Source organism: Diabrotica undecimpunctata, chromosome 4 (genome assembly GCF_040954645.1).
Source record: "Diabrotica undecimpunctata isolate CICGRU chromosome 4, icDiaUnde3, whole genome shotgun sequence".
NCBI lineage: Eukaryota > Metazoa > Arthropoda > Insecta > Coleoptera > Chrysomelidae > Diabrotica > Diabrotica undecimpunctata.
The window spans coordinates 151,529,078-151,772,719 of record NC_092806.1 but is presented as its reverse complement, the minus strand read 5'-3'; the positions used below and the strand labels follow the sequence as shown (position 1 = coordinate 151,772,719).

The 243,642-nt window shown below is 32.8% G+C and overlaps 9 protein-coding genes and 1 pseudogene across 18 annotated transcripts; 5 read left to right on the top strand and 5 right to left on the bottom strand.

The window, feature by feature from the left end:
• Positions 1-456: 456 nt before the first annotated feature.
• LOC140440216 (uncharacterized) lies at positions 457-33,337 on the bottom strand. The gene is made up of 5 exons (XM_072530571.1): positions 33,217-33,337; positions 25,523-25,895; positions 24,275-24,740; positions 23,606-24,004; positions 457-9,411 (listed from the first exon to the last, which is right to left on the bottom strand). Exons 2-5 carry the CDS (start codon positions 25,886-25,888, stop codon positions 9,326-9,328), a joined length of 1,317 nt encoding a protein of 438 aa, XP_072386672.1. The 5' UTR covers positions 25,889-25,895; positions 33,217-33,337; the 3' UTR covers positions 457-9,325.
• LOC140438036 (uncharacterized) lies at positions 13,402-16,071 on the top strand (annotated as a pseudogene).
• Positions 33,338-34,083: 746 nt separating the features above from the next.
• On the top strand, positions 34,084-50,683 carry Art4 (arginine methyltransferase 4). Of its 2 annotated transcripts, none has more exons than XM_072530570.1 (4): positions 34,084-35,250; positions 44,803-45,221; positions 45,870-46,073; positions 49,607-50,683. In XM_072530570.1, the coding sequence occupies exons 1-4, from the start codon at positions 34,301-34,303 to the stop codon at positions 49,858-49,860; spliced, it is 1,827 nt and encodes a 608-aa protein (XP_072386671.1). In that variant the 5' UTR covers positions 34,084-34,300; the 3' UTR covers positions 49,861-50,683. The 2 variants fall into 2 exon arrangements, with proteins under 2 accessions (XP_072386671.1, XP_072386670.1); XM_072530569.1 differs by having other exon boundaries at positions 49,604-50,683.
• Positions 50,684-69,327: 18,644 nt separating this feature from the next.
• On the top strand, positions 69,328-71,827 carry LOC140438516 (uncharacterized). The gene is made up of 4 exons (XM_072528177.1): positions 69,328-69,727; positions 70,054-70,209; positions 71,032-71,206; positions 71,419-71,827. Exons 1-4 carry the CDS (start codon positions 69,503-69,505, stop codon positions 71,754-71,756), a joined length of 894 nt encoding a protein of 297 aa, XP_072384278.1. The 5' UTR covers positions 69,328-69,502; the 3' UTR covers positions 71,757-71,827.
• Positions 71,828-77,214: 5,387 nt separating this feature from the next.
• Positions 77,215-90,453, bottom strand: LOC140440213 (brachyurin-like). 2 transcript variants are annotated; one of them, XM_072530566.1, is made up of 4 exons: positions 90,402-90,453; positions 79,228-79,442; positions 78,209-78,554; positions 77,215-77,507 (listed from the first exon to the last, which is right to left on the bottom strand). In XM_072530566.1, exons 1-4 carry the CDS (start codon positions 90,435-90,437, stop codon positions 77,229-77,231), a joined length of 876 nt encoding a protein of 291 aa, XP_072386667.1. In that variant the 5' UTR covers positions 90,438-90,453; the 3' UTR covers positions 77,215-77,228. The 2 variants fall into 2 exon arrangements, with proteins under 2 accessions (XP_072386667.1, XP_072386666.1); XM_072530565.1 differs by lacking the exon at positions 90,402-90,453 and adding an exon at positions 89,083-89,287.
• On the top strand, positions 90,448-91,552 carry LOC140440214 (uncharacterized). Its single transcript, XM_072530567.1, has 4 exons — positions 90,448-90,604; positions 90,665-90,879; positions 90,937-91,219; positions 91,348-91,552. Exons 1-4 carry the CDS (start codon positions 90,595-90,597, stop codon positions 91,407-91,409), a joined length of 570 nt encoding a protein of 189 aa, XP_072386668.1. The 5' UTR covers positions 90,448-90,594; the 3' UTR covers positions 91,410-91,552.
• A 10,994-nt stretch (positions 91,553-102,546) lies between these two features.
• Rab40 (RAS oncogene family member Rab40) lies at positions 102,547-112,760 on the bottom strand. 2 transcript variants are annotated; one of them, XM_072530563.1, is made up of 4 exons: positions 112,206-112,760; positions 112,033-112,149; positions 105,921-106,220; positions 102,547-104,265 (listed from the first exon to the last, which is right to left on the bottom strand). In XM_072530563.1, the coding sequence occupies exons 1-4, from the start codon at positions 112,354-112,356 to the stop codon at positions 103,982-103,984; spliced, it is 852 nt and encodes a 283-aa protein (XP_072386664.1). In that variant the 5' UTR covers positions 112,357-112,760; the 3' UTR covers positions 102,547-103,981. The 2 variants fall into 2 exon arrangements, with proteins under 2 accessions (XP_072386664.1, XP_072386665.1); XM_072530564.1 differs by having other exon boundaries at positions 112,212-112,760.
• A 331-nt stretch (positions 112,761-113,091) lies between these two features.
• SC35 (SR family splicing factor SC35) lies at positions 113,092-115,170 on the top strand. 4 transcript variants are annotated; one of them, XM_072530562.1, is made up of 4 exons: positions 113,092-113,409; positions 113,466-113,585; positions 113,676-113,838; positions 114,606-115,170. In XM_072530562.1, the coding sequence occupies exons 1-3, from the start codon at positions 113,228-113,230 to the stop codon at positions 113,836-113,838; spliced, it is 465 nt and encodes a 154-aa protein (XP_072386663.1). In that variant the 5' UTR covers positions 113,092-113,227; the 3' UTR covers positions 114,606-115,170. The 4 variants fall into 4 exon arrangements, with proteins under 4 accessions (XP_072386663.1, XP_072386662.1, XP_072386661.1 ...); XM_072530561.1 differs by having other exon boundaries at positions 113,673-113,838; XM_072530560.1 differs by having other exon boundaries at positions 113,093-113,409; positions 113,466-113,603.
• Positions 115,171-126,169: 10,999 nt separating this feature from the next.
• Positions 126,170-160,276, bottom strand: LOC140440209 (diuretic hormone receptor-like). 4 transcript variants are annotated; one of them, XM_072530554.1, is made up of 10 exons: positions 160,121-160,276; positions 151,491-151,843; positions 146,625-146,808; positions 141,894-141,984; positions 140,309-140,402; positions 135,837-135,917; positions 131,718-131,785; positions 131,282-131,566; positions 127,433-127,569; positions 126,170-126,797 (listed from the first exon to the last, which is right to left on the bottom strand). In XM_072530554.1, the coding sequence occupies exons 2-10, from the start codon at positions 151,777-151,779 to the stop codon at positions 126,656-126,658; spliced, it is 1,371 nt and encodes a 456-aa protein (XP_072386655.1). In that variant the 5' UTR covers positions 151,780-151,843; positions 160,121-160,276; the 3' UTR covers positions 126,170-126,655. The 4 variants fall into 4 exon arrangements, with proteins under 4 accessions (XP_072386655.1, XP_072386659.1, XP_072386658.1 ...); XM_072530558.1 differs by having other exon boundaries at positions 126,170-126,794; XM_072530557.1 differs by lacking the exon at positions 160,121-160,276 and adding an exon at positions 153,557-153,628.
• A 12,745-nt stretch (positions 160,277-173,021) lies between these two features.
• On the bottom strand, positions 173,022-183,135 carry LOC140438515 (uncharacterized). Its single transcript, XM_072528176.1, has 4 exons — positions 182,752-183,135; positions 182,182-182,663; positions 176,617-176,846; positions 173,022-173,303 (listed from the first exon to the last, which is right to left on the bottom strand). The coding sequence occupies exons 1-4, from the start codon at positions 182,910-182,912 to the stop codon at positions 173,025-173,027; spliced, it is 1,152 nt and encodes a 383-aa protein (XP_072384277.1). The 5' UTR covers positions 182,913-183,135; the 3' UTR covers positions 173,022-173,024.
• Between the last annotated feature and the right edge of the window lie 60,507 nt (positions 183,136-243,642).

Below are 243,642 nucleotides of genomic sequence, written 5' to 3'. Positions count from 1 at the left end.
TAAGAAATACATTGCCTATCTTACCTGCACTGCACTCTAACGAAGGCTTCTACTATAGACGAAAAATTAGAGCGTGTTCTATTTTTCATGCTATTTTGATGCAATTTATCGTCAAAATACATGTTGCCAATATAACAAAATTTATAGTTTAGAATAAAACTTAACCTTATTGTGTAAGCGTAAATGTTATTTATTCTATGTAATAATTTGTGATTTATATTTGAATATATTTAATGTTGGAAGTGAAATATCTAAAGTTATTGTTTTGATATATTTCTTCTGTTGGCAACAGTGAAAGTGGTATCTCAAAATTACACAAAAATAGCTCCGATGTAAACCGATCCGGCTAGGCAAGAGATATGCCATGCAAGACGGACTTGTATGGCCTAGTTGTAAAGCTATCTTAAAAAAACAAAATAAATTTAAGCAATGTAAGTTGTTAAAATAAAAAAGTCTTTTCAATGTACTTACATGTTTATTATAGATATATAAAGCAAATACATGGGAAGCTATTTTACTACATACCAAAATGTTGGATCAATAAATATAATGTATAGTAGACAAAACATCCTTGAGGATCGATAAAAAATCATGATTGTCCAACTAAAAGGGTTTTATATATTACAAAATAGGCTCTACTGCAGATACGTCCAAATATAGAAATACGAGTTCCTATATGAATAAATTTGTACTCTAGAAAATCTCACAAACATATAAAAAAATATTTTATCTCGTAGGGATTTTGCACAACTCAACTGTTTTTAGTACTAATCTATTTTCAGAAGAAATATACGTTACAACTAATCAAATGCTCAGGGTGTTTTAAATAGTTCAGTGCCAATTCGGTTTGGTTCAACAGTGTTTTAAATAGTATAGGTACGATATGAATTCAAATATATAAAATATCGATAGGAATTCGGCAGACATAGTGATAGCTATAATGGCGTAAATAGTAAAAAAAAGTCAATTGAAAACTAGGAGGTATGTAGTCTATGAACGAAATGGATTTTAATAAGTACAGATGCATCAATTCCTTGGCTTTTTTAGTAAAACTGTACGGATGCATACAACAGGATAGAAAGGAGCAATTTAATTAATTTTAATTATATCATTCAAAAGAATTGTAAAGGTTTAACCAACAAAAAAGAAGAAAAACAAGAAGAGAAAAAATAAAGGAAAAAACCCAATGAAATCAGTGTGTTCACAGGGGTAATCAGTAATACATTAGTAGAAGACATTAAAATATTTTAAAAAATATGGAAGGGACCTGTCATCGACCAACTAAAATTTTGATTAATCACGCCTTCTGATTAATAACGCTTCTCAACAAAGAGTATATTGAGGCGGCACATATAACAGTTGACCGACACCAATGGAGAAATATCATTATTCCAAACTCTCCAAGCTGTTGAAGCTCAATTATAAATCACAACACATTTTTCTCTAAGATATTAATGACTTTGATTATGATTCTTATGGCCATATGCATTTTTATATGGGAACAGACATGCAAAACCAATAGAAAGAAGATACATGCTGCACACAAAAACATTTGATATAATCAGCAAATGTTCGTGGATACGTGGCAGAAAGATTCCTATTGAGAGGCACTCTGCAAATCAGATACTAGAGATAATTAATAAAAAAACAAGACTAAAATTCATTGAACTACAACCAAATCATATCTTCAGAGAGATAACAGGGTACGACGTCTAGCACCGATGGAATCACAGAACACCCAAACAAAAATTGCTTGAAAATGAATTAAAATACTGGGATAGTAATGTGAGTAACTCTGAAGCGCCTCCATTCCATTGACTCTCATCCACATAACCCTCAAAAATATATAAAAATAACAAAAAATTTGCCTAACGCCAGAAAAAAATATGTAAAAAATACTACACACAAACGGCAAAAAAATACATACTAATAAAATACCTAAAAACCATAGCACGAAGGTACCATTTCTGAATATAGAGCTTCTGGTGTTTGATCAAGCGTTCAGGGTCTGGAAAATTAGCCGAGGTCCGGTGATGGCATATGCAATACAATGAAAAGATAAAACAAGAACCGTCTACTAGTCCGTCGGCCTATACTAACCACCTCAAATTGTCCCGGACATTATACGGAGACGTCCTATTAACCATGATACTCACATAGCTCGGATTTAGTCGTGGGGGACTACAAAGGTATTACGGTACGTGTGGTGGAGTGTATGGTCGGGGTTGTAAAAATTCATGTCTGGCTTGTGCAAAGGCCTACCATCTCCCACGTGCGACCAACTGGTCTAAACGTTAGCAACTGTGTTCTGACTTACAGCAGGCTGCCCCCTTTGTCGGCCATAAACACCAAACCTGTTCAGAAACGATATTAAATTTCGAAACCAAGCTAGGGCACGAGTTTAGCAACAATTCTATTAGTATCTTTTCGGAGACCCACTGACCAATCTAGGTAACATGTAAAGAGAAATGACCGTAGGAAAATGCTCAACAAGAAATATTTTGTGGTAATGCATAAAAATAGTACTAATTTTAAATTGAATTTGTCAACACCCTTGAATTTAACCATGGCACTAAATTATTACAATGAGTACTACCTATAGATATAATATTAAAACATGTTTAGTATCTGTTATAAATATTTCAGCTTCATATGAATATAAAGTATACAAATTCTAAAAATTTTACACTCTAATCTTGGTTTTTATTTTTAATTGCTTATAAATATCTTAGTTATTACCTTCGGAGATTAATACTTTTGTTTTAACATTACACAATAAAATAACGGAGTAAAAAATTGAATAATTGCTAATAGCAAAAATAGTTTCTAAATTTTTTTTAGATATGAGCTAGAGGTAAAAATTATGCACAAGATTTTTCAGAAGTTGTTTTAAATATTATTGCATGTAATTGTTGATACCCAAGGCGAAAGTTTTTAACAACAGTAACATTTAACATATCGTAAGAACCAAATTGATCTCATTACTTAACAAGCGACTTAAAAATTCAATCAAATCAGTAAAAACATCCATATCTAGGAAAACAACTGAGAATGCAATCGCGACGTATATCAAATCTTTTTAGATTTCAGAAGTGTATAATTATATAGAAAGGAATAGCTGTGGAAACTTTTCGCAGAATAAGAGTATTAAGGAAGCTGGTAAGATTAGCACATTAGAGAGAAGATTAAATCAGAATTAGCACCCCCACATCAGATGAATTGCAAATATAAGACAAGGAGATCCTCTTTGCCAGGAGATAAGACGAAGTGCATGTTGGGTACGAATACCTCGATTCATAGAGAATCAACAGTCATCACCAGGGGAACGATAATAACAAAAAGCTTACAAATAGTAGCCTGCTGACGAAGTTTATATCATAGCTGGAAGCAGAAGGGATACTATAGAAGCATTTAATCTAATAGGAAAAGCGACCTGAAAACCAATGAACTCAAAACAAAATATAAGAACTTTAGTAGGTCAAAAGGACTTTTTTATTTATTCTCTGTAAGTATTTGCTTGCTAAGATCTTAAATGTTAGCTACAGCATCTGTAAGGTTCAATTCGTTGTATTCTCTATGTCCGGGTATTACAGTTTTACTTTTATGGACCAGGAACCTAATCCTCTTACCTCATCTTATCGTTAACCGAAAACATAAGGAGCGAAGGTGCCAAGAACGGGACCAGTGGGACAGTGTGTAGCAGTTACCACGCTGCTCAATTAAAAATCTCCTTAGATACACCCATGGCCCAAATTAAAATGTAAGAGGTCGCTGGTGGTGTCAACTGTGGCTGAGCGACAAGCGAAATCTTGGTTTTGGTTACCAGTTCGGGTCAAGACTCGATAGTGCGTAGCAGTTTTGCATATCTCTGCTGGCGAATTTGGGACCGATTTGAGAAGTGAGCATTTTTACATTTGTCGAAATTCTAGTTCATCCATCATGAAATATTAAAGCAACTCAAATTAAGCAAGAAACTTAAATAATAATAAACTAGATATCAAACCACGCCATAATGACAATCGTTCTAAAGTCCTAAAGCTGTCCTAAGTTGTCCTATCTAATTTCATTGTTTGTGTTAAAGGACTCTAAAGTTGCTCGAATTCTTCTTTGATATTTGGTATCTCTCTGGTCCTTTAAATTTGTTCCTCTGAGCTAAGCCATTCTTTATTAGTACGTTCAATAACTTCACTCCAAATTCTCCTTCTTGTAAATTCTTATTCTTAAATTACAATACCCCATTGGGGTATATTGGGAATTCAAGTGGGATCAGGATTGGAATCGAGTCGTATTTACTATCTCAATCCTGTTTGAAGTTCAAGGATAGTCTAAAATTGGTTCACCGAAAATGCGGAGAAAGTTAAGAACTTCAATTTTGCGTGGAACGTGAGACAGCGTTTACCAGAGGACTTACGGTTTGGAGTGTCATAATATATGGAAGTAGGTCCAGTATTTTTGGAAATAAACATGAACGCCCAGGGTTACATTCATAATATCTTAGAACCCGTTACAGTTCCCTATCTTTGGGAACTACAAAACCCTCTTTTCCAATACGATAATGTCAGCTCCTACACGGCAGCTCTTGCTTTAATGTTTCTCTATTAATCTTCGATGGCCAGAAACTTGACCAGAACTTTCTGCCATTTAATATGTACGGGCTGTGATATGCAGAAGGTTAGACAGATTGCCTGCTCCGCCGATGGATTTGCATTACCTTCGGAATGAGATTCAGCAAGCTTGGACCTCTATAACGTAGGAATATATAGATCACCTCGTTTGAAGTACGCATCGCTGAGTAGAGAAATGTATTACCTTAAGAGGAGCTTAAACTGATTACTAAATTTTAAGGTTATGTACTACTCCAATTCTCAGAAAACTTTTATCAACTGATACACTATAAGTATGTACCCATTTTATCATAAAAAAACTATTAAAATATGTTGGCGCTTACTGAGTGTTGTATTTTCTATGTCAAACAGCATAATATTTACCTCTAGTTTTTTTTATATAAATAATATTAAAAATAAATAAACTCAAACGTTGTTAATAACATTAACAGGTTGGATGTTTTCTTTTCTTTACGCTTGAAATTGAATTTTTTGAAACGTGTTCAAACGCAGTACCAGGAATTATTGTTATCAGAACCCTCTCTTAATATACCTATGAAATTTTATACATATCATTTGTTGCAAAGTAAAGTAGCGACAGTTTTACATAAAATCATGTTATTCGTTCGTTTTAATCGCCGATCATGATACAAATAACCGAAGCACCAAAACATACTAAATTATTTTAAAATTAAATTAAAACTGAGCAATCGAAAGCTCCATTTTATGGTAAAATAGCGTATCTGCCTTAAAAATATGGCGTCTGCCAAATGGTTGTGTAAAATAAATCGTAAGTTCTACTTTAGTTCATAGCGTAACCACAATCTGTGAAATTAAAAATATCGTAAAGTGCGCCGCATACGATATTATTCCTTCCCCAAGGATCCGTGCTCAGTCCAACATTATTTTTAGTGGCAATAAGTGATATAATCAAAAATATTTAAGCTCCCTTACAAGCCCGTTTATACGCTGACGGCCTAGTGGTATCTATTAAAGGCAAAAATATCTCCTTAATGTCCTCAATTCTTCAAAACTTTTTAGACAATCTCGAAAATTGGTCTCACCTTACAGGCTTTCAATTTTCAATAGAAAAATCAATGAGAGTTGCATTCTCTTCAAGCTCCTTGCCACAACCCCCAACCCTCAGAATCTATGAGAAACAGCTGGAGTTTAGAGAACATTACAAATCCTTGGTTTTAATCTTTGATTCAAAGCTTACATGGAAAGATCACATCTCACAACTTATCCTTTCTTGTAATAAAAGATTAAATGTATTAAGAACTCTTTGTAACAAAAACTGGGGCTCAGATCAATCCACTCTACTTCTTCTGTATAAATCTTTAATGCGTTCTAAACTAGATTATGGAGCACTTGCCTATTCCACTGCTAATCAGTAATTACAGGGGCTTTTCCAACTTCCCCGGTACCCGGCATTTATGCTCTTTTAGGAGAACCACCGCTACATCACCGCCGCATGTTCCTCACTCTATCACATGCAGCCTCAGTCGCTTGTAATATCTCAAAACCAATATATCAAAATACTTTTACAAATAAATATGTAAACAAATTCCAAGATATTCGCTATACTAAAAAACCATATTACGAAAGAATTAAATCCATACTTCAAAATCTAAACACTAACTTTCCGGATGTTTTCTCCTCGGATATTAAATATCCTGAGCCTTGGCTGATCAATATTTACCAATCTGTGATACATCTCTGATCCATTTTGATAAATCCAGTACAAACAACTCACACATTCGACTAAAGTTCGAAGCCCTCTTAGAAAAGTACCCCGACTACTATTAAATCTATACAGATGCATCCAAGTCCGAAGACGGAGTAGGGCATCAATCGTTTCCTTAGAAAACAATCTTTTTTTCCGTCTACCCCCAGTATGTAGCACATATTCAGCTAAGCTCTAAGCTATATACCGTGCTGTGAAACTTTTTAATGAGCTTACCTTCACAAAAGCTCTGATTATAACAGATTTCATTAGCTCTCAAAACTCATTCAAACATATTTTTCCGAAACGTCCTTTTGAAAAGTTACTAAAATACCAGCTGTCCCAAGCTTATCAACATGGAAGAAGAGTTCAATTTTTGTGGGTACCCTCACACGTCGGAATAACGGGAAACGAAGAAGCTGACAGGAATGCACGACAGGCAATTTTAAGCAATTATTCGGAGCCGATAGACAACAGTGACTTGAAAGCTTATTTTAAAAATAAAGTTGTGTTTGTGGCGAAATGAGTGGTCTCAAAATAATTCTAAGCTTAATAAGATCAAGAGTAATGTTTCCCAGTGGATTCCATCGTCGCTTAACAGGCGTGAACAAATTGTGCTTGCGCGTCTATGTCTAGGACATATTAAGTTAACACACTCTTACCTTTTCACAAAGAATAACCCACCCATATCTGATTAGTAGTAGAACAGATTAACAGTAGAACACTTTTTAACAAATTGTGGTAAATACGAACAAGAAAGATATAGTTAAAATATCTCGAACTCTCTAGCAGAAGCTCTAGGTCAGGAGTGTTCCTCTGATAGTATAATTATATCTAAGATCTTTAAACATTTTGTATAATCTGTAGGACTATGCGTTGTTATAATTTGTGTTGGATGTATATTCATTTCTTGGAGTTCCAACCTTGTATTCCTCCACGCTCTAAGCAATAATTCTAATTTTTTTTAATATGAATTCGGTTTCATTAAACCCTGTTAAGTAGAATCTTGATGGACGAACAACCTTCAAACGTGTCATACTCTAAAAAAACATCCAACCTGTTTTATCAAACCTACGATTTACACAGCGTTCAAAAATAAAACAGAAACAACAATAAAAAGGAACTTAAAATGCATACGCTCAATTAACACAACTTGTCTTTGTACTATTATTTAAAGCAAATTTTTGTACCATACCATACATATTGTAAAAAGGAAACGCACAGAGTACCTTAGTTATTTTGCTTTTTATTTATCACAATCGAGTAAATGAGGTAGCCTCAAAAAGTGACTAGGGCGTCATATCTACTACATATTTTTATACTCTGCTTTTTTAGAATTCTAGTACTTAATTGGTATACATAAAAGAAAAATAAATATTAAATTGGTCCAAAATTAACATTACATATATATTTTTGGTATCAGATAAATAAAACTGCTAGATCGATATAATATGCCAGTATATTATATCGATGAATAGGTATGACAGTATAGGAAGTAAGTGGGAGAAATAAATATGTGACAATTGACAGTTAAGTCACATTGAATGTAATACAGACTTTATAATATAAACTAAGGGCGACCATTCAATTACTTCTCCATAAATGTAGCAGTAATTGAATGTTTGTTAAGAGCAATGTACAGAGTGGACAAAACTGGTTTAGTGATAATGATAATATTAAAACCAGGACTGATGAAAATACAACCTACCTACATAAATATTAGTATTATAGTAACTAAGTAAATGAAAATGAAAGGGTAGATATAGATCAGAAATGGCATTCCATAAAAAGAGTTATTCTATAAGCAGCAGAGAGATGCATTGGAAGAAGGACAACAAAAAAAAAAGGTTCAATCCATAATGCGAAAGTAAAACTGGTAGTTGAAATGCAAATAATGGGGGAAACAGATCTTTTGCTGCAATTGGGAAAGAGCAGTGTTTTAGGACAGAGCAGATGGGAAGAACTGTAAGACGGCCTAGTAAAAGAGAGGTGAAAAGATGCAGTCAGAAAGGATTTGAAAAAAATGGGGTTAGGTTAGGTCAGGTGCAGTAGAAAATAGTGACTGGACCCACAAAGATTTGCGATGGCATTGATGAGATGATTATAGTAGCTAAAAGAGTAAAAACTAAACAACATACAAAGATGCCGTTATAGAGTAGATTGGTAAGAGAAACGCGTGTAAGATAAACATAATTTTCATCAACTTCTAAATAATTGAGAATCATCTGGTATTTTACGATGCAGAAAAGCGTTATCCGAAAATGCATAGACCGTAGACCTAATAAAAAGATGTAGAAAAAAGTGCTATGTCATTTTCATATGCACCAGTACATTTTGGTTGGTTTAAGACCTTATACACATGCGGCTGGGAATGGGATCGGCCAGGGAGGCGCATTGAGCCCCCTCCCCTTGTTACTAATACATTTTAATATCATACACATTAATAATACAATGAGAAAAGTGCTAAAAAGATTAAAAAGCATTTTGTTCTATGTAGACGAAGCAGTAGTAGCAAGGAATATCACAAAACAAGATGGCATTATGTTTTATGTTAATTTTGAATCAATTACAAATATGTATTGAATGTCTTACATTTTAAAAATTATTCTTTATATATAAATAAAGTTTGCAGCTCGTTATATTATAAATTATAATATTCGATTGAAATAAAAGTATTCATTGACGATCCTGTGTCTTTAATAATATTGTAGTACACACATATACGACTAAGTAGGTATATTATATTTTTTAGACACTCAATACATATATAAAAAACTCTAACAGCCAAATTTTGAATTTCATTTTGATTTTGTCTTGTCAAAAGTCTAAACTACATCCTATTAAATTTTAAAGTAGATCAAATCTACGTCATAGCTAATCTTTTACAAATAAAAAATATCACAGCCAAAAATTACCACGCCAATTTTTTGTAGTTTTCCTTCTTCTTTTTTTCATCACATTTAGTACTAGAATTTTCGACTGATTTGTAAAGTGTTTAGGGAAGAATACAAGACGAAATAGTCATATTATTGGAAGCAATAGGAGCAGGCACTTGTAGGTGTAGTGCCTGAGAGGTTGTACCTAGAAACAGATAATATTAAATCCTATAATCATATCTGTGGAAAAATATTACGTTCAACATAACAGTGTGCGGTGTTTACTATATTATAATCAAGTGGGGGCAATTTTGAGACATTATTTAAATCTTTTGATTTTTGATGCCTAAACGGCTATACAATTAAAAGCGAAAAACATGTTTTTGTACAGAAATATATACAAAACCTTCTAAAGTATTAGTGAATGTCGATAGCGATGATAAGTAAACTGTATACCCAAGCTTAAACAAGCAATTCAGAGCGACGCTGGGAATATTTGGCGGGTGTTGGGGAAAAGTGATATAAGTCGAAAAATGTAAAAAATGAGTTAAACATAGATACCACTTTCAAATGCATGTATCTTTGATAGGGTGAAGTGATATAAGTCAATTTAATAGGCAAGCAGATGTTATTTGTTTGCGTTACATGATACAAGTATTTTTAATATCATTTAATATAGTGAAAAATGTTATAAATATTCTAGTACTATTTGTTTTGCCTCCATCTGCCAGACAGGAAAAAAAATTATAGAGAAAACTGAAATAAGTCTAGTTATAATAGTCTTCCCTATATAATTTTATGATTAATATTTCTGAATAGTGATACAAGTGCAAATATATCAAAAGTTATGGGTAAAATATGATTGTGAATAAAGGTATATGTAAAAATATATCACTATTCTCGTTAAAAAATATAGGGAAAAACATTATATGTTGACATATCACAAATGTTTTAACTCCAAAATTGAAAACTGATGATATATGTTGAGATATATTAGTAGTTACGGCAATAGAAATTCAAACTCTGCAGTTTTAGGTCGACTTACCTCGCTTTTTCCTATTAAAATAATGACCGCTTTGTTCCCGCTCAATCGACAATCGTCATTTGTGGTTTAGTACTACACGTGTGACACGTGTGTTACTGTTGGTTTTATCCACTTTTGTTTTGACCTTTTAAATCGTGGGCGTTCTGGGAAAATCCACTAAAGTTTTGAGTAAAACGCATTTAAAGATTTCTATACCTCTTAAAAATCAGGAACACTGGTTGGTCAAGTTCTGGTACCTGGATATTATTTGGAAGTATGTTATCCACACGTGGTGTGCACATTCATGTAAAAATATTTTGAAAAACATTATTTTATTGATGAAAACTGTGAAAAAGATGGAGTTAGTTGATTTTCCTTGTCACTGATTGCACCTATTTAATATAACGGTTAAAACATTTAAATGTATAAATTAATATTTATGGGGTAAAACCTTTTATAATAAAAGACAAAAAGGTCTTGAATATTTATATTCTCAAAAAAACAGATATACATAGAGATAAGTGCAGACACTAAGGGTTTTGAACACTCATGTCATCTTCGGTACCACTATCCCCAACATCGGGTTCAATTATGACATCTGTTACCAGTTTTGACATGAGAAGAGACCTGTACCAACCCTGAAATTCATCTGGTATAATGTTGTTTTTGCACAATTTCATTAAATCCTGCTTTTTTTGAATACTAATAGGTAGCTTTTTTGTGTAAAGCTTGGGTAAATCTTTTGGTTGATTTGGTGGCCTCCCCTTTCCGTAAATAGGAATTGAGCGGTAGGAGTCGGTATGTCTATACTTGTATTGAATTATGCCTGTGCCTGGTTCATGCTTGGAATATTTTAAGCTTTTAATTAGTAACCAATTAACAACCTTCCCAGTTTCGTCTTTAGATCTATTTTTAATAAGATTTTTTGAAAGGTGCTTCAAATCATAAAAATCTGTGTACTTTAGTTCTGTAATTTTATACGGTTTGGAATTTTTTGATTTTCGCGTAGATCGGGCTATCTGGAAGATATTTAACCAATCGTTCATTGAATACACAGATACATGGTTTTTCGCTTTTTCTATCGCACTATGCATCGAATCAGCTTCCATATAACTGTGCACGCTTTCCATAAATTTATGTTCTATAACGTTAATACGTGAATTATTCACTGCGTGTAACAAAAGGGCTACCACATGTTGATTTCTGTTTTGTTCTCCACATGTATCAGACCAAAATGCTATTTCAGTTACATGTGGAGGCAACTGGTTGATGTATTTAAAGAGGCACGTTCCTATCTCTGAACTCCCTCGTTTGCCTTTTATTTCAGTCCAACAATAACAACTTGCTTCTTCGGATGATTGGTATATGGTAAGGTTGTATACACATAATTTGGGCTAACATCTGAACTTCGTATCTGTAACACAGATTGTAGATCAAATGTTACATACACAAAAGTATTATCTTGTAGTCATCTCTCCTTTGTAAATGACACTACAGTGTCTATCATTATCTAGGTTTTCCGCTGTAAATGGCTTATGCGTTTCACATATTAAGCACTGATCCTTTTTCGGCTTAAAAAATGAATAATTATAATTTCGGCCAAATATTCGTTTGTACGTTACCAGTGACACTGGTGGTTTTCCTTTCTCCTCCAATTCCCCCTTTTCGCATTTTTCTGTATACAACTGATACATTTTTAATATAGACAAATTGCTATCCAAATACTGCCTTTTAGTGTATCGTCGGGAGTAATGCGATTCTTTTGTGGGAAAACTTTCTATGTGGCATTTTATCTAGGCGATAACTTCAGGCTTAGTTTTATTGGCAGGAGATGACATCCCCCTTTTGTCATTACCAACAAAATTTCCAGATAAACCTCTATGTTTAAAAGCATTTGGAACAACACAGTTACCAATGTTAAGTGTTTTTAAGAAGAAAAGCTGGCATATACGACGTTTGGTTTTATTCTTCTGAAAATGGTATTGTTTAGAATTTTGACGAATAACTGAGTCATCAGTTTTGCGTCGTCTTTTTTCTGGACTTTTTACGGTAACATTACTTAAAATAAAATCTTTCTGTCTGACAAAATCAAGATTCCAGTATGCTAAACACATCACTTTCCTGTTTTCTTCTGTGAAGTCCTCGTGACATTTAAAGCAGCAATTTTGACAATCAACTGGTTGGAGTGTCTTAGCTGGTCGTTTTTTTTCTTAATTTGATAATCTAAACCCTGACTTCGTCTTTTCCTGGCAACATTACATTTCTAAGTTTTAAGATTGGTTGCTTTTCACCTATTTAATTTTTTGATTGGACTCCTGTTTTCAGGGCTGTTCGGCTTAGACAGAGATAAATCACTATTATACTTAGACAGAGATAAATCACTATTATACGTTGGATCGTTGACGGAATCATCACTAAATGGATCTACAACAAACACTAAAATTAACGAATTGTACTTGAAATCTATATAAGTTTCATACCGGACAGTGGAGTTGTAGTTCTACATATTGACACAGGTTGTGGTTCTTCCTGAACAGCATTAACCTCGATCTGGATTTTGTGCCTTCTCAGCATCCTCCACCATTTTACACAATAACTTTCCTCTGCTATACATTCTAAAGAATTTTATAAACTAACCAAGTTTCATCGACGTCCAAACACAATTAAATTTAATGAAGTGTTTAGCAAACATAACCGCACTATTTGGAGTTAGTTGATTCTCCTTGTTCCAGGTTCTACTATTGCGGCTTGTATAGGCAACTAAAATTACACTATGTGCAGTTAGTTGATTTTTCCTGTCAAGCTTTGTAATTGTTTGTGAATAAGAATCAACTAAGTGCACTTAATTTATTTCTGCTGTATAAAAAATTCCGCTAAAGGAGTTGAACTAAATCATAGTTCAGATTTAAAAATGATGAATGACGAATTTGAAGATATAGGGTTTTTCCTGTTAAAATATTTATGTTTCTGGATTTAATCGTAATAAAATGTCAAAATTGAAAAAAATGGAGTTAGTGGATTTTCCCAGAACGCCCACGAAATGAGCTTTAAGTATTCGAGAGAAATGTAATAAGTAGTGTAGTGATAGTATACCTCACCTAGTTGTAATATAACATCAATTCCTGTTCGAGATTATTTAGTAATAGCCGTGAGAAATAAAAATTAGAGGTTATGGCATCTCAAAGAAGCAAATTGATTTTCAAACTGTTGGAAGAAGATAATGTAAATACTGGAGACCTCCAAGGTAATAATTGTTTATTTATCTGTACAATAATAATTAAAACAGTAATATCATTATTTTTTATACGACATACTAGATTAACAACATTTATTTTTGCGTAAAAGTTTTCTAGATGCAACTCAACTATAACTTGGTGAATATGCCTATTGTTTTTGGTTAACTTTGACCAGTGGCGTTACTTTAATTTGTATCTCTAGAAATTTTAAAAATTAATGTATGTAAAAGTTGATGCTTAACTTACATACTCAATTCCAATTTCAGATTTCTTATCATTTTATACATAAAATAATATATTTTCGGTTTTCTCTAGAGGGGACCGAATTTCCATAAAAAGTAAAAACCAATTTTGGCGTGACAATTTCATTTTTCTGGAAAAAAAATTGACAAAATTTATTAGTTTTTCAAAAATTTGATATTAATCTGGGTTTTTAGATGAAAATTCCATGATGGGCAATGCGGGTGTTTTCCTTGAAGAACCTGTCTTAGCAGATGAATGTAATAGATCAAGTCCTGCACCTTCACTGTCCTTCTGTGTACCGAATGTTCGAAAGACTTTGGAAGAAGTTATTGATCAAGTATGTGGGATTGATGACGACGACAAAGGTTATCTGGAATATCCAGGTAATGAGGAGGCGTTTGATGATAGTGACGCGGACCCAGATTATATACAAGAAAGTGATACCGACTCCGATAATGACATCCCAAAGAAAAAACTGCAAAAAGATACAACAGCACTTATTGCACATGAGTCAGGAAGAGAAATCTTAAAAAATAAACCTGGACGAAAATCGCTAAAAAATGAAACTAGGCTAATTCGTGAGGAAAGAAAGCAGAACAGAAACCTTGGGTTATCGTATACCATGAAGGAAGGAAGGTTTTAAAAGCACGGACATGTCAGGAGCTATTAGGTTGCCGCTTAAAATGCAAAGACAGGATAACTGAAGAAAAACGACAGGAAATTTTCAAAGAATATTGGTCTTTAGCGAGCTTTAACAAACGCGTGTCTTTTATAGCTAGGCTTATAACAACAGACGGAGAGAAAACCACAGAACGTAAATTAGAAAAGAAAAAAACATAAAAATATACTTCTGTCAAACAAATATTTTTTACCACTAAATGGTCAACTACTAGTTAATGTTTGTCAAAGTTGTTTCCTAAAAACTTTCAACGAAACAAAACGGTTTCTAACCGATGTGACAAAAAACAAGATTTCTTCAGCTTCTGCAATGCCACATGATGATTTGCGAGGTCTTGCCTCACCATCTAACAAAACTCCCGAACAAGATATTCAATTAGTAAGAGTTCACATTGGATCAATCCCAACGTATGAGAGTCACTATTGTCGTCGTGACTCATCAAAGATATATCTTCCTCATTACTATACCTTAACAAGAATGTATGAAGAATAAAAAAAATGGCTACCTCACGAGAAAACCCCAGTATCGAAATTCAAATATCAAGAAGTATTCCATTCCATGGAAATAAAAATCAAACAGCCTAAAAAGGATACCTGCGCTACATGCGATAAATATCATATTCTCCTGAAAACAACTAAAGATGCACAAAAAATGCAAGAAATTCAAAATCTTCTTGATAATTACCAACAAGAACCATCAAACGCTTATGATGCTAAGCGTATAGATAAAAATGCTGCGTTAGAAAATGAATCAAAAATCATTTATACGTTTGATTTGCAACAGTGTCTCCCCACACCTGATCTTCAGACTTCAATAGCATTCTATAAAAGGCAGTTGTGGACCTTTAATTTAACATTACATAGATTTAATGATAATCAAGCAATGTGTTTTATGTGGCATGAGGGCGTAGCTGGACGGGGTGCAAATCAGATTGCGTCATGCTTATACAAGCAGATTTCACATATTTCACCTGAAATAAAAGAGATCATCTTATATTCTGATACGTGCGCAGGACAAAACAAGAATTCTTTTCTACCTGCAATGTTCATGATGGTTTTAAAAGAGAATCCCAATCTATCATACATTAACCACAAATTTCTTGTTCCTGGTCACACCCACATGGAGTGTGATTCAGATCACGTAATTATAGAGAAAAAAAAGAAAAGATATCCATGTTCGATAGAACACCCAAGAGACTGGATGAATTTGGTAAGACTATGTGGAAATAAGCGAACTTTTTTAGTTACTGAAATGTGCAGATCGGATTTTCTTGAGTTTTCTTCTTTGTATAAGAATGTCCTTCAACAAAGAAAAATTAACAACTTAGGAGAAAAAGTCATGTGGAAACAAATGAAATGGTTGAGATTTTCATAGAATCCTGGTGTCCTTGAATACAAAAGTAGCTTAAATGTAGACTAACCATTTAAAAGCGTATGTTTTTTAAGAAAAGGTAATACGTGGCCTAAAAACATAAAAATTCCTGTGTCATATAAAGGTCCCAATCCAATAAACATCGATAAAAAAAAGAACTTGGTAGAGCTATTGCCTTATATTTCAGAAACATTTCATGATTTTTATAGAAATTTAACTACGAAGGAGAATATACCAAATACGTTACCCGAGGATGAAAATAGTAGTGACGAGGAGAGTGTACACACAGAAATTGAAATTTTAAAAAATTAAATAAACTTTTACGTTGTATTTGACTATAAATGTACCCCCTTAAGTAAACATAAAACTTTTCACTTTCACATTTTTTTATTTATAATTAATAATTAGATTTGTTACTATATCTTCCGGAAGGGCTTTTGTTCATTAATAAATAATTGTGAAAAGTGATATAAGTCATATTTTTTTTTTAAATTGTACAACTAGGTCCTTTTTACTAGTAGATCTATTTTAATCCAACAAATTCAAAGCCATTTCCAAAAATTGTTTAACGAAAATATCTTATTTGTATCCGTAACAACAATATTAAATTTAAAAAAACAGTAATTGCGTTTTTCTCGAAACTTAAAATTTAGACTTATACCACTTTTCTCCAACACCCGCCATTTATATTCCACTATGCATCAAGAATTTACCCATATAAATCACCATCATTTTATAGTAAGAACGAAAACAAAATAAATATATGTAGATGGATGCGTTTGAATTTAATTCGAGTCTCTTGCCATTCTCTTACACGTGTTTCTGAGTCTACCCGTCATCAGAGAGACTTGTAATAAAGTATTAACATAAATAATAATAAAGTATTAACTTTTTTTTTTTAAATATGACATTTATATGTTTCATTTTTTATATTTCATAAGGTTCAATTATGAGACAGCCTCTGGGCAAATTCTAGACATATTTAAAAGCTGTGTTTAAGTCAGTAATATTGGGTTTGGCTGACAGAAGATCGAACAGAATTCCAAGATATTGGCTACCAAAAATATGATATTTCCTACCGCGAAGAAACTGAAATAACACCAGAAGAAATTAAAAAACACGCCAACGCTATGAAAAATGGAAAGGCTCCAGGACCGGGGGGAGTACCCATTGAACTGATTAAATATGGCCCTGACAAACTATTTCAGCTATTGGCTTATACTTTTAATTTATTCTTGAGAGGAAAAGAGCTACCCCCAGAATGGAAAAATGCATATATCAGCAATCTATACAAAAATAAAGGCGACAGAAAAGATTGTAAGAACTACCGAGGGCTTAGTGTAACTAACTCAATCTGTAGAGTCTAGGGGAAGATAATTAAAAACCGAATTGAAGATTGTTGGGAAGACACTGAAGATCAGAGTGGCTTTCGTACTGGTCGTTCTTGTATAGACAATGTATTCTGCATAAAACAAACAATAGAAAAGCGTTTGGAACATATATGGAGACACACATGGTATTTATTGATCTTCAAAAAGCGTATGACAGTGTCCCATTAGCCAAGCTATGGCAGGTGCTAGAAGACAAGAATATTCCACCGATTTACATTAATGCTGTAAGGGAGTTGTACGATGATATGACGAGTATAATAAAGATTGGACAAAAAGTGACAAAAAAGATAAAAGTGACCAAAGGACTTCGCCAAGGCTGCTGCATTGCACCTACACTCTTTAAGATTTATTTGGAGGGGGTTTTGGATATTTGGAAAAGAAATGTGAACCTATGGGTGTTAAAATTGGAGACCATACACTATACAGCTTGCATTTTGCTGATGACCAAGTAATACTTGCAGAAGATCAAGATGATATCCACTACATGTTACGAAAAATAGATGAAGAATATACTAAGTGGGGCTTATCAATTAATCCATCAAAAACAGAGTACGTAGTAGTGGGAGGTGAAGGAAAGCACTTAGAACTAGGAAGCAAACAAATTCAAAATACTGATAGCGATAAATATCTCGGTGTAAACATTACAAGCAATGGTCGGAATACAAAAGAAATAGCTACTAGAATTGGTCAAGGAAATTTAGCAGTACGTCAACTGAATAGTATACTTTGGAATAACCACATCACCCGAAACACAAAAATTAGGATATACAAAAGTATCATAGAAAGCATTGCTACATATGGTTCAGAGCTTTGGGTAATAAATAAAAATGACGCATCCAAAATAAAAGCAATGGAAATGAATTATTGGAGAAGATGTTGCCAACTCACTAGAAGAGATAGAGTAAGGAATACTGAAATCAGAGAGCGTATGGGCATAGACATTGACGTCCTGGAAACTATAGAATGCAAAAGGCTGAAATGGTATGGCCATGTAGAAAGGATGAATGGTCAACGATGGCCAAAGAGAATGTTACAGTGGATCCCCACCAACCGCAAGAAAAAGGGAAGACCAAGAAGATCGTGGAGACAAGAAGTAAAAGGTGCAATGGAAGATAGGGGTCTACAAGTAGATGACTGGAACGATCGCAAACGTTGGAAGCTAGGTTGCGAGAAACGGCGGCAGCTGTAATAAACTCGTTATATATATATATATATATATATATATATATATATATATATATATATATATATAAAGATATATATATATATATATATATATATATATATATATATATATATATATATATATATATATATATATATATATATATATATATATAATATATAACGAGTTTAGTTTTAGTTTAACGAGTGGGTTTGGGAGAAAGTAAAACGGCATGGTACAAAAATGATACACAAGCTATATTAGAAAATACTTTTTTTTATAAAAGAAGGAAATTAAAAGGTAGCTATAGTAAACGAAACATTATTTCAACGGAAATGTATTTTAACAAGAAATTTAAGGTTCATTGAACATTGTAAGAAGAAAGATATACTCTAAATGTTAGTGACTTCTTCATTCTGTCCCACCATGAGAAGTCGAATTAGGAAGCTTCATTACTACGTCTATAAGATCCAGCCACACCCTTAATACGAGAAGGATCGGAAGGAAAACTGGTTCCAGCTATGTTCCTAATAAGATCAGATGAGTTACTTAGGTTTAATTTATTGATTCTTTCCTGTACGCGGTCGTAAAATCCATAAACCAAAAATAGATCGCTGGTTGCCGTTCGTCTATTTAATTATAATTGCTCCATGTTCTTATGGCTTAACTTAACCTTTTTTAAGAAATCAGTCGTGTCCAGGTTTGTTGTTTTTAAATTGAGTTGTGATGTTGTTCTCATCTACAAATAATTTGACTGTTTCTAAGTTATCTTGTTTTGTCATGGCATAACCCCATTTGGCCAAAATTTTAATTTTTTCCGCCAGGTCATGCTCCATTTCGGGTCTAAGATCGCTTTTTCGATCTTGTATTTTATTGTGCTTTCCATGGAACCGTCTACCTAACGTGGATTTATCTATTTTAAAGCATTTTGATGCCATTCTAAAACTAATCTTACCTTCTTTGACAAGATTTAATGCTGCCTGAAGGTCTTCATCGTTACATTTTATGATTTTAGCTTTTTCATATATTTTCTTCGCTATATTGCTAAAAAATATATACTTCTTGGTCTCATATTTACCCTAATGAATGTCTCACTTTTGCACATGCTAAACAATTCGACATAACTTACATAATTCGACATAATTACTTGTCATTATGCTTCAAGACAACTGCCGCGCAATTCGCGCTAGAGGAAAAAAGCTCGACTATGGAAGTATTCTCGTTATATCGACGGGTTTACCGATTTAAACCGAATCAAATAACGCACAGCGCCACAAACGATGAAAGTTAGGAAACGAAATTTAAATTTTTTTCATTTAAAAATGCATAAACTAATATTGCGCTTTTTGAAAACATTTAAGAAATATTACGTTTACCTATATTTTAATTGGGTAATAAGGCACTTTAAAGTTTTGGCTATCGTTGATATTAGTATCAAAATTCGTCTTTTTTTTTTCTTTAAAAATATTAATTGTCTCATTTTTGCACCACTTTTTTCAGCGTCTCATATTTCCACCACATGACCCTATTATAGTATCTTATGTAGGTATTTTTGACAATATAATTTCAAAACAATAATTAATAAAAAGAAAGAGAATTACTACAACTTTTAATACTAATTAAGGCTCACAAACAGCTATAGAAGGTATCAGGAGACTAAAGATGAATTTTATCAGTTTCTTTCAATAAACAGGACCGTATTGAGCCAAGCTTGTCAACTTGAAATGAAATTACTAAAAAAGATTTTTATACAATTTTCTAAAATGTCTGAAAATATATTTGGAGGTTTCTAACTACAGCGAGCCCTCAATGACTAATTCGCCGAAGAAGTTACGTAATTTTTAGTACTTTAACGTGGATCTTGTTCCAGTACCTGATACAAAGAGGAACTACTGAAAAATTATTCCTTTTGTCACAAAAAGACTAACGAAGCAACAAGAGCCGAAGAAGCTTAAAAGGCACAGTGAGGAAAATATCTAGGTTCTTGATAAAACAGCGTCTTAACCGAAATGAGGTTCGTCAGCAGGTCCTGAAGCCCATCCAGAAGCTGTTAAAACCAGAAGAGGTGGAACGGAAAGGCAAATAATCGAAGAGGGTCCTTTCTGGAAAAACTCCCAGAAGCGCAGCCTAGGAGGCATTAGAATCGGCAAAACAATTACTGGCAAAAATAAGTCGTCCTACAGACAAGCGGTAATTTTTATTAGGTAGAAATACTGCCTCAAAACCATTCAGAGATTTCTCTTTTAGTGTGAGGCTACAAAAGAAATTATTGTGGACAAAATAGTGGAGATGGATTGAAAAGGACATATAAAGCCTAAATTCAGTAACCTACAGTTCAGCTTAGGCTAGATGCTGCTTTCTTGTGGTGATAGAGACACCACAGTTAAATGACTAAAAAGCATAATTTAGAGGCTGCAGCCGCACAATAGCATTTCACATGCCGAAATTCTTATGACTTATCTTCCTGGTAGTGTAAAAAATCCAACACCAGATTCACTAGATTCTCTTAGAAGCACCGATTGATGGTCTCAGTAATAAGAATTGGAGAATTGTAATAAGGCCCTATGACAGAACTGACCCTTTGAGTGGAACCTACAGAGACTTTAAAGAAAGATGACTATATGGTCAACTAAATGTGGACAAGTAAGAATGTTACCACAAAAAAGTCATGCTGACGAAAATCCGTAAAAAATGTTTTCCGTACACCCTTCTCCGTAAACTTTTCTGTAACTAAATACACATAACACAAAAGCTGCATCTTGCGTGCTTAGTAGGAGCTTTAGCAATATCCAAGTAATATTACAATAATTTAAGAGCCATGAATTTACAGAGGACTGCCAAAGAACTATTGGATGTATTCGCAATTGCATGTCTGCCAGTGGCGGCTTTTGAGGGTAGGCAAGATAAGCCGGGCCTACCCAATAATTTTAAGAGCTTTAAAATTGAAAAACATATATTCAAAAATTATTTTAATGCATGTAAATAACTTTTAAACATACTAAATCACTCAATACATTAGTATTATATATTACTCATTATTATATTACCACAGAAAGCATCGAATCGTATTCAGGCATTTTAAATATCATTAATAGGCCCGATCGGAACTGGCCGACCTAACTCACAAATTAAGATCCCCGTACAAAAAGCGTTTGAAGTTAAGCAGCTTGCCGGACAACGATTTATATTGTCGTGTTTATGCTTGCTGTTTAGGCACCAGACGATCGACCATCGTTGTCACTTGTAACGTAATTATCGAATTGTAATATAAATTTTCTTTTAAATTATGATAAAAAATATGTAACATAATCTATAATTGTAACATATTTTTAAACAAACAACACAATTGAAACAAGTGCACGGTTGTCCAAATAAATTTTAAAAAAATTCGTAAAATTCGAAAAACATGGCAACACTGTCGCCGAGCATTAGTTAAAATTTCACTATTATCTGTTATCACAGTTTAACCACAAACTGTGCTGTTATTACTAGTTGCACTAGTTGTTTGGCCGATGGTTGATTTTTTTAAAAATTATGTTGGAATAGTGAGATCGTTTTATAACTGATACATAAAAATGAGTTTTTCTGACGCTTTACCAGGTTGCAGTAATAGTAATGTTGATAGTGAGTGTTTGGACATTGTTGTTTCACTATTGGAATCGCCATTATCTAGAAGAACTGAAGTTGACAGAAAAAAAATTATTATGAATGAAAGGCCTACTCCAACATTGCGTATTGACCAAAAAGATGGGAAAAAGTTGTGTACTTTTAATTGTTCTTGGTATGATGTCTATAAATGGTTGTCTGGAAGTATTACGAAAAACAGACTATATTGTTGGCCGTGTTTGTTATTTTCTAATAAGAAATGTGTATGGAATTGTGAAGGATACTTTGATTTAAAAAATATGTCTGCCTCCTTAAAAACATTCCAATTGGAAGGAACATGTAAGTAATTTCCTGTCCTTTAAGGATGTACAGAAGAGGGCGTTTTCTGTTCGCTATTTGCTAGATGAAAAATCAAAAATCGCAAAAATTATATACAACGCAGAAGTTAAAATGAACAGAGAAATCATTAAAAAATTAGTTTCTTTAACTTGTACTTTTGCGAAACAGGAACTGGCTTTCCGTGGCCACGACGAATCCAATGATTACCTAAATCCTGGAAATTTTAAAGCGATTTGGGAATTAATATTAAAATCAACTCCAGAACTAAAGGTAAAGAGGTATCTCAAAAACGATACAAAACGAACTAATCGTTCTAGTGAAAGACGAAATTCATATTTTTATCGAGAACGCCATAAATAACTCCACATTTTTTGTATGCATTCTTGATAAAACAACCGATATTACTGAAAGGGCACAATGTTCAATAGTATGCAGATTAGTGGACACAAAAGGCGTTGTTCAAGAATATTTCTTAGGTTTTTTGATCTAGGGGAAGACCGAAGTGCTCCAGCGTTACGTAACTTACTATTTAGTGTAATTGGTAAATTTGACTGTAAAGCTAAATTAATTGCTCAAACCTACGATGGAGCTAGTGTTATGTCGGGACAACTTAATGGACTTCAAAAATTAATGAGAGATTCTGCACCATTAACAATATTTAGGCCAGGTACGATCCATCTGGTACGGTCTTTAGAAGATTTCCACTCGCACAAAAAAAAATACACACACTGGCGGCTACTGAAATTTTTTGGGGAGGTCATGGATCTTGAGGGTGATTACTTTTCTTTGAAGCAAGGTCACTTTTGGTCTTAACACCAATAGGATAAGTGGGTTTTGAAATATTTTTAAGCGGGGGTCATAACTCCATGACCCCGTGACACCTCCCTCCGGATCCGCCACTGATTACACATAGCTATATGTAATTTGCTGGCTTGGCCTACCCAAAATTTTGCCACACCAGCCGCCACTGATGTCTGCTAATTTCAAACTTAATTAAACTTTTTTAAGAAGAACAAAAAGAAACAAAAAGAAAACAAAATTTGTTTAATTTATTAATGTATTTTGAGAATGATTTCCAAAGTGGAAATTGAAACGTCAATAAATTTATTTTAAACTTCAATTGTGGCTTATTCCCATTAAAATAGTAATTACTTTAAGATGCCACAAGAAAATAGCTTCAGAAGAATAAACTTACTTTTGTCTTAAAGTTTATTTTTAATGATCTTGCAACAGCGGAAGTAAGATTACTTTCAATCGCGTACATGTCGGAAAAATCTTAGTCGGATTTTCAAAAATTGCTGTCCAAATCAATAGATAATTCATCAGAATTAACACTAGTACTTACTTTGTTGCGACAGTTCTGCTTTGACTCTCCTAGCAATATGCGACCTGGTATGCTTTCTCAGATGATCCTTCCTGTAAAATCCCTTTCCACACTCTGGACATAGATGCCTCTTTTCTCCCGAATGTATAACAAAATGGAGTGTGAGCTGTTCCTTCCTTTTAAACGCCTTGAGGCACACCGTACACACGTAGGGTCGTTCCGGATTGTGAGACTGCTTGTGCCTGGTTAAATGGTCTTTCCTTTTTAGACCGGCACCGCAAATGTCACACACGAAACGTCTTTCCAGCGTGTGGCCTACCAAATGCTGCTCTAGTAATTCTTTTTCTGGGTAAGCCATGTGGCACTCGGGGCAACAGTAGAGAGTCGAGCCGTCTAGGGCTGTTGTAAGACGAATTTCACCTAAAACAATTTTGCATTTTATTTATATAACGGTCTTGTAATATAATGTAATGTAATGTAATGTAAGGTAATGTAATGTAATGTAATGTACTGTAATGTAATGTAATGTAATGTTTATTTACGGACTTGCCATTTTTTTACAAATCAACTTAAATTTAGCTTAAACTATTAAAGCACATTGTGATTACATAAAAAGGCATTTTCGATCTTATTCTTAATAATATGATAATACTGAATATAACATATTTACTGAACCTATATAAGACTCACCTGGTTTAGGTCTGGGCTTCCTTTCTTTCTCAACTTTTTTCTTCTTTTTCTTCGTCTGTGCGACATTCTGAATTTGACCGGTGTTCAAAGTGTTTAAAGTATTCAAACTATTAGTCGCCAAATTATTCACGGTAGACCCAAAACTTGTATTTAGATTTAAATTTAACGAATTATTCTGAATCAAATTGTTATCTGTATTATTAGGAATATTAAGCTGCTGGATATTTTCTTTCTTCAAATTTTCCGAAGAATACTTCAAAAAATGATGGATGCTTAATGGTAAAGTGGACGACGGCAAATGGGACAAATAGTTGGCAACGGTAGCACTAGGCGTAGTCAATGATTGCCAAGCAGAAGGCATAGTAGGATTGTTTTGGTTTTGTTCAGGTTGGCTGATTTGCGTCGGGGGTTGTTGAATAATTCTTTGCTGGTTTTGCGGAGGCGATGATCTTGTTTCCAATTTGGGCTAAAAATAGTTCATTATTACTCATTTTACAGATTTTAGAAATCGAAATCGATCAAGAATTAATGTAGTTAACATTGAATATCGTTTAACAGGGGGTTAAATTTCATAGAAAGAAAAGTACTTAGTAGAATATTCGCATAAACGACTGTTAAATCCCTAAAACAGAGCTTTCAGATGTCAAATAGGTACAGATATTTTCTAAAATAATTCCTAACCTTAGGTACCTACTATGCAAATATTTTTTTTACTTCAGTATTCAATTAATAGATGGCATAGAAATCTTAAAAAAATATGTACCTACGTATAAATTGATTACCTACTTAAAATATTCCAGGATATGACGGTTTTCTGCTCAGAATTCTTTTTATATGGATGGATTTGCTTAAAATTTTGACATTAGGTAGAAAATAGCTCAAAGATCAATACGAAATACTTATCGGAATACTTTTAGGCAGACATCGTACATCAAAATTACAATTGTTTATTTCATTTCTTAGCTCATTTCGTATTTAAGTATGTGTATAGTTAACCCATGATTATGATGAAAATGTAATTGTATGATTAACCATGATAGCTGTTTTCTACAGCATTTTAAATTGAAAAAAAGTTAGCAATGCTATCATAAAATCCCAGCATTAGATGCAAAGACAATTTAGTAATTAATTTAGTAACCCCAAAAGATCATGTTTATTCTGCAAGCCGGTTGAGCAATTAAATATACCTATTAGTAGGCAATTTGAACTTGTTTTTCTTCAGCACCTTAATTAAAAACGGAAAAATACCTTTTCCTTCTGTTTTTCCTGATGTTGTTGACCCTGCTGTAGCATAACCGCACACAACTCTTGCGCCAATTCCTGAGGTTCAAAATTTTGTCGTTTGTCATGTCCATTGCTGGAAGATTGTGTGTATATTGTCTGATTGATGTAGTTGGTCTGGAACTTACTAGAATTTACTGTGCTCAGCATCTGCTGTGGATTAGCATGGTGATGTTGGGTGAAGGATGGTATTCCATTGGCAGTATATCTTTGGTTAGTTTCTGGTGGTGGACAAAGTGGTGTAGTGGCATTGCCTTGCGAAAATTTCGCCGCAAATTGATGAATCGTTGGCAGCGCTGTTGCGAAATGCCCTCCGAATGATGGGAAATTCATAGTTTGTCTGTAAATCAAATTAATGGTTTAGTGTTAAATATGTAAAAACCTGAAGAATTAGATTTAACATTAAATTTGGAATTTAATCCCAAAATTAAAAGGCTAGAACCTAGAACAGCATTATATAGCTAAACAAATGACAGACGTTGATATTAATAGAGCTATTTTATTATATAGCCTTTCATAAAAAGCTTATATTTGGTTATCAGACTTATCAGTACCTAAAAAACTCAAATGATGTAAATGTAGAAGCCTAGATAGCTATAACAAAACATGCTTAGTATAAGTGAAAAGTGCAAAATTTTATCAAAGTGCTCAGAAATCAGAAAATGAAAGTGTATAAGATTGTAGCGTTATTTAGAAAAACTATTTGGAAATTGTGAATTTGGAAATAATTTGGTAACGAAATTAACAGATATGTTTATATTGTTTATTCAAAATACAATGACGGAAAAGTGAAAAATGCGTTATTTGCACTAAAATCAGGTGTGACATTTAATAAAGCTATGGAAACAGCACAAATTGAAGAAGCAGCAATAACTGGTGGATGGTGAAAATACCTAGATGGCAGAAGTGGTGTGGAAAAAGGTAGTTACCTAAAGTAATTGAGGTGTTAGAATTTGTGACGATTTCAAAATAAATGTAAATCCTTTTATCGAGCGCATAAATAGTCGTTACCATGGATTGATGATTTATTTGCTAAGTTACAAGATGTTAAAGCATTTTCTCAAATTGGCCTGAGTTAGACTTATTAACACATTGTGATTCATCCAGATTTTCGGTAATATACAGTTATTAGTATTCAAAAGGGATTATTAGCATTTAATCGTCTACCGTACGGAGTTGTTTCAGGTCCAGTCCAGTTTCAGCATATTATGAAACAGATATATAAATTAACGATTGTAATTTTAGATTATGGTATTGGAGATGTTTATTTTGCTAGTAAAATGCTTAATGCTGCCAAAAAGGCATAGGGGAAAGTGGGGTAAAATAGTCCCCTAATATATTTGTCATCATTTTCATAAAATCGCCATTTAGCTTTCTTTATTATATGCAAGAATACTAGCGCTACCTATGTACGAAGTTGTGAAGATGTGTGAAGCATAATAAGCTAGTTTTAATATAACCCATAACGACAAGGAAGCAATGGGATTCAAATTCAATGAGACTTGCCTTGAAAAATATTATTTTTAATGGCATGCCTTTTAAAAGAGCTGCCAGGCTTTATAATTTGCCCTTGTGTGCTTTAAAAAGAAGAGCCAAAAATCAAAATGTATTGGTAAGTGAACCAAAAGTAGACTACTTTAATCATAAGAGAGATGTCAAAAAATAATCGGTACTTTCTTTTAGGCAACAGGTTATTCGAACAGCCTTGGTGGATTCCCTATAACATTGCCCAAAGAATTGAAAACTTACTTAAAGGAGTATATTTTATAGATGGCTATTTGGCATGACGAAGAAAAATATTTGTGTTATGGCCTACGACCTTGCGGAGAAGAATGGTATTAAATACAGGTTTTCTAAAAACAAAAAGTCGGCTGAAACGGCTTAGTTTAGGGACTTTCTAAAGAGATATCCAGAAATTTCTTTTACAACCCCTGAAGCGACCTCAGCTGCCAGAGACAGACTCTATTTTTTTTTCTCTTTTAGATCCCTTAGACAGGGGGAAAATGTTAACGTTGTTCTCTGTGTAAATGCTGGAGATCGATTCATCCCTCCAGCAATAATATTCCCTCGCAAACGAAAAAATAAATTATTATTTCAAGGTGCCCCATATGGAACACTTTCTCTTTACAAGGAATCTGGATACATGAAATCTGACACCTTCATCGTGTTCTTAAGGCATTTTTAATAACATACACAGTGTTCAGTTGAAAATAGGGTCCTATTATTGCTTGATGGTCATTCAAGCCACAAGTCTGTCGAAGCTATAGAATACTGTAGAGAAAATGGCATTATAATGCTGTCGTTTCCTCCACATTGCACCTACGAAATGCAGTCATTGGATGTAGCAGTATTTTCACCTCTAATGGAGTATTTTAATGGAAAGTTATTTTATAGCTTAAAAGAAACACTGGAAAAGTCGTAACTCTGCATAACATAGCTAGCTTGACAAGGGACTCAGTGAATTCGAGAAAACAGGCATCTGCCCTTTTAATCCGAACATATTCCTAGATTGGAAATTTAAACCTTTGTGAAGTGATCGACCTATAGTAGCTAATGAAATCGTTGATCCCATCCATGAACAAAGAAATCCATCTCTACAAAGAAGATACTTTTTCGCTTCCAAGTACTTTACCTATAAGGAAAAGAAAAATTCGTAATATATCTTAATCAGACGAGTCAGAGGAATGGGAAACAAGTGAACAATCTTCAGATGTTATCATTTTTTGAAATAGTCCGGGGGGATTATCGAAAAATGAAACTTTATTTACTGCAGCTTCAAATCCGGAAGTTGTTGCTGCATACCATAAAGTTGATATTACAAGCTCTGCAGTTGGTACATCAATTCTGATTTCCAAAGACAGCTCTTCAGAACAGAAAGGTGGCGTTAAAAGGAATGAAATTCCATCATCGCTGGAGGATACTTTTGTAACTCAATATGATATATCTGAACTACCTCAGGTACCTCATCAGGCAAGAAGTTCAAAACATTCGCAAGGATCAACTGATTTCACCTCCACACCAAATTAACTTTTGATGAAAGCAAAACAAAAAACACCCAAGTCAACTTCACAAGCACCTAGAAAAGCTGTAAGCGGAAAGGTGTTTAGAAAAAACCAAGAAAATAAGAGATTTGATGATGAATGCGATGCCGCCTGTATATTTTGCTCGGAACTATTCAGTAAATCGCAGGCGAAGGAGGTTATTAAGTGCAATTTGTGCAATAAATGTCATTTATTGTGTGGAGGTGTAACAGGAAAGCAGAAATTATATATTTGCGATTTTTGTAAATAAAAATGTAAAAATTATTTTTTCTGTACAAAAGAACTACAGGGGTAATTTTACCTCATGGACGGGGTCATTTTACTTTTACGGGGTCTTTTTTACTTTATTAAAGAATTTTAATTTATCCTGTATACCTAGTTAGATACATTTTTTTTTAAAGGAGTATGTTCTGCTATACCCCAGCTATTATATTATTAAACTGTACCTAACCTTTCAGTGCTAACGCATGGTCTCACAGACGGAGCTAACCTATTCATACCGATAATTAACGATCCGTTCCGATATTCGCGCTAGGTCATTCAATAGCTTCATATTTTGCCTAACCGTTGTTAGTATTAAAATATTGTTGAATGTAGATACACGGTTCGTTCGTTACACACGATTTCGGTCTCAGAGACGGATGTTAGCTTTTGCGGCTGTACTAAAGGTAAGGATTGTAACTTTTAGCGTTGTATTTTTAGTGAATAAGATATTATTTTTTTACTTTTTAGAAATAGAAATGAACTACGAGGAGGAGCAAAAATATTTGCAGAGACTTCTAGAGGACGTTGATAGTAATGATGAATTGGAATGCAACGATTCTTCTGATAGTTCTGAAGAAGACGAAGTTGAAATACAAAATCTCGATACAGAGAGTGAACAGGATATATCAGAAGCAGAAAATGATATATTTCATGAGGCAGAAGCAGAAAATATTTGCCGGCGAATTCCTATTTTTTTTGGTAAGGATAAAAAAACTAAATGGCGAAAGCATGTTGGTAATAAGCGAGTGCGTACAAGAGCAGACAATTTACTGAGACATTTACCAGGAGTAAAGGGGGATGCTAAGGAGAAATTAATCTTTAGTGATATTTGGGGATCTTTTATAACAGACCAGATGTTGGAACTTATTGTAATAAATACAAATATAAATATTGAACTACATGCTGATCCTTTGAATAGAACCTACAGAAAGACGGATATACTAGAAATAAAAGCACTTATAGGCCTGTTGTACATAGCAGGAAAGTTCAAGAATAACCATCTCAATGCTCGCGACTTGTTTAGAAAAAACGGTACTTCCTTAGAAATATTTCGCCTTACAATGTCATACGAGCGATTCAAATTTTTATTGGCATTTATTCGCTTTGATAATAAACAAACTCGTGCAGAGAGACAAAAAATAGATAAATTAGCTCCTATTCGAAACTTTTTTGAATACTTCAACACCAATTTGCCAAAACACTACACCATGTCACACTATTGTACAGTTGATGAAAAATTAGAAGCTTTTAGAGGACGCTGTGGGTTCAAAGTTTATATGCAAAAAAAACCAAATAGGTACGGTATAAAAATATACGCCTTGACTGATGCTAAATTAGCTTATACCTCAAATTTAGAAATTTATGTTGGTCAGCAACCACAGGGACCCTACCAGCAAACCACAAAGAGTTTGGATTTAGTAGTACGTTTGTGCAGACCTATCTGGGGTACAAATAGAAATGTTACACTTGATAATTTTTTTACCAGTAAGCAGCTAGCTGATACATTATTGGCCAATCATCAGCTCACTATAATTGGAACTCTTCGAAGAAATAGACCAGAACTGCCTTTGGAATTTACGGCGCCTATAAATAGGCCTACTTCTACAAGTATGTTTGCATTTCAAGATAAATGCACTATTGTTTCGTATATTCCAAAACCGAAAAAAGTTGTGCTCCTGATGTCAACAATGCATTATGAAGATGATACGTTGGATCCCCAGACTGGTAAGCCTAACATAATAATTGATTACAACGCAACCAAGGGAGGAGTGGACACTATTGACAAGATGTGTGAAAGCTACAATTGTGCAAGATCGACTAATCGCTGGCCCATGGTGATATTTTATGCACTACTGAATATCGCCGGCATAAATTCATATACAATATACAAGTGTAATTCTGCTCGGAGAGCCCAACGCATACCACTTAGAAGAACATTTTTAGAGACAGTGGGTATTCAATTGCTTGAACCACATGCCAGACGTAGAGCAATTGCACCAAATATGCCAAGGATGATAAGTATGCGACTCAGAGAAATGTTTGATATTACGTTGAATTTGCAAAATATTGCAAAATCTCATGGTCGTTGTTTTTACTGTGGAAGCCAGAAAAGTCGAAAAACAAAGTACAGTTGTTACTCGTGTAATAAATTTATGTGCTTAGAACACATAAAGGGTATATGTGTGGAATGTTCAGAAAAAGATTGACTTTTTTTAAGTTTAAAGTTACCTCGTATTATTAGAATTTTTTAAGTGTGGTTATTATAAGTGGATAATGTAAGCTTTAGTTTAAAAGCAACTAAGCAATTTTTTTGTTTGTAGTAAGATTTTAGGGTTTTTTTTTCCCACATTTTAGAATAGTAGCTTGTTTTTGTTAAGTAATTATTTTTGTCAAAATAAATGTTTATAAACATAATTTTTAAATAAAACTGTATTTATTTTAAATAAAAAAGTATTTAATAAGACCCTTAAAGTAATTAAATTTTAAAAATTGGTAAAATTTACAGTACTAGGGCATGTATAAATATACGGTCCCAGAGACGGACGTTAGCACTTACGTCAAAATAATTCACGTTAGCACTGAAAGGTTAATTATCTAGTTTTTTGTTATTTCTAGCCTTAAAAAATGTCAGAGGGGCCATTTTGCCTCACTTTCCCCTATTCGGCTTTATGCTTTATACAACAGCGACGGCTGTAATAAAAAAAACGTTTCTATCAATTATTATATGGGAAGAAGTTCAATGTAATCACAAATAACAAGGCATTGATATACCTATTTTTAATTGGTTCTAACTTTAATATAAAATATGTGTCTACATAGTAAATATAGCAGACTTTTTAAGTAAACTAACTTGAGCTTGAGATAAGTGGATACTTCCTGAAACGCAATACCTCAGTCTATGTTGAAAAAAATCATCGATTTCGCATAAACATCTTGACGACAAATCCTTGAAGAATTATAGCTGATTTTGCATTGTTTTGTTTTAACATTCATAAAAAGTGAAAAATGATTTTTACCTATAAAATAATTCTTATACATTTTAGAGAAAAATGGATCAAATAAAAATTGTAGATCTTAAAAAGTTCTTTGTTTTGCCAAGTTTTTAAATTAGAATACATAAATAATTGGCCGAGATAATCGCAAAAAACCCCTTATATTTGCAGTTATCTATAAATGTTACGCCAATTAATAAGTTATTGAATATCGGCAAGATCGACTAAACAGTTATTCAATTTGTTTATCCCGGAGGGCGGTTGTTTAAACAACTTTATTTGCTCAAATAGCTAGAAAGTTATTTTAGATTTTAGATTTTAGACATCGCAATCGATTCTTCGAGGCGTCAATTTTAAGATACATTAAAAAAATTCAACATTTTAGCAAAATTGGTATAATCGTTTGAAAAAGTGATGATTTTTAGGCTATTAAACATTTATAATAACTTTGATATTTTATATATAAATGTTTAAAACATCTTATTAAGCAAGTGCAGAAAATATGGGAATTAGACAGTTTTATACAAAAATCATCCAACCAATTATTATTAACTTAGGGGAAAGCGATTGTTCATTAGATTTTTTGATTTCAGATAAAAACGATTATTAACACCTTCTTTACGTACCTAAATGTATATAGAAACTTATTATAATATATTATTTTGTCCTCTTGTAAGCGTTTCGCACAGATAATTAGAGTTTATAACTCTCTCCCAATAGCAAATAAAGCGTAGATCCGCAGATCTATGTAGTTCGTATAAAGCTTGTGTAATTACCATTTACTTTCATCTACAAAGTCTTTACTGGGTAACAAAGATAAAATTTGCCTACTAAAAAGATATAAGTACCTATGCAAATAGGAAACTAAATATAATCCAAAATTAGTTTACGCCCCAAAAACTTTTGTTTATACAATCTTAAATGTTGTATAATTTTCCGACTAAAAACTCATTAGACACTTCCTGATTTTGAGGGATCTATAGATCTATGTAAATCAGTTTAGACATTTGGGCTCTATAAAGAGATTACAGTATTAGCTGAACTTTTCAATAGATTCATATTTATATGTATTTATCATTTAATTATAAACGAAAACCATCGATTAATTTACTTAACCGGTAGACAGATACAGTAGCCATGACTTCTTATTAAAAAAAAATAGAGACGATAATGTAATTAAATTAGATACTTAGTAGAAATCGTTTGTCTATTAACAAAATATTGGTTTTTCCAGTCTGCCGTACCAAACATAACACTAAGCAACATTTAATAGATAGGAAAACTATTAAGCAAAAAATTATGTGTACACATGCATAAGCAAGGCCAATAGTGCAAGGTGATTTTTATTATAGCAATAACTTACCATGTTATTTATTTGGTTTTACATAAAATAAAATTTTAATTTTTTATATTTTGATCGACCCTTGATATAAAAATTCACCACCCTTTACCCTTTTGCAATTTACATCACCCTAATATTGAATTGTTCCCTATAGGAGGGGAGGGAGCGTTTTCCTATACGGTCTCATAAGTCGAGGGGTGAAAATGAACGTTTGAATTCTGGCGCGAAATTGCATCTCTCTATATAGATATATCATTAATAATATCTTCAATTCATATTTATAAGAAGTAGTATATAAAAACAAAACATCTATTTACAAAAAAAATGTATACACAACTTAAATTAACGATCCAGTGATTTTTAAATGCCATTAACATTTTTGTTTACGCTTTTTTCTCTTCTAAATGATTTTTAAACATGATACATGATTCTTATTCACAGTTTATTATATTCATGTGAAAAATGCACGAAATTGCCTTTATGCTATAAGTAATGTGGCACAAAAATACATTTTTATTGCTCAAGTATTTAGTTTCGACTCCTACGTATTCTGAGTGATATTAATTTTAAAATAAAATTATGCTGAATTTCGTATTTCTATCACATTTCATAAATATTAAAGAACAAGAAAACTAAATCTAACAAAAACAAAGTCTATTAACAAATTACCAATTTTATTCAAAATTGTAGGTTAAGGCTTGTAAAAATTATTATATTATATTATTATAAAATAATTAAAGAAATAAGGAAGCCAATAAATAATTTTTATTCAATTTAATGCCAATTTAATTTAATTTTTCTTTACTTTACACGCAATAGAGACATCAACTTCTTAAGTTGGTGAACATGTGCTTGATTTAAATTTAGCATCTATTGTGTTGGCAACAATGACTTACAATAAAAAAATGTTTTTGTGCTTGTACCGATGAGCGATGTCTTCTTTCGGGATAATTATATTTTTTGACTTAATGTAATTTTACAAAAGTTTATGTTAAAAACGTGACTTCAGCGGTTGTATAGTGTCGGACGTTTTTCTAATTATATCTGTTTAGAACTCTGTTAAAATTACTGTGATCTGATTCGGCTAACCTCTGTTACATTTGAAATGGCGCTTAAAGTGTGGATTGTTGAGGTATTTTCTATAAATGATAACAACCAAACAGCACCAAAATATAATAGAAAGGTTAAACTGAGAGCAGATTATGATCCCCAAGGTATTAGTATTCAAATTTTAGAACTCGACGAAGCCACTCAATTGTTGGAATTCCCTGTAGACTCTGAAACAGATTGTTGCAAAGTGGGTACAGCATCTTATTTATTTTCTATTGATAATGATACTATAATAATCAAATTTAGCAATAGGGAAGAAGCTAGGTACTTTACTATAGCAATAAAAAAGATTAAATCTGGAAAAGATGCATCAATATTTTCTGTGAGAACCGAAGACTCCTCTGCAGCACAGTACTTCCAGTTTTATGGATATCTTTCTCAACAACAGAACATGCTTCAAGATTTTGTTAGGACGTACACTTATCAAAGAGCAATATTATGTAACTTAGACGATTTCAAAGATAAAGTAGTTTTAGATGTAGGTGCTGGTTCAGGTATTTTATCTTTTTTTGCAGCACAGGCTGGGGCTAAGCGTATTTATGCTGTAGAGGCTTCCACCATGGCTCATTATGCACAAAAACTAGTAGAAGCTAATAGTTTCAATACATGTATAAAAGTTATAGCTGGCAAAATAGAGGAAGTCGAGTTGCCTGAAAAGGTGGATGTTATTATATCTGAACCTATGGGATACATGCTTTATAATGAACGAATGTTAGAATCTTATTTAAATGCCAAAAAATGGTTAGTTCCTGGGGGTAAAATGTACCCTTCTAGAGGAGATTTGCACATTGTCCCTTTTACAGACGATGCCCTCTATATGGAACAATACAGTAAAGCTAATTTTTGGTTTCAAACTTGTTTTCATGGTGTTAATTTGTCAGCTTTGCAAAACTGTGCCGTTAAAGAATATTTTAGGCAGCCCATTGTGGATACTTTTGATATTAGGTAAGTTTTAGGGAATATATTAGAATATATTGTTATTATTCTCTACATGCATGAGATAAACCATTAACATGAATGCACACAAACATAGTGAATGAATTAAACACTATAGCTTTAACTAACCATTCTCTAGAAAATAGCCACTCTTTGGATTTTGCAAATGTACAGATTTTGGAAAAAGAACAGAACTACAACAAAAGATGTATATTGAAGATGATTCACATAAAAAAGATTAAAATTCTATCAATAATAACACCAATATAAAAGATCTCTCCAATATATATCATAACTTAATAAACTGAATTTGTTTTGTAAATGCACCATTGGAAGAAATGTTAAATATGACCCTGAACATAGTATCTGCTGTGTGTAATAACAATTTTTTGTATAAGTACCCCAGTTACCAACATGAAGTGGCTAGTTTGCAATAGAATGATTGCGTTTATGTTTTTTAAACTTTTGCGGTAAAGTCAAAAAAGTTGTGTGGAAACTATTCAAGTGGAGCTTTGGAGATGAGCAGATGAGCAAAATATATAAAAAATGGTTTAATCTGTTCTGGCCAACCTTCCAGCACAACTACATAGGAAAATATTGAATATTTGAAACTTGTGAATGAAGAAGACCTTAGTTTGTTAAACTGTGCATGAAGTAGAAAGCAATTTTGGAATTCTGAAAATCTTCGGGAATTTGTGTCAAATTTATGCTGCTGTATCAGCACCTATAATTTCTCTATCTTTTTGAATTTTTATACTTGGATATGTTTGTGAGAATTTTTGGGTATAATATATCTTACATGATTACTTTGTAAATGGTGTTCAATTATGTAATTGTTTCCAATGGGAAACAATTATGTAATTGTTTCCTTAGTAAAATTATATCTATTTGTTGCCTCTTTCGTTACTTACCCTGAATCTGTACCCACCTACATATTATTTATTTGTCAATCAACAATTGCCCAATTTAAATACAATATTATAATACTAAGACATAAAATTTTAAAACCCCAATTTATTACATGTCATAAAATTCAATACCAACATGCAGAAAAAAGAAATAAACAAAATAAAACACAAAAAACCAGGTCACAATTAAAAAAAAAAAAAGAATCACAGATATTAATTGCACTTTAAAAATACTTTGCATTTCAAAGTAGAGGTGTGCTTATTAGTTCTTTTAGACGAACTAGTTCAAGAGAACTATTTCACGAAAATGAACTAGTTCAGTGAACTAGTTCGTGAAAGAACTATTTGTAGGACCGAAATTGAAATCCAAACCTAACATAACTGGTTGCCAGATGTCTCGTCTCAATCATCACACAAGCTCGGCGCCGGCCGCCGGTTTTCTTTGGTTTTCAGTCAGTCTTTCACTACCGTACACATAGTTCAGGTTCGGAACCATTTTTTCGATCGTATGTTTAGGTTTAAATGTTTTAAATTTATTTCTTAAATGTTTTGCAAATAACATTTTTTTATTTGCAAAAAAATATTAAGATTTGTTTTTTATTAACCATTTTAAATATAAATATGGTTCACATATGATTTATTTTTATATTTACGTTACGTATATTTAAACTCATAGGTATCTATATTTAGGTTATTTCTAAAAGAACCTTTACAAAAAAAATCAGTAAATTTTCTAGGAACATTAAATAACACATTTTCATTCTCACTTTTACATAAAATTATATTTTATGTAAATGCATCAATCATTTTAACCACAACTAAAAATTTTTATTTCAAAATTACAATACGAGAAACAACAAAGCATGGCAATGTCCAAGCCAATGCATGGGCATAAGATCCGAATCATTATGACATTAAGATAAGACTGTTTATGTTATTGTCACATTCATAAGAATTATTATCTGTTATCTGAGGCTAATCGGCATTTCTTTTTTTAAACTAGTTAGTCCATTCCATTCACAAAATAATAAATATACGATCTCATTCATTCATTATTTTCTTCTTTAGAATTCAAGACAGAATTTATAATGCAAATTGTTCGCAGTGAACTAGTTCTATGAAAATTAATGAACTAGTTCATTTAGTTCAGTTGAAAGAATCGTTCATTTGAACTATTTCCATGGTGAACTACACATCTCTATTTCAAAGCAATCCAACCTATCTGTAACTGATTTGCAAACCTAGCAGACTTAGACACCAAAGAATTATATCTATAGTTTGTTTGATGGTAGGTAATTTGGAAAGGTTTGATAAGCCTGGTTTGCCTAAAAGGGACATGGAGGTTAATTTTTTCCAACAGTTGTGGACTGAAACTATGGGAGTGCAATAGATTGTACAGAATAGTTAGATCCTTGTGCATACATCTGACCTGAAGAGTTGTGATGTTGAGAGAACTTTCAATGTTAGAGTAATTGATTTCGTCAGCTGTATGGTGATCATTAAATGAAATATGAATATTATATTAAGGGAACCAGACACTGCAATTGCTGTGGGAATATGGAAATGTCTGTTGGCCATTTCTATTGTGCAAACTAATTAAATCAACAATGTAGTGTATTGTACAATATAAACTCATAGGTATCTATATTTAGGTTATTTCTAAAAGAACCTTTACAAAAAAAATCAGTAAATTTTCTAGGAACATTAAATAACACATTTTCATTCTCACTTTTACATAAAATTATATTTTATGTAAATGCATCAATCATTTTAACCACAACTAAAAATTTTTATTTCAAAATTACAATACGAGAAACAACAAAGCATGGCAATGTCCAAGCCAATGCATGGGCATAAGATCCGAATCATTATGACATTAAGATAAGACTGTTTATGTTATTGTCACATTCATAAGAATTATTATCTGTTATCTGAGGCTAATCGGCATTTCTTTTTTTAAACTAGTTAGTCCATTCCATTCACAAAATAATAAATATACGATCTCATTCATTCATTATTTTCTTCTTTAGAATTCAAGACAGAATTTATAATGCAAATTGTTCGCAGTGAACTAGTTCTATGAAAATTAATGAACTAGTTCATTTAGTTCAGTTGAAAGAATCGTTCATTTGAACTATTTCCATGGTGAACTACACATCTCTATTTCAAAGCAATCCAACCTATCTGTAACTGATTTGCAAACCTAGCAGACTTAGACACCAAAGAATTATATCTATAGTTTGTTTGATGGTAGGTAATTTGGAAAGGTTTGATAAGCCTGGTTTGCCTAAAAGGGACATGGAGGTTAATTTTTTCCAACAGTTGTGGACTGAAACTATGGGAGTGCAATAGATTGTACAGAATAGTTAGATCCTTGTGCATACATCTGACCTGAAGAGTTGTGATGTTGAGAGAACTTTCAATGTTAGAGTAATTGATTTCGTCAGCTGTATGGTGATCATTAAATGAAATATGAATATTATATTAAGGGAACCAGACACTGCAATTGCTGTGGGAATATGGAAATGTCTGTTGGCCATTTCTATTGTGCAAACTAATTAAATCAACAATGTAGTGTATTGTACAATATAATTATTTTCTCAGATGGTTCAGTATATATTTAGATTTGTTAGTGTTGTCTGGAATTATTCCTTCCTGATGTTTTGTCTAAAATCACTACATACATTATCGAAGATGGTTTACACTAAAGGTGGAGATCCTCTTCTTTAAAGATGTTTCGCTGCTTTCTTTGGCATGTTTAAGTAAATATTGTATTTATATAGGATTAATCCACAATTATTTGTAATAAAAATTACATTTTACATTTGTGTTTGATGTTTCGATTTTCAATCTATAAATCATTTCTAAAAAAATGTCAAAAACAAATGTAAAATGTAATTTTTATTAGAATCAATTGTGGCTTAATCCCATACAAATACAATATATTCTTCTTCAGGTTTAAAGTTGTTCAGGTGTTTTTGATTTCTCTGAACATCCGTGGATAGTATGTATACTTACTTCGTCTATGATTATGAACCAGTGATATGCTGTGTCATTTGAAGAAAGGGATGCAAATTAAATGCAATTATAAAAAGATTTACTAAACTATTTACTTGTAGTGTAGCTCTATTTGAACTCATAGAAATTGTCAAGAAGCGTAAAACGTCTTATCTTGGACACATATTTAGACACGACAGGTATAACTTCCTTCAGCTTATTATAGAAGGGAAAATAGAAGGCAGACGTGGCCCGGGTAGACGACAAATGACCTGACTGCGCAACATCAAAGATTGGACAGGATTAGACTTTCAAAGTTTAATAAGGAAAGCCCAAAATAGGAAAGACTTTGCAGAGGTCATCGCCAACCTTCGCTAAGAAGACGGCACCTAAAGAAGAAGAAGTAGCTCCATTCTTCTGCCATCCTTGGCAAACTCGTTTATACTCATATAAACTGTGATTTTCAGAAATTTCTCTAATAAGTTCTTTTTCTTTTAGCTTGCCTCTCCTCGCTTGTGAAATTTCTGACAAAGTTTTTAATCCATTTTATTACCGCAAATGTCGTTCCATAGACGCACTTGTAGCAGGCATTGTCATCACTAAGTCACATTATTTTGAAACCTCACCATATACTTCATTCAGTTCAGTTTGTTTAAGAAATGTCAGCATTTTAGAACTAGTATCAGTTTTACAGAGTTTTACAAAACACACAGCTGGGAATGTAGAAAAAAAGAATGTCAAAAAGTTTGCATAATGTGTTGGTTTAGAGATATTTTTGTGTCACCTACATCGTCAATTCTAATGCATTTGCGTTTGGGTTCCATCTCTTTGAGTTCACAAGTGTTTTGCCAGATGATATCAAATTGTTCTCTGTACCTGTTGATTTGAACTTCAAATTCGTTAATTTTTTGAATACAAAATCCAACATCATTCATTTAGTCTGCAATACATAAAATAAAATGTCTATATAAGAAAATATTTCAGAAAATACTTGAAGCAAAAAATCAAAATCTCATTTGAGTAATTCCAAATAACCTCTTGAGGAATTCACAGTTTCAGGGTTCTAACGTAATAATACGTCAGGGTAATAAATTAAAACATTTTTAACCAGTTGTATATGCAAAATGCATTTTATTGCATATCTGGCATATTTTGCATACATTTCATTTCATATATTTGAATATTTTTATAAAAAAAATTATAATGCACATATTTTCTGAATGTGTCGATCTTTGAATCATATGATATATTAGGTTATTTCTTATTATTACATCATATACGAGCCCTTTCCCATATCAGTGGGCCCACCTATGGAATTTGCAGTTTAAGTCGATTACCATAAACAAATTATACTCTGCATCTTTTTATAAGTTCCCATATTAATTAATATGACATTTTTATTAATATTCATTAAAAAACCATAAGGGTAATGTTTTATTTTCAACAATAAAAAATTTCACTAAACCCTGGCTATGCATTCACTTATGTCAATATACATTGATTTTTTCATAATTACGTTAAATCCAGGGGTAGCTATGGAAAAATGACATCAAAACAATACTATTGTCAGTTAATGTCAAATGTATTTTGTAGTATTGTAAAGGTTTTTGCCGTTTGTGGACTGTACAATGGGTCGAAGTAAAGTTATCGATGAGAAAATTTGTTCAATCATTATTAGATTTCTTAATTCTGGAAAATCCAATTCGGAAATCGCGAATATGTTGCAATTGTCACCCTATAGTGTAAGAAATATAGTCAGAAGATACAAAACTACAGGTTCGGTCGTCACCTAGAAATGTACGAAAAAGCAAAATAACTGAAGCAGATCGAAGGGCATTAAGACGCACTATAGTGAAAAATCAGTTAGCAAAGTATAAGTTTCATTTTATTTTGGGCTAAGGAAAAGCCACTTTTAACATTATAACAAAAGAAAAATAGACTAAGATGGTCAAAAGCGCATAAAGATTGGACTCAGTCGCAATGGGATTCAATACAATGGAGTGACGAGTCCAGATTTGAAGTGTGTGTTGGAGACAGTAGGAGTCGTGTCATTCGCAGGAAAAATGAAGCTTTCCATCCCGACTGTCTGAAGAGAAAAGTCAAATTTCCTGCACCTGTCATGATCTGTTACAGCATGTCGTCTAAAGGTGTGGGAAAGTTACATTTTATCGATGGGATTGTAAACACAGACAAATATTTGAATATTTTAGAAGAATCTCTTTTACCGATTATGGAACACCATTTAACATCAGCGGAAGTTTTGTCTTCCAACAGGACGGCGCAGGTTGTCATACCCCAAAAAAGAGTTTAAAATGGATTGAAGACCATTGCATACCACTTCTGAAATGGGTTTCTAACAGTCCTGACTTATCCCCGATAGAGACTTTGTGGCGCGAAATGAAAAACCTTTCGAGAAAACATCCTGCCAGGTCCGGCAACGAATTGAAGGAAAAATTGCAATAAATATGGGATTCATTTACATTAGAATTTTGTCAGAACTTTTTAAAAACTATGCATCGAAGAATTGTGGATGTCATTAAAAATAAAGGGGATGTAATTATATGCATGGGATGTATGCGCATATTTGCCCTGTTTTATGTTGTATATATTCCGGTCTCTAGTTATAAGTAAGGAAATTAGAAAAAAAAAACGATGTGTTTAATCATTTTTAAATATTTTTTTATTAATATAATAAAGGGAGGGAAAATCAATTATTATTATTGAAGTTATCACACAATTTTTTCTGCAAAAATCCGAATCCCACCAAACGCATCCAAATTTAGTCGTTTTTTCACAGATCCGCCCTGGTCTATAAACCCTGGAATAAAGAATACAATAATTGTAAGAACACGACTGATTATTATAGTATAGTTTCAATTGTATGAAACATACCAAGTGAAATAGGGTGTTCTTTTTTTATGTTTATTGATAAAAAGTAAATTATCTAGTACCATATTTTTTATACTTAGTGAAAACAACAATAATTATACTAATGCATTTGTTTCAATAATAAAAAAAGTACATAGTACACAATATGTTTTTATAGTCATTGACAGTTAAGTGTTCTCAACTAGGTTACCAATTTGTTTAGATAAATAAAAGTTAAATTAAAACTTCCCATAATTAGTTCTATCTTTTGCTGTATGCTTTTACGAGGGCTGGCCCATAAATTTGGAAATATTCTTATGTATCAATACAGTATCATTAAATCACTACAGTTATTCCAATACCAAAAGTTAATAATACTATTAAGACGGATGAATTTAGACCTATTAATATACTTCCTCCCATTGAGATATTATTAGAGTTGGCAGTATGAGCCCCTTCCCATATCAGTTGGCTCAACGTTAGATTGATAAGAAAATTAAATTTTAGAGAACAAAAAAAAGCGCAGCTTAAATTTTAGAAGTTTTGATGCATCAAACAACATTTTTGAATTTCCTAATTATAGAAAATAATTTATAATCTAATAAAAACAATTAATTAAACAGAATAATAATGAATTTAAAAAAAAAACGCATAGAATATGTAATAACAAAAAAAAATGTGATAGTTTACCACTGAGTTACATCCCCTTTATTTTTAATGACATTCACAATTTTTCGAGGCATAGTTTTTACTAAGTTCTGACAAAATTCTAATGTAAACGAATTCCATATTTCTTGCAGTTTTTCCTTCAATTCGTTGACGGGCCTGGCAGGATGTTTTCTTAAAGCTTTTTTCATTTCGCGCCACAAAGTCTCTATCGAGGACAAGTCGGGACTGTTAGAAACCCATTCCAGAAGTGGTATGCCATGGTCTTCTATCCATTTTAAACTCTTTTTTGAGGTATGTCAACCTGTGCCGTCCTGTTGGAATAAAAAATATTCCGCTTATGTTAAACGGTGTTCCATAATTGGTAAAAGAGAAAGGGATTCTTCTAAAATATTCAAATATTTGTCCGTGTTTACAATACCATTTAAAATTTAACTTTTCCACACCTTTAGACGACATGTTGCCCCAGATCATGACAGATGCAGGAAATTTGACTTTTCTCTTCAGTCAGTCGGGATTGAAAGCTTCATTTTTCCTGCGAATGACGCGACTCCTACTGTCTCCAACACACACTTCAAATCTGGACTCGTCACTCCATTGTATTGGATCCCATTGCGACTGAGTCCAATCTTTATGCTCTTTTGACCATCTTAGTCTATTTTTCTTTTTTTGTAATGTTAAAAGTGGCTTTTCCTTAGCCTAAAATAAAATAAAATTTATTAAAAACAATTCGTACTAATTTTTCTAACTATAAAACTTACTTTGTAGGAGTATACAAATACATTTGACATTAACTGACAAAATTATTGTTTAGATGTGATTTTTCCCTAGCTACCTCTGGATTTAACGTAATTATGAAAAAATCAATGTATGTTGACATAAGTGAATGCATAGCCAGGGTTTAGTGAATTTTTTCTTATTGTTGAAAATAAATAAAACACCATAAGGGTAATGTTTACCTTATACTTATAACTTATAAAACCATGCAGAGTATAATTTGTTTATGGTAATCGACAAACTGCAAATTCAATATTCTATGTATTATACAAACTCTATGTATTTTATTCGCTTTTAGACCGAATGATTCGTTCAATAAACAAATTTGAACAATCAACAATAATTATTTATTCAGTAGGCAAACTCATATCTGTAAATATAGATGAGCTAGGACATCAAGTTTTAAAATACACCTCAGAACATTTTGATTTGAATTCTTCAGAATGAGAAGCTGAAGTAAGACTTAAAAACTAGAAAAAGTAAAAATGTTCCACCTTCGAAAGCTCTCGATTGGATGTCTCAGCATAATATAAAATTGATGTTACCAGTGTTTAACCGATTATGGTTAAATTTGTCACAATTCCTGCAACAAGTTGTACTTGTGAGAGAACTTTTTCTAAGCAGAGCATAATAAAATTGAAACTTTGATTGACAATGCTGCAAGACTGTTTGGAACATCTAATGGTGCCTTTTGTTGAACAAGAACTTTGTAAATATAGATGAAGCTAGTGTAGTAGACGAATTTTAAAAAAATCGTACCATTCCAGCTACGAATGGTATTGTATGTGTTGTTATAATAAATTTTTAATGTCAATCTGAATTTTTAAAGTATTTTTTATATGTGACCACCCATATTTTTCTTATGGTCATGCAATAAGTTAATATAAAAACATAACTCGTTTGAAAAATTTACTGTTAAGTATAACAAATATATTTTGAATTTAAAAAATTATTTCAAAAAATTTTAAACTGTTTATTTAAGTTGTTAGAAATAAAAAAATAACATGTGGGGACAGGGTAGGGCACGATTATAAATCAAATCATTATCCACTCCAAACTCTTCACGATCTTTTGATTTGTCTCCAAGTAGACAGACCAGTCGTTATTTTAGTTACCAAACTTTTTCAGATATTGTACTATCATATTTGCCGTTTACGGTGGTATTAGCTATAAACTATTGCTAAAAATACATACATAACATATATTATAGCATCAAATATTTTTCTACACTCAGTATACAAAAGATTTGTTCAAAAATATATAACTGCTTTTAGTTTTTGTAAAAACTTAACATTAGTAGATTAATTGTACTTGTTTTTGTATTTACAATAGTAATCATTTTCAGGATCTGCATGAGCAAATCCATACGACACGTAGTAGACTTCTTAGAAACAGACGAGACTGATCTTCACACAATCGAAATACCACTAGAATTTCACATATTAGAATCAGGTACATGCCACGGCCTCGCTTTTTGGTTTGATGTCGCCTTCGGAGGTTCCCAACAGACCATATGGTTGAGTACTGCTCCAACAGAACCCCTAACACATTGGTATCAAGTCAGATGTTTACTAGAACAGCCTCTTCTGTTGAAACAGGGACAAGTCTTGACGGGAAGAGTGTTACTTTTAGCCAATAAACGACAGAGTTATGACGTCACTATTGAATTAACAGTGGAAGGAACTATGCACACATCTCAGAATACTTTGGATCTGAAAAACCCTTACTTTAGGTATACAGGAGCGCCAGTACAGCCGCCCCCAGGTAATTTTTTTTATATATTTTTTTTTTCACAATAATTACTTAAATAATACACACAAAAAGCTCCACAGATTGACTCACAAATTTTAATGCGTTTTAGATGGTAACATTATTTCATTTATTAGTGTTAATGAGTTTATTTTTCGATGAGAAACAATTTTAATGTGTCTGTCATTTACACAATTTTTTCTACAGCTGTCAAATTATATGCCAGACCGATTTTATTTTCAATCCATGATTTCTGGGCTCAACCAATAAAATAACCTCTTCTATATAGTAGAGAGCCCTGATGATACACTAATTTACACATTTGTCTTTGATCCCAAAATAACCTCAACAAATAACCAATTGTGCAAAGAATGGACATTTGTACTGGGAGAATGCCTTAGAAACTGTTTACCAGCTTTAAAAATTTATAGTCAGAGATATCCACACAGAAGGTATCCTTCAATTAAAATGAATTTCGAGTTATGGTACATGTAATAGAGAATCCACAAAAATACGGGCTAACTGAGCAGTAATACTGACAGTGCAAAATTCACAGAAAATTAAAAAAAAATGTTAATTTGTTGAAAAAAGGGTAATAATATTGAATCTGTGTCTTATTAACATTTTTATGTTTTTGCATATCTAACTAGTTTGTATTTTTAGGAGTATCAAATGTTTCACCAAGTGAAAGTTATTGGAGCCAGTTGGACGCCCAAGGAGTTCGAAATGCTGTAAATATGGTAAATGGTATGTCAGTGAACGGCTTAGGGGAAGTCTCCATGGATACAACACAAACATTATTAAATAATAATTTAATGGCAGCTAATAATCTCATTGCCTTAGTAGACTCTCAGCACATGGCTGGAGGTAAGTTCACTTACCAGTAGTAGAAAGAACCTATCTGTTTGTAAATATGTTTAACGTGATACTTGATGGCAAGTATTATTAGTTGGCAATTCTAATTTATAGAGGTTGCGGTTTTGTTTTACTTAAACAGTTTTGATAAGTAGATTGGATATAATGTTGTTCTGTGGAGGTAAAACAAACATACACATTATAGTAGCATAGTATAAAGAGGAAAGCAGTCATACTTTGTGATTTTTCGTTGTATGGCAGGTGATAAGTATATTCGATCTTCTTCTTCTTTAAGTTCCATCTTCTATCGAAGGTTGGAAATCATCATGGCTATGCGGACTCTGTTGACTGCCGCTCTAAAAAGCTCTAAAAATACTCGGATGTCGCTTTTCCCACGTTCGGCAATATTTTTCCATGCCAAACTCTGCTGCAGATGACTGGTGGATAATAGACTCTGCTGCAGATGATGATGATGCTGGTGGATAATAGTTGAATTACAATGATTAATTTGTAAATTAATTAGGAATGGCGGATGACTAGTGGATAATAGCTGAATTACAACGGTTAGCCCTTTACGTCAAAGTTTCCTGCAGACGATGTGACAGACGAAGAGAAGAAGGCTTACAATATTATGATATGGTCTATGTAATAGTAGTACATGATACTATATAGTATCATGATAGTAGTATATAGGAATACTTAGTCATATGATCTTAATGTCCATCTTCAGTTATCTAGCCAATGTCTAGTCGTCGATCCCAGTTGCTGTAATCTGGCGCACATGTCTCGAAAGGTACTCAGTGTCCTTTGTGGGGTTTCGGTACCTTTAAGTCAATAGAAACATTGTCACGTCTAAACTTAAAACGTTTATATAACTGTCTTAAACTATTTAACATAACAATTCCACTCCCAACTCATATTCTTAGAACGTCTAAAATTTTGTGTTTAATTAAAAAAATAAATGTCTGTATTCTAGCACTATGTATACTTAATATCCAGATACTTATCAGACCTGATTTGGGTAGTCTAGTTGGTAAAACATTAGATTGGTAGAATAAAGTTGCAATTTTAAGAGTGAATACCATGTATCTATGTAAATTTTTGTTGTAGTAAATCCAAATTATAGCTTTAGGACTTTTTATCAATATTTAAGGACAGTTGTTACTTAAGTAGAAAACTACAGCACTCAAACAAATCACGGAGGTGTAATTATTGTTCCTTATTTATATTTCATCACAGTATTCTTGCATTAAGACAACAATTATGTTATTTCAATTGACAAGACCTATCAGCATATCATTACATGAGCGAAGTTCAAAATTGTTTTGTGGAAAACGATACAAAATTTTAACACGACTTGATTTTCTTTGTAATAAGTCGTTAGAGCTCTGGCAAATTTGGAAATATACTGTTCGGAATGAATGGGTGCATGTATTGTGGTGTTCATATTAACATCTTAAACAACATCGGAATCAGTTTGTGTTTGTTTGGGGAATTGTTTGGGTTTTGTGTTTTAATTTAAACTTAAGTCTAAAAATGTTTGGGTTTGCTTTTATGATAAAAATAATTGGGTTTTATACAGGATTTAATGGTGTGCTTCACATATAACAGCAAACGTATTGCATAGTATATGTGCATAATTTCATATTAATTTGTAAAGCGCTATATTAATTTATGTACAATGTACCTTTTATCTTTATTCACCTGGTACACACGAGAAGCTCCCACAATGGCTTGATGCATCTGAACGTCTCGAGAAATATCGAAACTGTTTTGATATTTTCTAGGAGGATTTTTTGAATGACACTAGAAGTTGATAGAATCATGTATATTTCCCCCAGACACTCCATTGTCCATTGTATTATGATTTGTACCTCAAGATATCTATATTTAGCGATGTTCTGGTTATATTTAATACGCAGATTATTGTTAAGTATCGCCACATCATCAAAACATATTTTGTCTAGTCTATTCATTAGTATGAGATTTGGTATATTATGTGTCACTGTTTGATCGTAGTACGTAGTACAGTCCCTGTGTAGCTTGCAGTTGTCATTCTCAATTATATAATAATGGACCAGTTTTTTAGCCATCTACATCTCTTGTTGGACTATTTTACTACTGTTTCTAGTTTCCTTGCAACAAATGCCTTAGGTAAGATGTTGATTGGTTTATTGGGCTTGATGTCCATGTCAACCTTTATCGTTTTTCATCTGCGGATCTTTGACGATGTAGTTCAGGTAGTTTTTGGATTTACATCATCTTGACTGGCAAGTAGGACACCCTATATTACAGGACACATATTTCCCGTTATCAACCAACACGGTATTGTCAAAATAGCCCTTACCAACATTGGGCAGGCCGCCCATGAAAGGGTTTTTTCATCTAGAAGATGCACATTTTATCTTCCTTTGATTTCCTGGTCTTTGTGAGAATTATTCTTCAAGTATGGAGAATGAAACATTTTTTTAACTGAATTAATACGGTTTTCATTTGTTAATAGCTAAGTTATCTTCTTCCACTCTAGTAAGGATATACATTATCTCTTGTAATTCCTATATGTTTTCCGCTATTATAGCCTTATCGAGGGTATCAAATTATTCTTATGAAGGTGCGTATCTTGTAGTGATGTTGACGACCACTTTGGCCCATCTTATTCTATTCACTACAGCTCTATCAGTTGACGTTAGACCAGTCCATTCATAAGATTGGCCAGCCAGGATATACGTCCATGTCCAGGCAATTATTCACATTACATTTTTTAATAGGAATACTATTTATTTTGATATAATTTTCGTTGTGTTGTTCAAGCTCAAATGTATTTTTTACATAAATGTTGGACAATAGTTGGGGGAGAATGCAACCCTGTCACAGACCTATGCTTATTTCCATTTGTTTTGAACACAGACTGTTGGCGATTTTAATTTCTGCTTTTTTGATTCCAGTACAGTTATATCAGTGCTATGTCTTTGCCATCGAGCCCAATTTCGTTTAATCTGTATCAATAGCTCATTATTATTATTAATTTAGTATAAAATATTCAAGACAAACAGAACCATAAGTTTTATTTATATAATTTCATGCACAATCGGGAAAAGATAGAACATCTTAGTCTATTTTATATTGATCTTCATTTATATTCTTATTTTTGTTTTAATTTTTGGAAATATACCATTTTAATTTTTAAACAAATGATATTCATGATTTTTTTGATACCTACTGGCAGAATAAATAGCTTTAGGTGAAATGTTTGTTCAACTTTATACAAATTATAACCAGATTTTAACAGGAATATTTTAAAAAGCTACTTAATTGGTTTATGAATAAATGTTTTGCAGGCTTTTTATTTGACATGGTAGTCTATTAAAAAAGACAGGAATACAGTAAATTTTATTTTCATTGCATGGTTTAGCTTTGACATTTTTTAAATAATAATTTCATTAAAAATTGGAATGTTCGTTATTTCATTTTGTTTTTGGTTTTTGTAAAAACACATCGTAATCATACTTGACAGACTTTAGAATCACTATTTTTCATAAAAGCAGAAGGAACGCCGCCGAACATCCACCCAGGTTGTATTTCATCGACGGGTAGAGGGCGAGTAGCCGCCAGTCCGACATCGACGCACACAGCTCAACTCATCGGTGGCGCCATCTCGCCGTCTCTCTTCACATCACCGTCGCACCACCAACAGCAACCCCTAGTCATGGCTAATTACCCAGTCAGCGCCAACTTAATGATCGGCGACTACGTCAAGCCAACGATCGGTACTGTTTCGCCTGCAGTATATCGTCAGTAGTCTTTGTAGTTTTTAATTTATTTTTTTAATATTAAGGCACTTAAGGAGTCCGTTAGCTGACCTACGTCGAACATTGAGAGAATGTCTTCATTTGGTAGGTGACTCGCCGTTTTAGGAGTGAAAGTGACGCGATTTTAAAGACTTACTACAAACTATTTAAGTGTTCAGAGTATATTCAGTTTTGGCTTCATGTAAATACCTCGAAAATACCAGATATACCTCTGTAATATGTTGACAAGAGCAATATTAGCTTCCTGTTATAAGCCGTGATATCTTTGTTTGACAAACAATTTGCAAAATGCTCAATTCATTAATGTAAGATATGTTTTTTAGTTTATTATTTATTGACACGAAACTCAAACAGGTTTCGAGATAATTTCCTCATTGGAAATGATTTACACAATCGGAGGACTCATTTTCACTATTATTCACCCTTTTTTTTTTTCATGTTTATCTCAATGTTCCCTATCTATCATCATCTTTCTTGCCTTATTCCATCTGCTTCTTTATCCTCAACTAAACCATAACAACATATGAAGTGTTACATGATCTATAGTGTTAACTAACCCTACCCGACTAAAAGAAATCATGCTATTGAATTGAACATTTTGCACTATTTATTTTCTTTTTAATTCACCAATGGAGATTATTAGATAGCTACAACCGAAACACAACTAGTTTTTATTCAATTTACTTAATAATCACAGTTTGGATGTTATCTTAGGGTAAAAGTTTAGTGAATAGTGAGTATTAGTAATTTTTCCGAATTAGGATACAATTTTAAAATATAATTGTGACATTATATCGAATATGATTTCTATAATTTCTTTTCTTACCTACACAACCTTTCCTTTCTTGTTAAACTTTAAGATCGCTTATAGCCGCTACGAGGGGAAGGCGAAATGAAATAAATTAAACAAAACACATTTTTATAAGTGATAAACTTTATTTTTGTTTTTTTTTTTACCACACAAAATTTATATTAGATGCTACAATGGTAAAACAACTTTACGAATTTAATAAAAAAGTTACACAAATTAATTATTCTTCATTCTTAGATAATATGACAGATGCAACTAACTGAGCTACTAAGACTTGTTCATATTCTGGTAGGCACTGTTATCGAGTAAATTCGCGGTAGTGAAACTAAATGGTGATCTGTCAGTCAGTTTCTAACGTTGTTTTTGCGAAGCTTCAAAATGAGGTATTTTAGTTATCGAATTCCGCACATCGGTGAAACGATTGTAAGCTGGCATTAATTTAGTGGCATATCTTCTAGGTTTAGGTTAGTTTTATCCGTAATTCAAACAGGCTTACGTCCTCCACTGTTTCAGTGCGACTATTTACTTAAAGAATGCCACTTAAGTGGCAATGTGGTAACTTCAACATAGTTAATCTTTATCTCTTCATCTTCGAAGAATCTAATCTATGAGCAATGGTCTTTTTCCCGTACTATGAGCAGTGTATCTTTATTATGTGAGTCCACACCACCACTGTAAAATTTGTACCCAAAAATAGTATTTTAAATCTAAATAATGAAATCAGTACTTGTTATCGACAAAAGAGCGATCAGCCATGATATTCTTGTCAAAAATATACAACTGACAACTTGTAAGGCTTTTTTAATTAAATAAAAAATTCTTTTTTAAACAAACTACAGTTTTTTAATTATGAGTTATGCACAAACTTGCCGAAATTGATTTTACAATGCATACACTGTTTGGCACATGGAAGCGACTCCGATTTGCGGCGTAGTCTTCTAATATTTGTAGCTTCGTGAACAGGTTAGTCATCGATGTATGAAATATATATATATAATTATGGTCCTTCGAACCGGATTAATGCCATCTAGAAATTGATTTTACTAGACATAAATTCCACAGTCAAAAACTTTCCATCGCTGTAGGTATATTGTAGGCCTAACATATGTTTGGTTTTCAAATTAATGATTTTATTTGCGATAAAATCAAGTAGACCTATTAACTTACAAATAATATCACACGTTCATTAATCATTCTTCATTGTATGATCGTACTCTTACATAATCTTAAATAATTATCTAAAAATCTAATTTGCAGGTTATCATTTGTCAAATTTGGTGTTCTCACGCTTTACATTTCGCATAATCTGGGACTTAAATATAATAGAGTAACATCAACAAATGTGAAAAGTATAGTGCTCGCCACATAGGAAGAACCAGTGTAAATTCCTTTTTGTACTATTGACAGTGATGTACGATACGTTGTTAAGACTATTATCAACAGATTTTCGGCAACATTCGGAAATATTGAGATGCGTAGCGCTGGTTTGTCTTGTTGGCAATTACTATATAAATATCAACAGTAGTTCTTACCGTATAATCATATTTACTGTTACATCAATCTTAAATGTTAAAATCACAATTTACCTATTGCAAAGGAACAAGATTTGTTGACTTAATTTTACATATGGTTTTATATAGAATGGCTCAGAAAGATCTGCTGATAGGTCTTTTGTTGATGAAATTCAGTCATGTAATAAATATTTCTGTACATTTATGGTAAATGTAGAGATGATATACAGTGCTTTAATTGTTGAATTAGGGTAATATGTATAGCATTAAATGTGGCAACAACGCTTACTCTACGCTTGCTTTTAGTTGTAATTGTTTTAATGTCGTCATGAGCATCACCATACACTGTTGCCAATTTTTAGACATTCCTGATTCAACAATGGCGTTGTATTCATATACAATTAAATTTTTAACCTATTATTGGAAGAACAGAACATATAATACTGTATGTTAGGTATTAAGATCAGAAAGTTGCCATTATCATACTAATATTTATTAAAAAGTATGAATAGATGAAATTAAGCATTAACTTAAGAAAACTCAATCGTATTTCTTCATGTACAAGTACATCTTCAACTCAAATACATAGGAAAGCTGCATCAGACGAAAAATACTAATTATTAAAAAATTATGTAGCAATTGAAAAAACTTCTTTGGAAACATTACACGAGAAAATTAGCATACTTCCTTTAATTAAGTTTCCTTAGGTTGAGTCAATCCACAACTTTTACGCGAATATCGGTTGTACGAAGATCTCGGGAGACACCAACAATATACTCCATTCGCTTAGCTCGGGCATATTTTGACAGATTCATTGTCGGAAACCTACAACACAACAATTCCTACTTCTCAGTATTAATAGCTCAAGTATACTACTATTGCAGACTTCTTTCTTTGAAAAAAGAAGAATTATTCTAAATAGTGGAAGTGTATACTAAACCCATCAAATTTTGGGTAGTATATATTTAAAAAATATATTTTAGTTGTTATAATTTAACATAACTATTTATTATATATGGTGCAAATAAATAAATATTGATTGTCGGTAATTTGTAAAGTTCTATTTTATATACTATTTAGTTTGTTTACTATTAATATTGGCTATAAGGACGTGTGCTTGGTTGTATAATAATTTCCAGCCACTTCGAGTCTGTCAAAAAGTAACTAACTTCGCAAAAAAATAATTACTAAATTTACTAGACAGTTCGGACTGGAGATAGCGAACCGAGTATATCTGACCTTAAGCTTGTTCTGTTTGTCTTGAGACCTATTGATTGTCATAGAGATAGCTGAATTGACAGGAAACTGACGACCGCGAAGCTTGAGTGGTAGTAAGTCACATGAGTTCCAAAAGCCAGTAGAATTAATGACATCTAGTCACACAGTCCTTTTCTCATATTTAAGTTCTCCAGCAGCATAATAATCATATTAAGCTTGAGCTCGAGGTGATGTGATAGCATTCCAGATGTTTGGGACTATTCTGTAGATTATTTCGACGGTTAAATGTGGAAACCTCATCAGTCAAAAATTGGTCTTTTTTAGATTTATGAGGATTTCAGTTGAAAATATTGTTCTGAATGTTCTGACAAAACCCCAGATTCATGAAAACTACGTTTTGACACGTTTTTTTAATAATAAATAAATATTAAGAAAGAAAAAATATGTACTAAACATCGAAGTTTTTTCACTCTCCTAAAAATTTAAAAATTTTGACTTATTGAGGTTTCAACTTTTAACCATCGATGTGTTCTGCTCTTTTGAGTAGGTTATTGATTTTGAAGAGATATTCTCGGCTTTATTTTTTAATGACTAACCCCTTTGATATTCTTTATTATCCTCTAATACTCACTGTTTGTTTTTTAAAAGTAACTTTCAATGTTTGTTTTGGTTTGTCCCTTATTCGTAACTAGTGATTTTGCAACGGGGGATCCAATCAATTGCCATCTACAGTCACTCCACTCGATTTTTTTCTAGCTTCCTCCTATTTAAGGTTTAATGATATTTTAGTCTGTTATACAACTTCATTAACAGTGTGACTTGTCATCCTAGCCTGTTATATAGATAAATTGTCTTCAAAACAACTTAACTTACAGTTTCTACCATACCATCCATCTCACTCAATTCTTCCTCAAGTTTTTATTCAACATTTTATATAAATCTAAGCTTTCTTTAGTCTTTTTTATGTAACTTACCATCTAACATAGACTCCTAAAATCTATTCAGTTATTATTATATGCAAAACAAATTGTGCCTTAGAGGTCAATTTTAGAAGCTGCATACCGATATTTATTGTTTTCTCTCTCTATCGAAAGTAAGATACTAAAAAATTGCAACACTGTTACAAGCAAAAGTTAAATTATTACTCTGAACAGCGACGTAAGTGTATATTTGTACTAATTAAAAGCCGTATTTTTTAGAATTATGCTTGTTCAAGGAAATATTCAAAGATATTCATGTATTTGAGATAAAGATATGCCTTGTACATTTCGTTGTAACAGCGCCAGATAATCGCCGTCTATATAAATTCTTGACATTCAAGCCGCATTTATACCGGGCTCATTCATAAAAGAAATGCCATTGCGGTAAACTGTTATTATTTTTGTTAATTATGTAGCAATTAAAATACAGAGAAATAAATTTTTGCGCATTCTGACTATACTAATTGTAGACCACGAATCCGGTAATTGCATGAACTTAATAAACAAATTGTGAATAAAGGCCTTTTGATTAACCCTTAGGTAAAATGGACTCACTTATGCAAATATTTCACCTTTGGAAAGTAATATGTTAAAATTCGGTACTAACTGTGGTACTATCTGTTGGTGATTTAAAAAAACTCAATATAAATAAATAATCCTTGAATAATGCCGTACTGTGTAGCTGCTTTTATACTCTCAATATGGGCGGGAGCGGTTGGGGCGGGGGTAATACCAGTATTTAATTCGCGATGGAAGTTGCGGAAATTTATCCGAACATTTCATAATATTGACATATGAAGATATAGTTTGGTATATCCAATGATGTATAATATATAGACCTAGTCAATGGTATATATAGTGTCACAAACAAGATTCTCTTTGTTGTTGTTTATTGTTTTGATACGAACTTGAACGAATCGTTCACGATTTTCTTCGAAGTTGCCACGTAATCAAAAGATCGTTTTGTTTATATATACGTCATTGGTTGTGTTTGTCATATGTGAAAAGCAAATTTTATTTTAAATTGTTGACGGACATTTACTTAATATTTTAGTAAATAAATATTTTAAAATGCCATGTAGGTGTCTTTTTTTGTGGTGACGGAAGTTGTAAGAGCGAAACATTATCACTTTTCAGGTAAGTCAATTTTGGAATGTATGTTGTTTTATATTTTATATCAAATATTAGGTTGTTAATAGGCGTTTAGTTTATTTAATAAATACATTATAGCTATTATAATTTTTTTGCCAGTTTTTTTCCATAGATTTCCTTTTTACGATGAAAATTAAACTAAAAGAAACATTCTTTTAACCTACAAGCAATAGGTCTATATGACACTCGATTATATAGCAAGCATAGCCGACTGCTGGGTCTATATTATATACCTATTATACGTCATTGGGTATATCAATCGTCGACAAAAATTATATGTTAGATGCATAGACATAATAAGAATAGACTAGGTAAGGTACAGGCCGCTCTGAATAGATGTGAAACTACAATATTCACTTTGAGTGATCCAGCTATATGTGTCTCTCAATTTTGTAAATGCATATTGAAATGGAAAATTTATCAATTAGGTTGTGAGTAAAAATCAGTTTTGGCTAATTTTCTTCAACTTAAAAATGCTAACTCATATACAAGTCATTCATTTGGAGACCCTTTGCTACATTTTTAGTTGAATCTGGGGGAGACTGAATTACTCTAAAGTAATATGGCGGCTGAAAATCATCGACAGTCGCTGACGGGGTATGTCGATGAATCGTTAGTACACAGGATCAACGGTAATTGTGTATTTGGCAAAAAATATATAATTTCAACTTAAGAGAATTCGACTCTTGTATCTAATAGATCAAGAAAAATGTCATTCATGCAATGGGGAAAAATAATTTCATAAACAGTAATATTTTGTTACCTGTTAATAGAGATAAAATGTCAAAAGTTTTTTCTGTCACAGAAAAAAGTTTATATTTATACTACAAAGATGCAATTTCCTCTTTTGAATAATATCCGTATAAAACCAATATCACTGTAGGTGCAATACACTAAAATTTAAGAGTTGAATGAATGTGGTTGAACAGTTTTGGTACAAAATTACGTCACCTCATATTTATCATAAATTAGCTATATATTTATAGATAGATTAAAAAAATATCCACCACTGTTAATTGTGTTCTGTTCTTTCAAATGCTCAATTGTAGTGTACTAATATTACAGTTTTGTCATTTTTATTGCTAGTTTAAAATTTACATTTTATTTACTTATTATTCAGATATTGTTTGTAATTTATGTCCTTATATTAAAGTACCACTTAAAAATAATTATCAGACTTAAAAACTTAAGTTTCAATAATATATAATATACAAAGCTGTTAGTTGAAAGAGTTTAAGAATACTATAGATGGATAAATAACTATCTGTAAAAGTTAATGCTATTTGTTAATAGGTTAGCAAATTGCCGTGTAATCTTTCTTAATGTGACAGTCGTTGTGGACAGTGCGTAGTTGAAATATATAATTCCGGATTTAGTTGTGTTAAGGGCGAAAAAGCGATGTTGCTCGCTTGGCCGTCACAAACCAGTTTTTATATAGTAACGTTTCTGACACCTCTTGCCAATTCATCAAGCCAAAAACATTTCACAGTCTCTATGCATACTGATCAGGGTCAATCCAGATTTTGTTTCATGCAAGATTTCTGTCCTTGTTGAGTTGGCTTTGAGGACACCTACGTAATTCTTTTAAACTCTGTACCCTTAGACCAAGCATACTGTGGCAGTCGTCGCTTCGTGAGCGAAGACACACTCATTACCAAGTAAGTGTCGAAACGATGATTTTTTTAATATTTGTTTTGATCATCAATGCCAGTTTGTAACACCAGTTCTCCTTGTATCTTCATCCGCGTCATCCTTGCAGTTAAATTTTGGTTCACTGGTCAATGTAACAAGGATTCGTCTGGGAGAGTTGAACTGTTGCGATCGTGCTAGTTGACCTGCCCATCCCCGTCTTACTATATTTATTAATAGATACTATGATGTTTTCAGTTGACATGTATTTGAATTTGTTAAAAATTTCATAGTAAAACCTTCAGATCCCCTTCTTCACATATATCAATAATTATTCTTCTCAGGACTCTTCAAACAATAGCCCATCCTAGAAAAAAAAAAAAGATTTTAAGTTAAAGAAGGTACCTAAGAAATGGTAAATAAGTAATTATACGATTAGGTCGCTACAGTTTTTTATAAACAAAATAAACAAGTGAAAAATCACTTTTTTTGTTGTGAAGTTTTCCAATTACTTCTCACGGAAACTGTCGTGATTGGATCTTTAAGACCAGTTCCGTTTTTGGAAGCGTAGCTTTCTTATCACTGCTACGGACATAATGCATTGGTCGATGCAATAGATCGCACAGCCTTGTGAAAAAGTAAAACCAAAAGAAACGCAATGTAACGACAGATCGCCCGACCACACACTAGGTGGAGTAGTAAACGCAGTCCCATGCGTATTTCTTAATAAAAATAAAAAACTAACAGAAAAATGATGAATGGAATTAAATTACATTAAAAACCATCGACGATAAGTAAGCTATGCTTCCCCTGCACTAAAAAACCGTTTTTTTTTTATAAGCTTTAATAACTTTGCAATAAATCTTGACAGGAAAGTAGTTGAGCTAACAGATGGTCACCAAAATAACAAACGATGAGCCACATGTGATATATAACATCCTCAAACATGAGGCCATTATCGGTCAATTTAAGTGTATGTTTACTGGGTAGCCTCTTTGATTTAAAAGCTTTAGATATCTGTGTTACATTTATTATGTGAAACCTATGTGTTTTCCGTTCACAGCCTGAGCTACAATATTTAGCGTTGTTGCCAGAAAGTTTGTTCCAACACGCAATTTTTGTATGGTCAGCAAATCGTCACAAAACAGTATCATTTGTATCGTCTGATGACAGTAATGGACCGAGGAAGTGATGACGTAGATTTTATTGACATCTGTCAGTTTCACTTTCCAAACAAACCTTGTTTAGTGTGGGTAATTTGTATCTTTCGTTATTTTTTCATTTTTTTTTTTAAAGAATCTTTCCGCTTTTTTAGTGTGGGTAATTTGTATCTTTCGTTATTTTTTCATTTTTTTTTAAAGAATCTTTCCGCTTTTTGCAACATCTAAGTATTCTAATAGTTACTACAACAATTTTACAAGGTTGTGTAAATAATAAAGCATGTTGTTTTATAAAAATAGCAATAAAATGCATGTATCAATAAAGTAAGGTTAGAATGTCTTTAATTTAAATTTTTAAACTATATTTCATAGAAATAGAACACTGAATTATGATGGTATTATCGTAAAAAACACTATACTTAAAAAAAGCAACAGAGGAAGCAAAATGTTAACTTTATAGAATTTAAAAAGTCTTGAGATTGGGCATTTCAACTTTTGTTTGGAAAGTAATTGACAGTTGTGACGTCACACTTCCACTGTCCATTCTGCATTGGACCGATGCGGAAAACCGAACCTCGTGCGCAGGTCAACTCAACGAGTACTTGCAATGGACAGTGGAGTGGGAGTGTCACGTCACAACTGTCAATTACTTTCCAAACAAAAGTTGAAATGCCCAATCTCAAGACTTTTTAATTTCTATAAAGTTAACATTTTGGTTCCTCTGCTGCTTTTTCTTTTAAGTATAGTGTTTTTTACGATAATACCATCATAATTCAGTGTTCTATTTCTATGAAATATAGTTTAAAAGTTTAAATTAAAGACATTCTAACCTTGGTACATGCATTTTATTGCTATTTACGAGTTACCCTGTAATTTATCTCCACTTCCAGTATAGGGATGAAATTTTGCAAGGTAACCTTTATTGGTCGCAACGTACCAAAATTTATATCCCTAACGGATGAGTTTTCCTCGAATAAACTGCTTCATTGAATGATGTCCATAATACGACTCCATGGCTTCGTCCACTGAGAAACTTCCGTTTACTGGCTGGAGATAATAATGAAAACGTTTATTTTGATCAATTAGGGGTTGAACTTTGAACGCTTTATTGGTTTGTTGATACAACGTATTATCGGTAAAGTGTAAAAATCTATGAATCTGCTCAAATCTGTTTCGATTTATAGTATTACTAACTAGATGTGAGTGAGTGTTACCTTCTTACATCTACTCTGTAACCTATATTGGGAAAACAACTAATGTTTACTTTTTTTCTGACTAGTAGATGGCGAAATATGTAGAATTGTCTCGCGTATTACATCAAATCCGGTGGGCATGATTGAGTTAATAGCGCTATAGGCGCCGATAATCAATTTTTGCGCAATGCATACACCAAGTCAAGGGGCAAAACGTTAGACTGCTAATTTTTAATTGTAGAATCAAGACCGTCATCAAGCATTAACTGCTGTTTCATTTTTTAATATAATTTTTTTGTAATGAAGTATAACAAAGTAAAAAAATCGTTCGATCTTGATTTTCCAGATCCGTAAGAATCGGTCTCTTGTTTTAGCAGTCGACCAACCTTGTTTTTACAGCAATAGCCAGTAGTTTATTATTTATATTTGAAATGAAGGACATCGTCTCCATAAAAGAAGTAACCTGGTAAATATAATATCTACAGTGATGAGTGTCTTACAACCCGGCAAAATAGCGGAAAGGATAGAAGACAGATTAAGTTGTGAGATAGTACGAGATAAAGCTAGTTCTTAGACGTGGCTATTTGACTTCAGTCATAATTATACGGATGACCTCGAAAATATTTTATTTTAATAATTTCTGTTAGAATAAATGATTGAATAAATTAAGATACATATATAATAGTAAAAAACATTAATTAGTAGCGATTTTAAATTATAAATCTTTAAGTTTATTTAATAATAAAAATAACTCAACTGAAATATTTGACTAAGCTGAAGGTAGGTATGTTCGGTCCGAAAACAATTATTGTATGTGGAATTGGTGTAATAGTTAGAGACGTGGTCTATTGACAAGAAGATTGGGGTTCAATTCACACCAAGGATAAAATTTTTGTTTTACTCAATCAAAAAATAATAGAAAATATTTTTTTTATTTTTGTAGAATGTTTACTTATTTAAACATTCTTTAAGCGTTCTTTTAATTTTGAAGAATTTTTACTTTATTTTCGAAAGTACGACGATACTGTTTTTTCAATAAGATATTTATATTTAACTTTAAACACTTCTAATACTAGTAACGACTGACATAAATGTTTAGTGATTCAAAGCAAAACGATCTCTGCATAATTTCAAATTATTAAAAAAAAAAAAAAAAAGAAAACCACATGTGGGTTTTGAACTCTAATCGTCTGCTACGTCTATGTCGCAGTGTCGAATTCTTACCACTAATCCACGAAGGATTGATAATTATTCCGTGACAAGAGTGTATGAAACTCCTCAAATCATAGTAGAAATTATTCTTGGTTAATAATTTAAAACTTTAGATTAAATAATCACTATTAATTAAATTATTTTATTCACATTTTTGCTTTATTGTGGTTAATCAGTTTTTACTTTATGCGAAATTAAAAAATGGAAATACGTCACACATACGACGTTACACATAATAATTATGACCGAAGTGATTTAGCTCGAAGCTAACGTCTAAAGGTGTGAGACTATCGATAGCGGTAATGTAATGTAATGTAAATTATAGGTTTCTATTGATTATTTCCCACCTCTACGAGTTTCATCTCTTTTTATTTCACAAGGTAACTGTGTTTTCTATCTCTTACGTTAAAAAGCTGGGTGGTAAAACACTCATCACTGTATATTTTATCTAGTACTATAATAATACATTTTAAGTGGTACTCTAATAGTCAAAACTAACAACTTTATTAAGTGATATTTTTGTTGTGAACTTTATACATCGTAACTTTTATTTTGCTCATTTAATTTTACGGATCCCAATTGTGCAATCGTCTAATTTTGTATTAAGTGAAGAAGGGAGTGTTACTCATGTAAAAATGCCTGATCTGGAAGTATAGATGATAAGTAAGTCTCTAAAAAAGGTTTTTTGAAATAAAAAAAAATATATGAAGTAATTCTAATTTTATTTACAATTTAGAAGGAACTGTATTAGAATTTAAAATTCTTGAGCTGTTAATTTTATACAGTTTTGAGAAATTAAGGATTGCCCTCAATCAGTTTATTGCTGCCTGTATCTCTCTACTAGGATGCATGTACAAGTTTAATAGAACATAGGGGACACTAGGGCGGGTTGAGCCACTTTTTTTCAGCGATCTGATTTTCTGCCTTGCCTTAGTAATTGCATAAATTTGTTTACATATTGATTAACTATGGGTTTTAGTATTTTTCCGTCGACCGTCCATTTATGATTAATTTTAACACCCTCAAAATCGTTGATTAATGACCCCTATTAATGATTGATTTTCTATTAATGAACAATTTTATTATAGGCAACACAACATACATTGCTTGTATAAATTAATTTAACCACATTTAACGCTCTGTGATTGGCAGTGACCTGTGGTGTAGGCAACCAAACATATACCTATATATTATATTCCCACTAAAAAATTATTTAAAATGAAGTAGCCGCTGTAAGTAGGCTGTCTGTCATTGTATGTCATTATTTATCGTTAAGTAAATAAAAATTTAAGATATTTTTATTTCTGAAAAGTACGGTCGACGGAAAAATTTTGTAACGAACTCGTGAATTAAAATGGCGATTAACAATCTCGAACATTAACGCGCTCGCTTCGCTCACGCGTTAAAATATCTCAATTGTTAATCGCCCTTATTAATACACTTGTTGGTTAAATAACTATTAACGCAATAGTATGATTATTTTAAAAATTGTTATTTAAGCAAAAAAAACATGATTTAAGTACAACATGCACTTGTCTCAAACCTCCCTTATGAAGGGAGGTTTGAGACAAGTATAGGGAGGGTAGACAAGAGTAGTAGGTAACGATAAAGTCATGAGTTAAAATCAAATTTATTAAAGAAAGTAACTAGGTATTATGAAATGAAAAAGACAGTAAAGATTCCATTTCACGTACAAATCGTCTATGTATCTGTTTATACGTATTTCGCTTTAATAAAGCTCATCAGAACAGTTATTCATAGGCGTTCTCAACGTGAAAAATAGATCTTTCCTGTCTTAAGAAGCAACAATAAAATGGCTTCGAAACGGACGCAATAGCGACATCTGATATTAAATCCGTAAAATAGTTTCGAAACACAATTCACATAACTGCCTTAATCTGAGCCTTCTATAAATTGCAAGGCATAGCCAGACGTTGATAAAGATGTTAATAGAGACATGGGGAATCTAAAATTTGCATTCCACGACATGTCTCCTCAACTAAGCAGAAATCGTTAGCGAATTGGTTTCTTGTACTCATACAGAGTAGATCCGAATAAAATGAAAAAGACAGTAAAGATTCCATTTCACGTACAAATCGTCTATGTATCTGTTTATACGTATTTCGCTTTAATAAAGCTCATCAGGATCATGTGTTTCGAAACTATTTTACGGATTTAACTAGGTATTATATAACCCTGCAATAACAATAATTAAAAAATAGAAACATTTGAAAAATATGCCAAAATAGTACGTCTCTAATTAGAATAAATTTTCATATTTAAAAATATCAACTGAAAAAGAAAGAGTCCTATGTGTTCTAGCTGTGAACAAGATCGTTCCTCGGTGCACAACATTAATCTGCAACATCGGGAAAAACAAATTTGCATCCCGGAGGTTTTATTCTCATGCACAATAGGTCGTAATCGTTGCCATTAATATTTATGACTTTAGCAACACAATGTCGGAAAGTCTTTTTGGTAGAAAATCGTACAAGAACATACTCATTCTTACAAACTTCTTGATTCATAAAGCTTCCTTCAGCATTTTCTTGTTCAATATGTTCCTCGATATCAGTTAACTCATCAGAACTCAAAAATTGAAAGAATCGTTAGATTGTTCAGAGGCCTCCATTACTATCTCAATTCTATTTTGTTTAACTGGCACTTGTTTTTCATCTTCTAATGCCAATTTTTTTTAATCTTTCCACCCTTTGCTCCTTTTTTTTTATTTTGCTTTTCCTTGTTCTTAGCTCTTTCTTCAAATTCTTTTTCTATTTGTTCTTTTCGGGGGTTTTCCCCCGAAAAAAATCGTGTTTTCCCACATTTCCTTCCAGCTTTCTTTTTACGGGGAAGAGCTTTCGGAAATGGCCTTATAACCTCAGGGCTTACAAATGTATTTGGATTATTTTGGAAAGTATAGAGGGGTAGCCAAAAGTAAATTTTCTGTAGTCTAAAGCTTGGGATGGATCTGGCCTGTCTATAATTTCCGCACTGGTAAAATCACTATCTGTAAATACAGCTGGATTGTATTGCATTGTAAGCAATTCCCACAAATCCACAAGGACTCTAAGTTCCTGTAGTTGGCTGTATACCATATATAACAAAAATTTTATTAAAAATCCTTTATAAAAGGTATACAATAAAGGATTTTTAATAACATTTTTTTCAATTCCCACAAGTTTAGGTATTTCTTTTAAGGATATCAGCTGTGCAGGATTGTTAACCATCCAGTTAGCGGCTGCTTCATTATAAAATCTTTTAAATGGCCCAAAACGTTGTTATTCAAGGGCTGTAACTTATGGCTAGTATGAGGTGGAATGGTGAGTAGTATTACTCCATTGTTTTTACAGATGTTAAGCCCTTTTGGCGAAATATGGCTATGATGATTATCTAGTATCAGCATACATTGTGATTCGTGTCGACTCGGGAATATCTAATGAAGTGCATTAAATATTTTTCGAAATTCTCATAAAGCCATGTCTCAAGCCTCCCACATAAAATATGTTCATCCCTCCTCTCGTACATGTAGCCACAATAAATTACGATTTTTCATTTAACACATAACCTAACAAATAATTGAATGCATGAAAGTATGTTGAATAAGTATCATATTCGTATAATTCGTCTACATATTTCTAAACATAATAATGTAAATAAAGCATCCTTATACATTTTGATAAATACTTACATCGTTAGCCTCAAAAACAACTTTTCACTCTAACTTTCCTTACTTCGAGTTGACATGGCACTTAAATAACGACAAAGAAGCAATGACTAAGCATTAACTAAATAGAAAAATAAATTTATTTAAATATTCGTTATGGATGTAATATTTATGGCTCAACCCTCCCCAGTCTCCCCTATACTAATTGTAATAACTTTATTATACATATCTTGTTCAACGGCCGCCAACCAGATAAAACTTTTTATTTTTCTATAAGAAACTCGATCTTTTTATTGATAGTCTGATTTATTGCATCAATAGGTACCACACCTCTTGATGTCACTTATGCATATGAATAGATAGTGAAGAGAGCTATTGCGTCATTGGAAAAAGATGACTTACTCTATCGAGTGACAGATGAGGAGGTCCTCAGAAGAAGAACCGAGAAGTGCTGACCACCATCAATAAAGAAAAAATGGTAAAGCAGCAGGACCTGGAGACATCCCAATTGAGTTGGTAAAGTATGGGCCAAAAATATTACACGAGCTGTTGGTTCAACTATTTAACAAATGCTTAAAAGGACAAAATATTCCTGATGATTGGAATGTTGGATACATCAGCTCAATATTCAAGAAAGGGGATAAAACGCAAATGCTCTAATTATAGGGGAATTACTGTTATCAGCTCAGTGGGGAGGTTGTACGGTCGAATAATAAAAGAAAGAATAGAATCAGAATACGAAGACATAGAAGAACAAAATGGATTTCGTGTAGGAAGATCGTGCACTGATGATATATTAGTTCTGCAGCAGGTAATCAAAAAACCCAAGGCAAAGAATCTATCTACCCACCTATTGTTTGTAGATTAAGAGAAGGCATACGATACGGTACCTTTAAAAAAACTGTTTCAAACATTGACGAAAGTAGGTCTCAGTAGAGAGTATGTGGATTCTATCGCAAATATATACAAAAATGCAAGAAGTGTCGTTAAAGAAGGAAACTTTATATCTGAATTATTTCCAATAACAAAGAGGCTTAAACAAGGATGTTGTCTATCTCCGACCTTATTTAAAATATATATTCAGTCATCGTTAGAGCAGTGGAGGAAACAAGTACCCGGAATGGGAATAGACATAGATAGGCGGTGGTAAATGTCCAACAATTTTATTTTTCGCAGATGATCAGGTAGTCGTAGCGAATGATGAGGAAGACATGGACTACATGTTTAGAAAACTAAAGAAAGAATATGAAAAATGGGGCCTCAGTATGAATATGTCAAAGCCAGAGTATCTTAAAATAGGAGATGATAAAGAAGATCCAGAGTTAGAAATTAGAAACACAAAAACATGTAATGAATATAAATATCTCGGATCTATAATATCTAAAGAAGGCACTACCAAAAGAGACATCGAAAACAGAACGCAGCAGGGAAAAAAGGCGGTAAACATTCTAAACTCTCTACTATGGTCTAAAGATATTAGACAAGAAACGAAATTGACAATCTATCGAACCTTGGTAGAGCCTATTATGACTTATGGGGCAGAAGTTTGGCAGATCACACAAAAAGATAAAAAAAGAATAGAAGTAGTAGAAATGGATTTTCTAAGGAGAGCGTGTGGTGTATCCAGAAAAGATCATATCAGCAATGAAGATATTAGAAGGAGGACAAATACTGTATATTAAAGTGTAGACAGAATTGAAGCGAGACAACTAGTGTGGTATGGTCACGTGAAGCGAATGAATGAAGATAGATGGCCAAAGAAAGCTTTAAATTACATACCACAACAAAAAAGATGAAGGAGAAGGCCTTCAGTTGCCTGGGAAGAAAATGTACGGCACATAATGAGAGATAGAGCCATTAAAGAAGACGAATGGATGGACAGAACACGATGGTGGTCGAAATAAAGCTTTAGGAACCTCGCTTATATATATATATATATATATATATATATATATATATATATACTTTTTAGGGTATAACTCTTGCTCGGAGAGAACAGTCTCCCATAAATAAAAATACTCTTCTTGAATAATATCCTGTTTCAAGTCGTATGGCTCTTACTCCATAGCACCAGTACCGCGTTTTATATGGTCTTTATAGAGATTTTCGCTACGATCCAGGCTGCGTGTTGGTCTTTAACAGGTTCGTCAGGATAACACCACTAGTCGAAAGGATAATACGTATCGTATGGGTACTTTCCATTCTCCATTGTCTCTTATTTGGATCTCAACTCGTTACATTTAATACGCAGATTATTCTTGTTAGATATCGCCACAAGATTGTTTGTCTAGTTAGTGTATTAAATAGTATGAGATCTGGTCAATTGTGTGCCACTGGTTGGTCTATAAGAACAGAAAGGTCTCAGTATACTTTGTAGTTGTAATTTTTGGGAGTTTCAAATAGTACTAAAAAACATTTTCTATTTAGTACCTACTTGTGTAGTCAAAATGTTTAAAATCACAAAAAGCATCGACCATACAAATAAATTACTTTTGGTATTAAAAAACACATGTTTTAAAAAGTGATAATGTTCAAAAATATAAAAACTGAAATCAATTTACTTGCCGAAAAAGTCAAATAATGGGTGAAATTTAGAAAATTGTTCAGGTCTCCGTATTTGACTCTTCTTTGATTATTTAATTCTGATTGATTGTAAAATGGTTATTTTGATAAACTGTGAAATTGTGTTAGTAAAATAATTAATTTTAAAATTGTTTAATTAAAAAAATTGAATCATTGTAATTGAATTACAATAATCTTAACATTATTACTGATGCGTTTACATGATGCCTCTTTTAATGACTTGTTACGTGCAACATTGCATTACAAGACAAATTCTCTGCAACTTCTTGTTTATATTTTTACAAGCAATGGAAAACTCGCATCATTTGTCCATTTTTCGTACTCTACTACAAAATATGTTGGTCAACTTGGCGATAAAAAGATGAGAAGATTCCGGCACGTGCAACACCTTGCATCTCGATTTGTCTCTTTTTTTTGCATACCACCTACCTAAATATAGATGAGAAAAATGCTCCATTATTATTATTGGTCCTGATTTCGTAAACAGAATAACCTTGAACTTTTTATGCTATAGCTTTTATAATAATATATTCCTCTCAATGACAACACCTGTTCTAGAACAAGGTGTTTCAATGAACTGAACAGTTTTCGAAATAAATTATATAAAGACGAATGTAGAAATCATTCTTCCTGCTATGTTTTTACCCTATAATAGTTCTTTGTGATCGAGAAAGTTCTGATGTTTATACAAATACTACACTTTTTTATATAAGAAATAGTAAGTCTTTAAAAAAATATACGCGTGAATATGTCGGGCAATTTTATTCCATTCTTTATACGTAATAAAGTACAGTTATCATTTTTGCTATATTTTTAAAATTGTCTTGTGAAATTTTTGTGGTTTGCCGAAAAAATGTAGAACAATCTCTTGAATAATAAAAAAAATATATCCTATTATGTAGTTTTATTTTTAAACCGTGACAGATACAAGTCTTGAGGCAGTGATATATTAACAACATTACTTGTACAAAAACAGAATGTCCTACACAAAATTTTCTTGTGATATTGCGGTATTTAGTAGGACCTTTACATCAGCATTAACAGATTAGCCGTTCGTTGAATCAGTAAATAAGAATAACCCAGTCTGTTGAATTTGAGATGTTGACTCAGAATGCGAAAGAACTAAATTAGTCAACGGCATTGAGATGTAGAAGGCACCGGAAACCACGATATTAAAGAGCCTTATGGATATCACTTCTGTGTTATTATGGTAACAGTCTAAAGAGTACTAGTCGTCAATTTTGAGTAGGTCACGATTTTTTCCAGATCATCATCTAACATTAATCCCGAAACTAGACGAAACGTAAAAACTAGGTATATCACAGAACAATAGGAACTCCAGAAGTGCTTGTCAAAAATTTCGTGCAATTGAAAAATGAAATAAAAAGGTATTAAACGCGTACAAAATGCCTAGAATGCATTTGAATGATGCGCAAATAACAGGAGCATTTGCCAAACTTGATGAAGGTTGGTCACTAAGGTAAGTTGCTGCCGATTTGAAGGTGAGTCATATGGAAAATGCAACAAGATGAGTTTTTAGTAGATTATCTGAGAGGAGCTTCTTTTGCCACAGCTCGAAAAGCTAGCAAAGAGAAAGCTTTTCCGGTCAGCATTCGTACTGCACGTAGAAGGATTAAAGCAAGTGGATTGATAAATTGTGTAGCTGCAAGGAAATCTGTTTTGACTGAGGATCACAAGTTACATTTTGTAAGGAATTCATAAACCGTGAAGACAACTATTGGTCTAATGTTGCATTTTCGGATGAAGCAACGGTCAAATAAAAGTTTATAGACCGAGAAATCATAGGTTTGATAAACGGTATAGGTACTCATCATTTAAGAAATAGTGGAGGATGACGATTCTCGGTCAACGTATGGGGATGAATAAGTGCTGAAGCCCCGGCTCGGCGTTCGTTCTCATATTGAAGAAAGAACAGGATTATCTTACATACATATTCTTGAGAACACAGTGTTGCCATCAGGGATCAAGAGTTCTCCAATAAGAACTTCATCTTCCAACATGACAATTGCCCGGTGCGTACAAGTAGAATTGTTCGAGAATGGTTGAAAGAAACTCATGTTAATGTTCTTCCGTGGCCTTTTTGGAGTCCAGACTTTAACCCCATCGAAAATATGTGGGCAGAGTTGACAAAGATAATTAAATGACAGAAACCTTGGGCCACGGAATATAATTTAACTATGGGAAGCAATTGAGCAGCTAGGGACGAGCTTGTTGAATATACCATGAGGAGATTGGTGGTACCTATGATGTATTTGATACGATACGCGTGTAAGTGTAAAGTGTAAGATACGCTTTAGATCTACGTGTATCGCTGTATCGTGACATTCGGTGACAGCAAGAACATAACCTATTTTTGTTTTGAAAAATAAAATGTATGATACCGTAGGTTATCTATGGAGTAATTGTAGAATTGTATAACTTATAATACAAATACAGCCTCTAACAAGCACAAATATAAAGCAAACCATGTGATATCGTTTAAGAATAAATTACCGAAAATGAGAGTTACTTTACTTTTAAGAGCAATCAACAACCAGAATCTGGAGAGTTTAAAGAAAGTATTAAATTCGGCACTTGCAGAAGCTCCCCAGTATCTAGACAAACTTAAAAAGGATCAGAGGAAGATTGTTTTTGAAAGAATAGAGCATTTAAACAAGTGGTATACCAAGATAATTGGCTTAGATGAAGTAAAAGTTTATCAAGATAGGGTCACCTCTTTGCAAGTAAGTTTAATTATTGATTGATTATTGCTATTATCAATACAATAATCAAATTAAGATGTCATTGAACAATTCAACTGAATATTTTTTATTTCATTCTTCAGTTTTGGCCTTTTCTTGTTCAATGTTTATTGTTTTATTATATTGTTCAATTATTTTGTTCCACAATTACATATTCTCTTTTATCAAAGTTTATACTACTTAATCTAGCCATTTAATGTTTCCCTTCGTTCTATTTATATATGAATAGTTGTCAAAATTCTTTGTTAGAACTAAATGGTCCTTACTGAATTGAATTCTTTTTTAATTTCCGTTAAAATTGTTTTTAGGATCAACTTTTAGCAACTCAGACCAAACGAAGAGAACTTAATAGACAATTAACTGAGGTGAGACAGCAAGCTCAGGAAATACAAAGTCAGATTCAACATATTGATAGAAAAGAGAAATTTGATGTTTACTGTCAACTTATCAGTGGAGAAAGAGAGGTAATTTTATATTTATATCTTATAATACACATATATATTGAATATATTAGTTAAAATTTTAACAATTCTACAACAGTAGAAACTGACAATGACTGATTAAATAGAAGCATAGCAAAGATGTTAAAAATACAATAATGAATTTGATTAGGAACCAATCAAACAAAGTCAAGGTTATGCTGAGTAAGCCATAAGATTATTTGAATTTGAACTTAACATTCATTTTAAAAATCAGAATAAACATTATACTCTTGCTATTATCTATAACATGAATAAATATAAATGTACTAGAACCTGCTTCTGGTAAACTTACATGGGAATACTGCTAGGATCAATAGAGTGAAAAGAAACTACTCCAGAATTATTACATAACGATCCTGACAAACCATATAAACCTTATACATGAAACAGATTAAACATGTGATACTTAAGAATTAAAAAAAGTTTCTACTGTTTATTTTTAATAGTATTGGAAAATATTAGGTTTGTTTATAATTATTAAACAACAAATCAAAAGATAAATATAAAAAAATCCATTAAATTTCTCCTGTTATCAATGAGTTTCTTCAAATGTAGTCAACTTTCAATTTTTTGTTCCAATGTGGCATGATTGGTAATTAAAGACATTTAAATTTCTTTGACATAACTCTTACACTGAGTGTGGTTAAAAAAGAAACATTTATTATTTAGATAACATTAAATCAAGACCATACTGTGTCAAAGGTATCAGAATATTTTAAATTTAAAACTGCCAACTTTTCAAATATTAAATTAAATTAACAAAAAAAAAATAAATAAATAAAACATATAATGACTTAATTTTAGGTATTAAATTTGGAACGTTCAGTATCAGCTACCTTTCAAGAGTATGATCAGGCTGAAAGAGATCTTTTTACTGCATTTACCAATGCTGTCCGAGATTCACAAGAAAAACAAAGGTCCCAGCTAGAGTATAGCAAATATTTTGGTTTAACTTTAAGTATTATTGGATCATTTTTAGGTAAGATTAAAAATAGTTGATAAAAGAAAAAATAATTTTGTTTAATATATTTAAAGCCCTTCAACACTTAACTATTACAAAAAGTGCTGATTTTATGTTGAAAACATGTTCACAGAATACCAGATTTAAAGAATACATTCATAAATTTGAATTTTAATACCAAATAAATTGTAATTGGATATTTAACTATAACAATTTTTTTTTATTTTAAGCTTTTTTATATACATTCTTTTGGAGGCAAGACCTAAAACTTTACATAGACCAGAAAATTTCATCCATAAATGTTGGCAACATAGAAACTAGTATTGTTGAATCAATAAACCATCATATGCAAGATATTAAACAATTAGAAAGAAGCAACAGGGAGGATATTTTAATCAATAAGAAAGTATTGAGGAATGTAATTAACCACATGAATAACAATGAAACACAGCAACTAGACATGCCTTTATCACATGAAGAAGCATCCAATCTCTTATTTACAGGATTTTTAGGAGGTGTAGGAACTGGACTGGTAATTTATATATTTGGGAAAATAGTGTTTGGATAAAAGTATTTATAAAGAGATTTACTTTTTTAAAAGTATTTGTTAAAGTTTTTAAATAAAAAGTATTTATCATATGTAGTATTTGTCTTTTTTTATTTGTTCAAAAGAAACAAAAATCCTCTTTTTCTTCCTGATATTGTTTTTTTTTAAATATTTCATGTTTTAAATTTTTTATTGACAGTGACATTGACTTTTGACATATTTTATAACTATTAGTTAAAGCACAGAACAATAAACAATTAGAATGCCCACTCTGCTTGAAAAAATAAGTACACGTAGACATTTTATCTGGTGTGAATAGACAAATTAACCCGGTTTAATTTATTTACGGCAACTACAGACATAATATGCATTATTTAATTCTTACTTTTAGTTGAAGAATAGATTAAATTATTTCAAATGTACTAAATTATTAATCTCTAAAAATTTAAATTACAATTCTGTCGTAGCCTGTCACAAATTTCTCAATTCAAGTCTAATGTTTCCGTATAGTATCATGGTTTCCGTCTAAAACATGGCGTTCGCGTGCTGACAAACTTCAAAGGCGGCATCTGAGAGTGGGCATTCTGATTGTTATTTATTCTGTGGTTAAAGCAGACACTGAAAAAAAAGTTGGGAATAGCAGCCAATAAAGTATTTAATTTTACTCTCGTATCACCTGCGTCCTTTTATCAGGATTGCCACATTGTCCAGTTGATCATTTTATTTTCGCAAATAGTCACATTTCCATATGCCTTTTCTTAATATTCTTCCACTAACATTTCCATATTTTTTTCGGTGTTTTCTGCCACCTTCATTTTTTGTGTAACTTCTTTTCCTTTTGTTAAATGTACTTGGTAGAAATAAATGGCGAACATGACCTCTAGGTCAGTTACTTACCTATGCGTCCTTACGCTCCCGTAGTTGTATCCGTTATTTCCGTTTTTACTAAGGTTTCTTTTTTGACATATGTATAGGTCCTTCTTAACATATGTGTAGGTCTTTCTTTTGGTATTATGGGCAATTGCAATTCTGTTTTTTTTTTATTAAAATACAATTAACTCCCGTTTATCCGTGGGTTTGAGAGAATTAAAGCTTTAATTTGCAATTTTCAATGTGTACAGCTCGTCAAGAATTGCAATGTCTCTGAGTTTTGACAAGAATATAAATTTGGAGGGGAGGATCCGTCAGTAGCCCGAATATACTCAGTTCCATTTTGTTAGCAGAAGCAAACAGATCAGACGCATATCAATTACACTGGTGTAGGACTTATTAATCCGGTTCCGTTACAATGGAATTTAAATCAAAAGTTCATCGTAAAGTTTTGAGTAGTCAATCTCGTTAAATTATAGCAAATGTGATATATTTTATGAAACGAGAAGCGGAGGCTAAACATCCGATAATAGAACTAACGAAAATTCAAGAACGTGTTTCGCGCGCAACGGGTGTTAGTGTTGGTTCTGTAAAGCAAATTTCAAAGGAAACAAGATCAGTTGAAGATGGTGAAAGTGATTCGCTTCATACACCTAATATTAAAAGACAAAAAAGTTCGACCAAAACTAAGTTGGATAATATGGATAAGGAAATTCTTCGGAGATTTGTAATAAATTTTCACGTCCACGAAAAAAAAGTTCCTACGTTGAGAGGCATACACAGGAAATTTGTTAATGAAATTAATTACACAGGATCGTATGAAAGTTTACGAAGAGTATTACATAAAATTGGTTTCCGTTGGCGAAAAACTCAGACAAAGAAAAATTGCTTATGGAAAAACCTGACATCCAACAAAAAAGGATAGCTTTTTGCGAAGTATTAAGAGGTACAGAAACGAAAATCGTCCTATAGTATACATGGACGAAACATTCATCCACTCGTGTCACACATTCACGATCGTTTGCGTAAGACTATCTCTAAAGGACAGAGGTTAATAATAGTTCATGCAGGAGGAGAAATGGGGTTCATAAAAAATTCCTACTTAAAATTTAAATCAAATTTAAAAACTGGTGATTACCATAGTCAGATAAACTTTAGTTTTCAAGTTGTTAAATTATATTATATATATATATATATATATATATATATATATATATATATATATATATATATATATATATATATATATATATATATATATATATATATATATATATATATATTATTTTGACTTGCTACAAACGTGTATTTTATATGTGTGTAACGTAATGAAATAAAATAAATTTAAATATATTCTTCTGTACAAGCAAACAAAATTTGAAATGATTTTATTAATAAAAATTTCTAAATATCAATCTTTTATAATATATTTCATCTTTAAAAACAATAAAAATCGATAATTTTCATTATCGCATAATATTACGTGGAATAATTACTCCTAATTATTTAAATTTCAATAACTATTGAGTTCAATTGACCCTCCCCCAGTCGTAGTTCCATAATAAAATAATTTTAAAATCCGAACGCATTTGCTATCTTCTTTACTCCGAATGCGTTCTCTGTTTATTTTTCGCATCGCTAGAGTTTAAACTGAAAGACAGAGCTAACTTTGACGAACTGTACTTACATTTTTACACTTTTTGAAAGTAGTCTGTCACTGGTTTCCGCTTCTTTGAGAGGGAAACATCTTACTTTATTAGCATCAGTAGTAGCAGCATTTAGTAGCATCAGTTTTTCAGCGAGTAGCGCGTCGTCTTGGTGCTCTACTTATTCTAGAAGTTCATTAACGTGACACAAGGCCGCTTCCTGAGTCACTCGTCCACCAGGTATAAACTCCTCTTCTTCTTTATCACTTTCCTCCTTTTATCCTCAGCATTTTCTTAGGATGTCTTCCTCCACTCCTGCAGGTTTGCTGCTTTCACATTCTCTCCCCCAGGAACTGAGTTCATTAAACTTGTAAGTACAGGCAGTTCATTTTCATCTTCTCCAACTGCTAGTTCGACACAGTTGGGTACCCAGAATTTGTCTGAGGAGGGGTTTGAAATTTTTTTATGCTACCTCCATTTTGAGTCCCTAAAATTTGGGTTTTAGTTTAATTTAAAGTACTAAAGATTACAGTGTCAAAGATTCAGCGCTGCAAGGCTGACGACATTTTTGGAACTTTTTTCTTTTATCTAGATTTTATCTATTGTTCTGAAGCTATTTTCTTGTGGCATTTTAAAGTAATTACTATTTTAATGGGAATAAGCCACAATTGAAGGTTAAAATAAGTTTATTGACTTTTGACATTAATCCAACTTGTAAATACAGTACATTTTGGAGACGGCTATCGCTGTATTCCCGTTCTCCTCCGCAAATTCTCCCGGTCCATGGTATGCTCCTCCTCCAAACCTTTCGATTCCATCGCTCTTCTAATTCCTTCATTCCATGAGCGTCGAGGTCTACCTCTTCTTCTTCTTCCAGGAGGCTTCTATTTGTGAAGTTTTGGGGCCAACGTTCGTCAGGCATTCTCAATAGGTGTCCAAACCATTTTGAACCTCTTGTTTCTATTCTGTCAATGACCGTTTCTGTAGCACTCATGTTATTACTTACAGATTCGTTGGTCTTCCTTTCCTGCCATTTCAACTGCCAACAATCTTCTCTTAAGGTCTGCATTAATTGTCCATACTTCAGAGCCATAACAAAGAAGTGATTCAACCATGGTTTGCCCTATTCTTTTTTTGTTCCTTTTGGAAATGTTGCGATCCCACCATAAGGAGCTCAGACATCCTACAATTTTACGTTCCTGGTTAATTCGGTGTTTAATTTCAGTTTCTACCAAGCCGTTCTTAGCAATGAGTGCACCTAAATCTTTAAATTTTTCCACGTCCTCTTGGAATGCAAAGCTTGCATCTGAATTGATAACTAATTATTATGCTTCATGCTGACTTGTAACCCCCATTTTAAATATTCTCTGTATAGACGCTTTATCATAAATTCTAGATCATAAGAATCTTGAGCTAGGACGACTTGGTCACCCGCAGAGTTCAGGGAGAACAGTACGTCATTTGCTATGTGGATTCCCATTCCCTGGCAGTGGCTTTTCCAATTTTGGAGGGCTGCCTTAATATATAAATTTAACAGTAAGGGTGACATACTGCATTCTTGTCTTAGTAGTTTAGTTACTTTTATTGGCTCTGATAGTCTATTTCCGATTTTTAGGTAAGTAGTGTTATTTGTAGTACCCTATTTCTCACAAATTAAAACATGTTAAATGGTTGAACATGGAAAAGAGAAGATTTCTACATGCTGCTTGTCTTTTCCACAAAATTATCAAAAACTCTCTACCAGCATATCTTTTTAAAAAAATTATATACAGAACTGACATACATAATGTTAATACAAGATATAAAAATACAATTACAGCTCCGCCACGTACAGAACAATTCAAAAATTTATTTACATATCAAATATCAAAAGTATATAATGGATTAGCTAAAGAATTAAAATTAAAATCAATTATATCTTTTAAGAAATTTCTTAAATCTAAATTGCTAAGTGAGTAACACATGTGCAACTATTTGATGACCTGTTATGAAGTATGTATAAACTGTGTGATAGTTTTTGTACAATATTTAAATGTTAAATGTTTCTATTGGTTATGGTTTTTAATTGATTGTTACATAACATGCAAAAAAATATATTATATATTTTTTTTTCTCTCTTGCTTAAGATGAAAAGCAGAGGTACTGATTTCTTGAAATCAGCACCAACTGATCTTCGGCATTTTTTCTTTCTTATTGTATTTTATGCATAAGTATATAAATTATATATTCTGTGTATTGTATGAATTTGAAGGAAAAATAAAGACCTTTATTATTATTATTATTATTATTATTTCTGTATACTTCTGTGATTATTCCTAAAAGGTATGTAGTAATGCCGAGTTGTTGTAAAGCTTGCCACAATTTAAGTCTTGGAACTGTATCATACGCCTTTTCTAGGTCGATGAAGGCTAGATGTACTTCGGTACCAACCGCTATTCTTTTTTCTATTAATTGTTGGAGTATAAACAAGTTATCAGTGCAAGATCTACCAGGCGTAAGTCCACTTTGGTCTTCGCTAATTAGATGCTCTGATCTGATTAGATGCTAATGATCTGCTTATAATAATAAATGACTATGTTTATTGGGGACAAACTACAGTTTTCTTTAAAATCATATATTTTTATATTATATTTTTAACAGTATTGATAGTACCATTGATAATACATAGATCTAGTCTATAAAATAATAGGTGGCGCCCATTTTTTGTGAACAATTGTTCTTTTCCTTTTCTTTTTTGTTTATCTTTTTCGCACGTTTACAACAGCTGAGCATTGAGCCACAAAGTGTACCAGTGTCCTGAGTCTACTTCCTAGTAGTTCGGTTCACTGTCTATGTTACAATGTTGCTATTCTCTTGGTATCATGGCAGCAGTCTACAATGCTCAACCCTTATCACCTCATCAAAATATGTAGAACAATATTGTGGTCAAAAACCTGTCAATGGTTTAAAAGTTTTTACTACAGTCTTATAAATATCTTTATTTGCTAATATTAATAAAAAATACCAAACTAACCACACATATAACAAAACTATTCAAACTCAGGCGAGTACCAGTATTGCGTTTCGTAGATGTTATCCATGAGGCGAAACTGGAAACTCTGGTAAAAACAGAAGGATACCCAAGCATGCAGTTCTCGGGTCCAAATGAAACTAATCCTATTTGAACTCCATCTACTATAAGAGGTCCACCGGAATCACCGCTGCAACTTCCTTTGATACCCTGTCCGGATGTACAAAGATGAGTAGAGACTATTACCTAAAAAAATATGTCAAATTTGAGATTTCTGGGTCAAATGTTTATTTGGTCTTTTAAGTTTTTTATAGGCTTTATGATATTTAGATCGTCTGCATATACAAGTATATTTATACTTTTGTTAAAATAAGCACTACTACTCGCAGTGTTGAAATTTGCATCCTTTACAATTGTTTACAAAGCTATAATAAATAAAACACGGGATAATGCATCTCCTTGTCAGTCGTCAAAGAGATGCAAATTCGGGTTGCCAGCCGTTAAAAACGCGAGGTATCAAATCTAAAGTAAAATCGAGCTAGCACTCAACGCCACTGGTTTGAAGTCTCAGTTTTGTGAGTTTTTAACAGCTGGCAACCCTAGTTTGAGACCAATTTGTCTAAGGCAACCTTATATAATCATCTTAAGAAAACAATTAGCTTCAATTTGATATAAAATACATGCATATACGTCATGAGCAGCATATTTTATTTAAAAAATAAATGAACGAAATACAATTTTTATTCAAAAATGAATAACTATTAATTGAATTAAAAATATTTGCTGACACTTTTTGACTGACAACCTATTATCAATGTATTCTCCTAATTTTAAATGCATGAAAAAATGTGAATTTGATTAACTACGTATCTTGCAGTGGGATTTAGTACTATAACAACAAACCAAAAAAGACATTTTTATTTATCGTCTAAATTTGGTATAGTTACCTCACTAAATTCTCTGTGAACTGCTTTACACGCTTGGTTCGTCATAACATTCACATTGACTTCCTTTAGATTCGTAGATATTTCACCATCGTTTGTCTTTCCCCATCCCAACACTGTACCAACACGCCCAGCATAATCAATATTGTCGCCAATTTGTATCAAATTAACGTACTTATTTAATGTTGCATTTGTGGGTAATTTAATTAAAGCGATGTCATTTTGAAGTGTATTGTCGTCCCATTTCGAATGCTTAAAGTACTTTTTGGTTTCATAAATTTGCACTGTAGATCCTTGATTGTCATAGACATTGTGGAGTCCCAATTTTACAACTATCTTTACAGGATCACTGTAACAAGGAAATAAATCATCATTACTATTTGAAATGACGCTAATATATATATTCACACTGGGTGACTGTATGCGCCAAATGAAAGTTATTAAAGCAGCCTGCGCAGCCAAGGTGCTCTGTTTTATATTTGTTATTTACTGCTGACCTACCAACTACCAGACTAACCACAGCTGCAACATATGCTGATGACACAGCTGTTCTTGCGTCACATATAAACCCGAAAAGAGCATCACAAAACTTGCAAATTAATGTAAAGAAAATTCAACAATGGTTTAATCGCGCCATGTGACATTTACAATGCGACGTGAAACTTGTCCTTCAGTTTACCTAAATAATCATCAACTAAAACAAACAGGCTCCACAAAATATCTAGGTATACATTTGGATAGAAGACTGACTTGGCGGAAGGATATCTTTACTAAAAGCAAACAGCTTGGATTCAATCTACATAAATTCTATTGAATGAACGGTAGAGAACCGTAAGTAACAACAGAAAACAAAATACGTATCTACAAATCTATAATAAAAACCCTTGAGGATTTATGGGATTAAAATTATGGAGTATAGCCACTAATTCTAACTTAGAAATTCTTCAAAGATTCCAAAATAAAGTTCTACGGATGATGAAATAAATAATACTCCTTAGTATGTTAATGCTTCGCTTTCTTACTTATCTACACAGTGTGCAGCTGTCAAAATCCATTCCTCATCTATTAAACTTCCACCACAAAGGTTAGTTTTTGATTTATAATATATAAAAAGGGCTGCTTGGAATGGATATGAGTTAGGTGTAACATCGTTTCCTCCGATGATTCGTAATGTTGCTGTTTTATTAGCGTTTTCTGGATAGGCAAATATGTTTGTGTGGACGAATGATTCCGTTACCTAAAAAGAGAAACATAATAAGAAATGTAAATGGTTACAATGTTGGATAAGAAGTTTCGTCTTCCTTTCGAAGATTAGTAATCAAAAAGGGGATGGCATTCCCTTAGATTTTTCACCAGAACTATTTTCGCCTTATCGATTCCATTTACAGTTCCATTTTACTTATGATTTGAATTTCTAACCTTAATAGTTATTATTACCGGAGTTATATCATTATTTAACAAGGTTCTGCAACTACTTTCTTGTGGAATGTCTAATTTAAATATTAAGTATGTTGATATGGGATTAAGCGCCAATTATTGATTGCAATAAACATTACATTTTTAACTAACTAAAGTTTGATGTTTCCATTTCCACTCCGGAAATTTTTTATCAAAAAAGATTTTTTTTCAAAATTGTGATAATTGTGAAAACTCAACATTGAGGCTTTGGTAACACATTTTTTTTGCACCAGTCACCGGTCACATAAAACTTTTCATCAACAATTTTTGTTCTGACCTTAACTTTGCCGGAAAACACCTCAAGTACATTCGGTCTATGTACATCTGGTGCCGCCTGGTCCAGTGATTAACATATCAGCTGGTGTTAACTATTTGCTTGAAGAATGGGAATTGTATAAATGTTCTGGTAAACTAGGTACTCCAGTCGTCAGAGACGAAAATGCCACTGAACCTCTAAAAATCATACAAACAAGCTAAATTTTGTTGAGAATATCAATTTTGGTACTATAAAAGAGATAAAAAAAGTTTACCCCGTTTATCATCTAGCTTCCTCCTAAAACACCCCCTCGTAGAGGGGAAAAAACTGAAAAAATCGATTTAACAAGAAACTTGACACCGTAGAAAAAAATATTTCAAATAAAAAATGTAGCTGAAATAATTTTGAACAAAAATGTTTATTAGCACTTTTTGTGTAGAATAAACCGTTCTCTAGAGACAACGCTTAAAGCGACCGGCGGTTTTGAATGTCAGTTAGGGGAGCGAAATCAATGTTCAATAAAATTTGTAACAGCTCCACGGTAAAAATTCGATATCTTTTGATCAGCGTCTCCTATAGACAAAAATCAAAAGGCGTTTTAAACTTACATAGTGTAGCTTTCGTATGCAATTTTTGGATTTTGCCACAAATAAAGTCAGTTTTTATAAAGGTGTTAAATAAATAAAAGTTGAGCGATTTTTGCCATTTTTATGACTCTCGTAATATCAATAAAATGTATCACTTTCAATTGTCAGGCCATGGAGTTGGGGTGTCTCCATTTTAAAGACATTAAGTACCCTATCCTCCATGCTATGGCATGCTGGACGAGCGATACAGTCTGTAGTCAATACTCCGAGGTATGAGCGGTAACACAAGGTGCATAAATATTCATACGCTTATGAAACGCACCTGGTGCATCATAAGGGCCTTCACAAATTACTCTTTTTCAACATGTCTTGAGTGATATGTCTTTAATCTTTCCTATCAGCCTCTCTTGGTTAACACTTGTTTCTTCCGACCCCGAATGGTTATTAGGTTTCCGAAGGCAGACGGGTCACTATATTTCCGTCTACCTCATAATCTTCAGCGTGGCGAGTCATTCAGTGTGACGAGTCATTCAGCGAGCGATTGCCGGTATAAGCAATCCCCCACTTACTGACCAACGGCTTCGGGCGGATGAGTTGGTAAGTGGTAGGGCACTCTTTTGTCCTGAGGTTGTGATATCGACCTCGAAGGCGGATGAATTAATGATTTGATCAACGGCATACGGATGGGGAAGCACAAGTAGGGCAAACACTCCATTAAAGATCCACAGCGATACGCCCTAGTCAATCCATCATGGCAATGCTCAATACTAAAATAAATTCCGGAGTAAGTCCTCCGATCGGTTCTCTTGGGAGGAGAGTTTTGAGTTTACCAAAAGATGATAAATTTAAGTGCAGAAAGAATATCAGGATCCGCACATGGAATTTCAAAACTTTATACAAAGCAGGAAAAATCCACAATGCAATACAGGAGATGAAGAGAATGCATATTGAAATCATAGGAATAGCAGAAATGAGATGGCCAGATTCTGGAGAAATACAAATAGAAGATCACAAGGTATATTACTCGGGAAAAAGTGATGGATCACATGAATATGGAGTCGGAATAATCGTATCACCCAAGGTTGACAAAGGGAGGAAGAAGCAATTGAGTTATATCAGAACATCAACAGTATCATACAGAAAATTCCTCGACAGGAAGTTCTCATCATTATGGGCGATTTTAATGCAAAAATTGGAGCTGGGATAAGACACAGTACATTGGAGCACATGGACTTGGAGTCAGAAACGAGAGAGGAGACCTTCTAGAAAAATTCGCAGAAGACTCAGAACTAGTTGTCACCAACACATTCTTCCAATTACCACCTCGCAAGCTGTACACCTGAAAATCCCCTCAAGACAGACCCGGGAGAATTATTAGGAATCAAACAGACTACATTTTAGTAAATAAAAGATTCCGAAACAGTTTTACATCTGTCAAGACTTATCCTGGAGCAGACTTGGAGACAGACCACGTTACATTGGTGGGAGTATTTCGAGTCAAACTCAAAACAGTGCAGAAAAGGAAAGCACAATCATACGACCTACATATGCTGAAAGACCTTAATACGAGGATGAGAGTCCAAGCCACGTTAAACGAGCAAGTGACTGCAATTAGAGACGAATCGAACGAAGAACGAACGATCAAACATATTAGATAAATGTAAAGGATAAACACTTAAAGACAGATAGATTAATGAAGAAAAAATCATGGATGACAGATGAAATACTGAAAATAATGGACGAGAGAAGAGAAGCCAAAAATGAGCCAGACAAATATAAAACCATAAATATATTAATAAGAACGAAAATCAGAGAAGCGAAAGAAAAAGAAGCAAGGGAAAGATGCGAAGAAATTGAGACTCTGCAGTCAAAGTACGATAGTCACAATGTACATAGAAAAGTTAAAGAACTCACAGGGGGACTAAGACGAAGGCAAAAAGGAAATATAACTGATTCTGACGGAAACATCATCTTGGGCAAACAGAGTAAAATAAGAACGTAGAAAGAATATCTAGAAAAACTATTTGAAGACGAAAGAAACACCTTTGAGCTAGAAAAAGATATACATAATGGACCAAGAATATTATAGCAAGAAATTTATTCCGCAATAACACAGTTAAATGATGGCAAAGCGGCAGACCCTGATAATAAGCAGAACTACTCAAACTAATAGACAACGAATCAATAGCAATAATCGAAAAGATATTCAACAACATATACAACTCTGGAGGAATACCAACAGAATGGCTGAAATCTGAGTTTATTGCACTTCCAAAAAAACCAGGAGCCAAAAAATGCGAAGATTACAATACCGTACTATAGGCCTCATGAGTCATCTCCTAAAATTGTTCCTAAAGATAATTCATAAGAGAATCTACAAGCTGTGTGAAAGTCAAATTTCCCCCAACCAGTTCGAGTTGACAAATGTTGTTGGTACTAGAGAGGCTTTGTTCTTAGTACAAATCTTATGCCAGAGATGCAGAGACGTCAACTGAGACGTATACGCATGTCTGGTTGATTACGAGAAAGCGTTTGATCGAGTACAGCACGCCAAGGTGATGCAAATACTAAAAAAACAGGAATTAACAACCAAGATCTGAAAATAATTAGAAATCTTTACTGGAATCAGACAGCAAATCTCTGAGGCAAGGCTGTATTTTGTCTCCTCTAATCTTCAATCTGTACTCTGAAAGAATATTTATCAAAGCTTTGCACGAAACTGAAAAATGTATTCTACTAAATGGTTACCGGCTAAACAACATCAGATATGCAGATGACACCATAGTATTTGCGGACAACTTAGAAGACCTACAATGAACAAAATCTCATATTACAGTCAAAAATATGGACTCAATATAAACGTTAAGAAGACAAAGCTTATGATACTTAGCAAGAAAAGGATAACAGAAGGTCAACTCTACGTCAACCAATCCCCTGTAGAAAGAGTGACGTACTATAACTACTTCGGCACCGTAATAAATGAAGAATGGACCAACAACCAGGAGATTAGAGCACGCATCGGAAAAACTAGATCCACCTTCAATCGGATGAGAACCTTCTTCAAGAGTCATAACCTCTCTTGATACAAAAGTAAGAACGCTGCGATGCTACGTCTTCTCTGTCCTTTTTTATGGACGCTACGCGTTGAATCGTGGACCTTGAACGAAGATATGTGCAGAAAACTGGAAGGATTGAGATGTGGCTATATCGGAGAATGCTTAAGATCCCGTGGACTGACCGAGTCACAAATGAGGAAGTCCTCAGAAGAATGAATAAGAACCAAGAGGTACTGACCACCATCAAATCTCGAAAGTTACTATTCTTTGGACATATTATGCGAAATGAATCCAGATGTGCTCTCCTTCAAGCCATCCTGCAAGGAAAAATATTTGGGAAACGAGGTCCAGGAAGAAGAAGAACATCTTGGTTAAAGAACCTCAGAATCTGGTTCAATACAACATCTGTGCAGCTTTTCGGCGCTGTTGCAAATAAGATAAAGATTACCATGATGATCGCCAACATTCGTAACGGATAGGCACGTCAAGAAGAAGAAGTATCACTTTAATTAACCGGTCACTATAGAATTTCCATTGTTAGATCCTAATCTTCAAAACCTATAGCATGAAATTTCGGTTTTGAGTTTTGGCAATAAATGTGAGGCATTTGAAATGTAAAATCCTTAGTAAAGTACGTTTTTCAGAACTACAGAACTTCATCTATAAATTCCACTTTACGAGGCGGCGTTTTATTGGAAGCCGGTGGGTAAAAGTGGTTAATTTTTCAAAATTGACATTTTTAGCAAAATTCAGTTTGTTCGTAAAATTTTTAGAGGTTAAATCATTGGTAAAATAGGGAATTTATTTTACCAATATTCTAGTTTATGCCAAAAATAAAATTGTAAAAAAAACATTTTTAAGTCGATTATCAGAAACTACCAAAAAACTATTTACCTCCGAACTTCTTACATGAATCTTATCATAATAGGTATATTTGTTAAATTTATTATATTTTTGTTAAAGGCTACTTAAAGATGATTAAGGTAATAAATATATATAGATACAATTCTTGTAATTCGTTTTTATCATTATTTAAGCCGAAAATAATATTTTGTTGTTATAAACTGTTAATCTGTTTAATTCGATCTTTTGTAAAATTAAGCAATAAATATTATCTAGTCGCTAATAACGTTAACAGTTTGGTTAATTGAAGAAAAAAAAATATCTATGTATCTATACAGGGTGACCGGACTAAAACGAAACAAAGGCATTATCAGGAACTGCAACATCATTTTTGAAAAACACAGCGACACGTCAATTTTTGATTAAAGGGGGACACATCTTCTGTCATTTTCGATTATTTGCTTGATGATTACATCCACTGTTTGCCACTTATCAAGGATCATCTACAATGTTTCTCAGTATTTTGTTCTGGAATCTTTGTATTATTCTTATATTGCTTAGGCCAGATATACGGAGGGAATAGGGAAATCTCCCCAAGAAGGTCCAAAATAAAAAAAAAACCTAATATTTATCTTTTTTATGTCTTTTGGTTGGTGTTTCATTGGAAGTTCTCCTTCTTCTTCTTAGGGTACATGTCCGTTACCGAACGTTGGCGATCATTCTGGCTATGATGACTTTGTTGGTTACTATACGGAAGAGCTGTATTGAGGTCTTTCTATACCATGCTGTCAGGTTAGCAAGCCAGGATAGTCTTCTTCGTCCTGAGGCTCTTTTTCTTTCAATTTTACCTTGCAAAATGCATTGGAGTAGCTCATATCTGCCTTGATTTCTCATTATATGCCCCAAGTACTGCAGCTTATGTTCATCCTCCGTAGTACTTCTTCATTGTTGACTTTGTCTTCCATAGTATCTTCAGGTTCCTTCTGTATAACCATAGCTCAAAATCCTGAAGTTTTAATAGAGTTTCCGCCTTCAATATCCACGTTTCTACTCCGTACAGAAGCACTGCGTACACGTAACATTTAAGGAGCCATATTTTTGTTTCTAGGGTGAGGTCATGGCTCTTGAACACAGAGCTCATAGTCAAGAATGCACTTTTTGCCTTTCCGATGCGACATTTAATCTCTTGAGTATTGTTCCACGACTCATTGATTATAGTTCTCAAGTAGTTGTACTGTGAGACGCGTTCAATTCTCAATTGGTTCACATACAGATTTGCTCCAGTTATGTTTTCCTTGCTGATGATCATTAGCTTGGTTTTGCTAGTGTTTATATCCAGTCCATATGTTCTTGTTTCCGTCATTTTGTTCATGCAGCCCTTCTATGGTATTGGAAAACACTATTGTATCATCTGTATACCGCAGGTTATTAAGCTTGACTTCATTTATTGAGATGCCTTCATCAATATCTTTTAGAGCCTCTTCAAAAATGTGCTCCGAGTACAGATTGAATACCAGTGGTGAAATGATGCACCTCTGTCTCACTCCCCTTAGGATTTTGACCTGATCTGTATATTCTCCATCTATTCTGACTACCGCTGATTGATTCCAATACAGGTTAATTATTATTTTTAGGTCTTTTTCGTCAATCCCTGTCCTTTTCAGCATTTCCATCATTTTTTCATGCCTGACTCTATAGAAAGCCCTCTTGTAGTCAATCAGACATGGAAAAACATCACAGCTGACATCTCTACATTTATCAAACGATACCTGCACGCTAAATAAAACTTCCCTCGTACCAACGGCGTTCACAAATCCAAACTGATTGGGCGCAGTTTGTTCCTCGCATTTACGGTAAATTCTTTTGTGGATGACTTTTAAAAACAGCTTCAGCTTATGGTATTATAGTCTTCACACACTTTTGCTCTTGCTTTTTGGCAATGGTACGAACTCCGACTTGAGCCACTCTACTGCTATAATAGCTTCAACAGTTCTGCAGGAATTTCATCAAGTTCCGATGCCTTACCATCCTTCATTTGTCTGACGGCTGCCGTTATTTCTTCTGGTAGGATTTTGGGACCTGAATTTTCTTCGATGGTAGGTTCTTGTATTCTTCTAAGGTCGTGGAAAAGTTTCTCCAAATATTCTTCCCATACTTTCTTTTTATCTTCTTTGCTTATGACAAGGTTGCCTTCATCATCTGTTATTTTTCCGTTGTTGCGTTTTTGGAACTTTCCAGCTATTTCCTTAACCTTTCGATGGACATTGAAGTTATCATATCGACTCTGATACTCCTCTATTTCTTGACATTGTTCTGTTTTTTGTTTCTCTTTGGCTTCTCTTAACTTTCTTCTGACGATGGTATGTATACTCTTATATTCTTGGAGATTTTCTTTGTTTTTCTCTGATCCATAAGTTCAGTATATCATCGGTCACCCACGATTTCCGTTTCTCTGTATCTTTCTTCAGGTGTTGTTCTTATATTTATCTTACTGTTTCTTGTATGATGGTCAGACTTTTCTCTATAGTTCCTGCATTACTGCATTGGAAGTTGCCCTCCCAAGGCAAATATCTAGATCCGCCACTGAGTACACTCCCAAAGTGCGTCTTCATTGTGCCGCACCTAGTGATATATATTACGAAAAATTAATCTTAGGGCACCGGTACACAATATCCTCAAAGACTCCGTTGCATATCACTGGTAGATTATGGATGGGGTCGTTTATAGATGGGACTAAACGTGGATAGACTGTGGACCAACCAAGGTTGGCTTTGGACCATACTTAAGATTATACTTAAGACTCCATTGAAATATACCTAAGATTACGCTGGACTAAACGTTTGGACAACAACTTGGAATCTACTGAAGACCCTAATTAAATGTTATATTAAAATAAAATAAATTATAATACAAAATGTTATTCAAAACTATGATTAGGGTGGTGTTTTCATCACTTATTTATTAAGTTTGGCAGATGTAAGTAAAAAAGTGTTAGGTAGTTCTTTTTGCCCCGGTATTTCTTTCCTATTTATATATATTATAAGAAATCACCTCTCCTTTTCAAACAACAAAAGGACTACGACAAGGCTGCTGTCTGTCACCCACCTTATTTAAAATCTATTTGGACAGATCCTTAGTGAAATGGGTAAAAAAATGTAGAAACATGGGAATAACGGTGGAAGAAAACAAGCTATATACACTTTTCTTTGCGGATGACCAGGTAGTAATTGCCGAAGACAGCTACGATCTTAGCTATATGGTAAGAAAACTGCAAGAAGAATATGAGGTGGCAGGTCTAAACATGAATATGACAAAATGTGAATATCTCTCAGTGGGAACAGATGAAATATGTGACCTAGTCTTGGAAGACGACAAAATCAAAGGCGTGCAATCCTGCAAATATTTGGGGGTCATTTTCAACAAGAAGGGAAATAGCGCAGATGAAATCAGGGAAAGAATAAACAAGGGCAGAGCAGCGACCCGTGCCTTAAACTCTCTTCTCTGGCAAAAAACAATTCGACGATAAACCAAAAAACACATTTACGGTAGTATAGTTCAAAGTATTACACTTTACGGTTCGGAAGTATGGGACGTCACCAAAGCTAATAAAAACAAACTTATGACGACAGAAATGGATTATCTGAGACGAAGCTGCGGTAGATCGAAACTGGAGAGAGTTAGAAACGAACAAATAAGAAACGAAATGAAAATGGAGAGAAATATCAATGATGACATAGAAAGAAAACAATTAATCTGGTTCGGACATGTTAAAAGAATGCCAGAGTACAGATGGCCTAGGAGAGTACTGGAATGGATCCCTCCTGAAAGAAGAAAGAGAGGACGACCACGGAGAAGTTGGCGCAACGATATTGATGAAGCAATGGCGGCAAGAGACTTAGAAGAGGCAACTGCATATGACAGAAAAAGATGGAAATTGGGGGCGGAGAAGCGGCGACAGCCGTAATAAATCCGTTATTATATATATTTCTTTCCTATTTATCTTTCAAAGGATGTATATAATTATAATAACAAAAAGTAGAAATTCGAAGATTTTTAGTTTTCGAAACCAAAACTCAGATTATTGTCTAAATCTATGCCTTCTACAATTTTTAAAGCAAAACAGACGATGAATGAACCGACATGAGGAATCTAGATAACATTGCACGAAAGACAGAAAGACATTTTCATACAGAAAAGACAGTTAAGATTTGATTTCACTTATAGTCCTCCGTATATTCACTTATACGTATTTCATCCTAGCAGGATTCATCAGAGCAACTGAGCAGAAGCCCTGGATGTGAATCAATTCTTTTCCGCCCCGCCAAAAGAAAGAATTAATAAAATAAATTCATACAGACGCTACGATCTACAGCGCCATCTGAGAATAAAAACAAAAAGTAGAAATCAGACGATGTCTTAGTTTTTGAAACCAAAATTCAGATTATTGTCTAAATCTGTACCTGTACCTTCTACAACTTTCAAAGCAAAACAGACGATGACTGGACCGACCGAGTTACATCCAATTAATAATAGTATTTACCATTTATTTTAAAACCTAATGTACACAAGAAACAAGATATGACGTAACACTGCAAATATTGTAACAGTTTATTACTTTCATCATTATGAAAGTGTAAATACAACAGTTACTGGATATACGATACTGCTGATACTTACTTCTATTTGACAGAAGGCGACATAAACAATTGTTATTACAATAGCGTTCATGTTTACGCTGTGCACCAACCACTAAAATACACTAAGCAATCTTTCTTATTTTATAATTCATATCAATAGATAATGGAAGATAGGTATACAAATCTCACCTATTGGGCTGTACAACTGTAGCAATAAAATGTTATCTTTGGTAAGTTTTATTTATCGATGTTGTGAATCATGTACTTTTCTTTTTATTTTTTGACTAATAGATAAAATGTAGATATATATTGGCCTTACCCTAATATATCCCTATTTTATACATTTTTTATTTGTCGCTAATCAGAAAATAATAAAGACAAGTATCTTGATCAACAAATAAAACTTTATATCCATGACGCAGTAAAAGAAGCCTTAAGATAAACTTGACAATGGAAAAATAAAACTTGACAAAAACGAGAATGTTTTCACGACGATCTCAGTACACTCACAAAATATACGAAAAAAAGCATATGAAACTTAGAATAACAAAAGTTATGCAAATTCATCCAAACTTTTTTTGTATACAGTACGAATATAAGTACATACCTATTTTTATTTAATAAAAATTTAAGTGAAAAATCGTTAATTTTTAGAATGTTTGTCTCTTATTTAAAACCATTATAGGTAGGTATATAAAAAAGTGAAAAAAGAATCGGTCAGTTTTTTGGTGCATTTATTTATTAATAAACGTTAAAAAAGGTAAAACGTTTAAAATGAAACAATTTTAATAACTTCATAATAACGGCGCCCGTTCTCTATTGAATTTGGGCTTAACAGATTTTCTTTCAATTTTAACATTGTACTTCATTATCTTTGTGTTATGCCTGTATTTTACACTTCTCTGAATAAAACAATTTTTTTGAAATGGTTAGAACAATATTTATCCGCGAAGAAATTTTGAATGAAAAACAAATAATAAAGAAATGTACATTTTGAATGCAATTCACAATATTTCACACAATGTGTGTGCATTGTGTGGGGTGTTTTGGGGAAATGAATAATAAATGCTGCAGTTATCTGTGTATATAATATATGCATAGCAAACATATATGTTATTAATTAAACAAACAGTCGATCTCATAATGATTGAGCTGAATGTTGATCGGGATAGCAGTATAAACTTGTAAGTTGCATACATTTGGCGCAACTCGATGATTTATAAAGGAAGTCAGCTAGAATTTATTTTATATGTATTAATTATTAATTTCTAATTAAATAAGACATATTGAAATGATTGAACGTTTATTGTGTATATTAATCGGAATATATAAGAAAAAAATACAGGATTGAACACCTACCTCCAATAATGATGTGTGATGATAGATATATTCCATTAAATGTCAATAATCAACGTCAACTGTCAACGGTTAGGGCATAGATAAAAATTTGCGTTATTAAATAGTTTAATTTCCATTTTAAAGTATTCAATACTCTAAACAGCATTAAATTACAGTTTTACGTCTATATTATTTAAGTTAATAAATATCGAAAATGCCACGAGGTAATTTATTTTGTTGTCTAGTAATAACCCATTGCATGTGCTGATCTGTAAAATTTGTAGGAAAATTCACAAACCATAAGGGACGTAATCGTAGATTTACTAATCCTGAAGAATTAGAAGAGGAAAGGAGAAGGGAAGAACAACAGAAAAAATGGAGACAACAGAGAGGAGAAAGCAGTAGTGAAGAATCTGAAGATGAAGCTGCTGCCGACAAAAAAATTAGTGAAGAATCAGGTTCAGGGAGTGAGTCCTCAGAGGATAGCGATGGCGAGGATGTATGTCTATGGTATTTATTAAATTTTTTAAACTGAATCTTTGTTCAATAATTTTAGGCAAAAGCTAAGGGCGTATCTAAGCTAATTGAAATAGAAAATCCAAATAGAATTCAAAAGAAGACTAAAAAACTCACTACTCTTAACACAACAGATTTAGATAGTAAACCTCAACTGTCAAGGAGAGAAAGGGAAGAAATAGAAAAACAAAAAGCACAGGCCCTTTATCAAAAGTTGCATGCCGAAGGAAAAACTGAACAAGCTAGGGCAGACTTGGCAAGATTAGCCATTATTAAACAGCAAAGAGAAGAAGCAAAAAAGAGAAGAGAAGCTGAAGTAAAAGGTAGGGCAGATGATGCAATTTATAGTAACTGATTGCAATAAATTTATTTTTTATATGTATATGTGACAAAATACTGAGATACATTTTCCATGTCAGCTAATATTAAGTGATTTTACAACTTGTTTTAGAAAAAGAAAATGCAGCCAAAGAGAAGACAGCTCAAACAAAGAAGGCTCTAGGAAAAAAATGAATATTTTTAATTTGTTCATACCTGCGTTACTCTAATATTTTTTAACAATAACATTTTTACCTATGTTGTAACAATCCAGTGGAATATGAAAAATAATATTGTGTTTTATAATAAATAAGTATCTATTTGTCATTTTATTCTAAGATGTGCTTAATTATTTCTCCTTGGTATTTAATACACTTACATGTGAGAGTTTTAAAACAAATATCAAATGATGATGAATAACATTCATAAACTGTTTAGTAAAAGTTCTTTCTATCTAGGTGAGTTTCACTTATGTCAAACAAGGTACATTCAGGGTAAGGTAAAAGGTACAAATTAGAGAATATGTTATAAACTAGTCAATAAAATATGAAATTAAAAAAAAACTAGATAAATGGATACAAGGAATCATAACGAAAAACTAGTCTGTATAAATGTGAAACTGGAGAGCTAAAACAGTACTATGAACAAGTGATGTACATTTTAGTTACTTTTGAATATTTGTAATGATTTTTTACTGACATGCCAATCAACTAAGAATTCGTTTTGTTTTGTATTGTTGACATCTGGGTATTTCACATAGTTTACTAACTTAGTTATCTGTACCAAAAGTAATGAGTATTTCTAACAATGATGAATAGGTACTTTGGGTATTGGACAAATACCTGTTACTTTATAATGGATAGGTCCTTTTTTTACATCACTAGTGTGAACAGAACTAGAACTCTAGTTATATCATTATTCTTAGGGAGAGGGTATGTATGTAGTAGTCACATAAATTTATATGTAATTTTTTGTGTTGGCTTGATTTCTGCTGGCAAATCTTAAAGCTCTCTGGTCCAACTATATGTCATATTTTTTAGTTTATTTTAATTTTCCTTATGGTACCATCTTCTATTAAAGGTTGGCAACAATCTCAGCGAAGTAACATACAGCTCTTAACAGTTTTTATAATATTCTTCAAAAAGAAGACATAGGTGGGAGTTAACAAAAACTTTTACTTATCTTTATTTAATTTAAAAAATTTGTCCTTTCATGACTATAACGTCAGCACTATATTGTGAATAACCTACCTACTCTCTTCTGTAATTTATTTATTCCCTGTTAATTGAAAGCCACTTTTTACAATAAAATTTCAAATCTATGTAATTATAAAGAATCCTAAACTATGTCAAACAATAAACAGCAACGACATAAATAACTATATCATAAAAATGAATATACTGAAAACACAAATATGGAATCTACAAACATTTAAAGCTAGTTGAATGTTATGCTTAAAACAGGCAAAGGAGAACAGTGAAAAAAGAGTATTGCATCTGACATCTTGTGATTTTCCAGAGTTTGAAGCTTAAGTTACATTAGGATATCTTCATAAGAGTAAGTATACAAAGTTCTGTTCAATTTGTATGTTATAAACCATAGACATCTATGCTGTTCAATAGCATTAACTTGGATTTGGTACAACATAGACCATACATTAGACACATACCGTAAAGTTGAGCTAACCAATGCATTGTACACTATATTTGTCAAATTAATGGATAGGTAGATTTCTTGAAATATGCAAAACAAATCATTTGAAGAGCTTTACTAGTAATTGAATTATAATGGCGATTAAAAGACCAGTGAATCAAAGAAAACTTCCATGTCTTTTATCATATTTACTCTCTTTAGTGATATAGATTTGGAAAATGTAATACAGTAACATTTACCTATATTAACTCATTCCATTAGCTATTGACCAATTCTGAAGAGTGGATATATCCTTATTCAAATTAATACAGCCACTAACACTGTTTACTCTTGCATAAAGGTCCAATGTGAGATCCCTAAGAAACACCAGAATGAGCTAAAATCGGATTGGATATGTGGTTCTTGATGTTAACCATCTGACTTCTGCTACTAAGGTAAGCAATATTGGAAAGTTCATTCTACCTAATTTCCTGATAATAGCAGCATGAGTTATCCTATTTTTAGACTTTATCGAAATCAGTATAAATAGCATCCATTTAACTGCTACTCTTTATTGAATTAATTACATCATTTTGGGAATAATTAGAGATTAGTTACTCTGGACCCACCAGTAACAAAACCATACTGCTCATCAAATGATAATAGTCTTATGATGCCAAGAAAGAAATTTTCTCACAAGTAGTTCAAACAACTTGGGAATCACACTTAGCTGATAGGACGGTCGTTTTTAACATTATACTTGTCAACAAATTTATGTACTGGCGTGACAAAAATGTACTGGCGTGACAAAACTGTTAAAAAGTAGGCGCAAAATTTCGGGCCAATGGTTTTTAAATGCATTCATTTTTTTCGAATCCTAAAAAAATTAGTAAGTATTTTTGAAAAATTGAAACGCAGAATGAAAGAATACATTATTACTGAGGGCCTAAAGTTCCTGAAAACTTCTAATGTTTATTTTAATAAGTTACAGGGGTGAAAAAAAAAAGAGAAAATTTAGTGTGATTTTTAATTTCAAATATCTCATTCAAAAAAACTTTTTGTTTATTCTAAGGGACTTTCGGCCCTCGGTAATAATGTAATCTTTCATTCTGCGTTTAAATTTTTCAAAAATATTTGTTAGTTTTCTCAGGATTCGAAAAAAAAAATGATTGCATTTAAAAAGCATTGGCCAGAAATTTTGCGCCTACGCTCTTAAGTGACTGATTAAAAAACAGGCAAATGGGTTTACTCAAAGTATAAACACACCTTATGAGAAAATGAGAAGGCATCTTATCAGGGACTTAGCTCAAGTTATCCTTTAAACTTTGAATATCTCTGCAAAAGTTGTAGACAGGAATTTAACATCAACTGAATGATGAGAATGAGAAAGGTTAGCTATTCCACATCCAGCATCACAGCCCTTATCATCTAAGAACCAATTATTGGGAATACCATAGTCTTTTCTAAATGAGTTAACGAAATTTCAAAATTGTTTGGCATCACAATTAATATTTTGGTCCAAATGAGCAGGCATAAGCTTTATGCTAATCAACACTCTATAGTCAAGTTTTTTACATTGAGACCGTAAATTAGAAAAAACAATGTAGTCGTTTTGTGAATGAGAATTTTTGAAGTTTATATGAGCCTCCTCTTTTTCCAATTTGACACCTTTGAGATATGGAGAATATCATTGAGGGAAGCAATAAACAAACTTTTTAATAGGACCAAAATTTGCAATACCATTATTTAATGCCTGATATAATGTTTTTATGGCAGTTTCAATATTATTATCTACAATAATTAAATTCCAATTGACAAGCCCAAAATAATCATTATGGAGCATCTTTGCATTGTGTGCTGCTTTTTGAAATTGAAAATTTATCAATGAATATATTAAAGGTGTAAGTATGAAATAAAACTCAGTCATAGGTTGATCATTATTTGCAAAACCAAACATTCCACAACAATACACGTATATAAATAAAAATTAGTCTCTCTCGGGTCACTTCACCATTTTCTTAACATGGAATCAAGTCTCATCTTCAACAACAACGAAATTAACGATTATGTTAAAAAGGCACCATATGAAAAAGCTTTTTACAAAAAGAATTGAAACAATAAAATTTAGAGATTATTTATTTGTTCGTTAATATTAAGCATCTAAAAAATAATTGTGTCCATTATTCACATTTAAAAATTATAGCAATGTTGCCTGTTTACTGTTGTGTATCATTTCCCGGATATACTTTAAAACAGGCATGGAATGTGATCTAAATATTGCAAATTTAAAGAGATTTGGAGGTTTCGCAACGTTGTTTGTAAAAGGCCTGCCTACACTTCGCAAATACACCATTGGCCTTCCGAATTTCCGGAATCGTTTCGGATTTCGGCAATTCTAGAGGAAAATACGTTACTTCGCGAACCTCAACAATAGGTACACAGTGGCGCACCCACAATTTTCCTGTGGGGGGTTTGGTTGGGCACCGAAATTTTTTTTATGCTACCTCCATTTTGAGTCCTTAAAATTTGTGAGCAACTGCGTCGGAATAGTGGAGGAAGGGGTTTAACCCCCAAAGCCCCCCCCCGGATGCGCCACTGTAGGTACATGACTTTTGCTGTATCCTCTTTGTGTGCTGCACTGTTCGTAAATTTTTATCAATTAGTCTAGTTAATTCAAAAACCAAGAAATTGACTCTGTTTTGGGGAAAAATATAAATGATACTTTGATTATTGCCTGATTTTATTTGGAAACTAGAAAAAATTATGTACTCTCTATTTTTAAAAATATGAATGTTGCTAATAAACCAATGTTTCTATTAAAGAGAATTTTCTTTATAGAAGTGCTATGCACATAGGCCTTATGTATATATAAGGTCTTACTTGTGTTAATGATGATACAAAATAACGGGACTGTCTCCTTTCGTCAAAAAATTAGTGAAAGAAATGCATACAAGTTTCAGGACGATTTACAAACATTGTGGTGCCTCTGTATTCTTCTTGTTCTTAAACTTTTCAATGTGTATCATTAATAACTGGGAAAAATACTATAATCAATTGAGCACTATAGAAATTGTATTATTTGTATTATCCATATTATGAATATGTACTTCGTAATACTCATTGTGTAATTTTGTAGTTAAATATTCGAATTTCACGCTATGTAATAAAAAAATCATTTAAAAGAAAACTATATTGCCGAAAAGACACATATAGCGTCCTTATCTTAACGTTGAGTTTGTGAGATGATGTCTCCCACCATTCCCTGTGTGCACCCGCGTTCCAGTCCCTTGCGGGGTGCGGAACGAAGACCTTGGACGTGCATACGAGGGCGCTCAAAAGTTTTAACAATAATATAGTCAAATTATAATTAAGTACAAACCAACTTGTTTTCATGCAACTTCTGTATTTTTTTACTCCAAATTTTCCGCGTCGTGAATTTATGTCTAAAAGGAACTGTGTATAATCTTATCTATTCTGAGTTATCTGTATTTTTGATATGTATCAACTTTCAAGACTATATGACTTCCTTCAAGACTTACCGCAAGTTAACAATGCATTCTTTCAAACAAATACGTAAACAATAAGAACAGAGAAACTATGATAAAAAAAATATGGAGAAAATACGCAGGAAGTTATCTAACAGCATTTTAATTTTGGAGGACAATGCCCCTCAACAAAAATTGCATTTTGAAATGCAATGAGTTCGTTATTTAGTGTTCGAATTACTCGAATTCACCCCTTATTCACCAGATCTTGGTCCGTCTGACTATCATGCTTTTCGCCGACTGAAAAAAGTCTATCCTAACAGAGAAACATAAAAAATCAAAATAGAAAAAAGTACGATACTTAAGGAAATTGATCAATGGTTGACAGGAACGATATAAGATCACGTCTATGTCCGCTCTCGTATTGCCTTAAATGTCTGTCGTAGTTGTAGACGACATTTCAGGAAAAAACAAAGAAAAATGTAAAATTTTTGTATCTTCAACTACCACTTAAACTCTCATTTGCTAAATACATATGTGCAATTCACAACTAAAACTATTTTTTTAAACAAGTGTTAAACGTTCAAAAACTTGGTGTGATAGTTTCTGAAACTGTATCTAGCTAAATAGGAAGATTCTCCACTACACTATCTCAAAAATTGCTTCAGAAACTTAAATTAAATGGATATATATATATATATATATATATATATATATATATATATATATATATATATATATATATATATATGTATATATATATATATATATATATATATATATATATATATATATATATGTATATATATATATATATATATATATATATATATATATATATATATATATATTGTATTACACCGCTGTTTATCATTTGTGCAAAATTTACAAAAGGAAACGTTTTGGAAGACTTTGGGATAGAAGTAGTAATAGTAGGCATTAACAGACATTTAGGCCATGTCAGACCCTATTTTAAAGATCCTAAAAATTATATAGATCTTTAATCAGTACGCACCATGAGGCCTACCAAACTCTCTTGTATAGACGAGAACGTCTATCCAGAGATTTTGGGGAACCTGCTCCCTATATATCTACATCTCTGTATAGATTTTGAGTCATTACACTCTACAGGAACAACATCGATTTTACCAGGACCTTTTAAGTAGGTTAGAATGTCTATCCACTGGAAACCATTAAGTTCTTTTTTTTTGAGAGATCCTAAACCTAGATATGAAGCTGGATCACATCTCCAATGTATGTGAACCACTTCCCTCTACAGATTTTGAGTCATTACACTCTATGGGATCTACAGCGAATTGACCAGGCCCACTCTATCCACCGAAACTATTACAAGTGGATTTTCTACCACTTCCGTCCGCTGAAAGTTATCGTAGAATAAGAAATTGACCGTGTTCAGTCCAGTTGACTATTTCTTAGCCTGTCTGCATCTCTAGGTCTTTTTGTATTACTATGCCAACTGGATCTGTCACTATATGAGAACTGCCTGAAGATGTTCTTTAAAGAGATCGATGGCTCGTGTTGAATACTTCGATGCGCATTTTAGAGAAAGACTGCTAACGGGATAAGTATCAAAAATCAATGTTAGAAAAAGGTTTTGAATAAATATCAAAAATTAAAATAATCTTTAAAAACAATGTCAGACGATAAAAACGAAGAAGGCAAATATTCACAAACCATAACTTTGATCACCAGACATAAAGAGGACATCTAAAGGTTTACTTATTTTTATATTTTATAACAATTAAAGCAAGGAAACATTCAACAACATCCTAAACAAAAACGTTAACTTACACTAAGACACAAAAACTAGACGATAACGTTTTGTATAAAGAACATCAAACAAATATCACTCACAACAGCTAAAAATTAAGACTTTCGACAAAAATAGCGTAAACAAACCTGACACTTTGGAATTTTTTCTGTCCCGTGCTCTTTTATTTATCCTTTATATCTAGTAATTTATTTTATATCCGATTTTCCTATTATTCTACCTTTTCACTTTCTCTACAAGTAGTATCGTTTTTTTATATCCGACTGAATTCTAACTATATGTCTCTATTGTCTATACATTATGTTATTGATTGTTTAGGTTGGTCCTTTCGTCGGTTTTTAATTCCTTGTTTATAAATGACAATGGCTAGTCATTTTTTGTTAGAACCTTTGTTAGCAGGATTTTTTTCTTCTTGAAAAACCTTTTCATTAGAGCAGGTGGTAATTTTACGTAATGAAAAAGTGTTTTGGGCTCTACTTAGAGTAACCAGAGAAATTTCCATGGGACAAAACTTCCACTCTCACATCTTTTTAGCCAAACATGGCTGTTGCCTATAACACCGTGGTCAAAAGTGAATCAACCTCCAATTTTGTGATACTACATAACCTTCTCAACAATCTTGGCGGTTATACACCGTTTTTCAACAAAATTATTTAATAATCTTTTTTTGAGAACGATTCCAGGCTTAGAAAAGGAAAGAGGGGGGACGCGTAATCGTATGGAATTAACTGAAGCCAAACCGGCACCAGAAAGGTTGCCAGGTCATACATTTTTTAGTAGATCGATATAGTAAAGTAAATTGAAGTTGAAATCAGTAGATCTACTGAAAAATCAGTAGACCTGGTAACCCTGCGAGAGGTAGTAACGTGCAACGTACAGGCACCAAAACGTGGCGGTCACATCGAAACTGGTTTCACTTTTCGAAAGTTTACTAAATGAGTGTTACCTGTCCTCTCTCTTTTCCCATATAAATATAGTACTTAACTGAGACATGCCACAAGAAAACAGTTTTAGAATCTTATTAATGCATTTTTTGTTGCGTAATATTTTTTTACTCTATAAGTACTTAGGTATATATATAAGTACCGTATACTTTTCTTGCTCTGTAATAGTATATTGTATTCGAATTATATTGGCCCTTATTTGAAATTATTTCATAGACTTCTTGTCGTTCCCGTCACTCATTGATGATATTCGAGTTCTTCTTCTTCTTCTAATGGCGCTACAACCCTTTGTGAGTCTTGGCCTGCTTAACAATGTTCTTCCATTCTGCCCTGTCGGATACTTTCCTTCGCCACTGCCTGATGTTCATGGTTTTAAGATCCCTCTCTACGTCGTCTATCCATCTTTTACGGGGCCTTCCTCTTGTTCTTGTTTCCTTGGGGCTTCCATCTCTGGACTACTTTTATAGCTCGATTTTCTGATGATATTCGAGTATCTACTCTATTTGTAGCTATCGTGAGCCTTCCAGGATCTATCGGTTGGTCCGAATCAGAATTAAAATTTTCGAAGTTTTATATTGCCTTAGTGATGAGAGTCAGATTCCGTTTAGATAGATAATGTGTTGTTTATAGTACCACCATCTTAATAACAAAATATAATGACAATACGTTTTCAATGAATGTGGTATAGTACTAACATTTTTCTAAGAGATTCATTAATATTCAGCTCGCAAGGTGCTATTGTTCAAATTACATAACAATGGATCTACCTGTTTTATGAAATTATCCCTTGTTTATGTAATTTGATACCTCACACAATAACACCCCTGTGAGCTGAATATTAATAAGTCTCTTAGAAAAATGTTAGTACTATACCACATTCATTGAAAACGTATTGTCATTATATTTTTATTAATGACAGAATTTTTGAAATTGCTCAAAAATTTACTTGTATGAAAATTAAATGTGTAACAAAAGTTTTTATGGAAAAAATTATTTAGACTTTCAGAAAATTGAATCGGTTGTTTTAGAAACAAGATAAGTCAGTTTTTACGGAAATTAAGATTTTGCCAGACATATTTTGTTAAATGCTATAGTGTATTTTTATGTATGAGAGAGTAATAAAACAATAAATTATGTATGCAAATCCCTAAACTGTTGATACGGGTGACTCAATGAAAAACAGATATTTGTCAACAAGTTTACAGAAGTATATAGGAAAACAATTTTAAATTGAGTATGACCACCAGGTATAAAGGTTGGAGCAGAATAGAATACAATAGTTGTGAGGGTTACTAATCCCTAAATAAGGTTGCCAGTGTCGGAGTGATGGAAGTTAACAGGTACTAATGAATTTGCAAGAAATGTAAGATGTTTATTTTATTGGTTATATATAACCAATAAAAGTTTAATAAGTACCTACCTATTTGCAAAATAAAGTTTAATTCTTTAGATAAAATAAAACGTTTTATTTTATCTATTTGCAAAATAAAGTTTAATTCTTTGCCTATTTGCAAAATAAAGTTTAATTCTTTAGATAAAATAAAACGTTTTATTTTATCTGAAATGAGTGCATTCCACGAAGTAAGGGTTTCAACAATCAAACATTTAATTCTTTAATTCCAGGAATCTACGACAGAAATTGACTAGATAATTAGCTTCTAAACTTATTGCACAGAAAATGTGATAGTGGGTTTTTCCATTTTGTATATAGGAAGGTCCAAGTGGCGTATTCAAAATTCTTAACAGTTCACTAAAAGTAGGTACTTCAGTTGCAAGGTGCAGTTTATTGTGTATACTAGTGTTATGGAAAATTTGGAAGTGCCGTGTAAACGCCGAAAAATTGGTCCTCTAACAGTTAATGAAAAAACATTAATATTTAATTGTTTTAAATCATTTACAGACAAACGTTTATGTGAAAGTGTTGATGAGACCGTTGAGTTAGTTAGCAGTACACTTGGTGTTGGGAAATCTACGATTTACAGAGTTATTAAAGAAGAGAAATGTGGTAGTTTTCAAATGCCACGTAATGCTCCAGGGAAACCAAAATTTCAAATAGAATATCATTTTAAAGAAGGACTTCGACGGAAAGTGCATGAATTCTTCTTTAGACAAGAATTTCCAACATTGGATAAAGTTCTTGTCTCAGTTCGAGATGATAAGGATTACCCAGAAATGAGTCGAAGTACGTTATGGAAACTTTTAAAAGAAATAGGCTTCCGCTGGAAAAAGAATCCCAGTAAGTCTATTTTATTAGAAAGAAGCGATATTGTCATATGGAGAAGACATATTCTAAGAACCATAAAGGAAATGAGAAACCAAAAAAGAAAAATATTTTATCTTGATGAAACATGGATCAACGAGGGTCATACACCAAATAAATTTTGGCAGGATGAAACTGTTACAAGTCAAAGGCACGCTTTTGTAAATAACTTATCTACTGGTTTAAACCCACCATCAGGAAAGGGACGCAGGCTGATAATAGTACACATTGGCAGTTCAGACGGTTTTGTTGAAGGTGGTTTATTAACTTTTGAATCAACTCGTACCGGTGACTACCATGAAGACATGAACGCTGATGTCTTTCAAGAATGGTTCGAACAAATGATAGATCTTCTTCCTAAGAACTGTGTAATAGTAATGGATAATGCAAGTTATCACTCCAGACTTATAGAAGGACTGCCCACAACCAAGTGGGTAAAAAAAGACTTGCAGAATTGGCTGAGTTCAAAAAATATTACGTACCATCCCGGATCTATAAGAAAGGAACTTTATTCGTTGTGTGCCCTTCATAAAGAAAAATTTAAAAAATACGAAATTGATGAAATTGCCAAAAATCGTGGAATGACAGTACTTAGATCCCCACCATATCATTGTGAATTAAACCCGATTGAACTGGTATGGGCACAGATAAAGAGTGAAGTTTCAAGAAAAAATACCACTTTTAAAATTCATGATGTTAAACAGTTGTTTTTGGAGGCCGTAAATAATGTAAAACCTGAAAACTGGGAAAAGGCAGTAAATCACACTATTAAAGAAGAGGAAAAAATGTGGAAGCTGGACAATATTACTGATAAAATGATCGAGCCAGTTATTATAAATCTTGGTTCTGAAAGTTCATCTTCTGAATCTGATTTGGATTTGTAACAAGTAGCTGTAAGTTTTATATTAATATTTTTATTCATCTATTTAACATACCTTAGACGGTTTTAAAAACTCTTTTTCTCTTTTGTAATTTTTAAAAATAAAAAAAAATGTGAATTATTTAAAACCGTTTTTAATGTAGGCCAGTCAGTTCTAATATAGTGTGTGATAAAAGAGGTCACTTTTGTTTACATACACATAACACTTTATAACACTGAAATAATTCATTTATTTTTTACAATTGTTCAAAGTAATTTTTCAATTAATCTTGAGCACGCCCATGGAGTGGTCGGAGCTACCAGTTAAAATTATGCTAATTACTCTCTCGTTCATAAAAATAAACTATAGCCAATGCCACAAGACCGAAGACATTTTAGATAACAATGTTGCAAAATTCAGAGACTGTGGAGTTCAAGAAAGGTGGCCCCTGTTTTACAAGAAAAAATGTTTATCCATGCCTTCGGTAGGAACAGGTGTCAAAAGAACCCATAAAGTAAATTTTCAGGGCACATCCAAGACAGCAAAATAGCTACTAACTAGAAGGCATCCACAAGCTTTTGAAGTATATACTTTGTTCATCACTCAAATTTACAATTTATCACTCGTGTTGTTTCGGAAATAATCGATTCAAGTCTGAAAATAGCAAGCAAAGTCTAGAGAAAACTTCAGACATATTTTCTACTAATAGCATTTCCACAGGTATTAAACGAACGCGTTTGTTAACAATACAATTCATACGTCATACGTTATATAATGATATAACGACGGTAGATACTGTGTAAAAGTAGTTCATTTGTATTTTTATATCACATTATATTTTATGGATTCGCATAATTATACCCAAAAGGGAGATAAAAGGGGAAATGTTGCTTCAACACACGTGGTATTTTCTGTAACTATTTTCCATAACTGTACGTGTCGCGGAGATGGCACGTAAAGAAGAAGATATTTAAGATGTTTCAGATTGTCTCAAATATTTAGGTTGACATAATGGTTCAGTACGATCCGGTAAAGTTTTTATGACTCCTACCTTTTGTTTAGGGTGATGGTTTGAATAATTGTTCAAATAATGGTCTGTATGCGTTAGTTTTCAGTATATTTTGCATCCAAGTCTTCTATTGGAGTTTAGACTCCGAATATAAGATAGAATTACAAATTATCGACCGTGAAAACCTTCCTCCTAGTCCCATTTGCCAGTTCTGAATATATATTGCCATAATTATTTACCATTCTACACAAATACAGAGAGTAACTAATTTTAAGATCTTATCTTACAGATAGTCTCCTTTCTAAAAGTTGTAGATTCCAAGAAGTTTTTTACAATCAAATACATACTAGAACATATCGAGAAAACCATTCAAATTGGAAAACATTATACTTTTTCCGGAATTAATCGATTGAAGAGAGAAAGAAAGAGAAAAGATATACATAAATAGGTGAGATATATATTTCGCCAATTTTTTATGAAAGAAAAAGACAGATGTACCCAATAGAATATATTACAAAGCTGTAATCGTGTAATATTATTAAAATCATTTAAAAAATAAATTAGTGGATATATTAAAATTTTAATGTATCATTATTATCATCATTTAATGATGAAGTACAGTAGATATTTTGTACTAAACGTCAGTTACAATTTGCAAAAATATTTTTCATATGGTGTTACTTTTTAAAATTTTATTAGATACCAATCCGATCGCACTAGGTCCGCCTGATCCATTTCGTGAGTTTCGTAGTCCTGAAAATGAAGTCCAAGGAATTCCGGGCGCGTCAGGATATAGTACAAGAGTTTCTGGGTACACAGCTCGTTATACTGTCTTTATCCGTCACTGAACCGGGAGTCGTCGGCGTACTCGTGAACCGCTTTTTGCGACTCCTCGATCCCCTACTGTTCTTCTTCTGACTGATGACGTACCGCCATTGCGTCGAAGACGACGTCAGTGCATATGACTTTAAATGGGACTTGACGCTGGTTGGTAACGGTAGCTGCTCGATGCTGTACACCGTTGTGCGCGCAACAATGGCTCTGCAGCACAGTTCTTGAAGGCTCAACACTACAACAAATACACATTTTACGATATTGATTCAATACTGTTATAGAGTAGAAGTAAAGAAGGCTTTGGGAGAAACGACGAAAACATTAAACCGTTGGGAGGAGTATTGAAGGAATTGTTAAGACCGTTACTCGCTATTCTGGGCATAGCTAAAATTACAATGCAAAAGTTTAAATAAAATAACGCAAAAACTATGGCAGATATTGAGATAATTCTTTTTTTTATATGATAGGTCTTAAAACATTCTAGTGCACTAACTCTTTATAAACTAATAAATTGTTTAAACAATTTTTTTTTTCAATTTTTTTTTTGTTTAAAATTAACTTTAAAAAAATTTAAAAAGTTACGTCACTATAAAATTTTTTGCACTTTCCGAATCTGTTTTAATTTTTAACATAAAGTGTAACACAAAGCAGTTATTTTGTTTAAACTTTTTTAAGAAAGGCTTGAAGCTCTGCTAATAGTTATCTCTCTCAGTCAACACAGGCTTTCCTTGTTGTCGATATCTAGCTACTAGGTATATTACCCTATACTCTCTCGATAGCGTCATAAATAATGTTGAAACGAAAACGAAAATTTAATGTTTATTAAATGAACAAAGTTTATTCAGATTCAGACTATTGACGTTTATGTGCCCCACGAAAAAGTCGACGACAGTTGGCGGAATTGTATGTAGACCAGTGGTAAGTACCTATTATTTAATTTAATTTTTTGTTTGAATAGAAATATTTTCTGTTGGTTGGTGGCATTTTCCTTCTAAATGTTTATAACTGTTTTTATAACAATACTATTGTTTCACTATTTGCTTTTTTGCTGAAGTTTGCTATTTGCTGAAGTTACTATCTGGTCTATTTTAAGTTTTTTAAAGATTATTCTCAGAATTTTTTTTAATTTATGACTCCATAAGACCAGGTAGATCAGCTGGTGATCAAACCATAGTGGATATTAAAGTCATAAAATATGTAACAGAGAAATAAATGTAAAAAAGAATGTTGATGACTATTTTGACTATTCTGCTTTACCAAGAAGATCAACAAAATCATTCATGATAGTTCACTCGCGAATGCTCCCCCTTTAAACTAAGAGAAGCGAAAGTTTACCTATGCCAAATGGAACAACCTTCAAGAATTCAAACTTATTTTGACGCATCATTTTCATTCGTATTACGATCAGCTGCCATATGATCAAAAGGATAGTTAAAAAATCTTTTTCATTATCAATGTTATTTTCTGTTCAACAAATAAATACCTCCTTAACTTTGTAAGTTGTTTATTTATTATGTAGGACACAAAACCGCCTATCTTACTTTTCTATAAATTTATAACACAAAATACCGCCTAAGTAACAAAACAAACTGAAATTATGTAATTCCGCTAAAATAATGATATACCCTTTTAAACAACCAAGAATTTAATCATTTTGGGTTAAAATTGTTATTTTATTGATAACTTTTCTAATTAATTAGTTTTTACTGGCTCCTGAAAAATTTCCTTTTTGGCACTTAGGCGGTTTTGGTTCTTCAACGTCGATATGCTGATTTGTAGGATTTATCATAAATTATAAGAAATTGCGTTAGCAGTAAAAGGTATACCTGCTATCCCATAGAGGTTTTTTTACAATTTAAAATTAAATTCACGTAAACATCAATAACAAACCTTTATTTGATCTCCATAATCTCTCCATTCCATTTCGATGCAACGCCATTCTCGACAGCTCGCAGAAACTTTCGTGGATGTTGAAATTACAAAGGGGTGAGACTTCGAAGAACGCCATACTGTGTTTGTTCGCGTATATTTGGGCATCTCTTTGCCCAACTTTACGATTGAAAGCCAGATGGAGGCGATTACCAACCAAAACCTTCGGCACACCCGGTGCGTGTTCGTCTACTTCTTTCAACCATCGGTCTAGGCCGTCGAATGACCATCGGTTAGTTATGTCGTAAACTAGAAGAACTCCTACGAAAAATAACATTTTTTAAAAACGTAAATACTCATATATGCGTCATGGAAAATGGATGTCGATTTGAGGGCACTGTTCTGAAATTGACCACAAAAATGATAATCAGCAAAATTAGAATCAAAATTGAAGTAGTGGATTGCTAACAACATTTTAATTCTACCTGATCCTGCAATGATATATGATTTCCTGGACAATTACATGATGAAACATGATGGCATGCTTATCAAAGATAAACTAAGCAATCTAACAAGGAAGATTATCAGAAGAATCTTAAAATTAAAGGAAACTTAAGATGGAAGATTGGTTTATGACAAAATAATAACTCAGATGACAGAAAATATTTACACAAAGTATGAAAAGCATGAAATTATTTGGTAGTGAAATATTCTACTGCAGGCTAGAAAATAAGTAATCTAGAGCAAAATTTGAGTGTGGAAAACATTCTAAACCAGTGACTAAATAATAAAGACAACAATAAATTAACAATTCTAGTAAGGAAGGTATTTAGACAAATCACAAGATTAAAGGAAAATTAAGATGAAAAATTAGGTGATTATTCACCAGTGAAGATATTCTACTGAAAGCCAGACAATGGGTAGCCTCCAGGAGTATCTGAGTGCAGAAAAATATTCGAATCTAGTTATCTGTGATTTAGACAAAGATAAACTAAACATTCTAACAAGGAAGATTTTGGAAGAATCTTAGGGCAAAATGAAACCCAGGACAGAAATATAGATGATTATTCAATCACAAGATAAGAACTAGGATAAGCAGGTGTTAGTTGGCATATAAAGGCTCAAGAGATAAAATTGTTTGGTCATGAAGATATTCTAGTGAAAACCAGAGAATAGGGGAATATCTGATTGCAGAATAACATTCTGAACTGATTATAAATCCAGAAAATAGAAATGTATGATGCCAGTTGCTTTCTGATGAAATTACACAACCTGTGATAAAAGTAGACAAAAAACAGAAAAAAATGGACATTACTCTGTAAAAAAGATCAGAAAAGGTTATATTGACAGCGTAAAGTCCTGCCAAGGAATGACAGACATGTATATTTAATTGAAATGGTGTGGATAATTGGAATGTCCGAAAAACTTAAACTATAAAGTACAATGTAAACTATGGAATTGAGTTCACAAATACAGAATCAAAGATAAATATTAGGAAGAACCTGACAACCACATAAAGCAAATAAAAAGAAACAGACAAAAACAACACTGGACTTAACAAAATTACTAGTACAGATCCAAAACTACTTAAGCATTAGATAAATGAGATATAAAAATCCCAATCAGGCACAAACAAGTCACAAAGAAGGCATAATCTATTTGTAATAGGGTATTTAAAAAGCATGAGCCCTTGGGCTAGATCACAAGAGATATTAGAGAGGAATTACATGTAGCACAAATAAGCAGAATCAAAATATAAACTGTCTAGAGCAGGCAATGTCAAACATCAATTATTGTGATTACTATATAAAGATGAAAAATGTTCTGCGAATAGTCAAGCACTACTCTCATTAGTACAACTGTCAACTGATACTACAACTACAACCTACTAAATCCAGGAGAATAGTAAGACTAAATTTATTGTTTAAATTAGAGGTATCATCAAAAGCTTCCTATAATGTAAAAAAGTGTAATGGAAATAATAATAACAGAATGTGTTAAATTACTAATAAAGCTTACCAGATCATTTATGTGACTACTTATGAAGCCTAAGTGTTATGTTAATAGTCTGGTATTGTCCCCATTAGTAATGTGTTGGAGATGTGACAATATCTCCTATCTACACTTTTGCATGAAAATGAGTTATTTGGCGCATTCTCTCTAAAATTTCATTGCGCAAGTACCAGCAATATCTCTTAAGTCGAAAAAAGTATTACCAGTGAATATTTCGTCTTAAAACAATACCTTCTATCTCATTGCATGTGAAAACAGCTGACATAACCTCCTATCCATCGAGCAAAAAGACAAAAGAGGGAATGTAAAGGTAGTGGGGGCAAAAATATTGTTAGACAGGAAATGCCATCTTGAGAGGCCACATTAAACAAGGAAAGAGAGACTCTTTCCTTGTTTAAGAAATCAAATTTAGTTGGGTTATGTTATTGCTGATGTTATTGTTTGTCCCAACTGTCACATGAAAGATTATATTTGTATTTTCTATTGAAGTTTTTTAACAATTGTTTCACATTTTAGACTATTATTGTTATTATTTAATTAAAACTTTATTATGTTCTAGTGTTAAAAAAGTGTATTATGTAATAATATTATGTACTATAACAAGTAAATAGATAAATTAGAACCCCTACACCACTGTATGATTATTGTGAAGTGTCATGAAATTTAAATTTGGCGCATTCGCATTTCCGGATATGTCCGCCATCAGAGGCCACTTTTTTGGTCTCCTTTTCATAACGATTAGATTCCCTCTTTTGTCTTTTTGCTCGATGCTCCTATCTCAATAGTTACATGTTGAGTATTCATGTGAATTGAGAATTGAGTATCCACGTGAGTTCCTGTGATTCTGCCTAGTGAATCTTTAAAACTAAACCATCTGAATAATTTTATTATATTTTATCTAATAATAATAATACTGGAAAACATGTAAGTACAACTTATTCAATCCAATATATCAATGTATTTATCAGAAAGCTCAATCTAAAACTGATTACAATTTCCAAACCAATATACCTACTGTTTAATTATCTTTGCTTACATGTTCCTTCCCAACTAGATAGAAAGAAAGCTATGTATCACCTATTTTTTAAGTCGGCGACAAAAATAATGTAAAAAATTATTGTAGTATCTCTATAGTAATCAGCAATACCAAAGTTATTTGATAATATAGTATACAATCAACTATATTGGCAATGTAAAGAATTATTATCTGTAGTTCAACATGGGTTTGCAACTGGAAAATACACTATTACTAACTTGGCAGTATACAAAATGGATCTGTTGGAGGCATTGGAGAGGAAGGAACAAGTAGACTCAATCTACACTGACTTCGCCAAGGCCTTCGACAGAGTCAATTTTGACATTTTGCTTGCAAAACTACACAATGTAGGATTTACTAAGGAGGCCATAGAATGGATATCAAGTTTTTTAAAGGATCAAAAACAAAGAGTAAAACTATTTAATTTCCTATGTGAATCATTGGAGGTTTTATAAGGCATCCCCCAAGGAGGCCACTGTTCACCATTACTATTTAATCTCTTTATAAATGATATTTCTGATAATCTTGAATCATTAGTTTTACTTTTTGCAGATGACTTAAAGTTATATAGATGTATAAAATCTATAGCTGGCATACATATAGTGCAAAAGGATATTGACAGGTTATGGGACTGGAATATACAGAATAATCTTACAATAAATATCGATAAATGCTTTTATATCAGTTTTTTTAGGGGGAATAAACAATATGACTCAAACTATCTTATGAATAATGTTAACTTAAGATATAACAATCAAGTTAGAGACCTGGGCATCACTTTTAATGAAAGCATTCTGTAGTGAGTTCCCAATTAATGTAAAGAAAGTTGTGTATTGTTCTCTTGTATGCTCTCAACTAGAATATGGCACGCTAGTCTGGTCTCCTACGTTGAGCAGTATATCAATTCCATTGAGAAAGTTTAGAATAAGTTTCTTAGGTATTGCAGTTACAAAATGGGAATTCCAGTTGCAAATATTTTAGATAGATTAAATGTAACAACACTTTATAACAAACGAATTCAGTTTGATTCTGTATTTATTTATAAATTATTAAACATCTTTATTCAATTTCCGGAACTTTTAAGTAAAATAAGCTTCAATATTCCACAGCACAGATTAAGATCTTATGAACTTTTTCATATAAATTTTCATGCTACCAATTATGCCTGCAATAAACCATTTGATAGATAAATATAGTAAATATCCATAAATAGTCATTGTGATGTAGATCCTTTTAATTTAAGTTTAAATCAATTTAAAACCATGATTTATAGTAAACTCTAGAATTATTTCTAAGTATTGTATTTTAGAGACTAGTTATAAGATAAATTAGATTAAAAAATATGTTATTATAATGCTGTAATTGGGTGATCCCGTCTATTTAATAAATAAAAAAAAAAAAAATAAAAATAAATAAATAGATATAAACTGAATTCATTCATGTGTGGCATATTCTATTATTACACATTTCTGTATCGCAACTCATTTTTTTAGAATAAAGGTATCCCCTATCCAGAGCTGCCAGTATTCTTTAACTCCTAATAGAAAACAAAGTAAAAAAGAGACAATATAACAGACTAAGGAGTTTCTAATAAAAAATGAAGTTTCAAAGTCTATAAGACCTGGCAGATCAATGGCAGATCCTCAAGTGAACAATATAAAAGTCATGAATTATAGTCCTGAGGGAACCATTTATGTGCATCTTGATACAGATAGTCTGTGGCTCAAACTGCCTTGTAGATTGAAGACATTCTTTCAGATGATGTCTTATTCATCAGCCATGAACCAAAATATCCATGCAATATATCTGTAGAAAATGTGCTGACAATACCTCCTAACTATAATAAATTAACTTCAAAACTTTCAGTTGATTTTTTCTGGACTTACATATATTTTTACATGAATTTACTACACAAAAAAAGTCAAAAAAATATCATATGAAAACAGGGGATGACCCTAAAAGGTTTTTGTCTCTCCTACAAAACTCATGTTACAGCAGATAGGAGAGGTATTGTCACATCACCTATGAATGGCTGATCTATAATTATAAGTCCTCATATTAAAAAGCCCAGAATCTTTTCTCAGTGACCTCAAATAGTTCCAAAAATATTTAGAATTTATCTGAACACTCTCATCAAACAGTGACCAATACCTCTCATAAAATTCTTTGGAAATAAGTTTACACTGAGCTCTTAAACTGTAAATCAATTTTATAACCAATCAATAAATAGTTTCTTATGACATAAAACCTGTAAAATTACCATTTCTAACCTTTTTTGAGGAACAAAACAACTAACTGCATTCATAATCTCTTATGAAAGCTTTTAACAACTGTCAGTATTATTCAAGTTTAGCAAAATACCCCAACCAATGAGAGCTAAAAAGTTATTAAGACTGCATTACAACATCAAAATAATACTCCTCAAACATTAAGTGTTCACTTAGATATGCCATCTTTATTGTGCAAAATAATGGCAGCTATTAGAAAGCAGTAAATCAAAAGCTTTTAAGCAAATAATAAAGATTTTTGACAGATTTCAGCCTAGATAATTTGTGAGGAAGTTCCAAAGTTGATACATGATCCTCTTATTCAATATTCTTGATCCAATTGGCAAGTAGATGATTATGATCACCCATAAGATAAAAAGAAATGTGTCAGCAATAATGAATGATGAATTTTTCTATTGACAAAGGCAAAAATTGTTTCAACATTTAAACAAGCAATTTATTTTGTAATGTTACATTGAAGGATGATTTAATGCCAATAGGTAGGTATAGATTCTTTCATTTAATTATGACTTTCAAATATTATTACCAATGAAATTTTAAAATCCTGTCAGATTATTAAATCAAACAATGAAAGATTAAAATATTGAACTTATGCAAATAAAAATGAGAGTTCTTATCTAGAAAAGTTCACATTTAATAAATGATAACTGCACAACAAAAATTAGTTTTGACATTCTTTAATCTGATTTGTTTTTTTTTGCAATAAACTGTAATTAATATAATGATTCTTAATATGATTATATGGATATAAAGTTTAATCAACTCATTATAATAGACAATACCATTATAAACTTACCTTGAGCACCTCTGGAATAGCTGCGAATTATAGTACAAAACCTTCCCTGTCCTGAAGTATCCCAAAGCTGTAGTTTTACCCTCTTTCCATCCAACAGAATAGTGGTAGTTTTGTAGGCTGTAAAAGTATTTTTATGAAGATATAAATAATATACTTTTTCTAAAAGTACATACACTTACCACTATATCCACAAAAAGGACTCTCTGAAGAACCATCGTCCAAATCTGATAAAATTTCTTGCTTTCCAACATCGCTGTCGCCTACCAGAAGAAACTTCAGCAAATAATCGTATTGCTTGGGAGGCTTACTGATATCCTCAGTCATAGCATTGGTATATCAATATCTCAATCATAATAACTTAAAAAGACTTACAAATACAATGTAATAGCTCTTTTACATTTTCCTAGGTATTATCACAAATTTGGTATTGACTCCCACTAGGTTGTACATACCAGCAAGTAAAAGTCCAATATATTTTTTATATTTTTTCCTTCTTTTTGTTTATTTTTTAGAACAAGGTCGTAAGAGAAAGTATGCAAATATTTTAGCAAAACTTAAGTTAAATGTGTTTGTAAAAAGTGCTTAATAACGATAACGATTTCTTTTTACTATCACACTATATCCACTTATTGAAAAACTATCAGATTTGCACAATTTTATGGGATATAAATAAATATCTTTACAAGATATCTCTGACTTGACAGTTTTGACAGTGACAGTTCAAATGGCACAGTTGTCATCTTTTAATAAAGTTTATTTCACACCTAATTTCAGTTGAACCACAGTATTCTGTGGTTGAACAAACAAATATTGACGTTGCTGAAGTGGCTGAACATCCATAAAATTAATTTAGTTTTTAGTTAAACAAGTGTAATCAGTAAAATTTATACAAAAAACACAAACATTCAGATTTAAAGCTCATCCCATACCTCCAATTCTAAAATAAATCCAGCAAATCCGTTTTTAATCGACAACGACTTTTTAGTTTTTTTAGATTTCAAGTATTGGTGATCCTGTTGTTGGAATGCTTTCTTTCTCTAATAATTTTTGTGCTTTCTCTCTTTCCCTCTCTATTTTCCGCCATTTTATTTCGGCTTTTTTGGTGTCGTCACTTGTGGTGAGTTGCTAAAATAGTATATTGTCTCAAAGAAAGTATAGATAGTTTATTATAAAAGTAAAAAGTATTTGTTCAAATATGAGTTACGGTAGACCACCGCCGCGTATTGACGGCATGGTATCATTAAAAGTCGATAATTTAACCTATCGCACAACTCCAGACGATCTAAGGCGCGTTTTTGAAAGATGCGGTGAAGTTGGCGATATTTATATACCAAGGGATCGGTTCACCAGAGAAAGTAGAGGTTTTGCTTTCGTAAGGTAAATAAATTGCATGTATGTTTCCTTGATATTCTCTAATCGTAAATACAATACAGGTTTTATGACAAGAGAGATGCCGAAGATGCGTTGGACGCCATGGATGGCAGGATGTTGGATGGAAGGGAACTCAGAGTTCAAATGGCTCGCTACGGAAGGCCTACATCACCCCATCGGAGGTACGGTCGTCGTCGAAGGTAATATTTTTATTACCAATTAGATTTTATAGAAACAACAATTAACTTACTTCAAACTATTTATGTAAGTAGGGGCAGTAGAAGGAGCCGTTCCAGATCGCATCGTCGATCTTTCAGCAGAAGCAGATCTCGCTCAGACAGCAAAAGCTCCAGAGGACGGTCAAGATCAATTTCCAAGGATGAAAAGGAAAGGTCTAAGTCACTCAGCAAATCTCGTTCAAGATCTAGGTCTTAGGTGAGTTTCTATTTGTTAGAGTCATATAACATGTTTAAATTTATACTGTTTTTGATTATTTATATAAATTTTATCACATTGCAACACTGCTCATTTATTGACCTAAAATTAAATTACTATAAATAGACATAGCATTGACTAGTCTTAAAAACATTTGATTGTAAAAAATAAGCAGTTAATGTGTAATTGTTGTTGAGTTACTTTTAAATTAAACTAATCAAAACAACCCCTTGTATAAATAAGGTAAACTATTCAATATTTACTTGATTAATCTTCAGATGTTGTTTTGGTTGCTATAGATTAATAATAAGTTAATTACAAACAATTCTGAACTTAGCACTAGTTGCAGGCTGCATTTTTCATACCATGTTTTTCTAACTTATGCACTATTTTTAAATATATTAATTAAAAATATAGATGTTCAGTTTAATTTGTGACTATACAAGATAGATTTTGATAGTTGCTCTACAGTGAAATACTCCCATCACCAAAACTACAAAAGGTGCTAAGTGTAAGGTTGTTATGAAAGGGAACACTGGTAATATGGTAAGACACTGGGTAATAACCAAAAAATATATAGCATACTTATTTTCTCCCTACTCTCGCAACAATTTATATAAAAAATATCACAAATGGAACTTTATTGATCTATAACAGTAAAAAAGGCCAAAATCTAGAAGCAAGAATGTAGTTTTTGTTTTTCTTATGTATTTAATACTTTCACATAATAGGCCGTTCAATACATTGTCCATTTCTTTTGTTTATAGGTGTTGCAGAAGGTGAAGGAGTGCAGTGCAGTAAATTAGGCGCCTGCTCTCTAAAGGTATTTATAAATTACCACCTTTGACCTAAGAACCTTTTTATTTTATCAGATTTTTTGAAAGAAACATTTCGGATGTGTCAAAAATGTTTGAAAATTCAATAAAAATGTTTTGTTTTCTATGTATACATTAGTGTTTTAAGAAGTATTTTGTGTTTATTATTGGGTGTTACTTGATACTATTTGGGGTATCAACAAAACCTAGTATTTAGTGTCCCTAGGAATGTATTCAAATAATACATAGTTCACTTGAAATCACTTTTGACTTAATCTTACGTAAGTGTAGGAAAAAATAAATAATTTAATGACATTTGCCGCCTAGGAGACTTTAACAAAATTGTATATTATGTAAAATCAGTTTTAGCAATTTTTAAAAACAGGACGTTATACTTTGAAAATGGAACTTTAGGTTAGTTTAGTTTTACTGTAATTGTATCAACTTGGTTTATGAAAAATGTAAAAATTCCATGAGTTTTTGTTGTACAATTTTTTGCATAAAATATAAAACACAAGCCTTTTTATTTTAATGTCCATATGGTATATTCAGGGCAAAATTATTTGCTGTTTCCTTAAAATTGATTGAGAAGTAAAAAATGTGCATTGGTGATTTTTATTTAAATGCATATTTTCGACTTTCAAGTTTTATAAAAAATTTAACTGCCAGTAAACAAATGCTTCAAGACTTGTTAAAATGCATAATATCTTGCATCGTAATTGATGTATGAGCATATACTTCAGATTTGTGCAAACATGTAGATATTGTGAGGTGTGCAAAATCATAGAATTTTGTGGATATATAATTATTTGCCCTTTTTCATTTTTCTCCTCAGGTAGTTGTGTTATATTCAAAACTTCTGTGCTGTTAATTTGTTTTTTAATAAATCTTCCTACAAGTTTCGTTATTTAATTTTTTTCACTTTAAAAACTTATGTTGACACAGATATCCTTATCAATTACATTATTATTTTGGTATTTACTTAGTAAATGTAATCTGTTTAAAATCTTTTTTGTTGAAATAGTCCTTGGAGAGCTTTAACAAATATAACATTATTTATTTGATAGTGTAGGCCTTCAGTTGGTGTATAAATTGACAGAAGTTGTCAAGTTTGTTGGAGATAAGTGTGAACAATCTTTAGTTCTTTCCAATTCAGGGCAGTAAGGTAATTTATGTCCTAACAGAAATCCACAAGTCATGATTTAAAAGTGTTTTATTAAAATACAGTTGGTTTTTATAAAAAATAATAGTTTATTTGTGTTTAATTCACCCTTAACAGAATTAAAAACAGAAATTATTACAATTATGAACATAAAAACAATGTTAAAATGTTCTAATAGAAGCTCTGTATAGAAAAAGTATATTTCAACAAACTTTAATCCATTTTATGCAAAATATTATGCATTATGACAAGAAGAGTGTTATAATTTGGTAAACTTCTGTTTGGGATGATGGTATTTATAAGAAAATATTGAGTATTTGTTTAAGATATATTACACTGGGGAACAGAAAATTTGTTGCATTTATTCAAACACTTGGTCTTAACTAACTTCAACTTGCTGATTTCTACTGTGAAATTGTGAAAGCTACTGATTTGCTGGCAATTTTTATTTTTGTACACTTTATAAAATATCAATATTACATTTGCCAGATGAACATTTAATATCAGAAGTATATTTCATAAATGTACAATTATGACAAGCTGCCTGCCAAGTTTCAATTTCAACAATTGTGAGGTCTGAATCACTACAACTAACCCTAAACTGGTCCCGACTTGGCTATTGTAAGCATTCTGGTACAATGGTACAACTCATTTCATTGCCAGTTTTTTGCTGTCATTAACAAGTTAAACATAATTATAGGGCATCTTGTTTGATGAAGGAAACCTGGCAATGATGTTTTGTTACTTGTGTGAGTAGTTAAAACTACACTATATGTGTAATTTTATCACTGAATGCTGTAGTGATCAGTGTTCAGACTGTATTGTTCATTTTTGCTCTGTTTATGAATACACTGCGAGTGGTTTATACTCATAAAATAAAAATTTTAGAACATTCTTAGCTAGAAATACCATTTATCCCTAGTTTACCAAATTATATTTGAAAATTATATGTCGTCTGACATTGACAATTTCACTTAAACTCATTAACGAATTTTGTATACATAGCAGGCTGGCAGAGTAGCTGTTCTTGCTGTTTTGGTGTTATGCTGTACCTGTTATGGCGGCCAAAGCAAAGAGAGAATGTAAGCGGTTTGCGGTACAAAAAGGGCGGTGGTAGAAAAGCGGGTTGTTCGAGTATGACATGACAGAAAAAAAATCATTGCTGCTCAGTTGCTGTGGCTGCCAAATTACACCATCGTGAGGGGTGCAGTTACAGTACACGGAAAAAGAGTAAAATTACAGTTCTTTCGCGTTATATTTGAATGGAAAATGTCCATTTTTTTCATTATAATGAATGTTCTTCAGAAATTAATTAAAGCCACATTAAGTTCCAAAAACTTTACTAGTTAAAATTAAAATCACACCAAATTTTAAATATTGAAATCAAAATTTTCACAAATACTGCAAAATTTAATGTTTTAAAAATAAGGTAACAGTTATTTTTTTATGTCAGGTAACTAAATTTCCAAACATGGAGTAATGTATAAAATATAATACAATATGTAAACATCATCTATCTTGAATGCAGAAAATAAAGACCAATCCAGTCCAGCAATGGGGCCATTTCTTACTACTGCTCACAAAAGATGCAGATCTGCATTTGCTGTGAACACATCAATTGTGCAGTAGACAGTTTCCAGAAACTGGAAAAGCTGTTTTATAGGTCTGGAGAATCTTTTGCTGCCTGCAGTTAATCATACCGGGTTGCTTTTGGTGGTAGCTCAGTAATGTTTAAGGCAGGTATTTCTTTTGAGGCACACACGGATCTCATTCTAATTGAAATAGGCACATTAACAGCACACATATACATAAAGGAGATCGTACATCTTGTGATGCCAAATGCTGGGTTTATTGGCAATGATTTTCTGCTAATGCAAGGCCAAACTCAGCAAGGATTGTTACACAGTATTTTAAAAATGACTATTGATGACGAAAGTCACTTAGGGGTCAAAAATGCGAGCACAAATGGATATCCGATGAAAGGTTAATTTCAAAAAGATTTCAATTCAGTTACTTAAAATGTCATTACTTTCTATTTGAAAATTTAGTCTCGCCCTAGATATTTACAGCATTAAAATATCACGAAATATTTCACCAAGAACTTCTTTGGTGTAAAGTATAGGAAATTATGTCAAAAGACCTGAACATTGTCAATAAAAATGGTGTGATATAAAAAATGTGGCATATAACATAACGTAATGTAGATTGTTATTGTTTTTCTTCTAATACTTCCTTATTTATATGTCTATAACAAGAAGTGAATCACAATTTGTGGTTAAAGAATATATTTACATTGTTTCAATAAGAAGTGCAATATTATAAGCCATATAAACAATAAAAAAAACTTAAATACAAAAGACTAATCATGGTTTAGTTGACGGGTATATATTATTAATTCTCAAGTATTGTTTGATGTTGATTGCACAGCTTATTGACATGAAGTATAGTTCTATGCAACTGTGATGGCGAATCAAACATGAACCGAACTTTCTTTTTTAACACTCCCTAGCTCAAGCAAGTAAGGTCTTGAGCTGAGAGGATGTTAAGTGGATCAGAGTATCGATTCAGCTGCGAGAACAGATTACCTGTTGCAGCATTGTGTCATTGTTATTAAATTTTTATTGTGGGAGGGCGTAAAATCTGCCGAAATTTTGCGTTAATTGCAAAGTTTACTGAAAAAACGCTTTCAAGGACCCAAAAGATTTTCTGATGGTCGAAAATCGGTGTAAAATGAAGCCCATATGCACCGACCGTGGACAAGCACCAATGACACGAATATTCTTGCGATTTGTAAGATGATTGAAGGAGACCATCGCCTAATAATATGGAAAATTGCTGAACACGTCAGAATATCGTCTGTGCCCAATCAATCGTTTCAGATGATTTGGATAAACGAAAAGTGTCGACAAGGCGGGTTTCTCGCCATTGACGATTTCCGGCATGATATCGAACAGAGGGTAACGCTTTATTGAGGCACAAGACGTGGGTGTATCATTACACCCTGGAGTATTAAGCATGGAGTGGCGAAACCTGAAGAAGTAGCACCACGGAAAACCAAGACCCGTCTTTGTACTGGGAAATCTCTTGCCTAAATTTTTTTGGCAAACAAATGACAATGCTGCTCACCACTGCCAACTGCTTCATGAAGTGACATTAGCTTATTCAAAGTGCTATTCTGCTCCATGGCAACGCTCAGCAGACACAGCTGCATTATCGTAAGAAAAATTGTATACAATTAATTGGAAAATACTGGAATATATATCCGTCGTACAGTCCCGATCTGTCACAGTGTTTGGGCCACCCAAAGAAGAACGGGGAGGTCATCACTTGACGACAATGATGGTTTAAATTGTACCCAATTGATTACAGATATGACAAGATTGATTCTATGATGATGGAATTAAAAAACTTTCAATTCGATGTGAAAAACAAAAGTAGAGATTATATTGAAAAATAAGTTGTACCCAAAATTTTATTTACTGTGCGAATATATGATCTAAAGTAAAATTCAGGTTAATATTTGATTCGCCTTGTAGTTGCCAATATGATTATTGAGTATTCTAGCCGATTTCTACATTTCGTTATTGATTTAATTAATTTTTGAAGTTTGGACATCTTCCTGACTCGTTTTGTTAAGGGGGCATAAAAGGTGGACCTGTAGGTAAGTAACATGACAGAAAAACTCACCAATCAGCTTTTGAAAAAGTATAAAAAACACGCCGGTATTAGTTTTTTCAAAAAAAAAAGTTCAAATCATTCTGTGAAAACACAAATGTTTTGAGCTTAACACAAAACTCAAGTTCACAGGATTAGGAAAATTGATATACAGAAAAAATAATTTAAGAATATATTCTCTTAGGTTGTTTAACCTTTATTTTTCAAGTTAATTCTTTTTAAAGGACCATTTTTTTATTTATTTAAATTCTTTTTCCGCATTTTTAGTTTTCTATCTGTTATGCTGTACATATTTGTTCCCCATAAGACCAATTAATTTGCATCAATTTATTCAGATACATGTACATATTGTAAATTTTCAATTTTTCTGTCATAAATTCCTTGAATGTCTTGTTGCAAGGGCAAGCATATGTAAAATATGAAGAAATTTGGACCAGCACATAATCGTACATACACAGTAAGTGTAAAGCCATCTTTGCACAAAGAACCTTTAAAAACAAGTAAACTGAAATGAAAAGGAACTCTCAAAGATCATATTATGACTTGGACAATAATAAATGCTGCACAAAATTTGAGCCATGTGGCAATAAGACTTGAACCATAAAAATTCCAAGCAAGTCGATTTAAGCTATGGATTTCTGATTTTAAAAGATTTTGTGTTAAGTATCTGTGAAGCCAGAAATCTTTTAAGGGATTAGATTTGGAGAGCAGATATGTGACTTAGATCTAGGCGCACGAACAGGTACTCAGTATAATTTAAGTGGCTATCACTATCCTCTGGTGTGGCTATTATAAAACTGCTGTTTGTGGTATATATTCGTTATAGGAGGCGTACACTAACATTTTTTACCTGAGCCAATTTAGTGGAAGTTACTCGACTTCTTCAATATAATTTTCGTAAATTTTGACATTTCTTATGCTAAACAACCTTGATATATTGAAAAAACAAGTCGTGTTATCACGACCTGTTTTTTTGGAAAAATGACATGTTACATTAGAGAATGGTAGAACCATCAATGCTGGATGGTATACAACCATTTCTTTTACACATTGATTGATCATCAACGCAAAAACAACCGGAATCATTAAGAATCATCAGATAAAATCTGAGTACGATGAAAGCGGAGTATGGTGAAACCATCGTTTGGGTAGGCCAGCTTACAGTCCTGACTTGGCACTGTGTAATTTCTTTTTTTCCCGAGAATCAAAATCTACTACAAAAACTACACGATGAACGTTTTAAGACGTTAGAGGATACCTATTTCGGACAAAACTTAGTGTACGCCTCATATTCGATATATTTTTAGCCTTACTTTCATATTTGCATACCTTCAGTTATTTTTTCCATCTTTTCCACTTTTTTTATTTATTTATTGTGCACGGAATTCCTACTTAACTACCAAAAGTGGTAGGAATGAAATTTTGGAATATAAGGAGTAACAGAGTTAACAAAAAAAAATATTTGTGTTGGTGCCTGGAAAACAACTTATTTCGTAAGTATAATGCTCCTTTTTTTATTTTGTATATGAACAAACTAGAAGATTCCCAAGCACACGTACCTTTTTCTTGAATTGTGTTACTTTAGGCTAAGTTCATGTGATTAAATAAGAATTGGTTATAAGTCTAGTATGTTCTGCCTAGCCTAAACAAGTATTTATTAGTAGAATAAGTCGATCTAGGTAAGGAGAGAACCAGATGCCAATGACGCCAGTTAGTTGGCGAAAGGAAATCTCTTCCTCTGTAATAGTGCTGTACAGTAACTTCTGCCAAAGCGGCTTTATTGTGCTGAAGGTTCACTTGTAGGATCCTGATTGTTCCCTGACCTCTGGTCATTCCGTTCTTTCTATTTCTATTATTGCTCTGTTTTTATTCGTAGACTCGTTTCGCTTTTGTTTTTCTGTGCCTTTTCTTATTGTCACTTCATCTTTTGCGCTGTCGTCCGATACTTCTGCCGATTGGTGACATCTCTTTGATTTTGACGACACGGGTTTCCCCCATTCTGCTTATGTAGTTATTTCATTTTTTTTTCTATTTTGTGTCCATTCATTTATACACTGTACGTTACATTTTCTTCTAATGTCTTCACATATCTTTCGATCTCTTAGCGTATTTCCTGTAATTCTTCTCAGTACTCTCATCTCTGCCGTTTCCAGTAGCCTTTGTGTTGTGGCTGTGTCGGATCTTGTTTCCGAGGCATATGTCATTATTGGTCTTACACTGGCTTTATAAATTCTTGACTTCATCTCAGTGTTAATGTGTCTGTTTTGCCATATGTGTTATTAGGGCATCCTGCCGGTCTATTTGCTATTTGTACTTGATCTCTCACTTTTTTTTTTCAGGTCTCCATAGCTGTACAGTGTAATTCCAAGATATTTTATTTCCATTACTTGTTCAATACTGATGCCATCAATTTCTATTTTACAACTTGTTGGCTCTTCGCTGATTGCGTTGTAAATTTGATTTTATCAAATGTTTGTTGTTCTTCCTTGATTAATGTATTCTAATATCTGTGTTTTTCCTTGATTTGTATTTTGTATTTTTTGTCCCCTTTTGAAGAGGGATATTGTTACGCTTGCGTGGCAACCTTATACTAAACGAATATTCAACTGATACATTTTGCAACGAAGGTCATATTATAAACTCTACAATATCTACCATAGTTTATAGATTGAGAGCTGGCAAACAGTTTTGCGAACAATCAACAATTTATAAATATAAAATCGAAGAATGATTGAAAATGGTGCTTTGGCAAGTTTTAAAATTTCTTGCCAAAAAAGTGTCTTGATATTTTGAAATGGCAATATCCTTTAATTTAGTATTTAATAAATAACCTTTAGCTTTTTTTTCGTTTCTAGTTCTTTAAATAACGCTAACATAATTACAAATGTTCAAGATATGTTAACATCTACAGAAACTTTTTACTTAACTAAGTCAAATCGCTTTTTAACCATTCTTAAAGTATATTATTAAGAAGGCAAAATCAGTATAGTAATACTTCATATATTAGGAACGTTATTTTTGTTCTCGATTCTTTACATACCAATTTTATTTGCTATAAATTATGTTGTGCAAATGGTGAAATTTATCAAATATAGTAGCCTTAAATGAAGTTAATTTACAAAACTGGTTTTTATAACAATCACGAAATTAAAAAATGTTTTTACCTGAAGAATTTATGTTTACCTTTGTTCTCGAGGTCAAAACTCATCCAAGATTTGATTTTATGTTCACTTAATGTGTTAAGAATATTGAAAGAATGCCCAATAGACCATCGCTACACTATAATCCAACGTGTCTACTAAAATGCCATGGCTAGCGCAAGACTATCTAAACAAGAAACAAATAAATTTTGTATTCAGCAAGGAGTACGGCAAGAAGACACCGTCTCTCCAAAACTATTCACGACACATTTAGAACGAGCTCGGTCAAATGAGTTTCGCAGATGACATCGTCCTTATAGCCGATCATATAGACAGACATGTGAGCTCCCATGCCAGATGAGATTAACCTGGACAACTTTTGGTAACTTAAAACTGAAACTAAACGAAGAAATACGGCATACAACAAAAACAGACGATGTCGAAAAAATCACGGCGCTAAAATGGAATTGGGCAGGACACGTCGCCAGATCATCTGACAACCGATGGACAAAAGGTATTGTCGAGTGGGGGCCAAGGCAAGTAACTCTACGGAGTAGGGGTCGCCCACCAACCAGATTGACTGACGACCTGAAGCGTGTTAGTAGTAACTGGATACAAGCTGCACAAGGCAGACAGGTGGAAAGAACTGAGGGAGACCCATGTCCAGTAGTGGACGAGTACAGGTTGATTATGATTATGAATATCAAAATACATTAGTTGATGCTTACAATGGGTTACTAAGTATAAGTTAAGGCGGAATTAGTAATTGATTGTTCTAATCATGTACATCATTTAAATAAATCATTGTTTTACACTTACGATATGTTTCAGATGGCCAGAGTCTGCAGTACGGAAACAGAATTGCTGTAATATTTTTGTAGATTGATGGTGGTATTATTATTCAACTACAAGAATTTCAGGGATTACTAGTAAGTTTGGCTCAAAATCAAAAAAGTGTTTTAATATCTTAAATGGGAATTAACCACAATTTCAGTTGAAAATAGGCTTATTTTGATATTTCAATTTCCACTTTGGAAATCATTCTGGGAAAGCCCATACTAGAAACCGGCATGGGACTGACTACCATTACTCAAAATTTTAGGAAATTAAAGATTTTGTAAGAACAATTGGCGCTAGTGAAATGGAAATCGAAACGTCAAAATACACGTACTTTCAACTGAGATTATGGTTTATTTCCATTTAATATAAATATTAAAAGTACACGAGAGAATATTTTCAGAACTGTAATAAAAAATTGTTCTTTTCTATTGCACAAGTACATTTTTCAAAACTACACTACTTCAGCTACAAATTACACCTAATGTTGTCTTCGTGGAAGCATTTGTTGTGGTGTGAGATCGTTTGTAATGTGAAAGTTTAAATTCAGCGTTTTTAGGTATATTTTAAATGCCTCATATTTGTTGCCAAAACTCAAAATCGAAATGAGATTGCTCTAACAATGGAAATTCCACAGCGACCGATCAATGGTATCATTAAAAATGTAAATCCTCATCGTAAATCGTAAAAAATGGAAAAAATCGCGCAACGTTTATTTAACGTCTTTGTAGAAACTGACTTCATTTGCGACAAAATGCAAACATTGAATACGAAAGCTGTACTCTTCACCTTCACAACGCAATTTGATTTTTGTCAATAGAATATTCTGATCAAAAGATATCGAATTTTTATCGTCGAGTTGATACAAATTTTATAGTAGGAGAGGGTAGGACTGGTAAACTTTTTTGGGGTCAGAAAATTGACATTCTCCGCAAAATTCAGCTTTTTCAGCGTATGATTTTTAGAGGTCGAATCTCGTGACGACTGGACTAAAAGTATATTATGTTCTGCATTTATCGTCTTATTGACTTCGAGTGACAAGGCATGATGTTAATTTAATGCTTTTTTAGGTAGTTCGGCCATAGTTACTTGTATCCTGCGTATGCTCCAAGAGGAGCGAAACGTTAAGCTTGAGAACTACACTATAGGCTGTTCTGTCTCCACACGAATCTCCAACGCTTCTCATTCAAGACGATTGGTACACGCTCCAAAACCGGTTCTCTTTCCTATTAATGTTAGCTCTATGTGCAGAGTTTCTCATTTCAAGAAGGAAGACATTTCGGGCGATAATTTTACAAATAGTTTACTTGTCTAATACTGGCATATTAATCGATGATATCGTAATTTATTGTGCTGCAAGGTACGGAATTCTCTCTACGTGGTTTTTGGATAGGACATAAAAGGGTATCGATCCTAGAAAAATTGAGTTTTAAAATTTTTTGCCAACTGTTCGGATCCAGTCTTTTTCCGTTGCGGAAAGTACTTTTTAAGACCAGCTCTGGACAGAAGTATTTTGTAGTAGGTATTGTTTGATAAGTTTTTTATATTCCGCAGTCCTATTGAGTTCTTTCGTCATTTCCATACCAACATAGATACTTATCGTAGGGCTCTTGAGACTTCCCATAGCACGTTGGTTAGTTGTGAATTTTTTCATATCCATTTATAGCCTTGCACCCTATTCCATTTCGATTTTTTCATTTTTTGAACTTTCTGTCAATATTCGGTTGTTATGAGTGGTTTCAGTTATTTTAGGTTATGTTGTATGATTTCTTATCTTGGATATATTATAATTTATTGGCATTTGTGTAAACCATCCAAAGGAAAAAATTGGAAAATGAAATGTACATACACTTCCAGATCTTTGTCTTATTATTGAAAGCAATTATCTGAAAATAGGTTTACAAAAATATATTATTCGGTGTATTACACATATTTTATTTAAATATTAAATATTTTATTCTAAAATTTACACAAGTCCATATTTTTAAATAAAGCGTATCAATAAAAAAAAACAGTGTTTTCTTTCTCTCACTTCCCATAAACTTATAGGAGTTTGGTTTTTGGAAAAACGAAACGCTAATAAAGTTAACCCTTTTCGAATTCGAATATAAGGATATGTGACCAGTATTCGTAAAAATTATAATACTTTTTTAGACGAGATAAATAAATATAAATAGGCATACAAAATTGACAATCAAAAAAACAATAATAGCCTGTAATTGTTAGACAAAAGTAGATGAAAATGGTCGAAAAAGCGAGGGTCAGACCACCATTTGGTGATATTAGGAATATGTCCATAAGAAGTAACATCAAGTCATAAAAATTAAATGTAATGAGCGTGAAAACATCAAAAACAAATCAGAGATTTTTCTTTTTTGGTACATGGCGGCCTGTGTTTTTTCAGGGTTGACGGTTTTTTTCCACCATACACAAAATGCCTCAAGATCATTGAGTGCTCTTTGTAAGTATCTCGTAGCTAGATCGGGGTTAATACTGTTAGCAGCTATCGCTGTATCGTCTGCGTACAGGCTTAGCATCGAATTTGGTTCAGATGGTGTGTCTGCCAGTGCGATGGCAATGACAAGATTAGTAAAATTAAATGTTGCAGCATGGCTTTCAGTGTCTTGTTACATTTTCTTATACATACCTACTTATATTATTATTTATATTTTAATGTAAAATAGAATAAAACACAAAACATCAATTGTTTCATCAATTTATTTAAAAAAGATAAATGATATATTCTCTTACAGTTTAGATGTTGGCTCTTTCGTCATAAACGAATTCATTGAATTCATAATTCGAGTCTTCTTTACAATACCACACAATGTTACGTCACGATTTTTTAGGTTTACATGCAAGAATTGATTCTACAATCAATTACTTCAATTTTGAACTCTTTAGAAACTTCAAATTAGCTATTAATACTTTACTTCTATTGTATGTGAGCAGAGACAAAGAGAGTTGTTGCTTACCTCTCAAAAAGCATCCTTTATCTTTATACTCTACGAAAAACTACCCAATATATAGTAGCAGGTAACAAAATATTTAAAAAATAAACTATTATGGCAGTAGATTACTCTATTTCGTCTTTTTAGCATCAATACATGGATATAAATCTAAAAAACAAAGTTCGTGACGTCACTCCCAGTAAGTACAGTTCAGCTTTCCATTTTACACCCTTCATGTCAAATCGAACCGAAACGCGTTGTTTGAATGTTATTTGTTTTATCGGTTTGGTTGCCATCTACGTGGTTTGTAATTTGGGTCTCATTTGCTGGTGGGTGTTCAATATCATCAGCATTTACTAGTGTCCATTCGGTATGCCTGCTGAAAACATGTGCTATCTGATCCAGAAATTTATATCGAACAAATTATCAAAAAATAAATAAAAATATTCTGCATTTATACAGCAAACTATTCATTCGATGAACTAACCGAAATGCATTAAAACTGGCCAAAGCAAGAAACAAAATCATAATCATTGACGATTTCAATGCTAAAGTTAGGAAAGCTTAGACAGATAATTTGGTTGGAAACTTAGAATATAAAAGATAGGAATATGGAAATCGCCAAAAGATACGGAACGTTGTAAAGAAATCAAAAACAAAAAAACTAATTAATTATAAACATCAATTAAAATTTACTGAAAAAGATAATTATCTAGTGCCAAAAATAATAAAACAACAAAATAAAGAAGTATCTAACAAAAATTCCCAAAAATTCAAAACAATACAGATCACAATACACTTTCCTTGTAAACTTTTAGAATCGACCAATAGATGGCACTACTGAGTTATGGACCGAGTAAAGCGATATTTTATTTATATTTGTTATTGCAAAGAAAAAATGATATTCCTAAACGCATTTGCTTTGCACAATTTTAATTTTTTGTATAATGAAAAATGATTATACATTTTTTTATTTATTTTTTGAAATCTTTAATGTTAAAACTTCATAATTACCGATGATGATGTGCCGAGTTTGACCAAAAACGATGAGATCCCAATGATCGTCTATCCTTCCAGAGATTGAAATTATGTTTAATAGAATTTTGAACTTCTGTATTCAAAAAACAATAAAACAGAGCAATCATCAGACCCTAAAACATAAAAAGTCGTATAATTTAATTATTACACTGTGCTAGTCGGAAAATACGTCAAGCTGCGGACCTATTGGGTAAACCCATTGGGTAAACCTAATTATAGGACGCTGACTGCATTAGTGCTAGCCGCTTTTGAAAGTCAGTTCGCGCTGTCGAGTAATTTTCATTTAAAAATTTTGTGCAAAAATTCAAAATACTGCAATTTTTGGTAATAGATAGGTACATATTACTTAATTTATCATGTTATTAATCTAATTGATCTGATGATCTAGTGACCTGATCGTTCAAGTCTCGTCCCTTGATAAAAACGCTCGCCATATTCATCGAAACATTTGATGATGATTGTTCTCTGAATTTTTGTACACGGAAGTGCAAAAAATTACTAATAGTCCAGGATATGACGGTAAAAATAATCGAAAACTTCAAAATTTTTTTAGTATGTATCAATTTTCTTGAAATTTTTGACAGTAATTAAAACATAGCTCAAAGAACAAAATTTATCTTATAACAATAAATAAGTGCTTTTCCTCTGGGGGGAAGAGGGTTAGGGTGGAAAAAGTTTGACCAAAAAGACAATTGTAGTCGCTAGAATAGTAAATTTTAAGACAAAAAAGTTCTTTAGGGTTTTTTCTCGAAAAGACAATATTTTTGGAGCTATTTGCGACCGAAAGTTCACAAATTACACGTCAAAAAGTATGTATTTAAACGGTTTTTCGAGAATAAATTCTTTTCTTTTTTTGTGATAATATCAGGTGGCCTGAGAAAAAATGGTCGAAAATTAGGATTGCCAGATGTTAAAAACGCGAGATATCAAAGCAATGAAACAGCCAGGATTTAAATCGGAAGGTGTCCACTGGCTTAAGTTAACCCCCCTTTCTGCCAAAACGTTTAGAAATTCAATCCACCAATGAATTATTTAATTTTTTTATTATAAATTATTTTTATAATTTTTTTTTATAACAAGAATACTTACTCGTTTTAATATTTTTTTAAGTAGGGAGTAGTTTGTCATTAACAAAAAACACACAGAAAAATGATGACAATACAATGATCCTGATAAAGTATTTTTGTATATATGATATATGTAGGTATTTGTACGCAGCATTTGACAAATAGCATTTGTAAGAAAAAGAATTAACTTTTAATTAAAAAAAAAATAAAATATAAACTCATGGACAGAATTATCTAATATTTTGGAATTTTTCAATTTTTTTTTGTAGTCACTATTATTTCAAAATAATTTTAGATTACTGATAATACTCATATAGTAGGCTGATGTACTCAACTGGTTTGAAATATTTTAATGTTTATTTTGACGTTTATTCAGTGCTTCTTCACGTATAGGAAAAATCATACTAATTCGGTTATTTTTAGTTTAATTTATTAAGTTTAACTAAATATTGTTTTGATTTAACTAAGTTTAAAACAAGTATCCCACAAATTCGGCACTGCCATGAAGTCCAAGTAGCACATATTGTAATCATAGAAAAACCGAACACATGTGTTCGGTTGTTCTCTGTTGTAATTTTGTACGAGGAAGGATATGCACAAAAAGGTAGCGCACGACGTCTCAGCAGAACGGAATCTATAGTTTCAAATACTCTAAAAAGGTACCGCTAAACATGTAATTTTGTACAAAGGCCTGGTCAAGGACGCCCAAGGTGCACAACCGCAATTGATGACCGTTTTTTGGTTCTTAATTCTACACGAAATCGTTCATTGACATCGATGCACCTCAGAAATGAGCTATTAAATGTTAGACAAGTTAATGTGACTTCACAAACAGTTAGACGAAGATGAAAAGAAGCAAACTTAAAGCCCAGACGCCCCGCCAAAGTTCCACGTCTTCTACAAAATCATAAAGCTCGTCGTTTGGAATTTGCAAGAACACATATTTAGTGGAATATCGTCCACTGGAAAAATGTTCTTTTCACTGATGAGACCAGAATCCTATTATGGAAGCCAGATGGTCAAAACTACGTCTACAGAAGAGTTCGAGAACGATTCGCTAGCTGCAGTCTCGCCCAGACCGTTAGTTTAGGTAATTTCCCAAGGATATGTCCAAAATTCACTTGCAAGCATGCTAAGAAAGATACAAGCAGTAATAAGAGCTAGAGGGGGGAATACTCGTTACTGATCATGCACTTCTTTCAGTTTAAACCAGTTGTTTAAGCAATTTAAATTATCATTTAAGTTTAGAGTAAAATAACCTTATTTACCTAATATTAAACATTTATTTTTTTCACAAATTTCTCCGCATAAAAACTTAAAATTGTTCATTAAACATTGTTAAAATAAACTCTATTTTATAATAAACGACTTGCTTGACCAAAATTTATTTTGAAAAAACAAAAAATTTAAAATTTCAAAATATTCGATGTTTTTGTCCATGAGTGTATATTAAATAACAATTTCTAAATTTTGATTTTCACAACATTAATACACTCAGATGCAAAAAAACGTAACGGAGAAAAGTTTGGTCAAATTCAAAGTATTTCAGTTTTTTTATTTTTAGCCCTACTTTTATGATTTTTTTAGCACACTGTGTATAAATTTATAAATTTTAATTTAGTATAGTGAGACTTTAAATAAAATTTTGTATTTGACTTATTATACGGGGTTAATCGAAAGGTGGTTTTTTATCCTAACTTTGAAACATCCTGTGGAGTAATTTCGATATCGAATTTTTTATCCTATGAAGTCAAGGAGATATCAAAATATTTCTAAACTGTTCCTATTTTTAGACAGCTGTTTCGTAAGTTAGAGTGGAGATGGCACTTTAAGAAGACATAATAAATATTATGCTTCCATAACAGTAATTTTATTAGTATAATAATAATGATATCTATGTGATATGTCGAGAACTTTTTACCTGCTCACGTATACTATTCAAGAGCGTAAATCAAACCAGGAGATAAGTTCTACGGATTTTAGACGGATATATGTAGGTCTTGAGGTAAATCTTGACATAAATGGGTCCCCTTTGCATGACGATAATCAGTTTGAGCACAATACACAGGAGAACGTGCCGTGTTTCATATTCGATATTAAGAATGCGTGGGGTTAATGTTGTTCTTTTCATAGAGAAGTTTAACTCACTCCATTTGTCAACAAACAATTACGCAATAGTCCCTCTTCTGTGTTTGTGCCAACTACTGCTAGTTTATAATAAATTAAGTATAGGGTTGCATTTTGAAACTGTTTTCTCGTAAAATATCAGGTTTTTAAAAGAATTTTATTGGCAATGAATTACAAGTAATTATATAAACTTTTGTTTCTTGTTTCCTCTTGCCGATTGGAATCTGTTTTCAAAATAAAGCTTTTAATTAAAGAATATATCGTGTTTTGTATATGTATATATATCTCGATGAATAACACTCATTTTTTAAACTGTAAATTCAAAGTCGACCAAAAGTCTGAAAACGCCTAATTATCTCTTATGTAACTGGATATTCCAGTGAATTGTACTAAAACCAGGATATACCTATTCTGCAATAGGGAGATGTTAAATTTGATGATTCAACTGTTGCCAGAACACGTTGCTCAAGTTGAGAAAGGCACTCTGCCGAAACAGCTGTAGTGATAATTATTTATATTAAAAAAATGGTGGAAGTGTTGAAAACAAAAGTTTTCAATGTTTTATTACTTGATAAAATGAACTTGCATCCAGTAACAGTATCGAACAGTAACGAATCCAATCAATACTTACTTGTGTTGATAGCAGAACTGTCTGTATGTATTCGAACAACTTGGTGTTTATCGTACCGGCGGGTACGTAAATAGTGACTGCCCATGTCACTCCCAGCAGGGGCATGAGTACCAACAAAGCTCTCGCTGCCTTGTAGTGCTGTTTATGCTCTACAGTCGGAGATGAACGAAGTTTTGTAATAAGTACCCACATTATCTGGACGAGGAATACCAGATTTAGACAAATAACTAGTAGAGGTGGAGATAGGTAAATCCAGTCTAGAAGATCGTTTTGTAACCAAAAACACTGCAACAATATGTCACGAATTAAAGTCTTCTTAATAAACATTTTATATAATGGGAAGATATCAAATTAACAATTAGAAGTCATCCATTAGAAGTACCTACTAGGTATTCTACTTAAAAAAAATAAAAATAAAAAAAATATACATACTTACATTGCTATCCTTTACAGTTACTAGTCCCTTAATTACGGCCCATAAAATGACGATGATCAACGGAGCACCTGAAATTTGGTAGCTGTATTAGGTCAGAAGATAAGAAAATTTTGAGTAACTGCTCACACCTCTTCTCAACGACTTTTTAGTTTTATGAAAATGTAGACGAAATAGGTGGACAGTGTATTTTAATACAATATTCAAGAGTTCAAAAATTGTTAAGGAGCAAATCGTACTTCTTAGTAATCACGAGAAATAATTATTTTTAAATTTTAACCAAATAAAGTTCTTTTTTTCATATAAATAACGACAATAACTAGACTGTTAATAATATAAATATAGTATAAACATAATAAATACGTTTAAAGTTACACATTCCAAATATTTATAGCGGGTGAAAAACTACTTAAGCTCTGACGTCACAATGAGCTCTTTTTAAGCATGAGAGCGCGGTATTTGTGGGAACTCAAACCATAGTCTCATGTGTGGGAACAACAAATGTACACGGTATAGAGATAATAACCACTGAGATCGGAAAATGCACACTAACCTTGGTATACAAGCCCCCAAACCAGCCTTTTATATTTTCACCCCCAACTGACTTCCAATCACAACCCAATCAGCTTGTACTGGGAGATTTATAACAGTCACAGTGTATTTTGGGGCTATGCAGATTCGGACGCAAATGGAGACGCAGTAGAAGCATGGGCCGAAACGAGTGGCCTCACGTTAATCCATGATCCTAAACTTCCACCATCTTTTCAGAGCAAAGTTTGGAAAAGAGGATATAACCCGGATATCTGTTTTTCAAGTAATAACCTCGAATACCGTTGTACCAAAGTACTATATGGCCCCATATCAAAAACTCAGCATAGACCAATTGGTATAAATATCTTTCCAATTGTCAGATCACAAGCTATTCCATTCAGAAGAAGATTTAACTTCAAAAAGGCAAAATGGCAAAAGTATGCAGACATGTTAGATTCTGAGCTGCTACGTCTTGAACCAAAAGTAGAGAACTATGAAACATTTGTAGAGGTACTCAAAAATGTGTCTAGAAAAGCTATTCCCACAGGATGTAAACAACAACATGTTACCGGGATGTCCAGCGAGTCCAAAAAACTAATGAGAACATACTAAACCCTCTATTCCACTGACCCTTTTAGCCAAGAAACGGTTGACCGCGGAGCAGTACTACTCCAACAGCTAAGTCAAGCCAGATAGTAAAATTGGATTGAGATACTGGAAAAAATGGACATCGATCCAAAAGAACATAATCCACCTTGCAAGGTTACAGCAAACCAAGTCGCTGTTCAACTGCTTATGAATGGAAGACCTACGAACCAATATAAGTACCCAAACACTAGAAGAAGATTGGACTCGGAGACAAACCGAATAGGAGCTCCTTTTACACTAAAAGAACTCCCCGATGGTATGAACAGGTTAAAAAACGGGAAAGCTGCAGGTGTGGATAATATATGCAGTGAACAAATAAAGCATCTAGGCCAAGGAGCAAAAACCTGGATCTTGCAACTTTTTAACACGTGCTGCAAAGCCTGCAAAATTCCAAAATCATGAAAGAAATCTAAAGTAATAGCCTTGTTCAAATCAGGAAAGAACTCAGAAAATCCCAGTAGCTACAGAGCTATTTCGCTGTTGTGTCACTTTTTCAAACTATACGAGAGACTCATACTCGCTAGAATAGAAAAAAATGTCGATAAGCACCTTATCTCAGAACGAGGAGGATTCAGACCCGGCAAATCTTTCACCGGTCAAGTCCTCGCACTAACAGAACACATTGAAAAGGGCTTTGAAGAAAAACTTATAACAGAGGCTGCTTTCGTAGATTTGACAGCAGCCTATGACACAGTCAGGCACAAAACATTGCTCTGCACATTATACGACACTCTCAATAACCACAATCTGGGTAGTTTATTCCTTACTGCAAAACAGACGTTTTTTCGTTATGGGGATGGGGGGGGGGGGTGAAATAAGTAGGTGGAGAGTTTAAAAAAACGGCCTCCCAGAGAAATGTTTTAGCACCAATGCTCTTTAATATATACACCAACGACCAACCTACGATGATACTTCCTATATGCTGACGATCTTGCAATATGTGCTTAAGGAAATAGTTTTGAAGCAGTGGAGGAGAAACTCGAAACTGCCTTAAAAACAATGACAGCGTACTACGTGCAGAATTCCTTGAGACCCAATCCCTCTAAGGGATTGGGTCAAAAGCACAAGTCTGCGCTTTTCACCTTTGCGCAAAGGAAGCCAAGCAAAAACTCCAAATTGCGTGGAATGGTAATACATTAGAACACACAAACCAACCTATATATCTTTGAGTAACTCTGGACCGGTCTCTCACCTACAGACAACATTGCATAAAAACGAGAGGGAAAGTAACAACTAGGAACAGCGTACTCAGAAAGCTAACGGGAAGTAAATGTGGTGCACGTCCTGGAGTTTTAAGAATAACTGCACAGGCACTGTGTTTCTCAACTGCTGAATATGCGTGCCCCGTTTGGGGCAGATCTGTCCACACCAAACAAGTTGATACTGAGCTAAATGAGACATACAGGATAGTAACGGGGTGCATAAAACCAACGCCACTCTCAAATCGATATAAAGCAGCGGGTTTTGCAGAACCCTCAACACGCAGAGGCGTTGCAGAGCACATAGAGAAAATTAAACAGATCACGGAAGAGAGGCATGCCCTATACAAAGCTCGAACACCACGAAAGCGACTAAAATCTAGGAAAAGCTTCCTTGAAACAGTGCAGGATGAACCACCTGAGTATTTTCCTCTTACCCAGGTTCAATGGACCGGCCAGTCCCTACACTTCAAAACGTGGAAAACTATGAATAGGATAAGAACGGGGGTCGCTCCAGTAAAATCAAACATGACAAAATGGGGAAAAATAGACCAAGATGAAGTGAACTGTGACTGTGGAGAAACACAAAATATGGAACATCTTAAAAGCAGAAACTGTCATCATCGATGTACCCTCGAAGATTTGTGGCTCGCCAACAAAGATGGAACCGACGTAGCCCGATACTGGCCCGAAATTTAATGAATGTCATGACCGGACACGATAAAGTAAAGTTACAATGGGCGGGGATTTTAAAACCTTTCCAAACATTTCTAATTTGTATGTATTTGTCCCATAAGAAGCTGGAAATATTGGTTTTTTTAAATTGTTTATTTTGGTTATGAACATTCATTCTGTGCGATTGGTATTATTTGTTGTTCGTGAATTTGTGAGGTAAGAATATCAAAGGATTAAGATATTTATTATAAATGTTCATATTTTAAGGTTATGTCAATCAACAATAATGGTTTATAGCCAAACAAATAAAAAAGAAAGAAATTATACCAGCTTTTACAACAAACAACAACTTAAGTGAATATATTAAAATTAACAAGAGCCAAAATAAAAAGCACTTACACAGTATACAAACTTAAATGTGGAGACTGTTCAAAAACTTACATCGGTCAAACTGGTAGAACTTTTAATAAACGTATAGCAGAACATAAAATGGCTTTCAATAATAGAAAAACAGATTCTACATATGCACTTCAACCTCTAGATCATAGTCATTCTTTTAATGACGAATTTCAAATTCTTCACATTCAAATTAAAGGCCTTAAGCTATCTCTATTAGAATCTATGACAATTAACAAATTAAAAAACACAGACATCATTCTGAATGAGCAACTTGAGATAAACAGCTCTCCCCTCCTCAACTTATTCAGTTAAAGACTATAAAGTGTAGTAGTAGTGTAGTAGTGTAGACACTTAAGAAAGGCACCCTGCCGAAACAGCTGTAGTGATAAAATATTATAACACCTTTATAAGCCTATGTAGAGTTTAAATATTAATATAAAAATAGAGCATACTCTCTGTACATATACACCTGTTAGAATAGTGCCTTTTTGTGTTAGATCAGATAAGGAATGCCATAGGATAAGCTGTTCATTTCGAGTAATCTTATAATTTTATATTCTAGAATGACTTCTTGGTCAATTATGCTCACAGCGTAATTAACACTAATTTGAATACTTTAGAGGTGCTTATAATGTTCTTAAATATTAACTCAGATAAATGTTTCACTTACCCCATCCAATGCTGACGTATATCCGCAACTTAAAAGTATCATGTCTGAGAGTTTTAACGACAAGAATATAGAGATACATTCCTGAAATAAATTACATTACGGTACATTAAGAGTTTGACGAAGTTCTTGAAGTTATATAGGCCCCCTCACTGTACTTTATATATAGAGACTGGTTCGTGGTGACATTTGCTAAGGGTTGTATAATTTGTAAATTACAATCTAATTTAAGTTGTCTACAAGCACAAAGTTTGCATCATAATTATAAAGTAAGTTGTAAATTAATATCCATTTTTTATTAAAGGGCCTTACAAATATAGTATACCTAAATTAATTATGTTTTTAATTCTGAAAAAAATTATAGTTTGCTTATTATCTTTACTTCTCGTGGCTTGAATGTCATAGTTGGTAGTCTCAGAAAAAAATGGCGTGAAAAAACAGAAATCTGGCACAACTTCTACAGGTGGCCCTTAACAGAGTTCTTGACAAAGCAAAAAATGTAGGCAATGAAAACTCATAGTAGATAGTGATAATCCATTTAATAAAAATTGTAAGGCCAATCTGGTTAACCTACATGTAAAAGTAATCAAACTTGACTTCTTTTAAACACATTTACACGTTTAAACACTTCTGAAAATCAGCATAATGTAGGTTTTTAATTTTTCTTCCTCCTATCGTTGCTCCACCTTGCCATTCCTCAAAAACTTGACGCATAATATGTTCACTATATACATATATTGAATAGAATAGGGGATATTATGCATCCCTGTCGAACTCTAGATTTTAATTTAAAGTTTTTCTAAACCACATTATTAACTCTTACATTAGCAGTATTATTTACGTTTTTGTAATAAATAGATTAGATGTTCTGGCGTACCCATTTCTCTAGGTATATACCACATTTTATCCCATTTTACGACATCGAAGGCCTTGGAATAGTCAACAAAGCATAAATATGTTTCTATGTTAAACTCTCGAGATTTGTTCCTCTACCTGGGACGAATCCGCATTATTCTTGGGGAATTTGTGGTAAGAGAATTGATTTTAGTCTTTCATTGATGGTGGTTAGAAGTACTTTGCTCGCGTGTGATATCAATGCTACTGTATGGTAATTACTGCAATCTGTCGGTGAACCTTTTTTATATATGGAAATAAACGTGAGTTTACCCCAGTCATTTGGCCACTTTCCGGTATTCCAGATCTCATTGCAAATTCTAAGTGTGTTTCAGCTGTTATTCCATCTTCTCCTTCTGCCTTTCTGAATTTTAGCGTTTTGATTGCCGCCCCAATTTCTGATTTCAATATTTGAGGTTCTTTTTCATAACTTCTTTTCTCTGTATTATTGTCTGGGTCGTTGTTAGAGAATAGTATTTCGCAATATTGTTTCCACACCTCTACGATACCGTCTGGGTTTGTTATAGTATTTTCATAATATGGATGGTAATACCATATGATGATGATCTGTATCTGCGGTTTGAATTCTCTCGCTAGATACTTGACTTTCGAGGAAAGTTCTCTAGAGTCTTGGCGGTCAGCATGTTCCTCTAGTTAAACAAATAGTTAAATCTATAGTTATGGTTATATGCAAGAAAGTTATAATGCTGATGCTACAGTGCCATAGATGAATCATACTCTCCTCTTTTGAGAGCATAAAGTATACAAAGATCCTGAACTCAGTATCATATGTGGAAACGTTCATAGAAAATGAAAATACCTCAAAACTTCTATGAAAAATATCACTTTGCTTTTCTAAAGCCGTTTAAACCTGATTACTGATTCTAGAATCAATAGAATGCATTAGTTCGTCTGACTACACATGTTCAAATAGATTTTTCCAATTCCATGACAACAGGTGCATTGTTTATCGACATAAAAAGAGCTTATGAGAATATTAATTTCAATATACTCTGTGTTAAACTTGTCTTTCTTGACGATAAAAAAAATCTATGGCATATTTATTAACAAATTATATAAAGAAATATAAAATTAGTATTTCTTGGGTTTAGGTTCAATAAGTAATATTAAATTTGGAACCAGATTTTATTGTCCATTAAAATCAACGTTTCGGCAGGAAACCCTTGGCTTTGTCAAGATTCAAAACGTAAAACAGGACACTGACATTAATGAATTTACTTTTTATGCGATTTTAAATTTATGTGGTTTGTATCTCGTCCAAAAATTTATCCAAAATTTTCTATTATTAACTATAATTAAATATTACCTATTCACATCCAGATGTCAGTAAAGTGAGCGTTTGCAATTCGGGGATTCCCTTGTTACATGATTTTCCTATTACATCATTTCGAGTTTCGCATTAAAAGGTATAACCTGTTATTGTTTTAAAATAATGTTTCTCCCAGCGGTGCTTTCTTTTATAATAAGTTGTTTAAAATTTTGCTGATACCAAGTTGCAGTATAATAAGCAGCACGGTTTTCGGATTGAAACGTTTCAAGTGAGTGTCATAAAGTCTTAATTTTCATTAGAAGAGGTTTTTCCATCTCAATATCGTAAGTCTAATTTTTTTAAGATTTGATTTGGCCCAATGGAGAAAAAAACATCAAAGACAATCAATTTCGTTGGAAACGAAAATTGTTATTTTAGATCGCTTAGCGATCGAATAGCTAACGAAGAATAGCTAACCGGGTTTATAAAAAGAAATGCACTTGATAATATCAAGATTACAGGAGAGAGTGCTGTAGCAGATGAAGCAGCAGCAAAAATATTTCCACAGGAGCTAGCGAAAATTATTGCAGATTGGGACTATTCTGCCGATCAAGTATTTAATGCTGATGAAACGGGACTATATTGGAAAAAATGCCTAACCGTACTTAAATCGCAAAGGATGAAAAAACTGCAAGTAGATATAAAACAAGTAAAGATCGACTAACATTATTACTTTGTAGCAATGCACCAGGAGATCGGATGTTGAAATCGCTCTTAATAAATAAATCTCTTTGACTACGTGCTTTAGAAGGCAAAGATTTAAAACGACTCCCAGAGCAAGGGATGGCTAACAAGAAAGCCTGGGTGACAAAGTTTTATTAATTATTGACAATGCAGCAGGTCATCGACACTTAGAACATCCAAACGTTCAAATAGTATTTCTTACGCCCAATACAACAAGCCTTATTTAGCCATTAGATCAAGGCATAGCTGCAACGTTTAAAAATATAACATAAAGGAAACTAATAAATCCATTGTGTGTAAACTAGAAAATGAGTCCTTAACAGTAAAAAACGTGTGGAAGCAATTTTCTATTTTTGATTGTTTGATTCCTGTTGCATCTGCTTCCGCTCAAATAAGACCAAGAACTTGAAATGCCTGTTATAAAAAGGTTTGGCCAGTATCTGTAACAAGCAATGCAACCATTCAAACATCGACACTATCAGAGGAAATAATTAATTTGGCACATGCAATTGGTGGAGATGGTTTTAATACCTTCAGCCACGATGATATAGGTGAATTGCTTGTGGATGATGTATTAAGTGACCATGATATAATTGATCAAACTTTATATCTAACTTTAGATATCATCGTGAATCTAGAAGATGATAATGACGAGGAAGAAAAACCAACCCCCCTCACTGCCAAATTAATTCGAGAAGGACTTCAACTTTCCAGTAAATTAGATAATTATTTTCTTACAAATGACTCAAATTCTGAACGAGCCTTTAAATTACAACGTGAGCTACAGAACTGCATGCCAGGATATCGTGAGCTACATAAAAAATTACTAGCATCATCATCGCAAGGTTTAATTACTGATTACATTGTCACAAAAGAAAGAGCTACACAAAACGAGAATGAAGTTTGTGAAAATCTATCACCTTTACCGCAAATATCTGTTGCTGAGACAGTTCCTTCTGATGACGAAGATGATTTTGAGCCACTTCGCAAACGGTGCAAACCATTATCAGATAGCGATAATGATTAAATATATTAATAATAATGTAAAACTACATGTGCCTATTACTTTCCCATAAAATAAAATAAATAATGTTTTGAATACGAAGTTTTTTTTAAGCTTTTGTATGAATTTCTTTCAGATATTCGAAGTAATTTATCATGAAGCCTATTTCTTTTAATTTCTGCAAACTTTTTTGTTTTTGTCTAGGTTTTATGTAATATGAGAAGGCTACGGAACGTATAATTACTTGTATTCCTACTTTTTCATGTCAAGTAATGTCTTTTATATGCGATGTTTATAATTATTGAATAAAATAAAGGTGTTAAATAAAACAAAAAGGGTTTTAAAACGACATGACGCTTCTACTATTATGACATAGTAATGGTAAAAAAAGTGAGTAACTGAAATCTTTTGACATATATTTAAAATGAGCAGGAAGTTTCTAAATGAATATGCAACAGCCATTAAACCAGCAGCTTTTACATTCAACTAATAATTGATTTAAGTGTCCAACTCAATTTAAAACTTATAATGATGTTAAATATAAATGTACGATGGCATATTTACCCTCAACGAACATCCAAAAGAAAGTAGAAACATGGGAGTAATGCAACAGCATGGTACCAAACCCACAGAACAATATTTCGCTCTTGTAATTAATCTACAACAAAAAAAATATTCTATATAAATTGTATATACGGGGTACGCATAATAAATAACACAGACAGGTAAAAATTTAAAAGATCCCGGCAGTTTTCTTATGTAAAAGTGGTTTCCGTTAAATTGACTGAAACTTTGCAGAGGGGTAGGTTTGATCATGCTGATCAATAGTTCTCATTGCGCCCAAGACTCAGAAATCAACAGTTTCTCAGTTACAGACGTTCAAAGTGTCTGTTTTAGTTCATTTGAATAATAAATATTTGGGGGATGATTCTAAATAAAAAAAAAAAAAAAATAACAGTTTGCTATATAAACGTATGTCCGCAAATGGTTTCTTTTCCTAGATACAGGGTGTTGAAATTGTTCTTACAAACAAAATTTATTTATTGCCCTGAATACGGTTTAGATAAGCAAATGAAGTTTGGTGAGCTTTAACAGGTAGTTACTATACACATTTCAAATTGTTATTTCATTTCATTATTGAATTCTTCGTTTAATTTGTGACAAAATAAATCTTTCTTCCTTTTTTGAAGAGACGTTTCTATAATGACTTTGTGTTTCACTTTTCTCTCTATAGTGAAATGCTGAGGCGAGCGTCACGAAAATAGCGTCACGATATGGCGTCGTCACGAGTAGCGTCATAGACTAGTGGGTCTTCATATCGATTCACTACTCTCGATCAATTCGTTTCTAGTCATCATATGTTTACTCTACTCAGGTTTAAATTAAAAACTACATGAAAAGTAACTAACAAAATACAGACATTAAATGAAAAGGAAAAAATTAAGAGAATACCAACTTATCTATCAACAAAAGATAGTAAAACAAACAAAACAATAAAATATCGATACTAAAATTTGATTGGTAACGATTCTCCAATGTCAAAATTCATCATATATGTCAAAAGTCATAAATATCATCCCATCCAATTAACAACAATATACAATCGTCTATTTAATAACGCCCGATATCATAATCAATTTAAAGTGCACATTATATAAATTAAAAGTCCATTTTAAGTGTAAATTTCAGTTTCATAATACATACTACGACCCAACTTAAATGGTAAAAATCTGTCAACTACACATTATAACCTCAAAATTCTGACAATCGTTTTTTAATTCTTGTTGATCCAAATTCATGATTTTAACAAATGGACTAAAAACCGACAGTTTGAATTTTTATAACTCAGAAACAATTGATTTTTGAGTTTTGGGACACCGAGAACTTCTGATTAATACAACCAAAGCTACCTCCCTGCAAAGTTTTAGTAAATTTAACTGAAACCACTTTTATATAAGAAATATACGAGGAATATTGAGAACCAATGAGCCTTAGAGCTGAATATTGTGTCACGTTTCAGGGAAAATATTTTGTAGTTTGCGCCTAATTAAAATATAAAAAAGATAAAGTTTTAAATTTTTTTTAATGTAGAAGTTTGAGTCTTAGATAGTCCTCATATTATAATAAAAATAAGGCAGAAGATACTTACTAATATAAGCATCATGATCCAACTGCAGTACATTAAAATATATGACCACATAAGGTTTATGTGGATTTTATTCCTAAGACAATGCAGATCTCTAAAATAACAAAAAATAGGTATTAGTCTACATTTTTAAAACAATATTTAACAGAAATTATTTAGTAGTATTTTTCTGATATCCAATTATATCCTGTTAGATTCTTTATGTACTGTTTATAATTCAAAATTATACAGTTCGCTAAGTTTTGGATTAGATATTGAACACTACATATAAGTGCTAAAATCGGCAACATTGCCTCGTACGAGGTAATTGTAATTCTCTCCTCACCTCCGGCACCTAGACAGAAAACGAGAAAACCATTTAGTAAAACATAACAATGCAAGGGATATACATCTTCGTCCGTTACGTATACCCTGTTCATGTCTTATAACATAAACTCAATAAAAATACACTGACCTTTATAAGGCTAGCTCTCCACTTGCGATTTGTAGTCGCGCGATTGTTTAGACGCAAAGATTGAACACATTGTTGCAAATATAAGTCAATCTATTTGGGACTAAATAATCACAGCGATTGAGAAAACGTAACCTGCCATATTTTTACTGCGACCTGATAGTGGTCTACCACAATGAATCATACGGACAAGCATAGATATGCATTCACTTACGTTTGAGAGAGGTTGAGAAATCTATATTATATTCGGCAAAAATTATAAAACCATCTCTCTTTGCAACTTAAATCTGCAACTTCTTTCCTTAAGTTCCGTAAAATGACAAAAGCCTATCTATCTGAAAGACCATATTATTCAGTGGAAGAGTTTCTTAACAAATAACTGAGAAACGTTTATGTACAAGTATGTACAAGTTGGACAATAAAGCATATTTCTATTCTATTCTATTGTTTAGTCGCAATTCTGAAGCCAACCAAGTCTGGTATGTCTTCTTCTTCTTCTTCTTCTTGTGCCACTCCTATCGGAGATTGGAAATCATCAAGGCTATCCTGACCTTGTTTACAGCTGACCTAGAGAGTTTATTAGTGGTACAGCCAAACCACTCTCTCAAATTACGCAACCATGACATTGCGTGACCCAAATATTCGAGTTTTCTTCGTTTGATTGTTGACAAAATTTCTGGGTCTTTTCCTATCCTTCGCATTACTTCAAAGTTTGTAACTCTTTCAACCCAACTTATCTTCAGCATTCGACGGAAGCATCACATCTCGAAACTTTCAATATTTTTTAAATTGTTTTGCTTGAGAGTCCAGGCCTCTACACCGTATAATAGCGTGTTAAATACGTAGCCCCTTAGCATTCTTAATCGGAGAGGGATGCTTATATCTCTGTTGCAGAAGAATTTCCTCATCTTTATGAAGTAAATGAGGTATGTCTTCAAGAATACGTAATTTTGATTTTTTTTTAAATGTCAGTAAATAAATCCAATAACGATGCTTTCGTTTAGTTCTCGCCCGAAGCAAAAGAGCGATCACACAAGTAGTTTTGATGTCATCCATTGGAAAACTGATGTAATTCAGCGATTTATAAATCGCAATGAAGGCACCCTCTAGATTTTCTAAGACAGCGATTTTTTTGTCGCCGCGCAAAAATCGTAAGTGGAGGGTTAGCCTAAGGCGGTGCATTTGTATCGGTTTTTAATAATGTGAACAATTTTTTGTGGTTGAAATAAAAATAAAAGCGCATTTCTTTAAAAAGATAAAACAAAAAATATACTCTTCTTGAAAATAAAAAATAATTTCTAATGAAATAAGAAATAATTCTTTATGCCTTACAGAAATGATTCAAATATTTGACCTTCTAAGGTCAAATATTCCAATCTGTAATAAAAACTTCTGCGGACAGATGAACGATTTTCTGCTGTAACAGAATTGGAGACTTCTCTTATTCGGTTTAATTCATCCAAATTTTGAGGATTATCGTTGATGATGCTTTTTAAATGTCTCCAAAAAAAGAAGTTAATGGGTGTAAGATCTGGAGATCGCACTGGCTACTTATTATCGCCAACTGATAACTCGATTCGGTTAAGTATTGTTTAAGTACTCCCTAATTATTCGAGCGTTGTAAACTGAACAGCCGTCTTGGTGATACCAAACATTCTCCAGATTTACATCAGGAAGATTGAGAATAGCCGGAAGAACATGATTCTGTTACAAATCGAGGTATACTCTACTATTGAAATTGCCCTCAATAAAAAATGGACCTATTATGTGCTCTCCTAAAATGCCAGTCCAGACTTTTTAAGGACGTTGAGTTCGGTAAACAACACTTCTGTGTTGGTTTTCCCGCGCCCAATGCCTCATAATGGAAGGATTGTATCTCCCTACCAACGAAACCGAAGATTCATCAGCGAATAAAATGTTTTTAATAAAATTTGGTTCATCATTAGCCTTCGTTATTAGAGTTTCACAAAATTCCATTCTTCGAAAGTAGATGTCTGGATAAAGCTGCTGCGTTTTCGAATATTTAAAATTCTTTGAAACGTGCTTTTTCCATACTTTCATTACAGTAACATTGCTAATATCTAACTCTCTAGCATCTTGTGTATCCCTGTATCCTCTTTCCTTAAATTTTTCTGGAGACACTTCTTGAGCGGAGTGACATTTTGTGAAATTTTGTGGCAATAACAACTCCCAAAATTTTTAATAATATTATGAATTGACTAAATAAAAAAATATAGAAACAATAACGGTGGAAGAAAACAAGCTATATACACTTTTCTTTGCGGATGACCAGATAGTAATTGCCGAAGACAGCTACGATCTTAGCTATATGGTAAGAAAACTGCAAGAAGAATATGAGGTGGCAGGTCTAAACATGAATATGACAAAATGTGAATATCTCTCAGTGGGAACAGATGAAATATGTGACCTAGTCTTGGAAGACGACAAAATCAAAGGCGTGCAATCCTGCAAATATTTGGGGGTCACTTTCAACAAGAAGGGAAATAGCGCAGATGAAATCAGGGAAATAATAAACAAGGGCAGAGCAGCGACTGGTACCTTAAGCTCTCTTCTCTGGCAAAAAACAATTCGACGAGAAACCAAAAAACACATTTACGGTAGTATAGTCCAAAGTATTACACTTTACGGTTCGGAAGTATGGGACGTCACCAAAGCTAATAGAAACAAACTTATGACGACAGAAATGGATTATCTGAGACGAAGCTGCGGTAGATCGAAACTGGAGAGAGTTAGAAACGAACAAATAAGAAACGAAATGCAAATGGAGATAAATATCAATGATGACATAGAAAGAAAACAATTAATCTGGTTCGGACATGTTAAAAGAATGCCAGAGTACAGATGACCTAGAAGAGTACTGGAATGGATCCCTCCTGAAAGAAGAAAGAGAGGACGACCACGAGGAGAAGTTGGCGCAACGATATTGATGAAGCAATGGCGGCAAGAGACTTAGAAGAGGCAACTGCATATGACAGAAAAAGATGGAAATTGGGGGCGGAGAAGCGGCGACAGCCGCTAAGGATAATAAATCCGTTATTATTATATGAATTGACTAATATTGAATTGGAAATGGGGGGTTATAGACGAATGCTAAAGATACCTTGGACAGCAAGGAAAACTAATGAAGAAGTACTAAGGAGCGTCAACAAAGATAGAGAACTGCTAAAGACTGTTAACCATCTAAAAAATGTCTTACCTGGGACATATAGTAAGGGGAACTCGATTATAACTGACCCTTAAAGGCAAAATAGAGGGCCGTAGAGGTGTAGGAAGAAAACAAGTCTCTTGGTTAAAAAACATTCGTGAATGGACACAAATATCAAATGCAGGACAATTATTCCATATTGCAGAAGATCGAGAAGCCTTCGCAATGGTGATCGCGAACGTCGGGTAATTCTGATATAGCACGCGAAGAAGAAGAAGATGAATTGACTGTACGCAAGGAATTGGTCTCCCTTCAAAATCACAGAAAATAAATCTACACACTGTCCAGAATTACCACCATAAAACCATTTTATTATTTGAACCTTTTCTACGGGTGCATCAACAGACATGTTGTTTAGACATGCTATTTTCTTTTACTCCTCTTGATATATACTCCAGGATTTTTTGTTCTAAGGGAGCTAGTAGTTTCTCATCGCTTTTTGACAATATCCAGATCGCTGGCCCATAAACAAGGATCAGCCTTGTCAGGGTGTTGTATATCCGGAAATAGATTGTATTATGACACATTTATAAAATATAGGTCAAAGCGGCAAGAGGTGCATGTCCCTAAAAAACTTGATAGTGTGTAAGTTTTTATTAAAATTAGCTTAGTACTCTCAGCATGACACATGTTATCTTCAGAGCTTCCTTAAATTTTGCAAAAGTTGGTGTTACTTTGAATTTGATGCGTTTATAAATTAACCATATGTCTATGTTCAGCAATTCTCTCTTCCTTGACAGTCTAAGGTATTTATTAAAGTCAAATACCATACTGTAGATATCAAACTGGAGATAGACTGTATGAATTGTTAATGATTGCCTCCCATTTATTTAATAATGGGGGGAATAAAATTTATTTTTCCTTACATTATCTAAGCCGATAAATCCTTTATAATTTTTTAAACTAAGAAAAAGCGAACATTGGATTTCGATTGTAAACAATAAAATTACCATGTTTAATTATTTGCGAGATTCCTTATCTTCTATAAATATTTAAAACTTAATTATTTATTACATAAGTAAAATATCTCTGTAAATGTTTTCTGTTTTGTACTTACTTAAAATACATGAAAATTGCTACAGCTATCGTTAAAGTTATTAGACTTATGATAAAACCCACGAAGAATATTGTTTGGGTCGTGTCTTCTTGCATTTCAACTTTCTCCAGCAAAAGTTCCTTGCACATGGAAAAATTTTGTTTTGCCCACGTTCCGTTCTCTGTACATAACCGCGTGGCGTTTTCTAGAAGATATATAATTAATATAATGCTTAAACAACAGGAATAACGAAGACAAACAAAGACAATACAATATTGACTACAACAAATACAACTGAAATCCTGTGACCTCTAAATTATAAACACAATTATATATACTCCCTGGCCAAATTATTAGACGTTCTTCTGTTTTTAATAAGTTATTGTTTTATACGACTTTATATGCAGTACTTTTACATACAAACATACATGAAATGGATTTTTATTCAGGAAATTTATTATGTATTTGTATCTATTTGTCACATATGGCAACACTGTGTTAATCAGTTCTTTCCGGAACGTAAACAAGTCTAAACCTGCTCCCATCGCGTTCGCGTTAATTCAGTTGCAGACGTGTCTCTGTGGCTTTATGTGCTGTGTTTGTTTATTTAGCAGTTTTATATTACACATTTTTATTTGTTTATTTCGTGTGCACCACGCCAAGTAAAAAAGCTGAACTAAAGGCCCTCGTGAATGCTAAAATATTTTCGAACCGCGAAATGTCATGGAGATTGAAGGTTTGGGAAGCTAGTGTATGAGGCATAAAGAATATTTAATCAGGGGAAGAATTGAAGGTCAGAAAGTTCTTTAAAGAAAATTTGCCTGGAAACAGATTTGCTACTACAAAATTGATAAAATTTCCAAGATGTCAGCGTGAATGCTTCTGAACGTACTGTGCCAATAAAATTAAAAGGTTTGGGTTTTAAGGAAGCAAAGCGTCAGAAAGGTTACCTGCAATGAAAGCAAAGCGTCAGAATTATGCCAAACAGTGGCGTGATGCGTGATAAAGATGTGGACTTCTGGATATCGGTAAGTTCATAATTTCTTGACAAATAATGCATTTAACTATTTAGCCAACAGAAATACCAACACATAATTTTTTTTCTATTGCCGACAGGTCTGCTTCAGTGATGAAAGTACATTAAAAATTTTGCAGAACAATGCTCAGGATGTGCGTTGTCGTCATGGAGAAACGTTTTATCCTGGCTGTGTTCTTCAGACTGTGAAGCACTCTACAAAAGTGATAACTTGGTCAGTCATTAGCGGCAAGGGTACTAGACGTCTGTACGTGGTAAAAGAAATGATGCGGTAAGACCAGTACAAATATTTCTTGCAAAGGCGGTTGATTCCGCAGCTCCAAGACTGGTTTCCAAAAGGGAAACCTTTCATTTTTATGCAAGATGGAGCTTCCTGCTATATAGCACGGTCTGTCAAAGCTTTTTTAGCAGAACAAAATATCCCTTTGTTGGATTGGTCGGGCAATAGCCCCGATATGAACCTCATAGAAAAAACACAGCTCTTAGAAAAAATAATTTACGTGTGGAATCATCATCTTCAAACGCAGGAGATAGTACAGGTTGGCATTGATAGTATGCTATCAATCCAAAGCTCTAATAGCGGCTAAAGGTGGATAAACAAAATATTAGCATTTAATTGTCGTTATTTCTGTTTTCTTTCATAGGCGAGCGGTTTACCCCTATAAGCAGAGCATCAACCGACTAAAATTCTTCTTGCATTTCTAATGCACCAAACCTTTTTTATTCGATTCTATATATTTTTCCAAGATGAAATGTATTTTTTTTTTAAATTTTTACAAGTGGGCCGGCAATTGTTATTAACAAATAACTTATACAAAAAAGCAATTTCACCGAATTGTTTCGGAATCAATTTTTTTAGGTGTATCTCATCAATATAAACACTTTTCTCTCTTCATAATCTTTCGAAAAATGCTTCCTTTTCGAGTTATTTGCATTTTTTTGTTGAAAAAATGCCTTAATTAGTGATTTTTGGGATTTTTTTTTCTAAAAAACTACTAAATGAATTGCAATTTTACAAATAGCTTTATAATCTTTAAACCGTCGAGTACAAGTTAGAATATTTTGACAAGGATAAATAGTTTCTATCTCGCTAAAAACGTGGACCCAAATATTTCGAATATGCCTTTCGAGATTATCCCGCTAAGCGTGTACAGCGGTTGAGGTGCTGTAGGCGCTCGAATCTTTTCGACTTTTTTAATAATGTAATACAGTAGACTCCCTCTATAACGAGAACTGAAATGACAGACTAATTACCTCGTTATAAGCCAATCTCGTTATATCAGACAATAATAATACTGTGCATACATATGAATCTGTAGTTTTCTAAACCATTAACTTCCTATAGTGAAGCCATTCGGAGCAATATAAGATGCTAATAAATATTGTTTGAATGGCGTTTTTGAAAAAAAAAGTTATTTACTTTTATTGCCAATGAAATATATTAAAACATAAAAGAGTTGTTTACTTTTATTATCAATGATAAACGTTAAAACAAAAAATCTGTACTTATATTTTTTTCCAACTACATAATGTATAAAGCGTATTTTCAAGGATAACATAAACTATTTCTTCTGCAATTTTAAGAACTCTTGTCATTTTTAACTGCTTTAAATGGTCCAGTATCATTCTATCATATTTTCTAAAGATGTGAAACAGTTGTATTTATTCATTGTAAAGAAGTTTATTGCGGGCTGCAGTTAAGTTTATTGAGGGGCTGTTTGAAAAGGTATTTATTTATAGCCACGACCGAAACAAAAACGTAAAAAGCACATTTTTTGATCTTATTTTCTCTCGTTATAACCAAATTTGCCTCGCTATAGACGGCTATAGTTCAATAGAAATTTCACGGGACATCTAAAGTATCTCGTTATAAGCGAAACCTCGTAATAACCGTGTTCGTTATAGAGCGAGTACACTGTATATATATATATATATATATATATATATGAGCAGCATTTGGATAAAAAAATTCAAATTATTGTTAAATCTCCGGACACAGATATATTTATTTTACTTTTATCTCATTATCATGATTTCACAAGTGAACCACTTTTATGGTTTCACACAGGAAATATTGTAAAAAATGTGGATCGTTCTCGATATATACCTGTACATCAAATTGCAAAAGAAATTGGAAAAATAATGTGCAACAGTATGCTAATAATGCATTCTATAACAGGTTGTGATACCACAAGTTCATTTTATGATATGGAAAAACAGAAGGCTTATAAAGCTTTGCAGAAATTAACTGATAGTCAATTGGAAAAATTAAGAAATTTGCCTACTTTACCTTTAGATGAAGGACTTACAGTTTTTGACTCTATTTTTATCTAAACTGTATGACCCTCAAAATAAGTTTAAAAAATATCATGAATCCATAAATGAATTAAGATATAATATTGCATTAAAAAAATGCATCTAATGAAAAATTACCACCTTCGAAACCAGCATTATTACAACATTACTTAAGAGCAAAGTGGCAAATAAATGAATGGATTCAAGCAAAAACAATATTATTTCATCTCTTGATCCATTAACCCATGGTTGGACAATGGAAAATAATTGTTTCGATTTTAATTATTTTGAAGGCGAAACTAGTTTAGATATGTTACAAAAGTATTTCTGCTCATGTACCGGAAAATGTTCTACGAAAAATTGTAATTGTATTTCCTATAATTTAGAATGCTGCGCGGTATGTGCATGTACACCAGAGAATTGTAAAAATGTTAAAGACGACTCTATTGAAGACAATGAAATCAGCTTATTAGATGGAAATCCTGTTGCTGTTGACGAAAATTTTCAAATTATTGACGAATGAAAACGATGTATAATTAATATTATATTTTAATTTTATTATATTTTTTAATGAAAAATGAATTATATATTGCTTAATGTATTTCACTGTAATAAAACATTCAATAATATAGTCACCACGTATATTAAAAGAAAAATTACAATATTATAGCATTGTAAAAAATTAATTTTAATTGTTTTAATTATAATATGTCTATATAAAAATAATTAGAAATATCTTTTTTTTTAATAAATTGTACGCAATATTTGTATTGAATTAATTTTTTAAATTTAAACAAATATTTCTACGCGCCGCACGCCTGTATCGCCGCAACCGCTGTACACACTTAGCGGTAGACTGCTCGAAAGGCATATTCGAAATATTTGGGTCCACGTTTTTAGCAAGATAGAAACTATTTATCCTTGTCAAAATATTCTAACTTGTACTCGACGGTTTAAAGATTATAAAGCTATTTGTAGAATTGCAATTCATTTAGTAGTTTTTTAGAAAAAAAATCCCAAAAATCACTAATTAAGGCATTTTTTCAACAAAAAAATGCAAATAACTCGAAAAGGAAGCATTTTTCGAAAAATTATCAAGAGTAAAAAAGTGTTTATTTTGATGAGATACACTTAAAAAAATTGATTCCGAAGCAATTCAGTGAAATTGCTTTTTTGTATAAGTTATTTGTTAATAACAATTGCCGGCCCACTTGTAAAAATTTAAAAAAAATACATTTCATCTTGGAAAAATATATAGAATTGAATAAAAAAGGTTTGGTGCATTAGAAATGCAAAAAGAATTTTAGTAGGTATATTCTGTTTCTAAGCGTCTTTTGAGGGGTAAACCGCTCGCCTATCAGGAGTCAATACATATTTGTTCATTAATCATGATGTTTATTTGTGATAAAATAAAGACAATTAAGTGGACAACCAAACAACATACATTGTGTCTGGTACATACAAAAAACGTATTTAGTATAATCTCATAATTAACAGTTTTTATAAAATCAAATAGATGGATAAAATTATAAAACTGACTAACATAATATACTTACGTGTTGTGTCATATTTAACCTCAAACAATTCAGCGAAACATTGAATAGTAGCAACTTCATTTTTCCGCGTAGGAGGCCAACACACTAGACTATCGAATGCTACCTTACAAAAATCATCTGGATAATTTTGCTGAAGATATTGTGTTTGATTAGAAAACTCCTCCTTACAGTCGTCGATCGTAACTGTTTTGTTAATGCCGGAATCGTAGTCGTAATCTTCATACATGGTTCTCTCATATGTATTTGGCGTATCGTGATCTAAGGGACTTAAATCCTGCTCCCAGTTCATTACGCCATTAACTGTCAGAGCCCCTACAATTCCTTTTGGTCTTTACATCTATATTTTAATTGTCCTAAAAATGATTAGTTTTTTTAAACTGCTGTTATGAGTTGTTATATGTTGATCTAATTAGACTACAACTAGAAAATGGACAAATTAAGAGAGATAATTGTAAAATTAGATAAGGAAAATCACAAGAGAAAACAATATTGAGAAGTTGTAGAAGGAAATAAGGAAAAATATTATTATAATTTATAGAATAGAAAAAAACATGAACAAAAATAAATACTTAACATCTACAGAACAAAGTAAAGGATATAACTGCATTTTGTGCTTCGAATCCAGCCATCTTCTTCTTATAGCGCATATCCGTTACGGATGTTGGACACTAACATGGCTATTCGGACTTTGTTGACTGATGCCCTTAAAAGTCCGGTAGTGGTTAAGTTAAACCATTTTCGCAGGTTATGCAGTCAAATATTCTTCTTCGTCCTGGACCTCTTTTCTCATGCACTTTACCTTGAAGTATGGTCCGAAGTAGGTCATATCGTTGTTCATTGCGCATTATATGGCCCAGGTATTCTAGTTTGCGACGTTTTATGGTTACGACTAGTTCGCGCCCTTTACCCATTCTATGTAGTACTTCTTCGTTGGTAACTCTGTCTATCCAGGAAATCCTCAACATGCGTCTATAGCACCACATCTCAAATGCTTCGAGTCTCTTCAGTGGTGCTTCAGTTAAGGTGAATCCAGCCATAAAGAAAATGAATCTATTGATGGATGCAGTGCTCAAAACAAAAACTACATTATTCTCTCAATGCTCAGTAAAGTGGTTCAAATGTATGACAACAATTAATATTGCTTTTCCCGTACGAGGGCACAGTTATTTGCCAGTAGATCGTGTTTTCGGAAGGGTCGAAAAAACATTACGAAAAACTGAAGAAGCTTTGTTACCAACTGATAACCACATTGAAAAGTTTGAAGATGTGTTTGTTCTTGACGAGGACTGGTTTACTTATGACTGGAAAATATCGGTTAGGAGGCACATAAAATCCAAAATTGACTTCAATATAACAGAAATGAAATCAATAGAGATAACAGCTAGCAGAGTGGGTTGTAATTCCAGCTAGTCGGATTTTTCCATATATTTTTATCCACTGTTAAAAAGAGGGAAGAAATGGTCATCTCTTAATCCAAACAGAGAGGCCTTAGGCCATTTAATTAAGAAAGATAAGTTGAAAGATATTAAATTACTTCTAAGTAAGCTAGGTATTTTCGAACAGCATCCTGCCATGTCATTTTGGCAGAAAATTTTATCAGCTAATACAAGTATTGCTGTTGAAAACTGTATTTCAAGTAACAATAATGATGATTGAATAATTTTTTAAAGCTGTTTTGTCTAATATTACCTATCGTAAACTAGGAACAAATAAAAAATTTCATTAAATATCCAATATTTGAGTTTACTAATTAAAATTATCCTACTAAATACCTTGTTATTCCCAAATCGTCTTAAATCCAGGTCATGTCATTTTAATTTTGGCATTTCCAAAGCCTTAAGATTTTTGTACGTCTGTATAAAGGTTGACAATATAATTTGTAAGACATTTTGGAAATAAGCTCTTCAAATATAAACTAGACAAAAGGTACTAGACAAATAAGCGATAAGAACAATGAAACAAAGAGAGAAAAATATAAATATTGAAAAAATCACAGTTCCAATACTTCGAAAAATTTACTATAGCTCAATCTTCAAACATAATCATCAAAAAATGATTGCGGTCACCTTAATCTAGCTCCTCGATGATACTTAACTAACTGAAATAGAACTGACCTCTTTGAATTATTTCAACTGTTAATATAAATGCAGAATGTATTGCTGCGTTTTTGTGTGTATGTTATGATAGTGCAATGTTTTGTTAGATTAGATAAGAGACGCCATAGAGTAAACTCTGAATTTTAAGAAACATTAGTAATTTTAGTGATAGTAAAGTTAGTAATTGTTAATTTATGATAACATTGTACTTGGAACCAGTGTTAGTAACCCTGGAGAGTGGGATTATTGTGCCAGGGTTATAGTAGATGAGAAAAAATAATCATCAAATTCAATTTTATCGCATTAAATAGTGGTTAATGGTTATTAATCGCTTCTATAAAACTGTTGAATTGAACGTTCAATTAAAAATCAATAGATTAGTGAAAATTCACTCATATTCTGATCAATTAAAAACGAGATCCGCTATCAACTACAATTATCTTTAGTTGAGTCCCAATATCCGTATTTTCCATATCAGAATATTATTGTATTTGAGGTTTTCTTGTTATAACAAGTAAATATTAGACCAAGCAAATTAGCTCAATTTTAATTAAAAAATGAAGAAAATGTTACCTACAGTTTTATGATAGAAAATGGTAGATGAGGGGGGGATTAAACGGGGATGAAAAAAGTTTTTTTAGTTTCCGATGAAATTTAACATTTAATCAAAAAAGATCATCAAAAGAATTGTTGGATTCAAAAAAATCCAAGGGGGAGAGTTCAGAAGATTATTTAACAACGAGATAAATAATCAGACAAATGGAGAAGATCTATTTAGAGACATATAAAGGATCAAAGATTGTAATGGCTCGGGCATATAATACCACAAGAACAGGAAAAATTAATAGAGAAAATATTAATAGTCCAGTCGTCAGAAAGTTGAATTTTGCCGAGAATATTAATTTTGAGACCCAAAAAAGTTGCACAAAAGTTTACCACGTTTACCCCGGGGCTTTCCCGTAAAACCTTCCTCGCAGGGGGGTGGAAACGTGAAAAAATCGATTTACCAAGAATCTGTACTCCGTAGAAAAAATTATTTCAAATAAAAAATGTAGCATAGATAATTTTAAATAAAAATGTTTATGAGCACTTTTTGTGTAGAATGAACCGTTCTTTCAAACATTGCTTGAAGCGACCGTCGATTTTGAATATCAGTTACCGATGAACACTAACATTATACAAGTCTATGCACCCACAGCTGACTACAGTGATGAGGAAATATCAGAATTTCACAAACAAATAAGCAACCTTATAAGAGATATACCGAGACATGTAGTCCTTATAGTCATGATAGATTCAGTGGTAAAATTTTTGGGTAGGCCAAGCCAGCAAATTACATAAAGCTATGTGTAATCAGAGAGGGAGGGGTCACGGGGTCATGACCCCCGCCCCCTTAAAAATATTTGGAAACCCACTTATCCTATTGGTGGTAAGACTAAAAGTGACCTCGCATCAGAGAAAAGTAATCACCCTCAAGGTGATACATTTTTTTTGTGTGAGAGTGGAAATCTTTTTTTTTGAATTTTACGATTTTTTTTAAATTTATTTGGGCAACCGTGCACTTATTTGCAGTTGTGTGTTTGTTTAAAAATATGTTACAATTATAGATTATGTTACATATTTTTTTATCATAATTTAAAAGATAATTTATATTACAATTCGATAATTACGTGACAACGATGGTCGACATAGGCCCGATCGTCTGGTGCCTAAACTGCAAGCATAAACACGACAATATAAATCGTTGTCCGGCAAGCTGCTTAACTTCTATCGCTTATTGTACGGGGATCTTATATGAGCTGGGTCGGCCGGTTCCGATCGGGCCTATTAATGATATTGAAAATGCGTGAATACGATTCGATGTTTTCTGTGGGAATATAATAACATAGTTGTTTTAACGGTCGCTAATATATCGAGTGATTTAGTACATTTAAAAGTTATTTACATGCATTAACATTATTTTTGAATATATGTTTTTCAATTTTAAAGCTCTTAAAATTATTGGGTAGGCCCGGCCTATCCTGCCTACTCCCAAAAGCCGCCACTGGATAGATTTCATAGATTTCAATGCTAAAATAGGTAACGGAAAAGGATGGCAACATGTTGGTCCTTATGGATTAGGAGAGAGAAATCAACGAGGAGAAACAATGAGTATCTTTGCAGCTGGACATGACTTAATCGTGCTTAACACATTTTACAAACTACCATCTAGACACCTGTATACTAGTATAATAGAATGCTAATCGCATTCTTCGTCTATATGCTTCGACAAAGGTTCCTTCAGAAAACCTAGTTATTTTAGCCACTTATATTGTGAAAGTTTATGCTCCAACTTGGTTTCGTATTAAGACTCATCCCACATGTAAAGATGGAGCACGACACTTATGGGCCTTAATTTCAATGTCAAGATACCTCTCACCTGAACTGAAAGCCATAATTGATCCTGTGATACAAAGAAATGGTTATATCGCGCATCCGGAAAATTTATTATTGGCAATGTTAACTGATCATCAAAAGCATATTAGGGAACTAGCTGCACGTCGTATTTTGAAGGCTCGTAAAGTAAAACACAACATAATCAGGTTATTCGAAGTTCCAACTATAAACTTTGATGCACAATGTTATTATGATCTAATTTACTGGCAACAAGAAATACCTGAACCCCCACTACTAAGAAAAGTATCTGATGAAAGTCTTAATTCCTTCATTGCAAAAGCAGGGGAAAGTGAATTGTCGTTTTTACGTCTACCTTGCCACAGTCAAGCAGTAGAGGCAGTTGTGAAGACTGTAACAGAAGCATCCACTACGTTGTGTACAAAATCGGAACTTCTTCTTCTTCTTAAGGTGCCATGCATTTCTGCGTAGGCGTCCACCGTACATCGTCTTGTCAGGTGAGATGTTAAATATTCTGGATTAAATAATTCTGTTTTTAGCAGCATTGCGAAGCATTTCATAGCTGTGGATTCCTGTCCATTGTCGAATATTGCGCAGCCATGACATTTTTTTACGTCCGAGACCTCTCCTACCCTCTATTTTCCCTTCGAGTATCAGTTGCTGAAAAGTGTATCGTTCTCCTCGTATAATGTGCCCCAAGTATGCAGTCTTCTTACTTTTTACATAATTAAAAAGTTCCCTATCCTGTAAGCCCGCTCTTCTGAGTACTTCCTCATTTCTGACCCTGTCCGTCCATGATATTCTGAGCATTCGACGTAGGCACCACATTTCGAACACTTCAAGTTTGTTAATGGAACTGGCCTTTAACGTCCATGCTTCCATTCCGTACAGGAGAACAGGCCACACGTAACACTGAAGCATCTTGTATCGGAGGTTGAAGTCCAATTTGCGATCAGTCAGAAACTTACGAAGCCTCAAAAAAGCATTTCTGGCTTGTTCAACTCTGCTCTTTATTTCATTCTCGGGGTCCCAACCCTCATTCAGCAAACATCCCAAGTATTTGAATTGCCTGACTTGTTCGATTTCTTCTCCAGAGACATATATCTTTGCGTTGGGGTAATCATTTCTACTTATAATCATTGATTTTGTCTTCTTGATATTTATTTTCAAACCCCGAGCTTCACTTGCAAGAGTTAGATCATTCAAAAGGCATTGAAGATCTTCGATGTTATCTGCCACTATGGCTGTATCATCGGCATACCTGATGTTATTAATAAATATGCCGTTAACTTTAATACCCTTATTAGAGTCTTCCCTTATTAGAGTCTTCGGAAACGAAGACTCTAATATTAGATTAAAATCGGAACGAGAAGGCTTAATTAAGGCGAAGTTGGAGTCTCGCAGAGTAATGCCGCAGTTTGATAGCAAAAAGGATTTTGCTACTACTTAGTTATAGTATCTCTTTGAATATCTGTCTTTTTTTGTATTAATACACACATTTTCTTTGAAATTTTGGTTTTAATTGTTTACTCCGTTTTTGTTAATATCATGAAATTTTAATGTCAAATGGCAGAAGATAACATCGAACAACTAAAAACTTTTAAAGGTGAGTTTTAGGTACAACACCGTGCCATTTTAGCACTATTAGAAGTTGATAACTTTCACATATTTTTTTTTACGCGTTTACGAAAAATGAATGATTTCTCACATAATTCTGATATTTCAAGGTCTATCCGGAGGCAGAAGATAATTTTCAATTAAAATAAATTTTTCACTGTCAAATTAGCATTACATTTAGCACTCTTTTATAAGTATTACAAAACAATATTGCACACATTTTTTTTCCCATATACAAGTGACCCACCCTACTGTATACGTGGAAATCACCTAGAGACAACAGAGGAGACGTTATTATAAGAAACCAAATAGACTATATACTTGTTAACAAAAGATATCGAAATAGTTTCAACCGTGTTAAAACCTACCCAGGCGCTGATATTCAATCTGACCACAATCCTTTAGTGGGCGTGTATAGAACCAAGTTAAAGAAAATACGCAGAAAAAGTGTAAAAAAACATGACATGAGAAAACTGAAATGTAGTAAAGTAAAAGAAATAGTCAGCAAAACAATAAATAGAAAATTCAAAGAAATCGATAATACAACGGAAAGCACAAAAGTAAAGATAGAATCCCTTAATAAAACGATAGACGACAGTAAAGACAATTTTATGAAGAACGAAGGTAAGAATAAAACATGGATGACGATAGAGATTCTGCAGCTGATGGAAGAAAGAAGGAAAAACAAGAACAATAACTCTATGTATAAAACATTACAACGAGATATACAGAGAAAGATCAGAGAAGCCAAATAGAAAGAACTGAAGAAAAAATGCCAAGGAATCGAAATTTTACAAAGTAAATACGACGACTTCAACGTGCATAAAAAGGTAAGAGAAATTACAGGCAAATGTAAAAACAGAAGAGTAAGTAAACTTGTTAATGACAACGGAGAGGTAATCGTGGATAAAGAGAGTATTAATAATACCTGGAAAAATTACATACGAAATTTATTTTTTGATGAGAGGGAGAACTACTTCCCAATATCTGCGGAAACAAGACAACCTATACTAGTGGCAGAAATAAGAGCAGCTATAATATCACTAAAAGAAGGGAGAGCTCCAGGAACAAACGGAGCACAATCTGAATTTCTTAAACTTCTTGATGATGATTCTTTAAGAATACTATGTGAAATCTTCAATAATATCTATGACATAGGCAATATTCCAAAAGATTGGCTAGTTTCAGAATTTATTACGTTACCAGAGAAACACGGAGCGAAAAAGTGCGAAGAATATAGGCTGATGAGTCTAATGAGCCATACACTAAAACTTTTTCTTAAAATTATACATCGCAGAATATACAATCTATGCGAAGAGAGAACAAAAGACACACAGTTTGGATACATGAAAAGCGTACAAGGATGTATACTTTCACCTATATTATTCAACCTATATTCAGAGGAAATATTTAGTGAAGCCTTGGAAAATTGCGAACTTGGAATCCTTTTAAATGGAGAACGCCTAAAAAACATCCGCTATGCAGATGACACCGTTATTTTTGCAGACAGCTTAAACAGTTTACAGCGACTAATAAACAAAGTAAATGAAGTAAGTCAAAGATTTGGACTACAAGTAAACATATCAAAAACTAAATTTATGGTCATCAGCAAAACTAAAATTATTAGAGACGTCCAACTGCTTATCAAGAATACACCAGTGGACCAAGTAAAACAGTTTACCTATTTTGGAACAATAGTAACAGAACAATGGGATCACTCACAAGAAGTAAAGTGTAGAATAGAGAAGGCTAGGAGTGCATTCAACAACATGGCCAAACTCTAAAAGCCGCAACCTTAATCTGGATATAAAAGTAAGGCTCCTACGATGTTATATCTTCTCGATATTATACTACGGAGTTGAATCCTGGACACTCACTGAAGCGATGGAGAAAAAACTTGAAACCTTCGAGATATGACTATACAGAAGAATCCTAAGGATATCATAGACGAACAAGATAACCAACGAGACTGTACTACGAAGAATGGGGAAAGAAAGAGAAGTGATGTATACAATTAAAAGGAGAAAGTTAGAATATCTCGGACAAATAATGAAAAACGACACTAAATACAGATTACTGAAAATAATCCTTCAAGGCAAAGTTTTCGAAAAACGAGAAAAACCTGAGAAAATGGTTCTCCACAACAACAACGAATCTATTTAAAGCATCAGTCAATAAAATAATTATGGCCAGAATGATCGCCAATATTCGAAACGAATAGGCACCAAAAGAAGAGAAGAAACGACATCCAAGCAAAAGTGGGGAAAAACTGGCACCAAATACCACAAAACAGAGATGAGGGGAAATCTCATGGGGAGGCCTTTGTCCAGGAGTGGATGCAAACAGCCTGAAGAATAATGATAAATAATACTAGATTTAAAGCGAATAAGATGAATGCTAAGATAAGAAAATAGGCGTTTTTTAAAAGAAAACCGTGACACTAAACTCGTTTTCCCGGTTTTTAGAAGCTAATCAATCAATTATTCCGTAAATACAACCTATACAAAAATCACGTGTACTTACATGAACATAATTTAATCCTAAACTGAGCAATTTTCACCGAATCGTAAAATTAGTTCGAAAATCCACACACAAGCAAAAATTAGACAATATTAAATTGAAAAATCCTTAATTAGATACGAACAGTATTGCTTATGAGGTTATCAGATTGTTTACTTTGTACAAAGATTCTTATTGTTCTGTTTAACGAATAATAAAGGCGATGTAGATAAGTTAAGGCGAAAATAAAGCGAGTTGGTGGTAAATATTAATACATTTTCCAGTCAAATCCTGGTTAAGATGAAGCACTGATATATACGCAGGTAGTAATAAAATTTAGTAGGTTTAGATCATCGATATTGTATTTGTTTTTGTCTATATTTATAATACTAGTAGATAAATATTTACTTCGTAAATCATCCTGCCACAATAAATTTTCGACACCGAAAAATTCGTCTACATGATAAAATTGTAAATAATATTGTTTTTATTTTGTTTACTATTAAACATATATACTCGCAAAAATTCACTGTTTTTGTGACAAATAGTCATCAAGTTTTTTTGTTTTAAAAAAAGCTGACCAAAAAGGCTTTTTTTGTGGAGCGGCCAAACTGTTCATTTAAATTTTATATCAATGACGTTCCTCTACGGGTCGACTTACATATTTCTTCCTTAGCACAAAACCTTCTTTCACCATGGCCTTCTCATGTAATGAAGTGTATGTATTTTTGTGCTACTGAGTAGTACGCAGTACAAATTTTGGAAGTTCCAACCTTTTTAGGTTCTGCACCATCCCTTAATGCTCTACATAAGGAGTGGTGCAAAGGAGGATACATAATCATCATAGGACCGTATCGGGATCAGTCACTCGGGGTTAATCCTGAGAAGACTGATGTGGTACTGCTCTCTCAAAGAAGGGCTATTGGACCTACAAGAGAGCTTACCTTCTATGGTAAAACTGTATCGGTTTCCACGTCAGTGAAGTACCTAGGAGTGATCCTTGACCCTACACTTTCATGGAAGGAACATCTCGACGACAAGGTGAAGAAGGCCGCGGCAGCTTTCTGAGCCTGCAGAAGAGCTTTCGGAGTCAAATGGGGTCTGCAGCCGAAAATTTTATATTGGGTGTATAAATCCATGACAAGGCCTATCTTGACGTATGTAGCCATTGTGTGGTGACCCCGGGCTAGACTGGTTTCAGCTAAGGCCTAGCTGATTCACCTCCAGCGGTTGGCATGCGTTGTCATCTCAGCGGCTCTTGAGGCTTTGCTGGATTTACCCTCTCTACATCTTATTGTAGAGCCCAATTTGTTGAAAATTAATGGTCGGATCGACCATTAGGACATCTGGAGACAGGCTCTCGATTGTTGTTCTGTGATTTCTATGGTACAAGACAGCATGGCCCCCAATTGAGTTCTCATCCTCCCTCTTCTTCTTCTTTCAGCAGCGCTAAGAGCTTTCTTCAAGTGTCATATTCGCGGCGAAGATCGCCAACCATCATAGCTATTCGGACTTTTGAGACGGCTGCTCTGAAAAGTTCATTTGATGTACATCCGTACCACTCTCTCAGGTTGCGCAGCCATGACATTCTACGCCTCCCTATGCTTCTCTTTCCTTGGATCTTTCCTTGCATAATCAGTTGGAGCAAAGTGTATTTCTCTCCACGTGTAATATGTCCAATTTTCTTGTTTTAATTAAATTTAAAATTTATATTTTTTTATTCATCCTTCTCAGAACCTCTTTATTTGTGACGTGTTCTGTCCACGATATTTTCAGAATTCTTTTATACACCCACAGCTCGAATAATTCCAGTTTTTTCATTGATGTCGCATTCAAGGTGAAAGATTCCATTCCATAAGTCGAAAAAACATAGCACCTCGCCAACCTAACTCTTAGTTCCAATTTTAAATCCCTTGTACATAGCACTCTTCTCATTTTGTTAAAATTTGCTCTAGCTTTTTCTATTCTGATTTTGATGTCCTGAATGTAATCATTTGTGGAGTTAATCATAGTTCCCAGATATGCATATTTGTTCACTTGTTCGGCGTTGGTTGTGTCTATTAAAAGATTCTCGTTATTTCTTAGAGTTTGCGATATTTTCATAAATTTCGTCTTCTTAACGTTCATTGTCAGACCGTACTCTTTTCCATACTCCGCTATTTTGGTCTCCAGTCTCTGAAGATCTTCAATATTTTTGGCTAAGATCACAGTGTTGTCCGCATATCTAATGTTGTTAATGGAAACTTCATTTACCTTTATTCCAGCTGTTTTACCCTTAAGAGCTGTTTTCAAGATCTCTTCGGTGTAGGCATTAAAAAGAATTGACGACAATACGCATCCCTGTCTCACTCCACGTCTAATTTCAATTTCTTCTGACAGCTGTTCGTTAACACGTACTTTTGCTCGCTGTTCATAGTATAAATTTGATATGATCCTGAGGTCGTTGTAGTCAGGGCTCAGACTTGGTGCCCTTGCTGATTACTGCAGATATGGAAACCCGGAACAGCCAGATTCCCAGAAACGCCGAAGAATAGGTCCTTGTGGGCCTATTCCGCATGATAGGGGTGATACAATCGACCCTTCTTAAGAGGTTCAGGTGTCTGAAAGGCCCGATCTACCAAAACCCTTACCAAAACCGATAACAGTAAAAGAGGAGAAAAAGATCAGTTAGAACTCTACAAAAACATTAGAAAACGTCGGAAATAGTCGGAAGGAAATTTTATTGGTGGAAGAACTCAGTGCAAGAACTAGAAGAAAGTATAGTAGCAAAACAGTAGGTCCAAATGGAGAAAATGTCTTGAATTTAGATATAAAATCAAATAAAAGAAAAGGAGAAACCTTACCAGAGGTGGCTGACCACAGGAGATTAGAAGACAAAGAAATATATCAGAGGCACACTTCTGTAACAAAAAAGTAAATTAAGAGTAGAAAAAACCAATTTTACCAAATTTTAAGAATTTACCTTGGTCATTATCATATCATGTTATGCAGTTACTAGAATTTACGCTTCTATGTACAAATTTTATTTTGTAGGTACATACAAAAACAAAAAAAAAACCAAAATGTTTAGAAAAGCAAAACCTATATTTTTTTACTCTTCAAGATTTTTCGTATCACTAATACTTTTTGAGTTACATATTTGAAAAAAAAAAATTCATTGTTTTCAAAATTGCTATAATATTTTTTAAATATAAATATCGTAGTCGTAATTATTTCTTTTAATATTATTTGATTCTTTAAGTTAATATCTGTGTGTGGTCAACCATACAGGATAAACTAATTCAGGTTAAGTTGAGATTTGAGTTCACTTGTGTACGCCTTTGGGAAATAATCTAAATTACACACAACAACTTAATACATTGTTCAGATCTAAAACAGCTACTGGCGCTTTTCATTCCCATTGCAATCCTTTAATGTTTAATGGGATCACAACCTTTGTCCGTCTGTTAGGAAATGCGGGGGTTATTTAGAAAATGGACGTGCTAACGACGCACATTGTTTGTGGGAGTGCGACGAATTCTTTTTTTAGTTAAGCATATAAACCTAAGTCAACCACTTAAAGTTATTAGAAGGCTTTCGAAAAATACATTGAAATAAACTCTTTTAAAATAAACATGCAAATGTTCTGTAATAACATGTAAAATGTGCATTTATAGGACATAGAAAATTCTGATCCTCGTTTCTGTTTTCGGTGTATGTGTTTCGCCGCTATCATTAATACTCCAGTCGTCAAAGACGAAAATGCCACGGAATTCAAAAAATATATCCGAATCATCCGATTTTAGAACAGATTAAAAAAGACCTTGTGACTCTACAAAATATTCATAAACAACTACATATTGTGTGGATACCATCTCATGTGGGGATACCAGTAAATGAGATAGCTGATCAAATGGCCAAAGAAGCTTGTAAAATGGAGAGATCCGGTGATAAAAACTAACCAAATTCCTCACTCAGATATGAAAAAATGCATATATATATATATATTTATATATATATATATACAAGGATTTCCACAGTTTTCACTGTATTCCTTCACTCAACCGTTTTCTCCTATTTTTCCTGTTTAGCCAGTCCCTTTCCTGTAGGTTTCTTCTACTCATTGCTTCGTCCACTTCATCTCTGAAAGATCTTCGGGGTCTGCCTCTCTTTCTTCTTTCTATCGTGCTCCACTCTGTTATTCTATTTATCCACCGATTTTGGTCTGCTCTTCTGACATGTCCGTACCAGGTTAACCTCTTCTGTTCGATGTAGTCTATTATGTCGGAGTTCATTCCCATTCTCCTCTTAATCTCCATGTTATTTATTCTATCTCTTCTTGTTACTCTGCAGCTTCTCCTTAGGAATTCCATCTCTGTTGCTCTTATTTTGTTTTTGGTTTTCTTATTTATTGTCCAATTTTCACACCCATAAGTGAGGATACTTCTTGTCATGGTATTATATATTTTTTTCTTTGTTTTCATGCTGATGTTCTTATCCCATAGTACCGGGTTCAATTTTCGTATGCAGTCTTTTGTTTGTCCTGGTCTATTTTTTATATCTTCCTCCGTTGTTCCTTTGTTTGATATTATGAAACCTAAATACTTATACTTGTCTGTTCCTTTGATTTGTTTACCTTCGTTTATTTCCAGCTGTTTTATTTCTGTATTCTCCGTTGTTAGGTATTCAGATTTCTTTAGGTTTATTTCCATCCCATTCTTTGTATATTCCTGCTCCAGTTTTCTCATCATAAAACTGAGGTCATCCTCGTCTTGTGCGATCACTATTTGGTCGTCGGCAAAACTTAGCGTATATAGATATTCGTTCCTTACTGGTATACCCATTCCTTCGCACTTTCTTTTCCATGGTTTCAGGGCTTTTTTCAGGAATATTTTGAATAGGGTGTAGGATGTGGAGCAACCCTGTAGTAGTCCCTTTGTCGTCTTAAATGGACTGCATATTCTATTGCCCGTTTTGATAGCTACTTCGTTATTCTTGTAGAGTGCTTTTACCGCGTTTATTAATCTTCGTGGAACTTCGATGTCTTCCATTGCTTCCCATAGCTTGGTTCTAGGTATTGAGTCATATGCCTTCTTAAGATCAACAAAAGCCAGATGGATGGATCTATTTTTGGTCATTCTTGTTTCTATTAGTTGTTCGACCGTGTAAATGTGATCTAAGCATGCTTTCCCCGCTGTGAAACCTGCCTGGTCTTCTCCGATTTTATCTTGTATATATATTTCTAATTTTTCCTTTATGGTCTTTCCATACAGTCTGCCTATAGACGATATAATGCTGATTCCCCGATAGTTTTCGCAGTTTTTTCTATTTCCTTTCTTGTATATTGATGTCATATATGCTTGGGTCCATTCGGCCGGTAAGTCTTCTCCATTCAGTGCTCTCTCAAACATTTTATGTATCATACGGAATAACTTTTCCGATCCGTTCTTTATCAATCCATTTGATATTCCGCCGGGACCTTCTGCTTTTTTGTTCTTTAGAGTTTTGATCGTTCTCTTTACCTCAGCTAGGCTTAATTCGATTTCGTCATGTGTGTAGATTTCTATTCCGTCTATTTCTGATTCTTTGAATTGAATGAGTACACAAAAAACGTATGGTTACGAAGATGGCAACTCTTGCCAAATAATAAATTACGGCAAGCAAACCCAGATCTATCAGCGAAAACACCAAATTTAGTAAAGCGAAGGGACCAGGTTGTATTACATCGTATCCGAATAGGACATACCAGACTGACGCACGAACACCTACTAAGGAAGGAACCTTCTAGAATATGCTACGCCTGTGACACCAATATAACTGTAGGCCACATTGTTATAGACTGTCCATTATATCAAATGGAAAGACAGGCTACTGGAGTACCAAGTGATATAAAGTGCGCTTTAGACAGTGCGCATTGTGACAAAATCATTAGGTTTTTAAAGGAAACGAAATTGTATAATCAAATATAAGTGATACTTCAAGAAAAATTCTAAATTATAATCAACTTTGTAAAAACTTTATAGTTTATATTTTATATTAATCATTATAATATATTATAGTCTCTATTGTCTCTATTTTGAGACCTCAAAAAAGATGCAAAAAAAGTTTACTACTTTTACCCACGGGCTTCCTCTTAAACCCGCAAAACTTAAAAACGCAAAAAATTTATTTACCAAGATGTAAAAAATGTTTATTAAGCCGTGTACACACATGCCACTAAATTGGAAAAGTAGCTGGCATGCCAGTTGCTTGACATAGGCCAGTAACTGGCAAGCACAAAACACATTTGCTAGTAATTGGCATGCCAGTAGCTCGCTTGCCTATACTGGCAAGGCGAAAAAGCAGGGTAGATTTTTACACATGCCAGTGCTAGCAAACAATCGTGTGGATTTCATCTGAAACTAAAGCACTTGCTTTGTAATTAAAAGTTTTTGAGTTTCCAAGAAAAAAAAAAAGGGGATCAATGGAAGGTATTCGGAATGAATTCAACAAGCAAATATTGCTGATGATCACAGATATTGTTAGAAATTTAACAATGAATCCGAAGCGGAACTAAAAAAGACAAAAATTTGGGAGATAAATTGGATTGGTAAGAGAGAAAATTTCGAAGCAATTTTTTATTTTGGCCTTTATCCTCTATTTTTCTTATTTCCTCTTGAATTTTGGAGTTAGCATTGTCACGGGCTATTTTATTTTTATATAGAGATGATTTAGAATTCAAAAGACTCCAATTCTCTATATATAGCAATAAATTTGATGGTTTTTTCATCACCCCAACGAAACATTTTTAATTAACAAGTTTAAAAATAAAACGATTAATTTTTATCACTAACACAACAAATCTGACAATTCTCTGCTAGCTACTGGCATGCCCGTAGATAGCGGTAGATATATTTCGAAGAGTATATAATTTTATCCGAGTCACAGTCCGTACTCCTCTAAATACATATATATCAACAGACTAACTGTAAATGCGCTTGAACAGCTAAGACCTCTAAGCTCTCTAGGAAGAATTGTTAGCTAAGTAAAAGGTCACTCTAATATTGCAGGCCGTGAAAAAGTAGACCATTTGGTTAAAGAAGCTACTTTAGTAGGTCTACAATACAACGAGTTGCTCAAATGAGATTTACTTGCAGCTAGAAAGAAACATGTTAGAATTAATTGGGAAATTGAGTAGCAATAAAAGGAAAAAGACAGTTAAGATTTGATTTCACATATAGTGCGTCTGTATATCCGCTTATACATATTTCACTTGTATATCCACTTATACATATTGGTTTACATTAAATTTTTGTATGCACTCTGACAAAGGCATTTCGTCATTCTCGTGATCATCCTTAACATTGGGAGAAACTACAGTCCATCTAGCTTGACGACGAAAGCACTTACAAATTGTCACTGACGTAACTGCACTCCACGCATTGTCTAACAAGTGGACTGTACGAAGGATGGTAATGTTCATGGCTGTTTCCGATAATGGCAATTTTAACTTCTTATGACTCCTTGGTCCATAGGCTGCAAGACACTCGTGCAGTTGTCTGGTAAGAAAACTAGATTTATATTGGTCAAATTAAGCTTGGGATGGGCTGAACAGTTGTCAACTAAGAGAAGATTTTTTTTTGAAGAGAGTTCCTTGTCCCACTTTCTCAATTCTTTTTCAAAAATAGCAGAAGTCATCCACGCTTTTTTGTTGACTGTGTAGTTTATAGGCAGTGTTTTTATGTTTTTGAAACATCTAGGATATAAACTTTTCCCAATAACCAAAAGCTTTCTTCTCTCTGTACCTGTCATGTTTGCACAAAAAAGCCTTCTTTGTTTTGAAAGCTTTTCACCGACACATTTTTGATTTTTGTAATTTAAAGTTTTGTCTGGGGTTAATTTGTAAAAGACAGTTTCATCGCCATTGAAGATATCTTTATCCTTGTATGGTTGCCTTAGTTGTGGCCATGTGTTTTGTAACCGATCACCTGTCATGTTCTCGTCCACACATTTTGCCTCTCCAACAATTTTGGTGCCGGGCTTTAAACCGATCTACTCCTTACTCTTTAAAGGCTTTTTCCGTCGACCGTCCATTTATGATCAATTTTAACACTCTCAAAATTATTGATTAATGACCTCTATTAATGAATGATTTTCTATTAATGAACGATTTCAATATAGGCAACACAAAATACATTGCTTACATAAATTAAACGCTCTGTGATTGGCAGTGACCTGTGGTGTAGGCAACCAAACATATACCTATTTATATTCCCACTAAAAAATTAATTTAAAATTAAGTAGCCGCTGTTAGTACTCTGTCATTGTATGTCATTTTTTACTTTATTGTTTAAAATTCTGTGTATTTGAAAAATCAAAGGATGGATATTGACGAAGAGTTTAATTTAACTCCACCAGAATTTAACTTCTTCTATCACAGAATTTACAGAGGTCCAAGAAGACTTGAATATAAATTTGTCAAAATGTTATACAGCAGATAATCATTTATCAATATCTTCTTTTAATTTCAGTAATTGTACTATTTCGAATATTAATGTTTACTATAATAAAACTACCACTAAGGAAACTTTGAATAAAGTCAATGAAAGCTGAAAAAATTGTTGTTTATCGTTAAGTAAATAAATATTTGTTTATAATTTATATTTGTTTATATTTTAAAGTTTTGTAACGAACTCGTGAATTAAAATGGCGATTAACAATCTCGAACATTAACGCGCTCGCTTCGCTCACGCGTTAAAATATCTCAATTGTTAATCGCCCTTATTAATACACTTGTTGGTAAATAACTATTAAAATATTATCCTTGTTTTTTAGGATTGAGCCGACAGTCGAATTACCAAGTCCAAATTGCCGACATATTTTAGCAATTTTTCAACCACTTTCAAATGCTCTTATAACACGCACTTTATCTTTAATAGGCAAAGTACCTTTTAGTACTACAACTTGCCATATTAAAAAATAAAAAGTTAATTACTAAATTAAAATCTAAAAACAAAACGAGCCGAACACAATTTCACGGTAGCGAAAATTTCTTAAACTGACTGTTCTGAAACAGAAAATTTGTCTGTTCTGTTGACAGAAGGGATAATCGGGCTTTCTCACATTCTTGGAAGGAACAATGCCGCAAAGCCGGAAACGCATTGCATTTTATTATTTATAAAATAAAAAACGACAACCTACTGTAAAATTTTATGACGCTATAGACGAGGCTTACTTTATTTTATGGCCGATAAAACCGGGGTTTTAATAATGTTATCGAATAGTTTTTGGCCGGATCTAACTACCGAGGACGTAACTACCGGGGTCGTGATATCCAAGTTCCGCTGTATCTAACTCTTTTATCTACTCCCTCAAACGAGAGAAGCTCCATCTCTCGGAAAATTTATACTACGTACGTTAGATGCCTTTTTGGACATGCTATATACATATATAAAATAAAACTTTCACAAACATATACATGTCAATATGACGACAGTTTGAATGAACTTAACCACTGAAGGTTTTAGTGTCGGTATAATGAAGAAGCCATAAAATTTTTATTTCAAGCGATCTCCCAACAAAAATCATTCTGCCACAGAACGTTGTTTCTATCTTCCATTTAAGTAGCCCAATACCAATTATTAAGTCCAAAGCCAAATACCTCTCCACAAACACAAGTCATCGATCTAGAACAATTTTTAAAAATTACCTAAATCAAAATGATTTATAATGATTTAGAGCTCAAATAGATACACAGGAACTGGCGATTGTATATATATATATATATATATATATATATATATATATATATATATATATATATATATATATATATATATATATATATATATATTGCTGTACGAATATAAATATTCTTTAAACGTTTTCCTTTATTACATTATACAAATTAGAATGATCGCGAAGCAAAACCCTGTATTCGAAATCTCCAGATAGTTTTATACAAATATCTAAACGTCCCTCAATTAGTTCGCCCAAGCAAAATGTTCTATTGTTCAAAATAATATTTCGCGTGCTCTATTCCCCGTAATTATACGGTTTGATTAATATTATCCAAGGAGCTCTTCACCCTTTCACTGGATCCTTTTGAGAGTAGTTGACATGTAATTTTGAGAGTGATATTTAGCAGACTATAATGATCTTTTCCGTCATTTACAGAAATGGAAAATCTATTTATAATTTAAATTTCTGTTGAAGAAATCGATTAATAATGGTTTAATGTCCGTAAGGGCATTCCGGATATTACTTTCGGTTGGCATATTTTATCAATTCAATGGACGAACACGTTAATATAAAAGAAAAATATCAAAATTAAATATCTCGGTTATACGGTCTACCAAACGTTTACACTTTCGAAGATATAAAAAAGATTTCCATAAATATAAGGATCACTATGTCGAACAGATCCGATATTTTAAGCGTATGTAAAGTCTTAATAAATCCATGAAAGTTTTCGGGTGATAGGTATCAAAGTCAAATAGATTTCATACTAATTCCACAAATATGGCGACACTCTATTATACTTGGGGCGGAGATAGGGCAACCAAAATAATCGATACTTGTGCGAACGGCACTCAGGGTTTGTTTGGAGAGCTGGGGTCGTGGATAAGTAAATGGCAAGGGGTCGGATTGAGGCAACTACAAAAAATGAAACAAAGGGGTACTAGCGTAAATCTCTTGGAACAAACAAAACAAAAGGAAACAGGAAATACCTCTAGCAATTTAAAAAGGACGCCGCTTCGAGGTGCCAAATTATAACCATTACAACAGCTAGTTCTAACTATTGAAATAATTTTTAAACATAAAAAACATATCTTTTCCAAATGGAAACTCAAAAAAGGGTTAGAGAGTTAGTCAAGATAGACAAACAAAATGGTTTACAAAAAATTAAACGTTTATTGTGTCTCACCACAAACAGTTTCAAAAATACAGATAATACATAAAGACAGTCACAAAAGTAAATATAAAAATAACAAAGAAAAAGTTACATGTGTTCTATTCATTTACAAACTCGGGAGATGCTACAAAAACTTATAAATGTTACTGGACTATAAACTGTGGCAAATAAAGAATTATCTTTTTAAATAATGAAAGATTATTTGAAAAAAAATGTCTATCTTGACTTTAAAATTTAACACAAAAAGTTACCTTAAATTTCACTAAATTTCACTCTGCATGTCTGGGGTCGGCAACTGGAATCATGCTGGAATTATACTGGGGGCAGATCCGGGATGACGACCAGGGATAAGAAGATGAGGGTGGAAGCCAGCACCGGCTGGAACACAAACCTTGAAAACTCATCTCCTTCAAAGACTTTAACAGGCATAGCAAAATGGCAACATGAGGCCATCTTCAAAAACTATTGTAAAACTGCTAAATACCAAGTATCCTATTAAAATTAAAAAAAAAACACTTCGAATAGTGGAAGCTGTAGCTCAGTGTTAATTTTTAACGGGAGTATCTGTGTCGACAATTAAAGGCATTGTACGTGAAAAAAAGGTGACTGGGATTGTCCTAGTTCCAAAAGTACATTATCGTGGTGGAAAAAAATTGAATTGGATGAGTACCAGAAAAATTGTATACGCACTACTATTCATTCTTTCTTTTTTGAGAATAAAGCGCCAACCCTCCAATAAATTAGGATAAAGGTAATGGACAAAAATCTCAATTCAAAAATGTGCAATGAGACTAAGGATAATAATAAAAGAAGATTTGGGATATGAGAATTTATCGACTATCGACGACCTTTTATTAAGCGAAGTGGAATAAAATTTGAAGCATCTTCTTCTTAATTTGCTCGATCCTTTAAGGACAATGGCGATCATCATAGCCCATTTAACTTTGTCGGAAGTATTTCTAAAGAGTTCTATTGTTGTTTTTCTACTCTGCTTTAATTTATTTATGTATTTATTATTACAAGATGCTGTTCCGTTGCAAATTCAATTAGATGACCTCCTCGTTCGTTACGCTTACCTAAATCAAAGGGTACTCCAAAAACTTCACTGTGTCAAATTTGGCAAAAAAATCGGCCAATATTAATGTTACTTCGTTTTTTCTAACCCTTCTCCTGTTTCTCCAAATACTACATATAAATTATAAACCATCCCAATCTTCTCCTACAGCCTTTAGAACAACCATTAATTACCAGCAGGTTAAAAAATTATTAACAGCTAATTTGAAGATTAATTAAACCTCATTTATCGTCACCATAATTATAAATAAACATTATTGTCCCTGAAGGTATTGATTTAGTAGTTTTCATCTTTTACACATGCTGTTTGATACCACAATCATTTCCTCAGCTGGAGATATCTCCCTTTTAAACTTATTTCAAGTTTTTGCTAACAGGTCGCAGTTGTATTTTTAAATCTCTCTAAATTTGATATTTTTGTCTATGGCCAAAAGTCACGATACATTAAGTAGATAATATTTCTTTAAATATACTATCATTGTACAATTAAGGGTTATTAAAAAACTGCTTATAAAATTAGTTCAGTAGTTTATGAACTAATAAGCATCGTGGAAAATCTGATCGTTTAAATGGAGAGATTGGGAGAAATGAAAGGGAGGTACAGCATTGCCAATGGCATTAACTGCTAAACAAACTGTCAAACTGTCACTAGAGTCCCTCGTTCTTGTGATGTGACTGACCCAACTTGTTTTGTGCCTTTTTTCAGCAACACTTTATGCGGTATTTGACAATTTTTTTTCAAATAATTTAGGATTTAGGGCATATATCAACTAAACAATGTGTCTTGCACACTTGCTAAGGTCAGGCGTCTCGATTTAAAAATAACGTTTTAAAATGGCTTAAAAAAAGTTAAATAATAATACGGCGGTCCTTTGGACCTCAATCGTGTACTAACGGACTAAGGAGTAAGCTATGTATATAACAATAAAACACAGGAACATTTTTACACTATATTCTCTACTGACTATAATTTTTGCTAAATTAATATTTAAGTGCATATACTTCAATAATAAATACTAATGCAGAAATGATATACCCTACGTTCAATATATAAAAAGCACCCAGTAGATAAACAATTTTTAAATGGTGTATAAATAATGCCGATGGATTTTCTACTATTACTTTTTTCAAGGGTATGGCTTGTTCAATCTTCCATTTTTTCAACAAACCACTTTGATGAATAACTTCAATCCAATAGTTCATTATTTCGGTAAAAGGAAATCCCTTTCTTGAAGCCACTTTATACTTGATTCCGGTCATCTAAAAAAAAAAAAAACAAAAAAATATGCTCAATTCTGTTCTGTTATGAAAATACAATACAATTATGTTCTATGTACTGGAAACACTGAAATTTCTGTAGAGAGAGAAAAATGATTGGAAGGATAGAAGAAGAATTCCCAATATATATTAGATTGGTATAAAATATATCACAAAGATATTGTATATTATAATAAGGAGAAGCTAACAAAACAGAAATATGCTACAACCAATTTATTCATAACAATATTTGATCGACGTCTCACCCATTGTTCATCTAGAGCAAGTTCAATTGTGCGTAAGCCACTGATATCGAAACTTTTTGGGAATTGGGTCAAACTTTCTTTATTTTTCAATCATTCCTCGAAAATGTTTATTTAAAAAATGAGATAAGAAGCTTCGGTAACCAGAGGTATACAGGTTGGTAAAGCTCGAAATTATATACTCAATGACATTAGAAGTGTTACAGAATAAATTCTTGAACTTAATTTTTTGGCAACAGAATGACAACATTTAAAACATGCTATGATAACAATATCAATGTTTTACCTTTTGTACTTTTAACAAAAATAAAGTTTTACGTTTAAATTTTTTTGTGAAGATACCGATTTGTAAAAGCCGGTTTGTATAGAAATTTTTAGTTATTATTCCTCAGTCTAATTGTATTCAGTGTAAGAAAATGCCTCGAGTTCGAAAAAATCAAAATTACCACCATGTAAGCGATTTTGACAGGGGCAGAATTATTGCGTATAGAGATATGGGTTTGTCGTATCGCGTAATAGGCCGTCGCGTTAATTGTACGGCAATGACAGTTATGCGTGCCTGTCGTGTGTGGACAAACGAAGGTAGAGGAACACGAAGAAGACCTACTGGTCAACCGAGGCGTATCACAGAGCATCAAGATAGGCGCTTTAGATTACTTGCTCTGCGAGACCGTTTTGCTACTACGCGTCAAATTGCTGACCAATGGTTTGGAGTAATAGGTAGACCTGTTAGTATGCGTACACTATATGGTCGCATTCGAGCCTTTAGACTGGTTTCATTCCGCCCACGACTAATGCTTCCTTTGACTGCGGATCACTGTCATCAACGTTTGAATTGGTGCAGAGAACGGCAGCATTGGGTGGCAAAATAGAGTAATGTAGCATTCAGCGATGAATCAAGATTCTGTTTATTAATGCATGATGGTCGTAAGATGGTAAAACGCTGCCGTGGAGAGCGACGAGATATCGGGTTTGCTGTTGAGAGGCATGTACACAGGACAGTTGGAGTAATGGTTTGGGGGGCTATTGCCTATGGTAGCCGATCACCACTTGTGTTTATTCGAGGCAATATGACAGCTGCGCGTTATGTTGATGACATCTTACAAACCACTTTACTGCCTTATCTCGACGGCCGTCGAGACGTCCTTTTTCAGCAAGACAACGTGAGTCCCCATATTGCTCGTCAAACTATGGACTTTCTCCAAGAAGCTGGCGTTAATGTTTTGCCGTGGCCGTGGCCACTGTATTCAGCTACGGGGTCGCCAAACACATTATTAATTTTTTTTTGATTACTTGTTAATAAAAATTCTTGACAACATTATCGTTTCATTCTTGATGTAAATCTACCATGTTGCCAATGATGTGTAAATAATAAGAAATTTATTAGAACAGTTTCTACGTTTTTTTACGATCACTATAGACTTTAGTTTTCACTTGCAACAAACACGAAAAACTTTACATTATTGTTGCAGGTCTGAAATTATTAGGTTTTTTTGGGGGAAAAGGAAGCAAATTGGAGCGGAGCGAGTCATGAATTGAGCCAAGATCGAACGTCTTGTCTGAACATGAGTCTACACATAAGAATATTGAGGAAATATTCTGAGAGATCAAAAGAGGAGTGAAGGCATCAGAACATAATATAACATACACAGTATAAACGAGCGGATACTCAACAACAAAGAATGGAATAATGACATAAATAAGTAGAATGAAGGAGACACAAGAGGTCAAATTAGCAAGAGATAGATCAACTAATCATAGAAGATAAACTGAAAACCTTCCGTAGAGGTGTTAGTCCGTCAATAAATGAGCAGAATTACTTGTAGCGAGGACGATGATGTGTACGAATACAAAACAACCGGACAGACTTTTTCAAAATCTCGCAGGGATTAAAGCAGGGAGATGGGCTGGCACCAACATTGTTTAACCTGGCACTGGAGTATGCGGTTAGGCAAATGCAAACTGGACGAGAAAACCTACTGACCAATAAAACGGTTCAACTGGCTGCCTACGCCGATGATATTAATATTATGAGTAGAACATCAACAGGAGCACAGGAAGCATACGCAGAGTTAAAAACACAAACGAAAAGGCTAGGTCTGGAAATTAACACAGAAAAAACAAAAATAATGGTACAGACGAGAAGAAATATAATCCCACAAAACATTATGCATGAAGATGACATTGAAACGGTTGGAAAGTTTACATACCTGGGAGTAGAAATATATGCCGATGGAGCAGAGGATGGAGAAATACGAAAAAGGATAACGCAGGCAAACAAAGCTTATTTTGCCCTCTCCCATATATTTCGGTCTAAAAGTGTCCACCGAAATACAAAGATGAGAATCTATAAAACTTTAATTCGGCCAATAGCATGTTATGGCAGCGAAGCATGGGTCCTGAAAGAAACATCCAAAAACAAACTCGACACATTCGAAAGAAAAGTACTGAGGAGAATACTAGGACCTGTGAGGGAAAACGGAATCTTCAGAATTCGATATAACAACGAGCTCTATCAACTGTATAAGGAAACACCCCTGTCAGACTTCATTAGAATACAAAGATTGCAATGGGCCGGACATGTGATACGAATGGGAGAGGATAGGCTACCAAAACGAGCACTGAACGCCAGAATGCAGGGAAAGAGACCAGTTGGAAAGCCAAGAAAGCGCTGGGAAGACACAGTAAGCAGCGACGCACAAGCACTTTTAGGAGTCCGTGTATGGAGAAGAGCAGCCACAGACAGACAAGGGTGGAGGCAAAAAATAAAGGAGGCCAAGGCTCATTTTGGGCTGTAGTGCCGTAGAAGAAGAAGAAGAAGAGGACGATGATGAAGAAGAAAAAGGTTTAGAGAACTTAATCTCTCTAAATTACTCCTTCTGACAAATTTCATGATTTTTGGACTTCTGGGGGATTTTGTTCTACATTTGAAGTTCATTATTTAGATACGTAAATATACTTTGAATGCGTAAATAAACAGCGTAAAATATAATTTATAATTTATTGTACATTTGATAAATAAACTAGAACTTTATAATTATGATTTAGCTTACTTGTTCCTCTGTTGACATCTCAAATTTTTCAACCTTTTTAAGATCGGTGTTTTGCTGTATTTGAATGTAAGAAATGGGAATATTATTTTCAATATACTTGTTAATATCTCGGTAACTGATGGTGTCGTGGTCCATAATCAGCCACATATTATTGGTAGTTCTAGCCAAAGAGTTATTATATCCAGTAAAATACAAAAATCTTTCCACCTCATTTTGTTTATTATTTTTGACTAAAATAAGAACAATTAATATTTAAATAAATTTATATAGAATAACACTTTTAAATATTGGAAGCAAGTAAAGCCTAAAACGTTATTAAGTATTATTTTGTATGGGATTAAATTACAATTGCTTGAAATAAGAATAAAATTTTACCGAAAAAACATGAGAAAACATTTGTTTTGACGTTTCGATTTCCAATCCGGAAATCGTTTAAAAAAATTTTAAATTAGGACATTAGATATTCGTTCTGTGCAACTGACGGGAGGGGATATACGTCACGTTTAAAGCGCTCGTATCGGAAAAATTTGTCATCACGGTAAGGTTTTTATAACTTATAATTATACGTTATAATTGTTCAAAATGATAGTAGGTAATATTTGTTGCATCGCAAACTGTTACAGTAGCAGTAAAAGTGGTTGCACTTTTTATCGATTTCCGAGTAAAAATAATAAAAAGCATCACTGTGAACTGTAGATTGCAGCTCTAATGTAAATTAAATTTCATATATTGTTACAATGTATTAGATAGTTTTATAAAACGTTTCCGTAAACCGATAATACTATTAAAATAATATCTAAATATAATTTATATATTTACAGCAGTAAATCTGCATTTACAATTGCAAAAGTGAGGTTAGAATTGGGATCTCAAAAAATCTAAATTTACTGAAATTTGTTCTTAGTACAAATAAACTCTGTAATTATATAAATTGGTATAATAAATATAAAATATATAAATTGTTATTATATTATTATACATATTTATAAAATGTTTATAATATATAAATCAAACTTATGTGTTTGTAAAAATATCCAAATTTTGAACTGTCAAAAAATCTATTTGTAATATATAAACATTACGATAACGTTATTTAAATATAAATAATTAATACACTGAGAATATTTACTATTAAATATAAATTTTTGATTTTATTACATTTATAAATGTATTCAATGGTGTAAACTTTATGACGAGATGATATAATCACCAATAGAGGGCGATACTTGTTTAACTGCACCATCGAGCAAAAAGACAAAAGAGGGAATCTAATCGTTATGAAAAGGCGACCAAAAAAGTGGCCTCTGATGGCGGACATATCCGGAAATGCGAATGCGCCAAATTTAAATTTTCCGACACTTATTAACAGTAGCTATAAAATAGTTTTCAGAATGTGTCTTAGACGAGAAAATTTTAATTAAATATTAACGATAACAGTCTAAAATGTGAAACAATTGTTAAAAAACTTCAATATAAATAAGATTTCATGTGACAGTTGAGACAAATAATAACATAACCCAACTAAATTTGATTTCTTAAACAAGGAAAGACTCTCTTTCCTTGTTTAATTTGGCCTCTCAAGATGGCACTTCCTGTCTAACAATATTTTTGCCCCCACTACCTTTACATTCCCTCTTTTGTCTTTTTGCTCGATGAACTGCACGGAGCGATAGGTTGACAATAGTTTCAATTTGACAGATGACTTACTTTGCTACGATCTTTTAAGTAAATAGCAATATTTTGCGTGAAATTCTGAGTGTTGTTTTACCCTCTGATTGATATAAAAACCTGATCTTCATGTGCTTAGGTAGTCAATTATAGATGCTATATCTCTGATTTTCTATTAACTCATTAATGTTGGTATACTCTTATTGCTGACTTCCTCTTTCAGTGGAATCACAAGTTTCTTCTTTAACTTCTGGTGGAGTTAAAGACATTTAATTTTCTAAATCCATTTCATTTTCATTTTCTAAATCCATTTTAGTTTAATTTTTAGTAATATATACTTCTTCTACTTCTTTTTTTTTATAAGCAATTTTGCTTGTTCATTGGAGGATTAATACCTCTATTTAAGGCTGTGACTCCATCTTTTGGTGGTCGCCCGACACTTCTTCTGCCAATTGGTGACTTATTTTTTTTTCTATTTTGAGGACACGGGTTAGAGGACAATTTATGTTTATGTTGTTAATATTAAACTAATATTAATTATTTGTAGTGCGCTTTAAAACTACATAGTATTTATTTTTATATGTATAACGACTTTAAATTTTGTTCTGAAGCTATTTTCTCGTGGCATGTTAAAGTAATTACTATTTAAATGGGAATAAGCCACAATTAAAGGTTAAAGTACGTTTATTGACGTTTCAATTTCCACTTTGGAAATCGTTCTCAAAATACAAACATTATTTTGTATTTTGAGAACGATTTCCGAAGTGAAAATTGAAACGTCAATAAACGTACTTTAACCTTTAATTGTGGCTTATTCAAATTTAAATAGTAATGACTTTAAATTTTATTGTATACGTGATTACTGTTGTTGAAAACAAAAATGTCGCCCACTGATTCAGCTAATAAATTAGTTGAAAATACATGGAGTCCTTGCCGAAAACGTACTACAAGAAATTTTCTTAGCGCTAAAGTAAAAGAAATAATTTGAAATGTATTTAAATAAGAAACAATAAAAAAATTTCGGGTTAATGGTTGGAGATATTGTGGCAAGTAAAGTTGTAGTTTGTGATCGAAGTGTATTTACGGTGATTAAGGAAATTTTTTTATGAGAAACAAAAGACCCACCGTGGATATGGTTTTAAAGGTGATCGATGATCCAGATTTGCTAGATTTGGCGGAAACCACATTTTATAATATATTAAAAAAACTAATTTTCAATATCAACGCAGGGAAAAAAACGCCCTTTCATTTTATAGAGACGACATTGTGGTGTGGCGACGAGAATATATTCAACAGATAAGGAATTATAGAGGAGAGAAGTTCAAAATTTATTATCTGGATGAGACATGGTTAAACGCTGGGCATACAAAATCTAGAATATGGATAGACACTACAGTCAAATACCCTAAACAAGCTTTTTTGGATAAATTAACAACGGGATTAAAAAATCCTTTAAGTAATTTATTACATTCTATATATTTCAAATCTTAAAGCTTACAAATACTTTAAATTTTTAGCAAAAGGTAAAAGACTTATTTTATTATTTAAAAGATTATCTATAACATTAGCAGCGGGAATGAGTTTGTTGCCAATCCCCCCTGGGCACTTGAGTCGAATAAGTATGGTGATTACCATAAAGAGATGCTCAGATCCATAGACATATCAATCTTTTGAAAATTGGTGAAAATTTTTAATGTCTGACCAATATGAGAAGATAAATCTACCATTGTGCGTTAACAACGCACCGTACCATTCTCGTAAAATAAAGAAAATGTTAACAAGTGCATTTAAAAAAAAACAATATTCAGGATTGGCTCCGTTCCAAAAATATAATATAAAATTTTTTATGATAAATACGTAATTGATGAAATGGCAAAAACCCAAAATAAACTGATATTGAGACTTCCTCCGTATCACTGTGGATTAAACCTCATAGAACTCATCTGGACAAATATTAAAAATGATGGTAAAAAAAACACCACCTTCAAATTCTCAGATGCCATAAATCTATTTTATGATTCAATTTCATCAATTATACCAGAAATATGGAAGAACCTCATTTTACATGTTCAAGAGAAAGTAGAAAAGGAAATGTGGCGGCTGAAAAATGTAATTGAAACACATTTTAAACCACTTGTTATAAACGTTGATGGTAGCGACATATTACCCAGTTCATCAGAACAATGTTTAAAAGTACCCGAGATCTCGATCTCTGCTATATACACTTCTCCAAGAAATTAACGCACCACTTTGAAATATTAAAATATTTTAGTAGCGTTAATAAAAATTTCCATTGTAATGTTATATTTTGCAAGTCCCTTGTATATGCTATTCGTACACTCTATATTTATTGACTGTGTTTTATCGCTGTAGTTTTTTTGCAACAAAACAAAAAGAAGCAAAAATGCACTAATTCTATAAATATAATAATTTCCAAGTGTTCGCGAATTTTATTCGGCTACTGTTTAATTGTTGATTATTGTTAATTGTGTTTATTATGGAACGTCAATCACGTAATTTAACCCAAGATGAATGTGCCCAAGCAGTGATATTGTCGAAAGAAGGTTGGAGTTACCGAAGAATTGGTCGTCGGTTTAATGTACCCCACACATTCGTCTCACGGGTGTTAAAAAGATTCCTCGAAACAGAGAATCATACTCGCAGACCAGGGCAAGTACGAAACCGGGTAACTACCCCTATTCAAGATCGATTTTTAAGAATTTTTGCTCTTCGACAACTTTTTGTAACCCATCGAAGTCTACAAATTAAGTTACGAGACGTGCATGCTATACAAATTAATACTGAAACTGTTCGCCAGCGTCTTAGGGAATACAACTTAACACCTAGGATTGCCGCCCACATTTATTAAGTACAGAGCATCGAAGGGGGAGACTACATTTTGCCAGAGAAAACGTTAATTGGTTAGAGACTGACTGGGAACGAGTGCTATTTACTGATGCATCCCGATTTTGTTTGTACAATAACGAGAGACGTGTTCGTGTGTTGCGACGACCCAACGAACGATATGCTCAGTGTAACTTCTCACACACCACATTTTTTGGTGGAGGATCCGTTATGGTGTGGGGTGGTATTTCTTTGACCGCACGTACGGACCTAGTGGTCATACAAAATGGAACTGTTACAGCTGGAAGGTACATATTGGAGATCCTGGAGTAACATCTAGTACCATTCGCTCCTTATATCGGTGAAAATATCTTACTAATGCAAGATAATGCCAGACCTCACGCTGCACAGATCGTCAGAAATTATCTAGAAGAGGTAGAAATTAACACTATGGATTAGCCAGCACATAGTCCGGATTTAAATCCGATTGAAAATCTCTGGGATATCCTTGGTAGGCGATTAAGAGCGACACCGATCCAACCAAACAACTTACAGGAAGTGGGAGAGAGACTGATCCAGATTTGGAGAGAACTAGACCAAAATGAAACACGGCAAATAATTTTAAGTATGGGCCAACGACGTAAGGTTGTTATACGTAGTAGAGATGAAAACACTCATTATTAAGACTTTTTTCATATTTTAGTTTACTTTTCTTATCGTTATTTTTTTAGAATTTTCCGTTTTATTTTTTTGTTCTCCTGTACTTCAACATTTTCTGATGATTAGACAAATTGTTATAATTACTAATAAAATGTAGAATAAATCTAATAAAATTTTATTTATTATTCTCTGCCTGTTTACAGATAAAATTGATTTATTGAAGGGTGCGTTAATTTCTTGGAGAAGTGTATTTACGCCGAACTCAAATGTATTATGAATCTCTTTGTATTTTTGCAATATTTAAACTTTTTGGAATCGTACAAACAATTATAACAAAAATTATAAAGAAAACTTATATTTTTTGAAAACACTTACACATCTGAAAATACTTACACATCTGAAACTGATTGACAGATCCCAATACTTTCACCCTTCCAGGTGAAGCAAAGGTGCTGCTTAAGTAACTATTGTACTTAGCATTGACAAAAAATGCGAATAACAAACAACACGAAAATACCATTCTAGCAGACATGCGATTTGTCAATCTTGTAATGCTGGACTGAAAATTTATTCTGTATATGTTAAATATTGAGTTTACAAAACTATCTCTAGTTGATACTTTCCATAAAATGATTATAATTGTGGCAATAATCATTAGTGCTATTAGAAATCTTCTTTTGAAAAAGTTAAAAAAGAAATTGATGCTAAAATGGTTTGAGCTATGCGTTAAATAATAAAAGGATACGTCTTGAACTAAAGTGTTAAGATTATTTAGGCGAATAAACGAATGATTGTCAGCTGCATATAAAAATAGGTCGACGTGCCTTTCTTCGACTATTTTTTCGGCTGTTTTATAAGTTCCTGTTTGAAAATACCTAAAAATTTTTAAAATTATTTAAACTTTCTACCTTTTCTTTGATTTGTTTTTATAATTTTGTTCCGTCAATATAAATGAAAACTTACTCAGCCAAAAAATTTGGATTACTTTTCAGATAAACAGGAGTAAAATTCATCACCTTAGCAATCAGATTCACTACCAAGAAAACAACGCCAGGATACTTTTTGCTTAAAGGATCCCACATAAATATGGCGTATGGATTCCAGCTTATTGTTACCGGACACATGTTTATGCCTGTCCATATTTTTCTGTCTATAATATTTTCCACAGGAATTTCTACTGGATTAATTTTTCGCCCGCATTCATTTACCACATCAAACGGATACCAGCGAAGTAATTTACCTTCTAATGTTTGGATAATCGATCTAAAATATCGGAAAAGAATCAATCAATATTACATAGAAATATAAAAAAACTGGCTCGTGGCAGTTGATTTAAAAAAGTTATAAAAAAAGTAAATGGCGTCTAGTAAATGTCATTTTATTTTTATAATAAGTGATTATGTATGTTTATTAAGTAACTATAATACTGTGTTTTGTTAATAGGCTCAACAAAATTTGAACACCCTAAAATACATAAGGTAACATGGAGGTCACCAGATCAGAAAACATATAGTCAAATTGATCTCATAATGATTAATAAACGAAAACAATCGCCAATAAAAGATGTAAGAACATTCAGACGTGCGTGTGCAGATTAAGACCACTACATGATCACAGCCACTATAAGACAAAAAGTTAAAATTGAAACAAAACAAAAAAACCAACATAAAAAGTGGAATGTCAATAAAATGAGTAATGAAGAAGTAAGAAAAAAATATAAAGAGGCAGTAACAGTTCAAATAAAAGAGAAATATAAAGCAGAAGATATAAACACAGAATGGGAGACGATCAAAAAAATTAATCGAAGAAGATGCAAATATGCAGATAGGTAAAAGTCAGGCTAAAACAAAAAACGGATGGTATAACTAAGAATGTAGAGAAACAGGAAAAAAAGTGCAAGCCAGAAATGAATGGCTAAGAACAGATAAAGAGGAAGACAGAGAAGAATATGAAAAATTAAGAAGGAATGCTAAGAAAGTGATAAGACAAAATAAAAGAAAATGGGTAGAAAAAAAAATTCAGGAAATAGAACAGGAAAGAACAAACAGAAATACGAAAAGTTTTTATAAAAAGGTTAAAGAACAAAACAAAAAATACAAGGGCAAAACAAACGGAATAAAAAATAGAGAGGGAACAGTGATAATAGAGGACCAAGAATACAAGCAAGTATGGAGAGATTACTACAGAGAGCTCTTGACGGAGGTAACAACAGAAGAAGAAATGCATAACGAGGAGGAAACGGTGCACGAAGAAGAAGCAGATGAAGTAGACATCGAAATTTTAAAAGAACCAACATTATAGGAATTGGATGAAGTAATACAGAGAAGCAAAAATGGAAAAGCCCCTGGTAAAGATGGAATTAATATGGACCTAAGAAAATACGGAGGAAGGGAACTAAGAGGAAAAACACTGGCACTATTGAAAAATATATGGAAAGAAGAGAAAATGCCAGGGGATTGGGAGGTAGGGCAGATCATAACAGTACATAAAAAGGGAGACCAACAAATCTGTGAAAATTATAGAGGAATAACGTTACTAAATACAACATATAAAATATTGACATCAATAATAAAAAAGAGGTTATCAAAGATCACAAAGAAGACAGTAGGACAGTACCAATGTGGATTCACAGAAGGAAGATCTACAATAGATGCAATACGCACAATGAAACAAATAATGGAAAAAGCAAACGAGTATAAATTAGAATTGGAAATGTTATTCATAGACTTCAAACAGGTATTTGATTCAATTGAAAGGAACGGATTAAAGATAGCACTTAAAAAATTAAAAATTCCACATAAACTCATAAAATTAATAGAAATGACAATGAGAACTACAAAAATAAGCATAAAGACACAAAGAGGAGAGACAGAGGAATTCAGTATAAATAAAGGGATGAAACAGGGAGATGACTTATCAAAAACGTTATTTAATCTAGCATTAGAATATGTACTACGAAATATAAATAAAGGAAATCTCAGAACAAAAGGTGATCAAATAATTGCATATGCAGACGATATTGCTATTATTGCAAAGAACAGAAAAATAATGAAAGAAATGCTAGAAGAAATAAGAGAGAAAGGGGAGGCAATGGGGCTAAGATTAAATCAAGAAAAGACAAAAATATTAAGATTAGGGAAAAAACCAATAAAAGAAAAAATCAAAATAGGAAGTTTTGAGTTTGAAGTAGAATACTTCAAATACCTAGGAGTTACAATAAGCAAATCCGGAGAAAGGAAGTCAGAAATAAAAGAAAAAATATTAGCAGCGAATAAAGCTTATTTTGCAAACAAAAGATTACTTAAAAGCAAAACTGATTAAGAAAAGTAGGATGAGCATTTATAACACCATAATTAGGCCAATATTATTATATGCAGGAGAAACAATGACGATGGTTAAAAAAGACTTAAGAATAGGAAAGAGAAAGATTATGAGAACCATACTAGGACCAATCAGAACAGAGCAAAATGAATATAGAAGCAGAACAAATGCAGAGATTAAGGAAGAACTTAAGGAAGACATCGTAACTAAAATAAAGCAATGCAGAGTTAGATGGTTAGGTCACATAGGGCGAGCAGGCGATGAGGCAGTGACATACGTAATGATAGAATGGAATCCAGGAGGAAGAAAGAAGGAAGACCGAGATCAAAGTGGCTGCAAGAAGTTGAAGAAGACCTCTAAAGGGCAGGAGTCAGAGAATGGAGAGGAAGAACTAGAGACAGGAGTAACGAATCATTTCATTCCTTACTGTTAAATTTGTTAAATACAACAACTAAACAACAATTATAGTTTATTCGTCTTCCGGGTTTGGACCGTGTCATTTGTGAGTGACCCAAAAGTGGGTTCATCTCGACGTTTCGCTACAATTGTATGTAGCTTCTTCAGGAGAACAAAAAAGAAAAGAAACAAAAGACAAGAAGATGGGTAGTTAGCAACGGTAACTCAGTTACTCAACGCAACCAGAGGCGAATACTAACTACCAAGATGGGCATTTGGTCACAGTAACTCAACTACTCAACGCAGCCAGAGGTGAAAACCAAATGCCAGGACAGGGATTCACGTCCAACAGCTCAGAACACTAACGCGTCGAGAGGCAGGGAGTGAATCCGACGATTACTCCGCTACCGCTCTATTTATAGTCGTGGTGACCTGTCGTGTCGGGACGGATCGGCACACTCCGTGGCGCGAACGTCAAGAAGCGCGCGCTGGCCAATCATGTGGCTGCATCGTGGTAGCGGGACCGGACGGCGGCTCTAGACTGGGATTCCAGATGGGAGACAAGTAGTATCCTTCCTCTCGATTGATATTATGTGGATTTTTTCGGATCTCTAGAGATTCGCGGATTTTCCTGGAATAAAAGAAGGGGCTCTTAGAAATGATATGAGTTTTTTCGAACAATATGGAATGACCGGTTTCTTGGCAGTGTTCTGCAACTGCAGAATGGGAGAAAAGACCTGATCGAATGCATCTTTGATGCTCTTGAATCCGAGTTTTGACGGAACGACCAGTTTCGCCAATATACACTTGTCCACATGAACAAGGAATAGAATAGACACCACAGGAAGATAGGGGCGGTAATGGGTCCTTAGGAGAGGGTAGATATTGTGAGATTTTCTTGGGTGGTCGAAAAGTAGTCCTGATACCTTCCTTGCGAAGAATTTTGCCAATCCTATCAGTGACACTTCGAATATACGGAAGAAAAGCCACAGGAGTATTACCCGAAGATTCTGAATTTGTCGTCCTAGGGTGTAAAGGGGGATGTAGATGTCGGTGTGTAATATTTTGAATTGTGGACTTGAAATAACCGTTGGCGACAAGGGTTTTTTGCAGATGGCCAAGTTCTTCTCTAAGGTTGTCAGGTTCAGAAATCGAAATGGCCCGATGGATGAGAGAGTTGATCACAGAATTCTTTTGGGCAGGATGGTGGTGTGATGAAGCATGTAGGTAACGATTCGTGTGAGTCTTTTTTCTATAAACAGAGTGACCTAATCGGCCATTGGGCTTGGAGGTGACTAACACATCGAGAAAGGGAAGGGACCGATTATTTTCTACTTCCATTGTGAATTTTATACTCGGATGTTGTGAGTTAAGATGATCTAGGAAGGGAGAAAGGGCATGTTGACCATGGGGCCAGATGATAAATGTATCATCAACGTAGCGGAACCAGACTTTTGGTTTTAAGGGGTAAGATTCTAGGGCTAAAGACTCAAAGGCTTCCATGAAAATGTCAGCAATGACAGGGGAAAGGGGAGAACCCATTGGTGTTCCAGATATTTGTTTGTAGAAATTGCCTCTAAAAGAAAAATATGTTGAAAGGAGGCATTTTTCCGCAAGATCTGCCAAAACCAAAGACTTGTTATCATTGGTTAAGTGATCTCGCAGAACAACTAGAGAGTCATGTATGGGGATATTAGTAAATAGGGATGATACATCGAAACTGACGAGAATGTCTTGGGGATCGACCGTGAGGGAGGAGATTAAGGTGATGAAATGTGTGGAATTTCGGACATAAGAAGAGGTACGACCAGTATAGGTCTTAAACTGATTCGACAAGTACTTTGCGAGTTTGTAGGTAGGAGAGTTAATCGTAGTCACAATGGGACGAAGAGGTACGTTGTCTTTATGGATTTTGGGAAGACCGTAAATTCTGGGGCAGATGGAGTTTTTCGGAACTATGGACTTCTTAACATCATCGGGAAGATCGGATTGTTTGATGGCATGGGAAATTTCGCGTTCGACTCTAGGAGTGGGGTCTCGAGAAATTGTGTTATAACAGGATGTATCCCTAAGTAAGTCGTTTACTTTCTCTATGTAGGAAGGAGTATCCAGGATGACTGTGGCATTACCTTTGTCTGCAGGAAGGATTATTATCTCAGAAAGAGAACGGAGATTTTTGAGAGCTATGAATTCCTCACGAGATATATTGGAAGTAGGGATTTTGGCTGTATCAAGACATTTAGCGACGTCAAAGCGGATACGGTCGGCTGGAATTTTAGGAATTGTGCGGAGTGCCGCTTCCACATTCCACATTCCAAGAAAATCTCACAATATCTACCCTCTCCTAAGGACCCATTACCGCCCCTATCTTCCTGTGGTGTCTATTCTATTCCTTGTTCATGTGGACAAGTGTATATTGGCGAAACTGGTCGTTCCGTCAAAACTCGGATTCAAGAGCATCAAAGATGCATTCGATCAGGTCTTTTCTCCCATTCTGCAGTTGCAGAACACTGCCAAGAAACCGGTCATTCCATATTGTTCGAAAAAACTCATATCATTTCTAAGAGCCCCTTCTTTTATTCCAGGAAAATCCGCGAATCTCTAGAGATCCGAAAAAATCCACATAATATCAATCGAGAGGAAGGATACTACTTGTCTCCCATCTGGAATCCCAGTCTAGAGCCGCCGTCCGGTCCCGCTACCACGATGCAGCCACATGATTGGCCAGCGCGCGCTTCTTGACGTTCGCGCCACGGAGTGTGCCGATCCGTCCCGACACGACAGGTCACCGCGACTATAAATAGAGCGGTAGCGGAGTAATCGTCGGATTCACTCCCTGCCTCTCGACGCGTTAGTGTTCTGAGCTGTTGGACGTGAATCCCTGTCCTGGCATTTGGTTTTCACCTCTGGCTGCGTTGAGTAGTTGAGTTACTGTGACCAAATGCCCATCTTGGTAGTTAGTATTCGCCTCTGGTTGCGTTGAGTAACTGAGTTACCGTTGCTAACTACCCATCTTCTTGTCTTTTGTTTCTTTTCTTTTTTGTTCTCCTGAAGAAGCTACATACAATTGTAGCGAAACGTCGAGATGAACCCACTTTTGGGTCACTCACAAATGACACGGTCCAAACCCGGAAGACGAATAAACTATAATTCTGACTCTGGCCGTGGAAGCCTACGATTTCATTTAACTAAACAACAATTTTAAATAAAATTTGTATCAACTCGACGGTAAAAATTCGATATATTTTCTATAAACATTCTGCGATTTTTGACATTTTTTACGATTCTGATGAGATCAATAAAATTTGATAGGTAGCTATGACATTTCCATTTTTAGAGACTTCAAAAGTCTTCAAAATCTATAACATAAAATTTTGATATATGTATGCCTAAAGCACGTTAAATTTAAACTGATCTGACTCTGATCAGAAGATATGGAATTTTGACTGTCGAAAAATTTATTTCGCGTGCGTAACACACACACGTAAATCACCGGTCGCTTCAAGCGTTTTCTCTGAGAGAACGGTTATTCTAAAGAAAAGGTGCTAAAGTTAAAACTACGCACGAAGACTGCTTTTCAATTTAATGATAATAACTTTATTACTAGTAGAATAAGTAAGCGAAGATATCTTTACAACATCTTTATGTATAACATTTTACTGCTCTGTTGTGTTACTCAACGCTACTCAACAAGTTTGATGTTCAATTTATTGTTATATAATTTTTTTTTTGGAGTAGGACCTACGGAATATAATTTATTATATTCTGTAGGAATTACGGATTATAATTTATACAGTGAATTTAATGATTTACTTAACAACAAACATTGTTTTAATGATTTTTATTTAACTTTTTGTGACGTATAATGTAGGTTTATCAAGGATTATGTCTTTGCAAGAACATATTGTTATGAAAAAATTAAGGTTCCATTCACACATATCATTGAAAAATAATTTATGTTTTCTAAAAACTGTTATAGACAAAGAAATTCCTATGTACTACCTCGGCGTTATCTGTGAAGATCGTATTACCATTACATTTAGGTAAATGATCAATCGTCAAAATGTTTTCCAAATTCTCTTTATGTGTCCAAATTCTGTCAGTCTTTGTGCTTTATTCAATTTTACTATGTCTTCCCCATCTTTGACATCGGTCGAACTATTCAGAAGCGCCGCAAACAAGATCAGAATTGCCATGTTAATAGCCAACGTTCGCAACGGACAGGGCACTTGAAGAAGAAAATGTCTTCCCCTTCGGTAATATTTTTTATTTCATGGTTTACTCGTCTTCTATATTCTCCTTTTTCTGTTTTTTTTGGGCAGTGTATTTTTCTCATAATTTTTCTTTCACTTATTCTTAGTTTTTCTCCATCTTTTTCGTAAGACATATTACTTTCGGTCCGTATACTATCACAGCTCTAATTACCCGAGGTTCACAGACAATCCCCAGCAAACCTGAGTAACTTTACCGGAGATTGAATAACCAACCCGGAAGGTAGGATTAGAGCCGACCAGGTAAGAAGAACTGGTCCCTTAAAAGTCAAGCTTAAAGAAAATGCCAAAGACATCCATAGGGAAGTAAAGTTAAAAATATATAAAACCATCATACAACCAATAGCAACATATGGTGCAGAAACATAGATCATTGCACAAAAAAACAATAAACCATATTAATATTTTTTAAAGAAAGTTGTTGAGAAGAGTATTGGGGCCCATCTACAACAATAGTATGTGAAGAATAAAGTTCAACCACGAGTCATATCAATATTACAAAGAAACTTGATAGCAAATTAGGTAAAAACCTAAAGATTGCACTGTTACTCCGCATTACGTACTCTCCTTCCGGAATCCGGAGTAAATATACCATACTTTAGAGTCGATTAAAGCATTTCTAGATGCAATCGAATTATAAAACGCATTTTTGGACAATATTGATAAAACATAACTCATAAGATACATTGTGAAGATTAAACTAACACAGACTGCTATAATATTATATAAATTATACAGTGTGTAAAAGTCAAATGGAATAAAATCATTATTTAGGTTACTGTACATATTTATAAAAAATCCCGAAACACGTCAAATTTAAATTATAACTTGACATTCTTTAACGTGACAAAGCAACCCCTACCTTCAACCCCCTTATAATGACAGGTACAACCCTCAATTTTTAAAATAGGAAGTATAGGCTTGTGATATATCGTTTGAAAGTTCTTTTCATTCTCCATTAAAAAATGTTGTCGCTTTCAAGTTTATTAAGATTAATTAAGATAAAATAAATTAAAATCATGTGGTTACCGAAATTCGCTACAATACAATCAAAAACTAAAATTTAATGCAAAACGTAATAAAATGTAGAACACGAAAAAGAACTATGAATGTTAATGAAGTAGATGTTCAAAATATTCACCGCGAACGTCTTGGCAACATCCTAATCTCAAATAAAACTGTCTTCTAATATTATTTAACATAACAGGCGTATCGACCTAATCGCAAGCGTTATTCGTTCTTTTAAGTCATTTAAATCAGAAGGTTTAGTTTTGTACACATGGCTCTTCACATATCCCCATAAAAAGAAATCTAATAATGTAAGATCAGGTGATCGCGCTGGCCATTCAATCGATCCTCGCCTCCCTATCCACCGATTGGGAAATATTGTATCGAGGTACTGTCGGACATTAAGTTGGTAATGTGGTGGTGCTCCATCCTGCTGAAACCATATCGTATTCGCTCGAACTTGAGGGTTTCCTGGATCAGGATATAAATTTGCCAACGTTGGAATGACATCATTTTGAAGTAGTGCCAAATAATTGTTGCCATTCAAGTTGCCCTCAAAGAAAAAGGGACCAATGATATTGTTTCCTACAATCCCTGTCCAAACATTAACCTTTTGAGGGTATTGAGTGTATTCTTCTCTCATCCAGTGAGGATTTTCCGTGGCCCAGTAGCGGCAATTTTGCCGATTAGCATGACCGTTTAGTGAAAAAGTACACTGATCAGAAAACATAACGTCTGCTAATTGGATAATATTGTTTTATTTGCTCACAAAAAAAAGTTCTGCTATCAAAATCGTCTTCCATGAGCTCCTGAGTAGATATCATCATATAGGGATGCAATTTATTTTCTTTTAATATGTTTACTATCGATGTATGGCTAGCATTGAATGTAGTGGATGCCTGTCTACTCGATGTATGTGGATTTTCCTGAAACTCAAGCAACACATCTAATTTGAGTTCATCACTCAGTGCATTGGCAGCTGCTTTTTTTATCTGCCTTACATGACCAAACTCGCAAAACTGCTTCTCTATTTTACTTATTGTTCCTTGGGATATAGGCGGTAAATTAGGAAATTTCTCATGAAACAGGCGAGTTACTTCCTGTTGTGTTCGGGTGTTATCTCCGTAACCAATCATTTGTAAAACTGTTATTTTATGCATTTCTGTTAATCTAACCATTTTTCAGAATTGAATTGAACGAACTTTTTACTTAAATTAAAATACTGACAACTTAAATAAAACAATTTACTAATGCGTGTTAAAATAACGTTGCCACGGAAATTCTTTAAAGTTTTTTAATGGTTACCATCTAAAAACCACATTGCTATGGTTTTTGTTCACTTTCTCATTATCAAGACCTAAACGGGAAATAAGTTTTTAGTATATTTTAGCGAATTTCGGTAGACACATGATTTTAATTTATTTTATCTTAATTAATCTTAACAAACTTGAAAGCAACAACATTTTTGAATGGAGAATGAAAAAACCTTTCAAACGATATATCACAAGCCTATACTTCCTATTTTAAAAATTGGGGGTTGTACCTGTCATTCAAAGGGGGTTGAAGGTAGGGGTTGCATTTTCCCGTTAAAGAATGTCAAGTTATAATTTAAATTTGACGTGTTTCGGGATTTTTTATAAATATGTACAGTAACCTAAATAATGAATTTATTCCATTTGGCTTTTGCACACTGTATAAAGCTGATTTTTATTTAATTTGTTTTTATTTTTGTTTTATTTATATAACAAGAAATGAATAATTACCTGCGAATATCTGAATTATTTAATAATCGAAATATTTCATGTATGTGGTGTTTGGATATCGGTTCTTGAAAATTTATTAAGAAATCTCCATCAACGTTTAATTTTCTAATTTTCTTCAATAATACCAGCGTTTTATTTAGTTCTCGTATATTGTCAATAAACATAATAAAGCTCTTGTTCATAATAAACTTACCGTTACCTTTATGTTTATAATTTGAAGCATTTATAATGTACCTTGGTACTACAGATGAAAATATACAGTCAAAATTTTTTATTTCTTTATAAATGATCATGCTAACTGGTGGTATCATATGATTTTCTATAATTTTATTTACCTTATGGCATCTTTTATACTCATCTGAAGCTAGAGTAGGGTAAGAACAGCATAGAAGTATTATTAATTTGAAATATTGAACTAGAGCCATACTTGCCACTCACAAATGACTTGCAAAAGAGAATTGCTGTATATATAACTAACAATTTAAATTTGGTATTACAGTTCTAATAAATCATTTGAAATAACTATGTTTTAAGAAAATGCAGCTACTATCATATACGTCGATTCTGATACGAATGTTTGATTGATAGTTATTTATATATATAATAAATAGTAAAAAATAGTGTACATGTAAAACAAACGTAAAACCCAATACACCAGGGTAGGAGCCCTTGAATATTGGTAAAAAAAGTAGCAACAGGATGGAACCCACTGTAAAATGAAGAAAATATAACAAAAATAAAAAAAAAAAAAATTACAGGCGATCTGAGCTCGGTAAGTCGAAGATGATGAGTTTTTAAGGGTAAAAAGCCATTTATATTCAACAAACAAATTTTTTTCACGAAAGGAGATCGCACACATCTTATGGAAAATGTAATGTCACTCAAATGCAATAAAATTTATAGGAATATATTCTGAATTTTGGTTAATAACGGCGTACATTGATATAAATAAATCTTAAATCAAATGGATGTTTACGTGAGTTAGGCCCTGTGCACATGAGGGTGTTAGACGCCGCGTTTGCCTAACGCCGCGTTCCAAGTACCAAGGAACAAATGGTATCGTGCACATGCAAACGCGCGTTTAAAACCAACGTCGTCAAACTTGTCGCTCGTAAAATATACTTCAAACGCCGCGTGCAGCGCGTTTCTAGTTACTATAAGAGGTCTGTGTGTCATCAGATGCCACCAATCACGCACCTCGATGTGCATCGCCCTTCCTTCTGGAACTTATAATTAAACTTAATTGGTTGAGAAATGAAAAAGTTTCATATAAAAGTTAATTTATCTTTAAATATGGGACATTTTTCGGATCTCAGGTCAGTACAGTGTATAGTGTGGTTTTACCCGTCTAGGGTAGCTCCCTAGAGCACTTTGCTCGAAGGGCTCTGCAAATTTTCTAAGACTCTGAAGCTGAGTTTTTTTCTTCTTAGAAAACCTGTGTTTTATTTCCACCAAGTAAATAAACCATAAAGGCATTGTCTTTTTCAAGACAATGCCACAATAAGAGCGTACCGGCTAACTACGCAATATTGCAACATATTGCGCAATAGTTAGAAAAATTAATAAACATGGAAACTTGCACCAAGATGCTAACATTATTTCATACGTTTATTAATTACACCGGAGACGACATGGCGCCCAACCATTTAACGAACTCTACCACGACTCCGAGATGTCAGAGTTCTCATGCTCCAGCGATCGAAAATCGCAAAACTTCCAACACGACGCCTGCATCAAATCCGGATGCTAAGTACCGGATGCGATGGATGTCCCCGGAGTAGCCAGTCACTGCCTGCCCTACCATTATGTGGTCCAGAGTCACCACGGAGGCTCAGGCAAACTCGCCTACGACACACCGGCGACATGCAGATGGGAAACGTATAGCTAGAGAGGGCCGTAGAACGAGCACATCACCGAGGATGGACCTGCAGATGCTGTCAACGACACCGACCACCGCCTGTGAGTGTTTTGTGCAGTGCAAGTGCGTGCTACGCGAGTGTAGTGTGTGTTAGAGAACTGTAAGTAAATTTGACAATATGGACATATTCATTTTTAATATATTTTATGCATTTTTTCTTTCCTATATGTGAATTGTAAAAAAATTGTTTTCTTAAGATTTTTAATAAAATTAGCTTTTTTTATCAGCCTCAGAGTCTCCAAAGCAGGGGGATGTCATCAGGTGCCACCAATCACGCACCTCGATGTGCATCGCCCTTCCTTCTGGAACTTATAATTAAACTTAATTGGTTGAGAAATGAAAAAGTTTCATATAAAAGTTAATTTATCTTTAAATATGGGGCATTTTTCGGATCTCAGGTCAGTACAGTGTATAGTGTGGTTTTACCCGTCTAGGGTAGCTCCCTAGAGCACTTTGCTCGAAGGGCTCTGCAAATTTTCTAAGACTCTGAAGCTGAGTTTTTTTCTTCTTAGAAAACCTGTGTTTTATTTCCACCAAGTAAATAAACCATAAAGGCATTGTCTTTTTCAAGACAATGCCACAATAAGAGCGTACCGGCTAACTACGCAATATTGCAACATATTGCGCAATAGTTAGAAAAATTAATAAACATGGAAACTTGCACCAAGATGCTAACATTATTTCATACGTTTATTAATTACACCGGAGACGACATGTGATCGTACATATGTTCACAATCAAGCGCGCGCTTTTGCCCTGTTGACGTCGCTGTACCGTGTTGAAACGTGATCTGTCTACAATGGAAGTTAAAAATTTTAATACGGAATTATTCATGGATGAAGTGCAAAAAAAAGATGTATTTGGGGCATGGAATATGACGAATACTAGAGCGGAGTTTTACCCACTGCAATATTACACAACGTAGACTTAATGGTTTTCTTCTAATTATCTTTATTTTCTTTTTTGCGTCGTCCACTTGAAGAAAGCAAAACAGTCTCTCTATAATTTTAACTCATGATAAAATATTTAAGGCACAATAACTACTCCCAGATGCAACAACAGTTCCTTTACTGCATTACTGTCATTACTGCATTTTTACATGGTGATAAGCATTCTTTAAATAAAGTTAACAGTTCATCAAAAGATGTTATACTCATTCGGAAATAGTTAAAAAACTTTTGAGGGTATTTTCTTAATTTGGGGTACAGAGTCAAAAAAGAACCCGTGGTCAATCTATCATTAATAAAAGGGTGCACTCACCATCTTCTTTGTTGTCTTTGCCTTGCTCTGAATCTAAGATGTAACAATCAAATACATGCTAACTCCTCTAACTAAATAACTGTATTGGCTGTCGACATTCTGGTAAACCGCGGTGTTAAGCGCTGTCATGTGTACGATACCACTTTTTTCTAACGTGCGCTCAATGCGGCGTCTAACTCCCTCGTGTGTACGTGTACAGGCCCTTAGAGTGAGAAAAGAGATTATGTGAATCGGCAGTTCATAAATCTTTCTGCAGGTATTAAGGCAATTATCGTAATGACCAATGAGGCTTACTCTTATCTTATAGATAATAAATGACAACGCACTTCCAGTGACGCACCGCAAAAAAGGGTCTTTAACTTACTGATGAGGATTTAACAGAATTTTATTTAATTACTACTAAAAAAATAGAAAATCGCCAGGAAAGGACAGAATACTGAACGAACTCCTAAAGTACGGAGAACCCAAACAACTATTAAAACTAATCAAAAAAATAGTAGAACAAAACAGAATTCCTCAAGAATGGAGATCAAGCAATCTAATACCTCTCTTCAAAAAGGGAGACCAATCGGACCCGGAAAATTACAGAAGAATTAATTTATTAAACACAACACTAAAATTAACAACCAAAGTAATAACAAATAAATTGAATAAAATTATAACACTAGCAGAATAACAACAAGGTTTTAGGTCCGGAAGATCATGCACCGACGTTATATTTATAATGAGGCAAGTGCCAGATAAATCATTAGAATACAACAAACCGGCATATCTATGTTTCGTGGACCTTACAAAGTCATTTGACCGGGTCAAGTTAAAAGACGTTATCTACTTACTTTATGCAAGAGAGATACCTCTAGGAATAATCAAAACGATCGAAAATATCTACCAAAACAACACAATAAAAGTAAAAGTAGAAGAAGAACTAACCGACCACATTGAAGCTGGCAATGGGATAAGACAGGGAGATTCCCTGAATCCTCTATTGTTTAACCTGATTACGGACGAAATAATAAAAAAACAGTAAGAAAAGGGATACTAAATGGGAGAAAAACAACTTAAAATAATCTGCTATGCAGACGACGCAATACTACACTTTTAAATTGAAGATGATTTATACCGTATGTTGCACCAATTTAATATAACCGCCAGAAAATTTAACAGGTTAATTTTAATGTAAATTGGACCTGAAAGGTCAGATAATAGAACAAGTGATGGAGTTTAAATATCTAGGCATCACATTATCTAGCTACGGAAAGCTCGAAACCGAAGTGGAAGATCAAGTGAATAGAGCAAACAGAGCCGCAGGCTGACTAAATGAAACAATATGGAGAAATAAAATTATCGGGAAAGAAACGAAAGGCAGAATTTACAAAACAGTCATCAGACCAATAATGGCAGAAACAAGACCTGACACAGAGAAGGCAAAAATATGTTAGAAACAGCAGAGATGACAACAATTAGAAAAATTGATGGTAAGACACTATGGGACAGAGCCAGAAGTACAGGTATATGACGTAGATGCAAGGTGGAGATCAAGAACTGGGTAAGAAATAGAAGAGTAGAATGAAACGATCATATAAGCTGAATGACAACAAATAGAGTAGTAAAGACGGCAAGAGACGGTTCCCCAATAGGAAGACGATCAGTAGGAAGACCACGAAAACGATGGAACGACAACTTACTTAAGGCACATTGAAAAATAGTCATGTCTATATAAAAAGAAGAAGAAGAAGAAGAAGAAGAAATTACTACATAAATTGCAATTTACGGTGTTATAACATCGATTAATTAAAAGAATATTAGGCAAATCGTTTGTTTTTAGAAAGAATCAAAAGTTTTTGTCACACAAAAAGGGTACTTCGGTATTATACACCTTAAACAAGTTGAAAGTAACTTTCGCTGTGATGGTTTTTCCAGTTATGCTAGTGACTGATAATGGTTTACCTTTTAATGCTATTAAATAATCCTTTTATTACAATAGCAGGTATGCTCAAAATGATTCAAAGATACAGGTCTTATTACTCAGGGAATTTGAATAAACAAGTTCGAGAAAAGGTCGATACATTCAGAAAATATTGGCAATATACTATAATGATAAGCAAATTTATGGATTTTGAATTATACTACAATGGTTCAAACAGCTTACCTTAACTCAATCTTACTTAGGCCCTGTTTTCGTAGTTCAGTATCTCTGTTGTTGTATTTGCAAGTAAGAGGACCATAAGGAATAATAAAACACATAAATATCCGAAATAAGTTTCATTAATATAATAAAAAAAAAATAATAGAAAATGTCATATACACAATTCCTCAATATAATATCAGCAACAAAAATTCATATACCTGCTATAAAATGGATAAAATTTTCAGTTTCAAAATTATGAGAAAATCACAACATACAAATAACATTATCCGTAGCGTGTTTGACAAATTGTAGGACCAAAAGAAAGTTGTTTCTCTAATCACGTCGTTAACTATTAGCAAAAAACAAACTTATCTCCATATAATTGCCTTTTTTTAGAAATGTAAGATCGAAGTTGGAATTGCAAATTAGATCGTCTTCTTCTTCTGGAATCTGGTGTCTAGTGGTTGAGTGACCTCTCCTGCTGGTTAGAACTTTGCCCAAAGAAAGTATTTCTATCGGACAAAAATAAAAAAAAAACTCTGCCAATCTGGTTCTGCTTCCAATTACTCCAAAATCTGGTAGCCTTTCAAAAAGATCTCCCTAGTCTCACCTCAGAAAACTAGTATTGAATTAAAATTTACAATCGCTTGGAAGCTCTCTGTTTTTGTACTGCTTTGCTGCAAAATCACTCACTCCATGGCTTCTTACACTTCTACACTACTTATTTTAGTTAATAATTTTATCAAGAAACACAAACAACCTTTGTCATCTTAATCTTGTATCGACTCCCTGTATTTTTTCTTTCTTCCATCAACAAACCTGCCTTATTTTCTACCATTTTCCAAGGTCTTGCCCTTCGCCAATAAAAAAAAAACCATTCCAAGATGTATCTCTCTCACTCTCTCTTTCGGCAGAAATATTTTCGGAAAATCCCAACTGCTATTTACACTCAATGTCCAACTTTTCTGTGAAATCGTTCTTGGAATCATTTATTTTATTAACATGCACTTTTACCATTACAAATAACTTCTTATTTTAAACTTAATCCTAAGCAATTACCTGCAATTTATTTTCTTACTTAGTTTTCTGAATAGAAATAAAAAATTCGAATATTTCAATATTTTAAATAATTCCTAGATAAATAAAATTAAGAGTTAAATATTTTACATAAAAATTTGAAAATTAGGAATCATAAACATACATTTTTAGTTATAAAAATATGCAGAAATATGTAATTCCTTGTAAAAATATGAAATTTATGTAAAATATGCCAAATATGCAAAATATATTCTGGATCAGTACAGTAACGTCTACTAACAAGAATATATACATCCATAGGGCCCAGTAATATACTGCTATCCAATAGTATACCAGCTTTGGTCATTATGCTTTTTGTATTAGTTGCTTTGTTTCAATTTGATACTGTATCTTTTATACTTCAGACCGCATACAATCTCTGACCTGGCTAGAATCAATGAAACCATTGGTTGTATGTTACATTTACACTTTTCACGTTGATTGTAGTTTGTTTATCGACATTTCGTTAATTCTAGGTTACAAGGTAAATTTAATAAGCTGATGTAATGAATAAAATGTGGATCAAAGAGCGTAGATCGATATGAAAAACTACATTTTAAATAATCTGTTAACTAAGTTTATTGTAACGAACCAGACAGTTCGATATATATTATAAATGCACCTCTTCGATGTCCTGTTAAAACACTTTTCAGGTTCGTCTAAATTGCAGCGCAAATCAAACTCACCATCACGTCACTAATTAATAAATTTAGCCTATCTTTGGAACATAGAACTACAGATCTAATTTTACCCTTTAAAAATAGGTCACAGTAATGGAGAATATATAGATCAATACATATTTAACTTGTTTTCGGCTTCACCTTTTCACATCATTCCGTTTCATGACCAAGACATTATTGGATAAAAGAAATTGATGTTTTTTTGTGTCAGTAATTATGTAAAACAATGTAATTCTGTATCGTATTTTGTTATCTTTGTATTTCAGTGAAAAGAATACAAACACATTTTTAATTAACTGTTCTAATTAATATTTTTTGTTTTTGGTGCTTGTAATATGAACATTTTTTCCCGAAGATATACATGGAAATAATAAAAAGAGCCCTAAAAAATTACATAAAACTTACATTTTATATATATATATATATATATATATATATATATATATATATATATATATATATATATATATATATATATATATATATATAAAGGAGTATGACCGTCAAACAATATTCAATAAGTAAGTTCCAAAAGATTTATTTTTTTTGGAACTTACTTATTGAATATTGTTTGACGGTCATACTCCTTTATATATATATATATATATATATATATATATATATATATATACAGGAGTACGACCGTCAAACATTAATTCAATAAGTAAGTTCAAAAAAAAAAATAAATCTTTTGGTCACGAGGATATCGGTCAAAGGAGAAATAATAAAAGGAAATCACAGTTCCATTAATATATTTGAAGACGTTTCGCTTATTTTATTTACAAGCTTCATCAGTTCAATCTAAAAAAATACAAAGGTGGTAGGTAAGAATAAAATTCATTCATCATTCTTACCTACCACCTTTGTATTCTTTTAGATTGAACTGATGAAGCTTGTAAATAAAATAAGCGAAACGTCTTCAAATATAGGAATGAAACTGTGATTTATTTTTATTATTTCTCCTTTGACCGATATCCTCGTGACCAAAAGATTTATTTTTTTTGGAACTTACTTGTGACTCGTTTGGAAAAAATATATAAATATGTTTTTTTGGGTTGGAGTCAATAGAAGGGCTATTGGTAAACTATTCTTTATGTCAAGCTTTCAATTGTGTTTACAATCTTTATCAAGAGCTTCTAAACAAAAAAATCAAAAAATCTTACAAAGTTAAACTGGAAAAATAAATTTTAACTCACCAAATAAAATTAGTTTTGTTAGTAAATCTAAACTGCTAAACATCCTAAAAACCATTTTAAAAAAATATCCAATGAATGTTTCTCTAAATTTAGTAATTTTGTAAACTTTTTTAACAAAAATAATTGAATTTATAAATAAGTTAGAATAGCGACCAATTACAAATAAGCCTCAATGTCATGAATGCCAACTTACAATTTTCATTTTTGACAATTATATTGCAAAAAAATAAAATTTTGTTTAAAAAATTCTTTTTTTATTTAGTAATAAAAAAGATTTATTCATCATTGATAGATGTCTAAATAATGTAACAAGTATATGGAATATTAAATTAAAATTTGATATTTTAATGAATAAACTATAGAGAAAAAATATAATTATAAATTTTGCTTAGATTTTGAATTTCTGATCTTTTGTTTAAATTATTATCACTTCTGCTAACACAAACCATTTCTAAAAAAGTCCTTTTGAATTTATTACTTTCCACAGTGACATAGCACTGTGGAAAATATTTTATAAACTGCATTTAGAAGCGTAATTCCTTTGTGGTTAGATCATTTAAAGATATTTCCACTTTTGTGTATGGTTATGGAGAGGCAAATTATCAATTATTTATCATTCGGTCGATTGTATCGTTGCTTTTAGGCACTGTTCCGTAAAGAAAATCTGGTTGTGAAGCTCATAAAAAACATCATCTAGGACTGACACCATCATCAGGCCTGAAGTAATGTTGAATCCTTCCATAACTGCCACAGAACTCAAAAATAAATATCCGAATTTTCATCATAACGTTTTAACAAGAACAATTCGTCACCGGCTTCAGAAAGGTCTAGCATTACCAAGTTGACGTGCTGCAAAGAAGTCCTTGCTTACAAAAGCAACTAAGAAAAAAAAAGATTAGATTTTTGTAAAAGGTATTAGCATTGGACACCCGAATCATGAAAAAAAAGTCATGTTCAGTGGTGAAAGTATGTTCAGGTTAGTAAGAGGAAGCTCCAAATGGGTTCGTCGTCCACACACCGCTTCAAGGTACGATCCAAAGTTTACAGTTAAAACCGTCAAATATCCTGAAAGTATAATGGTATGGAGTGCGTTTAGTGGAAATAAAGGAAGGTCAATGAGAGCAAGCAACTATGTGACTGTTCTAGAACAACATTTATTGAACTTGTGGGAAATTCACGAATGTGACTTCTTTATGCACGCTGGTGTCTCTGCTCACAACGCAAAAACAGTGTCAAAGTTCTTAAATGATCATGATATCAACGTATTGGAATGGCCAGGTAACCCGTCCAACTCCCATCGAGAACTGCTGGAATATGATGAAAAATAAGGTTCAAGAGTGTCGACCGAGTAATATAAATCAGCTGAAAAAGGAATTGAAATAGTTGTAGGTGACCATGAAAGAAGAATATTTCTTCAACCTTGCTCAATCCATGTCCAAGAGAATCCAGCTTGTCATCGACTACAAGGGTGATATGACAAAGTATTAATTTGTGAAATTAAAATAACAATTATTCTGATTTATGTGCTTTATCCACTGTGTAAAGATTTTTTTGCCGGCACTGTAAAAGCGACATTAATAAGAACAATTAAACCTTTTATTCCTTTTTAAAAAAATAATCCAAATTGTTACATTCTCCACATCGAACAAATTTTTTCAAGAACCCTAAAAAAATTCGATCATAATGCCCTTGACAATCTCATACCTCACTTAACCCTACGGACCCCATGTGATAAGGCAATACACACGTGTAACCATGATGCTCTCCTGTGACCAAACAGCAAATATCTGAATGCAATACGTTAGTGCAATTTCATCCATGCAAGAGCTCAAACAACACAGCCTAAGGAAGCCATCTGTGAAAATAAAATCACATGACAATTAAATTAACGAACAGTAGTGCTCTAATTCAGTTTTTTTATCGTTGAGTTTGCGTATTTTAATATTAAATAATCTTATAGTTTTCATAACATCACAAAAACCGACAAATTATTTTGTAAGTACGAACTTCACCCTTGTTGTTTTTACTTCGACTCTTACACCATTAAGTACTTTTGGTGCTTTTGGAGAACTAATAATGCTTTTAAAAAATAAAGCGAAACGTATTCTAATAAAACGACTGATAAACTTAGCAGCAGCACTCAATATGACAATCGCTAGCATCTATTTTGAACACAAGAATATACACAAGGTAACCTGGACCTCTCCTGATGGAATAACAACGAGTCAGATTGATTACGTCTTAATAGGCATGGAACAGACGTAATAAACTGCAGAAGTTATAGAGGCGCAAACATAGACTCAGATCATTGCCTAGTGATCTCAACGTTGAGGGCTAGAATTTCAAACACCAGTAAAGAAAATAAAATGTGTAACGAGTCTTCTTCTTCCTTCTAAAGGACTTCTTTGCAGCACGTCAACTTGGTAATGCTAGACCTTTCTGAAGCCGGTGACGAATTGTTCTTGTTAAAACGTTATGATGAAAATTAGGATATTTATTTTTGAGTTCTGTGGCAGTTATGGAAGGGTTCAACATTACTTCACGCCTGATGATGGTGTCAGTCCTAGATGATGATTTTTTATGAGCTTCACAACCAGGTTTTCTTTACGGAACAGTCCCTAAAAGCAACGATACAGCCGACCGTTTTAATTGATAACTTGCCTCTCTTGAAACACCAATATCACGTGCTACGGTAATACCAGAGTCCTCTTTCTCAAGTAACGTTAAAGCACAAACTTTCTCCTGTTGTGTGAGTTTCTTTCGTCGCATATTTTTCAGTTGAATTTAGAATTTAACGATCCCAAACTTTACTGAGTAAATCATCAGTTGGCGCTACAGCCCTTTGTGAGCCTTGGCCTGCTTCAAAACATTCTTCCATCCTTCCCTATCGAGTGTCTGTCTTCTCCAGCCCCTCACTCCAATCTCCCTCAGATCTTCCTGTACATCGTCCAGATATCTGAGTTTACGTCGCCCCCTTCTTCTTCTTCCGACCAGCCTGTTTAGCATAGTTATTTTAGTGGGATCACTCTCATCCATCCGCATAACTTGGCCCACCCACCTTAGGCGGTTTATTTTGATGGACTGGGCGTATTATTGTTTTATAAAGTTTGCACTTTGCTGCTATTGACATACTTCTAGCTCTTAGTTGCGGGCCCAGGCCAAAATAACAGCGGTTAGCCACGCATATTCTTTTTTTATCTCGTTGGATGTGTTATTTTTGTAGTCTACCAGTGATCCTAAGTAGCAGAATTCTTCTACCATTTCTATCGTTTCGTGTTGCACCTCTAAGTTATTTTGTTAAATTCTTGTTATGGCCGGCATATATTTAGTTTTCTGGATGTTAATCAGAAGTCCGATGTTTTCTACGGCATTTTTGATACGTGTGAAAGCCTCCACTGCTTCATTTTGGGTTCTTCCAATTATGACGATATCATCAGCGTATGCCATTATTTGTATACTACGGGTATATATCGTCCACTTTTATTCCCAAATCTCTCATAACTTTTTCTAACGCTAGGTTGAACAGCGTGCATGATAGCGCATCTCCCTGGCGCAGTCCTCTGTTGGTTTTAAATGGTTTTGAAACATCCCCTTGTACGCGCACTTTACATTCGACTTTCATCATTGTCATTTTAATTAATTCTACCAATCCTTTTGGTATTCCTAATTCGATCATCGCCGAATATAATTGGGACCTGTCAATAGTATCGTACGCTGCCTTAAAGTCTACGAAGATGTAATGGCAGTCTATGTCGTACTCCGTCGTTTTTTCTAATATTTGTCTGATGGATGATATGTGATCTGAGTATTACTGAGTAAATGGTCTGGCCGATATAACAGAAGTTGCACTCTGCACAGGGTATATGACAGAAGACATTAATTTGTTCTAAAGGGGACAATGGAGTTTTGTTTTCGAAGACCAAATATTTGTATTTTAGTATAGTTTATTTAAATCCTTCTGAAGTATTAGGTTTTTTTAATACATAATTGTATTATTTAATGACCGACAACCATTCTAGCATTAAAGAGTTTTGAATTATATAAGCGTAAAGCTAAATTCCCTCCAATAATGTGGGCATGTAATGCGAATTTTGAAAGGAGGATGTGAATCTTTTCATGCGAAATTACAGTAGTAAATCTAACATAGTTATTTTTACTCGTATATTGCTAGAATTTCAAATTGAAATTTATGTTAAAATTAGGACAGCAAATTTGAATATTAAAAAATCTAGAAAAAATGTTAGTAATAAAATGGGATTTATTCGTAAGAATATATAGCAAAAAATAAGGAAAAGGTAATATCTAGAGGGACTTTTGTTAAAAATGTTTCTTTTAAAAATCTATTATAATTAATAGGTAATAGTTGTTTGTTTGGTAACTCGATTACTCCCAGCATTTTATATACAAGCCACTAACAATTTTATTTATTAAACAATATGTTCTTAGATCATATCCAAATATAGGATCTAATTATTTCACTCGTATCTTGGATGAAGGGTATTAAAACACCTAATACCCTTGTGTATATTGATTGCAGAGTGAAATAAAACTCACCTGACCTAATAAATGTATCCAGCTAACTGCTGTTTTATTTGAACTAAGGAAAGTTATATTTAGAATGGACACGGTAAAAGCTCAAAAGCGATATAAAGGAAATCTAAAGGATCAAGATTTTTGTCTAAATTTAGGATTTTATATGCTACTTATAAAAAACCCTGATAATAGTATAACTCTAAAATAATAACTTCATTTATGTCATGTAGATAATAACGGTTGGTAAATTTTCCGTAAAATAAAATTAATAAATTACATACAACAAAATTCTTTTCATGTAGCTTCTATTGGATATAAAAAATGTCAATTGACGCTTACAGTAAATTAAAAAATGCTATAAGAAAAAAGTGGAACTGTAGGCGGTAGGTACTGTAGACTAGCGCGTAGCTTCAAACTAGGTTTTCTGTATCTACAATCACTCTTATGAGAAATGATACGGCTAGACAGATTCCTTCCAGTTTTACCAATGTACGTGGATGGACATTCAGTACATTGAATGCAATAAACAACATCTGTAGTCTCTAGAGTGGTTAGGGGTTGTTTTATTTTGCTATATAGCTGACGTATGGTTTTGATGTTCTTATTAGCTATTTTGATATTCTTAAAGTCTTTAAAAATCTTAGATTTTTCTGGGTCTCAGGTGTGTCATTCTGATTATAATCAAAATCGTCTTCTAGGTTAATATAATGTTTAGGCATATTGCTGGATGGTCATAAGTAATAGCTATTCCTTCTTACCAATGTCCGATTATCTTTCTCAACAACATTGCCCATCTTCTTTTATAATTACATTATCCCCTTAACTTAATTTTTCCTTTGTAGCTCTATTTCTATCATAGTAGTGCTTGTGCAATTTTTTTTATTATCCAATTTATTCTTTACACTTTTTAGGTCTACCTGTTCCCATTTTCTGCTTCTTTCAGTAATAAAGTTATAATTCGGAGATTTTGCTCTTGTCGTTTGATTACCATTTCCTCTTTTACATAATGAATATTTGACTTGACTAAAGTTCTTTAAATTGTATTTTTGAAATTTGATATGTTCTACACATGTCTATTGCCTTTTGTAAGGTTAACTCATGATTCTGCAACATTTTTTCGTGTAGATAATTATTGATTGTTCCTCAAACTAGTCTATCACTGAGATTTAGTCTAGAACATCTCTAAATTTACAATTTAAAGCCAATTTACGTAAGCCAGTAAGTATCAAATAGCTTTCCTTCCTCTTGTTTTCTATTATAGAATAAATATTTTTCGTAAATAACATTCTCTGTGAGGAGAATTCCCTTCTATATTTGAAATGGAAATATATACATGAGCTGGCCACGTACCTAAGAGGTGGAGGCCATAAAACGAAAAAGAAGAAGAAGAACTCCATATTGGGCTGATTTTAACAACTTCTTGTTTTCGTTTTAGTTTGGAAGCAGCAGGTTTTCTTGACCAGAAGGCTGCGCCATGTAATAATGTTTAATATTAATTGTTGTACATCTTTCTTAATATTTAAAATAAAAATATTATATTGATAGTTAACCTCTATATTTGCAATGAGATCTCGATCCGCCTGGCTCCTGTCCTGTGTCATCGTCCTGTCAACCAACGTCACTCAAAAAAATATGACAAGCAATCCATGATCCCAGGACTTTAAATTCACGAGCTATTCAGTCGAATGACTTTTTCTTAGTACTTTCTTCTTTGCCTGATGTCAACTTAATTGTTTGTATTTCTCATCGAGTTAGAATCTATGGAGAAGCTATGAGCATATTAACGTGTGTATTAAAAACGGCGTAGGTAGGTGTGGCTAACGATGATACCAATATGGCGGTGGGATCATGGCCGGACTCAATAATATTAAAACTACTATAAAAATATGACTAGTTATTCAGAAGATTTAATCATAATCTAAAAAATTGCAATACATTTTTAATAAACTATGATTTATTTATCCCGCGGTAAACACTAAAAACACGATATATTATACATAAAGATAAATTAATACAGTCAAATACTATTAATTTATTCTCTGAAGTACGGGCCATTACTTTGTTTACATATTTGTATACCTCCTGTAGAACGTTATTCCTGAAGATTTTTTATTAACATTGCTTCTGCTACTGCAACTACGTTGAGAACAAGAAACCATTATTATGCACTATCATAACATATTATTACAGTTTCTATAAAAGTATTATAACACTAAAAATATTAGAAAAACAACAAACGTAAACAAACATATACGATCTGTCAAAAGTGTCAAAACAATCTTAACAATATGGTCGAAGTGAGGTCGTTTTTAGTCACGTGATGCCCTCTCCATAGATTCTCGATGGTATTTCTCTAATACAATGGATATTTCTTGTTTTGTGGTATCATTTGACATTTCTCTATCGATAGCAACTATTTGCTTATTAATTTTGTAACCCTTTTCTATATCAGTCTTATTTTTCCTACCAAAATATTGAAATTAAGAAATCCAGAGAAACTAAAAAGAATATTGTAAAGTATTGTAAAAACAAAGAAGGTTTACTTCTAGAAAAAACTACAGAAAAATTACACATGTCCTATATATAAAAGAACACAATCACAGTCCTAATACAATTTATAAAATATTAATAATATCTTGACCTTTTTAAAGTATTTATTCTAGCGTAAACATCCATTGCTACTTGTACTAATTGAAGCAGTTTGCATTTCAGATTGCTTTTATGATACCATTTCACGTAATATCTGACATTACAAGTAAATAATTACACATAAATATTTAAAGAATAAAGTAGAACCTCCTACAAATGCAGTCAAAAAATCCAGTAGGTTTTATTATAAATTCTCATTTATATACGATCGAGTCTAAATATAAAAGTAGGTATTGCATCGGTCAATATATAGGTTAAAAAAGTTGCGTAGGTCACGTTTATGTCTGCAAATTAACTCCTCACTAAAAATATGCACGGTTATAATTTTCACATACGTCACCGTTTTATGTACGTTTTGAGGGGCTTGGCTTACTGGGCAATCAGACCAATTTGTGGGGATGTTAAAGAGGGTATATTAAAAGGAAACTTAAATCTGCTTAAATCAATAACATAGCAATGCATGCCCATTTAAAATACAGATGCATTCATAATTGTCTCGAGTGTGCATTCTTTATAGGCCTTTTGATCATAAATTTTTGAAGTGAAGCTTCTATACTGGCGTTGTATTATTTTTTTTCTCTACAGTAAAACGCTGAGGCGAGCGTCACGGAACTATCGCGACGAGAAGGCGCCGTCACGGGTAGCGTCATAGAATAGAATATCTGTCACTAAAAGATTCGATTCGTCACGATTGTCAAAATTTAATACAAGTCATAAATGTAGTCCGATTAATAACATTTATTCGTCTGTTTAAATTTTTATAGTAATTCTAGTTTTAAACTAATTTCATATAAATACAATTATTATTTTTAAACATATTTGGTAATATAATAATTAAATTTACTATCAAAAGATATTTATTTATATTTTATCATTAATATTTGGTCTGAATTTGAAAGCTCATAAGTAAACAACGTATGCTTCTATGCTTTGTTAATACGTTTACAGGTGGCGTTAGTAACAAACATAATAATTTATTGAATTTGTTTAAAATATAAAAAATAAATAAATAATAAACCCCCCTAAAAAATCATACGAAAAAGCTAAATTTTTGCAGAGAATATTAATTTTGGGACCCCAAAAAAGATGCATAAAAGTTTACCACTTTTACCCTCGGGCTTCCCCCTAAAACCCCCTTGCAGGGGGATAAAAACGCAAAAAAATCGATTTATTAAGAATCTGTACACCGTAAAAAAAGATGTTCCAAGTAAAAAATGTAGTTCAGATAATTTTAAACAAAAATGTTTATGAGAATTTTTTGTGCAGAATGAACTGTTCTCTTAGAAAAAACGCTTGAAGCGACCGTCGATTTTGTATGTCAGTTACGAGAGCGAAATCAATGTTCAATAAAATTTGTATCAGCTAGACGGTAAAAATTCGATATCTTTTGATCCAAATATCTTATCGACACATTTTGAGATGTGCTTTAAAGGTAAAGAATGCAGCTTTCGGATGCGGTTTTTGTAATTTGTCGAGAAGAAACTCAGTTTTTACAAAAGTGTTAAATAAATTAACGTGAAGCGATTTTTGCCATTTTTTACGATTCTCGTGAGATCAATAAAATTGATCACTTTCATTGATCAGTTGTAGTAAAATTTCTATTTTTAGAGAACAACAAAACCTATGACATGAAATTTCAATTTTGAGGTATGATAACAAATATGAGGCATTTGAAATGTGTTTTACATCACACGTCATGGGACATGCATTTAAGAAGACTGTTTTGGGTGTAGATTATTGCAGAAGTTTTGTTATTTTGAAAAACGTAATAGTGTAATTAAAAAAAGTTTTAAATGTTTTTCAACGTTTTTTAAGCATATTTCAAATGTCTGACATTTGTTGCCAAAACTCAAAACTAAAATTTCATGCAATACTTTTTAAAGGTAAGGCTATAGGCTTTAGTAATCGAAACTTCATAGTGGCTAGTCAATGGAAGGGATAGCTTGTATTGATCTCGTGAGAATCATAAAAATGGCCAAAATCGCGGAGTCCCAAAAATTAATATTCTCCGCAAAATTCAGCTTGTTCGTAGGATTTTTAGAGGTTCAGTGACATTTTCGTCTCTGACGACTGGAGTATATAACTTATTATTTTTCATCTTCATTCAGTTTTGTATAATATTTAAATTTTCTATCAATAATATTTATTTATATTTTCATAAATTTATATAAATATAAATTCATATAAATATAATTTCACATAAATATAATTTCATATAAATACAATTAGTAAAACATTTTAAAATTTTTTATATTTATACAGTCACATCGGAAGAGTCCATTTGTGTACCTAACGAGGGGGTGGCCGTTAGGTATACAAAATGTCATAACTGACTATAATTTGTTATTTTAATTTTTGAAATGTCTCATAATTTTTTTAAAATTACAAACTATAAATTATCTATTTTAATTTTAACTATAATAATTTGTTATTAATTATTAACTTTCGGCAAGTAATGAAAATTGATCGACATCATTAATTAGAATAAAAAATTATAGGATATTATTTGTAAACAAGTAACAAAGAAAAATATTTTTGACAAGGAGTAATGATGCTTAACCTCTTAACTGTTGATCTAAGTAGTACGAAAAACATGGCGGCTGCGTATGTGTTCGTCACATGATGAAAAGGCGTATTGTTGGTCAAAACAGTACGAAAAATATGGCGGCTGCGCATGCGCTCGTCATATTATGAAAAGTGAAGTGATGCTACAAAGCGTCATTAATGAATAACAATTTAACACGTTGCTGGACAATTACTTATTTTCAAGAGTTTCAAACTGACTACTTGATATTTATGCAGGAATTAGTTTAAAATAAGGAAAACAATCATCTATAGTATGTAGTTTGAAATACAGTCTAATATAATTTTTTTGCAAAAACATCTGACGAATAAAGCCGCTTCTGTCTTTCTACGTACCTATATACTCTACGACTAACGGGACAGGAACGATTAATACCATCCAAAAATAAACAACAAAATTCATTGAAATAAAGAAAATACAATTAAAGTTTTAAACAAAACATAACATAACCTTAAAATATGAACTTTGAGAGTAAATATCTTAATATTATAATATTCTTATCTCACAAATTTCCGAAAAACAAATAATACCAATCGCACAGAATGAATGTTCATAACCAAAAAGTCCTTATTTATTCTTTAAACAATTAAAAAAATCAATATTTCCAACTTCTTATGGGAGAAATACACGTAAAACAGATTTGTTTGTAAAGGTTTTTAAAAACCCCGCCTATTGTTACCTCAGAACTTAGGTAGTCGATTGGATGTAGTCCTATTGAAAAATTACCCATCAAACGTGGAGTACGACAGGGTTGTGCCACAACTATAAATATTGTTTAAATGAATTAAATTTTGGAATTAAAATTTTTTCAATATAATTTAGATAAAAAAGTAACCTAACAACTTAAAAAGTTACTTATGACAGTAAAATTGACAATTCTTTGATAATCTTTAAAAAATAAACAAGATAAATAATCAATGTGAGGTAAAGAGAAAGTCTGTAAAAAATAAAAGAAGTCCCAAATTAGCATTTCAAAAACTAATATCCTGCTCCAAGATTAATATCAAATTATCTTTGATGCCGTAATAGTCAATGGAAAGTGAAAAGATAAAACGGCGATCACATATTTTCGCAACAGGTCATTTTCCGTGCTACTACACTTTCTCTAATCGAACACGCCCGTAGCCTGCATACGCTAGTAATTTCCGTAACAGGCCGGGAACTGCCACTTAATCGGTTGAACAGGCTGATTTTCAGCTCCAGTTAATGCCAAAAAAGATTCTGATATGGGATTTCATTAAGACAGAATACAGTATCGATTATAAACTATATATATATATATATATATATATATATATATATATATATATATATATATATATATATATATATATATATATATATATATATAATATATATAATAATTCTCGATTTAAATCTTTCATATGCAGGCATCTGTTTTAAAATTAAGATATACATAATAATATATTGTACTCCAGTGAAAAGTGCGTTATAGTAATTAAAGTGATTTCAAGAACTATTAAATCCTCAATAGATTTGAGGATTAAGAATTAATTAATACAATAGATTTCGATTTTAATGATCTGAGATGACGTAGATTTTGTGTCAACAAGAAACCGGTAGATATTTTGAAATGAGGGGAGAGAAAAATAGGATTGGCCAAAGGAAGGAGGGACCAAGAACTGTGTTTTCTTGGCGTGTTTTTATTGGTCAAGGAAGAATTTTGAGGAAATAGTAGGAAAGGAAACTCAGGTTTTTGTTATGTCATGTGAATCATTATATGTGTGTAAATTTTTCGTGATTTTTAATACGTGTAAAGCTTTATATCAATGTACAGGTCGGTTTGTTGTTATTCAATGTTCTGTGAATTAGTCCGCATATATATTGCAACCTCGGTGAATAGCGTAGCATATTCCATAATAGCTACACATGCATGGCCCGAGGAAGGGATGGCGATACTAGCAAAGAATAGTCTATATTCTTTGATACTAGTCTCACCGTAAGTGTACAGTGATGCCAGGTCTACCGATTTTTATTCTTCGATACATTTTAGATTAAAAAGAGAAATTCAACAAAAGATCATTCTGAGTTTATTTTTAGCTGCACCAGGTAAGAACTCATTGAGAAGAAAAAGACAGATAAGATCCGATTTCACGTATAGTGCCCCTGTATATTCACTTATATGTATTTCATCCTACCAGTATTAATTAGAGCGACTGGCACAGAAGCTCTAAAAGTGAAATCAAATGTTTTATGTCAAATGAAGCAACAATAAAATTATGGACGCTATAGCGACAATATAGACGCTATAGCGACATCTGAGAATAAATCACCAAAGTAGAAATGCGAAGATTTTTTGGTTGAGGAAACTAAAATTTAGATTTTTGCATTAATCTGTGCCTTCTATGAATTGCGATGCAAGACAGATGATAAAAAAGGTGTAAGAAAGACATGGGGAAACTAAAAGTTGCATTCCACAACACATCTACTCATCTAAGCAAAAATCCTTGGTGAACTGGTTTCTTGTACTCACAAAGAGTAAACCGAAATAATAAAAAAAGACAGTTAAGACACAGTATTCTTTTTAAGCAATATACTGTGGTTAAGATTTGATTTTACGTACGGACACTCTCTTCAAATGCTTCAACAAAGAATAAACTTACTAATAACCGACTAAATCGAATATGACGTTCAATGACATTTTGTTTTATTTAATGTATAAATATTAAAATTTAATAGTTTATTTTGCAAATAAATAAACATTTTAATAATTCAGACTAATTAACATAGAATATAAATTCATAGAAAAACCAATATTAGCATTAAATATACTGTTGATATAATCATATTTGTTAAACACTAAAAAAGCTAATATTTTGTTTTAATATACCTTCAAAAATAAATTTTATAGCAGACGTAATAATAATTGATACAAAATTAGAAAAAGCAATTCAAAATTTAATTAAAAATAAAATGGATTTCATGATTTAGCTTCTCTTTGAAAATGGTAGTTCGCTTTCTAGTATAGATTGCTAGATAGTGTTGTTTTATAAATGTTCTTTTTGTTCATACAGAATGAGATAGGTGTAACTGGTAAACTATCGAATATATTTATGTTATTTAGATCAAGAAGTGTAGCTGGACAAAATGTTTCTGTGGAAAAAGGATCAGTATTGTAAAGGTGACTTCTTTTTTTTTCATTTACAAATTGTTATCAAAATTGACACAAAAAATATAAAATCATTTTCAGAATCTGCCATATTGGTGTATTTTACAGAATTAGCTACAAAATACGGACTCTTTATTTAATGCTTAGAGGTACTATTAATATGCATCAAAGAATAAATATATGAAACAAACTTAAAATTAAATAACATTTTTAAAATTGAATAAACTAGTTTTATTATTTATTTATTGATTTTATAGATTGTTTATATATTTTAATGAAATTAAAAAAGTTTACATGTTGTGTAACGGACTTTCCTTGTCTCGTAAATGGACTCTTCCAACTAGTTACTGTAACTGCTATTTGTTAAAAAGTCATATTTAATATGTGCAGATTTAGAAATCTATTACAAAGTATAAATCTAAAAATTCAACTTAAACTGTTTTACTAATAACTATTTGTGATGCACTTCAATACAATAGCCAAACTAATAATTGTAAAATCCAGCATTGTATTTACATTCAATTATTTTAAAAGAAGAAGTGCCTATAATAAAAATTTAAACACATTATTTAATATTGTTATTAATTTAATGAGATTTATGATGACTTAGTGAAATAATAATTCAAGTATCGTTAAGAATCGAATTGTAGTATAGATCTGTTACTGTTCTGTTTGTTTTATTACATCTTTTATTGACGGCCTGTATGAACGCCTCATTTTAAACCGCATCCAGGAAAAATTAGATGCAAAACTAATCCCACAACTAGCAGGCTTCAGACCAGGTAAATCATGCACAGGCCAAGTGCTGAACCTAATAGAATACATAGAGGAGGGATTTGAGAAGAAAGAGATAGTAGGAGTAGCCTTGATAGACCTCACAGCAGCCTATGATACGATAAACCACAGAACCTTGCTAACTAAGATCTATAACACTGTGCTTGACTATGACCTGGTAAATATCATTAGATCACTGTTGTGTAATAGACTTTTCTACGTTTTGCTAAATGGAAAGAAGAGCAGATGGAGAATCCAAAAAAATGGCCTACCTCAAGGAAGCGTTCTGCCTCAACCGTTCCTCAACCAATGCACCCTCAGACTGAGAGTTTTGTCTACGCTGATGACCTTGGTATAACCATAAAGGGGAAAACACTGACACAAGTAGAGCCGACAATGGAAGAGGCTTTAAACATGATGTCAACTTACTACAAACAAAACTAATTAAAGCCAAACCATACTAAAACCCAAGTATGTGCATTCCATCTCAACAACCAACTGGCGCATGTAAAACTGAATGTTTCTTGGGAGGGACAACGCTTGAAACATACTGATAGGCCCAAATATCTTGGAGTAGTACTAGACCGGTCACTAACCTATAAATTCCACTGTCAGAGCACAAGACAAAAGGTTTCTATAAGAAACAACCTCCTCCGGAAAATTGTAGGGAGGAAGTGGGGTGCAAACCCCCAGTTATTGAAGACAACAGCTGAGGCCTTATGTTTCTCAACAAGGGAATATGCTAGTAGATCTAGACACGCCCAACAAGTCACCACGGCGTTAAATGAAACATGTAGAATAATTACCGGTTGTATGAAGCCTACCCCTCTACCCCTACTGTACCGGGCAACTGGATTCGCATCACCAGACGACCGTAGATGTGCCTCACTACGATGGCACTTTTCGATGAAAGGCACCAATTATACGGGTTTGACGAACCGCCAGGAATCAGCCGACTTAAATCAAGGAAAAGGTTTATGAGAAATGTCAGCGTTGAACCACCCAAACTGTTTCCCCTACGTCCAGAACAACCTAATAGAATGAACCTGGACTGAAGAACCTCGGAGACACTCAATCACATACGCACAGGTGTTGCCCCTATAAAACAGAACCTCATTAAATGGGGCATCAAGATAGACAACGACGCACTTTGTGAATGTGGGGAAATACAGAACGTGGAGCACCTGAGAGTATGCAGACTTTGCCCATCACAGTGCACCCTCGATGATTTATGGCTCGCAAATACAAAGGGTGTAGACGTAGCCCGATATTGGGCAGATAAACTGTAGTCGGATCCAGACAGGAAAAAGTAAAAGTAAAGTATTGACAGATGTTCTGTTTAATGTTTAATTTTTTATTTAAAGTGTATATTTTGTTAGTTGTTTTTCATGCATTTTTAATTTAAACCTGCTTAGAATAAAAAACAATTGATGTAGAGGAGTAAATCGATGTGAAGACCGTTATTTCGTGGCGTTACTTCCGTGACGGTCACTTCAGCATTTTACTATAGAGAAAAAGTTATATTATGCTAGTATAGAAGCTAGCTTTAATATTAATTTAGATGTTAATTTTATTCCTGCTATAACCCTAAAAAATTGTTCAAATATAACAATTAACTTGTTTAAATAATTAATATTGAATTATATTCAGTTAATATTAATGTTGATAAAATCTTTGTTATTAATGACTCATATATGTTCAATGTTATTTCTTTGTATAGAAAAAGTCAATATAATTGTTGGTGCAATATATAGACCATGTGATTTTAGTATAAGTATATGAAGTTTATTCTATTCTAGACTCCTGTAGAAGTCCTGTAAACTTCCTACTCACCCCGTAAAATATCAGTTTCGGAACTCGTTACGTAAATTACTATTACGTAATACTGTTATATACCATCATTTAAACCGTTTCTGAGAAACACGCAGCTGAACTTTTCAAAATGTCAGTAGCCATTTATAATAATAAACAAAAACAAAATATAAAGCATACTCTATATTGATTAATATTAAAACAAACGTTTCAGTTATAATTTGGTGAAAACAAATAACAAAAGTATAAAACGCAAAAATTCATCCGCTTATTTCTAGTCTGCTAAATTTGAAAATCTTCAACCGCATTGTGGTTTTTGTGATGGAAGTGGAATTTTCTTTTGTTCAGCTAATTTCAAATAATGGTGAACGCTTGCTCATTCGCCTGATTTTCAAGGAACGTACATGGAGAGAATGAAATCTACGAAAATTGTACTTTTTAAATACCAAAATAACCCATGTTTATACAGCGTAAACGGGGCTAAGAATTTTAGAATGTTTATTTTTTATATATAAATGTATTTAACGGGGTTTTACTATAGGCCACATATTCTTGAAGCAAAGCCACTATACTAGCGTCGTATTACTTTTTTTTTCTATAGTAAAATGGTGAGGCAAGATAATGTTCTCGTCATAAAATAGCGGTAAAAAATTTAAATTCAAATCTGCATGAAAAATAACCAACGAAATACAGATATTAAATGAGAAATAAAAAATTAAAAGATATAATTTGCTTATTCTGTCTGTCTGTCAGTAACGAAAACCCCAGCGCCGGCAATACATTATATCAATGGCCTGGTTCCAAAAGTGGCTAACTACAAAATCGTCGTTTTCAATTAAACGAAATTTTAAGTTTAACCCTATCGATAAAATCAGGCTCTTTCAAATTGAATTATTGTTTCTCTATAAAATATTAGGTAGTACTACTGACAAACAATTTGAATATAAGAATAATAAATAGTTTTTTAAATTATTCGTCTGGGGAGCGTTTTTCGTAATAAAATGCACGTAGCTACATTTGGAACTTATTGTCAGAAATTATATTGAAACTAAGCCTATTAATCTAAATACCAATCTCGAAGCCGTTGCAGTTCAGGTAATATACAAAATGAAAATAAACGTTTGTGATATATATATATATATATTTATATATATATATATATATATATATATATATATTTATATATATATATATATATATATATATATTTATATATATATATATATATTTATATATATATATATATATATATATATATATATATATATATATATATATATATATTCCACGCCCAGTGGTCCATGAAAGTCAAATACAAGAGGTAACTAATTTATTATATCAGATACAGCCTCCACTAATCTTATTAGGGGATACAAACTGCCATAACACCACTTAAGGAAGTTTAAACACAGACAAATGCGGGAACTTATTAGAAAACACAATCAATAATTCAAATCTAATACTTATGAATACTGGAGAACCCACCAGGTTTAATTCCTATAATGGGAATCTTTCATCTATTGATATCTCACTATGCAGTCCATCACTGAAAACTATACTACAATGGAAGACACTATAATGCTTATATGACAGTGATCACTTTCCAATCATAATTGACATCCTAAATGACAAACAAGAAACAACACGTCCAATTTACCAGACGTGGAAAATAAAAACCGCTAATTGGGACCTTTTTCAGCAGTATATCGATGAAAAACTATGCAACTTCACATTATATAGAAATATTGACAAAAATATATGTACATTAAATAATATAATTATATAGGCAGCGCATAAAGTTATCGGTAAAACAAAAACTTGTAATAGGACACTGGTCCCCTGGTGGAATGATCAAATTACCAAATCATTATCTGCAAGCAAACACGCACTGAATATTCTTAAAAAACATAAAACAGATGCTAATCTCCTGAAATTTAAAAAGCTTAGGGCAAAAACCTCGATATTTAATTAAAAAAAGCAAAATAGAGTCTTGGCATAATTATGTTCCCTCAATAAACCCCTCAACTCCTATCGAAACCATCTGAAAAAAGATCCGAAACCTTAAAGGATCAAATAACTATATCAATATTAATACTCTTTCTTACAATAATAATCTTATTACCGACAAAAAAGACATATCTAACGTATTAGCAGATATGTATTAACTAAATTCTAGTAATAGCAACCTAAACTCAAATTTCATTAAATACAAAAATCATGAAGAATCCTTTAAAATTTCAATTCATGACAGCAAATCGCACCTAAATGAAAACCTAACTAAACAGGAATTTAATTATTCTCTAAACTGCCTTAAAAATACCACTTTCGGTCCAGATGATATTCCACCTATTTTCTTGAAAAATATTCCAAAATCAGCTAAACTTATCCTCCTAGAACTATTTAACTCAATGTTTTTCAATAATATATTTCCCAAGATATGGTGCCATGTAATTATCATCCTAATTCTTAAACCCAACAAGCCTAAAGACGATCCCTTGTCATATCGTCCAATCTACTTGACATGTAGTATGTGTAAACTAACGGAGAAGATTATAAATAACAGACTAGTATGGCATCTAGAACACTCAATGGTATTATCCCCCTACCAAAGTGGGTTTCGTAAAGGCAGATCCACTACCGACAACTTAGTATCGCTTGAGTCTGAAATCCATGAAGCATTTCTACACAATCAAAAATTACTAGCTGTCTTTATTGATATCAATAAAGCTTTCGACACTGCATGGAAATATAACATCTTAAAAGCACTACAAAAATTTGAAATTGAGGATCACACACTAGCTTTTATACAAAATTTCTTAACTCATAGACACATTGAAGTAAGAACTAACGGTTATAAGTCTAGTCCACGCTCTCTTGAAAATGGAATTCCGCAAGGCACCATTTTAAGCCCAACATTGTTTTGATTGCAATAAATAACATCTTGGACGAAATGAGATTACCGATCAAAGCCAATTTATACGCAGACGACTTGATTATCTACCACAAAAGCAGAAGTGTGGAATGTGCGGCTGAAGTAATACAGAAGTTTTTACACACGCTAGAAAAAGGGTCACTTAAAACTGGTTTTAACTTTTCTCCTGAAAAAACACAGTACATAATATTCAGCAAACAGAAAAGTATAAAGAACGTTACTTTAACTTTAAATGGACATACTCTAAAAGAAACAAATGAAATACATTGCCTGGGGTTAACTCTAGATTGCACCCTAAACTGGAAAAGCCATACACATACCTTGCAAAAACATTATCAACGTAGAATTAAACTCCTGAAAATTCTCTCAAACCGTATGTGGGGAGCAGATACAAAAACTGTATTAAACTTATACCAATCACTTATACGTAGCAAATTAGACTACGGCCCAATATGTTATGGTACTGCCAAAAAAACTACATTAAAAAAACTAAACTCAATTCAAACAACGTCACTAAGAATTGCTCTGTGCGGATTTAGAACTAGCCCAACCTACCAACCAACTAGAACTAGCCTTTAAGTATTAGTTAACGAATTACCTTTACACTTACGAAGGCAAAAATTGTCACTAAATTATGCAACTCGTGTATCATCAAATCATCAAAATCCCCCCAAAAAAAAAGAAAAAATTAATTTGATTTTGTAGTAACTGGAATTCGGTTGGTTTGTTTGTTTGACGTACTAAAAGATCATTGGTTGAAAATAGAAAAAAGAGAAGTTGTACGTTTGATAAATTTTGAAAGTAAAGAAGAAGACAGTCTGGTCCTGTTATGGAAAAGTGTAGCATCTGAAGCTAAAAAGGGATCGAATGCCGGTAAATTTAAACTGTAGAAGAAAATTAAGTTGTCTGAATTAAAAAGTAATTTTGTTTTCGAAAGTGTTTGAAAAATTCGTGGCAGTGACGATTCTATGTATGCTCAATGGTAGCAGTGCAGAAGTTAATGTTAACAGCATTTGTAGATAGCACTTGTAGAGGCTTAGGCTAGGAGAATTTAGTATCAAATAAGAGGTAGGAATTTTGAGTAGGACTGTAGATCAAGATTCGCTTTTGCGAGTAGATCCAAGGAAAAACTTAGCTAATGAGTTGACAAGAGAGTATTAGGATCAATTTTAAAATTGAAAAAAATTAAAAGTTATGAAGGTTATTAAAATTTAAGAACAATATTACCGAGGTATAAAGATTTGGAACGGAACAGTAACTAATTTAATTTAGAAAGTCGTTTTTGTTTATAAGTTCTGTAAAGTGGTATAGGTTATTTATAGTTTATTTTTATGAACGAGAGAGTAATTAGCATAATTTTAACTGGTAGCTCCAACCACTCCTTGGGCGTGCTCAAGATTAATTGAAAAATTACTTTGAATAATTGTAAAAAATAAATGAATTATTTCAGTGTTATAAAGTGTTATGTGTATGTAAACAAAAGTGACCTCTTTTATCACACACTATATTAGAACTGACTGGTCTACATTAAAAAGGGTTTTAAAAAATTCACATTTTTTTTAATTTTTAACAATTACAAAAGAGAAAAAGAGTTTTTAAAACCGTCTAAGGTATGTTAAATAGATGAATAAAAATATTAATATAAAACTTACAGCTACTTGTTACAAATCCAAATCAGATTCAGAAGATGAACTTTCAGAACCAAGATTTATAATAACTGGCTCGATCATTTTATCAGTAATATTGTCCAGCTTCCACATTTTTTCCTCTTCTTTAATAGTGTGATTTACTGCCTTTTCCCAGTTTTCAGGTTTTACATTATTTACGGCCTCCAAAAACAACTGTTTAACATCATGAATTTTAAAAGTGGTATTTTTTCTTGAAACTTCACTCTTTATCTGTGCCCATACCAGTTCCATCGGGTTTAATTCACAATGATATGGTGGGGATCTAAGTACTGTCATTCCACGATTTTTGGCAATTTCATCAATTTCGTATTTTTTAAATTTTTCTTTATGAAGGGCACACAACGAATAAAGTTCCTTTCTTATAGATCCGGGATGGTACGTAATATTTTTTGAACTCAGCCAATTCTGCAAGTCTTTTTTTAACCACTTGGTTGTGGGCAGTCCTTCTATAAGTCTGGAGTGATAACTTGCATTATCCATTACTATTACACAGTTCTTAGGAAGAAGATCTATCATTTGTTCGAACCATTCTTGAAAGACATCAGCGTTCATGTCTTCATGGTAGTCACCGGTACGAGTTGATTCAAAAGTTAATAAACCACTTTCAACAAAACCGTCTGAACTGCCAATGTGTACTATTATCAGCCTGCGTCCCTTTCCTGATGGTGGGTTTAAACCAGTAGATAAGTTATTTACAAAAGCGTGCCTTTGACTTGTAACAGTTTCATCCTGCCAAAATTTATTTGGTGTATGACCCTCGTTGATCCATGTTTCATCAAGATAAAATATTTTTCTTTTTTGGTTTCTCATTTCCTTTATGGTTCTTAGAAAATGTCTTCTCCATATGACAATATCGCTTCTTTCTAATAAAATAGACTTTCTGGGGTTCTTTTTCCAGCGGAAGCCTATTTCTTTTAAAAGTTTCCATAACGTACTTCGACTCATTTCTGGGTAATCCTTACCATCTCGAACTGAGATAAGAACTTTATCCAATGTTGGAAATTCTTGTCTAAAGAAGAATTCATGCACTTTCCGTCGAAGTCCTTCTTTAAAATGATATTCTATTTGAAATTTTGGTTTCCCTGGAGCATTACGTGGCATTTGAAAACTACCACATTTCTCTTCTTTAATAACTCTGTAAATCGTAGATTTCCCAACACCAAGTGTACTGCTAACTAACTCAACGGTCTCATCAACACTTTCACATAAACGTTTGTCTGTAAATGATTTAAAACAATTAAATATTAATGTTTTTTCATTAACTGTTAGAGGACCAATTTTTCGGCGTTTACACGGCACTTCCAAATTTTCCATAACACTAGTATACACAATAAACTGCACCTTGCAACTGAAGTACCTACTTTTAGTGAACTGTTAAGAATTTTGAATACGCCACTTGGACCTTCCTACAAAATGGAAAAACCCACTATCACATTTTCTGTGGAATAAGTTTAGAAGGTAATTATCTAGTCAATTACTGTCGTAGATTCCTGGAATTAAAGAATTAAATGTTTGATTGTTGAAACCCTTACTTCGTGGAATGCACTCATTTCAGATAAAATAAAACGTTTTATTTTATCTAAAGAATTAAACTTTATTTGCAAATAGGTAGGTACTTATTAAACTTTTATTGGTTATATATATAACCAATAAAATAAACATCTTACATTTCTTGCAAATTCATTAGTACCTGTTAACCTCCATCACTCCGACACTGGCAACCTTATTTAGGGATTAGTAACCCTCACAACTATTGTATTCTATTCTGCTCCAACCTTTATACCTGGTGGTCATACTCAATTTAAAATTGTTTTCCTATATACTTCTGTAAACTTGTTGACAAATATCTGTTTTTCATTGAGTCACCCGTATCAACAGTTTAGGGATTTGCATACATAATTTATTGTTTTATTACTCTCTCATACATAAAAATACACTATAGTAAAGCGAATTAATATTGGCTGCGAAGTTTTCAATTAATGGACTCCAGTAAATGGACTTCAACTCCGACCAACGCTTAAATGGACTATTATAGAGAAAAAGTAATACAACACCTGTATAAAAGCTTGGCTTCAAAATTAAAACTTTTTATCAACATTTACAAGAGTTGAAGCTAAAAATTAAATTTCAACCAAATCTATTCATAGTGCTATTTTGCTTTTACTATTTTTTGTATTTAAATTAAATTTTATAAAAGTGTCTTTCGGGATTTAAACTTAATGGAAACGTCATGACCCGCTTTAATTTGACCTTTATCCAGTACCAACTTTGTTTGTAATTAAGCATTTTAATATATTTATATTGCTTTTCTCCTCTTGATGAGTTGAACATTAATTGAAAACACGGCTTCTTAATGGGACTAGCGACGAACGAACGAGTCATTGTTGCCATTTACTTCAAACACATCTTTCGCTTTTTGGTATCGATATTGTTGGAATACTAAAAGACCTTTAATGTTCTCCCACAAAACCCTCGTTATATTTTGTCAACTCAGACAAAACCGATACTGTTAATAAAATATTTATACGTCACGACGAAGTAATTAGCAGACAGTGTTGGGTGTGTACCTATTCATTCATTCAATCACAACTCTTTTTGTTTAGAAAAGACAGTTAGGATTTGATTTCACGTATGTTGTTTCTACAATTCGCTTATACAAATTTCGTCTTTTTAGGTCTCATAAGAATGCCTCCGTAGAAAGCCCTAAACGCGATATCAAATATTTTCCATCAAAGGAAGTAGTGATGAAATACAGTATAAGTAACTTCTCAAAGACGCATATAGCGATATTCAAAAATAAAGCAAAAAGTAAAAATTCGAAGATTTCTACTACTTCGAAACCAAAATTCAGATTCTTCCCAAACCTGCGCTTTCTATGATTTTCAAAGGTACGTTACATTGTAGACATTTTGAATATACTCGTAGAATATCTGTTAGAAAAAATCATAGCATGTGATTCGTCTTTAAAAAGACAAACAATTTTCCTGTTAGTGATTCCATAGTAAATCATGGAGAAAAATCCAGGAAAAAACCTTATAATACTATCCCGACATATCCTTACATTTAGTTTATTCTCAATAGACACCAAATTCTGATTTTATATGTATGTTGTTTAGAAAACATACATGATGTATCCTCGATATGATGACTTATTAATAGTGGTATTTTCCTTTTATTAACTTCCTCTTTTAATATGGTTAACCAGATCCTATTGCATTTTGCCGAGGAATTTGTCGATGGTCACTCCCAACAGTGATTTTAATAATTACTGTAACATCTTGGACAATATTTTTTCTGTTTGTGATAATGAAATCAATTTCGTTTTTTGTTATGCCATCTGGACTAGAAATTTGCAACTATCTTTCGGTAAAACGTACTCGCATGAAAGAAAACACGTATAGATTTCGGCCCGAAATATTAATTCCAAGATAGTTTCGGGAAATCCCGAAAATATCGGGGAATTCTCTAACGCCGCCGCCGTTGCGTGTAATAGCATCGGTCAGCGCCAGCTACGCACAATTTTGGTACTATTGTTTTTATTATTCTAATGTATATTATAGGGAAAGGCCATGCTATCTTCTTAGTAGCAACTATTTGGCCAGTTATTTTTTTTTCACTTTGCTTGCTTGGCGTTTTGATTTTATTTTTTTCTATTTTTGGGTAAATTTTGCCGCCTCCAAGCAAGCGCCGCCCAGGTGTCACGCAACCCTTGCTCCCCGGCACGATTCGGACCTGATTATTACATACGGCTGCTAAACTTGGATACTAAAGAAATAATGGACCAGAGAGAAAACCAAAGTCACTGATGTAATCCACAGAATTAAATCTTAAAATGGCAGTGGGCGGGACATTTAGCGGGAAAAACTGACTATAAATGGCCACTAGATTTACATTGTGGTATCTAAGAGGCATTAATAGACCAAGAAGACGTCCAAACTTAAAATGGGGCTATGAAATAAAGAAACAAGCCGGTATAACATAGAACAGAAAAGCGAATATAACACAATCGTGGGCATAAATAAAGAACGACTATGGAAGGGAGGCTGCATAATCGGTAGAATACGCTGAGAATAATGATAATGATGAGGATATAATATGATATATATATATATATATATATATATATATATATATATATATATATATATATATATATATATATATATATAGATATATTGAAATGATATTAATTATAGGAAAAAGAAAAATAGTGTTTAAAAAAATAATTTATAAGTTACACACTAGATAATGTTAGATATAAAAAGTATTTGGTTATTTTAATAAGTTATATACTATAGAATATATTTATATGAGTGCATTCTTAATGAATTAGCATATAATAAGTGTAAAAAGTTTTTTTTTAATAATTATAATATTGTAAATATAATTAAGTGAGCCATGTGCATAGGCAACCAAGTATACCTACTCTGAATAAGTGACAGATAAAAATAGTTGCGAATGTAAAAGTGGGGTTATTTGTTAATTTAAAATGTTTAGTTTACATATAGTTACGGATTTGAGGTAGTGTAGTTTATTAATTTAGTTTGTTTTATTTACATAGAAGTTTATATTCTGATCTGAAAAGCCTAAATGTCAATAAAATTCTCGATAGAAAAGTAAAGAATTCTCTAGAACACGTTCAAGTTGACCCTGTTTGTGAAATAGAGTATTCGAGAAGATTCAGATATTTACTAAATAGAACAATTCGAATATGATTCTGGAACAATGAAAAGATATAAATACTCGGTGATTTGGATTCAAGAGGGTGAGTCGGGGTTACTCAGTCAGTAAGCAGCCAGTCAGTTACTATGAAGTCAGTATAGGGACAGTTACAGTTACTATGAAGTCAGTATAAGGACAGACACAGTTAGTTACAGTTAGTAAAGTCAGTTGTTCAGTAAGTTCAAGATTAATCAGTGAGAATTAGGAAGAAAGTATAAAGTATGCAATAATCAGTGATTTAGTATTAAAATTTGATAGTATTGGAAAGTATATTAGAAGAATATTATTGAAGATTAAAAATTATGTTATGTATAAATGGTGATTGGATAATGGAAGAAAGTATTAATTGAAAATTAAAATTATATAATATATTTGGTGATTGGATATTGGTATATTAAAAAAAAAGAATAAATATAAATGCTATTAAGAAGAAAAATATTTTAAATTGGTGGAAGCTGATAATTAGAAAAAGTAATTTCACAAAAACAAGGTAACCGAAGCTGAGAACAAAGACATTGAGTGGTGATTAAAATCTATATAGTGGAGAACAGTTTCATTTAGGCATTCAGTGACAGAAAGGTACAAAATTTTGTTAATATAATTTAGTTAGTGTCATAACAATTTCAATTTTAAAGATAGTTTATTTTAAATTTACTTTGGCTATGTTAAATATATATGTGTGTTTCATAATAAATATAATAAAGATAATTTCAAAAAGTGCTTACAAACTAATTCTTTGAGAACCGCGATAAAAACCCTATATATATATATATATATATATATATATATATATTATTAAAAAACACTCATTGCTCATTAAAACATCATTCACAAATAATACATCATCACAATATATATATATATATATATATATATATATATATATATATATATATATATATATATAATATAATATAAAGTATATATAAAGATAACTTATTTGAATTTTATATTGCCAAGAAGTAATATATGCATATGTTTTCAATATAAAAAGAATTCGAAGATTCAATATTCCTCAAACACCGACAAAATTGAATTTGCCTTCCACTGAAACAAAATAGGAAAAATTTATTTGTAAAATCCAGACTAAAATACTTCACCCTACATACGAAGTTCGGAATGTGTAACATATCCTGGCATTTATTTGTAAAAGGATTTTTGTTATGGAACTTTATTTTTAAAATATACATGAAATTGTAGGTTTGGATAATATTCACTCACAGTTTATTATATATTTTACCTCTAGCGTTTTAAATTTTAATCTTTTTGTTGCACAAATAGAAAATCATAATTAAACAATAAATATTTTATGTGTTCTATTTGTATTTGATGTAGATATTCTAGTTTATAATTTAATAATAACACTTCTTCTTCTTTTTCTTGTTTATGTCACTCTTATATCGCAGATGGGTTACCATTAAGGCTGTTAACCTAACCTTATTTAGAGCATTTTTAAATTGTTTGTTTGTGATGCAACAAAATTACTCTCTTAAGATTCTCATAAATAAATTTATCATTTAAATCATTAAATAAATTTAAAATTTTAAATATTTAGGTGCACTCATAGTTGGCTTGGGATAAACCGAAATTAAACACCGAATTAATCAGGGACGTAAAATTGTAGGATGTCGAACTCCTTATGGTGTGATCGCAACATTTCCAAAAGGAACAAAAAAAGAATAGTGCAAACCATGGTTGAATCAGTTCTTTGTTATGGCTCGGAAGTATGGACAATTAATGCCGACCTGAAGAGAAGATTGTTGGCTGTTGAAATGGATCGAGAAAAAGTGCTAGAACATCAAGGCTGGAAAGGAAGATCAAGAAATCTATAAGAAATAACATGAACGCTACAGAAACGGTCATTGGCAGAATAGAAGAAGGAGGCTTAAAATGGTTTGGACACCTGTTGAGAATGCCTGACGAACGTTGGTCCCAAAAACTTCATAGATGGAAGCTCCCTGGAAGAAGAAAAAGAGGTAAACCTCGATGCTCATGGAATGAAGGAATTAGAGGAGCGATGGAATAGAGAGGTTTGGAGGAGGAGCATGGCTTGGACCGGGAGGATTGGCGAAGAAGAATGGGACTATGGCGATAGCCGTCTCCAAAATTTACAAGTTGGATCCTGTAATAAAACTTACTTACTTGCAATATATTTTGTAGAAATGTATATCTTATCTCCTTATTAGAGAGCCCAAGTTTTTCAATTTTTTTTCTTATATCCAGTATCACTTCGGGTTTTTCTACATTGTAATTCTTCATTTGTTTTTTATATTGTTCTGCTTAAAAATTTTTAATAGAGAAACAATTATCGATTTAACGTAAAGATACATATAACGAATACAAGTTTTTGAAAGTTCTAAAAGGTATATGAGAGATAACCGATGACAAATCCTTGAGGGCGTACAGCCTGATTTTCCTTTGTTTTTTTTTAACAATCATAAAAAGTGAAAAAATCATTGTTTAAGTATAAAACCTTTTTTATACATTTTAGACAAAAATATATTTAGAGAAAAATTCTGAGCAGGGAGAAGAACGAGCGGCCAATTTTGTGTTAGAAAAGTGCCACAATTTGACTCTAGGACCTAAATTGTCATTTTTAAATAATGATCAAGGTTTGAAAAAAATTTATGGTTATTCCATTTTCCGGCCAAACGGTGCATTTTCGCATAAGGACGTTATATACTGTTTTAATCAGTACGTTAGGCTTAATCGAAATAACTTAAATTTGGAACTAAATATCAAGTTTTATTTTCACGAAATTTTCAGGACATGTGGCCATCCAACTGGAATTTTTTCTCATGAACCGTTAGATGTAGGACAATTTTGAGTATGGAAGAAAAACGAGAGGCCCATTTTATGTAAGAAAAGTGCACCGGTTTGACTCTAGGATCTAAATTAACGCCAATACATATATCCGATTACCGGATTTTTAAATGATAATGAAAGGTTAAAAAAATTTACATTTTTTTCCATTTTGCGGCCAAACGGTGCATTTTCTCATAAGGACATATATATTTTTTTATATCAGTAGGTCAGGTTTAATCAAAATAAATTAAATTTGGAACAAAATATTAAGTTTTTATTTTCATGAAATTTTCAGGGCATGTAGACATACAAGAATTTTTTTTGTAGAAGAATTCTGAGCATGGGGGAAGAATAAGCGGCCAATTTTATGTTAGAAAAATGCCACAATTTGACTCTAGGACCTAAATTGATGCCAATATATCCGATTAACGGATCTTTAGATGATGATCAAAGCTTAAAAAAAATCTATAGTTTTTTCTATTTTCCGGCCAAGCGCTGCATTTTCTCATAAGAACATGTATATATTTTTTGAATTAGTACTTCAGGCTTAATCGAAATAAATTAAATTTGGAACAAAATATCAAGTTTTTATTTTCACGAAATTTTCAGGACGTGTTGACATCTATCTGGAATTTTTTCTCACGAACCGTTAGATGTATGAAAATTCTACGCATGGGTGAAGAAATCGCGGTTAATTTTATATAATAAAAGTGCACCGGTTTGATTCTAGGACCTAAATTAACGCCAATATATCTGATTAATGGATTTTGATAATGATCGAAGGTTAAAAAAAAATATATTTTTCCATTTTAACGTCTAAAAAATTAGTTAAATACAGGTATGGTGGAACTCTCTCTTGAATGATTTTATAGAAAAAACATATATGTATATCGTAATATATCGTATTCGACGATTTCTCATATTTAGCCACTTGACTATGGTGAAGACATGACATCCTTTGAAATTTCCCTGATGTCAAAAATCAAACGCAAACAAGAATTTTGCAATTTCTATATTCTCCATGAATCGAATTCAGTGAGACGGGCAATGTAAAACACGTCACAATAATTTAATTTTGATAAAACGAGAGCATTTTATAATAATGACTTGGTGGCCTTACTTAATAAACTACGTGTTTGACACAGTATTTTTAAAACGGCGCAAGCTCTTTGTAAACAAATACGTGATATGTAAACCTTAAATCTTCGTTGAACCAAAACCCTAAACTTTTAATATTTTTGCTAAAAATTAAATTTTTATTTCCTAAGATAATTTTCTAAAAATATTTTCCTATGGAGATTTCTCCCAAATATGATACCCTGAGTTTTGGATGTATTCAATTTTAAACAATGATTTTGATAAAAAATCTGCAGATGAAGGAGGTTATGATTTATTGCATTTCCCACTTGATCAAACGCATTTGGATAAAATGACGCATAGAGTTGGGTATCGTCTGCGTAATAATGCTTGAGGATAAAAACACATAGGGAAAGTTAGATGTGTATATAGAGAATAAAATTGGACCTAATATAGATCCTTAAGGCACGCCAGTATTAAGATCTAGAAATGAAGAAATATTTTGATTAAGTTTTACTGCTTGACATTCATTAGAAAGATAGGATTTGATTAGGTCAACTGCTCTCGTTTCTAGACCAATATGTTTTAAAATAGAGAATAACAAATTAGGGTTAATTGTATTAAAAGTTTTGGAATAGTCCAGAAGAATTAGAATTGATGTTTTTGTTTTGTATAGGCTATAAAAATATCATCTGTAATATTTAATAAAGCAGAAAGGCAGATATATCCGGAACTAAAACTAGACTGCATCGTAGGGATTATATTGTTATTTTTTAAATGCGTTTGTAATTGATTCCGAGGCAAACTTGCAGTTTTCATAACAGACTGTTTTTTATAAGGGCAGGTTGTTGGCATTCCGCTTAACCCTCCTCCTTTATCCGGGCTTGGGACTGGCAAGAAAGACTGTGAAGCTACTCGATCCACCCAACAGTCATTCCAGGCGGAGTTTTTGAGAGGAAAATCCTCAGAAGAATCTTTGGGCCTTATCACAACATTAATAGCAACCAATACCGGATGAGAACAAATGCTGACTTCAAGCAGATGTATAGAGCGAGCGATATAGTCTAAGAGATTAAATCCCAACGTCTAAGATGGGCTGGCCATGTCCATCGACTCCCTAATAACCGCCTTGCCAAGCTAATTTGGGAGGAAGCCCACACAGGAAGAAGGCCCTTAGGACGTCCACGAATGCGATGGAGAGACAATATATGGTCAGATCTAAGAACAATGGGGCTACCTACTGGCCCAACTATTATGGACGACCGTTCAAGATGGAAGCAAGTTGTGCAGTCAGCCAAAACCCACCCCGGGTGGGTGCTACGAGAAGAAGACGAGAAGTTTGTAATTGAATATCGACCACCTTTTTCAAAATTTTTGATAATGTAGGCAGTACACTTACTTGTCTTAATTCATTCATGCTTTCTGTAATTTTAGACTTCGGTAAAGAAATAACATGTGCCCGTTTCCATTCAGTGAGAAAAATTTAATTTGTTAAGCAAAAGTTAATGATATGTGTGATATAAGGTAGAAGGAATGGAATACACAGTTGCAGCGTTAATATGTTAATACCATCATCACCAATAGCTTTACTATTTATGTTATTAATAATATGTAAAATAATAATTTCAGATATTGGTTTAAAGGTAAGAAAAGAACTGAGGAAATAGTTAAAGTTATTTTCAAACAATATTTGATGATCAATGTCTGCTTTCATGTTTGGTATGACTTCAATAAAGTGTTTATGTATCTCATTTGCATTCCACACTTTCACTTATTGCGTCAGATATCTGACCTTTTCTTATGATGTTTGCTCTCTGATTTCCACATAAATTCAGGATTATTCGCAGATTTTATTATCAATATCTTTACTATCAATAATGTTTTATCGGCATATCCCGTTGAAAACCTTTTCAAAGTATATGAAAAAGACGTGTATCTCTTGAAATATATTGGACTAACTTAAATGATTTTTTTTAATCTGGGGTGGCGCTTGAAAATATGCGCAGTGCATTTTACAATAAAGAATCACCAATTTTTTTATAAATATTTTTTTATTTTTCCACATGTTGCAAATATAAGTCCAAACGAAAAAATCGAAGTAGAGAACTGAAATATAACAATAACAACCGCATTCTTTAAATTGCAAAAATCAACTTTTTAATAAAGAAATAGAATAAGTTGTAAAATAATTAATATCTTTTCACAAAATTTTTATTTTGTGGGTACTTTAAGGTTATCGAAAGTGACACAAGTTATTAAATTAATTTATATTTAAATGGGAATAAGCCACAATTAAAGGTTAAAATACGTTTATTGACGTTTCAATTTCCACTTCGGAAATCGTTCTCAAAATACAAACATTAGTAAATTAAACAAATTTTGTTTTTTCTTACTTAGTGAAAAATTCTTCTAATAATTTAATTTTATCTGACTCATCTATATTGACAATTCAGACATACCTTATACATTTTAAAGTAGAAGACTTTAAAATGATATTGCCAATATTGTTGAGTTGCGTTCCTGGGACGACTTTACTTATAAGATAGTTCATTCGATTACATGAAATCAACTTTAACTTGAGAATATCCGTCAGAAAAGATCATAACATGTAATTCGTAACAGACAAATACATGCCACGATGACAGTAAAATTCTCCTGTTAGTGATTCCATAGTAAATTATGAGGGAAAAACCAGGAAAAAAACCTCATAATACTATCCCGACATGGTAAGTATTTCGTGCATTTAGTTTACCTTCAATAAACACCAAATTCCGATTTTATATGTTTGTTATTTAAAAAACATAAATGATGTATTCTCTATATGTTACTGACTTACCAATACTGGTATTTTCCTTTTAATAACTTCCTCTTTCAATATGGGTAACCAGATCCTACTACATTCTGCCGAGGAATTCGCGACAGAATTGGTCTCATTTTTTCTGACGGATATTCTCAAGTTAAAGTTGATTTCATGTAATCGAATGAACTATCTTATAAGTAAAGTCGTCCCAGGAACGCAACTCAACAATATTGGCAATATCATTTTAAAGTCGTCTACTTTAAAATGTATAATGTATGTCTGAATTGTCAATATAGATGAGTCAGATAAAATTAAATTATTAGTAGAATTTTTCACTAGGTAACAAAAAACAAAATTTGTTTAATTTACTAATGTTTGTATTTTGAGACCGATTTCCGAAGTGGAAATTGAAACGTCAATAAACGTATTTTAACCTTTAATTGTGGCTTATTCCCATTTAAATATAAATTAATTTAAAATGCCACAAGAAAATAGCTTCAGAACAATATTAAGTTATTAAATAATTTATCCATTTTTGTTTTTTCTAATTCGAATTCTAATTTTAACAGTTGTTTAATTATTTAAATAAAATATATAACAAATTGTATTTAGAAAGTCTACCAAGAAGCCTTTTTAAGAAATTTTCAAAAAAAAAGTAAACACTTTTATGGGGACGCCTTTTTTTGAGAAAAAACTGATGTTGTGCCAATTTTGACGTTTTAATCAATGTTTAAAAATTAATTGCGTAAAATTAAACCGATACTTTCATGAAAAAGCCATTTCTTTTCACCTAAATTATAATTTGGAAAAGGAACTAATTACTATCGTCTATACACGATATTCGAAGTGGTATAGTAAAAAATATGTAAATGAAAAATATACTATAGATGCAACCTTTAATTCGAAATAAGGTAAGGATATAATTTTTAAACGGCACATCCTGTAGATTGTTTCAATATCCATAATCTATTAAATTAAAAATGACATAACCGTTACACCTACATAATAACTAATAAATTTATTCGTTACAAAGCTATTGAAAAATGTTTATTATGAAACCGTGTTTATTACAAAAATATTAAACTTCGTATTATAGCTTTTTAATTTTATTTAATGCTTAAAGCGGTTTCTTTGTTCTGTTTAGCAGTATAAAGATTGTCTGCGAAAATTCTAACTTGGCACTACGCAATTGGTTATTTCTTAATTGATGATCGCTATCAGTATTTTATAGGATATAAATCTAACATCTATCATAAGTATATTTTTATTAACTTCAATTATCTAAATCTAAATCATCTAAATATAAGTATTGAATAGATGGGTGGAATGCTTTAACCAGGCACTTAATATAGAGAAAGAAGAAGAAAACCTATAAGACGAAAGATATGAGGTAAGGGGAATAGACGAGAGAGAAGAGAAACCACCAACTATTCTTGAAGTTAAAGATGCAGTTAAAAAACTAGCCAGAAACAAATCACCTGGAATAGATAATCTCCCAGCTGAACTATATAAAAAAGGTGGCCATGATACAATAATGGCATTACAGCAGCTTATAAAAGAAATATGGGCACAGAAATCCCTCCCCAATGATTGGAATACTTTACACCATACACAAAAAAGGAGATATCTTTGAATGCTCTAACCACAAAGGAATTACGCTTCTAAATGCAGCGTATAAAATATTTTCCACAGTACCATTTCACTGTATGGGACCATATGCAAAACAGATAGTAGGAAAATACCAGGCTGGTTTCAGAGGTGGTAACAAATTTTGGAAGAAACACTGGAATATGGCATTTATACTCATCACATATTTATAGACTACAAAACGTCTATACCTGTGAATAAAAGAGAAATCTTCAAAGCCATAAAAGGGCTAGGAATACCAAATCAGTTGGTTAATTTAACAAAAACAACTTTTGAAAAAGTTAAACGTAGAGTCCGAATTCAGGGGGAACATTTTAAAACAAATAACGGGCTGCACCAGGAAGACCTGTATACTGTTCAATCTGGATCTGAAAAAAGTAATACGTATGTCACAAATGACAACCATTGGTTCAATATATAATAAATCAGTGCAAATCCTTGCCTATGCTGATCACATCAATATTGTTGGTAGAACGGAAAACTCTAAGCGAGTGGCATACATAGCATTAAAAGAATCAGCTACCAAAATAGGTTTAATAACAAACACTACCAAAACGGAGCATATGAAAATAAGCACGCAACAATAAATCTACGACCACTTGTTATAGAAAACGACGTCATTGAAGCAGTGAACGAATTTGTAGACCTGGAAGCGCTTCTTAACACTGAAAATAATACTATCGCATACTACTTAGGATGTTAGTATACTACTACTAGTAGAATATTACAAACATGTTAGGATGTTTCGAAAGAAAAGTATTAGGGCGAATCTATGGAGCAGTGAATGACAATGGAAAGTGGAGAAGACGATACAACTTCGAACTTTATAGAATATACCAGAAACCAGATATCGTAAAACATATTAAGATAGGACGTCTGAGGTGGATAGGGCATATAATGCGGATGGAAAAAATGTCTCAGCTAGAAAAACGCTCCTTGATAGACATAAACAAGATGGGAAATATGGGAATACGTGCTTGGCGGAGCAAGGCGATGGATAGGGACGACTGGAGAGAAATTATTAAGGAGGCTAGGACCTACGCAGGGTTGTACACCAGATAAACAGCTAAATTACCTACAGTGGGATGATGTAGAAATTCTGCAAAGCTTCTCATTAACATATCTTCCCATCTGATAAGTTGAATTATTTGGAGCTATGTTTTTATTCTAATATATTAATGTTGACATTTATTTTGTTAATCATAGCTTCCTTTTTTCTTCTCTTCCAACGCAGAGATGTTTGGATGTTAACCGTCCTCTTTCGTCTGTTTTATAGACTACAATAAAGCGTTTGATAAAGTAAAACATGACCGAATCATCACAGCTATCCGTACCTTATTGGCGGCTGCTCTAAAAAGATCTACTGAGCTGCAACTGTACCACTCTCTTAGGTTTCTCAGCCAGAAAATTCTTCGTCTTCCTATGGATCTTTTACCCTTGATTTTAACTTGCATTATGAGCCTTAATATCTCATATTTCGCACCTCTGGTAATGTGGCCTAAATATTCCAGCTTTGTTGTTTTGATGTGCTTTATGAACTCGCAATCCTTTTGTAGCCTTCTTAATATTTCTGCGTTTGTAACTCGTTGGGTCCATGGGATTTTCAAAATCCTTCTATAGCACCACATCTCAAATGTTTCCAATTTCTTTATAAGGCTAATAAGGCTAATAACAAACATTTATTACAATCAGCGAGCAATAGTACGAATTGAAAAAGAGACATCTGAAGAAATGGAAATAAAGAGAGGAGTCAGGCAAGGCTGCATACTAGCACCTCTATTATTTAACGCTTATTCTGAAAAGGTAATTCGAGAAACTCTGGAAGATGAAACAGTCGGCATAAGAGTAAATGGAGTCTTAGTTAACAACATCAGATATTCAGATGATACAGTAATAATAGCCGATAGTTTACAAGACCTGAAAAGACTCATAAGTAAAATAGTAATGTGTAGTAGGGAGTACGGACTCACGCTCAATAACAAAAAGGCGAAGTTTACGAAAATTTGTAAAAACAACCATAATACTAACGAAATCATAATAGTAGAGCGCCAGCAGATCGAAAGAGTAAAAAAGTACACTTACCTAGGAACACTTATAACAGAAAATAATGACTACACTGCAGAAATCAAAGTCAGAATCGAAAAAGCACGTTCTAATTTTATGAAAAGAAAAGGTTCTATGTGGCAAAGACTTAACATTAGCTTTTAAAGTACGCCTATCAAAATGTTACGTATACAGTGTACTATACTATGGAGTGGACTCATGGACGTTAAATCTAGACACAATGAGACGACTTAATGCCTTTGAAATGTGGACCTATAGAAGAATTTTGAGAGTTTCCTGGGTAGATAGAGTTACGAACAATGAAGTACTGAGAAGAATAGGTAAAAAGAATGAAATTAAACTTACAATTAAAGAAAGAAAGCTACAGTATCTCGGACATGTGATGCGGGGCGAGAAGTATGGCATCCTGCGACTCATAATGCAAGGAAAGATAGATGACAAAAGAAGCATCGGAAGAAGACGAAGTTCATGGCTTAAGAACCTGAGAGAATGGTTTGGATGCAGCTCAAAACAACTATTTAGAGCTACTGACTCAAAAATTAAAATAGAAGTGGATATGGTACCTGAAGAAGAAGAAGAAGAAGCTTCCTTTTTTAGTCATAATATGGCGAAATTTATGAGTTATATTGTGATTTAAAACAAGAGAAAAACTGTTTTTGAAGCCTTTCCGTACAATTTTTAGAAAATTATTTTTTACACAAACCTTCTCCTTGTAATAATAAATACAACAAAAAGAGAATTATCTAATTTGGTGCAGACGATTCAAAATTATTATATAGATATATATATATATATATATATATATATATATATATATATATATATATATATATATATATATATATAAATAAACATAAAAACATTCTATTTTATCTTCCTTCAGCAGATTTAAAATTTATGAAATCAAATAGCCTACTACAAACGGACTTAAAATATAAATTCTTCCCCGACAACTTTAAAAACCATTAATATTTAAAAGCTTCTCTTTTGTAATATCGTCGTTCAATTTATTTTTGCTCTAAAATTAGGTCAAACAAAATAAGACACCTATTATCATACTTACCCTCTATCTACCTCCAGTTTGTTGAATTTACTTTTAAGATTTCGTATTGTGTAGTAAATTTCCTCTCAAAGCTAATTCAATCATACTTCAAAAGGATTATCCCATTCAAACAAGAGTTGTTTGCAAAGTAATGAAGTTTAACGAACCATCCGAATAGCTTCTGCAAGATCGAGGAATGTGTTCCTAATAAAATTTAACGGAAATATCATATCAACGTAGGTAAGTAAATGGCCCAAAATTAAATATTACAAACTATGCTGCTACAGTGTTTAAATAAAACTCTTTAAAATTTCGCATACTTATAAAATGTGGCGAAAGTGATTTTTAATTATTTTTCCCTTTATGTTCCGTATCTTCAAAGAAAGTTTTGATGCCGCTGCTGAAAACAGGTTTCTGCAGTCGAACTACAGGTTTACAAATTATTTAATAACGGAATTCATAACATTCTTCTCCAACAGAACATTGCAGTGGTGTTTATATTTCTTCTTTCCCAATACTGACACAAGGAAATGAACAAGATACTTTTAACGAAGACTTGTGCTGTGCATTAATCTCTTCAAATATACCGCTTTCAAAATTATCCAATAAAAACTTAACTTCTTTTTTAAAAAAATATTGTAAATTGAGTATTCCAAGTGAGAGGACTCTAAAGACAAACAATGTCAATCCGTTGGACTCGTCAGTAATAGATAATATAAAAACTAATATTAGTGTGTGTTGATGAAACTACTAATTCGTCAGAAAGATAAATCGCTCATTTAATGATTTTTGTTCTAAGCGATCACATCTTACCAAAATCCTATTTACCTTTATGCAAGCAATTAGAAAAAACCAACTCTGCAGCAATATCACGTTTTGTACAAGAAGAAATATCAAAATTACTTCTACCTGCAGCTGTTCCTAGCCATAAATTATTGCTTTTTTATCCGATGCTGCACCATATAGGTATGGTCAAGGCAGGACAACATTTTAAAATATTTTATACCAACTTAATACACGTTACTTGGTTAGCACATGGAAGGAACAGAGTTGCGGAAGAAATTAAAAAAAAAGTTTCCTTTTATACTAGACAAAAATCCCTGATATCAAGCATAAAAAAGTATTTTGTTAGAAGTAAGTTGTTCTTCAGCAGCAACTTTATTCATTAAATCACTTTTAGTTTGCTTTAAAAAACTATTACTCAATTAGAATCATCGAAGTTGTCCTGGGTAGAAAGCATATCCTGTATATTAATAAAAGAAATTAGATTAGCTTGTCAAAATGTAAAAGGCGACACCGGAAAAGATATTTTTCAAAAATTTGAAACAATAATAATAATAAAAAATGGTTTTCACAACCTTACTGAGGTAGCTGACGTTCTTGTTGGTAATTTTTGCGAAGAATAAAGTTTGTGAATTTAAAATATGCTCCCATTACATCCGTTGATGAACAGCTCAAATATTTCATGAAAGGCATGCGGACAAAAGTGTAAGTCACGTATACGTCCTCTATTTAGTTGAAAAGTTTAGAGAAACGGGATCAGTACAAAATAAAAAAAGGATGCCCCAAGATTACTGAATGAAGCATCCCAAATTGAGGTCCTTGGAAACTTTGCAATAGAGCCTACTGCATCAACACGTCAAGGATTTGCAATGACAGGACTAATGTCAGGATGATGATCCACACCGACGAGTTGAGTTTTGTGAACTCATGACTGAAAGTATTCGCGTTGATCCGAGAATGTTGAAAAATATTTGTTTCACTGATGAATATACTTTTATGCTGAATGGTAATGTAAATAAAAAAACTGTCGGCACTGGAGTAATGCGAACCCGCATCGATTCAGAGAAGGTCACACTCAATATCCTGAAAAACTGAATTATTGGGCAGGAATATTAGGCGATGCTATAATTGGCCCCTTGTGTATAGACCAGGCAATTTAAGTGGCGAAATTTATCTCGATATGCTGAAAAACACCATCAGACCTTTAATTGTGTATGAATTAGAGAACCAAAGAGATGATCAAGACAACCTAGCTCTAGACGAAGATTTGCTGCACTTCCAATAAGATGAAGCACCTCCTCACTATGCAGCTCCAGTTAGGCACTGGTTGGATACTAATTATCCAAACAAATGGATTGGAAGCTGAGGTCCTATTGAGTGGCCACCGAGGTCACCAGACTTACCGCCACCTGATTTTTTTCTATGGAGTTACCTCAAGTCAGTTGTTTATAAAACTCAACCTGCGTCACTTGGAGAATCGTGAGGAAGAATTACGCAAGCAAGTTCGTGCAGAATTTGAAAATAGGCTGTATTATTATTTACAAAACAACGGAACCCACTTTGAGCATTTGATTAATTAATATTTTTAACAAATTTGTAGTTCAACAAAAACCTCATTAAATTTTCCATTTAAGCCAAAGTTTTACAATTATCACTTCACCCTGTATAATTATTATTTATACCATTGGATAGCATTTTTTATAGTCTTTTCAATTATGTATCACAAGTAGGGGTTTTCATATTAAACTTTTTTGGTTGTGGTGGGTGGGGCCTATGGGGTTGATGGGGGGTGAATTCTCTTCCATGTCATTTTAGTTCCCCCTTACTATCCTAAAAACGGTTTCAAGCATTTTTCGATATCAGATTTTGTTCGTGAGATATAGCTCATTGAGTGTTTTAAAATTGACACACTGTATATGTTTCCATTGACAGTATGCATATTTTCTAAAAAAAATGCATATTTAATAATAATAATAATGTTTATTTGCTTCTCATTATACAATATAAAACAATATTACAATGTAATAGTTCAATATAATAGAATTTCAAATTAATTCTAAGTTAAATATTTTGTACAAACAAATAGTTGTTTGCAAATAAACAAGAAATTCCCGGATGAACCAGAGGTTGTGCTCAGGGATTACACTCATTTACACTAGGGAAATATTTGTTCTATAGTACCACCAGGTTGATAATATAAAATATTATTACAAAGTAGATAGTACAGTATTAGTTATATGATGAATTTAATTAAAGAAGATCGCATCCAAAACTTCTGATCCAATGTTCTTAAGATAAGAAATTTTATAAAAATGGATTTAATCATGTTGAACGAGTTGATTTTTCTTATGTAGGTTTTATAGATGTTGGGTAAATAGTTAAATATTCTAGGAATAAAGTATGTGAAATTGTGTTTGTCAATTGATTTATAAGTACTAGTAATTTGGGCATAGTCATGAACTTTTCTTCTAGTGCTGTAAGTATGATGTATTGATTTAAATACATGTTTATTTTTGTATGTAAGCAAAATTATATTTAATAAATATAACTGTCTAAAATTAAAAATATTTACTTACTGATAAAATAGTTCTGATGAATATAAGCGAGATTTTTTTAGCATTATTTTCAAAAACCTCCTTTGTAGAATTTAGAGTTTATTCAAATGATTAGCATATGTTCCACCCCATGCTAAAATGGCATATCTAAGACGTGACTCTATCAAAGAATAGTATACTATATTTAAGTAAAACAAATTGGGGATATTGCTGAGATATCTAAATCTGTATAGTAACAGTCTTTAGAGTTTTATATACCATGTCAATATGTATATCCTCTTCAAGTGACAATCAATATAAACGCCTAATTATTTTATGTATTGTTTCCTATTTATTTTAATATACGCGTTATTAGGCCGGCTCCACATATGGGAGCCAACGTTGGCCCCAATAGCATTCGTCTAATGTGTGTACCGACAATACTGTGTTGGAGCCAATGTTGGCGCCAAAGTTTTTATGACTTGCTCCAACGTTAGTAGTTTTCCGTAGGCTGTCGGTTTTTGCGTAAACATTAAAGGGATTGGCGCAAATACTGGTAATGCCGACTACACATTGGCGCTACAGCAATGTTCCAATCGGCGTATAATTATGCTATTTGCGCATAATTTAATTGTTGGCGCGTAATTTTCGCATCCTGCATAAAATAAGGTACACAATTTTGCACAATCTAGCAAACCAAAACAAAATAAATCAACGACAAACCACAGTTTATAAAAAGAGTCCTCGCTTACTTTTTTCTTTTAAAACACTTGTGCTGCTATTTTACACAGTATTCTTTTCAATAAATAAATTACTTTATCGAAGAAAATTTCCATTCCATGATGGTATTAAAACACAAATTTACAACATGTAAAAATCGATCTTCGGTCACCTGAGCCTCTTCCGTTGAGTTGTTTGATATTAACACTCCAATACACGCCGGTAATATATCAGAACGGGGTTTATTCTCAAAAGGCTATTTCTTACATAAATAAATAATATACTTATCTGTTTTTTTTAGTACCTTTCAAGCGCCCAAAGAAAATGTACTTATCGGAACATTTTACACAAGTATATGCTTTAATTTTGAAATATGGTCTTTTTTTCCTAATAGGCCACCTTCGAGTGGTCGTATAACTTTTAAAATGTGTACTTCCATATTATCGGCTGTGGATTAAAGTCAGGTTTGATGCAGAATATAGCCGAAATAGAAGGTTAAGAAATTTGGGAATTGAGTTAATATAAGAATAAATGGGGTTCAGAGCCTTGACATCAGGTTTACACTCATATATTCAGTCTGCAGTTGCCAAATACGGCATCTCTAAAGATCTAGTAGCTTTAAGTAACGCTGTAAACAAAATGACGTAAAATTCGCCTTTTTTGTAGCAAAATATAATCATATGCACGCATTATCACGACAGTCGCAGCCGCTGCCATTTCCATGTCGGACATGTTGGCGTTGGCTCTAGAGGAAACAGACTGATATCGCCCCAATACTCAACCAAATATGTGGATGCCTCACCGGACGTGGGAATACAGTTGACCCAACGTTGGCTCCAACGTTGGCGCCAACGTTGGATCCCATGTGTGGAGCCGGCCTAGAGCATTTTGCCAAAGAAGCTACCTACCATAGTACTGGAGTCACCCTAATTCAACTAACCAACGATCTTAAACTCATTTTCAAAAAGTCAGTAAAGCATACTTGGCAAAACTTATGAAAAAGAGCAAAACAACTCTTCATGAAATCCAACCGTTCATTGGTCACCTCTCCCTAGACTTCCTAACTAGAATAGAAGCATCGATTATTAGAAGACTCCGAATGAACCACACTAAACTTACCTATGGTTTCTTGATGTCCTCTGGAGCTCGTCCAATTTGCCACCATTGCAATGTTTAATTGACTGTAAAACAAATCCTCACCGACTGCAAACAATTCACCAACTTATATAAAGCACTGCACTTGAAACCTACTCTTAAGCAAATGCTCAACAACCCTACAGAGATCACAAAAACTATATATAAATAGGTAAAAAGAAATAAAATAAGACTTACTCATAATCAATTTAATTTTACTACCAAAACGACCGGTTTCGCTTTCTACACTTTGCAAAGCATCTTCAGGTCAAACGGTACAAAGTAAATTAAATGCTGAAATTATAAAAATCCCATATTAGGGTGCTGTCGTATAAAGAGAAAGACAAAAATTACAGTAATTATGCCAATCATGTCTGTGTTTATTAATATGAAAGAATTGATTAAGCAGACAAAGTAAAAATCCACAAATTGGTATGAGACAGAGGCGCACGCCGTGGGAGGGTTTGGGGTTAAACTCCTCCCCGCCAGGGCCATATTCCGACACTGGTACTGACAAATTTTAAGGACTCAAAATGGAGGTAGCATCATAAAAAAAATTCGGTGCCCATCCAAACCCCCACCCCCCCAGAGGGATATTCTAGGTGCGCTACTGGTATGAGATAATCTATTGAATTGTAATAAATATTAGTAAAAAAACTACTACTTACATGCCGGTACAGGAATTATTAGTTATGATCTCCGGGAAGCATAGTTTAAACTATCCTGTATTGATTACTATTTAAATGGGAATAAGCCACAATTAAAGGTTAAAATACGTTTATTGACGTTTCAATTTAATATTTAATAATAATTTTGTGGGTGTGCAAGTTCTTTAGCTTGTAATTATCAAATTTTTTGATAAAGTGAGTTTGATTGTCAGATGATGTCAGATATGATAAAATTGTTAAACTGAAACAATTAAGGACACTTAGGGACAAACAGAACACAATTAAAATGACAAAACAGACATTAAATTTAAAAAGGGGGCATTTATTGACACTACATCACTTTGTAGGAGAGGAACTGTTAAAAATTGAGTTTTTTGTTGTCTACTAGACTTTTAAGAAGTAAATTTGACAAGCTAATTTAGGTTAAAGTTTGACAGATATTCTTCTATTTCTTAGTATTATAACTAAAGTTAACTAGTTTTTGAAGCAAATAGATATTCTGAAATAGTAATTAAACATTTAAATGGGAAATTGTAAGCTAAAATGTAAAATGAATGAAATTTAAATGGACAATCAAAGTTATTGAAATAATTTATTATATAAGAAACTTAAAGAGTCAGAATGACAAAACAAACTAAAGTGAGTATTTGGTAACAAAATATTAATCCAAATATGTAATAAATATACAAATTTTTTTTTGAAAAGACTTATTGTCGGCGTGAATGAGCTATCTGTAAC

What these genes read in the sequence shown, in the direction of transcription:
- LOC140440216 (XM_072530571.1), bottom strand. Translation starts at nt 25,888, where the DNA reads ATGAATTTCCCATCATTCGGAGGGCATTTCGCAACAGCGCTGCCAACG. An exon ending in AGGAAAAACAGAAGGAAAAG is followed by an intron (nt 24,741 to 25,522) that starts GTATTTTTCCGT and finishes AACTATTTTTAG; the next exon opens with CCCAAATTGGAAACAAGATC. An exon ending in GAAGCCCAGACCTAAACCAG is followed by an intron (nt 24,005 to 24,274) that starts GTGAGTCTTATA and finishes AAATTGTTTTAG; the next exon opens with GTGAAATTCGTCTTACAACA.
- Art4 (XM_072530569.1), top strand. Translation starts at nt 34,301, where the DNA reads ATGGCGCTTAAAGTGTGGATTGTTGAGGTATTTTCTATAAATGATAAC. An exon ending in GTGGATACTTTTGATATTAG is followed by an intron (nt 35,251 to 44,802) that starts GTAAGTTTTAGG and finishes AATCATTTTCAG; the next exon opens with GATCTGCATGAGCAAATCCA. An exon ending in CTCTCAGCACATGGCTGGAG is followed by an intron (nt 46,074 to 49,603) that starts GTAAGTTCACTT and finishes TTTTCATAAAAG; the next exon opens with CAGAAGGAACGCCGCCGAAC.
- LOC140438516 (XM_072528177.1), top strand. Translation starts at nt 69,503, where the DNA reads ATGAGAGTTACTTTACTTTTAAGAGCAATCAACAACCAGAATCTGGAG. An exon ending in TTATCAGTGGAGAAAGAGAG is followed by an intron (nt 70,210 to 71,031) that starts GTAATTTTATAT and finishes ACTTAATTTTAG; the next exon opens with GTATTAAATTTGGAACGTTC. An exon ending in TATTATTGGATCATTTTTAG is followed by an intron (nt 71,207 to 71,418) that starts GTAAGATTAAAA and finishes TTTTATTTTAAG; the next exon opens with CTTTTTTATATACATTCTTT.
- LOC140440213 (XM_072530565.1), bottom strand. Translation starts at nt 89,133, where the DNA reads ATGAACGCTATTGTAATAACAATTGTTTATGTCGCCTTCTGTCAAATA. An exon ending in GCTGCACACTGTGTAGATAA is followed by an intron (nt 78,555 to 79,227) that starts GTAAGAAAGCGA and finishes TCCTTGTTACAG; the next exon opens with TGATCCTGTAAAGATAGTTG. An exon ending in TTCACAGAGAATTTAGTGAG is followed by an intron (nt 77,508 to 78,208) that starts GTAACTATACCA and finishes ATATTTTTTTAG; the next exon opens with GTAATAGTCTCTACTCATCT.
- LOC140440214 (XM_072530567.1), top strand. An exon ending in AGGATAGCGATGGCGAGGAT is followed by an intron (nt 90,880 to 90,936) that starts GTATGTCTATGG and finishes CAATAATTTTAG; the next exon opens with GCAAAAGCTAAGGGCGTATC. An exon ending in AAGAGAAGCTGAAGTAAAAG is followed by an intron (nt 91,220 to 91,347) that starts GTAGGGCAGATG and finishes AACTTGTTTTAG; the next exon opens with AAAAAGAAAATGCAGCCAAA.
- Rab40 (XM_072530563.1), bottom strand. Translation starts at nt 112,356, where the DNA reads ATGACTGAGGATATCAGTAAGCCTCCCAAGCAATACGATTATTTGCTG. An exon ending in TTGTGGATATAGTGGTAAGT is followed by an intron (nt 112,150 to 112,205) that starts GTATGTACTTTT and finishes ATACTTTTACAG; the next exon opens with CCTACAAAACTACCACTATT. An exon ending in CTATTCCAGAGGTGCTCAAG is followed by an intron (nt 106,221 to 112,032) that starts GTAAGTTTATAA and finishes TATTTTTCGTAG; the next exon opens with GAGTTCTTCTAGTTTACGAC.
- SC35 (XM_072530559.1), top strand. Translation starts at nt 113,228, where the DNA reads ATGAGTTACGGTAGACCACCGCCGCGTATTGACGGCATGGTATCATTA. An exon ending in AGAGGTTTTGCTTTCGTAAG is followed by an intron (nt 113,410 to 113,465) that starts GTAAATAAATTG and finishes AATACAATACAG; the next exon opens with GTTTTATGACAAGAGAGATG. An exon ending in AGGTACGGTCGTCGTCGAAG is followed by an intron (nt 113,604 to 113,672) that starts GTAATATTTTTA and finishes TATTTATGTAAG; the next exon opens with TAGGGGCAGTAGAAGGAGCC.
- LOC140440209 (XM_072530554.1), bottom strand. Translation starts at nt 151,779, where the DNA reads ATGAACTGGGAGCAGGATTTAAGTCCCTTAGATCACGATACGCCAAAT. An exon ending in CTTTTGGATGTTCGTTGAGG is followed by an intron (nt 135,918 to 140,308) that starts GTAAATATGCCA and finishes AATTTATTTCAG; the next exon opens with GAATGTATCTCTATATTCTT. An exon ending in TAACTGTAAAGGATAGCAAT is followed by an intron (nt 131,567 to 131,717) that starts GTAAGTATGTAT and finishes ATATTGTTGCAG; the next exon opens with TGTTTTTGGTTACAAAACGA.
- LOC140438515 (XM_072528176.1), bottom strand. Translation starts at nt 182,912, where the DNA reads ATGTGTCCGGTAACAATAAGCTGGAATCCATACGCCATATTTATGTGG. An exon ending in AATCCAAATTTTTTGGCTGA is followed by an intron (nt 182,664 to 182,751) that starts GTAAGTTTTCAT and finishes AAAAATTTTTAG; the next exon opens with GTATTTTCAAACAGGAACTT. An exon ending in TGTCAATCAGTTTCAGATGT is followed by an intron (nt 176,847 to 182,181) that starts GTAAGTATTTTC and finishes TTCTTATTTTAG; the next exon opens with TCAAAAATAATAAACAAAAT.